Genomic DNA, 288,358 nt, shown 5'->3' with positions numbered 1-288,358 from the left:
CTTAACAGACCCATCACAAGCACGGAAATTGAAACTGTAATCAGAAATTTTCCAGCAAACAAAAACCCAGGTCCAGACAGCTTCACAGCTGAATTCTACCAAAAATGTAGAGAAGAGCTAACACCTATCCTACTCAAACTCTTCCAGAAAATTGCAGAGGAAGGTAAACTTCCAAACTCATTCTATGAGGCCACCATCACACTAATACTAAAACCTGACAAAGATGCCACAAAAAAAGAAAACTACAGGCCAATATCACTGATGAACATAGATGCAAAAATCCTTAACAAAATTCTAGCAATCAGAATCCAACAATACATTAAAAAGATCATACATCATGACCAAGGGGGCTTTATCCCAGGGATGCAAGGATTCTTCAATATCTGCAAATCAATCAGTGTAATACACCACATTAACAAATTGAAAAATAAAAGCCATATGATTATCTCAATAGATGCAGAGAAAGCCTTTGACAAAATTCAACATCCATTTATGATCAAAATTCTCCAAAAAGCAGGCATAGAAGGAACATACCTCAACATAATAAAAGCTATATATGACAAACCCACAGCAAACATCATCCTCAATGGTGAAAAATTGAAAGCATTTCCCCTAAAGTCAGGTACAAGATAAGGGTGCCCACTTTTACCAGTACTATTAAACATAGTTTTGGAAGTTTTGGCCACAGCAGTCAGAGCAGAAAAAGAAATAAAATGAATCCAAATTGGAAAAGAAGAAGTAAAATTCTCACTGTTTGCAGATTACATGATCTTCTACATAGAAAACCCTAAAGCCTCCATCAGAAAATTACTAGAGCTAATCAATGAATATAGTAAAGTTGCAGGATATAAAATCAACACACAGAAATCCCTTGCATTCCTATACACTAATAATGAAAAAATAATGAGAAAATAGAAAGAGAAACTAAGGAAACAATTCCATTCACCATTTCAACAAAAAGAATAAAATACTTAGGAATATATCTACCTAAAGAAACAAAAGACCTATATATAGAAAACTATAAAACACTGGTAAAGAAATCGAAAAGGACACTAATAGATGGAGATATATACTGTGTTCATGGATCGGAAGACTCAATATAGTGAAAATGAGTATACTACCCAAAGCAATCTATAGATTCAATGCAATCCCTATCAAGCTACCAATGGTATTTTTCACAGAGCTACAACAAATAATTTCACAATTTGTATGAAAATAGAAAAAACCTCGAATAGCCCAAGCAATCTTGACAAAGAAGAATGGAACTGGAGGAATCAACCTGCCTAATTTCAGGCTCTACTACAAAGCCACAGTTATCAAGGCAGTACGGTACTGGCACAAAGACATAAATATAGATCAATGGAACAAAATAGAAAGCCCAGAGATAAATCCATGCACCTATGGACACCTTATCTTTGACAAAGGAGGCAAGAATATATAATGGAGAAAAGACAATCTCTTTAACAAGTGGTGCTGGGAAAACTGGTCAACCACTTGTAAAAGAATGAAACTAACACCATCAGTTCAGCTCAGTTCAGTCACTCAGTCGTGTCCAACTCTTTGTGACCACATGATTCGCAGCACACCAGGCCTCCCTGTCCATCACTAACTCCCGGAGTTTACTCAGACTCACGTCCATCGAGTCAGTGATGCCATCCAGCCATCTCATCCTCTGTCGTCCCCTTCTCCTCCTGCCCCTAATTCCTCCCAGCATCAGAGTCTTTTCCAGTGAGTCAACTCTTCTCATGAAGTGGCCAAAGTACTTTAGCATCATTCCTTCCAAAGAACAGCCAGGGCTGATCTCCTTCAGAATGGACTGGTTGGATCTCCTTGCAGTCATACACAAAAATAAACTCAAAATGGATTAAAGATCTAAAGATGAGACCAGAAACTATAAAACTTCTAGAGGAGAACATAGGCAAAACATTCTCTGACGTAAATCACAGCAGGATCCTCTATGACCCACCTCTCAGAATATTGGAAATAAAAGCAAAAATAAACAAATTGGACCTAATTAAAATTAAAATCTTCTGTACAACAAAGGAAATTATAAGCAAGGTGAAAAGACAGCCTTCAGAATGGGAGAAAATAATAGCAAATGAAGCACTTGACAAATGAATCTCAAAAATATACAAGCAACTCCTACAGCTCAACTCCAGAAAAATAAATGACCCAATCAAAAAATGGGCCAAAGAACTAAATAGACATTTCTCCAAAGAAGACATACAGATGGCTAACAAACACATGAAAAGATGCTCAACATCACCCATTATCAGAGAAATGCAAATCAAAACCACTATGAGGTACCATTTCACGCCAGTCAGAATGGCTGCGATCCAAAAGTCTACAAGCAATAAATGCTGGAGAGGGTGCGGAGAAAAGGGAACGCTCTTACACTGTTGGTGGGAATGCAAACTAGTACAGCCACTATGGAGAACAGTGTGGAGATTCCTTAAAAAACTGGAAATAGAACTGCCTTATGATCCAGCAATCGCACTGCTGGGCATACACACTGAGGAAACCAGAATTGAAAGAGACACATGTACCCCAATGTTCACTGCAGCACTGTTTATAATAGCCAGGACATGGAAGCAACCTAGATGTCCATCAGCAGACGAATGGGTAAGAAAGCTGTGGTACATATACACAATGGAGTATTCAGTTCAGTTCAGTCGCTCAATCATGTCCGACTCTTTGTGATCCCATGAATCGCAGCACGCCAAGCCTCCCTGTCCATCACCAACTCCCGGAGTTCACTCAGACTCAAGTTCATCAAGTCAGTGATGCCATCCAGCCATCTCATCCTCTGTTGTCGGCTTCTTCTCCTGCCCCCAATCCCTCCCAGCATCAGAGTCTTTTCCAATGAGTCAACTCTTCACATGAAGTGGCCGAAGTACTGGAGTTTCAGCTTTAGCATCATTCTTTCCAAAGAAATCCCAGGGCTGATCTCCTTCAGAATGGACTGGTTGGATCTCCTTGCAGTCCAAGGGACTCTCAAGAGTCTTCTCCAACACTACAGGTCAAAAGCATCAATTCTTTGGCACTCAGCTTTCTTTATAGTCCAACTCTCACATCCATACATGACCACAGGAAAAACCATAGCCTTGACTAGACGGACCTTTGTTGGCAAAGTAATGTCTCTGCTTTTGAATATGCTATCTAGGTTGGTCATAACTTTTCTTCCAAGGAGTAAGCATCTTTTAATTTCATGGCTGCAGTTACCATCTGCAGTGATTTGGGAGCCCCCCAAAATAAAGTGTGACACTGTTTCCACTGTTTCCCCATCTATTTCCCATGAAGTGGTGGGACCAGATGCCACAATCTTCGTTTTCTGAATGTTGAGCTTTAAGCCAACTTTTTCACTCTCCACTTTCACTTTCATCAAGAGGCTTCTTAGTTCCTCTTCACTTTCTGCCATAAGGGTGGTGTCATCTGCATATCTGAGGTTATTGATATTTTTCCCGGCAATCTTGATTCCAGCTTGTGCTTCTTCCAGCCCAGCGTTTCTCATGATGTACTTTGCATATAAGTTAAATAAGCAGGGTGACAATATACAGCCTTGACGTACTCCCTTTCCTATTTGGAACCAGTCTGTTGTTTACTCAGCCTTTAAAAAGAATACATTTGAATCAGTTCTAATGAGGTGGATGAAACTGGAGCCTATTATACAGAGTGAAATAAGCCAGAAAGAAAATCACCAATACAGTATACTAATGCATATATATGGAATTTAGAAAGATGGTATGATAACCCTGTATGCAATACAGCAAAAGAGACAGAGATGTATAGAATAGTCTTTTGGACTCTGTGGGAGAGGGTGAGGGTGGGATGATTTGGGAGAATGGCATTGAAACAAGTATAATATCATATGTGAAATGAATCGGCAGTCCAGGTTCGATGCATGACACAGGGTGCCTGGGGGTGGTGTACTGGGATGACCCAGAGGGATGGTATGGGGAGGGAGGTGGAAGGGGGGTTCAGGATGGGGAATACATGTACACCCGTGGTGGATTCATGTTGATATGGCAAAACCAATACAATATTGTAAAGTAATTAGCCTCCAATTAAAATAAATAAATTTATATTTTTTTTAAAAAAGAGTCTTCTCCAACACCACAGTTCAAAAGCATCAATTCTTCTGCACTCAGCTTTCTTTATAGTCCAACTCTCACATCCATACATGATTACTGGAAAAACCATAGCCTTGACTAGACGGACCTTTGTTGGCAAAGTAATGTCTCTGCTTTTTAATATGCTGTCTAGGTTGGTCATAACTTTCCTTCCAAGGAGTAAGCATCTTTTAATTTCATGGCTGCAGTCACCATCTACAGTGATTTTGATTAACAAAGAACAATGAAGCCTGCAAACATTACATTGCTAACAAGGGTGGGAAATGATCCCCTTATCCCCGCTAGTGAGACAGATAGTGGACACACTCTTCTGGGAGGGCAATTTGACAGTTCTTCTTCTTTCTTTAATGTTTTCTTATTGACTTTATTTTTGACTGTGCTGGGTCTTTGTTGTGCGGCTGTCTCTAGCTGTGAGCGGGGGTGGGGGGATGGGCGGTGGTGCCACTCTTCGTTGCAGTGCACTGGCTTCTCACTGCAGTAGCTTCTTGTGTTGTGGAGCACAGAGGCTAGGGCACTCAGGCTTCAGTAGTTGTAGCTCATGGGCTCAATAGTTGCAGGTCCTGGGCTCTAGAACAACAGGCTTAATAGTTGTAGTGCACAGGCTTAGTGGCCCCGCAGCAGGTGGAATCGTCCCAAATCAGGAATCAAACCCGTGTCTCCTGCATTGCAAGGCAGATTCTTTACCACTGAGCCACCAGGAAAGCCCTGAAAGTTCTTTTTAATAGAAAGCCCCTCTGGCCCAATAGTCCCATTTTGGTATTTACAAAAACCTATATTAGTCTTTTAAAAATTAAGTATTATTTGTGATAGCAAAAGGATGAGAATAATTTTTTTTTACCTTATTCACAGAAATCCATGGTCTATTTTTTTCTAGGTTAATATGGAATACTGAATTACAATTGCTTCCTCCTTTAGCAATCTGAGCTATGTGTTGACTTCTGATTCTTGTAGATTTATTCCAAACTATAGTTGCTAGTATACTTAGCCTTTAAACTTCATATATACCTAGCTGACCAGAAAAAATGAACAAGCAATAAAATAAAAACAAAATACCCAGGATGAGAACAATTTAAATGTCCACCTGCAGGGAGATAACAGATTTGCCATGTAGTAGTTTACATAAGTTGGGACTTACAAACCCACTGGAAATAAATACATTAAATAGATTTATACAAAGGCATTCTTAACATTAAAATAGATAAATGCAGAAAGAAAATATGTCTGCTAGCACCCTTTGGGGAGAAGGCAATGGCACCCCACTCCAGTACTCTTGCCTGGAAAATCCCATGGATGGAGGAGCCTGGTGGGCTACAGTCCATGGGGTTGCTAAGAGTCAGACACGACTGAGCGACTTCACTTTCACTTTTCACTTTCATGCATTGAAGAAGGCAATGGCAACCCACTCCAGGGTTCTTGCCTTGAGAATCCCAGGGACGGGGGAGCCTGGTGGGCTGCCGTCTATGGGGTCGCACAGAGTTGGACACGACTGAAGTGACTTAGCAGCAGCAGCAGCAGCAGCACCCTTTGGCCTTTTGTTTCCTTTTAACCTGAATAGAATTAATACGTTCTTTACTCTCTGGCTTCATGTTCATGAAATGAAAGCTAATCACTTTTTTTTTTTGGTAAGAAAGAGAATACAAATGAGAAAGATATGGAGGGAAAGTGGGAGAGGGAGGGTGGGTCTATAAGGTGGGTCTGTATGTCAGTCAAGGTTCTCCAGAGAAACACAACTGACTGGGGAAACAGACACACACACACACCATGAACCCATGCTAGTAATTTAGCTGTGAAGTAGACAAAGTCCCTGCCCTCAAGGAGCTCAGGCCTGGTGGGTGAGACATGTGTTTAATTGCTATTCACTGCGATGAGGGCTCTAGGAATAAAGTACCGTATGTTTGCTCTGGAGCCATTTAAAGGAGCTGCCATTCTGAAAGTGAGGAGTCAGGCAAGGCTTTCCAATGGAAATGACATTTAAACTGAGACTTGAAAGCGAGGCCAGAAACTAGTCAGGAGAAAGTTAGGGAGGATGGAGAAGGCAAGTGAGAGGGATATGCACTAGCAGGTGAGAGAACAAAGATTTGAGAATAGGTAGAGTATGATTTCCTGGGGGCACAGCTGGTAATTCAGTTGGGAGTAGAATGTGAAAGTGGGAGTGAGAGGTGAGTCTGCAGGGGTAAGCAAGGCCTAACTCATACAGGGTGTTTTGAGTTGGTTAAGGAGTTTGAAACTCATCCTGAGGGCAATGGGGAGCCACTGATGAGTTTTAAGCAATGGAGGAACATAATCAATATGCATTTTAGTAAATATTACTTATACTATCAAGACAGGCGGGAAAAAAATCAACAACCTCAGATATGTGGATTATACCACTCTAATGACAGAAAGTGGAGAGGAACTAAAGAGCCTCTTGATGAGGGTGAAGGAGGAGAGTGAAAGAGCCGGCTTAAAACTAAATATTAAAAAAACTAAGACCATGGCATCTGGTCCCATTATTTCATGGCAAATAGAGGAGGAAAAGGTGGAATTAGCAACAGACTTCCTCTTCTTGGGCTCTAAAATCACTGTGGATAGTGACTGCAGCCATGAAATCAGAAGATGATTGCTTCCTGGAAGGAAAGCCAAGACAAACCTAGACAGTGTGTTGAAAAACAGAGACATTACCTCTGTTAACAAAGGTCCATATAGTCAAGGCTATAGTCTTCCCACTGGCCACATACGGTTGTGAGAGCTGGACTGTAAAGAAGGCAAAGCGCCAAAGAATTGATGCCACTGAACTGTGGTGGGGGGTGAAGACTCCTGAGAGTCGCTTGGACAGCAAGGATATCAAACTAGTCAATCTTAAGGGAAATCAACCCTGAATATTCATTGGAAGGACTGATGCTGAAGCGGAAGCTCCAGTATTTTGGTCATCTGATGCGAACAGCTGACTCATTGGAAAATTCCCTGATGTTGGGAAAGATTGAAGGCAGAAGGAGAAGAGGGCATCACAGGATGGGATGACTGGATGGCATCACTGATGCAATAGACATGAACTTGGGCAAACTTTGGGAGATGGTGAGGCACAGGGAGGACTGGAATGCCACAGCCCATTTGGTAGCAAAGAATCAGACATGACTGTGCAAATAAACAACAACAACTTATACTATAGAAAATGGATTTGGAGTAGTCAAACTAGTTTTGTTAGTTCACCACCATAAGAAGGTTAATGTCATCATCTCCACGAAAATTGATGGTGATAAGCAAAAAAGCCATAAGTATGGAGAAAGCATAGGTGTTTGAGGAATATTCACGAGGGTTGAGGTATCAGGGGTTGATTATGTATGTCAGAGGAAAGGAGAGGGAGGGAATTAATGAAATGTATGTTTGTGCCATATACAAAGCCAGGGAGCACTTGCAGATGACCTGTTCCGTGTAAAATTCAGCTCTGTACACTGGAGTTTGAAGTTTCTGTGGGTCAGCTGGGTTAGGACATCTTATAGGCAGTTGGGTACATGGCGGGTTTCGAGCTCAGGAGAGGGACTGAAAGTCATCAGAAATTTCAGGTGGTACCTGCAGTAACTAGAGTAAATGAGGTCATTTGGGAGGGTCTGGACTTTAGGGATGGACCTAAGTTAATAGAAGGTGAGGAAGTGGGGTATAGCAAGTTTAAACAAGCTGTTCAAGAGATTTTACCTGGAAACAGGAAGAAGAATATAATGTAGTGACTGCAGTAGTAACCTGGGGCTAAAAGGAGGTTTGCTTGCTTATTTTATGATGGACAAGACACATTTACATCTTTAAAAAAAAGAAGAAACAAAAACAGTGAAAAACAAAACCCCACGTGTGTTTGGGTAAAGACAAAGAAAAAGGACTACTCATATCCCTGAATTAATAATTGTGGTTGTTCCCCTGAGGAAGGGGAATATTTAAGGGGATATAGTTTCAAAACAGAGAAGGCAATGACACCCCACTCCAGTACTCTTGCCTGGAAAATCGCATGGACGGAGGAGCCTGGTAGGCTGCAGTCCATGGGGTCACTAAGAGTCGGACACGACTGAGCGACTTCACTTTCACTTTCACTCTCATGCATTGGCAAAGGAAATGGCAAGCCACTCCAGTGTTCTTGCCTGGAGAATCCCAGGGACGGGGGAGCCTGGTGGGCTTCCATCTATGGGGTCGCACAGAGTCGGACACGAGTGAAGCGACTTAGCAGTTTCAAAAGGGGCCTTTGCATTATCTTCACTGCTAGACTTTCAAAGCTCTGAGAATGTATTCATATAATGTGGGTACATTGGTTATTCATTTGTCCGGATAGCAGATAATATTTTGTGCCTACTCTGTGCCAGTTCTTGTCTTCAGCGCTGAGGATAGCTGCTGCTGCTGCTGCTAAGTCACTTCAGTCGTGTCTGACTCTGTTCGACCTCATAGATGGCAGCCCACCAGGCTCCCCCGTTCCTGGGATTCTCCAGGCAAGAACACTGGAGGGGTTGCCATTTCCTTCTCCAATGCAGGAAAGTGAAAAGTGAAAGTGAAGTCGCTCAGTCGTGTCTGACTCTTCTCGACCCCATGAACTGCAGCCTACCAGGCTCCTCCGCCCATGGGATTTTCCAGGCAAGAGTACTGGAGTGGGGTGCCATTGCCTTCTCCGGCTGAGGATAGAGAGGTGAACAAAACAGAACCCCTTGTCTCTGTGTGGACCTCTGTATAGACTAAATGCTGATGTGTGGAAGAGACACAGTAAACAAAACTAACAAATAAAATGTAATAGCCTGATGGTGGTAAACGCTATGGGAAAAATAAATCAGGGAAGGGGAGAACAGTACTATCAGGGGTTATTTTAATTTTAGTTCTGGGTAAGGACATAATTATACTTTTGTCTGTACATATGCCTAGGAATGGGATTTTTGGATCATATGATAACTCTATTTTTAGTTTTTTGAGGAACCTCCATACTGTTCTCATAGTAGCTGTACCAAATTTCCTTCCCACCAACAGTGTAGAAGGGTTCTTTTTTTCCCACACCCTCTCTAGCAATGTTATTTGTAGACTTTTAATGATGACCATTCTGAGCAGTGTGACCTCGCTGTAGTTTTGATTTACTGATGCACATTTGATAGATGGAAAAGTGAGTAGATAAAAGGTAAGTTCTGGTTCTCACCAGGTGAATAGTTAACTCCACCTGAGACCATGTTTTCTGGCCTGTTCCTTAACAAAAGAGTTTCTCAGAAACACAAGGGTTTTTTGTTTGGGAATTCAGCTTATCCCCAGGAAGCTATCTTCTTCTCAGAAGTTAGAATGATACTCAGGCCAGTATGACAGTCTGTGACAAAAGTCATGTGACAAAAGGCTCCTGAGACATCCAGGGAGAATGAGGGAGGTGGGCCAGTAAGTGCAGGCCAGGACTACCTCCTACCAAAGGAAAACAAAAGTCAACCCAGGAGTCAGAGAAAGACTCCTATTACTAGAGATCAGGAATTCAGTGTCAAAAAAGACCATAAAAGTATTCCCCAGTACGAGTTAGGCCATTTTGTGTCACGACCACTTTTTTTTAGCAGCATTTATATTGTTAATATTAAGTCTTATTGCATCAACTCCCATGTTTCCTTCATATCCTTCTTATGATCTTTCCTCCCTCACAGAGAAAAACAGGAAACATTTGATGTTATCAAGTAAAAGTGGTGCCAGTGAGTAAAGAAGACATTAATTTTCAAGTTAATAACTTTAATTCTCATGTTAAATACAAAGAGAAGGAAGCAAAGCTTGTTTTCAGTGCATTTTAATGTGTGAGAATGTCTTTCTATGAGGTATCGACTATCTCTGGTTTGAAACACTGACCAGTGCTTGATTTAGATGAGAGAGGACTTGTAAGGAAGGGAAAAGATACCCAAACTTCTTGTGCCTTTTTTTCCACTTGCTGATCATTAAATCCACTGCTAAGTCATGTAGGGTTTCTTCAGCTTCTCCTGTCTTAGCTGACTATTGCCTTGTGGTCGGTACCATTTGAAGAATTGCAAAGAAAGGCTGAGAGGGATATGAGCTGAGGGATTCCTGATGTTATCCCTCTGTGTTCAGCAGGTCTGACTCGTCTTGGGCGGTCCGGAGCCAATGAGTCCTCTTGGGCTGTCTGGGCTGCGGAGGAGAGCACAGGCGAGCTGCGCAGGCCAGGGCTGCACTGGGGCTGACATACACCACACACTATGGCTTAAAGTCATAGGAATTTACTCTCTCACTCCTGGAGGCCAGAATTCCAAACCAAAGTGTCTGCAGGGCTATATTCCTCCTGAGGGCTCTAGGGAGGAATCCTCTGTTGACTTTTCAGCTTCTGACAGTAAGTTTATGTTTCAGACCAGATTATTGTGTCAACTGAAGAAGAAAAAAAAAGCACAACCTAAAAGTTGGGAATTATGCTTTACTTACAGACTTAAGCAGGAGAGACAGCCTCTCAGATAACTCTGAATGACTGTTCTGAAGAGGTAAGGGAGGAGCCAGGATATATAGGAGTTTTTGCAAAAAACAAAATAAACAAATAAAAAAATACCCCAGGTAGCTTCCCTAGAAGCTCAAACAGTAAAGCAACTGCCTGCAAGTTAGGAGACCCAGGTTCAATCCCTGGATCAGGAAGATCCCCTGGAGAAGGAAATGGCAACCCACTCCAGTATCCTTGCCTGGAAAATTCTATGGACAGAGGAGCTTAGCGGGCTATAATCCATGGGGTCGCAAAGAGTTGGATACGACTGAGTGACTAACACACAGTCAGAACATCAAAAGATAAGTGTTAATTACTTTGTGTACTTAATCGCTCAGTTGCATCTCATTCTTTGAGACCCCTTGGACTGTAGCCCACCAGGCTCCTCTGACCATGGGAATTCTCCAGGCAAGAATATTGGAGTGTGTTGCCATACCCCTCCTCCTAGGGATCTTCCCAACCTGAGGATCAAACTGAGGTCTCCTGCATTGTAGGCAGATTCTTTATCCTCTGAGCCATGAGGGAAGTCAGTTAATTACTTTAGTGCTTTTCTATGTTTGGGGAGATGCCAGAATCTATATTCCCTGCAATTAGTTCTTTGATTTGCACCTTAATTATCTAGGTCTGGTATCCTGTTTTTCTCCATCCCGAATCCCCTCAGGTTCATAGTTGGTGGCAGCTTTTAGTGGCTGAGGGGTTGATGGCTGCAATATCCTTGGCTTACTAATATGGCAACATTTGTCTAAAATAAAAATTTGTTTTCAGCTTTATTTGATTTATGTCAATTGGCTTATTTTAAAAAGCTTTTACGACAGATACTGTTTCAAACTTTTCAGAGTTTAAACAAGTATAAATGTCTTTGAATGTTGCAGAAGATTCTAATATCTGTTTAATTATCTGATGTCTGAGAAGTCTTCACATTTGCATTCATATCAGCACCTAGGCATTTTCTTAGAGTCTGGGGCTGTACTTCCAAGATTACATGAAAGCAGTATGAACTAGCCTGTCATAGTGAAGCAAGGTGACAGACACTAAGGCAGTCCTTTCTAGTGGACTTTCAGAGATTGAAGGTGGCAGATAGCATTTTCCAAGGATGGCTGCAACCACATCTTCCATCCCACATGCTCTTCTACTAAGTGACCTTGCCTTGCCCCACCAGGAGGTGGACTGTCAACCCCTTCCCCTGGAACCCGAGCAACATGCTGTGAATACAGTGAAGCAGTAGAGGTTGCACTTGGAACTAAGATCAGGTCAAAAGAAGCCTCGCAGTTTCTCGTTAGGCATCCTGGCCTGTTCTCTCGGGATGTTCCTCTCCGAGCCAGCCTTCATGCCGTGGGAGTTCAGGTCACAGGGAGGTCCATGTAGGTACTCTGGTTGGCAGCCAGGGCTGAATGCCCAGACTGCAACAGCATCTAGGATAGCCACATGAGTGAGCCTGCTTGGATGTCAGCCTGTCAGAACTGCTAGCGATTCCCGAATGCACAAAAGACTTCCAATGGAAAACAGTGTAGTTAAGCTCAGTCAGGAAGTTGGAAAGATAGTTTTTTTTTTTTTTTTCCCAAACTGCTATGTTTCCTTATAGTTTATTTTTACAGTAATAAATAACCAGAATAGTCTTTTCACTGCATGCCCCACTGGTTCCCCTGTGTCCTAAAAACCTAAAAATCTCCATCTCCTGCACCTTAATCTAATCACTTCCCACTTTCTCTAAATGTCATTTCTCTTTTCTAAGGGTTCTGACCTGGGAATTCTATGCTCAGACACCCACCCTTTTATCCTGTATTATTGATCGACTCAGGCATCCCTGGTGGCTCAGTGGTAAAGAATCTGCCTGCATTGCAGGAGACCCAGGTTTGATCCCTAGGTTGGGAAGATCCCCTGGAGAAGGAAATGGCAACCCACTCCAGTATTCTTGTCTGGAGAATTCCATGAACAGAAGAGCCTGGTGGGCTACAGTGCAGGGGGTCGCAAAAGAGGTGGACATGACTTAGTCTCTAAACAACACAACCATAACATTGACTGGACCCTCTGGGTCCACGTTAGGTTTCTCTCTCTTCTGGTGTTTCAACCACCTCCCTCGAATAGCACCATCTCCTCCTCAGGATTGGAAATGTCTCGTCCACAGCATCACCAGGACACAGAGGATGCTACAATTCTGGTGTCTCAATCTGGCCCCAACCAGTCGAAGGGGCTCAGATTGGGAGCCTCCCAAATTTTCCTGTGGCTACACTGGGTCGTGCTATCTCAAAACCCACAGACTTTTACTCCAAACACATCTGTCATTTTGGGTCAGGAAGTTGGAAATGTAAGCACCTGTGGCCACACTGAAGCTCCAGCATGACACACAGTCCAGTGCAGATGGACTTGACCAGAGACTGCTGGAAGTTTCGTGGGCTGAGACCCTAGCTGTGCTCCACTTCACGTCCTCATAGCATTCTATTAACTGAATGCTTCCACTTGCTTTTTATTTCCCTGAGTAGGAATATGATAATTTTAAACCCAAAGACAGTAAATACTATGTGTTTCCTTAGCCTGCAGAATGTAGGGTTTTTCTTTTTAAAATCAAATTCAGGAATTAGGGACCTAGGTGTAAATTAGGCTTCAGACACTTTTGATATTCACCTATTGTCCACCTCTGAGGCCACCATACTACTTTTGAAGCCCAGTCTCCAAAGTGGGTGCTTGTCCCTCATTGCTTATGGATGTGAAGACAAACATTCTTGGCAATGCTTTGGGTCTTTTGCAAAGTAGCCACGTTGTCTTCACTAGAAGTCCGGCAAGTTGCACCAGAAACAGGCCCTGGGACATTGCTTTTCACAGTTATAGCCTATAACATTGTGGGCCAAATGATCATGACCTCTAAGGCCCTTTTCTTGATTGGAAATCATATGCATGTGTGTTCACTTTTCCAAAATGTGAATTATTTCCTTATGAGAACAATTTACCGTCTTTCCTGAGGGCAGTGCCCTAGCACACCTGCGCAGCAGGCCACCCCCTGCTTCCCCCTGCCCCTCCCCCTTCCTTAACCTTCCGTCCCTTCTCCCTAGCTCCTCAATTCTTCATCCCCTTCCCGCCTGGTCTCAGAGGACCCCACTGTAGCACCACTTGTCTCGGCCCTGCCGGCAACCTCCGCAAAGCTGTCGGTACCACTCCCAGCCCACGTGGGCCCCAGTGGGCTGCCCACATCCGTCCCCCAGCTCCCTGTTCTACTGGACTTTCTAAGTCATCAGAAAGATGACTTGTCGTGGGTGGCTTTCTGAGCCGCCCCTTCCATGCCCCTCTCTGCATCTTCTTCGGCCACTTGGGACTCCGCCCCCTTGGCACCCACCCCCAACCCCGTCCCATTACCGCGTTCCCCCCGCCAGGGATCCGGCGGTCATGTGTCCCAGAATCGGCCAAGCCAGGTGAAGGGGAAGATCCTGGTGTTACTCAGTCCCCTTTTCATGGGGTCCTGAGGCCCACAGTCCACCTGGAACACCTCCTGACTTCATTCTGGAGGTGGCAATAGACAAACATCCCCTTGGGATTTTGTAGTTAAGAGGCCCCATGTGGCTTCCTTCCTGGAAGAGGTGAGCCAGTGGTCCCAGCTGGTGGTGGTCACAGCAAGCGTGGAGACTCGGGGCTCTACTGTGGCTGATGCACTGGATAATAGCAGAAGCACTCTGGAAATACTGCAGACGGCACTGCACTTGGGAATCTGGCCACTACCTCCAGGACACTCTCTGTGATCCACAGTGACTTCTCCAGCACTGTGATCCTGCATGACTCCCCAGGGCGTACAGAAGCCAGCCAAGGTCATCCCCATCAAATCCTGGCTCAGTGACCCCAGCAATCTCACTCTTCTCGACCTGATTCTGATGCCAGATGCCCTCGGGTTCACCACTGATGTTTGTTCTGTGCTGAGTGGAAAACTTCACCAACATAGGCTCTGGTGGCAGCTGCTTCCCCTCCCCCTGAGTTGGGGTGGGGAAGGGAGGTTGAGCCCTCGGGAGGCTGTTTGTTTGATACCCTGTCCAATGGTGATGACGGCCTGCGCAGGGTCTGCCCTCCCACCCTCTCTGCCCTCAGAGCCCTGCACTCTGTATGGAGTCTGGATGGACACAAGGGCCAGATTTTGAAGCAGCCACCCTTTAACTTCATGTTTGCACTCCCTGAAAACTCCAGACTGGGACCTAACAGTCTAGGAGAGCCACAACAGTGCTCTGGCCGGTCGAGAAACACGACTGGCCAGAGTATGAGACACATTCAGTAATCTAGGAGGCTCAAAAGAGAATCCAAGCTAGCTTTGTTTTGATTTGATTTTTTAATAACTCTTGTACAAAACGACTTACCCTTGTCCTTTAGATTGTCAAATTTTGCTCTATTCAAGGGATGTCAGACACAGTCAATGGGCAGCTAACATAAGATCTGCATATTGATAACTATAAGAACCAGAAGGCCACACAGCCATTCTCCTAATAGACCACTGGCACATTCAGTTAGGGGCTTCCCTGGTGGCTCAGAGGTAAAAAACCTACCTGCAATGCAGAAGACGTGGGTTTGATCCCTGGGTTGGGAAGATCCCCTTGGAAAAGGAAATGGCAACCCACTCTGGTATTCTTGCCTGGGGAATTCCATGGACAGAGGAGCCTTGTGGACTATAGTCCATGGGGTCACAAAAGAGTCAGACGTGACTTAGCAACTAAACAACAACAAAAAATAATCAGTTGTGTCTTAAGAGCCCAATTATGTTTTTTACTCTAAAAATGTAATGTATTAAAAACAGAAAGAAGCCACCTCTATTCTGAAATAAAGTTTTATTTTAAAAGGTAAAACTGTATACATCCTTTTAAAACATAAAAGTTCAAAATTCATTAGGCAAGTTGATCATACAAACATATTTACAACAGTAGTGAAAGAAGTGGTAACATTTCACCAGTGTAAAAGGTCACAGAATTCAGATCACAACTTGGATCTTCAATGATTCAAGTCTTTCATTCCCACACAATAAAGTCTGGTCAGTTTTAAGAGAAAATCCTTCCTCTGGATATTGTTCTTAATCCAGCCTTTGAGATTTAGACAGTAGGATAACTGGCCATGGTGGCGATTCCACAGTGGTTGTTCCGGTCTTTGGCCATCTTTATGTAGCCATTCATGCCCCAATGTTCACCCCAGCTGAAAGAAGAGAAGGTTTTCATTTTATATGAAGAATCAAACACATTTATATTTATTAATATTTAAACAGTGCACCAGAGGTCAAGACAGATTCAGAAAGAAGCAAGAAATGCAGTTGTTCTTATTCATGGTTGAGTTCTAAATGTATACATAACTTCTATCCCAAACCTTTCACAAAACTATAAAATTAGAGACATAAAAAAGAAACTCTTGGGGCCAGATGTGTTTTAGAATTTAAAAAATGTTTGGATTTAGAAATGAGATGATACCCAAACTACATCAATACCTTAGGCAACTTCAGACAGTATCTTAATGTTATAATCAAACATTAATATGCCTGTGATCATCCTAAGTGGCATAAGACTTCAGAAGTGTACTTAAGGATTTGAGGACCCGAATTCAAATGCTGATTCCAAAAAGGACTCCCCTTTTCAACCTCAAATATAAGTATTTGGGGCATTTTATACCTGTTTTTGACAAGCCAATATTTATTGTCATCTGAGTCTGCTCCTTCAAAGCCATAGCCAACTACCAGAACAGCATGATCCACGGATTCACTGCTACAATTTGGCTCATAATAAATGCCTGGGAAAATAAAATACAATGTTGGGGTGAAGACCTCCAAGTGACCTAGTCTATTAATCAGGGTAAGGAGACATCTCAAAATTAAGCTAAATGATATAAATCTAGATAAGATTTAAAAAAAGATTTTTTTTTTCATTCTAGGCTAGGGATCCAGGCCCTCATCTAACACTAGCAGATATACAAACGGCATACTCTCTTTTGTAAACAACATGTCAAGAGACATAAAAGAACACTCCTTAAAATCTTATCATTTTACTTTCAAGACATTCAGTCTAGGGAAATAGCACACAACACAAAATTACTTCAGCCAAGAAGTTCTTTCTGGTTTTAATTACAGTAGCAAAATTCTTTGGAAAATTTCAAAGGTCTAACAGTTGAAACTCTGGGTGGCTACAGTCGTAAATAGGACTTTCAAGGTGGTGCTAGTGGTAAAGAATCTGCCTGCCAATGCAGGAGACTCACGAGACGTGGGTTCGATCTCTGGTTTGGGAAGATCCCCTTGAGTAGGAAATGGCAACCCACTTCAGCATTCTTGCCTGGAAAATTCTACAGGCAGAGGAGCCTGGTGGACTACAGTCCATGGGGCTGCAAAGAGTTATGGACACAACTGAGCACACACAACTGGAAAAAAGTAAATTAAGCTATATGAATCAAATTAAGTAGCCATTCAAATATATTTATGAAGTGCTTAAAATCATGGGGACATGGTTCAAGTAATGTCAAATGGACACATCAGGTACAAATACTAACATTAACAACTATATTAAATCTATAGACCTTCAAATTTTACATTGAATTCTACATACCAAAGAGTCAGTTTTGCTGTATGTCATGGTGATTTTCCAATTTTTCTGCCTAAATTTCAAGATAGACAAATACTTACCTGACTTGTAGAACTGGAAAGATGGATTGTGTGCATCTACAGCAACAGAGATGGGACCCAAAGTTGCCACTGCCTTCATAAGAGCCTTCTCCTGCTTAGGGAGGTCCACGAAACCAGTTTCATTAGCAGCAGAATTGTTGGGATTGTAAAGGCAGGTGCCAACCTTTTAAAGGTAATGGGGAAGAGGCTTGATTAATACCATCCTCCTCCTGAGGTATATGAGTTCAAGACATTCTGCAGCTTAATGATTTCCAAGTCAAGTTTGTTACAAAGCATCCCAGGAGATGGAATGCCATTGGCTGTTTTGAAATGGAAAAAATTAGCTTGTGTCTATGCAATCAAACACTCTCAATCTACCTGCCCATAAGAAACCTTTACTCAGGAGAAATTTGTACTTATAAAGAATGATATGTATATTTCCCTGGTGCCTCAGCAGTAAATAATCCACCTTTACTCCTACAAGGTAGGAGACAGGGGTTTGATCCCTACAAGGCACGAGACATGGAGGCAGGGGTTTGATCCCTGGGTTGGGAAGATCCCCTGGAGGGGGAAATGGCAACCTACTCCGGTAATCTTGCCCAGTAAATCCCACAGACAGAGGAGCCTGGCAGGCTATAGTCTCAGTTCAGTTCAGTTCAGTCGCTCAGTCATGTCCGACTCTTTGCAACCCCATGAATTGCAGCACACCAGGCCTCCCTGTCCATCACCATCTCACGGAGTTCACCCAAACTCATGTCCATCGAGTCGGTGACGCCATCCAGCCATCTCATCCTCTGTTGTCCCCTTCTCCTCCTGCCCCCAATCCCTCCCAGCATCAGAGTCTTTTCCAATGAGTCAACTCTTCGCATGAGGTGGCCAAAGTATTTGGCCAAAGGAGTTTCAGCTTCAGCATCAGTCCTTCCAAAGAATACCCAGGACTGATCTCCTTTAGAATGGACTGGTTGGATCTCCTTGCTGCCCAAGGGACTCTCAAGAGTCTTCTCCAACACCACAGTTCAAAAGCATCAATTCTTTGGCGCTCAGCTTTCTTCACAGTCCAACTCTCACATCCATACATGACCACTGGAAACACCATAGCCTTGACTAGACGGACCTTTGTTGACAAAGTAATGTCTCTGCTTTTGAATATGCTATCTAGGTTGGTCATAACTTTTCTTCCAAGGAGTAAGTGTCTTTTAATTTCATGGTGCAATCACCATCTGCAGTGATTTTGGAGCCCAAAAAGGTTGCAAAAGAGTCAGATACGACTGAGTGACTAAACAACAACAACAAATGTATATTTCCACATTCAATAGAAATATTAACAGCTTTATGGTAACTATCTGGGCTCCCAAGTAGCACTAGTGGTAAAGAACCTGACTGCCAATACAGGTGACATGAAAGATGTGGGTTCGATCCCTTCCTGGGTCAGGAAGATCCTCTGGAGGACATGGCAACCCGCTTCAGTAATCTTGCCTGGAGAATTCCATGGAGAGAGGAGCCTGGTGGGCTATAGTCCAAAAGGTCACACAGAGTTGGATATGATTAAAGCGACAGCATGAACACATGGTAAGTAGCTAAACAGAGAACTGTGCAAGGCTAACTATTTTAATGACAGTTCTGACAGTCTGCAGATAAAGATTCTACAATGTGGATTCTAAACATGATATCTATTTTCCCCTAAAGTGTTCAACTTGGATTACAAGGAGCTCCTCTTACCAATCCAGTGTATGGATAAGATTCCTCTGAGTCCAGGCCTCCAACGTCCAAAACATACTGGAAGGCATTATCTATGAAGCCACCGTGACAACCCCGATTGCCTTGAGGCTGAGAGCAGTCCACCAGGTTCTGCTCACTCAGTGAAACAAGTTTGCCAGTTTTTTGGAACATCTGTCCTTCAAGAGCACCCGTGGCACTAAAAGCCCAACAAGAACCACATTTACCCTGAAAACAAAATTTAAAAGCATAAGTTACAAAACAAATAGCAAGACTTGGACAGTAGCCCATATATATGGAAATGCTTTTAAAACCTAGTGAATGGCATGTTGTTGCACAGTGTGTCCGGAGAAGGCAATGGCACCCCGCTCCAGTACTCTTGCCTGGAAAATCACATGGATGGAGACTGGTAGGCTCCAGTCCATGGGGTCGCTAAGAGTTGGACACGACTGAGCAACTTCACTTTCACTTTTCACTTTCATGCATTGGAGAAGGAAATGGCAACCCACTCCAGTGTTCTTGCCTAGAGAATCCCAGGGACAGAAGAGCCTGATGGGCTGCCATCTATGTGGTCGCACAGAGTCGGACACGACTGAAGCGACAGCAGCAGCAGCAGCAGCACAGTGTATCATAGCAAGGATGGCAACTCCTATTTGGCTTTACTCTTGGAGAGAGATTTGCTGAGTACCATCATACCTGATTCTTCACAGGAGTTACATAGCCTTTCTCTCTCCAATCCACGGATGGAGGAATCGAAGCAAAGATAGTTTCATGGAACTCTTTCCCCTTCTTGTTCTTCTGCCTTTGAAAGCCATTCATCGTGTGCCTGAATTCTTCATTGGTCTTCAAGGAAAAGGAAATAGAATGTTGAAAAGCAAGAGGTTATTTTGCTAAAGTGTTAAGCAGAGAAGGCACAAAAAATTCATGCCACACTCACCATGTCACCAAAGGCATTCATTGCCATGCTGAAGCTATGTTTCCCTTGGCTGTATTCCTGATTATGCAGCTCAATCATTTTCATATTCTTCTTCCACACGGCTTTTCTCCATCCTTCTTCATTCTAGAAGCAAACAGGTAGCCTATATTCTTTTATTCTATTTAAAACCAACTCACCAAGGGCTTCACCAGGTGGTGCTAAGTGGTAAAGAACTCCCGTGCCAAGGCAGGAGATGCAAGAAACACAGATTCAATCCCTGCGTTGGGATGATCCCCTGAAGGAGGGTATGGCAACCCACTCTAATATTCTTGCCTGGAAAATCCCATGGACAGAGGAGCCTGGTCACAGAGTTGGACACGACTGAAGCGACAGCACATACCGTCACCAAGTGGATTTGTATATAAAGAGGAAGAGAGACCATGGCCAGAGATGGCTCTATACTCTTGGGAGCTGTTCTCCAGCGCCCACATTACAGGACAAATGTCTACAGTGTACTCAGTGACAGGTGCCATGAAGTTACTGCCCTGACAAGAGCCAGCCTCAAGAGACTACTATCTGCCATAAACTCCCAACAGCATGGACCATTCTCTGCAGGGTTTCAGATGGACAGTTTCAGATGTTACCAACCAAGTCGTATGGTTTCCTGTGTGTTGCCTTCCACGATTTCCATTGTGTATCTAAACTGTGGTCAAATTTTGGAGCAGCTGAGGCTATTCCCAAGCAAAGGGCTGTCAGGAGGAGTGAAGGATTCATGTTCAAAAACCTAGGAAGGGAGAAGAAATGAGTATCTGATTAAACCAATCTTTCTAAAAGGCCATCTTTTTTTTTTGAGCCACTATGGTGGAGTAAAAACATTTATATTCCCAAGTATTTATAAAAGGACAGTAGGGGAAGTCTATGGATGTGGGTGGAGAAAAAGAGCTCTGAGACCCCAGTTTCCGCGCGGGACAGGGTGAGGCTCTTCTGGGACTCAAACAGCGGCCCGGACGAGCCACCCTCCCGCGCTGCAGGCGGGCCCAGCCCAGGGGCGGGCCCAGCGAACTCCCTCCGCTGACAGAGTATGTAGACGCGGTGCCGACAAACGCTCTGCAGTCCAGCTAGCGGGGGTCATACTGCCTTGTCACACCGGCGCCTCCTGGAACCCCTCCCCAAGCCCTCAACCCCCAAGGCTGCAGTCGCGCTGCTAGCCGGAGTGACCCCGCCGCACCATGTCTCATCCCGTGGCGCTCACCTGTGGCGAGGGCTGCCTGCCGCACAGGCACAACCGGCGGCTCCGGATCCTGCGGCGTCTAAAGTTGGGTTGTGGGCACCAAGACCTCCCATTTAAGGCTCCGGGACTGCGCTCGGCAAGCCCCGCCCCCCGTTAGCACGCCCCGCGATTGGCTGAGCCTCATATAGGCGGGCCCGTGTGCTGGGACTCCCGGCGCGTGACAGGGCTGGTCCCAAATTGTCCAGGTGCCAGCCTCAGTGGACCCCACGGCAGCGAGCTGGGGGGCCATTGGGCAGAACTAAGGAGGGCGGCCGGCGCCTCCCTGGGGACCCAGATCAACTAATTACATCGAATTCGTGCTCTTGGTCGGTGGTTCACTAAAAGAGGCTTGCAGGGGGTCCCAAGTGGATTTTTAGCGTAACCCTGTGCCTCCTTCCTTAGGGTTTTGTTTTGTTTTGTTTAAATTTTAAGTCCTAATCCTAGAGTTCTTGGTGAAAGTCTTCGGGAGGACTGAGAACTGTCTCGTACAGGGGCTCCCGCTTATTCCGCAGCGAAGGTGGGGCAGGCTGGAGGAATGCAAAGCTCGCAAGCCGACCTCCAGGGTTAAGGGTGGTACAAGCTGGGTTTGAGGAGCAGAATCGCAGTTCCTCAGAGGATGTGGCGCCCTGGTCACTGCCCAAATCCCAGGAAGGCAAAGGGCTGGGAGGGTCTCCAGAGAATAGGTGGTATTTTGTAATACCCTTCTCCTGTCTTCCCCAGTTAGGGGTTCTTCTTGTCTCTCAAGTTTTCCTCAAAACCAACAGAAACGAGTTGTTTACAGAAAATTTTAGTTTAATTAAGAAAAAAGGAAAAATGGAGGGTAGGCAATGGCACCCCACTCCAGAACTCTTGCCTGGAATATCCCATGGACGGAGGAGCCTGGTAGGCTGTAGTCCATGGGGTCGCTAAGAGTCGGACACGACTGAGCGACTTCACTTTCACTTTTCACTTTCCTGCATTGGAGAAGGAAATGGCAACCCACTCCAGTGTTCTTGCCTGGAGAATCCCAGGGACGGTGGAGCCTGATGGGTGCCGTCTATGGGGTCGCACAGAGTCGGACACGACTGAAGTGACTTAGCAGCAGCAGCAGTAACTGCTTTTACTTTCCCGCTCTTCTTCCTTAGTATCTAGGTCCTTTTCTCGAGATTTAAGGAAAGATGAAAAACTGGAAATAGAACTGCCATATGACCCAGAAATCCCACTGCTAGGCATACACACCGAGGAAACCAGAATTGAAAGAGACATGTGTACCCCAATGTTCATCGCAGCACTGTTTATAATAGCCAGGACATGAAAGCAACCTAGATGTCCATCAGCAGATGAATGGATAAGAAAGCTGTGGTACATATACACAATGGAGTATTACTCAGCCATTTAAAAAGATACATTTGAATCAGTTCTAATGAGGTGGATGAAACTGGAGCCTATTATACAGAGTGAAGTAAGCCAGAAAGAAAAACACCAATACAGTATACTAACACATATATATGGAATCTAGAAAGATGGTAAAGATAACCCTGTATGTGAGACAGCAAAAGAGACACAGATGTATAGAACAGCCTTTTGGACTCTGTGGGAGAGGGTGAGGGCGGGATGATATGGGAGAATGGCATTGAAACATACATAGTATCATATGTGAAACCAATCGCCAGTCCAGGTTCGATGCATGATACAGGGTGCTTGGGGCTGGTGCACTGGGATGACCCAGAGGGATGGTATGGGGAGGGAGGTGGCAGGGGGTTCAGGATGGGGAACAGGTTTACACCCGTGGCAGATTCATGTTGATATATGGCAAAACCAATACAATATTATAAAGTAATTAGCCTCCAATTAAAATAAATAAATTTATATTAAAAAATAAATAAACAGATCTTGAGAACAACAACAACAACAAAAGATTTAAGGAAAGAAATTTAAGATTTAAGAAAAGGTCCTTTTCTGGAGATTAAGAATTGTGACTTTTACTTCAGTGATTTCTACTTTAATTTATATTGAATGTCAGGATTTAAAGGACAGCGAAACGTTTTAAATGGAGGAAAATAGGTTTATAGGTTAAATATTAATTTACATAACTAAGAACTTAGGGAACACAAGTCAAACTTTGTACATGTTTGTCCTTTACTACATAAAAACATATTCATTATAGAAAATCCCTTTTAGAAAAAAATGATCATTACCTCATGTCTGGTCCCACATTACTTTTTTTCTGCGCATATTTTGAATCATTTAAATTAAAATGTAATCATGATTCATGGACTTCTGAACTAATTTGTACTTAAGATTAAGTTTATAAGCATTTTAGAAGCACAATCAGACATGTAATTTTACTATGTTAATATCTACATAACATAAAAATGTTTATTTAAGTGTACAGTTCTGTGGCATTAAGTACATTCACATTGCTGTGCAACCATAACCATCACCCATCTTTGGAATATTTTCATGTTCTGAAACAGAAACTCTGTACCATGAAACAATAACACTGCATTTCTCCCTGCCCACTGCCCGCCCCCCACCACAGAAGCCTTTGGCAACCACTATGGAATCATGTAATATTTGTCATCTTAGGCTTATTTTACTTAACATAATGTCTTAAAGGTTTATTCATGTTGTTCAGTTCAGTTCAGTCGCTCAGTCGTGTCCGACTCTTTGCAACCCCATGAATCGCAGCATGCCAGGCCTCCCTGACCATCACCAACTCCCGGAACCTACCCAAACTCATGTCCATTGGGTCGGTGATGCCGTCCAGCCATCTCATCCTCCGTCGTCCCCTTCTCCTCCTGCCCCCAATCCCTCCCAGTATCAAGGTCTTTCCTAATGAGTCAACTCTTCACATGAGGTGGCCAAAGTACTGGAGTTTCAGCTTCAGCATCAGTCCTTCCAATGAACACCCAGGACTGATCTCCTTTAGGATGGACTGGTTGGAGCTCCTTTCAGTCCAAGGGACTCTCAAGTGTCTTTTCCAATACCACAGTTCAAAAGCATCAATTCTTCGGTGCTCAGCTTTCTTCACAGTCCAACTTTCACATCCATACATGACCACTGGAAAAACCATAGCCTTGACTAGATGGACCTTTGTTGGCAAAGTAATGTCTCTGCTTTTTAATATGCAATCTAGGTTGGTCATAACTTTCCTTCCAAGGAGTAAGCGTCTTTTAATTTCATGGCTGCAGTCACCATCTGCAGTGATTTTGGAACCCAAAAAATAAAGTCTGACACTGTCCACTGTTTCCCCATCTATTTCCCATGAAGTGATGGGACCAGATGCCATGATCTTCCTTTTCTGAATGTTGAGCTTTAAGCCAATTTTTTCACTCTCCTCTTTCACTTTTATCAAGAGGCTTTTGAGTTCCTCTTCATTTTCTGCCATAAGGGTGGTGTCATCTGCTTATCTGAGGTTCTTGATATTTCTCCCCGCAATCTTGATTCCAGCTTGTGCTTCCTCCAGCCCAGCATTTCTCATGAGGTACTAAATTCATGTTGCAGGGTGTGTCAGAGTTTACCTTTTTTCTGAAGGTGACTAAAATACCCCTGGACAAATGTTTTGTTTCTCCAGACATCCCCAGATGACTATATGGGTTATTTCCAGATTTGATTATGTTGAATGACACTACTGTCAGTGTTGTTGTACAAATGTTCATGTTTCTGTTTTCAGTTTTTTAGGAGATCTACCCAGAAGTGGACTTGCTGGATATGGTATTCTATGTTCAATTTTTTTCTCTGTTTTCACTGTGTCTGCATCATTTTACCAGCATCGCACAGGTTCCAATATGATTGTGATTTGCAAATATTTTCTTAAATTCTGTGAGTTGCCTTTTCATAAAATCAGTACTGTCCTTTGGTGCACCAGTTTTAAATTTTGATGAAATCCAGTTTACCTATTTTTTCTTTGGTTGCCTATTCTTTTGGTATCATATCAAAAAAATTACTACTAAGCCCAGTATCATGAGGCTCTTTGCTTGTGTTTTCATCTAAAGTTTTGTAGTTTTAGTTCCTATGTTTGGGTCTTTAACCATTTGTGTTAACTTTTGCATATGGTATAGTTAAGTGTCCAATATCATTCTTTTGCATGTGGATATCTGACTTTCTTAGCATTATTTGTTGAAGACTATCCTTTCCCTATTGAAAGGCAACCTGGCAACCCCATACAATTTAGAAAAATCAATTCTTTTAAAGTTTTAAAATCTTTGAGGAAATAGAAGCTTTCTTCTCTCAGACACAGCTAGAGGCCAAAGGTCTTAGGTGGTTATCAAGTATTGGAAATGACTGGAGGTTAAATTTTTTAAAAAATATACCATGGAGTTCAACAGTCATTCGTTTAAGAAATCTGAATACATTGTCTAATATATGGGTTTTACATTTGCCCTTGGGGCACAGAGTGGAAAAACCCTACCACTGCATAACCGTCTATACCTGGGGCTGCCTTCCAAGGAGTGGCCGCTCCTTTGTTTCTTGGAATGTGATATAAATGCCCTGGAGAAAGCTGGACTTTTTAAAATTCCAAATGTGCCCCAACTCTAAAATTAGGCTAAGAAATATCCAAATGCCAGAGAAATATGGGAGAAGGCCATTTAAGCAAGAAACTGTAACATCTATTTATACAAAATCTGTTAAGTAATGTATTACCAAAAGGCATTAACCATTTTGTTCTTATTCCTACTCTTCTATGCCATTTCTTTGCCAAATAACTTCAGTTCAGTTCAGTCATTCAGTCGTGTCCAATTCTTTGTGACTCCATGAGCTGCAGCACGCCAGGCCTCCCTGTCCATCACCAACTCCTGGAGCCTACCCAAACTCATGTCCATCGAGTCGGTGATGCCATCCAACCATCTCATCCTCTGTCTCCCCTTCTCCCACCTTCAATCTTTCCCAGCATCAGGGTCTTTTCAAATGAGTCAGCTCTTCGCATCAGGTGGCCAAAGTACTGGAGTTTCAGCTCAACATCAGACCTTCCAATGAACACTCAGGACTGATCTCCTTTAGGATGGACTGGTTGGATCTCCTTGCAGTCCAAGGGACTCTCAAGAGTCTTCTCCAACACCACAGTTCAAAAGCACCAATTCTTCTGCACTCAGCCCTCTTTATAGTCCAACTCTCACATCCATACATAACTACATGACGCTTTGACTAGATGGACTTAGATAAGTGCTAATTATTAAAATTGGAGAAGGAACTGGCAGTCCACTCCAGTATTCTTGCCTGGAGAATCCCAAGGACAGAGAAGCCTGGTGGGCCACCATCTATGGGGTAGCACAGAGTCGGACACGACTGAAGTGACTTAGCAGCAATTATTAAAATAGTCATATTTTAGCTAAGTGATCAATCCTTTGCTTTGCCTTTGATAAAATGCAATTGGTAGATTCTTACTTAAAATGCAGTATCTCTGAGAACATATTTTTGAGTGCATCTGTCTAGATTTCTTTTGCTTACTGGGGAAACAGGATATGATTCTTTACCCTATCTCTGAAAGTTTTAAATCCTAGGGGGATGAACAAATCTTGTATGGTAGTATTCAAAACCCTGAGGCCACTTCACAGCTATCCCCAATATAACAACCAACTCCAAGTTGATTAAATTTAATGAGCTGAGAATTACTCTTAAGAAACATTATTTAGGCAACTGTCCATTTGTAAAGTGGTTTATTATCACTTGGGCTTCCCTGGTGGCTCAGTGGTAAAGAATTCACCTGCCGATACAGGAGACGCAGTTTCAGTGCCTGAGCTGGAAAGATCCCCTGGAGAAGGAAATGGCAACCCACTCCAGTATTGTTGCCTGGGAAATCCCATGGACAGAAGAGCCTGGCGAGCTACAGTCCATGGGGTTGCAAAAGAGTCGGACGTGACTTAGCGACTAAACAACAATTATTATCACTTATAATTTTATGGATGAGAACCTGTTTATAATCACAGACTGTAGATATTCATATGAAGCCATTTATGAAACAAGTTACTTTTCTGAGCTACTCTAATATTGCTTTTCCTGTAGGATTAAACAGTGAGCCAATTCATTAAATCAATCAACAAGAATTAGTTAAGCTCTGACCTTGTGCTCACTGTCCTTTGCTTGGTGTAGCTTGAGCATAAAATTATAACAGTTTTCTCAGGTTTAGCCTGTTCAAGGCAAAACACCCTCCTGGAAGCTGATGGGGGTGGGAAGAGATCCAACCCATTTTGGGCAGCATGCCTTCTGTGTGGCTCACCTGTCTTTTCCTCCTTTCACATGACACCAGGTAAATTCCAGAGCCTGGCCCTGGGGAGCTGTGGTTCCTTATCTCACGTTTCCTCAGTGCTCATGCTTCATTTTCCTCATGCCCTCTGGCAACCAGAGTCCAGTTTGCTGAGTGACTGATGGGGGCAAAGTCTCCAAAGCTTAGCTGCCTTTTCTAAGCTCTGCCATCCTGAAGCACATTTATTTCTTCACTTTAGAGAGGAATCTGGCACCACCCTTGATTTTGTATACCAACTGCGAACTTCCTGATGTTCAAGCTGGTTTTAGAAAAGGCAGAGGAACCAGAGATCAAATTGTCAACATCCACTGGATCATCAAAAAAGCAAGAGAGTTCCAGAAAAGCATCTATTTCTGCTTTATTGATTATGCCAAAGCCTTTGACTGTGTGGGTCACAATAAACTGTGGAAAATTCTGAAAGAGATCGGAATACCAGACCACCTGACTGGCCTCTTGAGAAACCTGTATGCAGGTCAGGAAGCAACAGTTAGAACTGGACATGGAACAACAGACTGGTTCCAAATAGGAAAAGGAGTACGTCAAGGCTGTATATTGTCACCCTGCTTGTTTAACTTATATGCAGAGTACATCATGAGAAACGCTGGGCTGGGAGAAGCACAAGCTGGAATCAAGATTGCCAGGAGAAATATCAAGAACCTCAGATATGCAGATGACACCACCCTTATGGCAGAAAGTGAAGAGGAAATCAAAAGCCTCTTGATGAAAGTGAAAGAAGAGAGTGAAAAAGTTGGCTTAAAGCTCAACATTCAGAAAACGAAGATCATGGCATCTGGTCCCATCACTTCATGGGAAATAGATGGGGAAACAGTGGAAACAGTGTCAGACTTTAATTTTTTGGGCTCCAAAATCACTGCAGATGGTGATTGCTGCTGCTGCTGCTGCTGCTAAGTTGCTTCAGTCTTGTCCGACTCTGTGCGACCCCAAGACGGCAGCCCACCAGGCTCCCCCGTCCCTGGGATTCTCCAGGCAAGAACATTAGAGTGAGTTGCCATTTCCTTCTCCAATGCATGAAAATGAAAAGTGAAGTTGCTCAATCGTGACTGACTCTGTGCGACCCCAAGACGGCAGCCCACCAGGCTCCCCTGTCCCTGGGATTCTCCAGGAAAGAATACTGGAGTGGGTTGCCATGCCTTCCTCCAAGGGATCTTCCCAACCCAGGGCTTGAACCTGTGTCTCTTACATCTAACCTGCATTGGCAGGTGGGTTCTTTATCACCAGCACCACCCGGGAAGCGCAGAACATTCATAGTTCTCCATAAAGAAGCCATGTACTTGTTAGTCCCAGTTCAAGTATGGCATGCCTTGGCTTCCCTGTCCATCACCAACTTCTGAAGCTTGCTCAAACTCATGTCCATCTAGTTGGTGATACCAGCCAACCATCTCACCCTCTGTCATCCCCTTCTCCTCCTGCGTTCAATCTTTCCCACCATCAGGGTCTTTTCCAATGAGTCAGTTCTTCACATCAGGTGGCCAAAGTATTGGAGCTTCAGCTTCAGCATCAGTCCTTCTCAATTAGTTCCAATTCCCTCCAACCCCAGTTCCCATCATCTGCACACGGACTCTATGGATTTTTCTGTTCCAGACATGTCACAGAAATGGAATCATGAAATATGCGACCTTTTGTACCTGGCTTCTTTCATTTAGCATAAGATCTTCAAGGTTTTTTGCATAGTATAGCACATATCAGTATTTCACTCCTCTTTGTGTCTGAGTAATAGTTCAATGTATGAACATACCATATTTTAAAAATTTATTCATCAATTGATGGCATTTGTGTTTTTTTCACTTTTTTAGCTATTATGAGTAACACCGCTAAAAACATTTGTGTACAAGTTTTTGCATGAAGATGTATTTCTATTTCTCTTGGGTGTATACATAGGAATTGGTATGTATTACTTTCTGAGGAAATTCCAGACTATTTTTCACAGTGTCTACATCATCTTATTTTCACACCTGCATCATATGAAGGTTCTGATTTCTCCACATTCTAAGACATCTCATTTGTCCATTTTGAGATGATATCCAGGCTGGTAGGTAGACATGCTAGCTTGTGGTTTGATTTGCATTTCCCTAATGAATGATGGTGTTGAATATCTTTTCATGCACTTGTTAGCTGTGTTTATATATTTTTTTTGAGAAAGGTCTATTCAAATCATTTGCCCATTTTTAATTGGATTATTTATCCTTTTATTATTGAGTTGTAAGAGTTCTTTATATACTTTGGATATTATACATTTACGAGCTATGTGATTTGCAAATATTTTTCCCATTCTGTCATTTGGATTTTCACTCTCTTGATAGTGTCATTTTTAAAAATGGTGGTTAAAATACACATACCATAAAATTTACCACTTTAACCGTTTGAAGTATATAGTTCAGTGATAATAAGTATATTCACATTTTGTATACACATGACCACCATCTATCTCTGGAATTCTTTTCCACTTATAAAATTGGATCTTTGTCCCAATAAATAATAACTCCCCATTCCTCCCTTCCCCCAACCACCAGCAGCCATCATTGTACTTTCTGTGAAAATATTAGAAGCTACTGAATTGTCCACTTTCATATCATAAGTTTTCTGATATGTGAATTATATCTCAATTTTTAAAAAAGCAAGAGAGGAATTGATTGAAGTCATTGGACATTTTATGGTGTCTCTTAATGTTGCTGTCATCTGCTGGGATTGACTTCAATTGTCTGCCCGTCTCCCAATAGGAGATGGTACCGAGGAGAGGGAAACAGTTCATGGAAAAATGGTAAAAATGAGCATGGAGGTAAGACTCATTTTAACCAAATGGCTCATCTAGTGACTTACAAGTGTACCAGCACAGTAAAATCATCAGGCATTGGCCGTTACTGAGCACTCTGCAGATCTAGGCACTGAATCCCCCAGTCAGTGAAACTTGCTGTAAACACAATGGGGAGTTGTCACCTCGGAATGGATAGTTTGATCATTTGCCCAGTAGATGAAAAGGCCGATGATTGGGACTTGCTTGAACTATTATTTCTGTTCTATTTTTTGGTTTCCCTTTTGAATTGAAGAAGCAGTGAAAATCACTTATACTTTCTCTTCTTGTTGTTTATCATTTTGATTGAGGTGAAAGAAAGCACTGATAAATTACAGAACATCCCAAGGTTTCTGTTGAAAAACTTTTCATTTCTGCCATGTCTGCATTAAAACAGTCATGGAAAAAAGACAAACCAACAGAAAAGGCAATTTTTATATTCCTTGACTTCATGGTTTTACCACCCAATTGCATTGGCTTTGAAACATAGATAATTCCTGTCTCATCTTTGGTAATCATAAACTTTGTACAAATAACTTATCCTCTTCAAGCTTTGGTTTCATCCACTCTAAGATGTGGACAATACTAATGACCTCATAAGACTGTATAAAAAATTAAATGAGATAACATGAATACTGATACAAGCAACCACATTAAAAATTTCTCTCTCTAAAATGGACATATCCTTGGATGACTTCATTCCAAAGGCACACTAACATTGCCGTGACCTCTGTTACTACTGAGATATGATCTGTTGATCATGTTACTGCTTTTACCATTCATCTAGAATCCTACTGTAAGGCAGTAGAGAAGGTTGGAACTTAATTCAGGGAAACAACCCTCAATATCCACAAAACCATGGGAGCTGGCATCCTTCCCATTCAGGATGATCGTCTGCCAAATTTCTTCCCTTTTTTCACATTATTGTCCTAGGAAGGTCTCCCCTCCAGGAACTCACGTGAACCTGTGAGAGAATTTGAAATCCTCTAAGAGGGTGATAGAATTCTAAAATATGGTTCCAATTTCATTTAAGGAATTTGAGTGGTAGGCGTGAGACAAGGGATCTTGAGGCATTTTGGCCTCAGGTGCCAGGCCTGCATCCAGAGTGACATGAATGACTGTCACTGCCTTTACTGCCAGCCCTTTAGGCAGATCTGTAGGCCTGGGTGTCACAGCCATCTCTTCACTCTTTACCTCCTGGGGATACTGTATGAAGAGGTTGGGATGGAAGGGTGGAGCCTTGGGATAAGTGACTATTTACTTATAAGTAAGTGTAAGTCACCATCACCTTCTGCACAGTGACTGGATTCAGGAATTGATGCTTTGCAATTCATTCTAGTGTTTTGTTTAAAACCTCAAAGCTGCACCATCTTGCCACTACCTGTCCTCTCTGATTGGAATATTGGCCCTTAATTCCTCTGTTAACACAGAGGGACCTGCAGAAGGTAAGTCCCTTGTATGTTAAGCCCTGTGCTGAGGAATCAGTGATGAACAAACACTGATACTTGCCTGTGCTGGGCTCTTCCCCAAGCCCAGCCCCTGGCAATCACTCATCTGCTTTCTGTCACTGTAACTTTGCCTTTGTGTGCATGCTAAGTCACTTCAGTTGCGTCTGACTCTGCGATGTTATGGACTGTAGCCCACCAGGGTCCTCTGTCCTTAAGATTGCCCAGGCAAGAAGGCTGGAGTGGGTTGCCATTTCCTCCTCCAGCGGATCTTCCCGATGCAGAGCTTGAACCCATGTCTCTTATGTCTCCTGCATTGGCAGGCAGGTTCTTTACCACTAGTGCCACCTGGATGCTTTTATTAGAAGCTTATATAGGGCTTCCCTGGTGGCTCAGTGGAAAAGAATCTACTTGTCAATGCAGGAAACATGGGTTCAACCCCTGGTCTGGAATTGAGCCCCTGTGCCACAACTATTGAGCCTGTGCTCTAGAGCCAGGGAGTTGCACCTACTGAGGCCCTCATGCCCTAGAGTCCCTGCTCTGCAACAAGAGAAGCCACTGCAGTGAGAAGCCCTCAAACTGCAACTAGAAAGTAGGCCCTACTTGCCACAACTAGAGAAAAGTCCAAATAGCAGAAAAGACCCAGCACAGCCATAAATAAATAATATTGTATTTTTAAAAAGTGCACATAAATGGACTCATACAGTATGCTTTCTCTTCTGTCTCTCTTCTTTCACGTAGCACTATGTTTTTGAGATTCATATCTTTGATTATTAGTGCATTTTATTATCATTTCATACTGCTAAGTCAGTCGTGTCCGACTCTGGGTCATCCCATAGATGGCAGCCTACCAGGCTCCTCCGTCCCTGGGATTCTCCAGGCAAGAGCACTGGAGTGGGGTGCCATTGCCTTCTCCTCATTTCATACTGGTTCTTTGTATTTGTTCTAAAGTAGACTGTTGACGTAGTTTTCCCGTTTTCTATTGTGTTATTGCTCCTTACATTGTAAATTTATTAAAGCACATTTTTTAAAAGTCAGTGAATAACATGGAAGTTGATTTTATTTTTCTAAAGCTTCCTGAGTGCCTTTTTCCACCCAAGGGCCTCGTTGGAGCAGCGATAGCCATAGATGTCACCTTCATTCTCTCTTCTGCCACCTCTGGAGGTGCTTTTTCCCTTCCACTCCCCAGCTTACCGCAGAGGAGCACATGCTGGCCTGCTGCTCACACTGCCCGGGTGGGGCTGAGGGGCCCTGGAAGGGGACAGAAGAGGACAGAGCCCCTGCTTCCACCCCTGCTCCTTGGCGCCCATCTAGGGTGATGTCCCTGCTGCACACTTCTGTCTCCAGACCCAGCTCACTGTTCATGAACCTGTGCACCTGGTCCTGGGACCAGAGATGCTGCTTGGCCAAAGCCTGGATTTGCTCTGACCTGCAGCAAGCCTCCTTTTCGTCCTGTGTGATGGGATGAACCAAGGGGTGGAGGAGGGACTGTCTGCTTCCTCATGTTCTGCCTTGTTTCTCTCCGGAAAGACTCAGAAAACCTCCACAGGGACGGGTAGTCTCTGCAGCGGCCACTTCCAAATCCTTAGCAAAAAGGGAAATCTGGGCAGGTGTATGGGACTGGGGAACAAAGGATGGTGAGAAACCTCCTGGGACAGATAGGGTCCCATCAGCCCCCTACAGCCAAGGCCGCCTGGGTGCCACCCCCATGCCTCCTTTCTCTCAGGCTGCACTGTTGTGTCATGATGCTGGAAGAGCCCGCCATCTCTTGGGCCCTGCAGGCCTGGATCTCCTGTGCTGGGACAGGTGTGTGCCTGGCTTCCCGAGAAAGCTTACTGTCCACAGAGGTGAGAGTCTATTGGGTGCCATCAGCAGGGTCCCACCTCTGGTGCACCCCGAGTTAGTGGGCTATCCTGTACCAGCCTCAGTGCCTAACCACCAAGCACTTGGCACTTTCGAGAAAATACATCTTGTTTTCCAGTCAGCCCACCAGGCACACATTAAGGGCACACACGCTGCTTATAAACTGGGGTTACCCTGTTTAAAATTCAAAGAAAGCTTAGGAGTGTTTTGAGTCAGGTACAGGTGGATTTTGCTCAGTTTTCCTTTTTATTCTGTCTCTGCCTAGTTCAAGATGGCATTGAAGAGGACACATGGCAGCATGGAGTAATTCAAAATGAGAATGGTGATGATGGTGAAAATATAATCTTGGTTCAATGCACACGTGAAAGATCTTTTATTAAAAACTATTAACTGGAAAATATGTGCATAACTGTCCTCCTATGATGATTTTTGTTCCAGAATTTCTTTATGTTACTCTCTGAAATTCCCAGCTCTTAACCAACTGAATCTTCCCTAGTATCTTCAAATTCCCCATCTTTAGATTTGAAGGGCCTTGTAAAAGGTTTATGGAGATTTCTTTCTTTTTTTTTTAATTTTTCTTTTGGTTTTGGCTGTGAAGCTTGTGGGATCTTAGTTCTCTGACCTGGAGTCCTAACCACTGGACCACCAGGGAATTCCTAGGATTCTGAAGATTTTGACTCAGTAGTCAACAAAGGCTCTCCCAAACATTTTGTCTGACTCTGCAGGCCACAAAGAGACTGGAAGCCCTTCTCAGCATCTTTCTGTGGTAAGACCATCTGCTCCATCCTCTGCTGCAATACAAATGACCACCATGAAGCTCAATGGTTAGCTTCAATAAGTTTATCTTACCGTGTAGGCTTGGACTTCCATGTACGTTTGTGCTGTATTTCATATTCAAGTGCGCAGTTCCAACAGTTTATAAGTTGTACTCTTTGTCTACCTTGTATTCTGTCAAGCACCAGGTACAGAGCCATCTCTGTGTGGGTGCTCTGCAAACATTAATTAGTGATGGTCAGGATAATGATATTGACCAACGACTCCATGAAATTGATGAATCATCTGGTGGAAGAAGCCAGGTACAGCAATTAGGTAACATTGCTTCACCCAACAAGTGATGTTTCATACCTCAGAGCAACGCAGAGCATTTTGCTGTCAGTGCCTGCTCACTATTTCCAGTCAAAGCCAAAAGGGCTTCTTTGTAGAGTAAAACTTTTGAAACACATTGACTCTGAAGGGAGACTCCTAATATAAGAGATATAGCTGTTTCCTTTGGTTCAGGCTACTATCAAAACCTGGCTCCCTCATGAGTTGACAATTGAATAAACAAAAACATGAAGCAAGAAGTTTGATTCAACTAATAAAAACAAATAAACTAATTCATGTGAGTATTAACACTTCAGTGGTATTGTTCCTAATCCCCTGTCGAAAGATCTGGACCTTTTAAAACAAATTGGCTGTAGTATAGACCAATATACAGAAAGGCTTTTAATTTATCTATATGAGATTGCTGATGTTTGATGATTTTTGACCTTCAAAATAGCAATTTCAAATGGTTCAACTTAATAAAAGATTTAAGAAGTCTTGATTTAAAACTCTAAGACTTTTAAAATGTTTTTTCATTCTATTTGACGTCCCTCTTTCCCCCTTTTCTCTAGCTAATACACTTGTATTTATTTTTTCATACCCAGTTGATATGTTACCACTCTTAAAGGGCAGTTTATCTTTTTTCTTTCCTATAGGTCATAATACAAGCTTCCACTACAAGCACTTATTACACATATTATTGATATTTTCTTTGTGTCTATTACTTAATTATGTTCTGAAGTTATAAAGTGAATGGATTAATTTTTGTAACTGTATGAATAATCTAATATAGGTAAAAACAATTTGCAAAATAATATTCAAATTATATTTTTAAAAAGTGAACTCTTTTACTTAGAATGTATCTATATAAACATCAGTCCAGTTCAGTTGCTCAGTTGTGTTGACTCTTTACGACTCCATGGACTGTAGCACGCCAGGCTTCTCTGTCCATCACCAACTCCCGAAGCTTGCTCAAAATGTCCATTGAGTCGGTGATGCCATCCAACCATCTCATCCTCTGTCTTCCCCTTCTCCTCCTGCCTTCAATCTTCCCAGCATCAGGGTCTTTTCCAATGAGTCAGTTCTTTGTATCAGGTGGCCAAAGAACTGAAGCTCTAGCTTCAGCATCAGTTCTTCCAATGAATATTCAGGACTGATTTCCTTTAGGATTGACTGGTTTGATCTCCTTGCTGTCCAAGGGACACTCAAGAGTCTTCTGCAGCACCACAGTTCAAAAGCATCAATTCTCTGGCACTAAGCCTTCTTTATGGTTGAACTCTCACATTAGTGCATGACTACTGGAAAAACCATAGCTTTGACTATACGACTTTTATTGGCAAACTGTTGTCTCTGCTTTTTAATATGCTGTCTAGGTTTGTCATGGCTTTTCTTCCAGGGAGCAAGTGTCTTTTAATTCCATAGCTGCACTCACCATCTGCAGCAATTTTGGAACCCAAGAAAATAAGATCTGTCACTGTTTCCATTTTTCCCCATCTATTTGCCATGAAATGATGGGACCAGTTGCTGTGATCTTAGTTTTTTGAATGCTGAATTTTACCTCAGCTTTTTCACTCCCCTCTTTTACCATCATCAAGAGGCTGTTTAGTTCCTCTTCACTTTCTGCCATTAGAGTGTTATCCTCTGCGTATCTGAGGTTGTTTATATTTCTCCCAGCAATTTTGATTCTAGCTTGTGATTCATCCATGAGTGTAATTGTTTGGTATTTTGAACATTGTTTCACATTGCTCTTCTTTGGGATTGGAATGAAAACTGACATTTTCCAGTCTTGAGACCACTGCTGAGTTTTCCAAATTTGCTGACATATTGACTGAAGCACTTTGACAGCATCATCTTTTAGGATTTTAAATAGCTAAGCTGGAAATCCATCACCTCCACTAGCTTTGTTTATAGTAATGCTTCCTAAGGCCCACTTGACTTCACACTCCAGGATGTCTGGCTCTAGGTGAGTGACCACAGCCTCTTCGTTCTTTCTGGAGCTAATTCTCTGCTCTTTCTCAGTAGCATATTAGACACCTTCCAACCTGAGGGGCTCATTCTCCAGTGCCTTATCTTTTTGCCTTTCCATACTGTTCATGGGGTTCTCAAGGCAAGAATACTGGTGAAAGTGAAAGTCGCTCAGTTGTGTCTGACTCTTTGTGACCCCATGGACTATACAGTCCTTGGAATTTTCCAGGCCAGAATACTGGAGTGGGTAGCCATTCCCTTCTCCAGGGGATCTTCCCAACCTAGGGATCAAATCCAGGTGTCCTGCATTGCAGGCAGTTTTCACTAGCTGAGCCACAAGGGAAGACCCAGAATATTGGAGTGAGTAGTCTATCCCTTCTCCAGCAGATCTTCCCAACCCAGGAATCAAACTAGGGTTTCCTGCATTGCAGGCAGGTTCTTTACCAACTAAGCTATCAGTGGTTTGCCATTTCCTTCTCCAATGAACCATGTTTTGTCAGAACTCTCCATCATGACTCATCTACCTTGGGTGGCCTTACACGTCATGGCTCATAGCTTCATTGCGCCCCTTTGCCACTACAAAGCTGTGATCCATGAAGGGGAAAAGAACTAAACTGTGACTTCCAATTGCCTTAGATTTTAATGTTCTGCTGATTTGAAAAGTACATCCATTCATAAATTGCTGTCATTCTGGTCATTTTAAAAATGAGAAAATTAAGTTGAAATATTCACTTTTTTCTGTTTTTGTTTTTTTCTTTTCCCCTTCAACTAATAATCTGTGATAATTCAACCAGGGCAGGTGAAGTTTTTTTCTATACTATATATGACAAAAGAACTTCACAAATAAATTAATAGTCAAACAGTTGCAAGAAATATCTTTGAATTCTTGAGAAGAAATAACACTTATGTTAGCATTATTATTATCTGCATTCAAATGACTAGAAAATTACAAGTATATCATCTAGTAATTAATCCCCCTATTTGATTTCTCTTTATCAGCAATGAGAACAGCAAGAACAAGTTACTTAAAACTGTCAATGGAAAAAAATGCAGTGTAAGAGCAGTGAGTTTCAGTTTTATTCAGGGACCTTTCTGAAAATTAGTGGTAAAGAATCCTCTTGCCAATGCAGGAGATGCCAAGATTCCCAATCCCTGGGTTGGGAAGATCCCCTGGAGGAGGGCATGGCAACCCGCTCCAGAATCTTGCCTGGAAAATTCCATGGATAGGGGAGCCTGGCAAACTACAGTCCATGGGGTTACAGAGAGTCAGATACGACTGAGCACGCATACACAAATCCACTGAAAACTATAGCCCAGAAGACAGTCTATTAGATAATTTTTTTGGCTGGGAAAGTCAGGCTGACAAGCATCCATCTTGATAAAATGTTACTGTTTTTACCAAAATAGATACCTCAAGTTAATGATTTTCGTGCTTGTTCCGTGTATGGAAAGAATCTGAGATCTATGAAATTCTTCCCTAGATATGCGTCTTAACTATTTAGGGGCCAGATATGCAATACGCAGACTGCTTCATCCTGTCTTTCCATCCTGATTTTCCCTCCGAGTGCACTCTCACTGGATAACTGCAGCGATTTAAGACTTCACCCTTGGGGACTTCTCTTGTCTCTCAGTGATAAAAAGTCCCCCTGCTAATGCAGGAGACACAGGTTTGATCCCTGACCTGGGAAGATCCCACATGCTCTGGAGCAACTAAGCCCCTTAGAGCCTGGGAGCTGCAACTTCTGAAGCCTGCTCACCTTAGTGCCTGTGCTCTGTGCAAGAGAAGCCACTGCAATGAGGAGCCCTCGCACCACAACTAGAGTAGCCCTTGCTTGCTGCAACTAGAGAAAAGCCCTCACAGCAGCAAAAACCCAGCACGGCCAAAAACAAATAAATAAACTAAACAAAAAAAAAGCTGCATATAGCTGAGTGATGAGTAAGAGTCTTTGTTCTTTTTGTTTACAAAACTGTCAGTTCAGATAGTATACAATTCAGAAAACCATCATCACCATCATTACCTTGGTACCAACAACTTATGTACTTGTTAGATATTGGTAATAATTTAAATATACCATTGCATTTACTTTTTTCCTCTCTTAATTTTTTAAAATAGGATAGTTCATTTATAATGTTCTATTAGTTTTAAGTGTACAGCAAAGTGATTCAGTTATACGTATGTCTGTATACATATTTTTCTGATTCTTTTCCATTATAGTTATTACAAGATTCACTACACTTAACTTTTCATAGTAACCATTACTTGAGAGAGTCTCTGAATACTTGCTGCCCTTCCCAATGAGCTAAAATCAGAGTTGAGGGATTCTAATTTAGTCTATATAAAGAATAAGAAACAGACTAGAAACCTGAGTAATGGTAGCTCAGGTGGTTGTAAGATCTGAGTAGCAAATGACGGATTACCCAAATTGTTGCAGTAAAAACAGAAATGAGTGAATGGCCTTTGGTGTAAACCAGCCCAACAGGCCTGCAAGAGTTAAACAATCTTGGTTATTCTTTAGGTGTTATGGCTGACAAACACTTGTAGCTGGACTTGTCCTTCACAAAGCTTCACAAGGCTAATTACTCTTTGATTCCATATAGATTATACTCTGCACCTGGCTTTCTTCTCCCCCGACTCTCTCATGTAGCATTCTACATTTCAGAAAGGTCACAGGCCAGTAACTTCAGGGACACCAGACCTGGTTGCTGAGTTGCCTGTGCCAGCTGTGGTCATTTTGAAACTTTGCACAAGAAAAAAAAGAAAAGCAAGATCATCATGAGGATATAAAAGCTCTCTCTGTTCCCAAGAGAGGGGGACACAGTGCTTGAGGCACTAGCCAGCTGTTTCCCTTTTGCCTGGCAAAAATAATAAAGCTACTCTTTTCTATTTCCTCTAAACTCTGTCTCCATATTTCTATTTGGCATCAGTGGATAGGGAGCCAAGATTTTGGCAACAAAATCTATTGAATTAGCTTTTTAAAAGTGAATTTGGGGCAAGAAATTGGGATGTTCACAGAGTCGATGGCAAGGCTGGAGAAACAAATATCAGGATTGAAACATCCAGAATTCAGGGCAGTTCTGGCATCAAAGTAGCAGGAACTACTCAGCAGTATTGTCAGGGCTCAGCTGCTGGAATGAACAGATTCACATTGTTTCTTGAATCCCTCTGTTGAAGATTCAAAATTCTGGAAGACAATATCTCATCCCTTGTCTAGAGGAGGACAAGGGACCATGATTATAGCCCCACCGTGACTGCACACAGTGGGGAAGGAGAAATCAGATTGCTCCTACCAAGATAAGAAATGGATGCTGGTGGATAAGAAATAAACAACTGTAAACCATGGCAGCTGCTCTTTAGCTTCCCAACACACAGGTGAGCTTTTTTATTTTTTTCAAATTAATTTATTTATTTGGCTGTGCCAAATCTTAGTTGTAGCATGTGGGATCTAGTTCCTTGATCGGGAATTGAACCTGGGCCCCCTGCATTGAGAGCACAGAGTTTTAGCTAGTAAACCACCAGAGAAGTCCTCAGATGAGCTTTTATCTTAATTGAAAATTTTCATTTTGAGATGATTATAGGTTCACATGAGGTTATAAGAAATAGTACAGAGAAATTCCATATACCATTTACTCAAGTTTCCTTGGTGGTGACATCTTGTATAACCATAGTACAATATCACTACCAGGACATTGACAAACCACTGACCTTATTCATATTTGCTACATGAGTTCATTTGTACGTGTGTGTGTATTTAGTTCTTCAGTTTTATCACATGGGTATGTTCATCTAATAATGCCCACAGTCAAGATACAGAACAATTTTGTCACCACAAAGAGCCCTCACACTTCCTTTTAGTAACCACACCACGTCCCTCCCCTGTCTCTTGCCCTCCCCCATTTCCCCTTTTAGCCTCCAGACACCACTAATTTTGTCCTGCATTTCTATAGCTTTATCTCTTCAAGAATGTTATAGAAATGAAACCATACAGTATGTATCCTTTTGGGATTTGCATTTTTCCCATTCATCAAAATTCTCTTGCATTCTATCCAAATTGTTAAGTGTATTAACAGCTTTTATTTATTACCGAGTAGTATTCTTCCGGAAAGGCGATGGCACCCCACTCCAGTAGTCTTGCCTGGAGAATCCCATGGATGGAGGAGCCTGGAAGGCTGCAGTCCATGGGGTCGCTGAGGGTCGGACATGACTGAGCAACTTCACTTTCACTTTCACTTTTCACTTTCATGCATTGGAGAAGGAAATGGCAACCCACTCCAGTGTTCTTGCCTGGAGAATCCCAGGGATGGCGGAGCCTAGTGGGCTGCCGTCTATGGGGTCACTCAGAGTCGGACACGACTGAAGTGACTTAGCAGCAGTAGCAGCAGCAGTATTCATCGGTATGGATATACCATAGTTTGCTTAACCATTCACCTATTAAAAAACAGTTGGATTGCTTTCAGTTTTTGACTGTTTGAATAAAGATGCTATGAACATCTGTGCACATGTGTGAACACAAGTTTTTTTTACTGTACTTTATATTTAAAATTTGCTAAGAGAGTAAACCTTAAGTTCTCATCATAAGGAAAGAAAACTGTATCTGTAAGAGGTGATGGATGTTAACTGAATTTACTGTGGCAATCATTTTGCAATAAACACACATATCAACTCAATATGTTGTACACCTTAAACAATACAATGTCATATGTCAATTATATCTCAGTAAAACTGGGGGAAAAAGAAGCTGCTAAACTATCTTCCAGAACAACTGTACCATTTTGCACTCCTGCCAGCAATGGACTAACGATTCGCTTCCTCCATGTTCTTACTGGCGTTTGGCGTTGCCACTACTTTTAATTTTAACCAATCTAATAAGTGTGTACTGATGTATTATTGTGGCTTTCGTTTGCATGTCCCTAATGGCTAATGGTGTTGAGCATCTTTTCATGTGCTAATTTGCCGTCTGCATATCTTCCTTGGTGAAGATAGGAAGTGCTCCTCCTTCAAACATAGTGCACAGACATCAGGAGCTAACTCAGTGTCAAACAAGATGTCTGCTGTGGTTGCACATGTTCCGTGGAGGGCTTATCCATAGGAACTCATGTGGAAAATGGCTCATTTGTAGTATATGCCAATGGATGCTTGATGTTCAGCAATGCCATCCAATAGAGAAATGTAGCAGAGCATCTTCTTCTTTCTCTCTTAGCATCAAAGTTGTGGCTACTTGGAAGAACTTCTCAGGATATAGCTGTTTCTGCTATATCTGCTATATCTCCTGCTTCTCAGGAAGCTGTCTCTGTCAGTCTGCAGTTTTAGGCTCTTCGTGTTTAGTGACAGGGCTAGAGTTGCATGGCAACGCATTAGGAGTTGTTTTAAAATGTACAGCCAGCAGCTTTACCACTGTGAATAATAAAAAGCATAAAGAGTGTCACTCATGACTGAAAAAAAGAAGCTGCTAATCTATGTTCCTAGGCAGCTGTACCATTTTCCATTCCCACCAGCAATGGATGGCATGATCCAGTTCCTCCATCTCCCACCCACTGTGCATCCTGAAGGGAATTCAGGAGGAAAAATACAGGATGAGGCATTCTGTGCTTTGGACAGATGGGTCCCTAGATGGTTAAGATGCATATCTCAGAAAAAATTGCAATGACCCCCTATTCTTACTTCTCATACATAGAAAAGCACTAAAATCATTAACTTAAGGTATCTGTTCTTTGTGATTAGTAGTAATCTTCTGCTGAGATGTCCGGTGACTGCATGCATTTCTTAGCCAAAAAATGTATCACTGGCTTCTCTCTTATCTCATGGAGCTGTCCTTTTAGAGCTACTGTGAGATTATTTCTAGGGCTATAGTCCTCAGTAATGTTTCTTGAATAAAACTTAACTCACAGCTCTTATGTTGTGAGTTTTTATTTTAGTTGACACTAGCAAGTCACTTTGCTGTATTTGAAGCGCTTTGTACCAACTTTTAACAAAATTTTCTAACGGAAGCGGTGAGGCTATTGGAGCCCGTGGACTACTGTTCCAATAAAGTCCCATTTTCAGGTTTTGTTGTCAAGTGTTTAAATTACACTTTATTAATTTATTTTTGGCTTCTCATACAAAGTCACTAACCTCACAGACTCCCTGGGTTATCTCTGCACATGTAAGTTCACATCCTATAAAAATCCTTGAGCCCTTTTCACTATTTAAATATACAATTATAACTTAATACAGTGAGGTACTAAGTGAGATCTTTCAGGTTTCTCCCTCAGTTCTAAAGGAAGGCCACATTCAGAGTTTAGACAAGTTCTAGCTATGAGACCAGTGCCTTTTTCTTGGGCTTGTCATGTCAGCAGGACTAGAACATCTGAAGCCCCCGTTTTTGTTAATTATGATGGTATAATACAAAATACAAAACTCTGCCTCAAAATGACAGTTATTCACTGTTTCTCTCAGGTCTGTGATTCAGCTGAGGTTTTCTGGTCTAGGCTGGTTCAGCAGGCCCAGCTCCATGCATCTCTCGTCCTCCCCGGGCTAGTCCTATTCCTCATGTGGCAAGACAGAGATAGAAGAGGGTGAGTAAAAACACACACGGCCTCCTAATGCCCAGGCTCAGAACTGACACACTGTCCCTTCCACATGATTCCATTGGTCAAAGCAAGTGACACAGCCAAGCTCAACACCAACTGAGCAGAAAAGAATACACATGCAAGGAAGGTGGAGAGAATGAATGTTTCTGAGTAAAATCCATCTAGCAGCTGGGTTCCAAGAGCACATGTCCGCACACAGCCAGAAGGAAATGTGTGGCATTTTTATGCTCCAGCTTCAGAAGTCACATCTCATGGCATTTCCCATGCCATGTGGGGGAGTCACCAGATTCTACAAGGTTCAAGACATGGGGACACAGATCTCATAGTTAAATGGAAGGACTGCCAAGATCATTTTGTAAAAAGACCACATAGAGTTGGAGATATTGATATGGATCTCTGGAAAATGCAATCTGCATGGGAGCAATACAATAGTATTTCCAAGGCACAAGCTTCTCAGTAGTCAGGGTGCTGGGAGCTGAAACACACTCTCAGGATCCTGGGCGGTGGATGGGGTACCATTTGGTATCCTGAATAAATTATTTCCTCAAAAAGGAAATGAGCACCAGTCTCCCAGATTGTAGGTTTCCCCCTGGACACTGGGGTCTGTACTGGTTTTAAGTTACTAAATTTCTTTCTGGGAGCTTCTGACTAGCTGACTAACATGTATAACGCAGGGCCTCTCAGAGATCATCACAAGATCAACTTATACCTCTGGGTGTTTTCTCAGATAGGTGGGAGAGGCCAAATGGACATGAGTGTGCAGGTCTAAGGGCACACACTTCCTTTCCAGTCTATGAACCTTGGGCATGCCACTTAGCCTCTCTGAGCTCCAGTGTTTTTATTCTACAAAATAAAAATGAGAAGAAATTTGTTCTGAGTGGTAAGATATTCTTGTGCATATAAAGTATTAGCACTGGCACTTGGCAAGTTCTCAAAAAATACACACCAGTATAAAGATGGTGGTGACTAATGCTACGTTGGGAAGGAAAAGGAGCAGAACAACACTGGGTGTTTGCTGTAGATTGAATGTGCCTCCACCAAACCAGGCGTTGAAACCTTAACCCCCAGGTGATGGTATTCAGAAGTGGGTCTTTGGGAGGCAATTAGGTCATGAGAGTGGGCCCCTAATGAATGGATTAGTGCCCTTATAAAAGAGATCACAAACAGTTCCCTTGCTTCTTCTGCTATTTGAGGACACATCGAAAAGATGGTCATCTGTGAACCAGGAAGTGGGCCCTCATCAGACTCTGAATTGACTGGCACCTTGATCTTGGACTTCCAGCCTCCAGAACTGTGAGAAAGAAATTTCTGTCTATCGCAGTCAGAATGGATAGTGTTGACATATGGCTATCAGCTGGGTCCCAGTTTCTCCACCTGGTTGCAAATGTCTGTAAGTCTGGGTGGGCAAACAGCACTTCTGTTTTGGATTTTCTTTTTAAAGTAAGACCCCAAAAGAGGGATTATTTTGTTTGAGGAGTGAGGATGACTCTTCTCCTCTACCTACCAGGACACAAGTTGAAGTTTAAGTGATTTTGGACACCAGATTTTGGAGTAGCAGAGGACCTGTTGGAAATAAAAAATGAATACTCTATACAGTGCTTATCAACCTTCCTTCTCCTTTTTTTATTTTTAAAATTCAGCCACACTGCATGGCATGTGGAATCTTTTTAATAATTACTCAACCCGGGACGGAACCTGAACCCCCTGCACTGGAAGCGTGGAGTTGCTCAACTTATTTTCTATGAAATTTAATTGCCTAAGGAAAGGATAAATTAAACTGTGATTTTCTTTTTTAATGCATCTCAAATAAAAACCTATATGCCACTTATTTTCACTCAATAATATTTCATGAAAGAATATTTCATCTTTTAATGTCAAATATATAGATCTATGTCATTCTTTTTAAAGGTAACATAGAATTCTACATATGGACATCTCTCTTGGTGGACATTTGGACTGTCTTTTGGCTGTTTCTTTTTCCTGTTGTACATTGTGACAATGTTGTACAAATATTCTTGTACATTTGTGTGGTTATTTCTTGAGATTCTTGGGAAATTTATTACCTCTCTCTATCAGTAGATCATTAAAAATTTTGTGGATATTTACAAATTGCCCTCTGAATATGGAGCCAGTTGATATTCTCACAGACTGTGTGGGTCCTCCCCTCCTTACTCATCTTAGCCAACAATGAATCTATTGGTTGAGAATTTATAGATCCAATTGTTATGGGGAGGTCTCTATGGTAGAAGTGAATTTGTAATGAGAGTCGTTGCTTTTGTCTTTAATATTAAAAAATAGTTTAGTACCATCTATAATGATCTGTAGTGGGTACTGAATTCATACAGATAGAATGATGGCAGTTCTCTTTTTTCCATGGGTGATAAAGTACAAGGCAGTTAAGTAAATAGAAAGCAAATTTTCTTTCCCTCTCTTGCTTTATCTGTTTTACTATGTATACAGATTCAATGAAGAACAATTCTTTGAAGTCTCAAGAAAATATTAGCAGGCATCATCTTCCTTCACATCCCAATCACATGATGTTTTTAAAGATCCTAGTGTTGCAATCCAGGGATCAGATTATGGGCAGCAAGTAGAGTTATGAGGAAAATGCATTAGAGCCATATGCCTGTTACACAAGACACCATTCCTTCTCCCAGAGGCTGCAGTGAACTGAGGGACCTGGAGGGCACTCAGAAGGTCAACCAGAGGGCTTCAGTGGCAGCAGCACAGGGACTAATAGTCCCTAAGACCAGTCTCTCTTGTAGATTTGCAGATAAGCATCTGAAAAAGCAAGAGAGTTCCAGAAAAACATCTATTTCTGCTTTATTGACTATGCCAAAGCCTTTGACTATGTGGATCACAATAAACTGTGGAAAATTCTGAAAGATATGGGAATACCAGACCACCTGACCTGCCTCTTGAGAAACCTATATGCAGGTCAGGAAGCAACAGTTAGAACTGGACATGGAACAACAAACTGGTTCCAAATAGGAAAAGGAGTATGTCAAGGCTGTATATTGTCACCCTGTTATTTAACTTCTATGCAGAGTACATCATGAGAAACTCTGGGCTGGAAGAAGCACAAGCTGGAATCAAGATTGCTGGGAGAAATATCAGTCACCTCAGATATGCAGATGACACCACCCTTATGGCAGAAAGTGAAGAGGAACTCAAAAGCCTCTTGATGAAAGTGAAAGTGGAGAGTGACAAAGTTGGCTTAAAGCTCAACATTCAGAAAACGAAGATCATGGCATCCGGTCCCATCACTTCATGGGAAATAGATGGGGAAACAGTGGAAACAGTGTCAGACTTTATTTTTCTGGGCTCCAAATTCACTGCAGATGGTGACTGCAGCCATGAAATTAAAAGACGCTTACTCCTTGGAAGAAAAGTTATGACCAACCTAGATAGCATATTCAAAAGCAGAGACATTACTTTGCCAACAAAAGTCTGTCTAATCAAGGCTATGGTTTTTTCCAGTGGTCATGTGTGGATGTGAGAGTTGAACTGTGGAGAAAGCTGAGTGCCAAAAAATTGATGCTTTTGAACTGTGGTGTTGGAGAAGACTCTTGAAAGTCCCTTGGACTGCAAGGAGATCCAACCATTCTATTCTGAAGGAGATCAGTCCTGGGATTTCTTTGGAAGGAATGATGCTAAAGCTGAAACTCCAGTCCTTTGGCCACCACATGCGAAGAGTTGACTCATTGGAAAAGACTCTGATGCTGGGAGGGATTGGGGGCAGGAGAAGAAGAGGACGACAGAGGATGAGATGGCTGGATGGCATCACTGAGTCGATGGACGTGAGTCTGAGTGAACTCCGGGAGTTGGTGATGGACAGGGAGGCCTGGCATGCTGCAATTCATCGGGTCGCAAAGAGTCAGACACGACTGAGTGACTGGACTGAACTGAACTGAACCATAGGTGAACATGAAGAAAATGAGATCATGAATCCTGACCACAAAAATGTGTACTGGGGCAGGAGTGCTCCCTAGAATATGAGGCCAGAGAGAAAAGTTTATTAGTGCTATGTAGTTGAATAAGATGACAGCAAATGGTATTGGGTCCTGACTTATTCTGTGCCTCGTGTGTGGAGCACAAAAACCCCTCTAGGGTAGGGCTTCTATATGTGAATTCCACAGACCTCTTGGGTTCGTGGATAAATTTCAGGAAGCCTTTATTAGAGTTTTCCAGAGAAATAGAAGCAACAGGATTTTAATATATAGAAAAAGATTTATAAGGAATTGCCTCATGTGATTATGGAGGCTTAGATGTCCCAAAGGGCTTCCTGGTAGCTCAACTGATAAAGAATCTGCCTGCAGTGCAGGAGACCCTGGTTTGATTCCTGGATCAGAAAGATCCCCTGGAGAAGGGATAGGCTACCTGCTCCATTATTCTTGGACTTCCCTTGTGGCTCGGATGGCAAAGAATCTGCCCACAATGTGGGAGACCTGGGTTCGATCCCTGGGTTGGGAAGATTCTCTGGAGGAGGGCATGGAAACCCACTCCAGTATTCTTGCCTGGAGAATCCCCATGGACAGAGGAGCCTAGCAGGCTACAGTCCATGGGGTCCTAAAGAGTTGTAATGACTGAGAAATTAAGCAGAGCATAGTACAGAAGTCCCAAGATCTGCAGTCAGTAACCCAGGAAAGTTCAGTCCAACTCAGAAGGCCAGAAAAATAGGACTGGGTGCAAAAGCCTGCAGTTTCCAGGCTCAAGAGGATCCAATGTTTCCGTTGGAAACCAAAGACAGGAAAAGGCCAATGTACCTAATGGAAGGTGTTCAGGCAGGTAAAGTTCCTATTCTTGAGCAGTTAGGTTCGCCTTTTTATTCTCTTCAGGCCTTCAACTGATTGGATACATGCTGCCCATATTAGGGAGGCTAATATACTTTACTCCATGTACCAATTCACATGTTCATTTCATCCCAAAGCACCTTCACCACAGATATACCTGAGTTTGACTAAATGTCTTGGTACTCTGTGGCCTGGTCAAGTTGACACATATAACTAGCCATCACAAGTCCCCCTTTTTAACTTGGACATCCACATGTATATAGACAATAACAAGATCATAATTCTGTCTAATATGATGCAACTATCCTGATACAACCAAAAAATGCACTAAATCCCTTCCCCAAAAGAGGAGATAAGGTTCTTGAGTGCTATTCTTCTTGATATCCTGTAACTTAAAAACTAAGATACAAAGTCAATTGTCTTATGTTACACAAGAGAAAAGAGATGGAAAAAACTAAGGATGTTTAAGTACACACATGTATACATAACAATAGGGACAAAATGTTCACAATAATTACAATTTTCATTTCTATAACTGCTCACATGGTCACCCATGGCTGGTATTTGTAACTTCTTTCTTCTATCATCCATTCACATTCCTTTTGTCTTCAGCAAGACATCAGCAGGGTTTTTTTTTTTTCTTGTGTGGTGACCCAAATCTTCATTCCTGAAAGATCTAGGCTCTTACTAGTCCTGCCTGGATTGGGTTGCTAATTCTCTATTGACCTTAACCACAGGACACCCTAAGATATCATTGGTACTGCAGACACGCTCTTCCTTACCTCCACTGTGGAGTAGCAGTCCAATTTCTCCTTGGAAGTGAGGATCAGTCACCCCAGCCAGCACCGTAATTCCCTTCTTTGTCTGTTAGCTCAGGTGTGAGTAACCCAAAGAGACTGGCAGCATTCTTAACTTCCAGTTCACTGGAATCATGGTATTTCCTGCTGGAAGAATTCCTCCTCTGGAACAAAGACTATTAGGCTGGCAAAACACAGTGTTGTGGTAAAAGGAAGCAAGTTTTACTAGTGGGTCATGAGGGATAATATTGAGTGGTTCTGCTCCCATTTCCATCCCTTGATTCTTGGACCCTTGAATCTTGGCTGTTGGAGAAACAGCATTATATACTGGATGCTGATTCTGACTGTATATGGATTGTTACCTAGCTGGTGCTGAAACTGAGTCTTCAAAAGTCCATTCCACTGTTCATGGTAGGGAACACGGTAAGACCAGTGAGTTCTATGAGGATGGGCCCAATGATGCACTTCATTGGCTGATGGTTGAGGTCCTTGAAAAGAGGCAATGTTGTGTGGAATACTACAATGGTGGACAGGAATTCTGTAGCTCCATGGATGGTAGTTTTGGCAGAAACATTGCATGCAGGGAAGGCAAATCTAATCCATAGTAAGTGTCTATTCCAGTGGGAAGAAAATTCTGCCCCTTTGGGATGGAAGCACCATCTGAGTACTACCAGGTAGCTGGCTGATCACCCTGGAGAATGGTGTCATATCAGGGACTTAGTGCTGGTGTCTGCTGCTGGCATATTGGGCATGCAGGCAGGTTGGCCTTGGGCCACAGCTCATGAATCAAACTATAATTACCTGTCTAGCCATTTCTCCTTCCAAGAAAAGTGAACAAACTAGAGACTAAGGTCTGTCCCCCCAGAATTCCCCTTTACCACTCTACTTCAGGCATGTTCCAGAAAGGGGCATTAGTGCTGCAACTGGCCTCTTTCAAACAGTGCTTACATAGTGTACAGAGTCATCAGTAAACCAGGACCAAGTTTTCTCTTTCTCTGTTGATTGGTTGTAGGGAACTCCCCATGAGGCCACAGGCACAGACCAGGGGAGAGAAGGTAGGAGTTTTGGGGCCACTTCCTGATATAACTGATTTGTGCCTTAAGGGCAGATCATGTACATACCACTTACATTTGATGGTGGAGGATTGCTGTGCATTTCCAATTTTATGGTTTAGTGTGTCAGATAACATCTGTACATAATGGGCAGCCCAGGTCTCATTGATGACCCATGGTTAGACCTTCAGTCTCTACGAAGGCTCAGCAGCAGGCAGGATCTGTTTCTTAAAAGGAGAGTAGGGCTTTACTCCTAAATCCTTAGGGTCTGTGCTGTGATTCACCTCTAGGAGGTGACAAAGCCTTCAAACAGCATCCTGACTTGCTGCTGCCACATCAAGCACCACTAGATATGACCCAGGTGGGAGAGCACTTTCTTCTGAGCTTCACTTAAAATTAGCAGTGTGGACTTGAAAGGTTGTTGCTGGGCTGTGAAAGACACCAGGATTCTTGGCCTCTGGAGGAGAGGAATTCAACCCAGGGCCAGTGATGAGGCTTGATCACTCAGAGCTTTTGTGTGATAAAGTTTTATTAAAGTATAAAAGAGACAGAGAAAGCTTCTGACATAGACATCAGAAGGGGACAGTAAGAGTGCCCTCCTACTAGTCTTTAACAGGAAGTTATATACCTACTAGCAGGCTGCTAATTACAGAAAGAAAATGTCTCAAAACTCCAAGAGTGACACCAGGCCCCTCACCCACAACATGCATTTTGAGATAACATTGGTACAAAGTGAGTCATCCTGGGATATAAAATGGTTGACATGAATCTTGAGAAAGGCAGGTTTCCAAGCAAATACATAGTCTCATTAACATAAATTAGGAGAACAATTGTAAGTATGTATGTATGTAAAAATCATACTGGTTTGTTGAGCCATTATCCCTTCTGAGTCTTAGGCGGAAACGACTAGAAGAAAGACAGTGAAAGTGAAGTGAAGTCGCTCAGTCGTGTCTGACTCTTAGCGACCCCATGGATTGCAGCCTAACAGGCTCCTCCGTCCATGGGATTTTCCAAGCAAGAGTATCGGAGTGGGGTGCCATTGCCTTCTCCGACAGAGTCTAAGGTAAATACATACTTTACTAACATAGCTACATCTTTTAGGATTTGAAATACCTCAGCTGGAATTCCATCACCTCCACTAGCTTTATTTGTAGTGATGCTTCCTAAGACCCACTTGATTTTGCATTCCAGGATATCTGGCTCTAGGTGAGTGACCACACCATCATGATTATCTGGGTCTTGAAGATCTTTTTTGTATAGTTCTTCCTTGTATTCTTGCCACCTCTTTTTAATATCTTTTGCTTCTCTTAGGTCCATACCATTTCTGTTCTTTGTTGTGCCCATCTTTGCACGAAATGTTCCCTTGGTATCTCTAATTTTCTTGAAGAGATCTCTAGTCTCCCATTCTACTGTTTCCCTCTATTTCCTTGCATTGATCACTGAAGAAGGCTTTCTTATCTCTCTGTGCTATTCTTTGGAACTTTGCATTCAAATGGGTATATCTTTCCTTTTCTCTTTTGCCTTTAGCTTCTCTTCTTTCCTCAGCTATTTGTAAGGCCTCATCAGAAAACCATTTTGCCTTTTTGCATTTCTTTTCCTTGGGGATGGTCTTAATCACTGCCTCCTGTACAATGTCACGAAACGGTCCCAAGTTCTTGAGGCACTCTGTCTATCAGGTCTAATCCCTTGAATCTATTTGTCACTTGCACTGTAAACTCAAAAGGGATTTGATTTAGGTTATAACTTAATGGTCTAGTGGTTTTCCCTACTTTCTTCAATTTAAGTCTGAATTTTGCAATAAGGAGTTCATGATTTGAGGCATAGTCAGCTCCCAGTCTTGTTTTTGCTGACTGTATAGAGCTTCTCCATCTTTGACTGCAAAGAATATAGTCAATCTGATTTTAGTATTGACCATCTGGTGATGTCCATCTGTAGAGTCTTCTCTTGTGTTGTTGGAAGAGGGTGTTTGCTCTGACCAGTGCGTTCTCTTGGCTAAACTCTGTTAGCCTTTGACCTGCTTCATTTTGTACTCCAAGACCAAATTTGCCTGCTACTCCAGGTATCTCTTGCCTTCCTACTACTTCCTACTATTTGAGCTATTTCAAATCCTAAAAGATGATGCTGTGAAAGTGCTGCACTCAACATGCCAACAAATTTGGAAAACTCAGCAGTGGTCATAGGACTGGAAAAGGTCAGTTTTCATTTCAATCCCAAAGAAAGGTAATGCCAAAGAGTGTTCAAGCTACCACAAAATTGCACTCATTTCATACACTAGCAAAGTAATGCTCAAAATTCTTCAAGCAAGGCTTCAACAGTCCTTGAACTGTGAAATTCCAGATGGTCAAGCTGGATTTAGAAAAGGCAGAGGAATTAGAGATCAAATTGCCAACATCCATTGGATTGTCAAAAAAGCAAGAGAGTTTCAGAGAAACATCTACTTCTGCTTTATTGACTATGCCAAAGCCTTTGACTGTGTGGATCACAACAAACTGTGGAAAATTCTTCAAGAGATGGGAATATCAGACCACCTTACCTGCCTCCTGAGAAATCTGTATGCAGGTCAAGAAGCAATAGTTAGAACTGGACATGGAACAACAGACTGGTTCCAAATAGGAAAAGGAGTATGTCAAGGCTGTATATTGTCACCTTGCTTATTTAACTTATATACAGAGTACATCATGAGAAACGCTGGGCTGGAAGAAGCACAAGCTGGAATCAAGATTGCCAGGGGAAATAACCTCAGATATGCAGATGACACCACACTCATGGCAGAAAGCAAAGAAGAACTAAAGAGCCTATTGATGAAAGTGAAAGAGCAGAGTGAAAACGTTGGCTTAAAACTCAACTTTCAGAAAACTAAGATCATGGCATCCAGTCCCATCAGTTCAGTTCAGTCACTCAGTCGTGTCCGACTCTTTGCGACCCCATGAATCACAGCATGCCAGGCCTCCCTGTCCATCACCATCTCCTGGAGTTCACTCAAACTCACATCCATCGAGTCGGTGATGCCATCCAGCCATCTCATCCTCTGTCGTCCCCTTCTCCTCCTGCCCCCAATCCCTCCCAGCATCAGAGTCTTTTCCAATGAGTCAACTCTTAGCATGAGGTGGCCAAAGTACTGGAGTTTCAGCTTTAGCATCATTCCTTCCAATGAACACCCAGGATTGATCTCCTTTAGGATGGACTGGTTGGATCTCCTTGCAGTCCAAGGGACTCTCAAGAGTCTTCTCCAATACCACAGTTCAAAAGCATCAATTCTTCAGTGCTCAGCTTTCTTCACAGTCCAACTTTCACATCCATACATGACCACTGGAAACACCATAGCCTTGACTAGATGGACCTTTGTTGACAAAGGAATGTCTCTGCTTTTGAATATGCTATCTAGGTTGGTCATAACTTTTCTTCCAAGGAGTAAGCATCTTTTAATTTCATGGCTGCAATCACCATCTGCAGTGATTTTGGAGCCCCCCAAAATAAAGTCTGACACTGTTTCCACTGTTTCCCCATCTATTTCCCATGAAGTGATGGGACCAGATGCCATGATCTTTGTTTTCTGAATGTTGAGCTTTGAACCAACTTTTTCACTTTCCTCTTTCACTCTCATCAAGAGGCTTTTTAGTTCCTCTTCATTTTCTGCCATAAGAGTGGTGTCATCTGCATATCTGAGGTTGTTTCCCCCGGCAATCTTGATTCCAGCTTGTGCTTCTTGCAGCCCAGCATTTCTCATGATGTACTCTGCATAGAAGTTAAATAAACAGAGTGACAATATACAGCCTTGATGTACTCCTTTTCCTATTTGGAACCAGTCTGTTGTTCCATGTCCAGTTCTAACTGTTGCTTCCTGACCTGCATATAGGTCTCTCAAGAGGCAGGTCAGGTGGTCTGGTATTCCCACCTCTTTCAGAATTTTCCACAGTTTTAGCATATAGCTAAAAACTGCTATTCTTCATGATGTTTTGGAATTTAAGAGTGCCCTTATACCATCAAAATGCCCTTGTTGGGGTCATACCTCAAGATATATCACTGAAGATTTTAGAGTTCCCAGATAATACAGAAAAATAATCGGACATGTGACAAGCCCTTGAGGCCCGTCACATACCTAAGGCCTTAGGACAGAGCAGAGATGAGCAGATTAGGGATACACAAACATTCACCTGGAGCCACATATACTCTCCTGGCGCCATCTCCTCACGTTGAATCAGGTGTGCTTGGTTCTCGTGGTTCAATTTAGAACTAAAGAACTACTGTGCCCCTGGAGTTTCTCAATCAAAGCAGCTTCCATCATCACTGCCTTCTCCCCAGCTTTTCTTTGGTTGTTGAGCCCCATATACGCAGGAAGTACTGACAGAGCCTAATTGTGGGCATATCTCTGGCAAAATGCAGTATTGAATCTAGCCCTTGCCTCGGTGAACCTGGCTGACTTGTGCTCCATGGGGGAAGCTGCTATTCTTCCCCCTCTTTTGCACAATCTCAGAAAGATAATAAGTCCAAAACGACTTTTTTGACTTCTAGTGAGCTGATTCAAATTATCCTGGTAAACTGGACCTATGAGGTGACATGAGCAAATCACTGCATTAAAGTTTTAGCCTCTAGGCCCTGACCTACTCATAATCTAATAAAAAAGCATTGGTTTGTTGTAAAAATATAAAGTATGTGAATGTTTCATTACCAAGTGGATCAATGAACCAAACCAATTATCTGGCTTAGGAGCAGTAATGTCATGATTTCCCTAGAGCATGTCCTGGGGGAGGGACAGTAAGCCTGGCACAGCTTGCTTTCCTCCCAATAGTGCTTTCACTGAGGAACCTGGTAGTGACTATTTACAAGGATTTTTGGAGAGACATTGGCCATTGTCCTCCCAGAAGTTTCTTCCATTTCTTCTTTTCCTTCTTTTTTTGGGGGTTAAAACACAAGTAATCATTATGAAAAACTTAGAAAATACAGATAAGCAAAGTGGGGAAAAAAAGTACACAAAATCCCACTGACCTCTTGACATCAGTAGACAACTCAAAATGTATAGCTCAGTCATGCACACGCTGCTTTGAGTTATGGCATTTGCTCACCATAATAACTCTTGTCTCCATTTTACAGAAAAATAAACTGAGGCTTAGAGAAGTCTGGGGACTTCCTCAGCTGACAGTCAGTGTAACTCCAGACAAGCCAGCATGCAGCGCCACAGGGCTGTCTCAGCCCTGGATTGAAGGTTGATGGTTGTTAAAAATCATTCAAGACAATTATGCTAATAGGACCTTTCTCACAGTGCAGGGGAACAACAACCAAGAGCCCACACCCTTCCCAGTGCCCTATACAAGGTCATTCTAGGTAACTTAGAGACCCTAACCCTCTGTCACTGCCTCCACTGAAACACTTCCTGAAGGGGCTTCCATACTGTGATTCTCCTCTGACTTAAAGGGAAATCCTACCGAGGCTGATCTTAGAGATGGTGGACTCTAGAAGATTCCCATGCACTGACTTGGCTTGGAGGGGGCAGGTCCTGCATCTTGGGATGACCAAGGGTGGCAAAACAAACTTCCCATGAGACCTCAGGCCCTTTGCACAACCTCAGAGAAGAGTGGCTCCATGAAGAATGAAAGAGGCTAGGTTTTGCATGAGTGGGGGTCCAAATCAGATATATTTTAACAATAAAGGAATATGATAGTTCTCAACGGTGTGGGAGAATAACTAGCTCCAATGGCAGGGTTACAGTCATGGATGAATCTGAAAGGGGGTAAGTGGTTCCTAGAAAAAGGAAGGAAGTGCAGAGGGTGCATGAAATTTGGAGAGCTCAAGTTTGCAATTTCTTCTAAAGCTAGTCTTATGATTCCAGCAAATACAAGTTCACTTATAGTCCTACTCAGACACTAACAAGGGTGAAGATTGACAAACATGAAGAGCACGCCAGTCTCTCTAGTGCGTTAGGACACTTGATGTATATCAGGCACATGTGTTCTGCCTGGGGTTCATGCTTCCTGGCTGGTGAACTCCCTTCCCATGCCCCACTCTACTCCACCCCGAGTGCTATACATTTCTGTTGCAAAATGGAGCTGTTCTTGGTGGGTGCCCCACAATTTGTATTGTGGAATATTCACTGAACTCAGAGGGATCTAAACAATCTAGGCACAAATCCAGTCCAGGCTGTGCCAAATACTGTCTTTAAAATGGTCAGGGCTTGGTGCCAACGATTACCTATACACATGAGAACCACGGGCTGTGAGCACGTGGCTTGAGTTGAATGTGGTGAAATGTGGCCCCCCACAGCCCCCTCTTACAGGCACCTTTGAGCAGTTCCCAAAGTGCATTACTGTTTGCACAAGTTGGATGGGTAGTAGACTGCTGTGTGTAAAATACACAGAATGCTCCACCCCTGCTTGCTAAGAACTCACAATCGAGGGTAATTTGGGCAGGCAGAAAGTCAAGGCTGGTCTGTCACATTAACTATAGCATCAGAAGATGAGTCTTGTTGCTTCCAACTGTCTCCCAGGGGGTCTCCAATGCCCTCCTAAGAGCACCCACCACCATTGTTTCCAACTTCTTTCTTGTTCTACCGGAGAGATGGAGCAAGAGAGCTTCCTTTACTCACCTGCTCACTGGGAAGCAACCTTCTTTTCTTTTTCACTGTGGTAAAATGTACGTAACAAAATTTACCATTTGAACCAGTTTTGATTTAGTACATTCACCTCATTGTGTAACCATCACTAACATTCATTACCGGAACTTTTTCATCATCTTAAACTGAATCTCTGTGCTCATTAAACACTAAGATCTCATTCCTCTTTCTTCTTGGTCCCTTAATTTCAGCTGTGATGAGAACAGTATTTTGAAATGATAAGGCTCATTTCTTACTGACTTTCTTATATGCAACCCTCCCTTGATTCAGCCAGAGGTTGCCATTCATTGGAAAGTGTTAGGATTATTAAAGGAGAAAGGAGAAATTATTAAAGGAGAGAACAAGATGGCAGAGGAGTAGGTGGACATGGAGTACTTCTCTCTCCATGGACACATCAGGAATACACCTTCAGACACAGAAGTGCATGCAGAACACCAGCTGAGGGCAGACAGGAGTACCTGACCAGAGGAAAAGAATATATAGAACCATGCAAAACTCGGTAGGATGAAGGAACTAAGGGGAAAAACAGGAGTGTTAGTAGGATTGGACCTGCCCTTGGCGGGTGGGGGAACTGAAGCAGGGATTCAATCCCCACGTCAGGGCAATTGTCTGAGTCAGAGGAGAAACATGTAAGGCTGGGAGTGAAACAGCTGATCTGAGGCAGCCTAAATGGAATGAGAATCAGACAGTCCTTGCTGCAGCCATCCATAACCCAGATGGCGCAGCGGCTGGGAGCTGGAGTTAGGGACTGTGGAGCAATCCCAGGGCGAGGGCTGATGTTGGCTGCGAAGAGATGGCTCGAGGGGATGTGAGGGAGGAGATTGTGGTGGGAAATGCCTGTAGGGGAAAACCGGGCAGCCATGGAAGCAAGGCAATACTGCTGAGTCATGCATAGGGGTGGAGCCACCACTATAGCCTCTCTCCCTTCTCTCTCCAGCCAGCATTGGCAGCTGAACAATAAAGAGGCTGGCCCATCAAATGCCTGATGCGCCAATCTACAGAGTAGGACCTCAGACTGGGGGAGGTGGGGGGCCCTCTATGTGATTGATGCACTGAACAATAGAAAAGAACCCAAGGTAAGCAAGCCCTCTAAGTGCCTGAACGGGCGGAGCTATGAAGAAAGTCTGGCCAAAGAGGCCTTCTGATTGCTAGCAAAAGAGGCTTGAAAAGACTTTGATAGGGCCACAACTCCTGTGGGGGAGGCTGTCTGTGTTCCTGCACACTTGGCACCACCAGGGTCCCCGCAAGCCAAGCAGTTGCACCACCTTCATGCTCAACTCTCACTGGAGCAGAGCTGCCACAGTCAAAAAAGGTCTTGCACCTATGCATGCAGGATCGCTTCGGTGGTGTCCAACTGAACTGAACTGAGACTGTGGCCTGCCAGGCTTCTCTGTCAGAGAGAGGGGTTCTCCAGGCAAGAATACTGGAGTGTATTGTCCAATACTGGTTGCTATACCCTTCTAGAGCATTGTATTTCCTGCTGCCCTAGCCGCCAACTCCCCTGAGTACCTGGTGCTGCCAGAATCCCTGTGACCCAAGTAGCTGTGCCACCTCCACACCTGGCCTTCACTGGGGCAAACCCAAGTCCTCCAGGGAAGCCTCAGGAACAAACCCTGGTGAACCACCCACATGCAGAGGTGGCAATAAAACCACAATTGAAACCCAGGGGCAGTGTGGCTAAGAAAGAAGACCCAAAACCTTCCGACCAGCGATATAAGCTGCAGATTAAATCCACACGATCCACTAGGCAGACTCTGTGTCTATGGAATACATAAAAGGACATTGACAGATCCCACAAAAGACAGCACACTAGTCCTGATAGCTGTGGACATTGGAGGCAAGAAAACAGAGGAGTAGGACTAGATTAGAATCTGAGCTGCCCCTGCAGCAGGTCCAGAGATCAGCACAGTATTAGAGGGCATCCTAGGGAGGTGAAGGCTTCCCTGGGGCTCAGAGGGTAAAGCTTCTGCCTGCAGTGTCCAAGACCCGGTTTGATCCCTGGGTCAGGAAGATCCCCTGGAGAAGGAAATGGCAACCCACTTCACTATTCTTGCCTGGAGAATCCCATGGATGGAGGAGCCTGGTAGGCTATAGTCTAAAGTGTTGCAAAGAGTCAGACACGACTGAGGGACTTCACTTTCACTTAGGGAGGTGAGGTGAACTGTGACTCCCAGATAGGGAAAGGACCCTGACAGCAGAGACTCAAGAAAAACATTTATTATTCTTATGTTTTGACTTGTTCTGTAAATTCTTTTGATTTTTTTTTTCTTTTTCCCCTCTCTGTTGTAGTTGTCAATTTTATTGGCCCTACAAAATCTAATTAAACTTTTTTTTATTTTTATTCTCAGTCACATTTTTTACTATTGTTATAAACCTCTGCCTCTACATTGGGCTTTTGCAGTTCTGGGGAGTTTTACTACTTTATTTTTGTTTTTTTTCTCTTAAAAATTTTTTTTTAAACCTATTATTATTTTTTCTACATTTATTTCTTAGTTTGCTTTTCCTACTGTTCTTTTCCCCTTGCAGTTAATCTTTAATATGTATAAATCTTCTTTAACTCTATTTATTTATCTCTATTTAACTTTGCATATCTATTCTTTTTTTTTTTTCTTTCCTCTCAACATATTTGTTAGTTTTATTTTCCTTGCTTTATCCCCCAACTGGCACCTTGTTTTAATTTTGTTTTCCAGTTTGTACTTTAGTTAGTTTTGTTCTGGTAGACATAATTTTTGGTTACCTTTGCTGGGTCAGTCTATTGTACTTTATTTTTGTTGGACTGTTTTGATTTTGCTTTTGGGTGTATATGTATATATGTATATTCAGTCACACTTTTTATTGTTGTTATAAACCTCTGCCTCTATGTTGGGCTTTTGCAGTTCTGTGGAGTTTTCCTCTTTCCCCTCTTTTTTTTCTTCTTCTTCTGTTTCTTTTTTCTCTTTTATATAATTTTAACTTTTAATTTTTTTCAACCTATTACATTTCCCCACATTTATTCCTTTGTTTGCCTTTCCTACTTCTCTTTTCCCCTTGCAGTTAATCTTTAATGTATATAAATTTTCATCTGCCCCTATTTAACCTTGCATACCTATTCTTTCTTTCTTTTCCTCTCAACATATTTGTTGGTTTTGTTTTCATTGCTTTATTCCCCACTTGGCACCTTGCTTTAGTTTTGTTCTCCAGTTTGTGCTTTAGTTAGTTTTGTTCCTAACTGGTAAATATAATTTTTGATTTCCTTTGTTCATCAGGTCAATCTATTGTACTTTATTTATTTTTTTAACTGTTTTGACTTTGCCCATGGGTGTATATATATATATATATGTGTATATTCCATCATTTTAATTATTATTTGCCTGATTATATAACTGTCATTTGTCTGGGGTTCATCTTTGGTTTCTGTTTTTGGATATTTGTTTTAATTTCACTTAATGCCATGACAAACCATTTGTGGAATCTTCCTTCCTGACCAGAGATCAAGCCCTGACCCTTTGGAGTGGGAGCAGTGACTCCAAGACCCTAGACTACCAGAGAAGTAACCCTAGTGGGTATCCAACAGTGAGCACTCACACAAAGGAAGCCACGGGAATACAAGACCTGGCATCACCCAACCACCAGCAGTACCCTGTGCAGGACGCCTCATCTAAATCACAAACAAAACAAAAACACAAACCAAATCATCAGCAGACAGGATTACCACCTCACTCAGCCTTGCCCATCAGAGGAAAAACAAAGAAACAGACAAAAACTCAGCACAAATCTCACCCTATAAGCTTACACAAATCACTGGACCAACATTAGGAGGGCAGAAACCAAAAGGAAAAAAGAATTCAACCTTGAAGGCGGGAAAAGGAGACCTCAAACACAATAAGTTAAAAAAATAATAATGAAAAGGTAGAGAAATACTACACAAATGAAGTGACAAACTAGAAACACAGAAGTCCAAATAAAAGAGGAGGAAATAGGCAAACGACCTGAAAAAGAATTCAGAATAATGATAGTAAAGATGATCAAAAACCTTGAAAGCAAAATGGAGAAAATGCAAGAATCAATTAACAAAGACCTAGAAGAATTAAATAATAAACATGCAGAGACAAACAACACATTTACTGAAATTAAAAATACTCTAGAAGAAATCAACAGCAGAATATCTGAAGCAGAAGAACGAATCAGTGAGCTGGAAGATAAAATAGTGGAAATAACTTCTGAAGAGCAGAATAAAGTAAAAAGAATGAAAAGAACTGAGGATAGTCTCAGAGACCTCTGGGACAATATCAAGTGCACCAACATTAGAATTATAGGGGTCCCAGAAGAAGAAGAGAAACAGAAAGGGTATGAGAAAATTTTTGAAGAGATTATAGTTGAAAATTTCCCCAACATGGAAAAGGAAATAGTCAGTCAAGTTTAAGAGGCACAAAGAGTCCCATACAGGATAAACCCAAGGAGAAACACACCAAGACACATAGTAATCAAACTAAGACTAAACACAAAGAAAGAATATTAAAAGCAGTAAGGGAGAAGCAACAAGTAACATACAAGGGAAATCCCATATGTGTAACAGCTGATCTTTCAGCAGAAACTCTGCAGGCCAGAAGGGAATTGCAGGATATATATAAATACTGAAAGGGAAAAATCTACAACCAAGATTACTGTACCTGGCAAGGATCTCATTCAAAATTGATGGAGAAATAAAAAGCTTTTCAGATAAGCAAAAGTTAGAGAATTCAGTACCACGAAACCAGCTTTACAACAAATGTTAAAGGGACTTATATAGTCAAGAAATACAAGAGAAGAAATAGATCTACAAAATCAAACCCAAACAATTAAGAAAATGGCAATAGGAACAAATACATCATTAATTACTTTAAATGTAAATGAATTAAATGCTCCAGCCAAAAGACATAGACTAGGTGAATGGATACAAAGACAAGACCTATATGTATACTGTCTACAAGAAACCCACTTCAGACCTAAAGACACATATAGACTGAAAGTGAAAGTATGGAAAAATATATTCCATGCAAATGGGAAGCAAAAGAAAGCTGGAGTATCAATCCCCATTATCAGACAAAATAGACCTTAAAATAAAAATAAAGAGGGTTACTAAAGATATCAGTTACAAGAAAAAATGTAAAAACAACAAACACATGGAGACTAAACAATACTCTTCTAAATAACCAACAGGTTACTGAAGAAATCAAAAGGGAAATAAAAAACAGACAATGAAAACACAACTCAAAACCTATGGGACGCAGCAAAAGCAGTCTTAAGAGGGAAGCTTGTAGCAATACAATCCTATATCAAGAAACAAGAAAAACATTAAATAGACACCTAAAATAACTGGAAAAAGAAGAACTAAAAAAATCCCAAAATTAGTAGAAGGAAAGAAATCATAAAGATCCAAGCAGAAATAAATGAAAAAGAAATGAAAGAAACAATAGTAAAGATTAATAAAACTAAAAGCTGATTCTTTGAGAAGATAAACAAAATTGACAAGACTTTAGCCAGACTCATCAAGAAAAAAAGAGAGAAGAATCAAATCAACAAAATTAGAAATGAAAAAGGAGAGGTTACAACAGACAATGCAGAAATACAAAGGATCATAAGAGACTATTATGAACAACTATAAGGCAATAAAATGGGTAATCTGGGAGAAATGGACAGATTCTTAGAAAAGTTCAATCTTTCAAGACTAAACCAGGAAGAAATAGAAATTATGAACAACCCAATTACAAGCACTGGAATTGAAGCTATGATCAAAAATCTCTCAAAAAACAAAAGCCCAGGACCTGATGGCTTCACAGGAGAATTCCATCAAACATTTAGAGAAGAGCTAATGCCTGTCCTTCTAAACTCTTTCAAAAAATTGCAGAGGAAGGAACACTTCCAAACTCATTCTATGAGGCCACCATCAGCCTGACACCAAAATCAGACAAAGACAACACAAAAAAGAAAACTATGGGCCAATATCACTGATGAACATAGATGCAAAAATCCTTGACAAAATTTTAGCAAACAGAATTCAGCAACACATAAAAAAGCTCATACACCATGATCAAGTTGGGTTTATTCCAGGAACGCAAGAATTCTTCAATGTATGCAAATCAATGATATACCACATTAACAAATTGAAAGATAAAAACCATATAATAATCTCAATAGATGCAGAAAAAGCCTTTGATAAACTTCAGCACCCATTTATGATTACAACTCCAAAAAATGGGCATAGAAGGAATCTACCTTAACATAGTAAAGGCCATATATGATAAGCCTACAGCAAACATTATTCTCAATGATGAGAAACTGAAAGCATTCCCTCTAAGACCAGGAACAAGACAGGGTGTCCACTTTCACCACTATTATTCAACATAGTTCTGGAAGTCCTAGCTACAGCAATCAGAGAAGAAAAAGAAATAAAAGGAATCCAGATTGGAAAATAAGAAGTAAATCTCTCACTGTTTGCAGATGACATGATACTGGACATAGAAAACCCTAAAGATAGTATCAGAAAATTACTAGAACTAATCAGTGAATTTAGCAAAGTTGCAGGACACAAAATCAATACACAGAAATCACTTGCATTTCTATATACTAACAATAAAAAATTAGAAAGAGAAATTAAGGAATCAATCTTATTCACCATTGGAACAAAAAGAATTAAATATCTAGGAATAACTAGTTCCTTCACCCTACCGAGTTTTGCGTGGGTCTATATATTCTTTTCTGCTGGTCAGGTACTCCTGCCTGCTCTCATCTGGTGTTTTGCATGCACTTCTGTGTCTGAAGGTGTATTCCTGATATATCTGTGGAGAGAGATGTATTCCATGTCCACCTACTCCTCCGCCGTCCTGTTCCTCCCAAAGCAGTCTTGAGAAAGAAGAAAGGAGCTGGAGGAATCCATCTTCCTGACTTCAGATTATACTACAAAGCTATAGTCATCAAGACACAAAAACAGATATATAGACCAATGGAACAAGATAGAAAGCCCAGAAATAAGCCCATGTGCCTATGGGTACCTTATTTTTAAAAAGGAGGCAAGAATATACAATGGGGCAAAGACAGCCTCTTCAATAAATGGTGCTGGAAAAACTGGAAAGCTACATTACAGAATGAAATTAGAACACTTCCTAACACCATACACAAAGATAAATTCAAAATGGATTAAAGACCTAAACGTAAGACCAGAAACTTTAAAATTCTTAGAGGAAAATAGGCAGAACACTGGATGACATAAATCAAAGCAAGATCCTCTATGACTCACCCCCTAGAATAACAGAAATAAAAACAAAAGTAAACAAGTGGGATCTGATTAAACTTAAAAGCTTTTACACAGCAAAGGAAACTATAAGCAAGGCGAAAAGACAACCCTCAGAATGGGAAAATATAATAGCAAATGAAACAACTGATAAAAGGTTAATTTCCAAAATATACAAGTAGCTCAGTCAACTCAATGCCAGGAAAACAAACAACCCAATCAAAAAGTGGGAAAAAGACCTAAACAGACATTTCTCCAAAGAAGATACACAGATGGCTAACAAATGCATGAAAAGATGCTCAACATTGCTCATTATTAGAGAAATGCAAATCAAAATCACAATGATTTATCACCTCACACCAGTCAGAATGGCCATCATCAAAAATTCCACAAGCAATAAATGCTGGAGAGGGTGTGGAGAAAAGCAAACACTCTTACATTGTTGGTGGGAATGTAAATTGATACAGCCATTATGGAAGATGGTATAGAGATTCCTTAAAAAACTAGGAATAAAACCACCATATGACCCAGAAATCCCACTCCTACGCATATGCCCTGAGGAAACCAAAATTGAAAAAGGCACATGTATCCAATTGTTCATTGCAGCACTATTTACAATAGCTAGAACATGGAAGCAACCAAATATCCATTGACAGATGAGTGGATAAAGAGCTTGTGATACATATACACAATGGAATATGACTCAGCCATAAAAAGGAACGCATTTGAGTCAGTTCTGATGAGGTGGATGAACCTAGAACCTATTATACAGAGTGAAGTGTGTCAGAAAGAGAAAGATAAATACCGTATTCTAACATACATACACAGAATCTAGAAAAATGGTACTGAATAATTTATTTACAGGGCAGCAATGGAGAAACAGAGATCGAGAATAGACTTATGGACATGGGGAGAGGGGAGGAGAGGGTGAGATGTATGGGAAGACTATCATGGAAACTTACATTACCATATGTAAAATAGATAGCCAATGGAAATTTGCTGTATGACTCAGGAAACTCAAACAGGGGCTTTGTATCAACCTAGAGGGGTGGGATGGGGAAGGAAATGGGAGGGAGGTTCAAAAGCGAGGGTGTATGTGTATACCTATGGCTGAATCATGGTGATGTATCATGTATTATGTTTTGACAGAAAACAACAAAATTCTGTAAAGTAACTATCCTTCAATTAAAAAAAAATATATATATATATATATTTTTTTTTTTTTAAAGGAGAAATGAAAGGGAAGAGTCAAATGTTCAGGCTTTAACTTCCAAAATAGGATTTTAAGCTCATGACGTTCAGTAGAAATTTAGAGGTTTTTATTATAGAGAGAGACAAAATGTCCTTCCAAATCCCAAAGATTTGGAGAAGCGAGGTCGGCACCTACGGTGGCCTGACTCAAGTCCTCTCGTCTCCCGTGATACATAGAAGGTCAGCAAGCAGTGTGATAACTTTAAAAAAATATATGTGTAAGTGGCTATTTTGGTTGATGAATCAAGATTTGTATACATTGGCAAAAGAGAACAAAAATGACAAGCGTTAGCACACAGGAATTAACACCCACTTTTGCAGTTCCTCAGCCCGGGGGCTTGTTGGAGCAGAAACCGACTGATCTTTGCCATTCCTGGCGGCCTCATGCCCTAGTCAAACCTCCTGACTTCCAGGTTTCCCCTAATGCTGAGATCCTGTGACCTTCTTTCCAGAGCAGCCAGAATTTCTGTGCCTCCTAAAACCTGGCCTTGCCTAGAGAACAGTAGGTGAGTTTTACAGTTTTCAGGGGATAAAATCAAATGGCTGTAAAATACTTCATGGGAAGGAGTCTGTGGGGCTCTATATGTACTTCTCTATATAGCAAAGAGCAAAGCCTTCTGGGCCAACAAAACAATGAATTTTAAAGCCACACTGCCCATGACCAACTAGTCACTAGTCTCGTGACATGGAGAAAATAAGGACCACGGGGTTGTTTTTTTTCTCTATGCTTAGATTCAATGGAAATTCAATGGAAAGAAATGTCCCTTATTCTAAGACTCTAACTTACCTAGTTTTTGGAAGGGGGGGCATTATAACGTTAATTTTTTTTTTTGTCAAGGACTGTTGACAATATTTGGTAGTCACTGTATCTAAGTGGTCTTACTTTGCAAAACAAAGTGTCAGGCGCCCATGCCCTTTATGACATTTTACTAGTCCATGCATTTCCCAAAGCACGGAACCACTGACACAGTAGTATGTCTCCGAGTTCAAGAGTCAGTAAAACGAAAAGCTACTTATTGGGAAAAAGCTTCAGGCTATAGCTTTTGGGACCAGAGAGAAGTAGAATTCACTTTTATTTTTCATTTTCAGGATGCGCAGTCTTGCTAAATGATGGATGAGAGTCAAATCTAAGCTTTAGTCTTCCTTTGTTCAGTTCATGGAGAGATAAGTCAAATATCATGAGGAGGAAGCAGTCAGCTAAATCCACAGATTAGAACCTTCTACAAAATAACCAGCTTCACATTTTTGCACTGGGGTGGAGTGCTCTCTGCGTAAATAAGTCTTTAGTGGGGATCTTCACTACCGACAGCTTGTTTTGACTGAGGTGTTCATCCTGTAGTTTCCCAATATGCTGGATAGGGGCCCAGTGGTACAGCTGGCTCTCAGGGTCAGCAATGTGTGTCTACTGGAGAACTGGGACTCTTGAGCAGGATGGCCGGGGAGCCACATAGATAGAAGAGACCAGAGTACCAGGAAGCCTGCCTTCCCAGTGAGGGAAGTCTGCACAGAAACTCAGCACACTCCATCAGATGGAGAAGGACATCCACTCTGACAACTGGCTAGTGAGCGTGTACAGTTAAATGAACATATAAAATAAGTTACTAAATAAGAAAACTCAGCATGTCAGAAAATCCTACAGCTCATATATATGCTTGATAGAATTTGCTTGGATTTGAAAACAATTCTCAAAATTTATATAGCATTACTAATAATGAATTTTGAAGCTGAAAGTTTTCTAAACAATCAGTAACTGCAATTATTAACTAACCATTTTCATGTCTCATGATGGTGATATTGACTGAAAAAATACACAAAGCCTAAAAGCTGAGAGTTATCTTTTATTTAGAGGGAATTTTTCAGTTGGTAAAGAATCTGCCTGCAATGCAGGAGACCCTGGTTCAAATCCTGTGTTGGGAAGATCCCCTGGAGAAGGGAAAGGCTACCCACTCCAGTATTCTGGCCTGGAGAATTCCATGGACCGTATAATCCATGGGGTTGCAAAGACTTTCACTTCACTTCACTTCACTTTTAGTGTTTAAGTCTGCAGGTAGCATCTCAAGAACCCTGGGAGAACTGCTCCTAGGAGGTGAGGCGAGGAGTCAGGTTATATAGAAGTTTTGGAACAAAGGGCAGGTAGTCTGAAGGTCAAAAGTACTTTTGTGAATTAAAGAAAACCAAGCAATGGCACCCGACTCCAGTACCCTTGCCTGGAAAATCCCATGGATGGAGGAGCCTGGTGGGCTGCAGTCCATGGGGTCGCTAAGAGTTGGACACGACTGAGTGACTTCACTTTCACTTTTCACTTTCCTGCACTGGAGAAGGAAATGGCAACCCGCTCCAGTGTTCTTGCCTGGAGAATCCCAGGGACGGGGGAGCCTGGTGGGCTGCCGTCTATGGGGTCGCACAGAGTCAGACACGACTGAAGCGACTTAGCAGCAGCAGCAGCAGCAAGCATCCCAAGTTCAGGAATTTAACACTTTTCTCTGTATAGAAGTTGCAGGAGTCTGGGCTCATGGAAGTCATTCCTTTCATAAATGCATCTCAGCTATCTGAGGCCATCTCAGCTACCCTGTGTTTTCACATCCTGAGCTCCTTTGGGCTCACCGTAGGTAGGGAGTGGCTGTAGTCTGCTGGAGGCTGATGGCAGGTATTCTTCTCCTTCCCCAGTGCCCTTAGGCTCACCAGCTCACTCTGGAGGGCTGTAATCACTGATGGCGGTGACAGCCTTGTTTACTGATATGGCAGGAAATATTTCATCTCTCAGCGGAAAGACTGAATTTTCTTTCCATTCTTGCTAAAAGAATAATATTATAAAAGTGGTTATAAGCAGCAAAAAATGTAGTAAGAGACCATCATAAAGTGTGTTAACAGTTAATAGGTAAAATAACACTTTTCTGGAAAAATAGAAGTCCAGACAGAGTTCAACACGAATGCAGTTTTTTTTGCTCAGCAATAAATGTTTCTGACCTTGGATTTTTAATTGTCATATGACAAAGCTCCACCCCTACCCCAAATGTTTCATGTCTAATCCAAAATGCAGGAGGGAAAAATGCATAAAGATGTTTGTCCCAGTTTTATTTATAATGGGGGAAAAAGATCTGAGTATTTCATGGTAAGGAACAGCAAGGCCAAATTGGGATATGACAATGCTATTTTAGTATTATGCAGCCATTAAAACTAATGTTTTCGAAGAGCTTCTAGTAACATTGAAACAGCTGTCATATTACATCAAAGAAAAAGCAAGCACACCAGAAACTAAATGATAGAATATGTCAACTATACTTCAATTTTTTAAAAGAGCAGCATATAAAATTGTACATCTTAATGTCCATTAAAATATGTCTAGAAAAAGAGTGAAAGGAACAAACAACTTCCATTGCATGGAATTGCCTCGAAAGCCGAAGGACACAGTTGAGCCCCAGGGAGGGCCAGTATAGCACAGTTTGCTGCCTTCAGCACCGGGGCTTCTCCTTCCCAGGCGAGAACTGGTCACAGATTCCTGTGATTTAGAGGAAACAGCCCTGGCCTCCCTCTAGGGTGAGTGCCTCTCCCTTCTGGGAAGACAGGAACTTTGTCATCAACACTGGCTGTGATGTAATGAGGGCTGTGCAGAACCCCAGAGGGTCACACTGGTGCGGGAGGTTGACACAGGATGGGGCAAGAAATTTCTCGTGATGTTGTTAGTCACCCCGGCTGTGGGAAATAGGCTGTCAAGGCTGAATTAGCAGGAATAGAGGCTCTTGCCCAGAATAGCTGCTCATGAAACATAAACACACACTTATACACAATACACAACACATACACATTTACACACATATACACACATACATATACTCATACACAAACTTATACATGTATATACACATACACTTGGGTTTCCCTGGTAGCTCAGCCGCTGAAGAATCTGCCTGCAATGCAGGAGACTCTGGTTCAATTCCTGGGTCATGAAGATTGGCTGGAGAAGGGATAGGCTATTCACTCCAGTATTCTTGGGCTTCCCTGTTGGCTCAGACAGTAAAGAATTTGCCTGCAATGTGGGAGACCTGGGTTCGGGAAATCTGGGTTCCATCCCTGGGTTGGGAAGATCCCCTGGAGGAGGGCATGCAACCCACTCCAGTATTCTTGTCTGGAGAATCCCATGGACAGAGGAGCCTGGTGGGCAATAGTCCATGGGGTCACAAAGAGTCAGATAACTAGCACAGCACAGCACATGTACACTTAGACACATGTACACACAGGTACATGTAGGCATGGACACATGAACATGCTGCACACGTATACACATACTTACACACATACACTTGTGCACACTTATGCATACACACACAATATATACATATACACATGCACTCATGACACACATACTACATTACAACATAAACACTTAGCAGAGGAGTATAAAGGACCCCAGTTGTGGTCAGAGGACCTGACACTTAGTCTAAATTGTGACTAACTGAACCACACTATTTGGTCTAAATCTCTTAAAACACTTTCCCTCCAAAGTGTGGTTAAATCACCATCTGTAGGATCTCTTTTCATCAATAAAATTCTGTGATTTCAGTGGGACAAGACACATTATTCAACAGGAGCTTGTCTCGGTCCCTTCATGGTACTGCTGACAGGATCCCCACAGGCTAGTGTCTGCCTTGGGCACCTGGCCAGGCCACCATCACCAAGCAATAGCCCCTAGAGTGACGGGCATCAGAGTCCGATGCCACGGAAACCTTTGCTGTAGTATCTGTGAAGCTTCTTTCCTGCCTTCCGCTCCAACCCCACACATTTCTTTTCATCAGAGAATTGCCTTGTGAACAATAGACACAAGCACCTGTTTGAGGTGTTTCCACCAGGATTAGCAGCTGTTTCCTTCTTGGGTCATTTCCTGCTCCACCACACGCATTTCCAGAAATGCATATCGAAGTGGCTGACTACTCCCTGAAATCCCTTTTCAGGGGCACCTCCCTGACCAGGTGTTCAGCAGGGGCAGAAGTTGCTGGCCCTGACCTGGCCCCTGCCTGGCAGCTGCTGAGTCCTTCCACCCGCACATGACCTTTGGTTGCAATGATAAAATGGACCTCAACCTCAGGTGGCCTTGCAAACACAGTCACAGTCCCTGAAAATATCCCCCTGAGAGCAAATTTCTGGGCTCCAAAATCATTGCAGATGGTGATTACAGCCATGAAATTAAAAGATGCTTACTCCTTGGAAGGAAAATTATGACCAACATAGACAGCATATTAAAAAGCAGAGACATTACTTTGTCAACAAAGGTCCATCTAGTCAAGGCTATGGTTTTTCCAGTAGTCACATATGGATGTGAGAGCTGGACTATAAAGAAAGCTGAGCACTGAAGAATTGATATTTTTGAACTGTGGTGCTAGAGAAGACTCTTGAGAGTCCCTTGGACTGCAAGGAGATCCAACCAGTCCATCCTAAAGGAGATCAGTCCTGGGTGTTCATTGGAAGGACTGAGGTTGAAGCTGGAACTCCAATACTTTGGCCACCTGATGCGAAGAGCTAACTCATTTGAAAAGACCTTGATGCTGGGAAAGATTGAGGACAGGAGGAGAAGGGGACGACAGAGGATGAGATGGTTGGATGGCATCACCAACTCAATGGACATGAGTTTGGGTGAACTCTGGGAGTTGGTGATGGACAGGGAGGCCTGGCCTGCTGCAATTCATGGGGTTGCAAGGAGTCGGACACGACTGAGCGACTGAACTGAACTGAAAGAGTTTAGTTGAGCCCGAAGGCCAGCCTGGGGATCAAGTGCCAACTCACCAGGCTCTGTGTGCCTGGGGCTGGCACCCCCTCATAGCAATAGGTGCCCAACAGACATCTGGGGAATGACAAATCAGAGCACCTTATCCTCATGAACAGCGTGGCCTGATTAAATCTTCAAGAATCCAAAGTCCTGAAAAGACCATTGTTGCCTTCACAAGTATGAATTCAAACTTTTCAACAACAAAAAGAATTAAAACCTGAACAGTAAATGAAAAAAGAAAAGAAGTCAAACAAAATTCTCACTTCTTCCTTCCATGATAACCATTTTACAGGTTTTTTTTTTAATAACAAATATCAAATCCTTCAAAAGGCAATCTTTCATTTTTTAATTTCACCTTCCCCCTCAAGTGGGGGGCACATGCTTTGCTGGGCTGCACTAAACACGTGAATAGTCTCGTATATTACCAAACACATGAGTAGTCTTATATATTACTAAACACATGAGTAGTTTTGTATATTACTCAGCAAGCTTTACAGTTACCTGGGTATTTTTAGGTTCCAGCTTTCTTTTTTCTCTGTTCTTAAAAAACTGGGGTAAAATAAATATAACATTTTTTTTTCATTTTAATAACTTGTAACTGCATGGTGCAGTGGCAGTAAATACACTGATATTATTGTGCCACTGGCACCTCCAGAACTTTTTTCATCTTGCAAAACTGCAGCTCACCTTTTATTCTTAGTGAAGGTCTTCCCCTATTAACTCAGATCTCTTGGCTACCCTTCAGTTTTACAGCCTGGCTAGCATCTAGTGCTGTTGATACAGGAGTAGCCAGGCCCAGCTCCTCACTTTGGTATGGCTTTTCTGCAGTCACACCAGCAGGATTTAGAAAGACTGGTGGAGACTCTGGACACGGAAAGGGCCAGAGAGTGTTTAGTTGCTAAGTCGAGTCTGACTCTTTGCCACCCTTTGGACTTTACCGCCAGGCTCTTCTGTCCATGGGATTTCCCAGGCAAGAAGACTGGAGTGGGTTGCCATTTCCTTCTCCAGCGGATCTTTCCAACTCAGGCACTGAACCTGTATCTCTTGCACTGGCAGGTGGATTCTTTATCCAGTGAGCCATCAGGGAATCCCAGAAAGGGCCAAGGGTAGTTTTATGGTTTTCAGGGAATCCTGTAAGTGTAATGGTAAACCGCTTTCTGCAAAAAAGACCACCCAGAATTCTGATTCCTTTTCAAAGGTGTGGGATCCAGATTTTTGAACCAATCAGAATTCCCAGAAGTCCCCTCTAACCCATGCCTTAGAGACTTTGGGTCATTAGGATGCTCCTTTCTATAGGGGAACCCTGGGCACCCCAGAGCAACCACAGGGGATGAGGAACATGTGCCCAAGTGCATTTTACAGCAACTCCAATAAAGAGTCCACAAAAGGCTTTTTCTGGCTCCTAAGAACCTAAACCTTTGATTCTCACTGTGGGGCAGGAGGCTACGAATGGCTTGGTTTCTTCCCTCCTGTAGGAGGCAGAGTCATCTACTAATGTTGGGGTTTTGCAACAGTTCTAACCTAGCTAGAGTTCATGGCACTGAAGACCCCCGAATGTCGCCTGGAATGTCCCCACAGCACTTGCCAGGGAAGGGCAGTGAGCTCAGTGGTCCTTAAACTCTGGGTAGTAATGATTCTGAAGTATGGCTTCAATATTTCAGGAGCTTAGGTGGCCCCATAATCGTATGAACAGGCACCTGCATAAAACAAAAGTCTGAAGACTCGTGCGGGATGTTTGCCGCCTCTGCTTTATTTACCCAGCATTCTCCTTCTGTCCCTTTCTCCTGCTGACAGGACTCCCTTCTTGGGGGAAATGCTCCTTTCCCAAAACTGTCCCAGGGTTCCCGGGGCCAGGCCAATCATTTGAACCACTGGGACAGAGCATGACCCAGGCTGGAGCAGTCAGAATCTTTCTCTGGGATTTTACTTACTGATGCAGCCAGACACAGCCCTCACCTCCTGGGCCCTATGTCCTGGTGCTAGACTCTGTGATGTGAAGCACTTCTGAAGCAGGAGGAAACAAAGCTGACATTCAGGAGGGAGTTGACACAAGAGAAGGAGGTTCTGGTTCTCTGGTGGCCTAGTAGTTAGGATTTCGAAATTTCATTGCCTGAATTCGATCCCCAGTCAGGAAACTGAATTCCTGTAAGCTGAGTGTGGCCAAAAAAAAATAAAAGGAGGTTCTATTCCTCTAAGGCAACTGTGATTTCAATTTCAGTGCCATCCTTTTGACACATTATCTGTATGCAGCTTTAAATTTTATTTCATTAAAATTTATTTTCTCCCTATAAAAGTAAACCATGTTTATTAAGGACAATTTAGGCAAAACAGAAATGAATTCTACTTCCACCACCACAGAAAAACATCAACCACACCATTGCAGTATTTTTCCTTACAGTTTTTTTTCTTTGCTAATTTTTTTTTTTTAAAGAAGTCTTGAGATTTTACTAAAGATGGGTTTTGTCACTTAGAGTTTTTGACACTTACAGCTATCATACAGGACTGAACCTGATGGCCTGGGGCAGTGTGGTCTCTAAGTAAAGGCAGGCCGGTATGTATCTTTTGTAGCAAGTTTTCTCTTGCTCCCATAGGGCACTAGTCTCTCCACCTTTGTACAGAAATAGAAAGCTTCCTGTTTCCCCATAGCAGAGAACTAAATGATACAATTTGGTTTTGGGGCTCACCTAAGGAAATGGAAAGAGCTTCTTTTCTACATCATCCAAGCTCTTTCTGCTTTTCCACACCTTTCCCAACTTCAGTAATAATTAAGCACCTAATAAACTGCTGTTGATTTCCAGCCCTAAGAGTTTAGGTTTAATCACTTTCTAGACTGGCTGGTCCCACGAGGTGGGGTACTGACAAATGAAGACATGACAAAAAGAATCATTTTTGAATTAAAGACCAACAAGCTAATGCAACAAGCAACAGTTTATTTATAAAAAAAAAAAAAAAAAGGAAAAGAAAAAAAGAACAAAAAAGAAAACTTTTTTTACTACATCTTAAAGATTAAGTAAAAATACCTGTATTAATATATATGTATATACATACTGCATATATATATATACATATGATATAATATTAAAATTACATGCTTCTCAGGACAGAAGAATTAGGACATGTTCCCTTATTTCAATTTAAAACTCCATTACAATTCAAAATCACTGCAAGAAAACTTGCTACCTTTATTTTCTTTTTGCGACTTCAAGTACAGGAAGTTTTCAAACCAGGATCTAAATGTGGAGAACCATCTGCTATGCACAATGACAACAAACTGCCACAAATCATGAGTTGGGGTCTTCTGAATTCTCACACAGGTCTTGGCTCCCTATGACCGTGTCAACCTTCTACCTGAGACGACAGGGGATGAAGAAGCATGACAGCCTGCAGGTTCCACGTGAACGTTCACACTGACGATGAAACAGAAGCAAACACGAACATGTCTTGCAGTAACAACACTGGCCATGAAATTGCTCTAGAGGAGGTTTCTTTCTCCCCTTTCCTTGCCAAAGGAAACACAAGTTTCCAAAAAAAAAAAAAAAAACCAACCAAAAACCCTCGGGTGAAGCACCTCTGGCGATGATCAGCATACAGCAAGAGACAGAGAGGGAGTGTTTCTTTCTCAACAGCTTCGGGCTGACTTGGATGATTTCAAACACACCCTCTTCTGCAAAAGGCACTCACATATTGTCTGTTTATAAATCATACAGTGGGATTCCTTACATGGGAGTTTTTCCTACAAATATAAAAGAGATAAGCTGAGGACATGATATAACAAAGAAAAGAGTATAAGAAATACACATCTTGGATAAATGTGCGCTTTTTTTTTTTTTAAAGGACATTTAATATAACAGTTTAAAAAAATTTCATTGAAAAGTTAGGAATTCCAATAAAATTATCATTAAGAAGCAAGGTACTAGAGGATGAGAGGTGGAGGGTGGCTAGCTTTTCAAATGGCCAAAGGTTTAAAGGATAGGGTCTGCTCTTGAACTAGAAAGACCATTCATTCACACATCAGGGAATGTGTGAGAGGAGGGAGGTAGTGGCAGAGAAATAGGTGAGGCGGGGAGGGAGGGGGCGTCCTTCAGGATGTGGGCGTAGGAAGGAACGCGCCAGAATCTCTGGTGGGAAAGATGGGCTGTGTCCCCCTTGCCCCTGAAGTTGGAAGAGACCCTGCCCAAGCCAAAGGCTGCCCTCACCGGGACACGACCGAGCTAATGGAATTGTAAGATGTGCCACTGTTGCAGCTTGAGGCGTAGGCCTCCTGGCCGTTGCCGTCGAGGTTGATTTTGAACACAGAGGACGCCTTCAGCAGGAAGTCCGCTGCGTCCCGACGCCCCAGCTCCCGCAGTTTGGACATGAGAATGCCGACAGTGCTCTCGGGGTAGGAAGTCCATTCCCGGAGCAGGGCGTGGACTGGGCTTGGGAGGAACTCCTTGGGAGACCCGTTATTGGTGTTGTACTTGGCCACAAGGTCGGGGAGGCCCAAGTTCATGGCAAGGAGGCACCAGTCCTTCCCCATGGGGTCGGGCGGGTCCAGCAGGCGACTGAGTTTCCTCCGGGTCAGGAGGTTCAGATCTGACGCGTGGATGTCCATGCCGAGGCTGGCCTGCGAGTAGACGTCGTGACAGCCGAAGCACATGATACTGCTAAAGCTCTCCTTGTACCCGCCCATGGTGTTGGTCAGTGAGGTCTCCTTGAGAGTCTGCGCCCGGAAGAAGTCCCGTGGCTGGTAGATCATGACGGGCTCGTGGTGCTCTCGTAGCTGCTGGGGGCTCAGGTAGTGCTTCACCGTCAGCAGCCCGGGCAGCGTGGTGGCCATGACGTTCTCGATGGTGCTGCACACGGAGTCCAGCAGGAAGCAGCACTTGATCTTCTCCGTCTCCAGTCCACGCACCTGGACCTCAATACCCTGGCCGTGGTTGACCAGGAGCACCAGCAGCTCGGCCCCGCGATTGGCGATCTTGCAGCCGTTCACCCACAGGCGAATGTCCGCGTCCCCCTCGGTGCTCTGCTGGTGGATCCACCGGCACAGGTTCACCTGCACCTTGTGGAAGATGCCACATGGGAAGGGGGTGAGGTGCTCCACCGGGACGACTCGCACGCCGCCGTAGACCCGCGCCTCGTCCTCCTCGTCCGTCCAGGAGCGGTGCAGGCTGTCAGTCTTGATCAGGGCGGGGATGTCCACCATGGTCCCGCTGCTCAGGTCCCGTGCACAGATGTCCATGGCATCCAGGATCTGCAGCAGCTCCTCCACGTCACTGTCGGGCACCAGGCGCTGGACGTCCTCCATGGTGTAGCGGCCGCGGTAATGGTGCAGGGCCCGTGGGGTCTCCACAGAGAGCAGCTTCCCCAGAACGTTGGTGCACAGCCAGCGGGGATCCAGGAGCAGCACATCCTGGACGGTCTCGCTCTGCATGATGTTGATCTGTCCAAGGGGACAAAGGGAAGTCATGCATTAGGAACACAGAGGGCCAGATAACCCAGCTGCTCAAACCACTAAGGGGCCTGAGCAGGGATGAAATCTGTGCAGATGCCATAAGGAAGGACCCAGGACATTCATATGGAGGGGTCTCAAAATCAATTCTCAGCCAAGAAATACCAGCTTGGCAATGTCATAAGGGAGATTCTGAAAAGACTACCTTTGACTCTTATTATAAAAGGCCAATGCAATAAGAGAGGGAGAGACAGAAGCCAAATGCAATGGGTGATTTTTGGCTGGATTCTGAATCCCAAAATAAATACACAAATGAATAAAATTAGCTGTAAAAGAAAATACTGGGACAAGTGGCAAATACTTGAAAGAGGACTATAAATTCAACAATAGTATTATATCAATGTTGTGCTTCCAGGATATGATAATCAATTATATTATGGTTATGTGGGAGAATGTCCTCCTTAGCAGATGCGAGCTAAATTATTTAGAGGTGAAAGGTCATGATGTTTGCAAAGCAAATAAATAAACAGAAGAGAGACAAAGCAAATTTAGCAAAGCATAAACAGCTAGTTAAATTAGGTTTGGAGGATATGAGGATACATCCTACTGTTCTTGCAACTTCTCTGAAGGCTTGAAATTTTTCAAAAAAGATAAAGAATGTTATATTAGACTGTTCTGGAAAGATATGCTACCATAGTGGTTGGGCCTGGAGGGGAAAGGGAGGAATGAGATGAGAGGTGATGGCCAAAGGGGACTTCAGCTTTTCCTGTCATACTCATTTCTTTAAAAAGCAGAAGTTAGAAAACAAAATGACACACACACACACAAACAGAAGCAACTTTCTTCTGTCCTTGGTTAGTTCTACAAAGATCAGTGATCTCGCATGGAGGCTGAGACCTGTTTGCACTGGGAGTACTTTTCTCCCCATGAAAAGTGAAAGAGAGTGTTAGTTACTCAGTGATGTCCAACTCTTTGCAACGTCATAGACTATATCCTCTGTCCTTGTAATTCTCCAGGCAAGAATACTGGAGTGGGTAGCCATTCCCTTTTCCAGGGGATCTTCCTGACCCAGGGATCAAACCCAGGTCTCCTGGGATGCAGGCAGATTCTTTACCATCTGAGCCACCAGGGAAGCCCCCACTTTTCTCCCTGTAGTCTTAAGTCTTTGAGATGCCCTCTGTTCAAACTTGAGACATTTCTGGAATGCAGAACAGTGTCTTTTAGTTTTTAATAAGGCATTTGGTAGAATGGGCTTCCCTGATTCCTCAGTTGGTAAAGAATCTGCCCGCAATACAGGAGACCCTGGTTCAATTCCTGGGTTGGGAAGATCCCCTGGAGAAGGGATAGGCTACCCACTTCAGTATTCTGACCTAGAGAATTCTGTGGACTATCCATGGGGTTGCAAAAAGTTGGACACAACTGAGCGACTTTCACTTTCACTTTGGTAGAATACTGTCTGCAGTTTAGTCCTAGATATAACTATCTCCTCAGGGTCACCGAAGACAGACAGATACACTGTGCCTTATTGATAGCGACTAAGGAGACAGATGACTGAGTGCAATGTGTGATCCTGAGCCAGAAAAAGACAGAACAACTGATGAAATCTGAGTAAGAACCTTAGATTATTTTCTAGAGAGCAGAACAGTACTGGAGAGGGGCTGGCAGCCAGAGTAGGGCATCCTGATTCAGATTTCCCTTCTTTTCTTTTTACCTTCATTTACTTATTAAAGTCTCAAGAGCAAGGAGAGAAGAATTGCTGAATTGACCAGCTAGAAAGTTGCTGGTCAAATGCCAGAAGGCAAGAGAATACATTATTAAAAAGAGTGAGCTTATTATTGTGGTTAAAATACATACGTTTATATCTAGCACTATAAGGTGAGCTTTGGTCCTTCGTTTTTCCCATCCTTGGAGGCAATCGTTTAAAGTACTGCTGGAGGGGCTAGTGGATTTAGCCTGTGGTTTCATGGGGATTCAAAGACTGACACAATCATTGCCTGAGGCTCTAGGTTTTTAGGATCACTGGCTTCTTGATTTAATCAGAATTTCAAGCCTATATGATCCATGGCCAAGGGCCCAATGTGGCCCCTGAGAATGGGGAGGCAAACTTCTTGTTTGTAAGATTCTCTGAACTGCTTCTGGGTTTTCATGTTCAGAACTGTTCTTCTTGTTCCAGACTAGCTTATACTGTTTCCTGATTTCACAAGATGGAAGCATGTGAAGGCTACGCCCCCTTTAGAGGGACAGGCAGCATATGAAGCAATTAGAACAGACTTCCCAAACTACATCCCAGTGCTGAATGTAACACAACCAGAAACAGAGATTTCTATTTCTTGATCATCTCTGGGGACCACCGCTTGGCACATCTTAGTGTCTCCAGATGTCATCTCCCTGAGGATACATCACTGCCATTTCTTGACTGTCTGTGAACCCACTAGGTCTGTGTGTAGCTGACACGCCTCATGGAGAGCAGTCATCCAAGCTGCAAGAATCACAGCTAAGCACCAGGTGCTATGGGGAGAGGGAGGAGAGGCCCAGTCACCCAGGGTAGTGGGAATTCTGCCCTCAAACTTAGAGAAGCCAGAAAACCAACCAACTAAAGCAAAGCGAAAAAAAAAAGACAACAACAAATAAACAGCCCTTTTAAGGTGGACAGGAGAGCAGAGGATCACAGTTCAGGAAATCACTCGAGCCCTCCTGTGAGGCATCAGGGGCAGTGAGCAGTTGCCACTCTGCCCCTCCAGCTCATCCCACCTTCAGATGCTGGAAATGCATCCCGGGGGGCTCCTCCCAGATCCCTGCCAGGCTGGAGCGCTCACCTCGCCAGCACTGTGGAGCTGCTGGGCGATGTGCCGGAGGTCTGCCTCGCTGGCCAGGGGGTTCAACTGGTCCTGTACGTCGTACACGAACTGCTGCAGTGACATCAGCTGGTTGGGGCCATTGAGCTTCCTCCAGGAGGGCAAAGTGGAGATGATCTTTTCACATAGGTGAGTCATTGGAGGGCAGACCTAGAACATGCAGGATGGGCAGGTCAATGTTCTGCTGTGGGGACTCAGGGGGAGCTGGGATTAAAAATGACGCTGCTCACATCTGCACTGCTGCATGGAATTTTTTGGGTGCACTCATGCTTTTTTGGCTAAGTACTGGGGCAGGTCTTTTTTTTTAAATTTGAACAACACTAATAGCTTTATTTAACAAACACTGAATAACTACTATGTGCAAAAAGCACTGTGTTAGGTGCCTGGGGCAGTTCTTTTCTCAGACTGCCTTTAAGCAGAATCTATTTCACAAATCTACAAGTTTACAGAGGCTTTCACTTCTGTTCATGTTAGACAGATGGTGAGGCTTTGCAATAATGGTTCTGGAACTGTGGACTCCGTGACCTAAGGTGCACCAACTTCTGATGTCCCCCCACCCCCTTGTAGTGAGGGTTTCAGCCAGGGGATGACCACTTTATGAACAAAGAGACAGGAAAAGAGAGTTAAGTATCATTATATCAACATTAGATGGGTTTTTACCAGTAAATTAGGTATCGTTGAGGATTACTGTTGAGATGTACATGTGTGCTAAGTCACTTCAGTCATGTCTGACTCTCTGTGACCCTATGAACTGAAGCCTGTCAGGCTCCTCTGTCCATGGGATTCTCTAGGCAAGAATACTGGAGTGGGTTGTGTGCCCACCTCCAGGGGATCTTCCCAACCCAGGGATCGAACCTGTGTCTGTTATGTCTCCTACATTGGCAGGTGGGTCTTTACCATTAGTGCCAATTTGATTAATTCTTGATAATTGTCTTGTAATAAGCTTTTCATCTCTTAACTTGGTTAAATAAATCAGTCTGTGCTACAGACTCATATAATCAACACATCTTCCTAATTAAACCTCCTATGCTTTTGAACTGTGGTGTTGGAGAAGACTCTTGAGAGTCCCTTGGACTGCAAGGAGATCCAACCAGTCCTTTCTAAAGGAGATCAGTCCTGGGTGTTCTTTGGAAGGACTGATGCTAAAGCTGAAACTCCAGTACTTTGGCCACCTCATGGGAAAAGTTGACTCATTGGAAAAGACTCTAATGCTGGGAGGGACTGGGGGCAGGAGAAGAAGGGGACGACAGAGGATGAGATGGCTGGATGGCATCACTGACTCTATGGACATGAGTCTGAGTGAACTCCGGGAGTTGGTGATGGACAGGGAGGCCTGGCGTGCTGCGATTCATGGGGTTGCAAAGAGTCGGACACGACTGAGTGACTGAACTGAACTGAACTGAACTGGCCATACACTGCACTGCATCATTTGTTGGGCAGTCCCTTTTTCAATCACATTTTTATGCCCCCTAAATTCAACAACATTCCCAGGGCTAAAAGCAGTGGGTTTGGTGAGTTCTATCTGCCTGATTTCAGGAGCTATGGGGTACAGGGACGTGGAGCAGATATATGCCACACCTCAGCTCAAAACGCTGCAGGGAACACAGGCCCTTGGCCCACCTGGTGGGCAGGCACTGAGCCCTTCACAGACCACTGTTCCTGATTGCCACCCACGGGGTTCTGTGACCAGGTTCTCTGAGGCCCTCCAGGCTTACTCCCTGCCCACTGAGTGCTGTAGTGCGACCCCTTTCAGAAAGTCGGGGTCAGGCTTCATGAGAGAGGAGAGAGTTCCTGAAAATTCCTAAAGCACATCTGGAACTGGAGCCTGGTGTTGTAAACAGGTCACTTCCATCAGGTAAACAGTAAATTATAACTGAAGAGGGCCTCTACCAGGCAGGGGGGTAAGAGCCGTATCCTTGTTACACTGGAGCTTAGACAAAAAAACAGTCCCTGGAGCACTTTTTTTTTCTTTTTTTAGCGTTTTCCATTAGAACATTTGCTCATTTCAGATAGCTTTTTGAATATTATGGATAGTAATCTTTCATATGCCAGAAGCATTGAAAATATTTCTTTCCCCAATCCATGTCACCTTTTAACTTCATTTATGGAATTTATTTGCCAGAAAAAACTTTTTAAACTTTTACGTTGTCCAATGTATTTGAACAAACTATTGGTGTATTTTCTTTGAAAACTTCTGAGGTTCTCTGTCTTGGTTTAAAAGGTTTCTCGAACACTCTCGAGGTATTTTAAAAATAAATTCTCTTGCATTTCTATTCAAGATACTGCTTTTTACATTTAAATGCTTTAATCTGCCTACAGTTTATTTTGGGGCTGCGTAGTGAGTAGGAGTTCAACTTTATTTCCTTCCAGGCAAATAGCCAGTTGTGCCAGGTCATTTATTAAATTTCCCCATTAAAGTTAAATAACATCTCTGTTTTCTATTAAATTTCTGCAGATGTTCTGAACTATTTCTGCCCTCACTAATCTATTCCATTTATTTACTGATTGCAGAGCCTTTGTGTTCACTTATTCTTCTATTGAAATGTTAAGACAAAAACCCCATGTCCTCAATCCCATTCAGATCCTAATGAGAACTGTACAAAGTTTACATAACTTAGGAAAATGAAACACTTCCTAAGATCTTGCCATCTAAGAACACCATCTCATTCCATTTGGTCATCTATTATTTCTTCAGTGAATTTTGTTGGTGACTGTTTTTCCACTTTTCTGCATTTCCCAAATATTTCACAATATGTTTACTCACTTTTGAATTGCTTTTGTAATTTTTAGGAAGCAATTTTACTCTTAAACAAACCACTAAAACTCAGAATTTCATACACTCTAAGGTAGTCTGTCTTGCCCATAACAGCTCTTCATCTCGAGGCCATCTCCTCATTTCTCTACTCTTGCTCACCCTAGAACAACAGGATAAAAACATGGCCATGTAGACACCTTGTACTGGGTCCCCTGAAAACCAGACCAAACCACGAGAACCATACAAAGAGGCACAAAGAGGTCCAAATCCCTGGCCACTGGCTGGTCTGGCTGAAGGTTGGGTCCAGCCCTCCCCAGGTATACTCACCGAAACAATCTGGCTCCGTATTTCTTGCAGGTGATTTCGAAGCACCTTCATGTCCTTAGACCCAGAAGCCCCAGCATCCAGAACAAAGAGCTTATTTGAAATGTGAAGATCGTTCCCAAACCTAAGGGAAGAGCAGTGGCCTCCTGAGAGGGACGCAGTCTCCCCAGCTGTTTCCACAGAGGGCCAGGCTGCTGCTGGTCCAAAGAGCTGGTGGGGGGCAAGGAAGGGCTGGTGGCCTTGTGGAGACACACTCCCACCTGCTGTTGGCTGGCCTCTGTAATGTTGCCCTGGTGTGGAGGCCTGGGGACACCGCCTGCTCCAGGTGCAGACAGGTGCCAGGTTCCACAAAACTGGGGAACACAGCTTCCCCCGACACAGGAAGGGGAGGCCTAATGAACTCACTTGACCAGGCAGGAGAAGAGATGCTGTGGAAGCTGATGGAGTGAGAAAGAGGGATGAGCATGAAACAACACCTTAGACCTAAAGTATTAACTAGTAGGTCACCAGAAACCGTAACAACATTGTTAATCGGCTACACTCCAATACAAAATAAAATGTTCAAAAAAAAGTATGAGTAGAAGCCTTATTTTTCATATCAGGAAGATAATAGGTAAGTGTGAGTTGATAAACCAAGAATTCAAATTACTAGCATATTAAGTAGAGCTTGTAGGTTCAAAATTTTGGGGGGGATAGACACTAAGTAAAAATAGATACTTCTACGCTGTGATTCTAAGCACATCCATATTCCTCAGTGAAACAAAAAAGTTTTCCAAGAATACTGGACATAAAATGCACTCTGATATTTTCTATCATGTTCCTCTTACCTACATTCTACTGCAGGCCTCTGAAATGAAGTTTATGATCCACTAGCAGGTTGCAACTTATATTCTAAGAAATAGTGATTGATGTCCTCATACACAAAAAAGAGAAATATGCGAAGTGACTGATATGTTAATGAGATGGAGAGAATCCTTTCACATTGTGTATATATATATATTGAATCACCACTTTGTATAATTTAAATAGCTTACAATTTCACTTGTCAATTATATCTCAGTAAAGCTGAAAAAAAAATGCATAAAACAGCTAAAAAGAGTTACCTCTGGGCAGTGGTACTCCGAGGCTGCTGATTTTTATCCTGTGCCTTTTACTTCTGTTTCATTTGTTATTATGTGTACTGGTGGCTTTGGTAACAACGAAACATACAATAAAAATTTCAGCCCAGCCAAAGAGACCTTTCAGGGCTTTCATTCCTCCCTCTGGGTCACCTGATTTCGGCTGCATTGCCTGAAGATACAGCAGCCACCTTACCTGTTCCTGATCTCTTTCAGCAACGAGGTGTCTTTGTCATATCCAAACTCGCCTCCAGCTGAACGAGGAAGGTTCACGATGTCGGCATGGGTGGCCACCAGGACAACTCGGAGTGGGTTCTTCAGCTTGCCGCCAAAGGCTGAGGGCAGAAAGTGAGCCATTTCACACCTGCCCAGGTGTGAAGAGCAAACCTCCACCCTGCCGAGGTGAGGTGGGGTGCTCGGCCTCAGGTCTGGGCTGCCTTGCTAGGTGGACGAGACTGGTACATTTTGTCTGCAGACTTGCAAACCTATGCCTGCTGATCGGAGTGACCTACAAGGTCACTAGAAGGTCTAGGCCTGGCCAAAGATGGAATGAGCCTATTTTCTGGGCCTCAAGGAAGGCTGCTCAGAAGTGGACCAGAAGCGACCACAGAACATGTCGCAGCTTCTCAGATCTTCCAAGTAGGCCTTGTTTGCGTGGTGAGGGGAGATCTAACCTCTGGCTGGGGGATGCCTTTTCCAAGACCAGAGCCAGCTCCTGAATGCAGCACAGCACAGAAATGGCTCAGAAGGGAAACTCCTGTAGTTCACATCAGCAGAGAGCCTCTCACTTATGGCAGTGTTTAAAATGAAAACATGAGAAAGGAGGGGACAAAAGTGGAGGTACCCTGAAGGGAATTAGCCCAATTTATTTTGCTGTTATATGCTTTTCAGGAAAAGAATTGACTGCTGAGTTTTACATTTCACCAGGGAAGGCTGCCTCTTTTTTTTGTCTGAAAAGAACAAAATAAGTCTGTCCACGCTGTCTTTTCCTCTAGGAGTAAGGCTAAGATACTACATTCAGTTAACATGGTTCCCTTTCTTTCATTTTTGATGGATGAAGGGGAGCTTGTTCTGTTTATTAATTACGTGCCCATTAGGTAAAGGCACAGCAGCTGTCAGATAAGGTGTCCCACTTTGCACCTAACAGAAATGACCACAGCTCAGAAATACAGAAAGAAAGTGAGAAATGACTCTCAAGGAATTGTTCAGAACTGAGTCTTTGTGGCAGAAATATGCAGTCATGAAACAACTCCTTGCAGAACAAAACCAACAGCTGAGCCTTAGAAAGCTTCCCGAGTGGAAATCTCCTGATAGAAAGGAGGAATAAGGGTGGCTTGCTGGCCACAAGCTGTCGGATCTGGGTGTGAGCGGGAAGCAAGGTCAGGAGGAAGGGCCATCCACCCCCCGGCATCGTGGCTCACCTATCGGTTCTTCCACTGGGACAAGAGACTTCAGGAAACTAAGCCAGAAAATCACTTGATTCAGCTGAATCTCATAGGGTTCTTCTAGACTGAAAACGATGACATGGATGGACGTGGGATCGTTTGCAGCAAAATAGTCATAACAGCAGAAGTAGACAGGATTTCCAGAGAACTCCCACACACTGAAGTCACCAATGCCTACAGAGAAAAAGGAAAAGAAAGATTATGATCGTGAAACGCCACCAAATTTCAATCACAATCTTTCTCAGCACTTTAGGGTTTGTGAAGAGGGACAGTGACATCCACTGCATTCATCTGTTTATTTATGCATCTACTTAAGTACAGATCTACATATGGAATATTTACACATCCCTATATTTTCTGTCTATGTCTGTTTCTATACCCACGCCTTGTATCTATACATCCATAGGTGGCTTAGGCGGTAAAGAATCTGCTTGCCATGCAGAACTTGGTTCAATCCCTGGGTCAGGAAGATCTCCTGGAGAAGGAAATGGCAGCCTACTCTAGTATTCTTGCCTGGAGAATCCCATGGACACAGGAGCCTGGTGGGCTACAGTCCATTGGGTCGCAAAGAAGTGGAGATGCCTGAGTGACTAATGCTATTACTACAATAAACCTGCTTGTACCTGTCATCTGCTTTTCCATTTTCCTTAACACTTCCATTATCATATCTGTATCACTATTATATGTGTATCTCTATCACATCTACTTGTAACACCCCAGAGTGGTACAAACACACACACACACCCCCTACACGTGTGTGTATGTGCATGCCTGTAAGCATACATGGAAAGGTGTATGTGTACAAATACTTTGTTTTCTACCCCCCAACACTGGAATCTTCACTATGAAATGTGACCTTAATTTTGGTTAAATAGTGACTAAATTCGCCTCTACGGCTAAGGGAGCACCCTGTTTTGGATGGCCACTGTACACAGGTGTAAGATGCGATAACTGATGAGCGGCTTGGCACATGAAGGATGTAAGAGGAACTGCGAGGAGATTGGGTCTGAGAGGCCAGCCACACTGGGGGAGGCAGTGGAAGGGTCAGGCTAGGGAGGAAGTGTGTGTGTGAGGGGGTGGGGGCGGGCGGTGCGGTTGTTTTCCCACACAGGGGCTGTGGTGTGGCTGGTTTTCCTATAAGTATCATGGGCGAGATTCTGACCTGGAGTTTCTAGGGCACCCAGAACCTCCTCATGATCGTCCAGACACTTGGACACCACAAGGTCAGTGACATCCACCAAATGGCCTCTGGGAAGTCAGGCAGGACCACTTAAGTTATAGGATTTCAGGCTCCTTTTCCCTAATTTTTCCCCTTGGTGTTTACTCTGTGCCAGAAAGTCTGCAGTCGAGACATTCTGGAAGATCCTCAGGGTTTTTCTAGAGCCCAGCACTCCTGGGGAGCATGACCCTCTAAGTCTGGCAGCTAAGACCTCAGTGGGAATAGTTTTGGGAACACAGAAATTGGCCCTTTGAGCCTGCAGAGTGCTGGGAGCCAGACATGGGAAGGGGGTGAGACCAGGGGAGGAGGCGGGGTGAGGGTGTGGGTGGTGGGTGCTGAGCACACACTTCTCTCCCTACGCGGCGGGGCCAGCTGTGCTCCCCGGAACTCAGACAACACTCAGCTTTTAAGGGAGCAAAATGCATATGAACTTTATTTCCTTAGGGTCCCTGGCCCAATAGCAGCATCGCCAGGAAAGGCCCCAGATGGGCTGAATCAGAGGCTTAGGGGCAGGGCCTGGCAGTCTGTTTCCAGTGGCTCCAGGGGATGTGTGTGTATGCTGGAGTTTAGGAACCGCTGCTTTAGGTAAACACCCTGAGTATTCTATTTTTCACTGGGTTTAGTATATAAAAGGGCTTTCATGAAGATGCCCCCAATTTCTTCTGAGTTCCTCTCCCTTGGACCTTTAATAGACACCAGCTCATAAAATCCTCACAGTTAAGGGAACTCAGCCTCAGAGAAACTGCTCTATCCCTGTTCTGAATGGACTGCATCTCAGCAAGGTTTGTGTTCCTGTTGGGGGCCCTGGGAGCTCTGGGGAGAGCACTTGGGTTTCAAATTGGGTATACCAACTGCTAATGGGACTGTATTTTATGAGGTTAAAAAATGCACTAATTTACTCAACAGACTCAAAAGACTGTTGAGTAAAGTCTATTTAAAAAATTTACTCTAAGTCTTTGAATTTGAGTCTTTAAATTTATTCCAAAGAGTAAACATACTCTTTACTCAAAAGACTCTTTATTTTTACCCAAAAGACTCTTTACTTTTACTCAAAAGACTCTTTACTTTTACCCAAAAGACTCTTCACTTTTACCCAAAAGACTCTTGAGAGTCTCTTGGACTGCAAGGAGATCAAACCAGTCAGTCCTAAAGAAAACCAATCCTGAATACTCACTGGATGCTGAGGCTGAAGCTCCAATACTTCGGCCACTTGATGCAATAGCCGACTCATTGGGAAAGACCCGCATGCTGGGAAGTACTGAGGGCAGGAGAACGGGGCTCAGAGGATTAGACGGTTGGATGGCATCACAGACTCAATGGACATGAGTTTCAGCCAAGCTCTGGGAGAAGGTGAAGGACAGGGAAGCCTGGCATGCTGCAGTCCATGGGCTGGCAAACAGTCGGACACGACTGAGCGACCGAACAACAACTTAACAGTCATTTGTTAAGCATCTACTGTGTTTAGTTTTACTTTTGGGATATTAACCAGCTGTGCCTCAGCCCTGGGTCACTCCTACGCTGGCCCTTTCTCTACCCTTCATGCTCGCCGGGACAGGTTCCCTGCTGGAAACTCTTTCGTTTGGGGAGGGTGAGCCATACCGTTCAAATAGGCATTCTGGATGTCGATTGCCTTCGTGGACTGGTCATCGGTGGCGCAGTGCGGATGGTGGGACGGGGCCCCGAACACCTCCAGCACCCCCTTGGTGAGGCCCGGCTCGAACATCATGCTGCGGCTCCTGACGCTCACGTTCTCACAGCCCGGGTACAGGTTGCTGATGCTCACGGACACTGCGGGCCAGAGAACAGGCATGTTAGATCTTGCCTGCCCTGTCCCTCCCAGCCTCCGCCCTCTGTCTCCCCCTCCCTTCAGGCCAAGGTGTGTGTGTGTGTCCCTCGCATATGCTGGGCAGCAACGTTTCCCAGGGACATTGTGCTGATTCTGTTTGCTCCACCTCTTGTATCCTTTCCTGTGCTGCTCTGTGCACTGAGAGGCCGACCTGATGGACTGCCTCTCCCAGGCTTGCTTGCCATTTGCCTCCAGTTAGGGTCCGCTGATGGGAGACACTGGAGAAGAAGGTTGATGCCCATGTCCCCTTGCACTGCCTGCTGCTTTTCTGATGCCAGTTGTGTCTCTGACTCTAGACTTCCCTGAGCAGCTTCTCCCCTGGAGCTCCAGCTTTCCCAGGATTGTGACTTCTTCCTCTTGCCCTTTCCGCCCCAGGGGTGGTAACTAACCTGGCCTCTGGGTGCTTCACCCTCTCTTTTATGTTCCTGTGAATTGTGTCTGTGACTTGAACCTTTCATTAAACCCCCACCAGGAGCCTGACTGATACAGGTGAGATGAGTATCACTCTGGCACATGAGAAGTTAGATCGAATGAAAAATGATCTTAGATGGTGGCAGGCCAGAGCATTAATTAATGCTGAATCACACAGTGAGAAAGCTATTGCTTTAAAAGATCCCCTTGAAAGTTTTTAAATTGCTTTAGCAGCAAGTCTCAGTTTGTGGCATTAAGTCTTTACATGTCTTCAATCCTTGCTAATCTTCCCTTTTTATAAGGAGGGAGTGGGTAACAGTATATGAGCTTCCCTGGTGGCTCAGATGGTAAAGAAACTGCCTGCAATGCAGGAGACCTGGGTTTGATCTCTGGGTTGGGAAGATCCTCTGGAGAAGGGAATGGCTACCCATTCTGGCCTGGAGAATTCCATGGACAGAGTAGCTTGACAGACTACAGTCCATGGGGTTGCAAAGAGTTGGAGACCACTGGGAGACTTTCACTTTCAACAGTATATAGCTAGGTTTGCCTCACATCACTGTTCACGGTATCTATTTTTATTTACTGGTAGCAGTGATATTGGTTTTCTATTCATGGAAAGGACATGAAGATTTCATTTTCAAATCTATATATTTTAGTAAATAAAAAGAACCAGTTTTAAAGATGTTATCATGAATAATAATGGTAGAACTTTGTGAGAGATCAGTTGAATAACACAGTTGGGTCCCCTGGGCCACAGGCAGAGCCCTGTGTGTCCTCAGCCTGACTGCTCGCTGGCTTGCTTGTCTCTCCAACAGACCTCCAACAATATGGTGAAGGCTAGGACTTGGGTGGGCACATGTGGGGGCTCTGAGAGTGCATCTGGGAGGGGCTCAGTGAACTAAATCCTACTACACAGTTAGTGGCTTTGTTTCAGAGTTGATAGCGACAGACTCTGCAAGGTCATCACATCTGGGCCACCTGACTTTTAAAACTGGTGATCCGAACACAAAGATAACCCTTGTTGAAAGACCAAACATTCTAGACAGAGGACATAGACAATAGGAGTTTTCAAGAGGTTTGACGGGGAGGAGGATAAAATTGGAGCTCAAAGGCTGGGTCAGGTACAAGGGAGGAAGAAGGGGCAATAAGATGAGAAGGGGAAGAATTATTCATATATTTGTTCTCTGCCCTACGATCTTCCCCCAGCCCTGGTATAAAAGGGGGAAACTTGGCAAACAGAAAGGTAAAGACCAATACTCTAGGCCAACAAGATAGGCATTTTAGTGTATTTCTTTAGAGATTGTTAGTCCAAGTCTGAGAAAAGCCACGTGACTTCCATAAGAATGGGCGTGTCCATTTTCCTGTGCTCCAAAACCTGTGTCTGGGACGGCCACTGTCAGGAATAAGTTTTGTCTTAGGAGCACCGTGGAGAAGGCAATGGCACCCCACTCCAGTACTCTTGCCTGGAAAATCCCATGGATGGAGGAGCCTGGTGGGCTACGGTCCCTGGGGTCGCTAAGAGTCGGACACGACTCAGCGACTTTTCACTTTCATGCATTGGAGAAGGAAATGGCAACCCACTCCAGTGTTCTTGCCTGGAGAATCCCAGGGACGGCGGAGCCTGATGGGCTGCCGTCTATGGGGTTGCACAGAGTCGGACACGACTTAGCAGCAGCAGCAGCACCAGCAGCACTGGGGGCTTGCCGAGGAAGAACAGACCAGATTCGGTAAATGACAGGAACTCCTGCATCTCACTGACAGTTTTTGTTGGGAGGATGAAAATCAGGACATTGTTGTACACGGTATTATTAAAGAACTACTTTACAGGGAAACAATAAAACCACGAGGGAAAATCACTTCTCAGCCTTTTGGCTAAGATCAAGTGTAAATCACAAGGAAAGCATTTTTGCTAACCACTGACCTCTAGTGGTAAAAAGTAGAAGGCCCCGATGGAGAAGCCACTTTAGCACCCAGGTCAGAACAGACTTCCTGCAAACACTGCTCTCTGGTAAGCAGGCAACAGCCTTCTGCAGTGCTCTTTCTGGACATTCACTCCTCCGCTGGCACCAGGGGCTTCCTTCCTACCGCAAAATCACTGTTCAACAGCTGTGGCACAAAGGGAGTGTGTGCGGCAGCCATGTGCCGTGAGCGGCTACACCAGGTCCCCTACGCCATGCTATCCTGTCTCCTGGCTGATGGCTCAGGCTCTAGCTCCAGCACAATGCAAAAGGCAAGTTTCTAAAAGCCCACAATCTTCCTGGCGCCTGAGTGACGTAAATGTGCTCATTCAGGCATCTGTCCCAGGGAAAGGAGGAAGGCCTGACCATTCTAGCAGAAATCAGGGGTGTCCAGAGCTGGGGTGCAGCTGAGCCTGGCTGCAACAGACCTCCTTCCCTGAAGACCATGCTCCAGAGCAGCCTTTCCTCATGCCTTACAAAGAAACACTGCCCCGTCCCTTCTCCTACGGTACACAAGGCCCCCAGAGCCTGCCGCCCTCCCCAAGCCGGGTCCCCCCAAGGTGGCCCTCCTGGTGCTTCATATCTGTGCCATGCTGTTTTCCTGAGGACCCCCTTCTGTTTTGTGAGGGTCAGAAAGTGACTGTTAGGCTGCCTGGTCTGGGGCTGCGGGGGTCCAGGCTTCATGTTCTGCTGCCTCCTGCCTGCATTCTGCAGCAGGGGGCCTGCTGGCCCCTCACTGGGCAGGGCAGGAGAAGGGCCTGACACAGAGCCTCCTGCAGAAAACACAGCCTCCCAGCTCTTATCAGCCTCAGCAGGACTAGAATTAGCTGTGAGTGAATCGGCCTCAGCAGGACTAGAGTTAGCTGCAAGTGAATCTTGTCACCTCCAGGAACTGTCCATATGGACACTTCAGCCACCCTCAGAGCAGACCAGCCACCGGGACACGAAGCTGGGTGGGCCTCTTCCGTCCTTGCCCAGGCCCTCTGGGAGGCTGCCTGGCCTTGGTCAGACAGATTTGGGATGAACTAGGAGTGACCTTAGCCCAAGGGTCACACACACCAAGGCACTGCTGAAAAGTCATTTCTGTCACAGGGAGAAATTTCAGACACAGATGTGGGGAGTCTACTCCTGAGCTCTCCCTCCTGGAGTTAGGGGGCTGGGTGGGGGCAGGGCAAAATGCAGAGCCTGGGCCCCTCGATATGGTGCTACGCCCCTCATCTCAGCCACTAACTGGTTCCAGGTAGAAATGTGAATCCAGCGTGGCCAGAGCTCCCAAGTTTGTTTTTTACAAGAAACCAAATAAATATCCAACTTTCTAGGTGAAGTGTCTTGATTTGCAAATGCTGGAAGTTAATTCAACTTTTCTCCTTCCCTTTCCTCATACTACACAAAATGCTGCAGCTTACCCGGCTGCTGACCTCTGACTTCACATCCCTGCACCCCGAGTTACTTTTCTCTGTGCTGATCACAGTCAGGGACACTCATCTGGTCCAGAGCACCTGTCGTCCTTGAGAGAATCTGTGTAACTCAGCCCCATGACTCACATCTCTCTAAGCTCTGGCTGGAAGATGCAGTGAGATTTGCCGATAATCTAGTCATCCTGAGGGGCGTCCCTGGTGACTCAGATGGTAAAGAATCTGCCTGCAATGCAGGAGACCTGATTTGATCCCTGGGTTGGGAAGATTCCCTGGAGAAGGAAATGGCAACCCACTCCAGTATTCTTGCTGGGAGAATCCCATGGGCAGAGGAGCCTGGAAAGCTACAGTCCATGGGGTCACAAAGAGTTGGATATGACTGAGTGATAACTCCTTCTTTCACTTTAGCCATCCTGAGTTGTGTTTTATCAAGAATCTACTTCTGGATTCTTCCGGACATGGGAACTGATCAGAGGAAGAAGAATGGAGATCCGACGTCTGAGAAGTGAGGGTAGAGGGTAGAGCTGTTTTCCCTCCTGGAGAGCCTGTATGTCACCTGAAGTATGCCCATGAGCTCCTGCAGCATAAGTGAAGTGAGAAAGTTGCTCAGTCGTGTCCAACTCTTTTCGACTCCACGGACTATAAAGTCCATGGAATTCACAGGCCAGAATACTGGAGTAGGTAGCCGTTCCCTTCTCCAGGGGATCTTCCCAACCCAAGAATCGAACCCAGGTCTTCTCTTGCATTGCAGGTAGATTCTTTACCAGCTGAGCCACAAGGGATGCCCCCTGCAGCATAAATTCATATCTAATATGGCTAATGAAAATTCCAGATCATGGATCTGTAGAGATCCCATCTTTGTCTCTGCTCTTTGTCTGTTTCTCTCTGCCTCCCTCCCGCTGCACCTCCCAGCCTCAAGTCATTGAGACTGGAGTGACCTTACCCACAGCAGGTGAGAATTGGCTCCTTCTAGGGGCAACCCCAGGAACTGCTAGAGAAGCTCACTTTGAACCTTATGCAAACGTTGGCATGTCCACACACACAGGCTGAACTTAATGGTCAAATCTGGAAAACTACTGGCTTCTGAGAAGGTATAAACCTATCTTACATTCTGAAATTGAGCAAAATTACAGTGGAAAATGGAAAATGTGAGCACAAATATGCCCCAAGTCAGATGGAGTTATAAGCGTTATTAACAAGCCCTGGCTCAGGAGCCAGACACTTCATGAACTGCCAGCTGTGTGACGCTAGGCAGTGTATCTGACCCCTCAAGGCTTCAGTAAAAGGGTGGAAAAAATGCCAATAAAGCTGTCACGTGGATTAAATGAGGTGTCAAACGTACCACATTTTGCCCGTTCCTGGCACACGGTTAGTGCTCAGTTTGCACTAGCAGTATGCGTTAGCAATATTATAATCATTCTAATTATATGTCCATTTTGGCCGTACTTCTTCCCCTAGTTCAAATCCTATTGCTGTGCTCAGAGCAAAAAAGTTGAAAGGGCATGAAGATCTCAGTCAATTGTCCCTCACCCTACTAATGCTGCCCAGACCTCCTTCCTCGTGGAGAGAGAAATACATAGAAACAAAACTTTGAAATCCGTTTTCATTCTAGGTAACAGATATGACACCTTTGTATTATGTACAGAAAGTGAATCCGAGGCACAGAGCTTCAAAAATGACATTGTTTAGAAAAGTCTCTGAAGGTCTATATTCCTATCTTTGAAAAACTTAATTCCCTTACTCTAAAAGGGGGGCGGGGTCAGGAAAAACAACACCCCAGACTGTTCAGCTTCCTCTTGGTCATCTCCGGTGTTTCTCCCTGGGAGGGACAGGTCACCCTGCAGTTCTGGGTGTGGGCCCGCTGATAATTGTGTCTGTGGGAGGTGGGGGTAGATGGCAACATCTGCTTTCCAACCAGGGTCCAGGTGAGCGGATGGACCAATTGAAAAACCATTAAGGAGACTTTCAAAACCACCACCCCACTTCCAGATACGCGTGGATGGGCCTCCCCATGCACCCAGACTTGTTGCTCTGCGTTCTTGCATTCCTGGACGTGCACACAGCATTCCAAGGAGTGTCAGGGGAGAGGACCCATCCTGGGAGCTGATATTCCATCTGTGCAACCTTGAATCTGTGTCAGTCCCAGTTCTTTGCGTCTTCAAGGGCAGAGTCCCTGAGCAGAATACGACACGGTTGTGCTATTTTGCACATCTGTGACTATGGACTGTGAGTTCAGTGAGGCCCTTTCCTTACTAGCATGGGGGCAGGGTGTACTTGCTGCCCAAGAGTGAGGTGGACACAGGGCCAAGAGCCAGGGGGCCCACACCTTGAAGCCACCAAGGCGGCAGGAGTTGGTCAGCCTCGGGCCAAGTGCTCAAAACAAAGCCACCCTTCCTCCCAGGCTTTGACTTTGGAAGCACCCAGTGGAGAGACAAGGGCTGGTGGGGTGCACACATACCTGCCGGCTTGGAGGCCAGGGGCGAGGGTGGGAACCGGGTAGAGTTGGTGGAGGAGAGCCGGGGCCGGCGTCTTCGGAAGAAGCTCCTCAGCAGCCCACACTTGAGGGATTCCACCAGAGTGGTCTTCCCAGACCCCGAGTGGCCGAACAGCTTTAGCTTGATTCTTGGCTGCAGGTTCTGTGTGGGTCGCAGTTGCTGGATGAAGAGTCCTCGGTGTGTGTCCTGCATAGAGATGAAATGGGCCCTTAGTCAGGGAGAAGAGCAGGCCCTGAGCAAAACACACATGCTGATTCCCACGGTTCAAGAACCCAGCTGCTTGGGACTTCCCTGGGGGTCCAATGGTTAGGACTCCGTGCCCAGGTTCGATCCCTGGTTGGAGGAACTAAGATCCTGCAAGCTGCGCAGTGAGGGCAGAAGATAAACAAAAACATAAAACAGCCCCCAAAACAAACAAAAGACCCCCAGTGCATCCTTCTGGTCTATGAGTTTTCTTTGCCTTTAAAAAAAAAATGGAGGTAAAAGTAACCTTATTATAACATTAGTTTCAAATCAATGTAAATGATTTGATGTTTGTATCTATTGTGAAATGATCATCATGGTAAGTCTAGTTAACATCCCTCACTACCCACAGTAAAAATATTTTTTTGTGATGCGAATATTAAAGATCTATTTTCATCAACTTTCGAATGTGCTGTAGAGTATTATTAACTCTAGTCAACAGCTGTGCATTATAGCCCCAAGGTTTATTTAATTTCTAACTGGAAGTCTGTACTTCAGGAGGTCTGCAATTTCTACTCACGTGGTAGATACCTCTTGTTCTGTCCCTGTGGCATTAAAATTTTTTAAATATAAAACAGACATAACGTAGGCTCCCCAGGTGGCCCTAGTGGTAAAGAACCTGCTGCCAATGTGGGAGACATAAGAGATGCAGGTCTGAACCCTGGGTGGGGAAGATGCACTGGAGAAGGACATGGCAACTCACTCCAGTACTCTTGCCTGGGGAATCCCAGGGGCAGAGAAGCCTGGTGGGCTACAGTCCATCGGGTCACAAAGAGTTGGACACGACTGAAGTGACTTAGCATGCATGCAGACATAACATACAATTCACCATTTTAGCCATTTTAAAACAGACCTTTCAGCGGTTTTTACTACATGTACAACTAACTATCACTGCCATTTGGTCCCAAAGCACTTCCACCTGCCCCACAAGGAAACTCTGTACCTATTGGTGGTTACTTCCCAGCCCTCCCTCTGCCCTGCCACTAGCAACCACCGATGTGCTCTGTCTCAGTGGATTTGCCCACTCCCATTGCACTTGGATGCACGATGAACTAGGTAGAACAATTTCTGGGAAGCAGTCTAGACTGGCCTGGGCGCCTGCCCCTTCTGTGTGGAAGAGTCCTGCTCCTTGACGACATTCTGAAGGTACAAGATGATGAGAAGAAGGGTGTCTCAAGGTACAAAGTTAAACGCTGGGGAAGGGCCTGCAGGACATGATAACATTTCTGCCGTCTTCTTTCTCAGCCCTACAGGGAGAAGCAGAAGTCTCCCCAGCCCTGGATGATGCACAGATTCATCAACAAACATTCGTGGAGGACCTCCTGTGTGCCAGCCCCAGATCCGCAGCTTTGAGGAGAGACAGACACAAGAACAATGTGCTATTAAATATAACATGGGTGCTTTTGAAGAGATGGTGCTGGCGAGGAGCTCCGTGCCCCCGGAGAACCCACCTCAAGGGCTACATGGTGGAACGCTGGTCATGCCACGCTAGCTCCATCCTGGCCTCATGAACCCTCTTGGCTCTCAGCTCCCAGCTGTGTAATAGCCTCTGGCTTGCAGCCTGAGGACGAGTCCTTCTCCCCTACCCACGATGACTCCCTGTGCTTTAGCCTGTTAACTCCTTGCACCCTAGGAGACCTATCTTGCTGTGACCTCTCCCAGAAGTTTCCTCATGGGCAGGCTCCAGCCCACACGTGGTTCTCCATCGTGACCCCACTGGACTGGAGGGTAATCATGTGATACTTTTCCCCTCTAAAACAGAGGCCAACTTGAGGGCAGGATGGTATCCCCAGCACCCGGCTCACCTAGGATGACCAATAAAGGGGTGCTACATAAATGAGGTACTCAGGGTGACCCATGCAGGAGTGCCTCAGAGCTAAGGGTCTGCCTTTTTCTTTCAGTGCGATCTCAGGCCTGGCTGGGCCCCTGCTTCCAGACCTAAATCCTAGGAGGTGCTGATTTAATGCTCATCTCCTCCTCCTGAGCCATTGTTACATTTTCCACCAACAACCCAGGATGGGAGCCCTAGGGCACGCTCATGCCCTAGTAGCAAACTCACAACTCTCCTGCGTTCCTTCCTCCGTTTCCTCCTGGTAAACTCCGACTCATCTTTCTCGACAAGGGGAGCACCACCCAGGAGCTGGCATTTTGAAAATGGAAGGTGGCAGTTTTAGTTCCCAGCACTGGGGGCCTGCTGCTGGCGGGCGGTGGGTAGGTGGGTGCTGGGCTCCTGACAAGTGCACACAGTGTTCTGAATGGGACGAATTCTCCCGAGTCTGCTTGACTTCTGAGTGTCTGCTAAGCATTTATATAAGAGAAAGACCTTGTTTGCGATCATCTGAACTTAGGACTTAACTGCATTTTAATATGACCCAGAGGGTTTTGAGAGGGTATGGCTTAATACATACTGACTTTCCCAAGAGTGCACCAATTGTATATGTTGGTGGAATTATACACACATCCTTTCCCGCTTAATCTTTCAGAAGCTCTGATCCCCACTTGTAAAATGTCAGCCTGTTGCTGCTGTTTTGAGTTGCTGTCCCTCCAACATCCATGGCATCTGTAGGTGTTACATTCGGGGATTCTGTGGATGGGCCCAAGCATCTGTCAAGTTAACAATGTCTCCGGTGAGGCGCGAGACGAGCGAGGCAGGAACGTGGACGTCGGGTCTCTCGTTTGCACCGCGAAGACACCTCTACTGCAAAGATGGTCAATGTACCTAAAACCCGCAGGACTTTCTATAAGAAGTGTGGAAAGCATCAGCCTCACAAAGTGACCCAGTATAAGAAGGGCAAAGATTCCCTGTATGCCCAGGGAAAGAGGCGCTATGATCGGAAGCAAAGTGGCTACGGTGGGCAAACCAAGGCAATTTTCCGGAAGAAGGCTAAAACCACCAAGAAGATCGTGCTGAGACTTGAATGCGTTGAGCCCAACTGCAGATCCAAGAGGATGCTGGCCATTAAGAGGTGCAAGCATTTTGAACTTGGAGGAGATAAGAAGAGAAAGGGCCAAGTGATCCAGTTCTAAGCTTTGGGATTCTTTTGTTCTTATGTTTTGAGAGGAAAATGCTGAAGTTACAGAAAAATTGCCTGAATGAGAATAAATACAGCGATATTCCTACTAAAAAAAAAAAAAAAAAACAATGTCTCTTCATCGCCTGTGCTCTGCAATTACATACTGAAACACATTTTATTATATCACATATATATTACTTTGATGTCTTTGTTATATTACAGTTAGGGCATTCTGTTGATCTTTTAAAATTACCTCAGTAGGTACACTGTTACCTTTGAGTTTTATTTCAGGAGAGTGACGGCAGCATCACAAAATGTACATTATAAAGCAGGGGTCCCCAACCCCCCACCAGCCCTTGGTCTGTTAGGACACAGGAAGCACAGCAGGAGGTGAACAGCAAAGCTCCATCCACCGTTCCCCAGGGTTCGAATTACTGCCCAAACCACTCCCCTATCCAAAAGGTTGGGCACCACTGTTAGAAAGTATTGGTTCTCCTAGGGTTGGAAACCACACTTTGGACAGTGATCTGTAGAACATGGGGTTGTCCTTGTTGGGTTTCTTCTTTTAACCTCAAATCTCAGCAGGTACTGAGACAAAATGCTGCACTGGGCGGAAAGGGCTGGAGTATCTTGCCAGCACTTCCCCTGAATTATGACCCAGGTCAGCACAGGAGTTGAAAAGTTCTATTCTGAGGCAGTTACTCATTGGGGTGTTGCTGATCAGGCAAGAAGAAATGGGGCACTGGCTTCTCCCTGATGCCATTTACTGTGGCAGATGAGCCCATGACCCCTGAAGCCAATCTACCACCTTTCATTACAATTGAATCTTCAAACTAGCCCTTCTATCTTCAAGTCGTGGGTGCCGCATGCTAAGTTGCTTCAGTTGTGTTGACTCTTTGCAACCCCACGAACTGTAGCCCCCAGGCTCCTCTGTCCAGGCAAGAATACTGGAGTGGGCTGCCATGCCCTCCTCCAGGGGATCTTCCCAACCCAGATTCGAACCCACGTGTCTTATGTCTCCTGCATTGGCAGGGGGTGCTTTACCACTAGTGCCACCCACTGCACAGTGAGTGTCTGAATTGGGAGCAGCTCCCTCCTTTAGGAGTATCTCATGAATAAATAAAAAAGTTCTCCACCTAGTCCAAGACACATGGCTAACTAACATGGACAGATTCTTTGCATGAAGCCGGGATGTGCTTCTCCTGAGATGCGGCAAAGGCAGAAAACCTGCTTCTGGCTTTAGTCCCATCACTGAACCTGGGGGCATTACCCATAGCATTGCTCTATTCTGTCTGTTCCGTGTCCTCTGATCCTGACACTCTGAGGCTGGGCCAACACATCTGTCCTGTGTGAAGAAGGAGTGAGGGCACCTCTGTTCCCTCGCATGAGTCCCGCAGGTCTGAGCCCAAGTCTGAACAGACTGCAGTAACACTCGGACACAGGTGTTATCCCATTGCTTCCAGCGGCTGCTCTGAACCAACCTGGGCTTGTCCCATGCCACTGATAGAGGGTGTGTCTTGGCCTTGCTCAGTGCTGCCTGGGCTGAGAGCCCTCTGCTCCTTCCAGTTCCACTCAGGACAATGGTGGGCTAGCAGTGGCTGGTGGTCTGTCTGCCTGCTCCCCAAGTCAGCCCCAGAAATGGAGGAAAGCGGGAAGAGGGGCTGGTGATGGTGGGCTGTGTCAGGCTGGGTAGTCCAGGATGAACAAGAATCCTGCAAGGTCAAGTTTAGAGGAAATCCCCCACCCTTGACATCTGAGCAAACTCTTCATGCCCAACCTTGATATCTGAGCACCTGCCCTGCCTTTAGCAATAATCCTGATGAGTATTATAATCTTTAAAACTTCCTATGTTTCTGTTGCCTCAACGTCCCCACAAATAGAGGATGTGAGTGCCAGCCCAGGTATACCAGTGTGTAAGTGGGCTCAGCCACAGGTTCCCCTTCCTACTTTCCCACTGTGACCCCTGACACTCAAATGCCCCAGTGACACGCCCTGCACCTTTCCATGTGTACCCACCCTGACCCCCGTAAAGCACTTGCCCCAGGGGCTCTCTGCTTCTCCCTGCTGAACTGATTCTGAGTTCCACGACCCAACCCTAATCCCTCTCTCTCTGGGACCAATGATATACACACTGCATTTCCCCTGAGCCTCCCTTCCGTCTCCTCTTGTGGCCCCAGCTGGCTGACCATCTCATGAAAGAATCCAAGGCATGGGTTTCTAGCAAGAAACCCCTTAGCCTTTGGGTTTTGTCTTAGTGATTTTCCATCCATGAACCCCACCTAATTCCTTGGTTATAAATCCCTGCTTGTCCTTGTTGAAGTTGGGATTGAGCTGATCTCTTTCCTCTGCTCCGCACCCACTGCAGTACCCCCAAATAGTCAATCCTACTGTCTTCAAAAAGGGTCCCGAACTATTCTTTCATGAACACGCCTAGGAGTTGTGACAGATGCATTTCCTGTCTGCAACAGTAACTTCCAGGTTTGTATCTTCCAGCTTATGTTGTGCTTTCACTCACATTCCTCATTAAACCTCAAAGAAACCTTTGTGGTTACTGTGGTCGTTCTCCCTTTCAAGTGGGGAAACCAGGGCTCAGAGAGGTCAAGGCCCTTTCTTGACCAAGGCGAAGACAGAACTAGGTTTCCTTTCTACCACTGCTGTCACTGAAAGGGAGGTGATGGGTTTCTAGAAGGGGAGTGGGGAGCAGGGAGGAGTAAACAAGGATTTACAAAGTTGAGAACAGAAACTGAAAGCTGGGTTGTGCTTCAGCTATTAATCCTAGGACTATGAATATCCAACAAGGGCCATTTCCAGTTCGTTTCACTAAGAAAACACTTCCCAGTTAGTGCAGAGTCCTGATTTAAAGTAAGGCTTATAAGTCATTGCTATGAAAAGGCTCTGTAGGATGAGAGTGCACCCCGCCTCCCCACTCTGGATTTGCACAGACAAAGAGTACACTCGGGCACCTCATTTTTCCTAAGCAAATGAGTTGGACTGCTGGCCTGTGTTAACAGGCTCCATGTCCTTGGGGAGCTCCAGGGGAGTACCTTTTTTTTTTAACTTTTTATTATTTTTTACTTTACAATATTGTATTGGTTTTGCCATACAACAACATGCATCCGGCACAGGTGTACAAGTGTTCCCCATCCTGAACCCCGCTCCCATTTCCCTCCCCATACCATCCCTCTAGGTCATCCCAGTGCACCAGCCCCAAGCTTTTTAATCAGAAATACAGATTGAACCTTCTTCTGCAGGGACTGCGTTCATGTCAGAATCCATCACTAGCTCTCATGGTGTTTCCCAAATATAACAATCCTCAAGAAATCTTGTTTTGTCCAAGAAAATACTGCTTCATGGGACTGACAGCTCAGCTTTTACAGTGTCCTCGATTCTGGGACGATCATACAAACACACACACTTTCTCACCTTTCAAGTGGAGATGAATGGCAGGCAGGTGAGAAAAATATTTCAATGGCCAAAGAAAGGGGTGTAGGGGTTGCAAGCCATCCCACATTCCTACTCTCTGCCCAGGGCCTTCACACATCTCCCTGCCCTCCCTTCCCCTGCAGTCAGGACCTGCTGGCCTGGACTGGGAGGGACTCTCACCCTTTACTTTGCCCTGGGGAAGATGGGCTGAGACACTGCTAAAGGCAAGGACAAGCAGAATATACTCCAGTCTTCAGTCCAAGGAAATCTAACCTTGTCCTCAAGGAGGGCCCCTCCCCACTGGCACTCACTAAGAACCGTGAAGAATCTGAACACAGAATTTGAGACAGCCCTCTGCGACAGAGGTGTGGTACTGGAGAAGATTCTTGAGAGTCCCTTGGACAGCAAGGATATCAAACCAGTCAGCCTTAAAGGAAATCAATCCTGAATATTCACTGGAAGGACCAATACTGAAGCTTCAGTATTTTGGCCACCTGATGTGAAGAGCCAACTCATTAGAAAAGACCCTGATATTGGGAAAGATTGAAGGCAGGAGGAGAAGGGGGTGACAGAGGATGAGATGGTTGGATGGCACCATCGACTCAATGGACATGAGTGTGAGGCAACTCCAGGAGACAGTGAAGGATAGGGAAGCCTGGTGTGCTGCAGTCCAAGGGGTCACAAAGAGTCGTGAAGACACTGAGTGACTGAACAACTCTGCAACAAGAAGTTTCTGACATCTCTCTCCTCCTGGTGGGTGGTGCACTTCCACTTTTCACCATTAGATGTCGCAGCAGGGACGAGTGGCATGCTCAGATTAGCGTCTGTCCCCAAGAAGGCAGCTTCCAGCAGCAGCCTTAGTGTGTGTGCCCTCTCTGGTTTTGATGCAGAGAGGGGGAAAAGAGAGGTACAGAGTGTGCTCCTGGTTAGCTCGAGAATGTGGAAGAATGTTGATTTCTTAACAGAAGCTCCAAGATGCCCCAGCGCCCAGTCTGCTCAGGCCCTCAATGGCTGTACCAGGATAGTGTGAGCAGGGACACTGCCCAGAGGAGAGGAGGGTCAGGACTTCTGGGTTCCCTAAGTCTTGACTCATGCCTCAAAATATTCTTGTGCATCCCATCCCCCTCGACCCCACAGGCTGGTGGATGTGGCTGGGACACGGCAAGGCCTCGCGTGCAGGCTGGGAAGATGGGAGGGGAAGCAGCAGGGACCCTGAGGAACCAGACCTCTAAACCGGAACTCAGGCTTCCAGGTGGTCACAAAGGTGCATTTGTGTAATGGGAGGCCAGAGTTTCCCTGTTAGCTTTAACCACATACTTCAAATATTTACACAGGAAAGCGAGCTCTCATTTGTATTCCTGTCTCAAGCTCACAAAGTAACTGAGCCTGAACAGCACCAGTCCAAGCAGCCGTCCCATCTCGCCTGGCTGCCAAGACCACCTTCTGTCTGGTTTCTGGGTGTGAGCAGTCAGAGGGAAATCCCAAGGCAGGAGGAGAAGGGGTTGACAGAGGACGAGATGGTTGGATGGCATCACCGACTCAATGGACATGAGTTTGAGCAAACTCTGGGAGATGGTGAAGGACAGGGAAGCCTGGCGTGCTGCAGTCCATGGGCTGGCAAACAGTCGGACACGACTGAGTGACTGAACAACAACTTACTTAACACACTTGGCCCTGTACCCGATTGCCTTTTCAAGCCAGGCCTATCTTTCTGCTCACCGTAGGCACCGTCCTCTGCCCCAACAATCACACTCAAACTCTGCTGCTACCCCCATAGCTCCCTCCTTTTTGATCTATTTCTAACTCTTTACCTTCTCAGGCCCGTTCCACTCACTGCTCCCTCTGTCTTCTCCCAGCCCTTCTTCTGGCTGGTTCCTGTAAAGAACCTGGTGGTCTCTGTTGTGACTGCCATATATGGATCTAGAAACCTGCCATAGACAGGAGTAAACAGAGGGGTATAGCTGTTCCAATAAAACTTTATTTATAAAAGCAGGTGAGGGGCCGGTTTTGGCTCTATGGTCCTAGTTTGCCACCCTCTGACCTATCTCACATTTTCTTGTTTGTTTATTGACTGGTCTTGCCTCTTCATAGTTCTTTCCTATGGTAGACCCTTTGATTATCTTTTAAATGAGCATTATTTGGTAACTGCATTGCTTTTTGAAGCCCTGGTGAACTCTGGGGTGAAATGAAAACATCTCCTGCCATATTAATAAACAAGAAATGTCACAGCCATCAGCGATTTCTGGCCTCCAAATGTGAATGAGTGCAGACGCTGCCACCTCCAAGGGTGACTGCTGAGGAGCTGGGAATGCAAGAGGCGATGTGAACTAAGGAACAGGGTTGGCCCCAGAAAGCTGAGATGCATTTGAAAGGAAGGAACTCAGTGAGCCCAGAGGCTTGCATCTCCCCATACATAGAATGCTAAATTCCTTCGTTTGATATCCAATCTTTGATGTTCAAAATGCCTGCTCCCTTTGTTACAAAATTGTATATAGCCTGACTTCCCCTCCTGCCTCTTTGGAGCAGTTTTCTCAGAGCTACTGAGATGCTGTCTCCCTGCCTCAGAGTCCTAAATATTCCCACCAAATAAAATAACTCTACTTTCACATTCTGACTATATTTTTTAGTCGACAGGGGTTTCTAATTTCCTTTCTTCCAGCACCTTCTACCCCCTGGCAATTCAGCTTTCACTTTCTCATCGGCAAAAGTGACTAAACAGCAAGGTTGATGGGAGATCGAGAGCCATCTCCCGCCTGGGAAAGAGAGATAAGAGAATGGAGAGGTGACGTGGCTCTCTGCACGTGGCAGGATGCAATTAGACCCACAGGATGGGAGCAGCAACTCTTAATTATGCAAATGCAGTTTACTTGTGGTGAATTCTAAATTTTGGGCAAGCTCCCAACTTTGTCCTATTTTTTCAAACTATTCCTGGGCATCTTTCTTCACCATCTAGTCTCAGACTTAGGAAAAGCAACTACTTTTAATATCAGTTTACAGAAAAGCTGATTAGAAGGACAATCAAACAAAATAAAAATAAGCTGACTCCTCAACCCCCTTAAAACTAGTGTTTTAAAATCAGGAAAGAATAGACCTTGATATGATAGTAAAAATGGATGCCAGTACAAAATCTAAGCGCTACCCCCTTCCCCGCCTGTTATAACAAGCTCCCCTTTTTCTAGGAGCAGAACTGGTTTGGTTAAGTGAGCAGAGTTCTTGAGCAGGTTTGGAGGGCTGAAGGGGGCTTTGTTTAGCAGTGGGGGTGAACACAGGGGACAGAAGAGGGTGCAGCTCCTTATAAGAAAGTGATACCTACCATGCATGGTGGAGCTAAGGGGGCCCCCAGAGGCCCCTAAAACAATGGTGTGCTGGGAAACCAGCTCACTGCAGGGGATGGCGGGGGGAGCAGGCTGGGGTTTCGGGCAAAAGGTGAAGCCTGACCAGTGTTTGCTGATTCCTGTGGTGTAAATACCACTACCACAGCTGATTTCAGCCCCGAATGTGACGGCACGGAACACGCAGTTGGGGAGAGATGTGTATGGTGGGCTCTCCCAGACACTACCATGGGCTCCCACATGCCACCACCCCATCATCTCCTGTTGAACTGGGTCAGAGAGGAAGATGCGCTGTGTTCTTCCTTCCCTCACAAGCCCCAGCTCGGCTGCCCTCTCCCCTACCTGCCCAGATGCGGATGTGCTGGCGGCAGGTCTCACCTCCCACGGTCAGCCCCCTGCTTTAGGGATGTCATCTCCTCTCACTCTCCTCCAGCCCACCCTCCGCTGCCCTATGCAGCTCAACAAGATGACTTTGGTTCTTTTTTCAGAAGAGAAAGCACCATGGCTTACCCCTAACAGATGTTTAAGAACACGTTCCTAGGCTTGACAACTGATGAGAGGTGAAAACACAGGGAGCATTTCTGTCGCTAATTTGGCCCTGAAAAACCAAACGGCTGAGCAAGGCACCTTATGGCCAACCCCTGCTGCTCCAGACACAGACTCCACCCAGTGACTGTGCTTAGGATGCGCGTGGAGTGGGTGAGCAGAGGCTGGCACCACGCCTGGGGGTGTCAGGAAAGGAACAGAGGCAGTCTTTTGGTTTCCACAATGAATGTGGGAGGGGGTGCTTGACATTAGATCCTTGGGGGTCCTTGCATCCTGCAAGGACAGGAAGTTCCACCCACCCCCAAATTCTGACAGCACCCTGGTAAGAAACACTGCAGCCTGGAACAGAAAATGACACTGAAAGGAAAGGTGATAAAATGCCCCTCAGTGTAAATTACCTTCTTCCATTCCCCTCACCCACTGTACAGGGCTGTGGGCAGTCTCTTCCTGCAGATGACCCATTGCAGGTTACCACTGCAAACAAATCACCTTTCTTGGCTTTCTCTGCAGGTAGAGCCTGCTCCTTAAGGCAACCGCCCACAAGTCCTCTGCGATGCATTTTCCAGACACACTGGGACATCATGATCATTTTCAATAACCAGGTTCCAGTACTGGGTGTCCCGAAATCCCAAGCAGTTATTTATTTTGGGATTTACATTTTTTTTTTTTTTTTTAAAGATAGAGAATGGTTAGAAATGTTTGGCAGTCAACTCCTCCCTTTCTGGCTAAGGGAAAAGCTGAGGTCTAGAGTCATTTGAAGGCATGACTAAAGCAAATGATTACGTGGATCTTGTCGAACATGAAGTTGGGGAGACTCCGCTGAAGGGCACAGGGCTCTGCATTATCTCGAGGGAAGTGACCCATGTCTGCCACCAAGCGGGTGACCCCACTGGAGGGAAGGACCATCCTGGGCTGTTGGAGAATTGAGTCTGAAGGAGTCCTGAGCCCCTGATCGAGCCCCGAAAGCAGGCATTTCTGTTTTGGTCTGGGTCTCTGCTCTGTAATTAGCATGTTGCTTAACCTAGTGGAGACCGGGTTTCCTGCGGGAACATCCGCAACTCAGGGATGTAAAATTACAGGGCTGCCACACACACTGAGCGTCAATGGTGGCTGTTACTAAAAACGACTCTCAAACGTACCCTGCCAGAGCTGCCACTGCTGCCACTGCTGCCACCCCAACATCTGCTCCTGCGGGCTGGGTCACAAGAGGCGGCCCCAAGGAAACCTCCATAGTTCCCCCGGACCTGGAGGGTGGTCTGCAGGATGCGAACTAGGATGCTGACTGTGGCAAACTCACGGTGCTCAGGGTGTGCAAGGCACTGCTCTAAGGACATCGTTTACACCACCCGCCTGACCCTTACCACCATCCTGTGAGTAGCACTGTACTCATCCCATTTAACAAACAGGGAAACTAAGGCCCAGCCTGTTAAGCAGATTGGTAGTTCACCCAGCATGAAGGTGTGGCAGAGCGGGGACTCCTGAATCTGTGCTCTCAGCCTTTACCCTATATTTTGCCTCTCAAAGCAAAGACGAGAGGGGAATCTCCCAGTAGATTCTGGGCTCCAAGAGGGATGATGTACTATATTCACAGGCATCGTAATGACTTTCTTCATCTCCCTACAAAAATCATAGGATAATGGTAAAAGACTAAACGCTGTAATATTCCTTCTCCCACCCCTCTTGAAAAAATCTAGACATCAAAAAGCAAAAGTACGAATTAATGGAAGGAAAGAAAAAAAAAAAGGGAAAGCCCCAAACTGGGACTGTACAAGAACCCACGCCACACTGAGTTCAAAATTCCAGTCTGGGGACAGCCACCCTTCCTTGAGCTGCATGTGGCTTCACTTACTATTTATATTCCTAATTATAAAAGTGGTTGAAGCACAGCAAGAAATACAGGAATCAGATAACGTGAGAAAGTGCTTTGAGCCCCACTCATCCAATCCACCCAACCTTGGCTATCTTGTAGAGCGCTCTCCTTCCTGTCTTTTTTAATGACATTTGTCTGCTGTTTCTGACCTGCTGGAATGGACATCTGGGCTTGGGCTTGTATCTAGCATAGCAATGTTTTTAAATAAAAGTATCTTCCTAAGGGGTAGATGGGCACTAAAACAGCACAGTCCAAGGAAAAGCCTTGTCCCTTGGCCAGAAGAGGGTGTTTCCTGGGGTGACTATTAGGCCATGGAAGATCATGGCTTGCAGCTGATTGTTGCTTTAAGATGAGCAGGCTGTACCTTTCCCTGGAGCACTGCTGTGGAACAAGCGTTTCTGAGATGATGAACCGCACTTCAAGCCAAGAAAGTATGAGGCAACAGTACTGTCCAGAGTGCTACACTTGTGAGAGGGGCTGCCCGTGCACCAACTGAGCCCACAAAACACTGGCAAGGACGACGCTGGGCTCAGAGCAGGACGATGGTGCCAGCGGAGGCAGGCAGGTTAAAATCCCGCTTTGTGGAATTTGGGAAACCTAAGAATACCTGATTCAGCATGTTTATATACCTGCTAAGGTGTTGAGCCTAATAAAATGTTTCTTCCTAATAGTGGACCATACTAGAGGTATTAACTGTAAAAATGTGTACTCACCCAAACTGTGGAAAGGCCAGATTTGCTTCGGTTTCTTTTCACTATCAATGAATATTATAATGGGGGACTCAGTTTAAAACAGCCCTTATTATGGGACTTCCCTGGTGGTCCATTGGCTAAGACTCCGTGCTCCCAGTGCAGGGAGCCCAGGTTTGATACTGGGTCAGGGAACTGGATCCCACATGCTGCAACTAAAACCCGGTGCAGCCAAAGAGAGAAATATTAAAAAATAAGCAAGCAAGCAAAAGATACTGTTTCCATTAAAAAAAAAAAAAAAAACAGCCCTTAAAGTGTGATAATCTATATAAACATAGAATTCTATACTCAAATGCGGGGCTCCCTACAATAAAATCCAGCAAAAGTCAGAGGTTACAAACTGGTGGCCTCTGAGTCAATCTGGCTTGAAGTTGTGTTTCATTTGGCTGAATATCACTTCAAATAAAGTGAGTTTTAAGATGAGGAGATTTTATGTGAAAGTTCATTGCTGACTGGCTGACAGTCTCATAGGTTCCTGCACAGCCCCCTCTTGTTTTGCCTGTAAACAAAAAGTTTTCCCTTGCTTTGCTAGTCCAGATTCTCCCTCACAGTGAGATAGTCTGTGGGGGCACAGAGTAGGAGAACATGAAGTCCAGAGTTAATGTAAGTTTTTCCTCTAAGAACGTGTGAATAAGCCGGGATCTCTTCCCAGAAATTCTAGATCAAAGGGGAGACTGAATCCCAGCAGTGGCCTGGGGGGATCTCAGTGTTTATCAGTTCACAGACTCCAAAGCACAAAGGTGTGAAAGTCCATTATCTTCCCCGGGCCAACTCCAGGCACTGAAATCATTCCAATCTCTGCATGTGTCCCCTTGCCCTTTCCCTGTAACCAGGACCAGGGGACCATTATATCAATTCAAACTTTTAGTAGCTGTGAAAGTTAAAACATTGTTATCCCTCCCCCAGGCACTTTTCAATTTATATGGCAGGGTCTTTGTAGGATACCCTGAGCTTATTTGAAATAATACTTTTTCATGAACACTTAAATTAACTGAGTAATTTTTTAAATTTCTATAACATTTGTCCTTTTTTTAAAAAAATTATTACACGATTATTTTAGGAAGTTTGGAAACAACAGAGTTATGTTTAAAGAAGAGACTGTCAATTAAGAAAGCTAAACCCAAAGACATCACTGTTAACGTTTTCTTTATATGTATTTGAAAAAACATAGCTGGAATTATAATGTGCACATAATTCATCTTCTGCTTTGCAGCCTAGGAACATCTGAAACATTAAATTCCTGTTACTAAAACCTCTTTAGGAACATTTTAAAGGCCAAAATCCATTCCATTTTATAGCTGTATGACAGTTTATCAGACATTATTGTTGGTCATCCAACATTTCTGATTTTAATTGCCAGTTTTTATAAATAACACTGCAATGGATATCTTCATGCATACAACTTTTTTTTTTTTAATGCATTTCTTTGATTTCTTTAGGATAGAGTCACAGAGAATCCCTAACTTAAAGGGTGTGACTGTTTTGAAGTCTCTCCGTACACACTGCTGTGATGTGGGCTGAAACGGCATACCTGCATTTATTTATTTTTGTCATATCTTCTTAAACCTTACAGCCATGATGTTTGATAAGCTAGAGCATATGTGATATTTTGGAGCTCGAAACATTAAGAAAGAAAGAAGCAGGGTCAGCTTTTTCATTTCCCCTCTACTTCACGCGGGCAGGTATTATAGACAGGGTGAGAGGAGGAAAATCAGGCACAGTGACCGCAAAAAGAGGCCAGTGATTTCCAAGTCCTAACACAGAAGAAGAAACCAGAGAGGTGGCCGACACGTTTATGCAAATCGATAAGCAAACCACAGCCCAGGACAGGTGCCTTTTGGTACCATCTGTGTGTCCAACAGATTGTTCATTCTCAGCATTTATAAGGGACAAGACAGAATTTTTCACATAAAAAGCACAGAGCATTTCAGAGCACAAACAATTTCTCACCTTTCGGAGTCTTGTGAGGAGGCCTGCTACGTGTTCATGCTGTTCCGATTTCGCAAGATCTTCTGCTGTCTTTCCATCCTGTTGGAGAGAAATGATTAGTTTTTTCCTTCGCTGCAGAGAACTGTGTGTTCCACACACCAACATCACCTTCTGAGACAGAAACAGTGTAACAGGCATCAGAAGCAAATAAGGTGGACAAAAGACCCTGTCCTGAATTATTCCCTTTTCTGTGGAATCCTGATTTACTGATGGTCCAGGAAAGGAAGATAAGGAAAGTAGGAAAAAACCATGCATTGGTGCTTTGATGTCCAAAGGCAAGATGTCTCAGGCCCACAGGCTTTAATCAAACCGGGCACCTCATTAGCAGGCAGATTACTCTGCATCCTGAACCTCCCTCCAATTAGGCCAACGATAAAGACTGTCATTAGCTGCCAAATTCTAGTTAGTGGAAGCTAATGTCTTAGAATCCTTCCAGGGACAAACCTCAGCACTCATATCAAGCTAGTTACTGGTAATTACTGTGCATTTCAAAGAAAAGGCTGAGTTTTACAGACAATTTGGATCTGAAGATCTTCAGTGAAACATAAAAGGTGGAAATAAGGGTCCACAGCACTTCAGTGTTTGCTTTTTAATTAGAGAATTTTCACAGGGCTGCAGTCTCATACTGAACAAATTTGTTTCCAGGCTGTGAACATGCACGATGATGGCTAATGTTTTTCGAGCGCCTCCTCGCAGTCTCAGTGCGTTGAGCGTAGAAACCTCAGAGGTGCTCCCGGGCGGTGGGAACACTAGTTGTTCACCCATCACAGAGGAGGGATCGGAGACTGAGGGACTGCTCTGCTGCAGCTTAGGAATCATTACAAATTTAAAAGTAGAAAAGATGAGAAGCAATTTCCAAAGAAATAAAAGCAATATTTCTTAAATGAGAAGACTAAGCAGCCTTTGGCCCATCTGTCAGTGTTTTCTAGGGACAGTTCAAGTACCATTCCTGAGGAAGCGGGGGGATGCCCGGATCTGACTGACAGCATACCTGCCAATCTCACAGCCCAGGTCACAATCCCAACCATCACATCACCTCAGTCTCAGCACTGCTGACATTCTGGCCAGGACGATTCCCTGCCATGGGAGGCTGTCCCGTACACTGTGAGATGTCAAGCAGCACCCTGGCCTCTACCACTAGACACCAGCAGATTTCCCTTGCACCAGCTGTGCCAACCCAGTGTCTCTGTGCTGTGCTTAGTCGCTCAGTCATGTCTGACTCTTTGCGACCCCGTGGACTGTTGGCCCACCAGGCTCCTCTGTCCACGGAGATTCTCCAGGCAAAAATAATGGAGTGGGTTGCCATGCTCTCCTCCAGTGGATCTTCCCAACCCAGGGATTGAACCCAAGTCTCTCACATTGCAGGTGGATTCTTTACCATCTGAGTTACAAGGAAAGCCCTTTACCATCTGAGCCACAAGGGAAGTCCAGTGTCTCTGGACATTGCCAAATGTTTCCTGAGCAGTGAAACTGCCCAACTTGAGAAGCATGGTCGTAGGCTGTGGTTGGAGCTCGGTGGGTGCTCCTGGGAGGTGTGCTCTGCACTCATGTTGCCCACCTCTCTCTGCCCACTCCCCGCTGTCAAGTCCTGCAGTGGCCCCAGTGGGCAGACAAAAGCTTCTAGTTTGCTTTGGGGTGAATGAGGTAAGTTGTCAGACACCGCATCCAAACAAGGGGGTCATACCAGACTGTCTGGATCTTTACTGACATGATAAGGACAGGCCTTACTTCTCAAACTTCATGGTGCCCTGGAGTCACTGGGGTCTTTAAGAACTTCTGCTGCCAGGTTCCCACCTGCATACTCACCTTCTACCTTTCTGAGGTGTGACCTGGACATCAGGGTTCTAAGCCCTCCCACGTGATTCTATTGTGCAGCCAATAGAATGGCTTCCAACTAAGGCAATGGTTCTAATAGGTTTTGGAACCATTGCCTTAGTTGGAAGAAATCTGAACCTCAACTTAAAATCTTCTGTCTTCTGGTGTGACTGACCATAGATTTCTCTCAAAGGCCTTAGACCTGCATAGCACTCAGACACAGGATGTTTGTTCACTGGCAAAGTTATTCTCCACTGTCGAGTCTCTCAAATGACAGGAAAACTGCCACCAATACTTCCTTATGTTTGCATGGTACTCTACAGTTTGCAAAAAGTATTGCTCTAAAGGACACTGTTCAGATTCCAAAAGAACTCTTTGCCAGAGTTTGGAAAGAGGCTGAACTCTAGAGTGAGAAGGACCCGGGTTTAATTCAGATTCCGTCCCTCCCAGACTGTGTGGTCAGTCACTTGGCCTCCTAGAACCTGGGTTTCTTCACCCATGAGATGAGAAATGACGCTCTATTGCATAGGTTCTTGGGCAGATTAGACAAAAACAAATAAATGAAGCACCATGAGCTGAAAAAGCAAGCAGCGGTAATTAATGAAAAAAGAGCTGAGAGTGTCCCCAACATCCCCCTCCCCAGCTTTCCGTCCAAGAAGGAAAGGTGTAGGAGCTAGATCTCCTCATCCCAGTCCCATGCTAAGCAAGGTGCCAGCTCTGAAGCTGGCCCACAAGTGAGTCCAGCACTCTCTGCCTTCTTTGTCATACACGGTGGTCTAGGAGGCTGGCATCATTGAGAAGGTGACCTTTGAGTCAAAACCTGAAGGAGGTGAGAGAGCAAGCCATTTGGATACCCAAGGAAGTTTTGCAAAAGGAAAAAAACAAATAACAACAACAACAAAACAGCAAGTGCAAAGGCCCTGAGACAGCAGAAATGGCAAGGCTTGGTGCCAGTGCTCAGGAGTCAAACAGGGCTGGAGATTCGGATGCGGGTCTCAGTTCCCAGGTGCAGCTACAGCCATGGGGCTTCTGAGAGGAGCAGAGGGCAGAGAGTGGGAGGGCAGCTTGCCAGGTGGGGTGGAGCAGCAGCAAGAAGACCTAGAGCTGGAGGAGGGCAGCAGAGGTGGGAGGGGAAGAAGGGCAAGTAGGATTTTCTTATCTAAGACAGGGGTGGGTGTCAAGGAAGTACCATGTCCTGAAGAGATAACTAGATGTGACTGCTGGCTCATGGGTGAGAAAGACCTCAAAGAAAGGCAAGGAAGGAAATGCTTAGAGAACTACAAAGTCAGAGTGGGGCTTACACTCGGGGTGGGGGATTGGGGTGCACTGTGGCTGGGACAGGCCACGGGGAGCTTCTGGGGTGGCCTCTGAAGTTCTATTTTTTGATCTCAATAGGGCTACAAAGGCGTTTGTCAAATTCACCAAGTTCTTTTGTTCCTGTCCTTTCTTAAAAAGAAAATCTGCTTTATTTTACAACAAAGAAGTTTTGAGGGCTTCCCAGGTGGCCCGGTGGTAAAGAATCCGCTCACCAAGCAGGAGACATAGGTTTGATCCCTGTGTCAGGAAGATTCCCCGGAGGAGGAAATGGCAACCCACTCTAGTATTCTTGCCTGGGCAATCCCAAAGACAAAGGGGCCTGGTGGGCTCTACAGTCCTTGGGGTCACAGAGAGTCAGACATGACTTAGTGACTAAATAACAACAACAAAAAAGCGAGGTGACTCCCTCTGCTGAGTCACAGGGATTCGACGACAGACTGTGGCGGGTAGAGGAGAAGTGGGAAGCAAGGAAAAAGAGAACCAGATAGTCAGAAGATTTCCTGGCCATCCTGGCTGAGGAACAGGTTGGGAGAGGAAAGGGAGCAGCTGGGGGGCGCTGTAGGGTCGAGGGCTGTGGTGCTGACCGGGAAGAGCAGTGCTGTCAGGCAGAGGAGAAAAGCCCGCTGACAAAACGGGCTGGAGGGTGTTGTCCATAATGTGGCAGCCAAATTCCATGGACAGAGGAGCCTGGTGGGCTACTGTCCATGGGGTCACAAACAGTCAGATACGACTGAGCGACTTACTTTCATTTTCATTTTCCATTCCCCATGCAGCTTCTGGGGCTGGAAATGTGGAGCTAAGACATGCTGTGGATGAAAACTTAAATCAGAGAACTTAAATCAGACAGATTTTGAAGACTTAAATCAGAGAACCGGATATATCTCAGTAATTTAAATATAATGATTGCAAGTCAAAATGATAATATTTGGCATATTATGTACAAAATATTTTACTTTATATATTACTTTTAGTATATGACTGATACTGACTTCCTGTCTTTTTCCTCATCAGATGTGGCTATTAGAAAGTTTAGAATGACACAGGCAGCACGCTGTCCTTCTATGGAGCCAGCCTAGGCCTGCATCAGGGCACCTCCATGATAACGCCCTTCCTGCGTGGAGCCAGCGTGGTTTCCACTGCGCCTGCTGGGGAGGCCATGCACATCCAGCCCCGTCATCCCCCTATGCTCCAGCCCACAGTCTTTCTTCTGGGCTCAGACTGTCCTCCTCTTTCTCTGAGGAGTGCTCCTGACCTCTGGAAACCCCTGGGGACCCTGGCTCCCAACTGGCTCAGGTCCCACTCTGTAGCTGCATATTCACTGTGATCCTTGCTGTGACCCTTGGTTCTGACTCTCCCACTAGACTGGACGTTTCTCAAGGTAAGGCCAGCTCGCCTATCGAGGCCCCACTGTGTCCCTCGTGTCTGTCCGGTGTGCAGTGTGTGCTCAGTATCTGCTGAATGAATAAACAATGGAGCCCCCAGGAAGTGGACTCGCAGGACAAGAAGGAGCATCTGCAGTGAGCTGGCAGGGAGGGCAGGTACACCTGAGAGCCTCCAGAGGGCGAGCCCAAGGCTGGAGGCAGCTGCTGTGGGGAAGGCATGGGGAGACAGCTGTGGCCTCACAGAGGTCAGGGTTTCCCTGGAAGCTCAGCTGGCAAAGAGTCCATCTGCAATGCAGGAGACCTGGGTTCGATTCCTTCCTGGGTCAGGAAGATTCCCTGGAGAAGGGAACAGCAACCCACTCCAGCATTCTTGCCTGGAGAATTCCATGGACAGAGGAGTGTGGCACGCTACAGTCCATGGGGTCGCAAAGAGTCAGACACGTCTGAGCAACTTTCACTTCACTTTCACAGAGGTCATGGGGAAGCCTGAGGACCCAGTAGAGGCCCAAGACCCTGACCCACACTGCCAGGCTGGCAGCAGGAGCAGCTGCTGGCATCTTCACAGCCATTGTCGACAGTTTACTTTTTATGAGGCAATATCTGTAAAAAAAAATATTTCTTCTTGTAAAAATGTATATAAGTGCTCTACTGTGGAGTAACTGGATTGAGTGCCTACACATGGTTGGGGAAAGTTTGATAATGGCACATCAGGTTCATAGGTGGCTGTGGGTGGGCTTGTGATGGGTGAGCAGGTGCCCTAAAAAGGTCCAGTCCCATGTAGAGCACTGGTCATCACTGGGCCTGCAGAGGAGCCCAGCTCAGGGCTCAACACTGCAGAAAACAGACCCCCTGCTTGTGGACAGGGAATGACATTCTTGTCACATTTGTGCAGCCAGGGAGGCAACACCCTAGGCCAGGAGTTAGCAACCATTTTCTGTAAAGGGCCTGAGAGCAGATATTTGGGGGTCTGAGGGCCTTAGGGTCTCTGCTGCAATTGCTCAAGTCTCCCCTTGAAGAGTGAAAATGGCTGCAGACAATATGTAAACAACAGGCATGGCAGTATCCCAATAAAACTTTATTAACAGAAGTGGGCAGCAGGCTGAATTTGGTCTGTGGTCCACCGTTTGCCATCCCCTGTATGAGTCTCCAGCTTCAGATCCCTGATTTTCCCAAGGTTAGCTGCCATGTTTTAAAACTCCAGTGGGTCTCCTCTAAAGAAACAATTTGTGTTAGTAAAGCTCTTGTGAGTTTTAGGAATCTCCCACATGAGCCAGTGGAGACTCAACCCACTGCCGGGCCAGAAACAGCTCAAAAGATAATGTTTCACTGCAGCTGTAAAACAGCAACCTTATCTCATCCGCAGACACGTTGTTCCTCTCTGGTATCCTCAAAATGAGGATCAAAGGGTTTCTTCTGCAGGGAGGTACCAGGTCTGGAATGGGGAGTGTCAGGAGTGAAGGAAACTAAAGAAACCTCATTTTAAAATATGCTGTGGCTTCCCAGGTGATGCTAGTGGTAAAAAAAAAAAAAAAAAAAAAAAACCCACCTGCCAATGCAGGAGACATAAGAGATGTGGGTTAGGTCCCTGGGGTTGGGAAGATCCCCTGGAGAAGGGCACAGCAACCCACTGCAGTATTCTGGAGAATCCCATGGACAGAGGAGCCTGGCGGGCTACAGTCCATAGGGTCGCAAAAGAGTCGGACACTACCGCATGCACGCAGGCCTAAGAGCAAAGCCAGACCTTTCAAAGATGAGAGGACAGCTCTTGTCACCTGTTCCCCCCCACACCGAGGGGCCTTCCTCCTCCCTCTCTGAAAGCCCATGGCCCCTCCAGTCCCCCACAGTGGAGGGGGCACACTTAGAAAAGATAAACACAAGCTAATACAAAACATGAAGGCCTGTTGTGTAACACAGGAAACGAAAAGGCCAGTGGGAAACAGCAGGTGTTCCCCGCAGTGCGGGTCTGGGGAAAGGAGAGGATGAGGCATTAACAAGATCTTACCCTGGGTTTGTGTGGGCAGATGTTTACATAACTGCCTGCGGAGGAGCTGGAGCTTAATAGCAGCCTGTCTGCTTCGCAGTGCAGTTGCCAAGCAATACCTTCCCTCTCGTGCCCTCGAGGCCTGAGACATTTGCAGTCATTTTCTTCTGCCAGAGGGCTACTCACCGAGGTCAGCGCCTCCACATTGGCGCCCGTCAAACACAGGTAGCGGACCACGTCCAGAATCCCGTTGTTGGCGGCAAGGTGCAGAGGCGTCCGTCCATACTGCAGGAGACAAAAAGACCCGGGAGAGTCCTCACTCTTGCTGACAAGGATGACATGTGTGGAGGGAATCTCACGGGGCCAGCACTGTGTAAGGATCTGGGAGCCACAAGGAAGAGATAGGAGGCGAGGTCTCCTTTCTCCAGAAACTTGCCATTTCCTTGGGGAGGCAAGCCAAACAAAATGTTTTCAAGTATTTCTCAGCTAACAGAGTGACTTTAAAATAAAACTTCAAAGGCTGAAAGAGTGGGAGGCTTATCATAAAATAACTAAATTAAGTCTCCTGCTGTGCTGGCAGAAAGGAGGCATGAGTCAGGGCTGAAGGCCCCAAAGTTCCGGAAAGATTTGCACTGTGGCTCAGATTTAGATACAGCAAGAGAAGAAGGCATGGAAGGACAGAAAGTGAAGACGCTCTAATGAGGTGAAACGCCACGGCCATACCCAGCAGTTTTGATTGCCTACGGCTCCCAAAACGTGTGCCAAGGTATCTGGGGGCACTGCAGTGTATTCAAGGAGATGCTGAGGAATATTTTAAATTTTTGATGGAACCAGCAGGTTCAGACATCAGGGAAACTACTAGCTTCAGGCAGTCCAGTGTCTCAAATTAGCTGGGACTGCCTTCCTTTTAGTGACATTGTGTATGCACAGCATGGGGTTGGCGGCGGCTGTGATACAAAGCAGGTATCTTGTGAAGATCCACATAGAACAGGATATAGGGGTGGTGGTGTCCACTCTGAGTCCAAGGTTTAAAGAGTCGTGAGGTGCCCAGCAAGCACACACCTTCCATTAGTACACAACTGTGGTCAATTGAGAATTAAATAAAAATAGCTTTCTTTCAATTTATGTGAATCGTTTGTTCCATCAGCTCCTGAAATATTAGGTTGTTTGGGTGGAATAACTTAATAAACAGAACTTAAGCAGCCTGGAGTGCTGCAGTCTACGGGGTAGCAAACAGTCGGACACAACTGAGCGACTGAACAACAACAAAGGCATTTAAACAATTTTTTTTTTTTCTTTTTTGGCTGCGCGACACAGCTTGTGGCATCTCAGCTCCTGACCAGGACCGAACCTGGGCCATGGCAGTGAAAGCCCAGAATTCTCACCATTAGGTTACTAGGGAACTCCTGGAACTTATTAAGGTTTTTCTTTTGCTCTGGGGAAACCAGAGAAAAATAAATTATTTTACACAATGGAAATTATGAACTGAGCAAGTTTGGCTGTCTCTGTTTTGTGCTGTTTATGTACAAATAAATGTAGGTTTTTGTTAAGAAGGTAACACATGCTCATTTAATATCCAAACGACATAGAAGGATACATAGTAGAAAAATGAAGACTTTTCCTTCCGCTCCCCCAAGTTCCCGCACTCAGAGCTAGCCCCACACAAACCTTCCAGGCTTTTCTCTACGAATTCATAAGTGGAGAGAAATAATTTGAAAAGCGAAGACATAATCATATTCCACCTTCCATTCTGTCAACTTGCTTTATTCATCTGACAACAGATTGAATACTTCTCCATGTCTATAAGAAAACCTATTACATTCTTTCAGATACCTGAATAATATCCAATATTTAGATATAGCATAACTTATTTAGTTAGCCTGCTGAGGATGGACACTTAAGGTGGTTCCATTTTTTGCTACTATAAGTAATGCTGCAGTGTGTGTGCATATTTATGTTTTGTTTACTGTTAACTCCTAGAGTCACTTAGAAAACAGATATGAAGCTCTCAAATACCCCAGAGCTAAAGTGAAAAGTAAGGAGTTGGTTTGGAAGATTTGGAGGAAGTGTTTGGATTTCTGTGTAAGGAAGACAGTCCTGGGTAACAAGATGCATAGTTTTACAGAAGGGGAAAGGGTCAAGGAAGAGACATATGATGAATAAAAGACCAGGAGAGTTTACACTTTGATGGCCTCCAATGTTTGACTGAACAAAACTCAAACTCCTTAACATTATATTCAAGGTCTTTCACCATCTGGACTCAATTCCCCTTCCTGGCTGCCTCCCTCTTCTTGAAATATGCTTTTCCCCTCTTCTCCATCTGTCCAAATCCCAATCATTTAAAATAATCACCTGTGAACAGCTTTTCCCAGTTTCTTTAGTGTCCAGATGCCCATGCTTCTGGAGTGCCAGTGTCTCTATCACAGTAGTGGTTATAACACGAGATGCTCTTATAGTGAAATGTCCCTGTGTCTGTCTGCAAGCAGCCTGAGGACAAGAATCACTCCCTGCTGCCCACCTCCCAGCCCCTTCACATCACACCTTGCACAGTGTTGTCAGAAAAAGGCATTCGTTCATCAATACCTGGCAGGCACGGAATTCTTGGGCAGATCCTGGGTGTGTGTGCACATCTGTGTGTGTGTGTGTATGTGCGTGTACACCTATGCATGTGTCAACATGCTTTTTCTCCCTTTGCTGATCAGAAGAGCCAATCCAGAAGAGAACAAAGGGTTAAGTGTGTACTGTCTGTATCGTCCAGTTCCTCTCTTCTTCCACATTCCCTGATGCAGCCGAGTTAAATAGCCAGTCTCCTGATTTACACATGAGAAGAAGGCAGATAGAGAAATGCCTGTTTCACTGCAATGACTGTCAGAAATCATGACAAGCTCCTGTCACATACTGATGACAGGGGTAGGATCTGAATGGCCGTGTGTATCTCTGGGGGAATGGAATCCAGGTAAGGAAACGGCAGGGCACGGGAAAGGAGTGACAGTCTGCCTGGGCGACGTGGCTGTCACTGTGCCATGGCCATGCAATTGGTTACCAGGGTCAGTCCATGTAAAGTCAGATATGCTTTCTGGGGAAACAAGGCCTTTCTCTGACTTTAAGTTCCTCTATAGACTGCATCATCTTTCCTAAAACAAGCAACAAAAAAATGGAAGAGAAAAACAAGCTGACACCAGCTCTTCTGAAGGTGTAAGACTCACAAAGTCAACATGTACAATGGCCAAGTCACAGCCATTCAAATGAGTGCCACGAGGTCCCTAAATCTGCTTTTTATTCATTTAAAGACTCCTGGAAGGAAAGCCAACCTCTTGATGCTGCTTAATATTATATTACATTTAGTTTCTTCCTTAAGCCACTTATATAACTGACTTGGCAAGATTAGAAAAGGATAAACTAAGAAAGCAACCAGCAGCTGATGGCTAGGACTTAGGATATTGCCTTTTCATATTTCCAGAATATGAAGATTACCTATTTCAATTTCTATTAGAATTAATCACATAATATGCAAGAAGGATTTTTTTTTTGGTAGAAGCATAATTTTCCAGGTATTTCAGTTATTCTTTTACCTTAAACAAATCATATTAAATTCTGCTGGTATCATCTCTGCCACTTATAAACAAATATTTCCTGCAATTACAAAATTAATTCTACTTGGACTTTGTTTTTAACATAATGGTAATAGAATAGTGCTTGCCTTTCATACAGTTACAGAGCTGAAACCACATGACTATCCACCTGTTCTACCATACTTGGTAATGAAAATCTAGATGGCATTCAGGGAAAAGAGAAGGTGTTAGCTAATTTCTAGAATTTCTAGAAGTCAACATATGGGGATTTTTATTTCTTTATCATTCACCAAATGATAGTATCCCCTTAGTCTTACCAAATGTATTTAGCACAAGAAAGATGTTATGAATTTTTGACCATAAAACTCTCAAATGAGGGAAACTGGAGAAATCTGGTTCTAGGAATTTCAATCATATAACTCATTAGGTGTTTTCCTGAACACTCAGTGCCCTGATTTGTACCGTGTTCTTTGATTCTTCTCCAGGAAGAGAACATACACACACACTCTCTCCCCTGCCCTCCCTCCTTCTCTCTCTTTCTGCTCCTGCTGCTGCTGCTGCTGCTAAGTCGCTTCAGTTGTGTCTGCCTCTATGCGACCCCATAGACGGCAGCCCACCAGGCTCCTCTGTCCCTGGGATTCTCCAGGCAAGAACACTGGAGTGGGTTGCCATTTCCTTCTCCAATGCATGAAAGTGAAAAGTGAAAGTGAAGTCACTCAGTCATGTCTGACTCTTAGCGACCCCATGGACTGCAGCCCACCAGGCTCCTCTGTCCATGGGATTTTCCAGGCAAGAGTACTGGAGTGGGGTGCCATTGCCTTTTCTGCTCTCTTTCTAGATGCTCATAAATGGTAAGCCAGTCTCAGCAGGAAGTATTAATGTAATACTTTTCTGTGACTATTATTAAATTAATAGTCTATAGGAAATTAAATAATTTCCTATATAATATTTATTTAATAGTTAAATAATTATTGAACAATTTATTAAATTAATAAACTATAGGAAATTATTAAAAAGTCATACACAAAATACACTTAAAGTGGAGAGCCCTATGAAAAAGAACAGGTCCATAAAAGCAATACTGACTATGAACAGTGAAGAGAGAAACTTGCCCAGACCCAGAAGCAGCTAGACACAGAGACTGTGCAGAGATCTTCCCTCCAGCTTTACCTTGTTGGAGAGATCCAAATTGCAGTTGGCTTCACAGAGGGCCAGCACAATCGGCACGTTGCCATCTTTGCAGGCCACATGGAGGGGGGTGTTGCCATGCCTGTCTTGGAAATCGACGGAACTGCCCTGGCTGATGAGAGTCTGGATGACCTCCATCTGACATCGTCTCACGGCAAGATGTAGAGCAATGTGTCCATCCTGTAACAAACGCCAGGGCCGTGAGCAGTTTTGATCGGGCATGTGGGACTGGCTGGTTGCCTTTCTAGCCTCACTGGGTCAGGTTTAACTGGTAATGGGACCGTTACTGCAAAGCCTGAAGGAGGATTAAAAACCACAAACTTTACTCCTGGCGGGGTTGAGGTGAGGCCCCACATGTCTCACTCTGAATAATCACGGGTAAAGCTGACCATCAGTTTAATTAATCTAGGCTTGGCCAGTACATTCAGGTAGGAAGACACCACACTCCTTCTTGTGTCTGAATTCATAGGACTTACGTCATTGTTGGTTCTCCAGTGGCCTGTTTTATCAAGTATTTGGAAAACATTTGCTCAGTGATCTTTACTAACTTCCTAAGTAGAGAGTTTATTGTTTTATTTTGTACTCTGAGAAACTGAGAAAGCGAGGTGATGTCTATCACACAGATGAGAAGCAAACTGTTGTTGCTTAGTCACTAAGCTGTGTCTGACTCTTTTGTGACCCCATGGACTGTAGCCCACCAGGCTCCTCTGTCCATGGGATTTCCCAGGCAAGAGTACTAGAGTGGGTTGCCATTTCCTTCTCCAGGGGATCTTCCCAACCCAGGGATTGAACCCACGTCACCTGCACTGGAAGGAAGGTTCTTTACCACTGAGCCACCAGGGAAGCCCTAAGAAGCAAATATAACATATTTAACCTCTGCACCCACACAGCACCAGCCTGGGAGTTCATTCTCCCTGTAGAGCCCCTGGTGAAGATAAGTGCTGAGTTTTAGGAGCTGGGTAGAGGGAGCTTAGAAGCATTTCTGTAACTCATCTACTCTAGGGTTATTCAACCTCAGCCCTGTTAACATTTGGGGCCTTTCCTAGGAATTGCAGGCTGTTCAACAGAGCCGCTGGTCTTTATCTTCTAGACACCCTATCCTCGCTGTGACGACCCAAAAATACGTCTCCAGCCACTTCCTAATGTCACCTGGGGTCAAGGTCACTGCCCACTTGAGAACGGCTGCTCTGTACCAAGAGAATACTCCACAGAGGGCAGTGACTAAATGAACCACAGTGTTCCAAAACCACCATGGATGTAGCATCAGTTTCACTGCAGTTCACAGTAAGAAAAGATTATGCTGAATTGGCTTAATTAAAGAAGGGAAACCTTGTCTAGAATTGTTAGCAAACAAATAAGAATAGTTTATTGTCTTTCTACAAAATAGCAGGTGATGGAAGTAAATAAACCACCTATTTCTTTGTCTATCTACAAATCAATAGTGCATTGCCAATTTCAGTACTAAATGAGGATTTGTCTTGGGTTCCATGATCATCACTGTACCTACTCCAAAGCTAAAAATAAAATAGACTTGAATTGTTTGACCACCTCATAAATTTTGCTGCATCCCACAAATGAACATTAATTATGAAACAGAATTGAGAATCCTAGAATGTTTAGATTGGAGAAGAGAAAGGATAATTATAACTTGTGGCATTTAAGTTATTTTAGGTAAACGAATTGAGAAGTCTTGTGGTCCCTGTAGCCCCCACTAGATGACTTTTCAGCAAGTGGGATACTTTCACCCAAAAAGCACCTTGTCGGATGCATTAAGGTCGGCTCCGTGCTCGGCCAGACACTCCACGATGTCTTGGTAGCCCCTGGCGGAGGCCGTCAGGAGGGGGGTCTCGCCTTCTCTGTTCTTAATGTTCACATTGCAGCCGGCTTCACAAAGGGCTTTGGCCACAGAGTAATAGCCGTGCCAGGCAGCACAGTGCAGGGGGGTTTCTTCTTCCTGGCCAAGGAGAGAAGCACAGAGAAGAGGAGAATGCAATAAGATGAGAGAAAGTACAGGCATGGTGAGAGTCCTAACCAAATTTGGCAGCAAACTCAAGGTAGTGGAGAGAAAGGGCTTGCAGCTATTGGAGCAGAATGTTAACATGAAATAATGGGCTGGGTCTGATGCCTTTCCTTAATTCAAATCCAGCTTTCTCCAGCATTTTACTGACAATTGACTTTGCAGAGCCCACTGGCACCACGGGCTCAGCTCCTCTGAACAATGGAGCCCCTGCGTGTGTGGACATATAGCATCTTTCCTGTGAAAGTGCAATAGTTTACTTCATTTGTGATTACTAACAGAGGGAGAGCATTTCTTTGAGCAAGAACTCCTCTAACAAACCTGTCTCAAGATTCCTGTCACGAACATAGCACAAAGATGAGTCACATAAATGGATTATTGCTCTGGCAGAGAAAGGGCCAAGATAACCATGCTTCAACAAAAAGGACTGGTCATCAGGTCTACATATTCATGACCAACACCATCAGACACATAGATATTTGTCTACAAGAGGCTGTTACACTGTAGCGGTTATGAACACGGACTCTGGAACCAGTCTGTGTGGGTTTGAGCGCCAGCTCCACCACTACCAAGCTGTGCTATCTTAGGCAAGTTCCCGAACCTCTCTCTGCCTCAGTTTCCTCATCTGTAAAATGAGAACTGAAGGGTTGTTCAGAGGATTCATGAATGAATGAATGGCAGTGCTTTTGTTTGAGTCCCTGCCCTCTGTAATTTAAGCAGAAAACCTAACTTGGATGCACCTCCAAAATACCCAAGCCTATCATTTGGCTGTGTGCATGCATGCAAAGAGTAGGAAGAAGTGAGGACATCAGCTACCGTGACCCACCTTGTCCTGGAAGTTAGGATTCGAGCCGAAGCTGCACAGTAACTGAACCACATCAGCGTGGCCGTAGCGAGCTGCCACATGAAGGGCTGTCTCTCCAGACTGCAAAAGACACAGCCAAAGATTCAGAGCCCCCTGAAAACGTCTCCAGGGACTAGAACACACAGGACTGGAGGCCCACTCCCACACATGCCTGGCTCCACGTTCCCCCTGAGGCGGTGCCTGTCCCTCTCAGGCCAGATGCCCCTTTGGTGACTGGGCCAGGGACCCCATGGTGGGGTGTCCACCATGTCGCTAGTGTTAAACTCACACACCTGGCCTCTCTTGTGTGTAATGCCACCCACCCTACCCACCCCACAGGTGAGAGTCCATTTCCTTTTCTGTGATGGATGTTCCTAATCTTCATAAACTGGTGCTTCCAGCTATGTGATTTTTTTTCAAAACACAAAATTCCTTGTTTAATATTAAGTTACTTGAACACAAGGCTTTATTTACTAGCAAGTTTCTGATTTCACTACGTTTAGAATATAATTTCTTACATCCTCAGGGATTTTTGTAAGTATTACCACTAGCCCCTACAATAACATATTCTGTGAATTTGTAATAGATGCAACTTCTTAAGATATTTTACTTATATCTGCCATAAAACTGTCAGAATAAACTTATCTAAAACAATGAGATATTTGTTGCCACCTGACATAAAACTGCTATAATAAAAGTATGTCTTTAAATGACAACCCATTCCAGTATACTTGCCTGGAAAATTCCATGGACAGAGGAGCCTGATGGGCTACAATCAATGGGGTTGCAAAGAGTTGAACATGACTGAGCAACTGAACATGGAATGTGAATGTCATCCCTTCTCCCTTAGGTATGGTACAGTGCACAATCCATACAACTGTATGTGACAGCCCTGACTGAACATAACAAATCAGTCTACTAGTATTAGAAGCAGAGAAGGGTTACATACATAGTAGAACACATACAGATGAGAAAGTAGGAACCCTAGGTGCAAGCCCCAGCCCTGCAATTAACTCACAGGAATATTGTGTGGAGTGGATGAAACATGGTGTGTGAAAGCAGGGTATCTTCCCAAATTAATAATATTTATACCATTTTAATCCCCAAAGCCTTAACTTTACTTGCACTGTCTCATTACCCCTTCTAGTACCAGTGGTCAAGGTCAGCAGAGTCAGTCATGTCAAAGAGGAAGAGGAGGTGAGAGGAGGACCAGGACTCGGGTCACTTTCTGGTTATCCTTCTAGCAGAACTTTTGAGTTTTCATGTTACAGGGAAGATAGTTCACGGCTCACATAATATGAAGACCACTTGGCATATTTCAGCTAAAATCAGGTTTTAATGTTAGACCAAGTCACCAGCAAAAAGAAACTTCTAAATTAAATTTTCTGTAGGAAGATTTTGGTCCCGAATTCTTATTTTTTGGGTAATGATGCAGATGGCATGCCAACACTCAAATGCAGTCTTTTATCACTTTCCATAAGAAGAGAAGTGGCCTTACCTTGTCTTTAACGTCCAGAGGGCATTTGTTCTCATTGAGAAATTTCAAGGTATCTACATGGCCATGCCGAGAGGCCCAGTAGATGGCATTGGATCCACCCTGTACAAAAACCAAGGCAGAGTCATGCTCCCAGATGGATCTGAACACACACATCACTCAGTTGCTATATTTCTTTTCCTGTGTGATGGCAAACACCAAAGGAGCAACTCCCAAGAGGAATAAAACCCCACTTCAGTTTCTGGTTTGACAAAGGGACCAAGGTTATGTAAGACATGAACATTCCAGAAAGCTGGGTGAAAGGGATAAGTGAGCTTTCTATATTATCTCTCTAGATTTTTTTTTAATCTAGAATTATCTTAAAATAAAAAGGTTTTTTTTTTCCCCCTAAAACCTTCATTTCAACTTCCAGTTAGAATTCCCTATATTGTCAAGGGCCAGTTCTAGGCTATTAACAGTGCTGCTGAAAGTCTATGGAAGCTGATGACAGATCCATTGTAATGACAATTAGCTGGTCATCACTTGTGTCTACACTCACAGCAAGGTATACACCTCAAAGCATATCTGCCTTATTCTGTTACCCTAATAAACATGTGGGAAAATACATTTCTGATGAGATTAATTGGATAATGAAAACTTCTCCAAATATAACATCAATTAACACCACTGAGTCAATGTGATCAGTAAGGAGTCAGTCTGGGCAGGGCACAAAGAAAGGCAGACACTGAGTAACAGAGCCATGAGGAAGATCAATGTTTGCCTTTTCCCTTATAACCTGTTAGACAGGACCAGACTACTTAATCAGTTCATCTCCCTTTACAGGAAACTAAGAAATGAAGTAGGGCATATGTGGTATTTTTGTCTGTTACCTCTATGATTAGAGACATTTGGAAATACTTAAAAAATAATTCCTTTTGCAATAAAACAGAATTATGACCTTATCCTGGATGTCAATTCTTGAGCCTCTCTTAATGAGCAACTGTAGTATTTGAATATTCCCACAGCCAGCAGCAATAAGTAATGGAGGAGTCCCATGCTGGAAAAGGCAAGAAAAAAAAAATACAATTTTTCAGGTTTGATAGGAAAGGAAAAGCCTAAACTACCACCGCTGCCCCAGACGCCTTCCTGTGTCTCCACAGACACAGACCTGCCCTGCTTGACAAGAGTAGACACAGGAGGAAATGGTAGCCTGCCCTCTTTTGGATTCACAACCAAAAGTGACATTTTCATTTGCAAGATGAGTACATATAAAATTTCATGGTTAGAGGGGCATGCTAGCTGCGTATAGAAAGGCCTTGTGTGAAGAAAGGCCCTCAATGCACAACGACCTTATTTCTAATTCAATTCACTTTCTAAGCAGAAGTGATTTTCCCCACAGTATGGAGTTTACACAGGAAAGACGAATGGAGAAGCAGGTGGGTTCTCTCCACCTTGGACTTGGAGGAGCACAGTCACTATGACCCCTGACCCCTACCCCCCCTGGCAGGACAGCATCAGACCTTGTTGGGCTGGTTAACGTCGTAGTTGGACAAGGAGCCCAGGAGGTGCTGCAGGCCTGGGACATTGTCATCGTTGATGGCATGGATGATAGCTTTCATCACAAAGGAGTCTTCCTCATCCTTGAGAGAGACACGGAAGAGGGAAAAAGGCTTACACAGCTGGCTGTGCTGCTCCTTTTACCAACATCAGAGAGACTAAGGCTCATTTGTTAAAAGGAGCCTTCAGGGGGCAAGTAAGCCATTTAATCCCCAAATCTACCTGGTCATGAAGGGAAGCAGGAAGTCACCTTTTGCCCCTCCCACATTGGGAACTAATACCACCTACTATTTACCTGTGACTTTATGTCACCTGCATTATAACCCAGACAGCAAACAGCTCTGAAGATTCAGATTTAGGACAATGATTGACGACAAACTACTCTTTGTGTTTATCTTAGGAATCTTTCAAAACATATAGTTCCAGAAACCACTGTAGAAAATTTCAGGTGTAACTCAGACTCTAAAACTATTGAACCAAGGAAATGACGTCTTTGAATAAGAAAGACTTATTTTGCGATTTTTGCAATTACAGATTGTCATTTTTTGATTACTAGAAATTCCTGTATTCTATAACATAATAAAATTCTCTGAAAGTTGGTCACAATTTTTTTTAAAAGGTCTTAAAAGGGGAGAAATGTAAAAATAAAGGCCAGATAAAACAAAGTAAAATGGATGCATTTCTATTTATAAAGAGAAAATAACTAGATACTATAGAACAATAAATTTACTAAATTTTTGCCACTTTGTCAAAATACTTTCTTAAATATATATAATAAGATATTTGTAAAATATGGTAAATTAAAACCAAAAACATAAGCTAGAAAAATTCCACACAAAAGTTTTGGACTTATAGAGGTACAGCTACTACAATTTCAGATCTGGAAAAGCATAGCTACAGAGGCTGAACCTCTGCCTGTGGGGGTGGGATGGAGAAAGCATTTCTCTGAACTCTGCTTTCTCTTTATAAATCTGAATTCAAACAAGCTTCGTAAGGGCTGTAATACTATTTGTAGAGAATACATGTTGAAGATTACCATTGGTTTTCCTTTTCAAGTTGAAGACTAAGAGACATTTGCCTGAAAGCGAGAGTGACGAGAAAGGGGAGAATGGAGGAGCAGGCAGGTTGCTGTAACACCTCATGGTCAACAGGACACTGAGATGACATGAGAGAGAACCTGAGGGCTGCGGGGGCGGGGGGTCTTCCCACCTGGAGCTCCTTCACAAGCCCAGGCCCTCTCCGCCCCTGAACTTTTCATCGCAATGTATTTTCCCCCAACTGACTGTTCTGTGATTTTAATTTATAAGATTTAATCATTCTCATCACCTGACTTAGATTAATAGTTTATATCTTGTCTTGGTTCCATTGTCACCCTCAGACAATTTCCCAATCCAGACTTCTTCCTCTTCTTCCCCTCTCTTGCATCTCTCCAACTTCTTTTTTTTTTTTCTTTTTAGTATTTCCTAACTCTTTTCATTCTATAAGGCTAGACCTGGAACTTGAGTAAAACTGTTAGCTTCAGGGGATTAAAAAAAAGAGCTGGTGTCTGCTGATATGTGACCTTGCCCTTGGAGTCCCCAGATTCCACTCAGGAAGCCCTGACTACTCAGTTACATGAGCCCGCAGGTTCCCACAGAACCACCCTTCCTGCCTTTTCTGGAGTCTCCTTTTCCTCCGGGGTTCACAAAGTCCTGTTGTCTGACTGTCAGGTAAAGTCTTGTTGAATTTTGATGTGTCCACTATATCTCAATAGTTAATCTATGATTAGGTTTCAGTTTGGATTAGGGAAAAAAATTGTGCAGTTGTTCTCAAGGACCTTTGGAAGTCGATACAATGTCAACAAAGAGAGTGGGTTTAGCCTTCTGATCTACCATGAACTATATCATCAAGCCCCACTGCACTTTCCCTGATTTTCTGCTGTGTGTGTTTGTGTGTGTGTGTGTATGTTCGGAAGCAGGGCTGTCTGTCCCTTTTGTACTATTACAGTTCAAGATTCTCCAAGGTCAGTGGAAACAGAGGGCTCTCGTTTTAGTTCATGAAAATTAGATGCTCTTTCCCCTTTACTGGCCAGCCTCTCTTTTATCAAACTGTGTTGGAGGGGCAGAGGAGGGTGGGAAGGTGGAGGTTGGAGGTAGTGGGTATAGCCAATCAAAACAAAGAGGAAAAAGGACCCAAAAGTATAGAGTACATCAAATCAGCCATCCCAACTCCCTCTTCGAGAGGAGGAAGAACAGGCCTGACATTTCCAAGATTTCAGGTTTTCTGGGTTGCTGAACAAGTCAAATAACTTAAACATTGTAAATACACAGCACTAAGAACGAATCTATCCAGGGAAAAGGATTGCTTACCAGAGTATCATCGCTTCTGGCAACACTCATGTTACTTCTGGACAAGAATGACCTGGATAATCTTTGGCACAGTGATATCAAGCGAACAGATTGCTTTATTAAAAAAAAGAGAGAGAGAGAGAGTGAATAAAAGGCAGGGAGAAAGGAGGAGAGAGAGCTTATGTAACAATACTCAAATTAGTGCAGATGACAAAGTCTTTTGAGATAGCATTCACTGCTGACTGCACATACTCTTTAGGGGTGGGCAATCCCAGAAGCAGGTTAGATTATATTTGCTTAAAGAAACTTCTAAAGGTCTTATAAATCAAGACAACAAAAGAGAGATTCTCCTTCTACATTTCATTATCAAACCATAGAAGTGGACATGTCTGTTCTCTCTCCATATTGCACTCTCTACTCTTTGAGGAATGTGATCTTACCCTAACAAAGCCTATGGACGTCCCCCCTTGGAGAAGCATGGTAGGCAAGGGCCCTGTGCCTGTGGTGCCCAGGCAAGCTGGTAATGGCAGGCAGTGTGACACTCAAAACTCTTACAGTTGTTGGAAATGAGCAGATGGGGTACTTTTTTACCAATGGGACAAACACCTCTGCATTTACTCTCAAAGGCAGAAGCAACATGTAAAGACTGTGTGTGTGTATATGTGAGAAAGAGAATGAGAGAAAGAAAGTTATGGTGGTTCACACTACATTTTAAGCCATATTTTCAGGGGTTCTTTGAGAACTAAGAGTCAGGTCTTGAGTAATTTATTGCTGTGGTCCTCATCTCTATCAAGGCATCCCAACCTGATGGGCATGACAATGAGGTATACCTCTGGGCCAGTGATGAGGAGACATGGCAAGTACCTGCTTCCTCTGGGCTTGACATGACCCTGTGCACAAGAAGCCATCCTGTCCCCCTCTGAACCCTGAATTTGTATTTGTTCAAGTTGGATGGAATGTTCTTTAGAGCCACATCTTTCTCAGCCCCTGAAGAAACCATTAACACTGAGAAGAGATTGTAGCAAATGCTCCTGGCCCACCCTACCCTCATCTCAACCACTCACAGACCAAAGCTGGATTTAGAGAACCATTTACACAAACTCTGGGATAATCATAATGCCATGCTGCTTACCACAAGGAACAAATCTATTTAAAATGTGGTTTGTTGCATTTAGAAAAAACTGCACTATAATTTTATTGTACTGATTTAAAAACGTGCCTTGGGAATGGCTTTGATTTAAAAAATAAATGTAAGATTACATGTAAAAAGAAGAGTTAAATAGGACTGAAATAATATTTTTGCTTGTGTTTGAAAATAGAGTAATGGTACAGATGTGAACTTGAAAAAAGGATGCACTTTTGCATTGCTGATATCAGACATGTACCCTCAGCAGAGAGAACCATATAGGAAATTGAATTAGTTAATTCCTTCAAATCAAACTATCTTACTTTCCATTTTTTCCGGGCTGCGAACTTCTTGAATTTCTCCATGTTTACTGCTGATGCTTTTCTACTAAGTGCTTGTTGGGTATCTTTAGGCTAAAATGAAAATTCAAGACAATTTAGAGCTCTCAAATTGACAGAAATGTGTTACATGACAACTTCTGGATACCTCTTACTATTTGGGATGCTTATTCACCTTGCTAAAGTAACAAAACCATTGGGATAATTCAGCAGATCTAGGAACCTAGTCTCTGAAGGCTAACTTTTGTGCCTAAAGATTTGAGAAAAATCCATAAAGACTGGGTCTTGGGGGAAAGTTGAAAAGTTAGCTTGGACCAAGCTGAATAAATAACTCTCCATAAAAGAGTCTGGGAATGGGATGATTCATGGTGAGGCCATGTTATGAGACGCTGTTATGTTATAAACTTAACATCGTCAAGTAATTTAGAGCTGTTTGAGACCTCAGAGGTTAGCAAACTCACTCTATGCCATAGCATTAAAATCCCTCCTCCACTGCATCTTTTTCAGAAGGCCGTGAAGCTCTACCTCCAAGAGAAGCAGATATCATTGCCTTCCAGGGAAGCCAAGGTAACTGCTGGGAGCTGGCACAGGTGGAGTTTGCCAGCTGCCCCAAACCTGCTTCTGCATTGCAATCCGTTTACTGGTTCCATGATTTTAGTCTGCAACTGCCATGCTCCCCCACCCTTAGTCCTTTCTGCTGTATCTGAAGCAGCTTTGATTCTTTAACCCAAATGCCAACAGGCGCCAGGCAGGTAGGTATATGTATGGTGGGGGTGACCCTGGCCTGGCACAAAAGCAGCAGGGTACGAGTTTCTGGCAGACTTGTGGAATGAGGTCTCAGTGTTGGCAGAACTCCAGATTTTTCAAGAGAAGCTGGGAATCTAGATTTGATATCATATTTAAATGCTTAATTTAATTCAAAAACTTAACAAAAATAGTGTTTGGGCTAATATCCCATAATCAAATGCAAAGTGGTTGAGTGGCTCTGCCCTTCAGCTTCTCATCACCATCCTGCCCTGTGGTAGTTCACTCCTGTCTACCTCTGTTATCATGAGTATTGTCTCAGCTGCCTTAAAATACGGCACCAACAGCAAACACAATACTCCAGACGTGGCCGTGGTTAGAAGCCACAGTGCCACGTGATATCCTGTGTTGTGCTTAGTCACTCAGTTGTGTCCGACCCCATGGACTCTTTGTGACCCCATGGACTGTGGTCTACCAGGCTCCTCTGTCCATGGGGATTCTCCAGGTAAGAATACTGTAGTGGGGTGCCATGCCCTCCTCCAGGAGATCTTCCTAACCTAGGGATTGAACCCAGGTCTCCCACATCACTCTTTATCATTTGAGCCACCAGGGAAACCCAAGAATACTGGAGTGGGTAGCTTATCCCTTCTCCAGGGGAAACTTTCCAACCCAGGAATCAAACCAGGGTCTCCTGCATTGCAGGTGGATTCTTTACCAGTTGAGCTACCCAGAAAGCCCAGGGCAAATGAATTCCAGGACACCCTATCCCCAGACCAATTGCAATATGCAACTCACCTTGATCCAGGGATGCTGCAAACTATCTTGAATTGTCATTCTCTTCCTTTGTGGGGGGGAGGGGAAAGAAAAAAAATGCAGTGACCATAGAAGCAAACATTAAGGTTGGTTCCATGCCGGCTGGACCTACCAAGCAGATGCTCTGGAAAACGCAGTTCGGGGCCTGCTTCACGGAAGCAAGCCGAAAACGAGGTCAGTCTTTGTGTGATTATTTCACTGTGCCCACCGGGACTGAAAGGTACAAGGGGCCCTGCCTGCATTTGCTGAAGCGTTTCACGTGGCATGCTTCTCTTTGCCAGGTGGAAACAACCAGCGAGGAATAAACACGGCTATGTGCACAGGACAGATGCTAACCCTCGTCTAGCTGAGGCCACGGCTAGGGAACTTTCAGGAGTAAGGGACACTCACTTTGGATCCTTGACGAGGAGTCTTCTTATGAAATCTTTGGCTAGGGCGCTCGTATTACTGAAGTACTCTTCCTCAAATTCATAGTTGACGGCAGATACGTTCGCTAACGTTTCTTGCTTACTGTCTCCGAGAAACGGGGAGGCCCCACTGAGGCTGTTAATAAAGCGGGGCATAGAACATGAGTAAGTCTTCCTACTGTTATCATGCTGCTCCTCTAGTATCTGATTAGGAGAATGAGGAATAACAGTCTAATCTGGTGCTTGAGCAGTCACTTCAAAATTCAATTACATTTTACGGGGCGTTTAATTGTCATGCACAAAAGCTTCAGCTTATGCAAAGGACACATTTAAAAAGTTAATTTAGAATAGCGTTAAGTAGTTTATAAAAGAAAAACCTTTCCTATTTTCTCAGCAGTGATGGGCTGTCAAGCTTTCTTTCGGTGATTATGTTGCAATTTCTGATGACTCATTTCAAATTAAGAGAAAATGTGTAATTAGTATAAACTAAATGTGTTCTGGAGGTGTAAAATGATTATGTGTACATAAAAAGCATGCGTAACCTGAAGTGATCAACACGGCACATAGTTTCAAAGAAAAAGGGGAGGAACACAAATAGTGAATTTGGGTACTTACAGAATATAGGTTATTACCCCAATACTCCTAGACGTGAAACAAGAAGAAAAACAATATTAGACAAATAGTAAAATAAATCAGAAAAATGACAACATTAATGACATGTTCCTTACCACATATCTGCCTCAAGACCAAGAGGTTCATAGTTGACTATCTCAGGAGCTATGGGGAAATGAATGCACATTTAGTTTTGGAAGGAAGTGAACCAACAGAGTCTAATCTTCATGTATAAATCAGAAACATGTACCAGGGAAATGATGCTGCAAGCAGGGGGAATTCTGCCAGCATAATGTTCATGAAAAACAAACAGAATGGCCATAGGAATGAAGAAAACTTACCAACAAATTCTGGTGTCCCAAATATATTTTTGAATTCATTTCCAAAGTCAATTTTATGGGCCAACCCAAAGTCAATGATCTTGATCCGAGGCTTGGGAACATTTCTATCCAAAAGCATTATGTTTTCGGGCTTTAAAAAGAGAAAAATAGTACCGCAATGTTCATAGAAGTGTTATTCACAGTAACCAAAAGGTGGAAATAACATGATGTCCACAAAACAGGGTCTATCCATACAATGGAATATTATTTAGCCTGAGAAAGAAAGTAAACTTCTGACATGTGTGTCAAAATGGATGAACCCTAAAGACATTGAAATGTCAATCACAAAAGGAGAATGTTGTATAATTCTAGATACTTATATGAAGTACCTAGAATAGGCACAATCATAGAGACAGAAAGTAGAATGATGGATGTCAGCAGCTGGGGTAGGAGGGCTGAGGACTTAGTGTTTAATGGATACATAGTTTCAGTTTGAAAGAACAGTAAATTCCAGAAATAGATGGTGGTGAAGGCTATGGTTTTTCCTGTGGTCATGTATGGATGTGAGAGTTGGACTGTGAAGAAGGCTAAGCCCGAAGAATTGATACTTTTGAACTGTGGTGTTGGAGAAGACTCTTGAGAGTCCCTTGGACTGCAAGGAGATCCAACCAGTCCATTCTGAAGGAGATCAGCCCTGGGATTTCTTTGGAAGGAATGATGCTAAAGCTGAAACTCCAGTACTTTGGCCACCTCATGTGAAGAGTTGACTCATTGGAAAAGACTCTGATGCTGGGAGGGATTGGGGGCAGGAGGAGAAGGGGATGACAGAGGATGAGATGGCTGGATGGCATCACTGACTCGATGGACGTGAGTCTGAGTGAACTCCGGGAGTTGGTGATGGACAGGGAGGCCTGGCGTGCTGCGATTCATGGGGTCGCAAAGAGTCGGACACGACTGAGCGACTGAACTGAACTGAACTGATGGCTACACAACTATGTGAATAGACTTAATGCCACTTAAGTGCATACTTTAAAGTGGTTAAAATGGCAAATATTATATTGTGTTTATCTTTCCACAATCAAAAAAAAAAAAAAATACTATCATATGTTATGCTGAGGACAAGATGGCAGTGTAGTTCTTCCTCTCTCCTGAAAAAACAACAAAAAGTAGGGATAAAAGAGGTTGCAAGAGAACACCTGGAAAAATAAATGCCTTGGTTTAGGTTCTCCCAGAAACAGATCCAGAAAGGGATTTGGCTTAAGTGGGAGGGGACCCCAGGGCAGCGAATGGGAAGACAGAAGGAAGGAAGCTGACATAAAGTGTCTTATCAAGGTGGGGGTGACTGGAGCAGTCTCTTTGGAAGACTCGGGGAGAAATGGTAGCACTCAGAATTTTCCAACTGAAGCACAAGGAAGCTGGGGTATTTATCCACTATCTCCCCAGATCCACTGCTAAGAGCTGCTTCAGTGGGTATTTATGCTTTGGCATTTCCAGCTCCCAGCAGCAGTCTTTGGGGTGTGTGCCAGTGAGTACTGGGGGATCCAGATGTGGTCTTGACAGCTCTGCTACAGTAAATATGGAGAAAATCTTCCCTTCTCTTACATCTTATCCTAGCTCCAATGACAGGAGTCATTCACTTGGCAATCCACCACACAGTGCTTGGTGATAATCTTCTCACTGTTTTGGACTGTACCCTGAATCTTACATTGTCACTTCTGTTGCTCATATGGATGTCTTCCCCTCCCAAAGAGACCATAACCTCTGTGATGGGTGGGAGTATGACCTGCCCCTCTCCCCCTTTTTTTTTATTGCTGATAATGCCTTGCCCCTAGTCAACAAAGACCCCAAGTAGACAGTCTCAGAGTCTGGCTTAATTGATTGCCAGACAGAGTCAGCCCAGAAGCCTTTGCGTCAAGAAAGAGAGTAGAGATTAAAATACCTTCCATCTTATATGATAATAACCACAGGTAGAGAGAAATGGAGCAGCCAGTGGCTACTCCAGGCTGAAAATATCCCATAACTAACAGCAGCCCCCTTGCTTAAAGACTTGGCTGGCAAGAGCCCTCAATTCTTCCCTAAGAAAATTCTAGAATGTGATGATTAATCCTAAGCCTCTATTCCACACAATCGTTAGGAACTGCTGTAGTAAGCATGCATTATACACTTGCTGATTTATACTGATAACTGTTATGTGTTAAACCCCTCTAGGGGAAAAAAAATACATGTATCTCTTTTGGGTGCCTCCATTTTTCCCAGCAAACAAACAAGTGCTGTGATATGCATATGCTTTCATCTGGTTTACACCACACAACATACCTTAAGATCAAAGTGGGCAATCTGAAGGGAGTGCAGATAGTAAACACCATTAAGAATTTGTTTGAGAAATTCAGTTGCTTCCTCTTCAGTCAAAGATTCCTTTTCAGCTAAGAAGTCAAACAGCTCACCACCTGCAACGCTGAAAACCAGGAAGCAGAGGTTACTGATGACAGCTTCTGTCTCCTATTGATTTGTTTTCTCAAAGACGATTTGCACACTCAAACTTCTGGCAAGAAAATAGCGTCGAGGACATGCTGAAACTGCTAAGCAAGGAATCAGAATTCTCTGTGCTTCTCATTGTTGGATGACAACTCTGCATTCAGGTATGCTTGTGCTTGAAAGCAGCTGGGTATTGCTCTCCTAATCTGCTAGGTTCACAAATGGGGGAGGAGCAGAAATGTGATGGAAAAAAAAAATCAATGCGTCTTTCAGACATCTTATTCAACATATTCATATGTGAAGTCTTAACTCACTGATTGGAAAAAAAACCCTACAATCCAACTTCGTGTAGAATTTATAGGATATATCTTCCTAGCCCAGTCAGAGACTACCTGGAAACTTCAAAATCTGTATGTTAGTCAATTAAAAAAAAAAAACAACAAAACACTCACATTACAACCTATGGCCTGACAAGCAGTGTTTGTTTGTATATTCTGTATTTGTATCTATGAAAATACTTTCATATTTATAAAAATCACAAACATACACAGAATTGAAATGCCTGTGGTTGCTGGGGATTTATCGAATCTGTCTCCTTGGCCAGACTGTAAATCCCTGGAGAGCAGTGGTCAGCCTCCAGCTGTGGACCCACTGTATGTGTGCTCCCCACTCCTCCCACAGGGCCAAGCACACAGCAAGAACACAAAACTTTTTAATTAAGTAGATGAATGAAGAAACTCCCCTAAAAAAATCCACAGTAGTGATTAATGGCAAATAACAGAGAACTTGTAGTAAGAGTTTTTATAAGTTGATCTTTATAGAGTTTAACCATACATTCACAACACAATAATTAACTGTAATTATGCACATAACTGTGTGTGCATTATCTTTCTTTCAGCAAGACAGCTCCATAAACATACCTACCACATCTACATCCAGAATAAGAAAACTGGTGCTCATGAGATTAAACTATAATGACAAACAAGCTGCTTTCACAAAAGAAGTTTGAGATTTTGCCCCTTCACCCTCCAAGTCCATGTTTTTCGTAGCCTGGCTCAGGAGCCACTGGCAGCAGAATGGCTTGGGGTGTTTTAAATATGCAGATTTGGGGCATCACTTCCAACCTGAGTTGGAAGTTCCAGCATGAGTTTCCAAGAGTGGGGGACCAGGAGTGCAGCATTTTAAACAAGCACCTCAGGTGATTCTTGCACACGTGCTAAGTCGCTTCAGTTGTGTCTGACTGTGCAACCCTAGTGTTCCAGGCTCCTCTGTCCATGGGATTCTCCAGGCAAGAACACTGGAGTATTGCCATGCCCTCTTCCAGGGGATCTTCCGGATCCAGGGGTTGAACCTGCGTCTCTTGCATCTTCTGCATTGGCAGGCAGGTTCTTTACCACTAGCACCACCCGGGAAGGCTCAAGTGTGATTCTTAGCACACTAAAAACGGAGGACTATTTTTCCAAGTGTTAATGACGTCCTGTTTCAAGGCTTATACCTGAGGATGTTTATCTGGAGGGGAGGCAAAGTGACTCCTCCACCCCTGGGGCCCGAGGGCATTTCTGCCGCAAACCACAGAGCCTGAGCTCTGCCTGGGGGGCAGGGGCCTGGTGTGGCCCTTGATAACACCACCGTCTGCACCCTCCCAGTCTTGCTCCCCTGGGCCATGGGGCCTCACACTGGCTCCCTGCTCAACTTTATGGAGCCCTTTGCTTCTCACTTTTTTGTTTTATTCCTCTTAAAACCAACAAAACAGAGAGAGGGACTCCTTCAACTATAGGGAACAAAAAGGAGGAAAAAATGGGAAACTGTGAACCACCTAATGCTGAGAAAGTCACTCTATGATCCTTTTGCTTCTTTGCTCTCCGGCCTGCATGGCCACCCCTTAGGTAGACACTGCAGGTTGCAGGATGGAGAGATGGGCCAGAGTCAGCCTGTCACACTCAAATCTTAATTCTGTGGCCAAAAGGTTATTCCTTTGTGCTGAGCCTCATTCTTTTCATCAAATGGGAATAACAGGACTTACTACTTTGAGGGTTTTGAAGGTTTATGATAATAAATATACATAAAGCCCATGGCAGGCAGGTCTGGCATGAGGCTGAGGCGCAGGAAGTAGCCTGGTACTATTATAAAGGAAGGATCCATGCACCTACGCTCCAACATGAAATCCCCTTCCTGCCTGTCCCCCTCTCCCCCTTCAAATCCACTCCCTACACACTCAGTTGTGTCTGACTCTCTGTGATCCCATGGACTGTAGGCCATCAGGCTCCTCTGTCCATAGGATTTTCCAGTCAAGAATACTGGAATGGGTTGCCCTTTCTCCTGGAAGAGGAAATCTGATGTGCTCAAAGGGAAGGGACGTGTTCAAACAGCTCTGAGAGCTGGTCCAGTGAGGCATTCCAGAGATGGTGTAACAGCATCTCCCACCTCCTTCTCTGAGCTGTGATCTTGCATCTGGTTCCACCCCCTTGAATCTGGGCAGATCCATCACAGCTTTGACCAATTAGACATAGCAGAGTGATGCTGTGTCAGCTCTGGTGTGCTTTATCACAGGCCCAGGGCTTCCATATCCCACCTCTTGAATCCCTCCTATAAGTGTGATGATCCTAAAATCACCCTGTAGCATAGAGAAACCTTGGAAGATGAGATGACTCATAAAGAGGGAAAGAGGCAAAGAAGCATTGAGCAAGGAAGGAATCTTGGAAGTTAGACTGTCCATCTGAGTCCTTCCAGAATTCCTGATCCATTAAATGCAATGGTCATTTTAATCCTCTATGATGGACACCATCATATGAGCTCAGCCCACATTTCCCTTGAGCAAAGACCTACTGTTCCCAATGCTGGGGGTGGAAGCAGCATAGCCCCAAGCCCTCATCCAGCAGGGCTCATCTCTGCTGCAGAACCGCTGTCCAAGGTCTTGTTCTTTCCCTGGAAGCCCACAGCCAATGGCTACTGTGGCAACATAAACCTGAGGTCGACTCACTTCTAGAAATAGTGAGATACTAAATGTTTTAGGCTTTATGGGTAATACAGATTCTGTCACAACTGCTCAACTCTACCCAAGCACCCTGAAAGCAGCCTTAGATCATATGGAAATGAAAAGTGGAACTGTGTTCCAATAAAATTTTATTTACATAAACCCTTACTTGTCTCTTGAGAAACCTGTATGCAGGTGAAGAAACAACAGTTAGAACTGAACATGGAACAACAGATTGGTTCAAAATTGGGGAAGGAGTATGTCAAAGCTGTATATTGTCACCCTATTATTTTACTTCTATGCAGAGTTCATAATGTGAAATATTGGGCTGGATGACTCACAAGCTGGAATTAAGATTTCTGGGAGAAATATCAACAACCTCAGATATGCAGATGACACCATTCTAATGGTAGAAAGCCAAGAGGCACTAAAGAGCCTCTTGATGAAGGTGAAAGAGGAGAGTTGAAGAAAAAGAGAAAAAAGCTGGCTTAAAACTCAACATTCAAAAAATTAAGATCATGGCATCCAGTCCCATCACTTCACAGCAAATAGATGGGGATAAAGTGGAAACAGTGGGCTTGTCTTGGGCTCCAAAATCACTGTGGACCATACCTGCAGGCACAAAATCAAAAGGTGCTTGCTCCTTGGATGAAAAGCTATGACAAACCTAGAAAGCATATTAAAAAGCAAAAATATCACTTTTCCAACAAAGGTCCATATAGTCAAAGCCATGGTTTTTCTAGTAGTCGTGTATGGACTTGAGAGTTGGACTACCAAGAAAGCTGAGCGCTGAGGAATTGATGCTTTTGAACTGTAGTGCTGGAGAAGACTCCTGAGAATCCCTTGGACAGCAAGGAGATCAAAAAATTAAAGGAAATTAACCATGAATATTCACTGTAAGGACTGATACTGAAGCTGAAGTTCCAGTACTTTGGCCACCTGATATGAAGAGCAGACTCATTGGAAAAGACCCTGATGCTGGGAAAGATTGAAGGTAGGAGAAGGGGGTGCCAGAGGGTGAGATGGTTGGATGGCATCATTGACTCAACGGACATGAGTTTAAGCAAACTCCAGGAGATAGTGAAGGACAGAGGAGCCTGGTGCGCTGCAGTCCATGGGGTCGCAAAGAGTCAAGAAATGACTTAGCGACTGAACAACGACAAAACAGGTAGCCACCTGTATGTGGAAAACATGCTCGTTTGTGCACCCCTGATATAGAAGCCAGGTCGTCCCAGCCCAATTTGGGGCAACTCTCAAGGGTCATTCTGGCTCCAGAACTCCGTTGGGCCAGCCAGGGCTGAGCTGCAAGACAGTTCCTTCCTCTCCCTTGGAAGAATTAATTCTAAGAGCAGTTCTTCAGGAACATCCTGTACATTCTACTCCAGCCCAGAGTCTGCTTCCCAGGGAACACGCCTTGCACCCTGCTAAATGTGGAGGTAGTCTGTTACACAGCAGTAGCTGTCTGGAACACTCCCCATCTTGACTGGGTCTGTTTCCTCTGAGCAGCCAATGGACATCAGGTTTACCTCGAAAGGCTGGCCACCTCATGCCCTATTCAGTCGTCATGTCCTAAGTAACTTAACTCTAACAGTGCTTCCTGACCTGAACAACAACAAAACAGGTGGCCACCTGTATGTGGAAAACATGCTCGTTTGTTCAGAAGTGAGAACTGGGAACTCCCTCCTGGAGTGAGGGAGCAGACAGCAAAGTGGCAATGCTGTGAGAAAGGAAGCAGGGGTCATCTTTGATTTTCTCCATCTACCCTCAGCCTCTCCGTCTACTCTCAGGCCCTTTTCAAATTCTGTGTTGTTCACAACGAGGTCCACACCATCACTTGTGCTGGGAGCCAAATCTTTTGGCTAGACATCAGGAGGGTTAGGACAGTCACCATCTCACTGCACCTGGACCCATCACTGACTTCCTGATGCCCTGAAGGTCTCCCCTATATCCTCATTCTCCTTCATGCCAGTATGGGAAGGCTGATGTTTCAGCCAAGGGCCTCCACTTACAAAATCTTTAATCAATAATCAAAATAATTGAAACTAAGTGATTCCAGCAAAGGGTGGGAAGAATGATAATCATCCCTTGTTAATTTACCCCCTGCTTGTTCCCCTAAACTCAGAAGATAGAAAGTGACCTGATATTTTCACATAAACTTTCACATGCATGCTTTGAGCCAGAACTCAAATGCTTATAATGCCATTGCTGCACAGCAGAATACTGTTAACAAGATCAGTCAAAACCTTAGTATTTTCACTCTTTGTTCCAAATTGTACATTTTGCTTAAGAGGAGGAAGATTGATGGAGAGAGGGGAAGAGCAATCTGTACAGTAAATATAGAAAGTGAGTTTCACCTTCTTTATTAGGGCTTTGAGTCAGTGTTTTAAATTATAGCATCATAATAGAAATTGTGTGGAATGCATGTTAATAAGCATAGGCTGTTTTCATCAAGAGCTCTGGAAAATACGAAGGTTCACTTTCCTCCTCATGACTTTCATTCAAACACCAACGCCTTCCCTGAAGCTACTGTATCTGAATGTCATCAGGACATGTTCCAGCTTTAATGATGAGGTGGGCCTCCAGAGTGACCTAAGAGAAATTACTATAGGATTCCAGTTTCTAAAGTAAAACACTCTTCAGGGTCCCTGACTCTTATTAGGAATTGTCCAAGATATAACAAGACTTGATTTTGGACCAGATTTGGTCATAATCTAAACTTTAAGGGACTCTTGACTATAAGTTGATAAGGCTTTTCAAGGCACATGCCGTGATTCTACAGTGTTGGATTGGATTTCTATGCTGGTGGCTTAGAGCAAGTCTGAGTGGTTGTTGAACTGGGGGCCATTCAGGAACTGAGTATGCTCTGCCAGGGCACACCATCAGGGGCCTGGCTGGCTATCACACAGAGCCCTGGGAGGTGGCCTGGCAAGCGGACTGGATGGGCCTCAGCACACAGGCCCCCACTCCTGCTCTGGCCTCAGGCTGTGGGTGGACAGAAAGAAAGAATGGAGGTCACGTCACTTCTCTGCACCTCAACTTGGGTGTCTGTACAATGAGAGAGTTGAACTGGTAAGTGACTCTCTAGCCTACCGTACATAACAAGAATTGGGAGGTTTGGAAAAATGCAGTTTCCTAGAACCACTCCCTGAGGTTCTGGCTCAGCAGGTGGGGGCCCAGAACCTGCATTTTAACAAGTCCCTTGGGGGTCCTGATGCTGGTGGACCACACCTGGAGAAGCCTATCTCCTGTCCCTTGCAGCTCTGATAATATAAGATTCTATGAATCTATGTGTGAATGGAGCCGAGCTTTGCTTCCATCACGCTCACCTTCTCCTCCTGGCTGCACAGCTAATCTGCACTTTCCAGCTCCCTTGAGCTGAAGACTAGCCAGTGCAACATGAACCAGAATGAAGTGCACCACATTCCGGCCTGGCCCCTGAAATATCTCACGCAATCCTCCACTTTCTTTCCCCCTTCTCTTTGGCTACCTGAACACAGACAACCCAGCAGAGGACCCCAAGGAGGACTAGAAACAACAGAGACATTGGTTAGAAAGTATATGGATCCCTGAGTTAATGCTTGTAGGAGAGCCACTCAACCTGTAGCATCCACACTGGACTTTGAGTGAGAAATAAGTACTATTAGGTTAAGTCATTGAAATGCTGTGGTTGTAGTCTGTTTGCTCTAAATACAAATCACTTCAGTCAGGAGTAAAAATGCAATCCATTTTTTAAATTAAACTCAAAAGATGGTACTGATGAACCTATTTGCAGGGCAGCAATGGAGATGCAGACATAGAGACAGACTTGCGGACACAGCGTGGGAAGGAGAGGGTGGGGCGAATTGATACAGTACAGAAACATACACGTTACCACATGTAACACAGGTAGCCAGGGGGACTCTGCTGTGTGACGCAGGGAGCTCGACCCAGTGCTCTGTGACAACCTAGAGGAGTAGGATGGGGCAGCAGATGGGAAGGGGGTTCAAGAGGGAAGGGACGTATGTATACCTGTGGCTGGTTCATGTTGATGTATGGCAGAAACCAGGGTAATTATAAAGCAATTATCCTCCAATTAAAAAAATTTTTTTTTTTAATTAAAGGAAAGCAACCAAAGCAAAGCACAGAGTACATTAACTGTTCTGGTCACCTACTGCTGTGTTACAAATCTCCCTGAACTTAGTGGCTTTAAACACAGCTATTATTATCTCTTAAGGTTTCTATGGATCAGAAATCTAGGAAGGGCTGGGCTGGGCAGTAGCTCTGGCTCAGGGTCTGACATGGGGGTGCAATCAGCGGCTGAAACTGAAATTACAGGGGTGCCAGAACATCTGGGATTGTCTGGGCATCTCTCTCCACATAGTCTCGCATAGTCTTGTGTCTCTGTGTGGTCTCTCCATTTGGGGTAGTTTGGACTTCCTCATGGGATGGCGGACTCAAGACAAGTGAACTATTTGCATGGCAGTTTAGGTCTCCAGGGCAAGTGCTCTAGAAACAGGGTGGAAGCTGCCTCAGAAGTCACAGAGCATCAAAAGGGAGTCACAGCCCGACCAGATTCAAGGGGAGGAGATTTAGGATTCATCTCTTGATGGGGGAATTTCAAGTGTCCAGATGGACATGGAAGACAGGGGAGGAAGTTGCAGCCATCTTTGGAAAATATAATGTCACATTAACTATGAGAGAGATGAATAGAAATCCTCACTCTTACTTATCCTACATGGATATTTGATAAGGGCTAGGTATAGGCAGCTGGATTAGTTTACTAGGGCTGCATAAACAAACTGGATGGCTTCAAACAACAGAAATTTATGGTCTCACAGTTCTGGAAGCTGGAAATCAAGGTGTCAGCAGTGCCTTGCTCCCACTGAAGCCTGTAAAGGAATCTTCCTTGCTTCTTCCTAGTTTTCAGAGGTTTGCCTAAAAGGAAACCCTGGGCTTTCCTTGGCTGTGGATACATCACTCAAACCCTATGCTTGCACATGGCCTTCTTTCTCTCTGTGTCTTCACATCATCTTCCCTCTCTGCAAGTCTGTGTTTATGCTTAAAATTTCCCCTTTATATAAGGGCACAGGTCAGATGGATTAGAGCCCACCACAGTAGTCTCATTTTAACCTGGTTACATCTGCTAAGGCCCTATTTTCAAATAAGGTCACATTCTGAGGTACTAGGGATTAGAGCTTCACCATATCTTCTTCTTTTTTTTCTTTGCAGGGGGCATAATTCAAACCATAACAGGTAGTAACTGCTCACAGGGCTGCAACAAAATACTATGGCTAAAGCAACTCGGGGAAAGGAGAGGATGCAACAGAAAGGGAGGATAAATAGAATCCGCTGATATTTTTTGTTAGTCTTGCTTTCAAATTCTCTTATCAAGGAGGGGTTCATTCATGCACTATTATAAAAAACTTTTAAATTCAAGTCAGAAAATATTGGTGAAAAATGCATATCTGATCCCATCCTGAAGTAATTTCCCCAAGACTTTGAGATGCTTTTTTTTTGGAAAACCAGCTCTCCTGGTGGACTCTGTGTGAAGGTGTGAGGGGAAGTACCCAACCGTTTCTCAGCTCTGCCTCGAAATAAACCTCAAATTAAAAAGCAATGCTCCATGGTCATTACCAAGTGTTGAATGCTCTTTCTTGTTAATCTAGGGGAAGTCCTGAAGGGTTTTCACATTCTCACCTCTCACTAATTTAAATTCCCTGGGTAACTGAGGTCTTTGGGGAATGCAAAACTGAAGCTGGAGAACTCAAAGCAAAGATGTGGTACAATATCTTCCTTTTGCATCTGTGAAACAGCTGTGAATTTAAGGTCAAGGGAGATTAGGGGTTTGACAACACCATTCTTTGATTATAGACTGTTGCCTCAAATCACATAAATAATATCAAAGGAGTTCCCAACCTCCACGCCTCCTCTTGAATTAGTCCTGCCTCCTGCATCCAAAAATGCAAGCCGTATCTGCAAATAAGTTCTCTGTTTTTACTTCAACTCAAGTAGAACTTAAAAGGAGTTCTGGGGATTCTCATGGAAAAGAATGCCTGGCACTCAAAACTCATGGAGGAAGTGCTCTTTCATTTCACCCAGGGCGGTTGTGCCAAAAACAGGAAGACTTCTGAATGTTTCTAGAATGAAATCCCTGAAGGAAGAAAGAATATGGCTCAAGTTAAAAAAAGCATTGGAGGCAGGGTTTCAGTCTGGACTCTGTGACCTCAGATGGGGCAAGTTACTTTCTGAGGCGCAGTTCATCTGTTTACAGAATAGGAACAACACCTATTATCACCTCTGGGGATGCATGGGGATAAGACGTAGGGTAAGCTTGTTGGCCACGTGGTCAGTGTATCGGTGTTCCACGTAGCTGTCCTGGGCCTTCAATACTCTAGGCCACAGGCATCTGGGTGAGGAAACCCTCGAAGCTACTCTCTGTGTATCTCTTGTCAAAATGGCATCATAAGGCGTGGACTTCTCGTGCAGCTCTCATGCTAACAGTAGAATGACGCCACACACTCACCTGTGGTTAAACATAAGAGTTTTCCTGAAATGGGGGGACATTCCTAGGGCCCATAATCTGGGAAAGAGGTGGGTTCCCAGACATGAAATAGGTAAGGTGGAAGGGAGCCTTGGCTCACTTTCCTTGGGTCTGGACACAGAGGGATCTAGTCCGGCCTGAGAGCTGCCCGGGGCACTGGGATGACAGCCTTGAGGGGGAAGGTGGGCAGGGTGGCAGAAGCCAATCCCAGTCCAACACCATCCATCCAGTGTGACTCCAGTTCCCTCGTTCCTGGCCAGTCTCAGTTGAGCAACAGGAAGTTAAGGACAACAGCCTTTTCTTGGTTAGGCAAAAGTGTTAAGCAACACTGAGACTTTGGTGGAGGTAAAAGAGTCCTCAAGGGAAGTTCAGGCTCATGGGCCAAAGTGATCACCATTCTCACATGCCCCTTCCCAAGTATGCCCCTGTTGGCCAACCTGGTAGATGGCACAGAAACCCTTTCATGCAGGGAGGACTGAACTTTAACTTGGTCTCTTGAAAATATTATACAAGAAATACATGAATATACTTGCCTTAAGGAAAATTAAAACATCCATGTATAACACTAAAGTTCCTTCTATCTCTCTCCCCTTCTCCTTAGTCCTGGTCTTCTCTGTCCCTCCCCTTCCCCAAAAGTACAGATCACACCGATTCAATTTATGATTTTCCAGCTTCCTGATGGTGCAAAAGCCATAAGCATTCAATAGAAACTCTACATCGAATTTTGAAATCTAGTCTTTTCCTGGGGCTACTGATAAAAGGTACAATCTTCGCGCATGATGCTGGGCAGGGCAGCTGTGCCCAGCGGAAACAGCCAGTACTCAATAACATAACATGTTACCAGTGTTTATTGCATATTGTGTTTTATGTTCCAAATTCCATCATACCTACAAAATGCTCAACTGTTTCTCCCGCTTCTGGTGAGAAGAGGAAGGTAAAATAATTAGTTTTAGCTCAAGATAACTGCTCAACTGCAGGCTGATGCAAGTGTTCTGTGCATGTTTAGGGGAGACCAGGCTAAGCTACAGTGCTCCAAATGTTAGGTGTATTAAATGCATTTTCAGCTTATAGTGGGCTTACTGCTAAGTTGCCTCAGTCGTGTCCGACCCCGTGCGACCCCATAGACGGCAGCCCAACAGGCTCCCCCGTCCCTGGGATTCTCCAGGCAAGAACACTGGAGTGGGTTGCCATTTCCTTCTCCAATGCATGAATGTGAAAAGTGAAAGTGAAGTCGCTCAGTTGTGTCTGACTCTTAGCCCCCTGAAACTTTCTATATATGTTCTATGGGCTACACAGCATTCTCTCATCAACACTCTAAGAACATAAATGGTATCAGACAGCACGAGCCGTTCGACACTGTTAATCTCAGCTCAGCTATGCCCATCGGTTGGCACAGGGCTCCAGGGTCCTCCTTTCCGCTGCTGCCTGGCGCTCACTGGAATGTTCACATCAGCATGCACTCAGCCGCTCCCCCAACTGAGGGGCTTTATGCTGTTTCCAATTGTTTACTATCACAAACTACAAGGCAACGATATTTTTGTGTCCCTGGCCTCTTCTGAAAATGTGAGGGCTTTTCTAGGCCATAGGACACATAGCCTGATTTGGAATTTCTGGGTCAGAGGTTATTTTGTAGCCATGATGCGATTTGAAACATAAAACACAATATGCAATAAGAATGTCTGTCGGTTCCCCTCCTGTGGCTGACTGGGAGCTGCCCAGAATCACGGGAGATCACTAGACCCGGGAAAAGATTAAAATTCAGACTTCAAAGGATGGTTTCTACTGAATGCTTGTTGTTCCTACACCATCATAAAACTGAAAAATCATGAAGTTGAATTGGGACCATCTTTACTTTTGGGGAGGGAGGGAGGGAGGAGGCCAGGGTTCGGGACAAGAGGAAGTAGAAGGAACCTCAGTTTTGAACACGGATGTTTTACGTTCTTCCAGCTGCAGTGGATGAATGTGCTGTGGATCACAGCCTCACTTGCTGGTGTCATGACTTCGGGCCAGTTTGATGGATGAAATGAAATCCCATTATTATCCCACATCTCCCTGCTTAGTAGTGAGATTGGTACTCTTACGTACTGAAAGATTAGTCATCTTTCATATGCTATCAGCCTTTCATATTTGAGTGGAAATACACTGTCCACACCCTTTGCCCATTTTTCTCTTGGACTGTCTTTGGCTTTAATTTTAAATGATTGATAGGCATTCCTTACATCTTTTCGACACGAGATATGGATCTCTTAAGATTTTCAAATATCTTCTTCCAATCTGTCATCTACCTTCTAACTTTGTTTAAAGTGACGTTTTCTTAAACAGAAGTTCTCAATTTGGATGCAGTCCAACTTTTCACTCTTTGTAGAAATCAAGATTTTCTAAACCCAATGTGTGGCAGTGAAATGGCAAGTGTTTGTAGCAGCTATGTAATTCAGGGCATGGAACTTCATCTTCCTGTGCTTGCAGATACTAACAGCGGCTGCCTGTGAGCCCAGAGAGGCAGAGGGAATGGCAGAAGCTTTTCCTGCACTGCTGTTCTTCCTTGCACCCCTGAAGCTCTCTGGGCTGGAAGCTACCGGAGGGCAGCATTACATAGTATCAATTCCCAGTTCCCTGAACTAGAACTCCAAGAGCCAATTATGTGCATCTCTTCCCAACTCCATCCTTAGGGCTATCATGTCAGAACTAGAAATTGACCATAGCGAGATCTGTACCAAAGAAATAGACAAACATTACATGTCAGGGTTTATCTTGCCTGGAGAGCCAGTTTTTATGCATTTACCAGCACACCACTGACAGCAGCATCCTAGGCACACAGCCCTCTGCCTGCACGGCCTTCAGCTGAGGGCTACTGTTCGTGCATACGGACAACTCTAGACAGAAAATTCTCCTTATGCTAGACATGAAATCTAGCTCCGCTCACCCAGTCCTGATTCTGTCTTCTAGAACAGAGGTCAACTATTTCTGTAAGAGGCTTTGTGTGCTACACAGTCTCTGCTGCAACTATTCGACTGTTACATTTTCTTCTTGCTTTTTTCTTCAACCATTTAAAAATGTTGAACCATTTTGTTTTCTTCAAGGGCTACACATAAACAGGTGGCAGGCTTTGGTTCACTGGTTGGAGTCTGACAACTTCTACTCATGAACAACACAAGATGAAGAACACAGCTACACTATGACAGACACAACCATCGTTCCCGGATCCAAAGATGCTTCTTACATAGCTCTGGGTCTTTTCTTCTCAAGCCTAGGATTCTTTCAGGGATGTTTTTGAAGTCAACCCCAAATACTGGAGCAGTGATTTAGGAATGTTTCTAGAATCTGCTTCACTGGGCATCAATACTATAGGCTGGGTTAATGGTAGGAAAAGGAACAGAATTCTGGACTGAGGTTAGTCAGGTGCTCTGGCCAACTTGGGAGTGTCACAGGATCTAGAAGAAGCAGAGCACAGGGGAGCCGTCTACATGTTGGCTGTGTGGTCCAGGGCAAAGCACCTAACCTTTCTGGGCTTCTGGTAGGATAAAGACGACTGCCAATGCTTTGGTACTACCCACTGAGAGCTATGACCTTGGTCTCCTCGCCTGAACCTGAGCAGGCTCTGTGTCTGCTTGACCAACAGAAGACGAAAGAAGTAATGCTGTGTCCATCTTAAGACACTGGCAGCTTCTCCATCCTGCTTGGAATTCTTGCTCTGGGAACCCAGTTCCATGTGGTGGGGGAGCCTGGGTGGCTTTGTGGAGAGGCAGGCACACGTGGAGTGAAGCCAACACCCCCGCTGAACTCGTGGCTGACAGCTGCCCATCATGTGAGGAAGCTGTCTAGAAGGGGGTCCTCCAGCCCCAAGCAGTCGCCACAAGGAATAGAGAAAGCACGCATGGCTGATTCCTACTCACGTCATAGATACGTGATCAAAACAAATGGCTGTTTCCATTTTAGGTCATTAAGCTTTGGGGTTGTTTGTTATGCAGCAAAAGACACCCAGAGTGGGGTCCAGAACACTACCTCCTTGGGCTTTTGTGAGGATTAAATGACATGATGTATATAATGTGCTTAGCTCAATGCCTGGCACATAAAAAATCCTCAGTAATCTGCAATTACTTTTTAGAAAAAAATATAGCTACTTGAGTTCCCTTCCAGGAATAGGGGAAATGTTTCACTTCCTTATCTTAGGAGGTCTGCTTGGCTTTCTAAAGAGGCTGATGTTTCTTGTGACTTCCTCATTAAATGAGATTAAACAAAAAGCATTTGGCAGAGTATGGCATAAAGTAGTTGCTCAGAAAATACCAAAAAATCCTGCTTGGATGCTCAGAAACGTTCACACAAGCTCTAGCTCATCTCACATCTCCAGTCTACCATGTAACCACTCCACCTGAGTAGCTCTACCTGATCCTCAAACTCCTCAAGAATTAATAATTTCATTTCAGTTTCTCTGCCTCCTGGTGGACATGGCACCTCCAGTGATTTGAGAATGACTGACTGATGTAACTGGCAAGAAAACCTGAAATGGTACTGAATAAATGGTGAGCTGGTCTATTGCTTTTAGGGACCTACGCTTTGTGCAAGAGGTACCACACTTGTTAGCTCTGCCAGCTATGGCAAGAAGAGGAAGATTGCAGTCTTGTACAAAAGACACATTTGGAAATAAGCTGGGGGTCCCACAAAGGTCCCCTGTTCAAAAATCTAGCCTTCTATTGTTGCTGCTGCTAAGTTGCTTCAGTCGTGTCCAACTCTGTGCGATCCCGTAGACGGCAGCCCACCAGGCTGCCCCATCCCTGGGATTCTCCAGGCAAGAACACTGGAGTGGGTTGCCATTTCCTTCTCCAATGCATGAAAGTGAAAAGTGAAAGTGAAGTCCCTCAGTCGTGTCTGACTCTTAGCGACCCCATGGACTGGAGCCTACCAGGCTCCTCCATCCATGGGATTTTCCAGGCAAGTGTACTGGAGTGGGGTGCCATTGCCTTCTCCGAGCCTTCTATTGTTAGGAAGGACTAAGATGCTGGATTAAAGTATGGCTTCTGTGAAAAAAAAAAAAAATGATTTTAAAGCAATCACTTTCCTTCATGAATGAAAAAGCAGAATCATGACTTCTCTTTCAGTATCCAAGATGGAAACAGGATGCTGGATTGGTAAACAGAAAATGCGTCATGATTTATCAATACAGCAGGCACAACGCACGGGAGCAGGCTGCATCGCTCAGCTGATAAGGTAGCAGTAGCTGCGGACAATACATAATGAGTGATTGTGCTGAAGTCTGAGTGGTCCCAGATGCGATTATCCAACCCCTCACTTACATGACTACATGTTCAAGGTCAAAGCAGAGAGCCACAGTTTGCTGAGGCAGGCTTTCAAACAGGAGGCTGCAGTTTTCAGCTAGATATGGTACTAAAAAAAAAATCCCTAATTTTCTTAATTGAAGAAGCTCTATGTGGAATATAATGAGGCATTTATAAAACAAGCCAACAAACCAAAACCAATTTTGTTTCTTCCTCTCTCAGGAATCAAAATCTACTTGTTCTCTGTCATTGACCAGATCAAAATCATTAACAACTCTTGAAAATACGCTATTGGCTCAGAGATGCGGTTTGTTAAACCAGGTCTCTGGAGAAGAAAACCTTGATGGCTGTTTTTTGGGGTGTCAAGGCCTGCTGCTCAGGCAGTGGGTGACATGACACACTGCAGGATGTCTCACGTAGGTGGTCATCACAGCTACAGTAGATTAATGTAAGCCAATTCTGAGCACTTGCTCATTTTCTGATCCCCCACTTGCATTCCCCACCCCCTATACTGGATAGAGAGCAAGGGGACATGGGAAAGAGAAATGGATGGAGGAGGGAACATAAAAATATGCCCCCCCCCCAAAAAAAAAATCAGTTTAAACCTGAAACCCACCAGAAATGAAAAATGAGGGAGTATATCAGTTTAGGGAAGAAAATAGGAAAAAGGTATACAATACAGAACAAAAACCTCTGTAGAACAAAGACTCAATGGCCTTTCCAAAGAATTCCACTAGACCGAAGAATACCCTTGGTCAGAAGGAATAGTGTGCAAGAAAGGGCTGTGTTGGGAGCCCAGCATGACTTTGGGAGAACCTTGGGTTTCTGAGTTAGAGTGATGAGGAGCCCCAGATCTGGAGGCGCCCAGGCCTCTGTTCTAACAGGGGTGGAGGGGAAGAAGAAAGGGAGGGTAGAGAGGGAGTGTCAAAAGTGCCCACTCCAGGTGAGATTATAAACAAACTCAAATGAGAAAAAGCAGACACTCACATGCAAGGAAGGGAACCAGGGTCAGAAGAGACCCTCAGCCGCTTGTGTTGGGAATGCAGGTGGATTCAGAGCCTGAGCACAGGGGACTTCCCTGGAGGTCCAGTTTAAGGCTCCGTGCTGCCAATGCAGAGGGCACAGGTTCGGGGCCTGATCAGGGAACTAAAGTCCCACATACCATGCGGCACAGCCAAAAGATTAAAAAAATTTTTTTAATTAATAAATTGGTTAATTCTTTTCATCCCTTCATCAGTCAACAATCCGAGGACAGCACACTGTCCCGGTCCTACGTTTCAAGCAAGAGGCGGAGTCTGGAGGATACTCAGGAAATGCCAGGCCAACAATGGGGGTGATGCATGTAAGGCTATAAGATACACATAAAGACTGCGCATGCCTGAGGAGCTTAGGGAGGCCAGGAGCTGGGGGAAGACAAGACACAGGAATGCAAGAATCCTGGCTGAGGTGGTTCAGGCAAGAAACTCACTAGAAAGGCCACATGTGGCCTCCTGGGCATAGTGTTCAGGGCTCAGTGGCAGAGCCTGCCAACTGGGTTACCACAGGTAAGAGATGGGTGTGCAGAGGTGCCCAGGCCCCAGACTTCAGGTGTCTGTGGATGGGGCCCAGAGGTGCCTGCCTGGACGTACAGGGTGGTCACTTCCAGCAACGAACAGCCTCATCTGTTTACACCAGGGCTTCCCACACCAGTGTAAGGTGGCAAGGAAGAGTGGCACTGCTGGGGGCTGGGGGCTGGTAGACAAGGTGCTGAAGGACAGACCGATCCCTCTTTCCAGTATGTCCATGCAGATTCCTTCAACTAAAAAATGTATTCATGTAAAGGGACAGGAGAAACTCTTCAGCAAGACTAAGCACAGCGTCCGACAAGCCTCTTTCTATTTTAATGGATCCAGCCTAAGCTTTGGAGACGCACAGAAATAATCAGGTCAATCAAAAGTGGGGCAAATGGAGAAGCCGGGCAGCTGGATACCTCCCCAGCCTGGGCCATTGTAACTGGTGTGAGAACAAAAGGCCAGCGGGAAGAAAACCACGCTGGGACAGCCAGAGATGGAGGCTCATTCCAAAACCATCCTGTCTCGTCTAGCTGCAAACAAGGCAGGGCTATCATCTGGGGAAGCCCAGGGATCCACCCCTCCCACCCCTTGACCAGGTTTATCGTCTCTGACAATCTAGCCCAAAGGGCTCAGATGAAAGCTGCTTGTAGTTGTTAATGCCCTGGAAATCCCAGGATGGAAAGCCACTGGCCTGTCACACAGGGGGCACAGGCCAATCTGAAGCACAGAGTGGGCCAGGCTGCCCCCAGTGTGGAAAGCTGTGATTTTAAATGGGCTCAGAGTAGAGTGGTCCTTCCCTTGAATGTGAGCATGGATTTCAGGAAGAGGAAGAAGAGCTGGAAGAGGAAGAGGTGGAAAAGGTAAGGGAGTTGATAGTCACTCAGCAAGCTGGAGGCTCTCAGGTCACATTCTACCTTGGCTTCCCTACTTAGAGCTCCAAAGAACCTGGCCACCACTGGCAGAAGACCAGGAGTCACAGGCAGAGGAGGGGCGGGAAGCTGAGCGCCTCCTACTGGCCACCTCGGTCAGTACAAGGAGAGAAGGCAGGAGAAGGGAAGCCTGAAACCGGCTCTCCCCGGAAGAGGGGGCCGAGAGTGGACAGTCACCCTCACTGGAGGCATCAAAGAAAGATGGAGAAGGGATGTAGACCTCCTTTCTAACAGTATAGTCAGCCTGGGGCAGGCTCTATGAAGAATGCTATAATGGGCAAAGGTGACTTTTGACTGTCTGAAAAGCTTTCTTTTTTCATTCGCATAAATATTTATTGAGAACCTGCCTTGTGAAGGGCATTATTATACCAGATGCCAATGACAATCAGCAGCTTTAATTTTAGCCAACTACCTCTGATTGTCATTGGCATCGAGCCTCACAATGTCAGGCACATCAGAGGTTCTCAGTTCTGTCCCTCAGAATCCCACCAACCATCCCTCTTTACCTACTCTTTCCTTATCCCTCAACTTAAACACATGGTCCTATTCAGGCCCAGGATAGAAACTAGCTAAGGTGACAGATTGCTCTGTTCTCAGGAGAGAGGGCAGCCTTCACAGGTCACAAATGATGCAGAGCTTTCGGTTTTGTTAATTCTTCTCATTCCCACTGTCCTAACTAGAAAAGCCCCTCGTTGCTGTTCATGAGGATTTCCCCACTAGTCTCCTTGACTGAATTCAACTTCAGCAACTTTTACTAGGCACTGACTGTGCGCTAGTTTTCATATCCTCTTCTAGGGGCTTGGGATGAAAAAAATAAGTAAGTAATACACTGGCACAGCTCCTAGAAAGCTCACAATCCATTACAGGGAGACCATACAAACATTGAAGATATAGTACTACATGTGCTATAATCAACACACTTCTCAAAGGTGATAAAGACACACAACAGAAAGCAATTAAATCTAGCCAGGCCAAGTAGGAAAGTCAAACGGAGAGAGTGATGTGTGAGGCAGCTTTGAGAGATGGGTTGGAATTCTCCAGGTGGACAAGGTATGGTGTGTCAGATAGAGGGTAACGGCATAAACTCAGGTGAGGGGTGCCAGGCAAGAGGAGCAGAGGCAAAGGGGTGCAGGGGAAGTGGCTGGCTATAAGGAGGGGGTTGGACATGGGTTCAAAATCCTACACCATTCTATAGATCATGGGCTTTATTCTGTGGCCAGGAGGCAGCCATCAGAGATATCTTCTAAAGCTTTCTTGAGATATGACTCATATACCACACAATTGACTCTTTCAAAGTCTACAATCCAGTGGTTTTTAGTATATTCACAGAGTGTGAAACTACTACCATAATCTAATTTCAGAACATTCTCATGGTTCCAAAAGGCACCTTGTGCCCACTGGTAGCCACGCCTCGTTCTCTGACACTGGGAGGCAACTGCTAATCTGCTTTCTGTCTCTACAGATTTGCCTCTTCTGGACATTTCATATTCATCAGATCATATGATATGTGGTCTTTTGAGACTGGCTGCTGTCACTTAGTATAATGTTTCAAAGGTTCATTCACAGTAGCAAGTATTAGTGCCTCTGTATTTTTCTAATTGCCAAATATCAGTTCATTGTAATAGATATACCATATTTCTTGTTTGTTCATTCATCAGATGATGGATATTTGGGTTGTTTCAATCTTTTTGGCTACTGTGAATAATGCTGCTATATATTTCATGAGTAAGTTACGTGGACATATATTTCCATTTTTCTTGGATATAATCTGAGGAGTGGCAATGGTAACTCTGTGTCGAACATTTTGAGGAATGAAAGAAAGAGAAAGAAAAAAAGTGAAGTGGTTCAGTCGTGTCTGACTTTTTGCTACCCTATGGATTGTAGCCTGCCAGGCTCCTCCATCCATGGGATTTTCTAGGCAAGAATACTGGAGTGGATTGCCATTTGCTTCTCCATTTGAGGAATGGCTGAACTGTTTTCCAAAGTAGTGGAACCATTTATAGTCTTACTGGGAATGTAACTATGCTACATAACACTATGTTTACAATGTAAGGTTTTGGAAAATGTTTCAATTTCTCCAAAACCTCAACCAACATTTGATATTGTCTTTGTTTTATTATGGTCATCCTGTGTATGTGTGTTAGTCACTCAGTCCTGTCTGATTCTTTGCAACCCCATGGACTATAGCCCTCCAGGCTCCTCTGTCTGTAGGATTCTCCCAGCAAGAATACTGAAGTGAGTTGCCAGTTCCTTCTCCAAGGGATCTTTCTGATCTAGGGATCGAAGCCAGGTCTCCCACACTGCAGGCAGATTCTTTACTGTCTGAGCCACCAGGGAAGCTCCACAGTTATCCTACTGGATATGAAATGGTCTCACTGTGGTTTTGATTTGTAGAGATACCTAATGATGCATGATGTTGAGCATCTTTTCATATGCTTATTAATCAAAGATTTTTAAGTAAGAAATGTAGATGTTTTATAATAAATTTGGGGGTGAGTTGGATGGGAGGGAAACTAGAGGCTGTTCTAACAACTCAGGGGAGAGTTAATGAGGCCCTGGGTCAGGGGAAAGTATGAGCATGGTATAAAGAGAGGGACTCAGAGCTCTTTCAAAACCAGAATCCAAAAAAAAAAAACCCCAGAATCCACAGGACTTAATGAAAGATTGACTGAGTAGCATAGTGGGGAGTGAGGGGAGAAGGAAGTAGCAAGGGTGGTGCTAAGCTCTCCAGGCTGGGCAACCAGGAAGATGGTGATACCATGAACTGAGCTAGGGAAGGAGAGGGCAGAAGTAGATTGCGGAAGGCGAGATTATGAGTTCAGAGAGGACATGTTAGGTTTGAGGTACCTGGAAAGATCCGTGTGGACGGAGATGCTGGATAGGTAGCTGGAGAAGCAATCATGGAGCTGCAGAGAGACTGAGAGATAAAGCTGTAGGGACATCAATATATTGGTAGCTGATGGTTGAGTAGCATGCGTTGTTTACATATTAAGGAATTTTGTGAATTAGGAAGCTTCTGCAGGAGTCCTTTCAGTGGCAAGTAGAGAAATGGAAAGTAGACTAAAGAGATTTGAAAAGGGAATGCAAGTCATGAAAAAAGAAGGGGACAGATAAAAAGTGCTTCCCATCTCCATGGAAATCCTTCCCAGTGCATCTGTTAGATCCCTGTGTGTCGAGGCGCATCAAGACAACTCCTGTCCCTTCACAGAAAGATGCGGCACTCAAGGGGTAAAAGAGGTGAGGTGAACATCGCTCTCCTGCTGGGCAGGTTGCCCTGGCAACAGAGAACTACTGCCTGTCAAAGAGCCAGGACTTTGAGCCTTGCCTTCCATGTCTCCACCTCCTCACTCCAATAGAGTTTTCAACAAAGTAAAAAACAGGGGAAACAAAAGGGAGTTACGCTTCAAAAAAAGCACTTCCTTTTTAAGAATCTGTGATGGGCACACAGCCTTTGAGAAAGAAGGGCATGAGATCAAGTGGATCCCAACCATCCACGGACAAATTGGTATATTTTTCAGGCCTGAACAAGTTTCATGGAGGGGTGGTGGTGCCAGGAAGTTTGAACTGTAACTATTTAGTGTCAAAAGATTAGAGAACCAAGAAAAAAAATCCTTCTAAACCCAGACCAAGATTACCTCTCCAGACCTGTGTTATATTCTTGTCCGTCCACATTTGGGTACAAGGAGGCTGCTCACTGAGACAGAATGAAAAGGTTCCCTTGTCAATTGGCTTCTAGTTTGGTTTGGCAACAAGCAGCACCAGGAGAGAGGGAGAGTGAGGCAACTCCGCTTCCCCTGCCAGAGTGTCAAGGGAGGGCTGAGTCCCTCTGCTGAGTGCTCAGCTCAGGTCAGGTGGGCTTTCTCTCCAGGAAGTTATCCTTTCCAGTTTCCCCAAATCACTCCCTCTCCTAACACCTCCTCACTCCCCGACCTAAGGGTTAGTCCTAGGGTGCTTCCTTATCACTTATTTTCTTTAACCCTTGGACACACTTTTACTAACAGTCGCTATCAAATGCTCTTCAAATTTCCCTGTTTGTGTGTGCCATCTGCTTTCTGGTAGGATCCAGACTGACTCAGATCCCAGTGTTAAAGGTGTTATTCCTTACCCTCTAAGAGCCTTAGTCAAGAGTACATTTCCAAGCAAGCCGATCAGCATCTCACAAAGAAAAATACGGTCAGCTGGCTCTTGAGCCACACGTGACTCTTCCATCACACAGCATTCTTCTGGCCCTGTCTGCACACATTTATCAGGTCAAGAATAGTCTTAGGGGCTGTGGAAGCCAAAGCAGGACACGGTCCTGTGCTCAAAGAAACATTGAGGGGGGCAAATGTGCGCATGAGAGCCCTCACAGCGTCCTGAACTCCATCATTCCCATGGGAACACGAGAGCGTTTTCTGCTCTCTCCCAGCACCATGGAAATGCTAAGAGACGAGGGGCAGGAATAACATGACTGCTGGAGAAACAGCACCAAAGAGAGAAACCGAAAGGTCTTCAAAGTCCAGATTGGCTTTCAAAAGCTGCTACGTCACTGCTTTGAAATTGAAAGCAGCAAAGTGCAGCTCAGGAGCCACTAGCATGTGAGCAATGCTGCTCTCAGGGTCACGTCCAAGTTGACTGCAGCCCTGGAAAGAAGAGGGTGGGGGGCAGGCCTGGAATGTCCTCCCCGCTCCATAGTGGTCTTTCATTTCAGTCATCCTCCCCCAACCCCCATAGACAACTGCTTAGAAAAGATGGGTGATAGGCCTGTTGGCTAAGTCCTACAGGGGCTCAGCAGAACCTCAGGACTCAAATGAAACACTTCTCTCCCCAAGAAGCTATCTGAGAATTAGAATTCCCAACCGCTCAATGTGGACTGACGTGCATAGCTTTCCAGATCTGGAGGCTGGTGACAACACCACCCTGCTGGGCTTGTGTCCAAGGACTGAATGAGAAAACATAAAGCAGGGTCCCCGCCATGGCTAATTGACCCAGTGAAGACTCCAATGAAGTGCGCGTCCCTTTCTTCTCCAAGGAAGCCTCTCTTGTCCTCTCTCCTGTCTCTCATGGAAGTCTGTCAAGATCCACGTCTATTGGATGTGCCTCAAAACAAGTGAACAGGGCTTCCCTGCTGGCTCAGTGGTAAAGAATCCACCTGCCGATGCAGGTGACGTGGGTTCAATCCTGTCCCCAAAGCAGACCCCCAACCATTGCCTCAGAATTCTGGGCTCAGCGTGCCTGGACATGGAGGGCTGTATGACTGGCGTGGAGGAAAGCAGGCTGAAGGTTTGGGTGGAGCTTGGACCACAAACTGGCAGCCCTCAACCCGGGAGGGACCTGGATTCTAGGGGCAGGCACGCAGCTGAACATTGCAGGGAGGCTGTGATTATGTCCGGGATGGCCCCACCATGGACAGAAGAAACCAGAGCAGCAAGGGGAGGGAACACAGCAAGGGGAAACGAGAATGCCTGGGTGGGTGGGGGTCAGTTAAAGCCACAGTTCCACAGAGTACCTTTCTATTACATCCTCTTCAGGTTGATGGTTAGAAGAGGGGTTAACCAACACAGGAAGAATAATAAGATCTGTGACATAAATTACCTTTGTGAGCTTCCAAGAGGAAGTGTGAATGATTCCCAGGGATTTGCAGTACCCTAGAAGGCAATGGCACCCCACTCTAGTACACTTGCCTGGAAAATCCCATGGATGGAGGAGCCTGGTAGGCTCCAGTCCATGGGGTCGCTAGGAGTCAGACACGACTGAGCGACTTCACTTTCACTTTTCACTTTCATGCATTGGAGAAGGAATGGCAACCCACTCCAGTGTTCTTGCCTGGAGAATCCCAGGGACAGGGGATCCTGGTGGGCTGCCGTCTATGGGGTCGCATAGAGTCGGACACGACTGAAGTGACTTAGCAGCAGCAGCAGCAGATCATCATAAAGTAGAATCTGTGGTCCATTAGGAGGGATTTAGAATAGCCCATCCCTGGAGCTCTGGAAGCCTCTGAGGCTGGCAGGCAGCAGTGTTATCCCAGTTTACTTTAACTAAAAGTATACACCTTTCTTGGAGACAAGCAAAGACTTCAAATACTCACTACCTATAATTTAGGTATACAGCACAGAGTATATTGAACTAGATACTAAAATTATGTATATATGATAAAAACGACACATCTCTGAGTTCACAGATACTATATGTGGTCTGCTTTTATGACTTTCATTGTCCCACTTCTTTTAAGGCCATCTGGAAATCAATTAATCCATTTAAGTGAGTAAAAATGCCCATTTAATAAACACTAAGGAAACACTTTCAACTGAACTGGTAAGAAGAAAGAGCATAGCGGAAATCATACATAGGGGGTTTTATTTCTCAAGAGACTGCCTGAGTGGAAAATAACCTATTCTACACCATTTAATTCTGTTGTGAAAGGTTGCGACTGTTGCCAAATGCATTTCAGTTCTCTGTTCTTGCCTAATAGTAGATATCCAGGTGCCAGATGCCAAAAGTGTAACCCAGAACAGTTCTTGAAATTACCTTTGTGAATAAAAACAAGAGTTCAAAAAGTCAAAAGAGCTGGCTGGAGCTCAGAGAAGAGAGAACAAATGTAGCTGCAGGAAAAAAAAAAAAAGAAAGAAAGAAAGGAAAGCATTTAAGAAATTTGAGTGTGCTTTTAAGTCTTGGGAGAACCAGGAGAGCAGCAGAGAGTAGGGATGGGGGGCTGGAAGGCCCCTGGCATCAGACACGCCCCGTTTACCAGCATCACTTATGTCCCTACAAATGTTTTCAACTTAGTACAACTTTGCCACTTAGGCAGCAGCTTGAAAGCATCACTTAAATCACTGCATTTGCTTCCTGAAAGGCTCCTGCAATTCTGGATTTGCTGACAGGGCAGCATGAACCCAATCCACATGCATTCACTGTGCTGACACACATGGAAAAACCATATTTATATTCTTATTGATGTGTATCTCAGTCTGGCTACAAGAGACTGAGCCAGCTTAACAGTGATCCCGCATAAAGTGATCTAATATTGCACAAACGTTTGAATACAACTCAGCAGTTGTTTGCAATGAACAAACTGAATTCCAGAAATTATTAACTTATACAAAGCGGAAAAAAAAAAGAGCTAAGAAAAGAGGGTTGTTGTTTCATAGGTTTAGAGTTTCTATTTTGCGAGATGAAAAAGTTCTGCAGATTTGTTGCACAGGTGAATACATAACACTAGTGAAGTGTATACTTAAAAGTGGTTAAGATGGTCAATTTTACGTTATGTATTTTCTACCAGATTGAAAAACTAATAAAATTTACTTTATTAAATGCAAAAAAAGAGTGCATTAATTTCATGTCCCATACTTGGCTAAAACCACTGCATACTGCACTAATTAAATGGAGTTTCCTGTGAAAAAGAGAAAATCAGAGAGAAAGAGAGAGAAAAAGGTTACTCGGATATAAAGTGAAGTGAAAGTTGCTCAGTCGTGTCCAACTCTTTGTGACCCCATGGATTATACAGTCCATGGAATTCTCCACACCAGAATACTGGAGTGGGTAGCCTTTCCATTCTCCAGGAGATCTTCCCAACCCAGGGATAGAATCCAGGTCTCTGGCATTGCAGATGGATTTTTTACCAGCTGAGCCACAAGGGAAGCCCAAGAATGCTGGAGGAGTAGCCTATCCCTTCTCCAGCGGATCTTCCTGACCCAGGATTTGAACTGGGGTCTCCTGCATTGCAGGCAGATTCTTTACCAACTGAGATATCAGGGAAGCCCCCCTCCAATATAAAGACCAGCTTTAAATTCCAATCAGAACAAAAAGGAGAAAATTTAAGGTTGGAGAGCCCAAATCGGCTTGATTTCTTTGGAATAGTCCACCGTGACAATATGACACAGCAATTCCAAGATTTTTACTTTAAAAAACCTTAACGGGGTGACCTCAGATAGGTCACGCAAAGTTCAGGTGTCCCTCCTGAAGCAGGCTGTGATGGGTGAGGTCCACTCCTGCTGAAGGTAGACCTAGAACCACCTACCCCACTCCAGTCCTCCTCGGCTCAGGCCTCCGGTTCGGAGGAAGATTCATACATCCCATTGTTTTTCGGTTGCCCAATGGAACTACCACAATTAGGTATTTAATTTTGTTATGAACTGGCTTACAGAGTTTTAGATTAACATGTGAGCGGGCTCCGAGTCCAAATAGGAGCCTAGTAGTTTTCTGTTCAACTAGTGCTTCTGTTGGAGAAGGCAATGGCACCCCACTCCAGTATTCTTGCCTGGAAAATCCCATGGATGGAGGAGCCTGGTAGGCTCCAGTCCATGGGGTCACTGAGGGTCAGACACGACTGAGCGACTTCACTTTGACTTTTCACTTTCATGCATTGGAGAAGGAGATGGCAACCCACTCCAGTGTTCTTGCCTGGAGAATCCCAGGGATGGGGGAGCCTGGTGGGCTACAGTCTATGGGGTCGCTCAGAGTTGGACACGACTAAAGTGACTTAGCAGCAGCAGCAGCAGCAGCAGCAAAGCGCCATACAGTGGGTGGCTTAAAAAACAGAGACTGATTGTCTCAAAATTCTGGAGGCCAGATGTCGGAAAGCAAGGTGTGGCTGGTGGTCTTGTTTCCTTCTGAGGATTTTCGAGGGGAATCTGTTCCAGGCCTCTCCCCTAGCAGTGTGTGGATGCTACTGCTCCATCACTCCAACCCTCCATCCCCACATGGTCTTCCTCTTATAAGGATGCCAGTCACATGGGATAAGGAGCCTGCTCTACTCTAGGATGACCTCATCCTAACTAATGACACCTACAAGGACCCTAGTCCTAAATAAGGGGACATTTTGTGGTAAAAGGGATTAGGACTTCAACATACCATCTGGGGGCAAGGGACACAATTCGACCTACAACAGCTTCTCCAAAGATGAACCCTAGGGATTCCCAAGGAGCACAGTGGTGAAGAAACCACCTGCCAATGCAGGAGATGCAAGAGAGGTGGGTTCAATCCCTGGGTTGGGAGGAAATGGCACCCTGCTCCTTGCCTGGGAAATTCCATGGACAGAGAAGTCTGGTGCGAAAAGGTCAGACATGACTGAGTGACCAAGCATACACACAATAATATATAAAAATACGAGTTTTTCAAAAGATGAACTCTAAGACCAGCAGCATCGGCATCACCTGGGAATTTGTTTGCAACGTAAATTCCTGGACATTACCGTAGACATACTGACTCAAATCTTGGAAATGCAGCCAAGATGGTATATTTTACAATAATGTATATTTTAACAATAACATATATTTTACAATAATGTATATTTTAACAAGGCTTCAGGAAATTCTGAGGCATGCTAGAGTTTGAGACCCACTAATAAACCATCAGATCAGATCAGATCAGATCAGTCGCTCAGCTGTGTCCGACTCTTTGCGACCTCATGAATCGCAGCATGCCAGGCCTCCCTGTCCATCACCATCTCACGGAGTTCACTGAGACTCACGTCCATCGAGTCAGTGATGCCATCCAGCCATCTCATCCTCTGTCGTCCCCTTCTCCTCCTGCCCCCAATCCCTCCCAGCATCAGAGTCTTTTCCAATGAGCGGCTCTTCATATGAGGTGGCCAAAGTACTGGAGTTTCAGCTTTAGCATCATTCCTTCCAAAGAAATCCCAGGGCTGATCTCCTTCAGAATGGACTGGTTGGATCTCCTTGCAGTCCAAGGGACTCTCAAGAGTCTTCTCCAACACCACAGTTCAAAAGCATCAATTCTTCAGTGCTCAGCTTTCTTCACAGTCCAACTCTCACATCCATACATGACCACTGGAAAAACCATAGCCTTGACTAGACGAACCTTTGTTGGCAAAGTAATGTCTCTGCTTTCGAATATGCTATCTAGGTTGGTCATAACTTTCCTTCCAAGGAGGAAGCGTCTTTTAGTTTCATGGCTGCAGTCACCATCTGCAGTGATTTTGGAGCCCAGAAAAATAAAGTCTGACACTGTTTCCACTGTTTCCCCATCTATTTCCCATGAAGTGATGGGACCAGATGCCATGATCCTCATTTTCTAAATGTTGAGCTTTAAGCCAACTTTTTCACTCTCCTCTTTCACTTTCATCAAGAGGCTTTTGAGTTCCTCTTCACTTTCTGCGATAAAAGTGGTGTCATCTGCATATCTGAGGTTATTGATATTTCTCCCAGCAATCTTGATTCCAGCTTGTGTTTCTTCCAGTCCAGTGTTTCTCATGATGTACTCTGCATATAAGTTAAATAAACAGGGTGACAATATACAGCCTTGACGAACTCCTTTTCCTATTTGGAACCAGTCTGTTGTTCCATGTCCAGTTCTAACTGCTGCTTCCTGACCTGCATACAAATTTCTCAAGAGGCAGATCAGGTGGTCTGGTATTCCCATCTCTTTCAGAATTTTCCACAGTTTATTGTGATCTATACAGTCAAAGGCTTTGGCATAGTCAATAAAGAAGAAATAGATGTTTTTCTGGAACTCTCTTGCTTTTTCTATGATCCAGCGGATGTTGGCAATTTGATCTCTGGTTCCTCTGCCTTTTCTAAAACCAGTTTGAACATCAGGAAGTTCACGGTTCACATATTGCTGAAGCCTGGCTTGGAGAATTTTGAGCAATACTTTACTAGCGTGTGAGATGAGTGCAACTGTGCAGTAGTTTGAGCATTCTGTGGCATTGCCTTTCTTTGGGATTGGAATGAAAACTGACCTTTTCCAGTCCTGTGGCCTCTGCTGAGTTTTCCAAATTTGCTGGCATATTGAGTGCAGCATTTTCACAGCATCATCTTTCAGGATTTGGAATAGCTCAACTGGAATTCTATCACCTCCACTAGCTTTGTTCGTAGTGATGCTTTCTAAGGCCCACTTGACTTCACATTCTAGGATGTCTGGCTCTAGGTCAGTGATCACACCATCGTGATTATCTGGGTAGTGAAGATCTTTTTTTACAGTTCTTCTGTGTATTCTTGCCACCTCTTCTTAATATCTTCTGCTTCTGTTAGGTCCATACCATTTCTGTCGTTTATCGAGCTCATCTTTGCATGAAATGTTCCTTTGGTATCTCTGATTTTCTTGAAGAGATCCCTCGTCTTTCCTACAAGACCTTTTACAACTAACACCCCAAAAAGATGTCCTTTTCATTATAGGGGACTGAAATGCAAAAGTAGGAAGTCAAGAAACACCTGGAGTAACAGGCAAATTTGGCCTCGGAATACGGAATGAAGCAGGGCAAAGACTAATAGAGTTTTGCCAAGTAAATGCACTGGTCATAACAAACACCCTCTTCCAACAACACAAGAGAAGACTCTATACATGGACATCACCAGATGGTCAACACCGAAATCAGATTGATTATATTCTTTGCAGCCAAAGATGGAGACGCTCTATACAGTCAGCAAAAACAAGACCAGGAGCTGACTGTGGCTCAGACCATGAACTCCTTATTGCCAAATTCAGACTTAAATTGAAAAAAGTAGGGAAAATCACTAGACCATTCAGGTATGATCTAAATCAAATCCCTTATGATTATACAGTGGAAGTGAGAAATAGATTTAAGGGCCTAGATCTGATAGATAGAGTGCCTGATGAACTATGGAATGAGGTTCGTGACATTGTACAGGAGACAGGGATCAAGACCATTCCTATGGAAAAGAAATGCAAAAAAGCAAAATGGCTGCCTGGGGAGGCCTTCCAAATAGCTGATAAACCATAGTGTACATTAAAAAAAAAATCATTTTGTAATGCTAAGTGTGTAACTTGCCCTTCCAACAGAGTTGCTAGCCTTCTGGGGCTATCTCTGACTGTATTCATCACCTATTGCTAATACTTATTCCTTACACAAAAGAGGTAAGAATCTGAAGTTCTATGAAGGCCACATGTGACCTTCCAGGAAAGTTTTATTCCATCTGCTTGTAAGTATTATGAATTAACTGCCAAAATTAAAAGCCTAGATACCAGACTTTCCTTGGAAAAAACTGCAGGATCTGGCAACACTGGATCCAATAACCCACATGGCAACAATCCACTATTGAGTGGCTGAGAGTTTCAACCAGCCACAGTCCTTACCATTCCCTCATACATCCCCAACACTGAGACTCCGAGCAGAACAATCCCAATCATTTACGTCACCTGTCCAGCCCCCTAAGGGCATTTGGATTTGATTAATGTCTGGGCAGGGCTTCCCAGATGGCTCTAGTGGTAAAGAACCTGCCGGCCAATGCAGGTGACATTGACATGCCAGTTCAGTCCCTGGGTTGGAAAGATCCCCTGGAGGAGGGCATGGCAATCCACTCCAGTATTCCTGTCTGGAGAATCTCATGGACAGAGGAGCCTCGTGGGCTTCAGGGTCACAAGGAATGGGACACAACTGAAGCAACTTAGCACGCATGCACACACGTCTGGGCAGAGGGAAACTAAATTATCTGCTGCCTGAAATACTTAGCTGTTTCTGAGCAGCAAGTGTAGAGCAGAATTCTAGAAGCCAGTGTCTCTGATTAGCACTGCCTTTGTTTGGCTTCACTTTCCACCAGGTAATGGAGCAAGTTATAAAATGACACAAACACCGAAGGTCAAAGTCTTGTAGTGACTTGCCCACATGACGATGCATGAATGAGCTATAATACGGCAACACGAGATTTTCATTAAGGAACAAAGGGATGTGGAGGACATGAAGTTGCGATTTTTGAGACATCAGATTTGCCTCATTCAAGTATGTGCTCTGCTGAGTTGCAACAGCATATCAGCCTTGTTTCCAGAGAAGCATGTGGAGAAAAAGTCACTCTTCAAAAATACTTACAGAAATTTTAAGCCAAATCCTGGAGTGGAATTTGAACAAATTTGCCTTTAACACCAAGTAGTTTCTGTACAAAGGACACAGAAAGTACCATTTTTGCATTTTGCCCAGATCCCTGGGAGCAGCTCATGAAATACTGAGGGGAGTGGGGGTTTGGGGTCTCTGTCTCAGTGGTAAGGACAAGTCCAGAGAGTGGTGGTGGGAACTCACACATCCACGTGGAGGTAGGCTTCAATAACAGAAGTTTCAACAACAGAACACACTTCATTGGGAAGCCTGAAGGAAGCTCTACTTGCCATGGAGTTCATCCCAAATATATATTTTAAAAATATATATTTAATATATATAATATATTTCTTAAAATTTTAATATATTATTTTATATATTTATAAATATTTAAAATATATTTAAAATATATATTTAAATATATATATTAAAATAATAATTATACACTTAAAGATAACTGAACCAGAGGATACAGACAAGACAACACTATGAGTTGCAGGGCTGCTTTCTGACAAATTCTTACATTTTATTCTCTCCTTAACTACCACTGCATCCCAACACCCTCAAGAAAGGAAAGAGAAGATGGAATATGTCACTGATGACTAAATGTTCTTTAAAACTGTTAGAATTTACAACAAGCATGATTTTCTCAAAGGCAAAGATGACTCTCTCAGAAAGACCTAATATTTTGAATAGTGTATTAAAAGTTACAACATTTCTTTATGGCAAAATAAATCCTATATTTGGGTATTTATTTTGGGACAAAATGGGACAGACTTGTAGTGTGAAAACAAGAGTGCACTTTCTCTCCTTAGTCCTTGGTATCACTGTATTAGTCAGGGTTCTCCAGAAACACAGAACCAATAGGATGTACATATGTAAAGGGAGGAAGAGATGTATTGTAAGGAACTGGCTCATGCCATCACGAGCTGACAAGTCCCGAGACCTGCAAGGTGAGGTGGCTGGACGTAGCTGGTGACCCAGGAGAGTCAATGTGTTAGTTTCAGTGTAACGGCAGGAAAAAGCAATGCACCTGCTAAAGGGCTGTAAGGTAAGAGGAACTCCCTATTATTCAGAGTAAAGTCAGCGTTTCTGCTCCATGCAAATCCTCAACTGATTAGATGAGGCCCACCCTCAATGGGGAGGGCAATCCACTTTACTCAGTCTACAATTCAAATGTTAACCTCATCCAGAAACACCCTCAAGACACAATCCAGAATAATGTTTAACCAAATCCTGGGATACCCTGTGGCCCAGTCAGTTGACACATACATGTAATCATCATGGCTCCCCACATGCCCAATGGGTGCAAAAGCAAAGACAATCACCTCACAGGGATTTTCGAACCTGTGAGGAGCAAATACCCAGGGAAGACAAACATTTGTCTGACACTGTGGTGAAGAGGCCATCTCCTGAGGCCCCTCCTGCCTCTTCCACCTAATAGCTGCTCTTTGTAAGCTCACTCAACTTTTATTCAAGATCAGTTCAATTCAGTTCAGTCGCTCAGTCGCGTTCAATTCTTTGCAACCCCATGGACTGCAGCACGCCAGGCTTCCCTGTACATCACCAACTCTTGGAGTTTTTTCAAACTCATGTCATTGAGTTGGTGATGCCATTCAATCAGCTCATCCTCTGTTGTCCCCTTTTCCTCCTGCCATCAATCTTTCCCAGCATCAGGGTCTTTTCAAAGGATTCAGGTCTTTGCATCAAGTGGCCAAAGAATTGGAATTTCAGTTTTAGCATCAGTCTTTCCAATGAATATTCAGGACTGATTTCCTTTAGGATGGACAGGTTGGGTCTCCTTGCTGTTCAAGGGACTCTCAAGAGTCTTCTCCAACACCACAGTTCAAAAGCATCAATTCTTTGGTGCTCAGCTTTCTTTACCGTCCAACTCTCACATCCATACATAACTACTGGAAAAACTATAGCTTTGACTAGACGGACCTTTGTTGGCAAAGTAATGTCTTCGGTTTTTAATATGCTATCTAGGTTAGTCACAACTTTTCTTCCAAGGAGCAAGTGTCTTTTAATTTCACGGCTGCAGTCACTGTCTGCAGTGATTTTGGAGCCCCCACAAAATGAAGTCTGCCACTGTTTCCACTGTTTCCCCATCTATTTCCCATGAAGTGATGGGACCAGATGCCATGATCTTAGTTTTCTGAATGTTGAATTTAAGCCCACTTTTTCACTCTCCTCTTTCACTTTCATCAAGAGGCTCTTTAGTTCTTCTTCGATTTCTGCCATAAGTGTGGTGTCATCGGCACATCTGAGGTTATTGATATTTCTCCCAGAAATCTTGATCCCAGCTTGTGTTTCATCCAGCCCAGCATTTCTCATGATGTACTCTGCACATAAGTTAAACAAGCAGGGTGACAATATACAGCCTTGACATATTCTTTTTCCTATTTGGAACCAGTCTGTTGTTTCATGTCCAGTTCTAACTGTTACTTCCTGACCTGAATACAGATTTCTCAGGAGGCAGGTCCGACGGTCTGGTATTCCCATCTCTTGAAGAATTTTCCACAGTTTGTTGTGATCCATACAGTCAAAGGATTTGGCATAGTCAATAAAGCAGAAATAGATGTTTTTCTAGAACTCCCTTGCTTTTTCCATGATCCAGCAGATGTTGGCAATTCGATCTCTGATTCCTCTGCCTTTTCTAAAACCAGCTTGAATATCTGGAAGTTCATGGTTCACGTATTGTTGAAGCCGGGCTTGGAGAATTTTGAGCATTACTTTACTAGTGTGTGAGATGAGTGCAATTGTGCAGTAGTTTGAGCATTCTTTGGCATTGCCTTTCTTTGGGATTGAAATGAAAACTGACCTTTTCCAGACCTGTGGCCACTGCTGCTTTTTTCAAATTTGCTGGCATATTGAGTGCAGCATTTTCACAGCATCATCTTTTAGGATTTGAAATAGCTCAACTAGAATTCCATCACCTCCACTAGCTTTGTTCATAGTGATGCTTTCTAAGGTCCACTTGACTTCACATTCCAAGATGTCTGGCTCTAGGTGAGTGATCATATCATCATGATTATCTGGGTGGTGAAGATCTCTTCTGTATAGTTCTTCTGAGTATTCTTGACACCTCTTCTTAATCTCTTCTGCTTCGGTTAGGTCCATACCACTTCTGTCCTTTATTGTGCCCATCATTGCATGAAATGTTCCCTTGGTATCTCTAATTTTCCTGAAGAGATATCTTAGTCTTTCCCATTCTACTGTTTTCCTCTATTTCTTTGATAGATTTCTTCCTCTGATCACTGAGGAATGCTTTCTTATCTTTCCTTGCTATTCTTTGGAACTCTGCATTCAAATGGGTATATCTTTCCTTTTCTCCTTTGCTTTTTGCTTCTCTTCTTTTTACAGCTATTTATAAGCCCTCCTCAGACAGCCATTTTGCTTTTTTGTATTTCTATTTCTTGGGGATGGTCTTGATCCCTGTCCATAGTCCATCAGGTAATCTGTCTATCAGATCTAGTCCCTTAAATCTATTTCTCACTTCCATTGTATAATCGTAAGGGATTTGATTTAGGTCATACCTGAATGGTCTAGTGGTTTTCCCTACTTTCTTCAATTTAAGTCTGAATTTGGCAATTAGGAGTTCGTGATCTGAGCCACAGTCAGGTCCCGGTCTTGTTTTTCCTGACTGTATAGAGTTTCTCAACCTTTGGCTGCAAAGAATATAATTAATCTGATTTTGGTGTTGACCATCTGGTGATGTCCATGAGTAGAGTCTTCTCTTGTGTTGTTGGAAAAGTGCTTGCTCTGACCAGTGTGTTCTCTTGGCAAAACTCTACTAGCCTTTGCCCTGCTTCATTCTGTACTCCAAGGCCAAACTTGCCTGTTACTCCAGGTGTTTGTTGACTTTCTACTTTTGCATTCCAGTCCCCTATAATGAAAAGGACATCTTTTTTGGGTGTTAATTCTAGAAAGCCTTGTAGGTCTTCATCAGATCAGATCAGATCAGATCAGTCGCTCAGTCGTGTCTGACTCTTTGCGACCCCATGAATCGCAGCACGCCAGGCCTCCCTATCCATCACCAACTCCCGGAGTTCACTCAGACTCACGTCCATCGAGTCAGTGATGCCATCCAGCCATCTCATCCTCTGTCATCCCCTTCTCCTCCTGCCCCCAATCCCTCCCAGCATCAGAGTCTTTTCTAATGAGTCAACTCTTCGCATGAGGCGGCCAAAGTACTGGAGTTTCAGCTTTAGCATTATTCCTTCCAAAGAAATCCCAGGGCTGATCTTCAGAATGGACTGGCTGGATCTCCTTGCAGTCCAAGGGACTCTCAAGAGTCTTCTCCAACACCACAGTTCAAAAGCGTCAATTCTTCAGCGCTTAGCCTTCTTCACAGTCCAACTCTCACATCCATACATGACCACAGGAAAAACCATAGCCTTGACTAGCCAGACCTTTGTTGGCAAAGTAACCCTTCAACTTCAGCTTCTTCAGAATTACTGGTTGGGATATAGACTTTTATTACTTTGATATTGAATGGTTTGCTTTGGAAACGAACAGATTTCATTCTGTCATTTTTGAGATTGCATCCAAGTACTGCATTTCTTACTCTTTTGTTGACTATGATGGCCACTTCATTTCTTCTAGGGATTCTTGCCCACAGTTGTAGTTATAATGGTAATCTGAGTTATATTCACCCATTCCAGTCTATTTTAGTTTGCTGATTCCTAAAATGTTGACGTTCACTCTTGCCATCTCCTGTTTGACCGCTTCTAATTTGCCTTGATTCATGGACCTAACATTTCAGGCTTCTATGCAATATTCAAGATCCTGCACAATGAACTATGTAGAGCTGTGTGGCACTATGCACCTGACTGAATGGCTACAATTAGAAACAGATATTGACAATAAAAAGGGCTGATGGAACTAGAACTCCAACCCATTTCTGGAAAGGCTGTAAACTGGTGCAGCCACATTAGAAAAAAGTTTGGCAATTTCTTATAGAGTTAAATGTACTCATTAAGTGACCCAGAAATCCCACTCCATTGTATTTACCCCAAATATGTGAAAACTTACATCCACACACACATCTGTATATGAATATTTACAGTAGCTTTATTCATGATCACCACATACTAGAAACAACCTAAATGTCCTTTAATGGGTGAACAAATTAAAAAACAGCATACAATGGAATACCATTCAGGATTAAAAATGAGAAACTGACTCATACTTGAATCTCAAAAGCATTATGTTGAGTGAAAGAAACTGGTCTCAAAAGATTGAATATAGGTCTACTTAAATAATTTTTAAAAACACAAAACTATAGTGATAGAGAATGGCTCAGCGACCACCAGAGGATATGGAGTGGAAGGTGGGTGTGACTCTAAGGGGTGAGTACAAGGGCATTTTGGCGGCAAATGGACTATTCTGAATCCTGGTTTGGGAGGTGGTTATACAAATCTACACACATGTTACCTTTCATAGAATTATACAACTCTCCTCCAACATCAAATTTATTGTATAATAATTTTAAAACAAGTGGCTAAAGAAATTGCATGTCATTCACTTTATGCAGAGGATAAATGCATCTAATGGAAAATTTCTATGAACTGGGAGTCAGTCAACAGAAGTTGAACTCAGAATATACACACACAGGTAACAGTAACACCTCACCATCATTTGTACATTCTGATATACAAAGGGAGCAAATGACATTTTTGAGTTACTAGGCATGCAGGCATGCCCAGTTGCTCAGTCATGTCTGACTCTTTTGCCACCCCATGGACTATAGCCTGCTAGGCTCCTCTGTCCATGGGATCTCCCAGGCAAGAATATTGGAGTGGGTTGCCATTTCCTTCTCCAAGGGATCTTCTTGACCCAAGGATTAAACCCACGTCTTCTGTGGCTCCTGCATTGGCAAGCAGAGTCTTTACCACTGAGCCACCTGGGCAGGCTGAGTTACCAGGCATTACCTAGTAATTCTCTGAAATGGCAAAACAGTTGTGATCTATATAATTTCTTTCCCAGGAACTTTGCATTTATGGTCTCTGACAACAGCCTTAAGGGAGAAAATTTAGGTTTAGAGATATATGGTAAGGGCTTCCTGGGTTGCTCAGCTGGTAAAGAATCTCCATACAATGCAGGAGAACTTGGTTCAATTCCTGGGTTGGGAAGTTCTCCTGAAGAAGCGATAGGCTACCCACTCCAGTTTTCTTGAGCTTACCTGGTGGCTCAGATGGTAAAGAATCTGTCTGCAACACAGGAAACCTGAGTTCAATCCCTGGATTGGGAAGATTCCCTGGAGGAGGGCATGGCAACCCACTCCAGTATTCTAGCCTGGAGAATCCCTATAGAAGGAGGAGCTACAGTCCATGGGGTTGCAAAGAGTTGGACACAACTGAGTGACTAAGCACAATATAGCACATAGATGGGAAAGGATTTGCTCTGGATTTTGATCTCGGGTCTGTCTAGTTTTCACATCACCATATAAAGTCACAGCAAAGATTACACTCTGATTCCTCTCTTTTTTCTGCTGAACCCTGAGCAGCCCTCTAATCCTCTGTGCTCTTAGAGTCCTGCTCTTCCTTTAATGCTGTAGTTCTCAATGGGGGAGAGGGGAAGAGTCTGTACCCAGGGGACATGTGGTAACATCTGGAGGCATTTTTTAATTGTGACAGCTAGAGGAGAGGATGTTCTATGGTGGGTAGAAGCCAGAGATGTTGATAAACATCCCACAATGCACAGGACAGTCCCCTGAATGATTATGCAGCCCAATATGTCACTAGTGCAGAGGCTGAGAACTTCCCAGAAACACATCCATGGAGAAGACTCTTGAGACAGCAAGGAGATCAAACCAGTCAGTCCTAAAGGAAATCAACCCTGAATATCCATTGGAAGGACTGATACTGAAGCTGAAGCTCCAATACTTTGGCCACCTGATGCTAAGAGCTGACTCACTGGAAAAACCCTGATGCTGGGCAAGATTGAGGGCTTCAGAAGGGTGCGATACAGGACGAAATGGTTGGATGGCATCAACGACTCAATGGACATGAGTTTGAGCAAACTCCGAGAAGTGGTGAAAGATGGGGAGGCCTGGCATGCTGCAGTCCATGGGGTTGCAAAGAGTCGGACATGACTGAGCGACTGAACGACAACAAATGAGCCACACACTTTGCTAGCTATGTTTATATTCTCATCTCACATATCTCCTCAAAACCCTTCTGAGGTATTAATTGATCCCAATTTATAGTTAAGAAGGTTCCTGTTCAGATGCATAAAAGAACGTGCTCAGAGCCCAGTGTTGAGACAATAAGCAGTGGGCATCCCAGGCCCTTCTGACTGCAAAGCACAGGTCCCCACAGTGAGGTGCCAAGCCCTCTGTATACCTCCCCTCACTTCCACCTTCTCTGGTCTCAAAAAATCACCTCTTAGCCCTGAGAGATCTGCAAATAAGGGGGAGCTGCTGGGCTGGCAAAAGGGTACATCTGAATTTCAGAGGCTCCAGGAAATGGGTGGGGCCTGTCATCACTAAGAACCACCCAGGATTGCGCCATCCCTCCCTCCCTCAGCCCCCAGGGTGATGATGTGTGTCCTCCACCCAAACTGTCCAGAGACACTCCCAGCTGCATGTTCTTGGATGACTTCCTCTCCTCTCCCACCAGCCCATGTTGGTTGCTGAATTCATCACAGGGAGCGGGGCCCTCAGGCAGGGGGCCAGGGACCGGACACATCATAGAACAACGCACTATAGTCAGTTTCCCACAGTAACATCGGACGGACAGGGTGTGCCTGAGAGAATCAGCAGAATGCTTTAACAACAAGTCCTGCAGTCACCGCTGAGTGATTCTGCTTCAATCTCACCCTTTCATATAATGAGTGTCGACAGTTTCAACAGTTAAAAATGAGGTGTGTATAAGACAGAGGGAAAGAGAAGAGAGAAAGAAAGAGAAGAGACAGATTTCCCTGGCTGTCCAGTAGTGAAGACTCCATGCTTCCACTGCAGGAGGGCATGGGTTCCTGGTCGGGGAACTAAGATCCTGCATGCTGTGTGGCACAGCCAAAAAAATAAATTAAAAATATTAAAAAAAAAGAGAGAGAGAAGAGAAAAACAGAAGTAGGAAAACAGAGGGAAGGCAGAGGAACAGTGTGAGAGGAGACGAGCATATGCTCTTAAGCCTAAAGCTTAGCATGAAACTTAAAACACAGACGATCTCATGACAAGGAAGAACTCAAGACCCGGGACCCACTGGCAAACCAAGTGCGACCACATGGGTGGAAGCTTCTGCAGACCTACTCCAGACAACTGCAGCTGGGCCTCAGGGCAGGCCGCACACCCCAGTTCTCCAACTCAGCAAGGCCGAGTGGTCCCGGAGGAGGGTCCAGGCTGGTGGCTGTGCTGTCCGGCCGCTGGGAGCCGGCAGTGCCCCTCCCCCGCCCCAGCACAGCACTCACAGTTCCAGGATCAGGATGACGTCCGTCTTGTTCTCGTAAACCTCGTGCAGGGTGATGACGTTGGGGTGCTGGATCTCCTTCAGGATGCTGACCTCCCGCTCGATGTCCTCGCGGCTCACGCCCCGCCGGCTGGATTTGGTCCTCCTTTTCTTGATGAATTTGGCGGCATACTGTAGACCGGTGCTTTTCTCACGGCATTTCTTCACGACGGCAAACTGCCCACTGCAGAGAGAAGGAAGAGGTCCCGGGTCATTCACATGTTCTTTGTGTGCTGCGCTTAGGCCCTCAGTCGTGTCCCACTGTCTGCAACCCCACGGACTGTAGCCCGCCAGTCTCCTCTGTCCATGGGATTCTACAGGCAAGAATACTGGAGTGGGTCGTCATGCCCTCCTCCAGGGGATATATGTTCTTTACTGTTCACTAAAACCCAGGTTTGGGCAAGAATGTAGTCCCACGGCGGGCGGAGGGGGGGAGGGGGGAACAATAGGATTGTAAATAAGGAGTCCAAATTGTGGGAAATTAATAAATTCAATAGAGAAATTTCTTCTTATAATTTGGCCCCATTAATTTAAGCCTCTTTCTTTATGAACAATGCTGCAAAGAATATAATTTCCTTTCTTGAATCACATTTTATTAAATGGGTAATAACACCTCCATTTCTCTGTTCTCCTCCTTCTCCCCCATTTCAGATTCAGGGGCCACAGGAAGGAGCCCCCTCCCATTGGGCCTCGCTTCCTTGTTCTTGTCCTGTATTCTAGGAAAGCAAGGGGTCAGGATCAAGGAAATGGCAGAAATATACAGGGTCCTGCCTTCAGTGATGTATTTCTAGCAGGTACTAAGTCACTTCAGTCACGTCCAACTCTGTGCGACCCTATGGACTGTAGCCCGCCAGGCTCCTCTGTCCGTGGGATCCTCCAGGCAAGAATACTGGAGTGGGTTGCCATTTCCTTCTCCAGGGGATCTTCCCGACCCAGGGATTGACCCAGCCTGCATTGCAGGTTGATGCTTTACCGTCTGAGCCGCTAGGGAAGCACAAATACTTATTAATTGAAACACATCAACAACAACAAAAACACAAGTAATACCTCATTTTGTTGGGCTTCACTTTATGTGCTTCACAGAGAGTTTTTACAGTTTGAAGGTCTGTAGCAATCTAGAGAATCCCAGGGATGGGGGAGCCTGGTGGGCTGCCGTCTATGGGGTCGCACAGAGTCGGACACGACTGAACCGACTTAGCAGCAGCAGCAGCAATCTAGTATTGAGCAAACCTATTTCCTCCATTTTTCCAATAGCATTTGCTCACAAACTTTTTCATGATTATTATATTTGTTACAGTAGTTTGAGATCAGTGATCTTTGATGTTACCCCTGAGAACAGATTACAACTTGCTGAAGGCTCAGATGATGGTGAGCAATTTTTTGCAATAAAATATTTTCTAATTAAGGTATCTATATTGTTTTCTTTTTTTTTTAAGGTTTAACACTATTGCACACCTAAGAGACTACAGTACTGTGTGCGACTTTTTTATGTAGTTATTTTGACTCACTTTATTGCAATCTTTGCTTTATTGACGTGGTCTGGAACTGACCTGCAATGTCCTGCCTCTATATATTTTGTTCACACTTCAGGGACTGATAAGTCATATGCACTTAGACGTTTGTTGGATGCTTCTTCAGTATCATCTCTCTCCTCTTCTTTTCCCAAAATACCTACATCCGGGGTTTTTGGTTCTGGGAAGCCAAGGTCCACCCCCAACCATAGATATGGTTCATGTGACCTGCTGCTAAGTCACTTCAGTCGTGTCCGACTCTGTGCGACCCCATAGACAGCAGCCCACCAGGCTTCGCCGTCCCTGGGATTCTCCAGGCAAGAACACTGGAGTGGGTTGCCATTTCCTTCTCCAATGCATGAAAGTGAAAAGTGAAAGTGAAGTTGCTCAGTCGTGTCCAACTCTTAGCGATCCCATGGACTGGAGCCTACGAGGCTCCTCCGTCCATGGGATTTTCCAGGCAAGAGTACTGGAGTGGGGTGCCATCCAATTTGTGCACTATATTCTTTTTTTGGAGAATGTGAAGACAAAGATTTTTGTTAAGACTCTTTGACCCTCCTCCCTCCCAAAGCTGCTGCCAATCATCTTGGGACCACTCCTGATCTAAAGCAGAGGCACAACCGGTCAAAGGAAAGAAAACAGGTCTGTGGTAACCCTGTGGAGTGGCTGGATCAACCCTAGCCTGAAGTCGTCTGCCTTTAGACTTTTCCACAACACAAGCCAATAAAATTCCCTTTACTGCTAAAGCCAGTTTGGGTTTTTTATTTCTTGCAGAGAAAGCATCCTAAATTCAACAGCAGAGCCTCCTACCCATAAGCTGTTGCTAAGTCGTGTCCTACGCTTTGCAATAAAAGAATACAATAACAGAACTTGACACAAAATAGTAAAGTGACCATGTAAGCAGGAGAGAAGCAAGTAGTATACCCTTAAAGTAAGTGAAACACAATGGAAAGGTGCTTCCTATGTCACTGCTGGGACCCTCACTTCCTCCCTAGCACCCGAGTGCCAAGGGCCAATCCAGCCATCACAGGATGGGCACATTTCTGGGCACCTGCTGGGGAACTGCTATGTGAAGAATTATCACTGTTATTTTTTGCTAGATTTATTCTCCTCACATGAAGACAAAAGGAAGACAGAAAAATCAAGTTAAGGCTAATATTTTGATGTTAAAGAATGGATACATTAAAATGTTACTCATTTACTTTGGCAGTGGGAGGCCCATGAAGATAAAAACACATAGTGAAGAAGTATTTTTATAGCAGTGCCGATTTTTTTGCATGACAGGTTATTAATACTTTCTTTCCCCGGTCAGCAGGATCGCAGAGATGCTGAAGAATAAATCACATCAGAACACTAGCGCCTACTGCCTGTAAGCTCACAACCTTAAAGAGTCACGGGAAATGTTATGACTGTATTACAATCCTTTTCTGATTTCCTTGGGGAGTGGAACACTGGGCTTTCCCTCTGGTAGGGGGTGGGGATGGGCTGCAGAGATGGGGCTTATGGAGAAAAGAGGAAAAACAGCCTGAATACAAACCAATGTTAGCTTTCCAGAAGCCAGTGAAGCGGTGCTTGTAACCCCTCTCCTCAAAAATACAGTACCACTTCCCCACTAAGCATTCTCCAGGGGCCCCAGGACTCAGCCCAGCCAAGGACCTCTGACCCACAGCAACACATGCTTGTAGGAGCTGGGCCCATGCATGCGTCTGGCAGTCACAGCCACTCATCAGGCAGGCTTAAGGCAAACTTGGTGACTTGAATCACATTGCTTTAAAAAACAAAAGCAAAGAAAAAAAAAATCATCAGGAGAGCCACAAAGTATTTTAAATGCAAGCCTAAAATCAAAGATTTTCACAGCCAAATGTTCCATGTGGGCATTCGATGCTTTCAGTTATGGGAAGTGAGAGCATCAGGTTCCCAACCCTAAAGCTGAATTCAAGTGTGGTTCTGAACACCCTGTGTTTCAAGGCCAAGAGTGTGTGCACACATCTAAGACAACCGTGTCGTCCAGGTTTGCAGCCTAATATCTAGAACCCATTCCTTCACCAAACCATCGACCCCTCGCTCACACTTCAGGGTCCCCTCATGAGCAGTCTGAAGGTGGGAGAGGCCCCCGCACAGGAGAAGATGTGATTCTAGTGCCCTCCATGGCAGCATGCTAGCATCTGAGCTAACTTTGGCTGCAGGATGTCAGAGGAGAGTGTAGAACAATTTGGGGAAACACTTTCTAGATCTATCTCAATGCTGCCTCTTTAAAGACACTTTTCCTTATTTATCACCAGTTCTTCAACAATCTGCCTCCCCATCCCTTTGCTCCAGTGAATGCTGCATCCCCGAGTCCACAGGGCACCTCATAACCCTCTGTGGCACCTTAGCAGGCTGAGGACAGACTCCTCAGAGAAGAAACTTGTCTCAAACACAGTGATTTGCTGTGAGACCTAATTCCCGTTGGACTATTGGTTAACTGCTGCTCCCAACTTTCCCTTCCTGATCCAGCTTCCAGGGTAGGAGGAGAGCAAATGCACAGAGAAGCCAGGCCACCTGCCACCTAGGGGACTGGCTGTAGCTCCAGCCCACCCCTGTCCTGTGACAAACACACGAGACACCTCAGTGACTGAAACCCACACAGGCAGTGGATGGGGAACATAGCTTCCTTACTAGAAAACAGAAACATTTAAACTTGACAAGACAGTACAGGCAATCCTTATTTTCTCCAGGATCTTTATTTGCAAATTCACTTACTCCTTACAACTTTGTTTGTAATCTAAAAACTCAATACTCATAGTACTTTCATGGTCATTTGTGGATCTGACCACAAATGACCAGACATGGTCAGACATGCATGTTCCCAGCTGAGCTCGGTTAAGGGCACGCTCTGCTTCCTTGTTTCAGCTCTCACACTGAAAACAGTGTCCTTTTCATAGTCTGTTCAGTGCCGTGTTTTCGGTTTCATTTTGCATTTTGTGCTTTTTGTTCATGATTTCACTATTTAAAATGGCCCCCAAACATGGTATTGAAGAGCTGTCCAGTGTTCATTAAGCATGGAGGCTATGGTGTGCCTTACAGAGAAAACACGTGTTAGACAAGCCACGCTTGGCATGAGATATAGTGCTGTTGGCCATGAGATCAATATTAGTGCATCAACTATATACATATAATAAGGTGCCTTTAAACAGAAACACAACAGACAAGGTTATGTGTTGACCTATTGGTAAAAATGTGACCCGCTCACAGAACCCTAACTCTGTATTTCCTCCAGGACCACTGGTCCAGTATCCACTAAGTCAGTGTTTGTGATGAATTTATAGAACATTAATTACCATGACGAGCACTGACCGTGTGTCATTTTTTGTTTTTTGTTTTTTTTTTCATAACATTCTCTGTCATCTAATAACTGACAGTTTATTACATTAGGTACAGCCAGCCACATTCATTTTCAAATGAAAACTTTCCATTTAAGGTAATGTTTATTAACCACCAGTGGTCAGATGCATATAAAGACAAGAGCCATCCCAGCTTTATAAGAGTTATCTACTAAAAACAAAACAAAACAAAAAAGTGTTTCAAACATAATCACAAATTTCATTAAAAAGAAAAAACTTTGGCTAAAAGGACCAAAACTTCAATAAAATAACCTAATCTAATTCTGGAGGCTTTCTTGTTGGCTCAGTGGTAAGGAATTCACCTGCCAATGTAGTTCAATCCTTGGGTCAGGAAGATTCCCTGGAGAAGGGAATGGCAACCCACTCCAGTAGTTTTGCCTAGGAAATCCCATGGACAGAGGAGCCTGGCAGGCTACAAGTCCATGGGGGGTCAAAAGACTTGGACATGACTGACTAAACAACAATAATCTAATTTACAATCTGATTTCCTTGTCTTATTTATTAATATATCTAATTCACACAGTACCCTGGCAGTCATTCCATGAGCTTTATCCAGGATGCTATGCAAGGCATTTTACATGAAATTCACATTATCACCACCTCATCTATCAATGAGAAAACCAAGTCTCAGAGAGATTTTTAAAATCACGCCAAATCACTCAGCAAGTAAGTTGCATAATTGAGAACTGGAGCCAAACCCAAGTGCATTTGCCTCCAGAGCTCTATTCAATGAGCACAGTTGCTATACTGGGCTTGTGTCCATCCTGACTGAGATACAGCCACCTCCTGTGAAGTCACAGACAGGACTGGAACATCATTCACAAAAGAGTTTTCTAAGGGGAAGACAAAGAGAGGGGCCTTGTGGTTAAGTAAGTTGGGGCAATGGAGCTTCCTCTTCACTGAAAATTCAAACAGTGTTTAATTAACTAAAACCATGGCTTTTACACGCTCAGGGGGGCTCTGTGACCAAAGGAAAACCCTGTTTATGTGTAAGCTAAGGAAGCAAGATGCTAACACTGAGAAAGAACCACAGAAAGTTCATTCCCAAGGTCAGCATACAAGGATTGCATGCAACTGATGAAGCATTTGTGCCTATAATTAGTTCCATCTCTCCCCTCCTTCCAAGATTTGCAATACAGTTTTTAATTAACACAAAATAATTTTTACTTTTGAATTCATATATCAAGCTTCTGGCAAAATTTTAGTGCTGGTGAGGAGCCTGGCAGGCTACAGTCCATGGGGTCGCAAAGAGTCAGACATGACTGAGCGATTAAGCACATTTTTCTTGAAGAGTTGCATTCTGAGAGTGGCATAGACACAGATCCTGCTAGAATACAGGAATTACAGGTCTTAAATAAGAGGTGAGGTGACAGAAAAGATTGTTCAAGGATGAGTTCACATTTGATAATAATTCACATTTATGGCAGGCAATAAAAACCCCAAAGAGCTTATAGAGTAATGGAGAGAGAAGCTTGTTAACACTGTAAGGTGGGAAGGGCCACAGAAAGGACACGGCCCCTTGGGACCACTTCAGGGGAGAGGATGGGGTTGGAAGACCCAAGCAGTGTCCTGAAGTCTGGGCTCCAGCCAAAAGAGGAAGAAACGGTGTGTTGGAGGGATGGCTTCCAAGAGGAAGAAGAGCATGACCCAGGGCAGGGAGGCATGAAAGAGCCTGCCTGGTATTCTTGAGAGAAGAGGAAGTGGTGGTGGGGAAATGAGGGATCCTCACAGCCAGGGTCCTGCCCAGAATGGAGCAATGCCAGCCCCAACCCTGCTAACAACGTGGGAAAGCAGAGAGCTGGCTGAGCCTTGGTTTCCTCCTCTGTATAAGAGCAATGGCAACATGAAATGAGGTCATGCACGTGAGTACAGCATTTAAGCACATGAAAAGGATGAAAGTTAGCACGTTGGCTCAGTTTCATACTTCTTAAAGAAGCCAAGAGGCTTCCCTGATAGCTCAGTTGGTAAAGAATCTGCCTGCAATGCAGGAGACCCTGGTTTGATTCCTGGGTTGAGAAGATCCCCTGGTGAAGGGATAGGCTACCCACTCCAGTATTCTTGGGCTTTCCTGGTGGCTCAGCTGGTAAAGAATCTGCCTGCAACACAGGAGATCTGGGTTCAATCCCTGGGTTGGGAAGATCGCCTGGAGAAGGGAAAGGCTGCCCACTCCAGTATTCTGGCCTGGAGAATTCCATGAACTTTATAGTCCCTGGGGTTGCAAAGGGTCGGACACGACTGGGTGACTTTCACTCACTCACTCAAAGCAGCCAAGAGGGTGGTATTTCAGAGGCTGAAAAGCAGCACCTAATTTCTTCTTGGCAGTTTTCTTTACAACATCTTTGAAATCTAAGTGTTAAATCTCTACATTTTCCCCCTCATCAGGACTCAACAAAGCTATTTTCATTTTGGATGGGACCTATGTGATTTTCCACAGTTGGTCCATAAAAGACCGTGTGGCTTTGTATGCTGAATTTTTAGGTAGGTGATGAGAGGGCTTCCCCGGTAGATCAGCGGTAAAGAATCCGCCTGCCAATGCAGGAGAGGTAAGAGAAATGAGTTCAACTGCTGGGTCGGGAAAATCCCCTGAAAGAACACATGGCAATCCACTCCAGTATTCTTGCCTGGAGAATCCCATGGACAGAAGAGCCTGGCAGGCTCCAGTCCGTAGGGTCGCAGAGAATCAAACACAACTGAATCGACTGAGCACCAATGCATGCAGGTGATGGGAAGCAGACTGCATTTTGCAAAGATGACCTCAGCTGTATCTCCCATCGCTCACGCTCTTGCTTGGTGTGGTCCTGCCTTTCCCACCATCCCTGTCCCCTGGAATCTGAGCTTTGTCTGACCATTAGAACATGGCAGCATGACTCTGGGGCTTCTGCCTGGGTTGTCAGCATGCATACTCTTGAGAGCTAGCTCCCTCTGGGAACCCAGCCACCATGCTGGGAGAAGCCATGTGGACATGTTCCCATCAATAGCTCCTGCGGAGTGGAGAGCAGCTCTAAAAAGTCAGCCAGGTGAGTCTTCAGGTGGCTCCAGCCCCAGCCAACATCTCAGTGCCACCACATGAGAGAGACCCCCAAGCAAGAACACTCACAGAAGCATATGTTCATTAAAAAAATGTTGTTTCAGGCTACCAAGTTTTGGGGCGTTTGTTTCACAACAATGGATAGGTGGAACAGCTACTAAAAAAATTTTTTTTTAAAAACAGATGATCCCAGAAGCTATGTGAAGAAAAGATTCAATGCACAGGGTGAGGGGACAGAAGGTGACCGGAGTCTCTGACAAGCCTAAAGGAGAGCCGGGAACAGGAGCGAGAGTGTCCAGACCATTTTGCATGCAGTTGGACCCCCCGGGGTGGGGGTGGGGCCCCACACAAACAGCCCCCTTGTTACATCAGCAGGTGCGGGCTCACTTTTCAGGTTCTCCGCTTCTCATCTTGGCAGCAAGTCGCCCTCTTTCAAGGGAAGTGTTACATCATTTACGAGGGACCTCTGTGCCAAAACCCCAAACCGATGACAACAAAACCCAAAGATCACACTAAAATGCCTCTGCAGATTTCTGGCTGAGCTGTACTCATCCCCAATGTACTTTTCCCAGTCTCTCTGGGGAAGCAGGACCTCCCCTCTGGGAAATGCACAAGACCCAAAGTCTCCAGCCACTCAGTCGTGTCCAACTATTTGCGATCCCATGGACTCGTCTGTCACCAGGCTCTTCTGTCCATGGGATTCTCCAGGCAAGAATATTAAAGTGGGTAGCCATTCCCTTCTCCACAGGATCTTCCTGACCCAGGGATCAAAACTGGGTTTCCCACGTTGCAGGCAGATTCTTTACCAGCTGAGCCACCAGGGAATTGCCAAGCTCTCCAGCAAGACCCAGTAAACATATGGCTATGAATCTCCATCCTGAGTGGTGCAGACGCCCAGGGCCTACCCCTAGGGACATCACCTGTAGTGGTCTCTGGTGATGAGGAAGCACTTGATCCTCATTCAGTGGAAACTTCCCCTTCCATCACAACCCACCGGCTGTGCAGACTTCAGCAGATGATGACCCAGTATGGGAACCTGGTACTTCAGCACCAAGTCTGAGTTCCTGGAACGCTTCCGTGCTGCAGCCCACACTTGGAACTGCTCTCTTTCTGCCTTTTGAGAAGCCATTTGTGACAGGAAGAGAAACCACTTTTTTTTTTTTTACAAAGAAACAAAGTTGGTTATTTATTACTATTATTAAAAACAAACAACCCTCCAAAAATTATTTTGAACTGCTGCCATGGGTCAGTTAAAAAGTCACATGATCTAGAGAACAAGACTTCCCCCAGCAGTGAGCAAACAGAGCAGGTTGCCAGGACACGGAGGGGGAGAAGCAGTTTGCCAAGAGGATAAACAGCAGCATGTCACCCCGGGAACCAGGACAACACGTGAGTCAGGAGTGAGCTGCAAAACGTAAGTGCTGCCTAAGGGTACGCTGGGAGCTACACGCTGGGCGAGGGAGCTCAGACCAGAGACGGACCCCTTGGGGGGAGCATCCTCCCAGAAGATAGGACACAGAGAAGTCACCCATGAGAACGGGGCAAGACCCAGGACCTAAGGCAGTGCAGATAAGGGTCTGGCTTCCCACACAAGTGTGGGGCTGCCAGTGGGTCAAAGAAACCAAATACACAGAGTATCAGGTGGCTGGAGCAGCCTCCTTATAATTAAGGAACTAGCAAACCAGAGCTGGTGAGGACCCAGAAATAAGGAAGATGAGAAAGAGAACAGCAGGTATCTCTGTTAACCTGATGTGTCCCCGGGATACCTCTTTGGAGGGGGAAGGTCTCAGCTCCACCTAGAAGATCATTTCCCGAAGTGGGCTCTCTGAAGCTCATGTTTGGGATTAGCAGATGCAAACTAGGATACAAAGGAAGGATAAATAACAAGGTCCTACATCTAGCATGGGGAGCTATATTCAATATCCCGTGATAAATCATAATGGAAAATAATTATGAAAGAGAATGTATACATATATGTATAATTGAGTCATTCTGCTATACAACAGAAGTTAACACAATATTGTAAATCAATTATTAAAAAAAATTTTTTTTAAAAGAGGGTACTCTTTTAAAATTTTTTTCATGGAGAAAGTTTCATGGCAAAGCACATTTAGGGAAAATTGGGTAAACAGAGACAAAACAGGCATCTATACGGAGAACTCACCAGACCCCGCCCTCTGTCTCCAAGGGGGCATGGAATTCAGCGTTTTAGCAGGTTGGAGGGTGTTATTAAACATAATTATTTTTTTTTCTTGGTTGTGAAATCCAGTTTTCTTGGGAGAGTTTGCTTTGGTCTTCTCTTCCAGTTAATAGTTATATTCTTAAGAGCTGGGACTGAGTCTACAGACAGCAGTTCCCTTTCCTTTGAACCCAGAGCTGCATTTAGAGGTGTTTCCTAAGGCATGATGCTGCTCACGGGCCTGGGGGAGCTGAGTGCAGAGCTTGATGGAGGTGTTCAGAGATTCAGATCCTTTCGGGGCTCTGGCCTATTAGAAGGGTGGGGGATCCACTTTGTCAGGCCTGGAAGAGGAGGCCACCCGCCACCCTGGGCCTGGGGCTCCCCGCCTCCTCCTGGCTGCTGGTCTGGGCTGTTCCCAGGGGGCAGGCAGATGCACAGTGGTCTTCATCCTGACAGACGTCCGGCACCACCAGAGATTAGCAGGGAATCTGGTGTTTCCCTTTTCTTTAGAATGGTCAGTTGGGTTGGGTATTTTCCATGGCAACTGAGAACAGGCTGAGGAGGTGTGGAGAGTGGGAGCCGAGGCAGAACACAGGGATATCTGCTTTATGATGACTCCAAATGAGCTCTGGGGTCCTTGCTGCCACCCTGGACCATGAGCACTACCCCTGAGAAGAGTGTGGTGGTGGGAAGGAGGCCTCAAAGTGAGTCCTGAATGGCCTCCCCCAGCACTTGATTTGCAGGAGCCTAGAGAAAACCATAGGAGAAGGCAATGGCACCCCACTCCAGTACTCTTGCCTGAAAAATCCCATGGACAGAGGAGCCTGGTGGGCTGCAGTCCATGGGGTCGCTAAGAGTCAGACACGACTGAGCGACTTCACTTTCACTTTTCATTTTCATGCATTGGAGAAGGAAATGGCAACCCACTCCAGTGTTCTTGCTTGGAGAATCTCAGGGACGGGGGAGCCTGGTGGCCTGCTGTCTATGGGGTCACATAGAGTCAGACACGACTGAAGCGACTTAGCAGCAGCAGCAGCAACAGCAGAGAAAACCATCTTGTTCTGGGAGCCACCCTTCGGTTTGCATTACTCATTGCCGTACCTAATCATTCGGCCTGATTCAGATCCAGTCTGTGACTTAAGGAACCTACAACCCACCGGGATTTACAAGACTTTATAAGTTAATATTTCTATATGACAGAGCTGTGAGTACTGCGTGATGACGTATGCCAAGCAGGTGACATCCTGCTGGAGCTGGGGGCTGGGGGAGACTTCATCCACTCTGCTCAGCATCACCCCTGGTACCGAACTCAGGTCTGGGCAGAGAGCAAACTTGGAGCCTGATGACTGTCTGCTTGTTTCTTTTAACTTTTTATTTTATATTGGAGTATAGCAGGGCCTCCAATTAACAGGGTTTCCCAGGTGGCTCAGTGGTAAAGAATCCACCTGCCAATGCAGAAGCTGTAAGAGACGTGGGTTTGATCCCTGGGTCAGGAAGGTCCCCTGGAGGAGGAAATGGCAACCCACTCCATTCTTCTTGCCTGGATAATCCCATGGACAGAGGAGCCTGGCAGGGTACAGTCCATGGGGTCACAAAGAGCTGGACATGACTGAAGTGACTGAGCATGCACGCACACAGGCACAGACAATTAACAATGTTATGACAGTCTCAGGTGGGCAGCAAAGGGACTCAGTCATACATATACATGCAACCATTCTCCCCTAAACTCCCGTCCCATCCAAGCTGCCACATAACATTGAGTAGAGTAGGTCCTTGTTAGTTATCTGTTTTAAATATAGCAGTGTGAACATGTCAATCCCAAACTCCCTAACCATCCCTTCCCCCATACTCCCTACGTGGCAACCATAAATTTATTCTCTAAGTCTGTGAGTCTGTATCTGTTTTGTAAATAAGTTCATTTGTATCATTTCATTTAAAGTGAAAAGGAAAAAGGAAAGAAGAAAATGACTATTGGAAAAGTGTCATTTAATTACAATCTAAATGATGCTCCAATGGACCAGACAAAACAAACAACACTCCAAATGTTCTTCCCAAATAGTAAGTCCCACCAGGATTGCCCTGTCAGTCCAGTTTTATGGAGAATCAAATGCCTTTACAAAGAGAGGGTGTCATGTCAGGAGCAACTCACACATTTTATGAACGGTGACCTTGTCAGGGAACTGGAGATTGGGGCCTCCTGCCCCAGACAGCCAGAGTTGCAGGAGACCCTCAGGATATCCCATGGAGGCTCAGAGGGGTTTGTCCCTTATTTGGTTGCTCCAACCTCAGCAAGCTACTCCCCAGGCCAATCCTACTATTTGATCCTCCAGACTGTGTCATACAAAACCCTCCAGCTACTACTGGGCTCAAGGTAACTGGGCCATAAGGTACGATCTATTCTCAACTCAGCAAGCAGCTCTCGGGGAAAAGGCTGAAAAAGGGAGCAGAAGGTTCATATATCTTCATAGGGAGACAGAAGTCAAGGAGCTGAGTTGAAGTTCCTCATGCCTCAGCCAAAGAGAAAGGCAGATTCCTTCCAAATGCTGAGCTTCTAGATGAGGAACGAGCTCAAGGTAACGAGAAAGGACCAGTTTGGCCATCTGATGGGTACAGGTTGTAACTGTGCAAACACTACATTGAATTGCGTAGATTAAATGTAATTTATAGAAAGTGTGGGATGACCCCCACCACCCTCCACCATGCAGTCTGCTCAGTTCTGGAGTATTCCAGGTGCTGAACAAATATGTCTGACTAGCTTCATGTCTTCCCTCTCAGTTTAGCTAGAAATACTATTTGCCTATGTGTTTTCATGAGCAGGTTTGGGACCCTCTGTCCTGCTTTGAGAATCAGCTCTGTCTTATCCCAGGAAGTCAGGTCTGTGCTGGTGAAGAGTTTGGACTTGAGTGACCTGCAAGAAATTCAAATACACTGTCGTGATGTGGCTCTTAGAGCAGCCATAGACGGATGTGCTGTAGAGACACTGCTCACGGGCCTGTCCGGCTCTGGAGACTGAGTACAAACTGGGGCACCCGCTTCTTGAGGGTTTGCCTCCTCTGGGGCAGCGAGTGGTTATCTGGCCGTCGGCCTAGCCAGGAGGAGTCCTTTCGCAGTGCTCTTGGCCACACCTTCTCCCACGGGGTCTACAGATCTGTCACCTTGGCTCTGAGTCAGGAGGGGACTCACCTCCCAGAGGAAGTCTGGGGAGAGGAGAAAACAAGTAGAGGACCGAGGGGGTCACTTCAGGCCAGGCAAGGAGAGGCTGGCAGGGAAATTCACTGCTGGAGTTACCCAGAAAGAGAGCCACACAGATAAAACTGAAAGATGATAAGTTAGAGAGAAACCAGAGCTGCCGGGAAGGCTAAGTATTCCCCCGGTGGAAGCAGAACTCTCTGGAAGCCTGCCATGTGGGCCGACCTCACCCCGGAGCCCTGAACCAGAGCAAACACAAAGCTTATCGCTGGAGGCTGGGAGGGCTGTAAACACCCAGCAGGGAGCCTGGACACACGGATGACGTTACCTCGCCTAGGAAGGGAGACTTCTGAGGAGCAGGTGTCACTTATCAGGTCTTAGGTCAAACATTAAAGAAAATGAAAACTAATTTACACTTCACATTCACGAACATGATGCTTCCTGAAGCAGGGGCTTCAAACCCCACAGCCGTTTTGTGACGTCTCTTCCCAAGAAAACTTGGAACCTGCATTCAGAGGGATCTTGCCTGGAAAATCCCATGGACAGAGGAGCCTGGTGGGCTGCAGTCCATGGGGTCGCTAAGAGTCGGACACGACTGAGCGACTTCACTTTCACTTTTCATTTTCGTGCATTGGAGGAGGAAATGGCAACCCACTCCAGTGTTCTTGCCTGGAGAATCCCAGGGACGGTGGAGCCTTGTGGGCTGCCATCTATAGGGTTGCACAGAGTCGGACATGACTGAAGCGACTTAGCAGCAGCAGCAGTAGCAGAGTGAGCATGCGCAGGGGGCTTCAGAAGCTTTGTCTGCTGGAAACCTAACTTTCTAGCAGGCAAGGGGGTGGGGAGGGGGCATTGTGGGCTGACCTCTGGAACAGCCCCTGTAAGAGGAGCGGGTGAGAAAACCTCCCCCCATTTCCTCATCTGCAGTGGAGGCACTGAGGGTCTGTGTAACCCCCACCCTGCCCCACTGATGGCCTTGGACTCTGCAGAGCTGAGTGAGGCTGTCAGAACTCCTCCCCTGAGGGTCTTCCCTGTTTTGCCATTTGTATCAAAAGCCAGTACTTATTTGCAGGAACAAGGAGACACCTGGGCCAGGCTACTTGGTTGAAAGATCTACAACTTGCAGGCAGATAATGGGGCGCAGAGGAAACATGACTACAGGCCTGGAGCAGGGAGCAATCCAACAGGAGTAAACACACCCATGACCCCTAGGCAGGTGCACCAGAGGTCACATGCGACACTCCGGGCCACCTGCTTAGGCCATTTCCAGTCGAGGGACTGACTTCTGGGGGTTCGAGAGCAGCTCAAGAAGAGAGGGTAGCTGGATTCAGGTGTGGCTGGGTGGCCTCGTGGTGACAGTGAACTCTAAAAAGCTGTAGCTGTGTACTCTGAAGCCCAGTACACAGTTTGGAATGGACTTTCCATTTAACAGGCAAGTAAATGGCACAGAAGTAGAATCTGTTTTTCCAGCTACTCTGATCTGTTAGGCGTCTATGAAAGATACACCACTAGCTATGTTTAGAACCACAAAGAATTAAAACTAGAAGAATCAGCTTATAGAGTTTGAATTTTAATCCTCTTCATAGTGATCTACCAATATATTAGCTTGTAAAATGTTGTTTATATCACACATGTATACAGGGTTCTTCCTAAAAATTAACACTATTGAGTGCCAAGAGCACAACATGGTACATTCAGTAAAATTCTGGAATTAATAATATGTTGATCCAATCACCTGATGGGTCACCCTAAATTTATATGCTGACCATTTAAGTGTTTAGATTGCTTCCACTGACCTTCTGGACATGGGAAAACTGTTGGTGCAGTACTTAAAAATATCACACACTATGTTTCATCATTTGCTTTAAGAATTTCGTGGCCCTGGGCAGTCCATGTGCATTTACTTTCCTCCACTGTTTACTAGGCTTCAGCCTTGTGCTAGGTCCTAACTGGCCCACCTGCTTTAGAAACTGTCAAAGGGATAATCAGTGTATTTGATCATGTACATTCATTCGAAAAGCAGAGGTATATTATAGTTCTCATAGGGCTATTGACACTCCTTGGAATTCACCCAGTCTCCCTGAGGCCAAGTGCTTTTCCCAGGCAGTTGCTTTTAGGCTATAACTTTAGGTGACTGGGAAAATTCCCTAATCAAAGCACAACCTAAAGATTTTTAAAACATGAATTGTTCATAGTCATTAATCAACTTGTAATTGGCCCATGAAAGTTCAATGCAATTTGCAAACTCCAGGAAGTGGGATTTCTAAAAAAGGGAAAATGAGAAGGCAAGGCTTATAAGTTCATTTGTATACAACAGGAACCCTAAAAGAACTTAAGATTTGGAAAAAAATCCTTCAACACCTAACAGAAGATGGATAGAAAGGGGCTAAAGATGGCTGATTAGAATTGATGGTATAACAGACATGTAGGAAGCAAAATTAACTCTCTTGTGCTTTCCTTTTTTTATATGAGGCCAGTTGTCTTCCCTTAGAGAAGACTGGGGAAATGCTACTAAAGTGTAACCAAAGCTTGAGTTTAGAAAAGACACGATAAAAGACTGCCTGGCTAGACAATTAAAAAAAAAAAAAAAAAAAACAAAGAAAGAAAGAAAAATTCAAATCTACAGGAAAGTTAAACCTCAGTGTGGCAGAAGCAATCTCAAATCACTGCTGGTAACCTTGGACAAATTATAAGGAGTGATACTGGATTGATATTCAAAAGATGACTAAATTGGATCCCTCTCTAAGATCAATTACCTTGTTATTAGTACAGAGCAAACATTGAGAATCAACTATTGATCTCAGGAATTAAAAATAGCAAATAAAAAACAGCATAATCAGCTAGAACTTTCCCACTGTCCCAACTGCATTATAAAATCAGCAAAAATGGGAAATGATATAGACAAAAAAATGTTTTGATTTTAGCAGGGCCTCTGACATAATTTTTCATGATATTTTTGTAGATGAAATGGTGAATCACCATGTGGTGGATTTTGGCAGGCCATAAGACTCTCGAGTTTAGCACTGTCCTAGACAAGATATTTTTCAGTGTATCAGATGAAGGCACATTTACCACATTTTAAAATAACACGGAAAGTAATGGCAGTATTTACTGACAGAATCTAGAATCTACATTATCCCAACCAGCTTAATAATAAAATTCATAAGAGAAATAAATAGAAATCCCCATAGTTAGGTTCAAGGAAATCAAGCTTACAGGATAGCAGTTCATATAGAAAACAGATGATGGTTGTATCTGACCACACATGGCACAAGCAGAGTGTAACCTCACTGCCCACACCATGTACGTGGTCCCCATGTGCCAAAGGGGTGCAGTGCTCCTGCTCTCAGCATGAATCTGTGCCCCATGTTGGGCACTTGCCCTTGGTAGGAAAGATGCTGGCAGAGTAGGTGGCAGTCAGGAGAGGACCATGACAATAGGGAGGTTTTGCTTCTGGGCATGAGAACTGTCAGTGTTTGAAAGCTTGTCAAAAGGAATCAGGCCATCTGCCAGGAATGAGTGGGAGGCTTGACCATGGTCTCTTAAATTCCTTCCAACCTTAAGAGGCTCTGTTTCTAGAGTTGCAGAGATCAGGGCACTGCACTCCTCACTTAACTGAAAGAAAACATATTACTGAGTACAGTTGAAATGCTATGACGCTATTTTTTCTTTATGAATTTTCTGAATCTCTGTTATACTAATGATCTTCCCAGACTGAAACTCAAAATAAATTCCATATTGCCATCAACTTCTCTTAACTCTATCTGGAAACTTATGCATCTGTACCTTAAGATTAATTCTCCAAAATTACAGAGTATTAATAATCTGAGTGGAAATGCATTGTGGGAAGGAAAGAGAGCTCAGCCAAGAGGCAGCTGACCCAACTCTCCCATCCAGCAACAGTGGGAATGCTGATCCTTTAGTACCTTTCCTGAGCCTTAGCATGGTCATTTTGGAAGTTAAACACACACACACATATACATACACAACTGAGATTAACAATGCATAGCTTATAGGGCTGCTGTAAGACTCAAAAGAAGTAAAAAGATGTGACTGTGTTTTGCAGAGTCCATACTATCACACAAATATAATGCTACTAATTGGAAATATTTAAGTGATATCACAGCTGGGAACAAAATCCCTGTGTCTATGTCCAAAGATCCCTAATAAGTTCAAGTCAGTCTCTAAGAGGGAATGACAAAAAAAGGGAAAGAATTCTTTTAAGCAGGATTTAGAAACAGCGCATTCAAGTCTTCCAAAATGAAAACTTAAATATCTAGACAGATAAATCTGCATGACATCGTGTATCTGGAACTTTGGGAAGAGAGGGCCTAGTTTTGAATCCTGGCTTTGCCACTTCCTAACTGTGTGAAAAGAGCATAAAGGCAAACAGAGGATTTATACTTTTATGAAAACAAAAATTTATGTTACCCTTCACATTTCTTGCAGTTAGCAAAAACAGGTACTAATGTAGGTCTTTCATAAAAGCTAAGTGGCATAAAGTGAACTTTTGGAAAGCAGGGGATATGCTTCACTTCATGTTATTTCAGCTTAGGAGGTTTCATAGGAATGCTGTACTTCCATACAGATGAAAAACCTGTGCTATTATAGTATATGGTTGCTTAAAACCATCACATCTCTTAGACCAGTATCAAGGCTCATATATCACCTTATTAGAGAAATAACAGAAGGAATTATTTATGCAAGTTTTTTTCCCACCCTATTCTGGAAAAGCCATCTTGAACATGGGCTGCTGAGTGAATCCCCCATGAAGACGGCTGACTTCAGAACACTTTGGGACATGAGGATGGTACTAACCAATTGGACTCAGGAAATACTAAAATATTCAGGGTGAAGAGAAGGAAAGCATAACATCATTCTGATGTCCTTCTGGTCTCATGGCTGCAGGAATGACTAGATGGTCAAATTCTGTGAAACAACCTCATCCTGGAACAATTATAGGTCCATCTCTTGGACAGCCATGGAGGAAAGACTCTCAGGCTGTTTGAGGCTGTTTCTAACTCAAGTTTACCTGAGTTCAAAGAAGCTTCAAATGTCTCAAGCTAACATTGTGACTTTGATCATTTAAGACCAATATTTATCATGCACAAGAAAAATAACATTTTCTAAAGCACAGACAAAGCATTAAAGCAAAATTAAGTATAGGAAGGGAGTAGAGAAAGATTTGGTCTTGTTTTTGCTTCCATTATTAATAACATAAATGTGAAATATAATCATCTACCTGCCATGAAGACAGGGAACACAGGAAAACTTCAGGCCTGAGATCTAGCTATAACATTATCCCTGTCAATCTGACAGCGATGAACTCAGCAACCGGTAGCTACTAGAATAGTGGCCCAACCTATTTGGCTGGGGAGTTCTAAAGAACAGCAAGGAGAGATAAGAAAGCCTTCATCCGTGATCAATGCAAAGAAATTGAGGAAAACAATAGAATGGGAAAGACTAGAAATCTCTTCAAGAAAATTAGAGATACCATCTTTACCACGTAAAGATGGGCACAGTAAAAGACAGAAATGGTATGGACATAACAGAAGCAGAAGATATTAAGAAGAGGTGGCAAGAATATACAGAAGAACTATACAAAAAAGATCCTCATAACCAAGATAACCACGATGGTGTGAACACCCACTTGGAGCCAGACATCCTGGAATGCGAAGTCAAGTGGGCCTTAGAAAGCATCCCTACGAACAAAGCTAGTGGAGGTGATGGAATTCCAGTTGAGCTATTTCAAATCCCGAAAGATAATGCTGTGAAAGTGCCACACTTAATATGCCAGCAAATTTGGAAAACTCAGCAGTGGCCATAGGACTGGAAAAGGTCAGTTTCATTCCAATCCCAAAGAAAGGCAATGCCAAAGAATGCTCAAACTACTGCACAATGGCACTCATCTCACATGCTAGCAAAGTAATGCTGAAAATTCTCCAAGCCAGGCTTCAACAGTACGTGAACCATAAATTTCCAGATATTCAAGCTGGATTTAGAAAGGGCAGAGGAACCAGAGATCAAATTGCCAACATCCACTGGATCATTGAAAAAGCAAGAGAGTTCCAGAAAAACATCTGCTGCTGCTGCTGCTGCTAAGTCGCTTCAGTCATGTCCGACTCTGTGTGACCCCATAGACGGCACCCCACGCAGCTCCCCCGTCCATGGGATTTTCCAGGCAAGAGTACTGGAGTGGGTTGCCATTGCTTTCTCCAAGAAAAACATCTACTTCTGCTTTTTAAATATGCCAACCTTTGACTATGTCGATCACAACAAACTGTGGAAAATTCTTCAAGAGATGGGAATACCAGACCACCTGACCTGCCTCCTGAGAAATCTGTATGCAAGTCAAGAAGCAACAGTTAGAACTGGACATGGAACAACAGACTGGTTCCATATCGGGAAAGGAGTATGTCAAGGCTATATATTGTCGCCTTGCTTATTTAACTTATATGCATAGTACATCATGAGAAATGCCGGGCTGGATGAAGCACAGGCTGGAATCAAGATTGCCGGGAGAAACAGCAATAACCTCAGATATGCAGATGACACCACCCTTATGGCAGAAAGCGAAGAACTACTAAAGAGCCTCTTGATGAAAGTGAAAGAGGAGAGTGAAAAAGTTGGCTTAAAACTCAACATTCAGAAAACTAAGATCATGGCATCTGGTCCCATCACTTCATGGCAAATAGATGGGGAAACAATGGAAACAGTGAGAGATTTTATTTTGGGGGGCTCCAAAATCACTGCAGATGGAGACTGCAGCTTGCTCCTTGGAAGAAAAGGTATGACCAATCTAGACAGCATATTAAAAAGCAGAGACATTACTTTTCCAACAAAGGTCCGTCTAGTCAAGGCTATGGTTTTTCTAGTAGTTGTGTGTGAATGTGAGAGTTGGACTATAAAGAAAGTTGAGCGCCGAAGAATTGATGTTTTTGAACTGTGGTGTTGGAGAAGACTCTTGAGAGTCCCTTGGACTGCAAGGAGATACAACCAGTTCATCCTAAAGGAAATCAGTCCTGAATATTCATTGGAAGGACTGATGCTGAAGCTGAAACTCTAATACTTTGGCCACCTGATGTGAAGAACTGACTCATTGGAAAAGACCCTGATGCTGGGAAGGATTGAAGGCAGGAGGAGAAGGGGACGACAGAGGATGAGATGGTTGGATGGCATCACCAACACAATGGACATGTGTTTGAGTAGGCTCTGGGAGTTGGTGATGGACAGAGAAGCCTGGCGTGCTGCAGTCCATGGGGTCGCAGAGTCAGACAGGACTGAGTGACTGAACTGAACCTTTTTGGCACCAAGGACTGGTTTCATGGAAGGCAATTTTTCCATGGGCTAGGGGGAAAAGAGGGATGGTTTTGGGGTGGTTTTCATAAGGAGCGTGCACCATAGATCTCTCACATGCACAGTTCATGGTAGGGTTTGCACTCCTACGAGAATCTAATGCAGCCACGGATCTGACACAAGGTAGGACTCTGGTGGTAACGTGAGTTATGGAGCAGCTGTAAATACAGATGAAGCTTTGTTTGCTCACCTCCTGCTGTGCAGCCTGATTCCTAACAGGCCACAGACCAGTACCAGTTTGTGGCCTGGTGGTTGGGGACCTCTGTACTAGAACATATCATGTGCTTTTGAATCTGTTTTTGGGTCTGTCTACAAGTCCATGAACCTTACACGGTGAGGGAGAAGAGAGAGTTCCAACCCTGTTAGGACACCTCATTTTCCTCTTCTCAGCAAATGTTTGTTGAATGGGTGGATGTATTAATTTGTTTAGCCTTGGGTCCTTGGAATTCCAAGCTTCTCTTGTTAGTTTTTGATTCACTGACCAAATTAACAGAAATGTTAGTTAGATGAATTTCATTGCTAGGCCCATGGAATATGACAAAGACATGTGTAAACAAACTAAAGATGACTTTTAGCATGCTGAATTAACTTTAAAAATGCTGGGTGTCATGTCACTGTATAACCCACTGGGTAACTGGGTGTCAGGTCACTGGAAGAGTTAATATTAGTGGTTCAGGGCAAAGCAAACAGAACTGAACTTTGCACTAATTCCAGAATTCTAACCTCTCACAGAGGTTAACCTGTGTTAAACAAACATACTTAGAATACAATTTCACATAAGAAAAGCTTTAAAAACTTACAACCTAACTATATTAAGTTTGATTCAATTTACATTTATCTATTTAACTACTCTCTATTAAGTACTATCTAGTTAAGTGTCAATTAATTTGTTCAGAGATGTATCCAATAGTTTTTTCTTACAGTAAGTGAATTGCAAATATGTAATCTGGTATATTTATGGGTATAAATAAATATGTGATCTTCCTAGTTAGGACATAAAATAAAATTAAGTTTTAGGCAATTAAAATATGATTTATTTAAGACAGAACTATAATACAATATAAAATACAATAACTTCCAACAGAAATATAACACAAGTTGCAAATGCAAACCCCATGTGCAATTTTGTGAGTAGCTACAAAAAGAAACAGGTAAAAGTAACTTTAATAATATATTTTATTTATCCCAACATATATCCCAAATATTAGTTTCAACATGTGATCAAGAATTAAAAACTATTATGATTTATTTTACCCTTTTTGGGTTCTCGAGCCCCAGTGCGTGTTTGATACCCACAGCACACCTCCACTGGGACTGCCACGGTCTGAGTACTCTATGGGCACAAGTGGCTCATGGCTGTTGTGTCATACAGCACAGCTTCAGGCTAATTTCATAGCCATATCATAAAATAGGGCTATAGCGTGATTATTTTATTTATAGAAGGAAGGTGGAAAGGATACTTGTGAAGTCCCTGGGAGGTGAATCACTGCTAATTTAGTACATTAATCATTAGAAGATAAAAGATACTACCACTGACAATACGAACATTGTTAGTATATAGTTAGTAATACTAACAATACTATCACTGTTCTATTATTAGAACAATAATAGAGATGAAAATTCTCCTGGAAATCCAGACTATGTATTCTCAATATTCTTCTTAAAATTATATGAATACATTTCAATTCTTCATTTATGTGCCCTAAAATAGTCTTCTTTGTAAGTATACTCTGCTGTTTGGAGTATGGGAGTCAACTGGACAATCTATATGCTTTAACCAACTTTTTTGCATTTAAAGGCATTTCCTAAGTCTCTGTATAGCTTTCTCTAGCAAATTCCTGCTACCACAAACCACTGGTTGGTATAGACCATCTTATGGTTCAAAAACGGCAAACATCAAGATGTCTATGTAGCATACTACATGAGGCTACAAAAACACATCCAGCCCCAGTGAGAAACACAAAGATTATGACTCAGCTAACTTCAAAAGTTTGACCCTATTTTGTAAATTGATTTTGCATACGATCTTGTTTATTTCAGTCATCCCCTCCTTCTACCCAAAGACTAAAGTGGAGAAAGAAGAGCAGTGATGGACACGGAAAAGTGGTAGATGAACCACAAGTTTCCAAGGAGGCCAAAGCATGTCTATGGTGGAAGGGGTGGGCAGGCCAGTGGGGGAGGTGCTGTGAGAAGTGTGTGTGCTCAGTCACTCAGGTGTACAACTCTGCGACCCCATGGACTATAGCCTGCCAGGCTCCTCTGTCATGGGATTATCCAGGCAAGAATACTAAGGTTGGTTGCATTGTACTACTCCAGGGGATCTTCTCAACCCAGGGATCAAACCCGCATCTCTTGTATCTCTCCCATTGGCAGGAGAATTCTTTAATACTGTGACACCTGGGAAGCTGCCTGGAAATGGATATACTGGTAGAATCTCTGGTGATACTGTGGAGCCGAGAAAAGGATACCAGAAACAAGGAGGTCAAGGAAGTAGGAAGCAGGTAAGGTTTCTGTCATCCACAGGGAGGTTAAAGCTGCTCACAGGATGGTGGGGAAGGGTGGAAGGGATGTCTGCAAGCCCAGATTCTCACTGCTCACTGACATCTGCCCTCTTCATGCACGTTTCTTAAACAAAGGGCTGATTTATTTCTTCTCTTGTGAGAGATCATGGTACTGATATCCATTATTTCCCTTGCTTAGGAAACTCACAAGAATTTACACGCCTATCACGTGGAGGCACTAAATACTTAGTGCTCCCATCAGATGGTAAGTTTATGTTGAGAAAAACTGGGGTCTCTGCCTGAATTCCAGGTAACTGTTACTTTCATTCATTCATTCATTCATTCACTCATCAAACAATTCTTGAGCACTGTGTCGGGCACAGTATGGTGGGGTTTTTTCCTCCCTCAGTTCAGTTCAGTCGCTTAGTCATGTCCGACTCTGTGACCCCACGAACTGCAGCATGCCAGGCCTCCCTGTCCATCACCAACTCCCAGAGTTCACTCAAACCCATGTCCATCAAGTTGGTGATGCCATCCAGCCATCTCATCCTCTGTCGTCCCCTTCTCCTCCTGCCCCCAATCCCTCCCAGCATCAGAGTCTTTTCCAATGAGTCAACTCTTCGCATGAAGCAGCCTAAGTACTGGAGTTTCAGCTTCAGCATCATTCCTTCCAAAGAACACCCAGGACTGATCTCTAAAATATCACAAAAAGGGGGAGTCTGTAACAATTAAATGTTAATTTTTCCTTGCCTGACTGAGAATTACGATCTCTAGGGATCTTGCCTCTGTTTACTATTCCTTTGCTTCCTCCCTTCTCCCTATTAAATAATAGGAAGATAAATGTCATGCCGTTTTAAAAGTGGCCAACTCCACTAATGACCTAAAGACAGGTCCCAAGACCCAGGGAGGAGCTACTTCTTGGCAGATGTGAACACACTACATTGCTCCTGTGGTTCTGATCACCAATATTCAGGGTCCTTTACAGCACAGGGACCCCACCAGAAATAGGGATGGCTGGCAAAGTGTGATCATGGTACAAAGAGAAGCTTCATGATTATGGACACACATGGCAGAAGCAACTGGAGTAGAGCATCAAGTCTCAACAAACTTGCTGGCCACTCCTGACCACATTTTTAAGGACTTATGCGTCCAGTCCATTATACTGAAGAGCAGTGAAGATGGTCACTGACTGTCAACCGCTACTGGGCCCCAAAAGGCTACAGTCCCAGAGACTCTAGAGATTACTGTTTTTCTACTATTGTTTTCACAACACACCTACTCTTTTAACTCATTTTACCCTTTGTGTATGTGTGATTGAAAAGTTTTTTTTTTTTTTTTTTTTTTTACTTTGTATTGGAGTATAGTTAATTTGTAAATATCATGTTTCAGGTATACAGCAAAGTGAATCAGTTATACATATACACATGCATATATGTATATGTATAACTTTTTTAGGTTCTTTTCCTGTATAGGCCATTACAGAGTACACAGTAGAGGTCCCTGTGCCATACAGCCCTTTTTAAGGGCTGAATGTTCGTATTCCCCATAATTTGTATGTTGAAGCCCTAATTTTTAGCATGATGATACTGGAGGTGATATTTGAGACCTCTGGGGGAGAATTAGGTTTAGATAAGGTCATGAGGGTGGGGCCCTCATGATAGGACTTCAGTTCAGTTCAGTTCAGTCGCTCAGTCATGTCCGACTCTTTGCGACCCCATGAATCGCAGCACGCCAGGCCTCCCTGTCCATCACCATCTCACGGAGTTCACTCAAACTCACGTCCATCGAGTCGGTGATGCCATCCAGCCATCTCATCCTCTGTCATCCCCTTCTCCTCCTGCCCCCAACCCCTCCCAACATCAGAGTCTTTTCCAATGAGTCAACTCTTCACATGAGGTGGTCAAAGTACTGGAGTTTCAGCTTTAGCATCATTCCTTCCAAAGAAATCCCAGGGCTGATCTTCTTCAGAATGGACCAGCTGGATCTCCTTGCAGTCCAAAGGACTCTCAAGAGTCTTCTCCAACACCACAGCTCAAAAGCTAGTGCCCTTATAAGAAAAGACACAGTGACAAGGCAGCCATCTGCAAGCCATGATGAAAATTCTCACCAGAATCCAACCATGTTGTACCTTAACCTGGGACTTTCAGCCTTCAGAACTGTGAGAAAATGCATTTCTGCTGTTTAAGCCACCCAGTCAATGGAATTCTGTTTTGGCTTCCTGGGTTGATGTATATACACCTCCAACTTTGCTTTAAATTATTTGGTACAATCAGAAAAGCTGACAAGATTGTAGCAATTCTTCCAGTGTTACTTTATGTGCACTTCATTCAGATCTCACTGGATACTCCAGCTCATCAAGGAAGGGACTGGAGGAGAAGAACACACTGGTATGGGGCCACATTCCAGCAGAACACAAAATTCATTTTCTTTTAAAACATAAAGTTGATTGTTTTAAGTAGTATAGCTGTGAATTCTTTCTAAATCTGCTTTCTTCTGGAAATTGAGTTATTTTTTTGTAGAGCACTGACCTCTGTATGTGAGGCTCTGTTCAAAATTTCAGTTAAACTTTCTTATTACATTAAGCTGAAGAATTTCAAATTAAAGAAAATGAGATGGAATAAATGTTTAAAAATATGCATGACCTCCAGGCACATCATCTACTCCAAGTGAAGGGCACAGATGATGGCTGGTTTGTTCCCTCACCATGACCCTCTACAGTTTCTCCAAGTTTCCAAACTGGTTTTAGTCAGGCATGTTTTAAGGCTGCCCCTGTTTGTCAGCTGGTCATGTGAGCACAATGTTCTCAACACACAACAGTTTACCTTCCACATGGCCAAGAGGGAATTGGGGTAGTTAGGGAAAAGAATCAAATTCTAATTTACATCCCAACCTAGCCACAAATACAGAACATGTGGATCTCAAAATTGAAATGGTCTTAAACACCTTTGAAAACACAGGCCCTAGAGTCAGCTTTATTACTGATAATGATAACTATACAATTTTAAATCCATTTTGATTACAGAATATTATTATAAGTAAAATTAACTACATTTTAAAAAGAGTCACAGCTTGGTTCCATCATCACCATTTGTGCTTAGGCAAAGCTGAGTCTATCTGCCTACGGACAGAAAAGCTTTCATGACGGATTAAGGTAACTCCCACCAGCCACTGCTATTCCCTGCTCCTCCTCATGGAAGGAAAAATGAAAACAAAGGCACAGAAACTATGCAATTTAAAGATTATACTTGGTGTCGAGGAAGCTATGCTTCTGGAGGCTGGTCTGAACTGCTGAGAGAAACAGCCTGCATCATAGTTTTAGACAATGAGTTTGAAACTGGTTGAGGAGGCTGAGCGAATAGTGAGAACCCCTCAGGAGTCATCATGTTTTTATCTGACTGGGGCACGCAGCCCCTCTGCACTGACTTTGTCAGTATAGCATTCCACGGAGGTCGGTGTCATCTCCGTTTTACAGCAGAATCAACACCAAGTTGTATAAAGGCCACATACTGAGATTACGATGTTATTTCGTATTACCCGCTCTGATACACTGTCTGAACAGTATTCAGGATTGCTTCTCCATAAAACTTTCAAAATCCTGTTTGTAAGTTGAACCTCACAGTCCTACCTGAGAGAGCCATACCTGTTCTACCCTTATGGGACATTCTGATCACTACTGGGACACCATGGAGGCTAGGGCCAAAGGGATCTTAGAACAGGCGGTAAAGTAGTGCAAAGCAAGAGCAGGTATCAACATGCAATAAACCAAACTTAGAGCAAAAATTTCCTCCAAAGATAAAGGGATAGAGGACAGAATTCATTTCTGTGTAATCTGCTATGAGAGTGAACCTTTTAAACCAAAAAATAGCACATGTAGTAGAAAAAGTCAAATTATACTTGTGCACATGCGTGCCAAGTCACTTCAGTTGTGTCCAAGTCTTTGCGACCTATGAACTATAGCCCACCAGGCTCTTCTGTCCACAGGATTCTCCAGGCAAGAATACTGGAGTGGGTTGCCGTTTCCTCCTCCAGGGAATCTTCCTGACCCAGGGATTGAACCTGGGTCTTCCACATTACAGGCAGATTCTTTACTGATTGAGTCACCAGGAAAGCCCCTTAGGATAAAATATTTGAGATTTCTTCTGCACTGAACAGCACCTTACCCCTCATGTTAGTTCCTCCTGCCACCTCTACAAAGTCCCTCTACCACATAGTCCCAGGTCCAGGGATTAGGAGAAGGACATCATTGGAGGCCATTACCCAAGTCTGCAACACCCACAAAATGAGCTAAACATAACTACAGATCTTTATTTTTTAAATTAAGAACTGAAAGGAATTATATGGAAGAAGAAGCAGACTGACTGGGCAGCTCTGGCTATAGCCTGGAGGTTCTCTCACCAGAATTAAAGCTGTTCTCCAACTGCCCCCTCAATCACTATTTACATGCTATGACTACTGTCTTTGAATAGATTGGACCTTATTATTGGCTAATTTCCTATTTATCTGCCATAATGTCCAGTTCAAGTGAAAAAAAAAAAAAACTCTGCATATGCAAATGAGTTCATACCTAGGCCTCTGGATACACAGCACATATTCATGTGTTATACAGTATAACAGTGCTTCAGAAAACCAGGGACAAATGTGACTGCTTTCTGCTAGTATATGTTTAACAAATGTGTGTTGGAAAGACAGATTGGTAGATGGATGGATGTGTGTGTCGATGGGTGGATGGATGGATGAGTGGGTGGATGCATGGGTGGATGGATGGATGGATGAGTGGGTGAACAGATGGATATGCGGTGGATGGACAGATGAATGGGTAGATGAGTAGGTGGATAGATGGGTGGATGGATGGATGAGTGGGTGGATGCATGGGTGAGTGGATGGATGGAGGCATGGGTGAATGGATGGATATGTGGTAGATGGATAGATGAAAGGGTAGATGAGTGGGTGGGTGGATGGATGGATGGATGACTGGCTGGCTAGTTGGGTGGCTGACTGGCTGGCTGAACGGGTAAGTATGTGAATGGATATGTGAATGGATGGATGGGTGAATGGATAGGACAGAACACATCCAGGAGCCTTTGGAATAAAAGCAAGGCCATCAGTTTCTTTCTGCCCATCAGTTATCTGATTTGCCTTAAAAAAAAAAAATCACTCTGCAAACAAATAGAAGACAATGTAATATGGCCCTGACCTTTAAATAGAAGAGTTCAATCCTTTCTGCTCTTGTCCTGCCTAAACTTCCCACCTCTCAAATAATGCCAAATTCTTGAAATTCACCAATAGATGGGCCTCTGTTATTCACCGCAGACCACAGATGCTCTAGGGTGGAATTGAAGCTGGCAGGTAGATGTCTACACTTTCAAAAGTAGAGCACCTAGGATGGGAAGGTATCAGAAGAAGCCTCATGAATTAGGGCAATGATGATTTACAACTTCATCATCACCCTTCCAGCACAGAGACTTTCCTGCATGTATGCTAAGTCGCTTCAGTCATATCTGACTCTTTGCAACCCTATGGACTGTAGCTCACCAGGCTCCTCTGTCCAGGGGATTCTCTAGGCAAGAATCCCGGAATGGGTTGCCATGCCCTCCTCCAGGAGACCTTCCTGACCCAGGGATCAAACCCACGTCTCCTGCATTGCAGGCAGATTCTTTACCCACTGAGCCACCTGGGAAGCCCAGAGATCTTCCTAGGAGATCCCAAACCTAAAGGTAAGCTATTTTGGCTTGACCTGCATGGCCTTAGCCATTGTGACAAGCTGGGAAGGCTGCACGATGTTAAATGGCTAGTGGAAATGTTCTCAACCTCTTCCTCCATGAAAGTAAGGCACATTCAGTTTAAAAGGGAAGTCTACAATTATAATCATTCTGTGCTTCAAGCAAATATCATGTCATGGAAGGCCAAGAAAATGGATTCTCTGATTTTTTCAGTTGAAGGTCCTTAAAAGACTTCCCTGCATGCTGCACTGTAGAAGTGCACTTGAGGGTGTGTGTTGGGGGGTGTGTGTGTGTGTGTGTGTGTGTGTGCGTGTGTGCGTTGTGTGCAGATGCAGTGTCACTTCTGCACTGGATGACTTATACCTTGGTCGATGGCCTACAATAATTTAATTTTGATTGTAATCCTATGTATGCCCTTTGCTACCACATCCCAGAGCATTTATTAAGGGCCTCTTAAGGGAGATGTTAAGGCTGTCTCTGGTAAGCTGGCATGCATGACATGAATGGGTTCAAAGGTTCAATGGCAGTGAAGATGAAGCCCAGATACAGTGAAGAAAGAGTTATAAGAGGGCAGAGCTGGGACTTCCAGATGGTTTCAAATCCCAAGATAAGATGAAAATTCCCAAACTAGTGCTATCAGACAGTAAAAGATAAACATGGCCCAAAAGATGAACGAAAGGAAGATAAGACACATAGGTTTAGAAATCTGTGACCATGTCCACAGAGAGCTGCTACAGAGCAAGAACATGACCACTTGGCTCAGCAATGTGACAAGTTTTGTTTGTTTGTTAAGATAACCACCAACGTTAGCAAAAGTACAAGCAAACGGCACACTTTCAGAGGCGGGGGAGTGATAATGGCATACACAGCCCTTTGGGAAAATGAATTTAGCAGTAAGTAACAAGAACCTTTAAACGGTTTAAAAGTTTTGGCTCAGGGATTCTACTTCTAGGAATCTATCTAAGGAAATAATCAGAAAAGCAAGGATTTATTTACAAGGATATTTGAACTTATCCTGGAAAAAACAGAATGGAATTAACCAGAGTGAAATGGCTGAGACAATTACGACAAATCCACACAGTAAAATCTGATGCTGGCTTTGAAACAATTCAGAGAATATTATGCAAAATTATCATAATGTCAGATAAAAAAGCAAGATATACAACTGTGTGTGTGTGTGTGTATACATATACATGATCCTAATTTCATACTGAAAATAACATAGAAGTGCAAGATTGGAGGCTAATACAGCAAAATGTTACATATTTACTTATTTTTTATAATTATTACTTTTTACCATACTTCTTTTTATTGTAGTATAATATCTTTACAATGCTGTGTTAGTTTCTGCTGTACAACAACATGAATCAACCATAATATCCCCTCCCTTTTGAGCCTGTCCCTCACCTGCCCCCATCCCACCTCTCCAGGCTATCACAGAGCACCAAGCTGAGCTATACAGCAGTTTCCCACTAGCTACCTATTTTCCACGTGGTAGTGTGTATATGTCAAAGCTACTCTCTCAACTCATAAAATGGTAACATGTAATGAGATCTTTGGAGGAATCGGATTATGATTATGCGGTATTTCTATTTTCTTCTTCAAAGTTTCTCAGTTTTTTCAAACTTTTTGTGCCTGAATGTGTGTGGTACATTTAAAGTCAGACTTGCATCACAGAGCAGAGCACTGTAGGAATGAAGCAGAAGCAATAGAAGTTTTCTGTGGTCTGTGGGTAGCATCTCCCCCACTCCCTGTGAGGCCCTCTGGATTCATGTTACAAGTGGATTCTTTCCCTAATTCCAACATGAAGGAGGAAGAGGGAAGAGGAGGAGGTGGGGAGGGGAAGAGGGAAGGAAAAGAGGATAAGATGGAAACTCTTCAGAGCAAAATCTTTCAACCTTGGCACACAATGGAATTACCTGGGCACTTTTAAAACATCCTCATGTCTGGGTTCTACCCCAGACTCCCAGAAAAATCACAGCCTCTGGGATGAGGGCCCTGGTGCAGGTATTTCAAAACATGCCTCAGAATTCTCAGGTCTAGCAAGGTCTGAGACCCCATATATATAGAGGAGTGTTCTCAAATGTTAGTGTACATTCAAATCACCCAGAAGTCTGGTTAAAATGCAGATTGCTGGGCTTCATCTCCAGAGTTTCTAACTGACAAGTCTGGGGTGGGGGCGCTGAGAATCTTCATTTCTGACAGGTTCCCAGGGGATGATGCTATAAAGTTAAGGACCACACTTCCAGAACCACAGATAATAGAGCAAGAATTTCTTGTATTTGCCCCAGGGACCTTGAGTCCCATCCACAGCAGGTTCTCAAATTTTAATGACAAACCAGATTATTATTTCTTGCCTAAAACACTAACTGGCAGGGTTTCCCTCCCCCCCCCCCCCCACCCCCCGCAAAGAAGGTAAAGTTCTGGAAAATCAAGACAAAGAAAGGAAATGCCCACTGACTAAGCAGCTGCAGGGAACTGGGCATGGACTGGACCCTTCACATCCTCTAGAACTCATTCCATCCTCCTGGAGGGAGGCATGGCCATCTCTATCAGGAAAGTGTGAAACTGTTAGTCACTCAGTTGCGTCCAACTCTTTGTGACCCCACAGACTGTAGCCCACCAGGCTCCTCTGTCCATGGGATTCTCCAGGAAAGAATACTGGAGTGGGTAGCCTTTCCCTTCTCCAGGGGATCTTCCCAACCCAGGGATCGAACCCAGGTCTCCAGCATTGCAGGTGGATTCTTTACCAGTTGAGCCACAAGGGAAGCCCAAGAATGCTGGAGTGGGTAGCCTACCCCTTCTGCAGCGCATCTTCCCGACTCAGGAATCAAACTGGGGTCTCCTGTATTGCAGGCAGATTCTTTACCAACTGAGCTATCAGGAAAGCCCAAACCTGGGTCTCCCATACTTTGGGCTGATTCTTTACCATCTGAGCCACTGGGGAAGCTGGTGGAAGTTTCCCTGGTAGCTCAGCCAGTAAAGAATCTTTATCATAGGAAAATGAAAACTGAGATCCCAGGGAACAGGGTCATTTGCCAGGGACAGGCAGCTAGTGAGGGATGGGGCCGAGAAGCCATCAGGGTTGTCAGATGCCCAAGTCCTGGCTTCTCTCCCCCTGAGAAGAGACACATTTTACTAAGATAAAACCTCTCCTGTAAACAAATATCATGCTGCCTGAAAAGACATGACCTACATAACACGAGGAAAGTGCAGGAGCAAACATATGAGTTTATCACACTGTTTTTTTTTTTTTTTTACAGTTATTAGTACAATGAAGAAGCAATGCATTCAGTGTAAGAAAACATCTTCTCAGCCTGCCTTTAGCACAAATTCAAACATACTTTCAATGTGTACATCTGTGAAGAATGAGCCCATCAAAATCCACTGAAGTTTGGAGGACGCTGGACACTGATGTTAAAGAGGATTACACTAAAGCAGACATCCTGAGTCGTCAGTAAAAGCAAAGCAGGAAACTACAGAAAGCATTTGTAAAAATGTGAGATTTGTCTACTTTGATTTCAGGACTTAACTGTATTCACAGCCTCCCCCTGCAAGGCATAGCCGGGTTTACCCACATCTTCGGTCCTGCCCTAGATTCCACTTGCTGGGGAGCTCCTTATTTCCTGTGAGTGTGAGGACTGCTGTGTTCCAATTGTTTGGAATGATTAGACTGAAGAAAACTCTTATTTTCCCACCTCTTGGGCACTTTCTCTTCTAAAGTGAAAACTTTGTGTTTGCTGTTATGCAAATTAAAAAAAGGTTGGAAGGCAGCCCATTATGGGCTACACAGAAGTTATCTGAGGTATTTTCTAAAAACAAAGCAGAATATTCTAGAAAAAACACAGAATGACCCACTCAGCCCTATACTATCTGAGAAAATATACTTAGCTATCAATGTTCAAATAATATAGATGCCACTCCTCAAACTGCTTCTTTGAAACCCCCATGAAACCTGACATCCCAGGTACCTCCAGATCCAAGCTTTCATTTTACAAAAGAATGATCTCAGGACCCAAATGCTGCTAAGATTCACAGGCTCTATTGTGCTATAGAATGCACCCAATGCTGATTCAAAACAACCATCTCATCTGGTACTAAGACAGTCCATTTTTCTCTTCTTGCTGTGGTTACAGTTAATCTCTTTGCCCGGCTCCAAACACATGTGCAAACATCTCCAGCAAGCTGATGATGGCATCAGAGAAAATGCTATATATCTACCAGTCTTGCCTTCTGCCTTTAAGCTTGGATTACTGCTGGCAGCTTTCTCCTCAAATCTGCATTCCACACCAATCCTAATTAATCATATTACTAAATAATAATTAATTGGATAAAACTATAATGCCAGCTCTGGCTTCTCTTGGAGGAATGCCTAAACAATCCAGCACAACCTCAAACCTCTTGTGGTACATAATGTGGCTTGGAATCATCGATCTGAAACGTTTGGTTCTAATTCAAATACTACCTGGGTCTGAAAATGACTGTAAGAGGCAGGGCCAGTTGTCTATCCCAATATTTGATCTACCTTTATCTTGAGTCCTGTGCTGTGTGCTGTCTGTGCTAAGTCACTTCAGTCATGTCCAACTCTTTGAGACCCTATGGACCATCGCCCTCCACGCTCCTCCGTCCATGGGATTCTCCCGGCAAGAATACTACAATGGGTTGCCAAGTCCTTCTCTAGGGGACCTTCCTGAACCAGGTATCAAACCCAAGTGTCTTACATCTTATGCATTGGCAGGTGAGTTCTTTATCACCTTGAGTCCTAGAATTATCAACTTTCAGCTGAGAGTCAGGTGACTTGCTATAAAGACTACATTTCCCAGCCTTTCTGTGGCAATATAACTACCTAGCTATAGCCATGTAACTTCATCTTGGTGAAAGTGATTTGAGCAGAAGTACTGGGTGAAACATTCAAGGGATGTCTTTCATGAAAAAGCACATGCCCTCCTTTCTTCTTGCAGATGGAATGAAGATGTGATGGCTGAAGCACGTGCAGCCACATTGGACCATGAGGTGAAAATCACATACTTAGGATGGCAGGGTGACATCACAAAAGATGGCAAAGTCCTTGATACTATAGAGGTGCCACAGCAGCATGGGCGCCTACACAAGGTAGAAACAAATTCCTATTTTCTTTCAGCCATTATTATCTTGGGTTTTCTGTCACAAGTGGCCAAAACTAATCCTAACAAACATGCAGTAATGAAAATATCTTCAAACCTCCAAATGATCAAGGGTCAGCTTGGGATAGAGTCATAGAGATCAGGGGCAGGAAGTGAATCCTGTAGGACCATTTCATAAGCTTGCTGAGTTCCTGGATACTTATGGAGACTGGGGCTGAGTATAAGTGACTAGAGAATGTCCTGAGGCCATAGGACATTGACATAATGTGCTGGCTGGAGTTGGGAGCACTTCCAGAGCCTAGGTCTTCCTGGTCAGGGATGGACAGCAACAAGGCACCATGCCAGGGAAGCCCTTGCTGCGCTGCCCACCTCTGCAAATATATGCCAAGCCTCCTCCAGAACCACTTATCCTCACCACCCCAGCCCCAGCCCTCCCCACGTCCTCCTCATATCACTTCCAGATGTTATGTTAATACATGGCTGTGTGCAGGGACACAACTCAAGGGTCACCAGCTCTTTAGGGAGTACTGTTTCCATCCTATAGAGACAGAGCCTTAGCTGTGGTGCCACCTGGGAGAAATGTGTAGCACACAGTGAGACATGCAGGGAGGAAGACCAGCTCAGATCATGTGGAAGGAAGTGAGGCCCATTCCTCCTGGCAGACAGGGTGGTTTGCCAGCTATGCAGATTTGGCAAGAAAGAAAGATATAAACCTGGGTTCACCTTTCAGCATCTGATTCCAGTCAACAGTAAGTCACAGGTAGTGTAAGGAAGGAGGTGTTCTGGGCCCCAGGAGGCTGCATTCCTGTGTGTGATCTGGTATAGATCACAGCTGCTCTCAGAGGGGTCACAGTTGGCTTACTGTATAAAAGCAAGGCTGGGGGCTTCCTTGGTGGTCCAGTGGTTAAGAATCCACCTTGCAATGCAAGCGACATTGGTTTGATCCCTGGTATGGGAAGATCCCACATGTTGCAGAGTGACCAAGCTGGTGCACCACAACTACTGAGCCCACGTGCCCTAGGGCCTGTGCTCCCCAACAAGAGAAGCCACTGCAATGATAGGTCCATGTACTGCAATGAAGAGTGACCCCTGCTCACCGCAACTAGAGAAAGCCTATTGCAGAAACAGAGACCCAACACAGCCAAATAAATAAATAAGTAAATCTTTTTAAAGAATTAAAAAATAAAAGCAAGTCTGGCGTCTTAAGCAGCAGCATCTCAAAGGTGGAAGTTCAGTTAGTCCAGTTCAGTCGCCCAGTCATGTCGGACTCTTTGCAACCTCATGGACTGCAGCACGCCAGGCTTCTCTGTCCATCACCAACTCCTGGAGTTTACTCAAACTCACGTCCATTGAGTCAGTGAGGCCATCCAGTCATCTCATCCTCTGTCGTCCCCTTCTTCTCCCACCTTCAATCTTTTCCAGTACCAAGGTCTTTTCAAATGAGTCAGTTCTTCACATCAGGTGGCCAAAGTATTGGAGTTTCAGCTTCAGCATCAGTCCTTCCAATGAATATTCAGGACTGATTTCCTTTAGGATTGACTGGTTTGATCTCCTTGCAGTCCAAGGGACTCTCAAGAGTCTTCTCCAATACCACAGTTCAAAAGCATCAATTCTTCAGCACTCAGCTTTCTTTATAGTCCAACTCTCACATCCATACATGGCTACTGGAAAAACCATAGCTTTGACTAGATGGACCTTTGTTGGCAAAGTAATGTTTCTGCTTCTTAATATGCTGTCTAGGTTGGTCATAACTTCCCTTCCAAGGAGCAAGTGTCTTTTAATTTCATGGCTGCAGTCACCATCTGCAGTGATTTTCTGAATGTTGAGCTTTAAGTTTTCTGAATGTTGAGCTTTAAGCCAACTTTTTCACTCTCCTCTTTCACTTTCATCAAGAGGCTCTTTAGTTCTTCTTTGCTTTCTGCCATAATGGTGGTGTCATCTGCATATATGAGGTTACTGATATTTCTCCCAGCAATCTTGATCCCAGCCTGTGCTTCATCCAGTCCAGCATTTCTCATGATGTACTCTGCATAAAAGTTAAATAAGCAGGGTGACAATATACAGCCTTGATGTACTTCTTTCCCGATTTGGAACCAGTCTGTTGTTCTATGTCCAGTTCTAACTGTTGCTTCTTGACCTGCATACATATTTTTCAGGAAGCAGGTCAGGTGGTCTGGTATTCCCATCTCTTTAAGAATTTTCCACAGTCTGTTGTGATCCACACAGCGGAAGGGAAGCTGTATTTCAGAGTCTCCAGGTAATTCCAACGATCAGCCAGGTTTGGCAATTTCTGACTTAGAAACTCACCACACAGGGTGTTCTGTGGGCCTGCAGCATCACACTCATTAGAAATGCAGACTCTCAGTCTCCACCCACACCTACTGAACCAGAATCATCATTTTCACAAGATCCCAGGTGATTCATGTACACATTAAAGTTTGGGAAATGCTGGCTTAAGTCCATGATATCATGACCTCATGGAGAACGTAACATATTTAGCCACTGTCCTGGGAACCAATCTCAATACTTGCTTTTCATTTTGTTTCATTTTTTAAATAAAAACCACTTACTGTGAGATTCTAAGTGATAATGCTTTTAAAGGTTATGATATAGTGTGAAATCCCACAAGGTCTAGTGGTTAGAATTCCTGCTCTTCACCCAGGTGGGCTGGGTTTGGTGTGGGGAGGAAGAACATTTTGGGCTTCCCAGGTGGCACTAGTGGTAAAGAGCCTGTTTGCCAATGCAGGAGACGTAAGAGACACTGGTTCAATCCCTGGGTTGGGAAGATCCCCTGAAGGAGGAAATGGCAATTCTCTTGCCTGGAGAATCCCTGGACAGAGGTGCTTGGCAGGCTATGGTCTACAGGGTTGCAGAGTCAGTCACGACTGAAGTGACTTAGCACGCATGTAGTGTGAAAGGTCAAAAAATTCTAGCTTGGTTTTTGCTACCACCATTATTATTAACTGTGCTATTCACTGATCTCAATTTATCACAACTCAATGGGATCATTGAGGGTATAGGAATTTCAAATTCTGAAGTAACTCTTTTGACTTGAGACACTTTATCCCCAACCCCTGGCAAGTCAACACTCTCTCCCAGTGAACCAAAACAGCTTCAAAATCTTAGTCCTAGCTGATACTCCAAAGGCAAAAGAAAATGTCCTGGGACTTGAGGTCCTCAACCAAAGTGATGGCTTCAACCAACAGCAAAGCCAATTCCTCAGCCACTCTCAGAAGAGAAAAGTGGCTTCCGACCCAACATCACCATTCAAGGAGATACAGTTTCTTCACCTTTGTATGATGGGAGAATCAAGGGGCTGCCGTTATCCTCCCGAAAAGCTGCTGCCCCCGAATTCTCACACTGCACACAGCCATTGCCTGCAGATAACTGATCAGTGGGTCAAAGCTTTTTAAGTGGATTTAACCACAGCTGAACTGCTGGCAAGCAGATGGGACCCACATGACTGACGCAGCCATCAATTTGTGTCACTGGGGCTTTTGCAAGGAAGAGGCAGGTTGAGAGGAGGAACCAAACTCTCTCCTTCCCCTTTCAGTCTCCTCCTTCTGCTGGATATCTGGCCTTTGTCAGGGGACTTGGGGCCCAATGCCTGGCCTCTTCCAAATAAGCCAGGTCTGCACTTTGCCACATCCCTCTCATTTGTAAGCACCAGGAGAAACTACTCTGCGGATTACAATTTCAAATGCAAACAGCGGCCACAATGCAAACATTTGCTCTGGGGTTCCTAGCAAGGCTGACTTTATAAAGAGTGAAGTCGGTGAGCAGAAGACTGGGGTCTCCCATCTAGTCCCCAGGTAATAGCTTTTGTTCCCAGGGTACAATTAAGTCACTGTTCACTTTTTTGTGTGTGGACTGAATACACAATGCCTTTCATTCTCAGGGACTAAAGAAAACAGGGGTTGGCATGAGGTGTCCACATTTTCCTTAATGAAATGAACAGCCCAACCCGAAATTCAAGTGCTAAACTTTCAACAGCAAACAAAAGGCTCGTGTTCCAGTCCGGTTCACTGAAACCAAGTGACTTTTATATCAGCCTCGAACCTTGGGAGCATTTACTTACTTATTCTTCTCTTATCAGCACGTTTAGGGGGCAGTTCCACATGTAAGCGAGGAAAACAAATACAGCAAATGACACTTAGGATGAAAAAAAAATTGCTGAGACTCATATCCAACATGCTATGTGTTCCTGAATGCTTTCTCTGCCTCTCCTGTCCCCCAAGTCTGGGGAATCAGGTATTTCAGACATTTCAACAGAAAATTCAGTCTTTGGAATAAAATCTCCTCTGGTGGCTGCTGTGAACGATGACTCTCTTCCTTCGAGAAAATCCTGAGAAGCGGATGTGCTCAGTGGGCTTTCCACTCCCTGAAAAAAGTTCTCTGCTTGTAGGTGCCCCATGAATTCTAGCTCTGCACATAAAACTTGTATTATTTACGCCATGTGCAATTGACTATTCGTTTGCATAACAAAATAAGAAGAAGAATGGAAAAGAGCACGGCCCAAGTGGAGAGTAGTATCCTTGAAGTTAAAGCAAAGTGTTTGATGATATATAAATAGATTTGATTTCATCAAAGCCATTTTGAGATGTAATAAAATTAGTCCCAAACCTAAGTTTTCTCCCCCTTACTGATCAACTCAGTAGTAGTATCTCTCAGTGTGAATAATTAGACAAGGTTGGGATCAGAAGGGAACTTTCTAGTAGACAGAGAGGCCTGAACAGTCAGAATGAAGGGTGACTCCTGTAGACACTGGAGGGAAGCAAGACCAGGAGTCCATATGGGCCCAGGTGATATCTGATCTGCAGGCTTTGTACCTTCTTTCTCCTGGACTGCAGCTTACTCTTAACACAAAAGAACAACAAAAATAATATTAGCAAGTTATTCAGTTATGCAAAGACCAACACTAAAATGTGCAATGCAAACTTCAAGATAAGGAGTGTTAAGAATCACATGCAGGAAAAACAAACTGCTTTTGTTTCAGAAGCTTTTCCAACACACTAAGACCCAGAAACACGAATATTATAGTGCCAGAAATAAAATCATGATGTTCAGAGTTCTCAAAGGTGGGTTTTATGGTGATTTCTTGAATCAAAAGAGAATAAGTAAAACTATGTTGACATTATTGGGCAGAAGTGTTTTCTGGAATCTGAAAAAGAAGCAAGAGGACAGACAACTCTCAGCCTTGCATTTACAGTGATTTGGCACCATTTCTACAAATAACACAAGATCAATGGGCTGGAAGACCTCCAGAACAGGGATCCCCAACCTCCATCCATGGACTGGCACCCCCTGCCAGATCAGTGGTGGCATTAGATTAGAAATAAAGGGCACAATATATGCAATGCACTTGAACCATCCCAAAACCTTCCCCCCAGCTCCACTTCTACTCCATGGAAAAACTGTCTTCCACGAAATCAGTCCCTGGTGCCAAAAAGGCTGGGAACTGCTGCTGTAGCAGAGAAAGTCTGAGTTTAACCAGAAGCCTGGCCCAATCCAGTCCTTGCTGCCCCATCCAACATCACCCCCTTCCCCCAGCAGTAAAGAGCTGGGCAGTCACAGCCTTTGTGCCTTAACTGACATGTTTCAGGAAATCTATTTTCACCTCAAGTGCGTGCCAAAGGTGGGACCATAAAGTGTTTCTATTTATTAGAAATACTTGTAAATGGCATGTTTGTGTGTGTACTTGAGTGACCATATGGTAGGGAGTGGTTTACAAAGGGCTGAAAAACTTTATTAAAAATCTAAGCCAAGATCATCTGCGGGTCTTTAAAAATAGAGTCCAATGCCTCCGTGAGGTTCTTAGTCATTGGACAGGGCAAGGCATAACTGCCCATGTTAACAGGCCCCCTGGGTGCTTTGATGCTGTGAAGTCTGAAACTCCCAGACTTGTAATCGTTCTCAACCAGAGTTACAGGGAGCTGTTGAGAATGCAGGTGCCTAGACCACACGTGGACCACAAAATCCTAATCTCAGAGGCTGGGCCCTGATGGCAGCGGATTCTAAAGTTCCCAGGAAATTCCCTGGAACCACTGAGACTCCTGCGGGCTGGTGTTACTTTGCGAAATAAGGATGGCCTAAGGCATTACTGCATCAAGACAGTGCCCCCCACCCAACCACCGTATTTTTAAAATCACTCCTGCTAGGACGACACTTCCTTTCAGGAGCAGACTCTGTTCCTCTAAACTCCTTTCCCAGTATGAAGCCTGCTCATTACCTCAGCCCAGAAGTACACCAAGTCCTCTGCTGTGGCAAGATCCTCCTTCAAACACAGGGGGTAGATGATGAACAACTGCAATTTTAAAATAGATCTGCCTTGCAACCACCCCAAATTATAAACTACAGCTCACATAGTCCTTTTTCCTCCTTTACAAGGATTTTTAGAAAACGGTTTTTTAATGACTTCTGTGCCCTCCCCAGGGTGAGTTTAGAGAGCCTCCTCTTCTGCATCATGGTGCACAGCCACCTTCAGAGTTTAGACCCCCGTGTAGACAGAACGGGGGTGGGGAGGGGAGGGTGGAGGGTATATGGTTATAAACTGCAAGGCAACGCTATGCATACCGCATCTCATTTTCAAACTCTCTTTAGCCAAGATTTGTTGAAGCTGAGGGATTGAAAGCAGGCTCAGGAAGGTGGTGCCATGGATGAAAAAACATGTCCCCCACTGACTGCATTAATTAGAAACTAAATTGTTTCACCAAATTCTTTTAAAATGCAAGTACCCTCAAAAGCAGCTAAGCATCATTCACTGGGGAATATTACTGTAATCTGATGATCAAACTGGAGGGCTGTGGGATGATTTTTGTTTGAGCCACACAGTGTTTAGAGAAGAAATGAGTCCACTGTCAATATTTTAAACTAACTCTTGGCACTGCCTAGACTTGGAAGGGGTGGCAGTGCTGGCCCACATCCCCACCTACGACCACCACACAGCGAATGACGGCTGGCCACCTGTGAGGACTCCGCGCCCTCTGGCAGGACACAGGCCTCACTGCTCCCCACTGCCTTGTGCCTGGCCAGCCTCACTCACTGCTGCTAGCTGCACAGCCCCTGCCAACACCTGAGTTTGCAAACTCTTCTTCCCTCTAAACCAACAGAACCAGTGATAAGATCTGCATTCACATTTTTCGTCTCCTACTGCTGAGCCATGGGTCTCAGATGGTCACAACTTCCTCGTTGGATGAAGCCAGAGTTTCTTTAATATTACTATTCCGATTAAGTAGTGACAGCTTCTTGGGGAGCCTATATGAGTATGAAAAGGAGCTGAATGTGACTGTTAAAGTATTTGGAAACTAAAGCCATAGACGCCTGTAAATGACAGTTGTCCAATCAGCTCAAGATGGCCACTTGGAACAGTTGCGTTATGCTTGGGTGGGAACACCATGGAGGGCAGTCTGGGGTGGGGGTGGGGAGTAAGGGGGCTGGGCTCATGGGTTAATGACAAGGCAACCTGGGGAATTCAGGCAATAGCCCGCTGAGAGGCACAGAGACCTCAACCCTGCATCTGGAAGAGCACAGATCTGATCAGGCTTCCATGGCAGCAAGGTGATCAGTGCAAACCAAGTCAGGGGCTGAGACTAGTTTAAGAAGTTGCAAGATGCATTCTTAAACGGGAACCTCCTAATTCCCCTATTACTTCGGGTTCTGATCCGGCATTTCCAGTTGAGACCAGGGTCTCGTGGTCCACACCTGGTCTTTCTCTAACAGGAAGAAATACAGGTGGAAGAAAGACAAAGAGAAGCTGAGAAGACAGTCACTTATTTCTACCCCATCCCCCCACAGACCTTATCTTTCCCTTTATTATCAGTTTAGTAGGTTATTTGCATTTTGGCAGGATTTCCTTTTCCCAGGGCCTGTCAACTGAGTCTGGAGGAGACGGCAGATGGCCTGCTGCACAGCTAATTTGAGTACATATTCAAGACAATAAACAGCTACAGATTGACTTGGCACCAGCCACCAGGGAGGGGACGCCAAGTATTTCTCATGTCTGCCATGTCCCCTGGACTTTGCCTTCACTTGCTTTGCCAATAGAAAAAGTATATTTTAATCTTCTAATAATTAGTTTGGGAGGAACTCTATATTTCATAAGTAGTCCAATTATATCTTCAGATGAACTATGAGCACAAATCTTTGCACTGGTAAACATTATCAACCAGAGTTCTTGCTATTTTGCTTTCCAACCAGTCATCAAAATGTACAGATATCTTTCCAAAGGTATACATTGTACATTTCCAAAGTACATCTCTTTCCATATTGACCACAGGATCTGTCCCAGGTAGGAATCAAACAACCTGCAGAAAGCCTCTGTGTGCGGTAAACACACTCTTCTGTTCCAGCAGCACAGTCATCTTTTCAAACAAGGAAATAAGGTCAGCCTGTTAGCACCGGCTCCCCAGTGTTCACTGCTTTCCTTTCATCCTTCTAAGAGGTCGATTAACGCATCTATCCCATCCTCGTTCTTCTTCAGAACATCAGTCTACAAGATTTTTTTTGTTTTGTTTCTGTATTTAGTATCTATCAGAATCTAGGCTAGTTCTCTAGTCAACAGTTCTGATATAATTGATTCTCCTCACCTTATTTTTGGTAGATCCTTTCAAAATCTGAGCTTATTTAAAACACTCCTTTTCTAATCAATATTTATCTCCTTCTACCATTTCCCTTCAACTGGAACACCCTTAAAATGATCACATTCACTTTATTAGTCATATTCTGTACGCTATGGCTATCAGCAATACTAATCAAGACTCCTGCCTATTAAGTGTCCATCAACAGATGAATGAATAAAGATGTGGTGTGTGTACATATATAACGAAATACTACTCAGACATAAAAAAGGAAATTTTGCCATTTGCAACAACATGGATGGACTTGGAGGGTATTATGCTAAGTGAAGTAAGTCAGACAGAGAAAAGCAAATATTGTGTGATAGCACTTATATGTGGAATCTAAAAAATAAAACAGACTAGTGAATCTAACCAAAAAAAGAAACAGACTCACAGATACAGAGAACAAACTAGTGGTTGCCAGTGGAGCAAGGGAAGCAGGGAGGGGCAATATAGGGATAGGAGATTAAGACATACAAACTATTATGTAGAAAATAAGCTACAGGATATATTATATAACACAAACAATAGAGCCAACATTCTATAACAACTATAAATGGGGTATAACCTTTAAAAACTGTGAGTCACTATACTGTACACCTGTAACTTATATAATACTGCACATCAACTATACACTTTAATTAAAAAAAAAGACTTTCATAATTTTCTTCTTCATGAACCACTGAGGACTTTTGTTACTAATTGTCATTCTTGGGCATCTGGCTTATCTTATGGCCTTGCTACTCAAAATGTAGATTGTGGGAGCTTGTCAGAAATGCAGACTCTTGGGCCCCTCTTCAGACCCACTGAATGAGAAGCTGCATTTTAACAGGATGGCAGTTGATTCCCGTGCGAGGCACTGCAGTATGGCATGCAGTTATATCCAGGACTCGGCAGCCATGTCTCATGGTCAGTGCGGTGTTCACCCTCACAAAAGTTATTCTCCACGCTTGGTCTCCCGGTGGACTGCCACGTCCATTGTGTGCCAGGATCTGAGGAGAGGCCCCAGAGTCAGTGAAGGAGAGGACAGCCTCTTTCCCTAGGAACTCAGCATTTAATAGGAGATGCTAACATGTAAATTGGAGAAGGCAATGGCACCCCACTCTAGTACTCTTGCCTGAAAAATCCCATGGGTGGAGGAGCCTGGTGGGTTGCAGTCCATGGGATCGATACAAGTTGGACACAACTAAGCGACTTCAATTTCACTTTTCACTTTCATGCATTGGAGAAGGAAATGGCAACCCACTCCCGTGTTCTTGCCTGGAGAATCCCAGGGACGGGGGAGCCTGGTGGGCTGTCGTCTTTGGGGTCGCACAGAGTCAGACATGACTGAAGCGACTTAGCAGCAGCAGCTGCAACATGTAAATCCCAGGTAGCTCAAATGGTAAATAATCTGCCTGCAATGCTGGAGACCTGGGTTCCATCCCTGGGTCAGGAAGATCCCCTAGAGAAGGAAATGGCAACCCACTCCAGTATCCTTGCCTGGAGAATTCCATGGACAGAGGAGCCTGGCAGGCTCCAGTCCTCAGGGTCACAAAGAGTCGGACACGACTGAACGACGACTACTTCCATTTTCAATCTGTAAGCAAAGAACCACAGGGCAACAGAGAAAGCACCACTTACAGACATGAGTATCAAGGGCTCCAGGAGAACGCAGAGAGGCATCTGTGTCTTGAAGATAGGACATGAAGTTCTGAGAAGGAAAGGGGCAGACAGCCATTCCAGACTACGGGGAAAATATACCCAAGAAGAAGCCAAAAATCACATCATGTTGGAGAACAGCAAGAGGGCAGGTCTAGCTGTCACAGAGGGTAAGTGAAGGGAGTGGGCCACGGCCAACCAAGAGGCACAGAAACCACCGCCAACTTCGAAGTTCAAATAACAGTCATCGACTTGCTCACAGTCTGATGTTTGCAATATGGGCAGGCTGTCCGCTCCTCACGGTTTTGTCCTGGCTCAGTCACATGTTTGCGATCCACTGGGGCTGGCTGGCGTTGATGGCCTAACTCACATTATCTGGTGGCACATGCTGACTGTCACCTGGGCGTCTCGCTCCACGTGCCTCTCACCTTCCAGGAGCCTACCCAGAGCATCGTTACATGAGGACAAAGCAGCTGAGAGAGCACGGCCTAGCCTCAGAGGTCACCACATCCCTTCTATAGGACTCTGCTGGGCCAGGTCAAGTCACAAGGCCAGCCCTGATTCAAAGAGAGGGGAAGAACAGAAATGCCAAACTGCTAAGGTGGGCGGCTCCCCTTGCGGAGGTTCCTGAGGGAACATGAATATTACCACCTACCCCAGAGAGGAAAGAGATATCATTAGACCATGCATGTATACCTTCTCTGTGGGCCCCTTAAATTCAAAAGCATTCAAGAAGCTTAAAATCCTGCTTACTTTTGTAACCCCAACTGTAACTCGCATAGTTCTTTCTGGTGAGTACTTAATAAATTCATGTGGATTAATTAAATTGTCACAAATGCACACAATTAGGAATTGGAGTTTATGGGCAGAGAATGCCCAAGGGTCCAGTTAATAAAGAGTAAAAAGTCTTTTTTGCTTACAAAACACGTCAAGACAACAGAATAAGAACATGACTGTTACACAAAGAGTATGTGCCCTGGAATTCACCAGTTACAAATCTCCAGACAGATTACTGCTCTCCTTCCATTTTCCAGCCTTCACTCCAAATCCCATCGTTTGTCATGATGGAGGTAAAAAAGTTTGAGAGGTCAGGACCTGCTTTAGGTTCCACAAAAAAGCAGAGCAAGTCATCATGTCTGGGCAGAATGCTCTTTAAATCACTCTTTAAGCTTAATATACAGCAAATTGTCTTTGCTCGGCAGTAGCAGCAGACTGCTGTTTCAATCTGTCTTCCTAATTTGGGCAACTGACAAGCTATCATTTTATGAGTTAGACTTGGCAAGATTTATTTCCTTCTAGACATTGTGCCTGAGATTAAGTAAATGGAATGGTAAGGTTATATGGGAGTCTCAAATTCCTTTAGGTATAAATAATGCAGGGACTTGGATTAGCAAATGACCCAGTTCTTGACCCCTTTTCTGTAAAAATATAACTCTATTAAAATAACTACTGTGGCAGTGCTATTCGTCACATATTTCAGCTACCTTTCTGGTCAGCACAAGGTAGGAAGGCACCCCCATACTCTTCAAGTTAGGCTTGGCCATGTGACTTCCTCTGGCTGATGAAACGTGAGCCAAAGTACTTGCCTTGGATGAAAGTTTCAAGAGCCAGTCCTCGATTTGCCACATCCTCTTCCCTCACCCAAAGTGACTGCCATTTTTCAGATGGTAGAGCTTAGTACCAGAAACAGGACATGTGAGACAGAGCCCTCAACTCACTCATACTGGCCGTTGGCATTGTTTGGTACAGTGGCATGCCTTTGCCCATCTTAACATAACTAGATGAACACATGATTACCTTAAATTGCTACACGGAAGAAAGTAAATAGCCCATCTAAGCAAGATGGCTCCCGATTTTAGGGCAGTATAAGTGCACTAATTACTCTGCCCCTCACTTCCCTCTGCCTGAATGTTCCTACTTCTCTCTTCTTGCTTGCCTTGAACTTAGGAAATTCCTTTATATCCTTTGCAGGGAATGCACAGAAGTGACTGGGTTAAGGGAGAGAGATTGGGGCATATCAAGCTCCTCTCTGGCACAGGATCTTGGCCTTGATCCCTTGGATAGCACCCCCAAGTCTGGATCATGGGGTCAGAGGGTCTTTGTGTTGCCTATCAGGGCACTCACAATCCTGACTATCAGGGCATTCACAATCCTGACCCTGAGGGCAAAGAGTGAGTCACTTGCCTAGGGTAAGTAGCAAACTCAGGTCTAAAGCCCAGCTGTTTTCCAAGGCTCATGGCTGGCTTATAGACTATTCCCTGACACTAGTACACACACCACAAGGAAACCAATTTCTTTTTTTTTTTTTAAGCCAATTTCTGCCTGCCATCTCCTTCCCCTAGAATCTGACTTGACTTTTCTGCCTCTGGTCTAAGGGTTTCCAGGTCTGAGATTCCTCTGCTTCCCCAAGAGGTTTCTTTCCTCTGGTCCGACAGCTACATCTCCTTAAAGGCCACCCCTGGATGCCCAAAGCTGATCACTTCTAGCTGATCACAGCTCCTCAGCAAGGAAAGCCCACCAGGACTTTCCAGCCCAGCACCTAACAGTCCTGCTCCTACCTCACCACTTTGAGGAGCCAGGACTTAAGACAGTGCCCACACTCTCTGCCCTCTTCCTTCACAGATCCCCGTGAAGCACAGAGGAAGATTAAATTATCTGTCTGCTCAAACCATGAGGGTATCTGGGAAACTGCAGTCTGCAAACCAGCCTCAGTAACTCTCCCCCATCCTTTCTAACAAAGACCTAATCACTATGAATGAGTGTCTTTATTAAGCTTCAGTTTGATGAACTATCATCTGAAAAAGACTTCTTTAAGGGGACAATCCTTTTTCCCTTTCACATTTTAAAACCCATTTAAATAGAAGAATTTTAAAAAAGACCCATGCAGAGGAGACCTCACAGGCAGCTGCTTTATCCCACACTTCTCCATGACAAGACACACAAAGAAGAGGACACCAGACAGTGACACAACACACTCTTTTCCTCTATTTTTGGAAGAATTCAGTGCCCTCAACCACAAAGGGAAGCTGGCATGCTTTAGCAGCAAAAAAAAAAAAAAAAAAAGCAGTTGAATGCCTCTAGTATGAAGCACAGGCCATTTGAAAGGAGTCTGTGCCCCAGTTCTTGATGCCATATCCCGAACCCCAAGAGGGTAGATGCCAAAGACCCCCAGCTGAGCTGCTGGCTGTCTACCTTATGTCCACCCTCTTCCATCTTCCGACCAGAATCAAATTTTATTCATGGCAGCAAATGTGCCTTGTCTCCCATGCTCTAGGGGAGGGGCCAGGGTGCCTTTTGATACAGTCTAGTTGATAAGTGGACAGTCTCAGGTGGCACTTCCAGGACACCTTATGCTTCCCTTCCTCTTGCCTGAACCACAGGCATGGTGGATGGAGCTTTGGTGGCCAACATGGAGCCTCACAATGACAGTAACCCCTAAGGATGGCAGGGGAGAAACCCATGTGGAGTCTGTGTCTTTGATGGCACTGAGGGGCCACCATGCCACACTCAGCCACTTACCTCCCCACTTTCGTGGGAGAGAAAAATTAACCCTTTAACATGTCAGGATTACTGTGCTCGACGTACACAAACATTACCCCCAAAGCAACGCCTATCCAACCTACCATCTGAACGGGGTCATTCTCTAGGCCTGGAAAATTTCTTTTTCCATGGAAAGTCAACAACCTAGAGGAATTAAAATCACTGGGAGGCTTCATTAGACTAAAATCCACTTTGGGCAGACACATTTGGTACATTTTGGAGTGATGAGAGGAACAGAATAAAGACAACATGTGTTGCTCTTAAAATATGAAATAAGCACAAACTACTCCTCATCTGTGACCACTGCCATGAAATTAAAAGACACTTGTTCCTTGGAAGAAAAGCTATGACCAAACTAGCCAGCATATTAAAAAGCAGAGACATTACTTTGCCAACAAAGGTACATCTAGTCAAAGCTACGGTTTTTCTAGTAGTCACGTATGAGATGGACTATAAAGAAAGCTGAGTGCCGAAGAATTGATGCTGTTGAACCGTGGTGTTGGAGAAGACTCTTGAGAGTCCCTTGGACTGCAAGGAGATCAAACCAGTCAATCCTAAAGGAAATCAGCCCTGAATATTCATTGGAAGGACTGATGTTGAAGCTGAAACTCCAGTACTTTGGCCACCAGATGTGAAGAACTGACTCATTAGAAAAGACCCTGATGCTGGGAAAGATTGAAGGTGGGAGGAGAAGGGGATGACAGAGGATGAGATGGTTGGATAGCATCACCAACACGGTGGACATGAATTTGAGCAAGCTCCGGGAGCTGGTGATGGACAGGGAAGCCTGGTGTGCTGTAGCCCATGGGGTTGCAAATAGTCGGACACAACTGAGCAACTGAACTGAACTCTTCATCTAATACAATAACTGTCTGGATATATTAATTATATATTACTGATATACCTGGGGAAAAGGAAGAAAAGATAAGATAGAAGGGCATCCAAACATCCATCAGTGGATGAATGGATAAAGGCAAACATACCTACAATGGAATACTATTTAACCTTTAAAAACAGAACCTTTAGGCCAGCACAATGGACAGCACAGAACATTTCCACAATCACAGAAAGGCCTATCACACAGCACTGGTATAGATGCTACACTATATACTACATGACACAGCGATGGAAAGAAGGCTTCCTGGGGCACTGGGATCTACATGTGATACATTCAGTTCAGTTCAGTTACTCAGTCATGTCCAACTCTTTGTGACCGTGCAGCACGCCAGGCCTTCCTGTCTATCACCAACTCCCAGAGTTTACCCAAACTCATGTCCATTGAGTCGGTGATGCCATCCAACCATCTCATTCTCTGTTGTCCCCTTCTCCTCCTGCCCTCAATCTTTCCCAGCATCAGGGTCTTTTCTAATGAGTCAGTTCTTCACATCCGGTGGCCAAAGTATTAAGAGTTTCAGCTTCAACATCAGTCCTTCCAATGAACACCCAGGACTGATTTCCTTTAGGATTGACTGGTTTGATCTCCTTGCAGTCCAACGGACTCTCAAGAGTCTTCTCCAACACCACAGTTCAAAAGCATCAGTTCTTTGGCACTCAGCTTTCTTTACAGTCCAACTCTCACATCCATACATGACAACTGGAAAAATGTGATACATAAATTATACTATTAGCACATAACTTATAGGGCTGTTCAGTGGGGAAAATGGGATCATACTTGTCAGGCACACAGTAAGGGCTCAGATAAGACCAGCTATTATTTTGTGGGGAGGGTGCATCTGGAATATGAATGCGCACAAACACATATACGTTGGGGACTCCTTGCAGAGAGGGAGCATGAATCCATCCTCTGTACACCCTTCTTACCCCGAAAAAGTGCATAAGATTCTGATTAAACAACTGAAATGGACAGCCCTTCCCAGATGGCCCACGAGGCACCAGGCATGGGGGCCAGGCTCAAGGAGGTCTGGTCTCCCTTCTCCCACCTACTTATCAGGAGTCCACCCATAGAGACTGTAGGGAGAAGGACCACATGCGGAGCCCACATGGGTGGGTGCAGCCTAGAGCAGGTTGTCAACGAGTCAAGTGAGGGATCCACAGATGAAAAATTGCTGCTTATGTCAATAGGAACCCCTTTGATCACAGCCCTTCTCTTCAATGACTCTGCAGTGATAGATGTCAGACACCCAGGGACCAGCCAGTACTGGGAATTGTTCATGTCCCTCAAGAGGGGCACTGATATTCACTGACTGCTTTGCACCTTGCATATCTAATGTACTGCTACTGTGTATATGTTTACATGTATGGACATATACATATGCTATATTTGTGTATGCTGCTGCTGCTGCTGCTAAGTTGCTTCAGTCATGTCCGACTCTCTGCGACCCCATAGATGGCAGCCCACCAGGCTCCCCCGTCCCTGGGATTCTCCAGGCAAGAACACTGGAGTGGGTTGCCATTTCCTTCTCCAATGCATGAAAATGAAAAGGGAAAGTGAAGTCGCTTAGTCATGCCTGACTCTTAGCGACCCCATGGACTGCAGCCTACCAGGCTCCTTCGTCCATGGGATTTTCCAGGCAACAGTACTGGAGTGGAGTGCCATTGCCGTCTCTGATATTTGTGTATATGGAGCACATAATCAAGGGATTCCAGGATCCTTTACTCATTTAAGATTTTTTTTCATAAATAAAATATATCTCAATTTTAAACTTGCCTTATTTATTTTTTCCCATTTGTCTGTGTGGGTTTATCCTCAGGTTTTGTAATACACACCACTGGGTTGTTATCATGAAAGGCTTCAATCCACTTTGTTTAGCATCCTCCCGGGACGCCTCAAGGAGAGTATGGACAGGCAACACACCTGTGTGTAGATAAGACATCAGCTGGGGAGATTTTGTGACCATGATATGAAACCAGACAGACTGCCTGCCCCTTGCACTTGACTTCCAAGGGGCTGGTCAGACGATTGGACGTGTGACGAACTCACTACCAGCTACCACACTGGGCTCTCACTCAAGATCCTGATCACTGAAGTTAAAATTAAAGACTGATCACAGTTTGGTAAGTGAAAGAAGGAAAGCACTGACTTTTCAAAGAGACACACTTGGCTAAAGGACTAGGTATTTTTAAAAGCCCAATACATTTTTAATAAATAACTTCTCAATGAGTAATGGTTTAAGTAATAAGAGGAGGATCCTGTAGGAGACAGGAAAAAAAATTCTATCAACTAAAACTGTTGGGCAATAAGAGCAATGAACAGGGGAATTCCCTGGTGGTCCAGTGGTTAGGACTCAATGCTTTCACCACTGAGGGCCTGGGATTGATCCTTGGGTGGGGAACTAACATTCTGAAAGCTGCATAGCATGGCCAAAAAAAAAAGCAATGAACATTCAATGTTATTTTAACTTTATAATTTCTTAATCTGTATGGCTTTAGAGCTCACAAAGGAGGACTTTTTGAATCAAAGAAAGAAAACTGTAATTTTCTTCTTGAATGCCATGCATTCAGAAGCACAAGGAAGGGGCCCGATGTAGTGAACAGAGGTCAGGACGAAAGCAAAAGTGATTCCCCTGAGGCCTAGCCATGAAGGAAAAGGCAGATTCCAGGCTTCCAGACTCTTCTCAGGAGTCCCACACATTCCTCAAAGGGCTGCTTGGTACATATGGGGCTGCCAGGGAACATGCCCTGAACAAATGACTAGAAACCAAAGAGGATTAGAAAACCACGGCCTCACAAAGCTAAACACCAACCTCGGAGAAGCCACACTGCCGAAGAAGATGTCAGCCCTTCCTTCCTGCAAAGTGGCCTCGGGGAGGACAAGGTAGAGGCCAGGCCTCCACCTTCCTCTTTCCTTGACTCTTTAAAGGATGTGAGCAGCTGTGGACCAGACGGGAAGAGGCCCTCCATCCACCTCCACCACCAGGTCCGAGGTGCCCTGCCCGCCCTGCCTCCACCTCCAGGCTGCCCCCTTGCAAACAGCAGCTGAGAAAGCCCAGCCCCAGCCCCCAGGCCCTACCTTTGTGACCGCACCCCATTTCAGCCTGGTAGGGGCGAGTCATTTCCATTCTTAGGCTTTCCTGAGAGCAAAGAGAGGGAAAAGCAATTTTTCTCCCTCTTCACATAAAAACATGGGGAGGAAGTCCTCCTTCTAAGATGCTGGACACACATAGGTCTGAGCTGGAATCCTCACAGCATGTTTGAAATACGTGTGTGTGTGTGTGTGTGTGTGTGTGTGTGTGTGTGTATGTGTATGAGCTAGTCGCACAATTTGTGTGAGAGAGAGTCACTCAGTCGTGTCCAACTCTTTGTGACCCCATGGACTGTAGCCCACCCGGCCCCTCTGTCCATGGAATTCTCTACTGGAGTGGGTTGCCATGCCCTTCTCCAGGGGATCTTCTCAACCAAGGGATTGAATCCCGGTCTCCTGCATTGCAGGCAGATTCTTTACCATCTGAGCTACCAGGGAAGCCCTGATAGGGATTTACCTCAGGGACTATTGTGAGGATTAATTGAGATAATACATGAAGAAGCACTTAGCACAGTGCCTGACCCACACAGCCGTTTAGCCATACAAGTTACTGTTAATGAAAGGTCCACCCCAAATTGCCTTCTCCTGTTTCTGGGTCCGGCTTCATCTATGAGTCCCAGTGACCAAAACTAGAACACAAATAGACAGTTTCTCCCCTGCTCCTCAGCAGTAATTATGATGGTTACATTTGCATTTGCTTCTTCATTCATAATACCTAATTTTCTCAATTGTCTTTTAAAGAATAAAACAGTTATCCCCCACAATGGCAGCGTGTGACTACTTCACTCCTTTAAAGAATCATTTTCCTGTGCACTATTTAATCATATTGATATGGAACTCACCTGCCTTGTACTAAGTTGGTAATTTTTTAACAGTGTGCTCTTGTGTGATTGCATATTTGTGCTTAACAGTAAATTTTAAGGTGCTCTCAGTGGTTAGTGTTTAAAATTGGGGATTTAAATTTTTGCTTTTGATTTTGTTGCGTGTTTTCTATTCTGTAAGGATCAGTCCCAGCTTCTCCTTGACCCATCAACAGGAGAGAGAGGCCAAAAGGAAGTGCAGATACACTGCTTTAGAAGGTTGAGACCAGGCTTAGCTCTGACGTAAGTGCTTCCTGGTTTAACGCCTGCTGAAGACTGTGCTATATTAGGGAAGTGCTCTAATGGGACAGCCAGTTCAGGAACTGGATCTTCTCAGAGCAACGAGATTCAGAAATAAGGAACTTACTTTGCTGAGAAAAAGGGATATTATGTAAACCCCCATGTCCTTAAAAGTCATACCAGTGAGGCTTCCCTGATCACACAGCTCTCCCGCGTCTGCTTTGCTACCGGCTCTGAGAGGCCGGTCCATAGTTCCTCCTCTGTTCCAGCAAGTCACTTGGCTCCCTGAGCACCTAAAGAGCCATCATTACAACCTCACTCTGGGCTGTGTCAGGGAATTTGTCACCAGCTAGGCTTCTCTGCAGATGATGACTGCAGCCATGAAATTAAAAGACCCTTGCTCCTTGGAAGAAAAGTTATGACCAACCTGGACAGCATGTTAAAAAGCAGAGACATTACTTTGCCAACAAAGGTCCATCTAGTCAAAGCTATGGTTTTTCCAGTAGTCATGTATGGATGTGAGACTTGGACCATAAAGAAGGCTGAGCACCAAAGAATTGATGCTTTTGAACTGTGGTGTTGGAGAAGACTCTTGAGAGTCCAATGGACTGCAAGGCGATCCAGCCAGTCCATCCTAAAGGAAATCAATCCTGAATATTCATTGGAAGAACTGATGCTGAAGCTGAAACTCCAATACTTTGGCCACCTGATGTGAAGAACTGACTCATTTGAAAAAATCCTGATGCTGGGAAAGATTGAAGGTGGGAGGAGAAGGGGATGACAGAGGATGAGATGGTTGGATGGCATCACTGACTCAATGGACATGAGTTTGAATAAACTCCGGGAGTTGGTGATAGACAGGGAGGCCTGGTGTGCTGCAGTCATGGGGTCACAGAGTCGGACTTTACTGAGTGACTGAACTGAACTGAACTGAGGCTTCTGTTTAAAGACCACCTGGAGAACCAGCTAAAGCTGAGATCGGAAAACCCCTGCCCCAGGTGTTCATGTCAGGTGGCGCAGGAAGCCAGGGCTGGACCAGCCACCACTGTCCCTCCAAGTAGTCAGCGGGCCCTGAATAGTCAATGCGCTTTGCTCCCTTGGTCCAGGTTGCCTTAGAGATTAGCAGTCTCTCTAGACGCCCCCACTACAGGACCAGTGGAGGGAGCTACGTGAGCACCTCTAAGTCAAGGTGGTGAGGAAGGGGGCTTTGTGTACAGAGTAGGTAGGTTGAACCCCCATGGCCCTGCTGGGTCAGAGGGAATGTTCTGGCTTAGTCACTGTTATGTCTGGAAGGAAAGGATTTCTTTTCTTTCAACTGAATTTCCTAGATGAAGTAAAGATGACTTTTTAACATGTTTTTCAGTATTATATTTTACTGCTTTGCTTCCTGTGTTTCACAATTATTTAATCATTAGTTAAATTATTGATGGCTATTGAGCTTAAAAATGCCTTGAGGCATTGCACAAGATGGGAATAATAATAATTTTTAAAATGGTAGTCAGCAACAAGAACCCTTAACAGTATGACTGCACTTGAGAATACCCTCCTTTGACTCCCTTGCATTCATTGAAGAGATTACTGAGGGCAAAACCAACTGTAAAATTTTAATAAATCTGTAGCTCCTTATGAACTTCATTTAGAAGACAATTAAAATTCTATTTTTTAGCCTTGGGACAAGATTTCTGACTTGTAGGTTAATGTGTTTGAGTATTTCAGGGCATTTTTCTGAGAAAGGAGTATATACTCTCAACTATTCCCAAAGATGAAGAAGGCAATGGCACCCTACTCCAGTACTCTTGCCTGGAAAATCCCATGGACAGAGGAGCCTGGTGGGCTGCAGTCCATGGGGTCGCAAAGAGTCGGACATGACTGAGCGACTTCACTTTCACTTTTCCCTTTCATGCATTGGAGAAGGAAATGGCAACCCACTCCAGTGTTCTTGCCTGGAGAATCCCAGGGACGGGGGAGCCTGGTGGGCCACCGTCTATGTGGTCGCACAGAGTCGGACACGACTGAAGAAACTTAGCAGCAGCAGCAGCAGCAGCATTCCCAAAGAAGATTCCCAAAATATTAAGTTTAGAGTTTACTTAATTTACAGGAAAGTTAACCCATCCAGTTCCTTTTATTCCCTTGAACATGTTAAAACTTGGTGGAAGACACATTGCGGGGAGTTTTCCTATCTCCCTGTTCTGCCCACAAGTTACTCATCTCATCTTCTCTCTTCTTCCTCCTCTCCTTGTCACCCTCATCTGGTGAATATTTAAAACTAAATGAATCAATATTGAGTACCATGTGCCGGACAAGGTGTTCAGAGTTGTGGATACAAGGTCATTCTGACAGGGCCCATGTTCCCAAGGAGCTTGGTGTCAGATGAAAGAAAAGAAGACACAGATAGTCTGATGTGCCTAAGGCAGAATGCTGGAACAGCCTCGCAAGTTGCTGTGAGAGATGTCAGTTTCCAATCCCCAATCCTAGCCTACATCAGAGACAAAAATCAAGGGAAAAGATACTCTAAGAACCTGATGACTGGGGTCTCGAGTGGTTTCTAGCTGAGTTGGCTGGCTGGAACTTAAGAATTAATGAAATAATAAGCAAAAACCAAAGAAGAAAAAAAAGATTTAATGAAATAAAATTCATATTTTATGGCAAGATGAGAAAAATTTGAACATAAAATTCTTCTCTGCCTGTTTGGGCCTCCTCCCTTCCTGTTAGTGTGTGTTGTGCATGTGTGTTAACCAGCTTTCTCAGGACGGCTTCCTTGGTGGCTCAGCTGGTAAAGAATCTGCCTGCAACGAGGGAGACATGGGTTCAATCCCTCGGTTGGGAAGATACTCTGGAGAAGGGGATGGCTACCCACTTCAGTACACTTGCCTGAAAAATCCCATGGACTGTGTAGTCTGTGGGGTCACAAAGAGTCTGGACAGGACCAAGCGACTTCCACTTTTCTTCAGTTCAGCTAAGTTTAGGCACTCAGTCATGTCCAACTCTTTGCAACCCCATGGATTGCAGCACACCAGGCCTCCCTGTCTATTGCCAACTCCTGGAGTTTACTCAAACTCATGTTCATTGAGTCGGTGATGCCATCCAATCATCTCATCCTCTGTCGTCCCTTTCACCCCCCACTTCAATCTTTGCCAGCTCAGAGTCTTTTCAAATGAGTCAGTTCTTCACATCAGGTGGCCAAATTATCAGAGTTTCAGCTTTAGCATCAGTCCTTCCAATGAATATTCAGGATTGATTTCCTTTAGGATGAACTGGTTGGATCTCCTTGCTGTCCAAGGGACTCTCAAGAATCTTCTACAACACCACAGTTCAAAAGCATCAATTCTTCAGCGCTCAGCTTTCTTCACAGTCCAACTCTCACATCCATACATGACTACTGGAAAAACCATAGCTTTGACTAGATGGACCTTTGTTGGCAAAGTAATGTCTCTGCTTTTTAACATGCTGTCTAGGTTGGTCATAACTTTTCTTCCAAGGAGCAAGTGTCTCTTAATTTCATGACTGCAGTCACCATCTGCAGTGATTTTGGAGCCCACAAGAATAGTCTCTCACTGTTTCCATTTTTTCCCCATGTATTTGCCATGAAGTGTATGCAGGTCAGGAAGCAACAGTTAGAACTGGACATGGAACAACAGGCTGGTTCCAAATAGGAAAAGGAGTACGTCAAGGCTGTATATTGTCACCCTGCTTATTTAACTTATGTGCAGAGTACATCATGAGAAACGCTGGGCTGGAAGAAGCACAAGCTGGAATCAAGATTGCCGGGAGAAATCTCAATAACCTCAGATACGCAGATGACACCACACTTATGGCAGAAAGTGAAGAGGAACTAAAAAGCTTCTTGATGGGAAGGTGAAAGAGGAGAGTGAAAAAGTTGGCTTAAAACTCAACATTCAGAAAACGAAGATCATGGCATCTGGTGCCATCACTTCATGGGAAATAGATGGGGAAACAGTGTCAGATTTTACTTTTTTGGGCTCCAAAATCACTGCAGAGAATGCAATGGCAACCCACTCCAGTACTCTTGCCTGGAAAATCCCATGGGAGGAGCTTCATAGGCTGCAGTCCATGGGGTCGCTAAAAGTCGGACATGACTGAGTGGCTTCACTTTCACCTTTCACTTTCATGCATTGGAGAAGGAAATGGCAACCCACTCCAGTGTTCCTGCCTGGAGAATCCCAGAGATGGGGGAGCCTGGTGGGCTGCTGTCTGTGGGGTCACACAGAGTCGGACATGACTGAAGTGACTTACCAGTAGCAGCCAAAATCACTGCAGATGGTGACTGCAGCCATGAAATTAAAAGACGCTTACTCCTTGGAAGGAAAGTTATGACCAACCTAGATAGCATATTCAAAAGCAGAGACATTACTTTGCCAACAAAGGTCCATCTAGTCAAGGCTATAGTTTTTCCAGTGGTCATGTATGGATGTGAGAGTTGGACTGTGAAGAAAGCTGAGCGCCGAAGAATTGATGCTTTTGAACTGTGGTGTTGGAGAAGATTCTTGAGAGTCCTTTGGACTGCAAGGAGATCCAACCAGTCCATCCTAAAGGAGATCAGTCCTGGGTGTTCTTTGGAAGGAACGATGCTAAAGCTGAAACTCCAGTACTTTGGCCACCTCATGCGAAGAGTTGACTCATTGGAAAAGACTCATGCTGGGAGGGATTGGGGGCAGGAGGAGAAGGGGAAAACAGAGGATGAGATGGCTGGATGGCATCACTGACTCGATGGACGTGAGTCTCAGTGAACTCCAGGAGTTGGTGATGGACAGGGAGGCCTGGCATGCTGCGATTCATGGAGTCGCAAAGAGTCGGACACGACTGAGTGACTGAACTGAACTGAACTGAACTGATCGGACCAGATGCCATGATCTTAACTTTCTGAACGTTGAGTCTTACGCCAACTTTTTCACTCTCCTCTTTCACTTTCCTCAAGAGGCTCTTTAGTTCTTCGCTTTCTGCCATAAGGGTGGTGTCATCTGCATATCTGAGGTTATTGATATTTCTCCTGGCAATCTTGTTTCCACCTTGTGCTTCATCCAGCCCAGTGTTTCTCATGATGTACTCTGCATATAAGTTAAATAAGCAGGGTAACAATATACAGCCTTGACATACTCCTTTCCCGATTTGGAACCAGTCTGTTGTTCCATTTCTAGTTCTAACTGATGCTTCCTGACCTGCATACAGATTTCTCAAGAGGCAGGTCAGGAGATCTGGTATTCCCATCTCTTTAAGAATTTTCCAGTTTATTGTGATCCACACAGTCAAAGGCTTTGGCATAGTTAGTAAAGCAGAAGTAGATTTTTTTTTTGGAACTCTGTTGCTTTTTCGATGATCCAAGAGATGTTGGCAATTTGATCTCAAGCCCAAGAATACTGGAATGGATAGCCCATCCTTTCTCCTGGGGATCTTCCCGAACCAGGAATTGAATACAGGGTCTCCTGTATTTCAGGCGGATTCTTTACCAACTGAGCCATCAGGAAAGCTGCACTTTTCTTAAGAGATAACATTCTTTCTTAATCTCATCAAGAGTTCCAGCTCCTTTGGAAATAACCTTCTTTCTTAATCCTGTAAGGGGCCAAGGTGACCCATGACCCATGACTCGCTTTAGAAGTGTAGATCTGGATTGTGTTAACTGTCAACAGTACATCATTTGATATATAACCCTTTATCTCAAAAATTTATTTATCTGTGCTTTGACCTCTAATGGTCAGGAACAGTTCTCAGAGCTTGTTGAAATATTGTCCTCGGGGTTATCACCTTAGGGTGGCTCAAATAAAATTTTCCATTTCTTAGATCAAAATCTTCCATTTCTTACTACTGACATATATTTTCATTAACAGTATCAATAACAATGTCAAGGATGAGCTGTGTGTCCTCAAGAGCAGTCTTAAATTCAGAGATAAAAAGCAGATGACCAGGAGGAAGGGTGGGAATGGGGAGCTGGTGTTTCACAGGCACAGAGTTTTGGTGGCAAGATGAAAAAGTTCTGATGGCAAATAGCAGGGATGGCTGCCCAACAATGCGAATGCATTGAATGGCAATGGACCAAACACATTAAAATGGTAAATTTTAGGGAATGTATGCTGCTAAGTCACTTCAGTCGTGTCCAACTCTGTGTGACCTCATAAACGGCAGCCCACCAGGCTCCCCCGTCCCTGGGATTCTCCAGGCAAGAACACTGGAGTGGGTTGCCATTTCCTTCTCCAATGCATGAAAGTGAAAAGTGAAAAGTGAAAGTGAAGTCTCTCAGTCGTGTCCGACTCTTCTCAATCCCATGGACTGCAGCCCACCAGGCTCCTCCGTCCATGGGATTTTCCAGGCAAGAGGACTGGAGTGGGGTGCCATTGCCTGAGTACATCCTTAATTATTTCACTTTAAAAAAGACACGCAAAGTTTGTAAAGGACTGGCTACTTGCAGGAATCCTTTCATTCTGTCAAAAAATTTCTCCAAACCCCACAAAGCAGAGATGTACCAGTTCTCACTGATTCTCACAGTTAAACACCATGTCTCATCAGGTACTGTCTATAGGGAATGTATATCTTACCACAATTAATAAGAAGCAGTCTTGATTTTCCAGTGTGTGCTGTTTGCTATGCTAAGTCGCTTCAGTTGTGTGCGACTCTTTACAACCCCATGGACTGTATTGTCAGATTCCTCTGTCCATGGTATTCTCCTGGCAAGATTACTGGAGTGGGTTGCCTTTTCCTCCTGCAGAGGATCTTCCTGACCCAGGGACTGAACCCATGTCTCTTATGTCTCTTATGGCAGGTGAGTTCTTTACCACTAGTGCCAGCTGGGAAGCCCTTTCTGTACATAGTTGACAAAAAAGATGTTACTGGCACCCCCTTAAGCTGGGTTGCTAAAGAAAATGAGTTTGCTGGACCCAGAGTTTCACAAACCGTGATGCACACCCGGTTCTTCCCTAAGTGGTGTCCCTGCTCAGGCTGACACTCCCTTCCTTTCTTTCCTCTAGGACATCCTCAGGGTTGAAAGGAGTCCTGAGCATCCCTGAGTGGAACTGTGGTGCCTGGCAGCCCCCTCTGACACTTGGAATGGCCACCAGCTACAGCCTCTCCTGCCTGCTCCCTGGGTTCCGGACCAGCATCACGTTTCTGTCTCAGGCAGCCTGAAAAATGAGCCGCTTGTGGAGAGAGTTACATGGGCTTCCTGGTCATCTCAGAACTTGATCTTGGTTATCACAAAGCCCCTAGGCTCACTGGCAGCTGAGATTATCTAGAGTCCTATGCTTCTAGATTTGCCACACCACAGAGGGATCTGAAACTCCGCATCAGCTTCCAGCTCCCATGTCTATCACTACTGTACAGAGGTGATGCTTATCTTCATGATCCACCTTCAGGGTTCGTCACCCTCTGGTTTTCTTATGGCTTCTCTGCGCTGATGTATCAGGACCTGCGCTGCCTCAGAAGCATTCAAGGTGCTGATCGCTTCCTTCCCCATGACAGATCCAAGGGCCATCATGCTGGGCTGGCCCTCCAGATGCACAGGGAAGCCTGCCCCCTTTATTCTGCAGCTCTGGAGGATGTCACCTTCTTCCCTGTTCTTCATCGCTGCCAGCACAGGCCTGGGGACTAGGACAATCTTCCCTTTGCTTTGTGGTCTCACTCAACACACTCAGTCACTGGGTCTTTAAGGATTTCATCATTAACCTTAGACAGAGACCAATAGATTTGGCCTAGGGTCTAAATGAAGGGACATGAAGATGTCACCTGCTTTTAAGAAGGAAGGCTGTGGTTTATATTGCTGTCTCCCAACTGGACTCTATCCTAGCAACACTTCCAGGTTGCTGCCCATAAGAGGGGGGGGGATCCACCAGCTGGGGTCCTCTGACCTGGAGAGGAATGCCCTTTAACATTCACCCTAAAAGAGGTCAGCCCCTCTGGCTTTCCCATGGGTGGAGGAATTTATCCCAGGCTCTCCTGGGCACCAGGCTGTTCTGCACAACCCTGAAAAGGTTGCTATTTATTTTTATTATATATAAAAATATATAACACATACTTATTTTCTGTCTCTGCCTTCCTAAATATTGCTGCTTCTGGACACTGGGACATCTCATCCCTGCTCCTGGTCCCAAGTCCCTGAGATGACACAGGGGTTAGACTTTCCCCTGCTTGTCCAGACTGCTGGCAGCCCAGCCTCCTCATCTGACCCCTCCTGGCATCCCATATGGTTGCTGGGCGCCCCACCCCTCCAACCCATCACTCTGTTCATCTCCAAGCTCTGCTGACACTTTGTCCCGCTTTCGGCTCCATGCTGACTTTATCCCTGGCCTAAAGGGTTCCTGGCCATCACCGCACAGGGCCCCATTTTGCCTCTCTAGCCTTTCTTTGGCCCCAAGAATGCTTCCCTCCCCTGAATTCCGCTTCAGATGCAGAGAAAGCTTCAGTTCACAGCTCACTGCCTCCCGTTTTTGACACCAGCCCCTCCTTAGGATCTCATCTAACCCATGTGTCATCCCCTCACCCTACATACAACCCCTTGGAAAGTAAGCATTGTGTGTGTGCTAAGTTGCTTCAGTTGTGTCCAATTCTCTTTGACCCCATGGACTGTAGCCTGCCAGGCTCCTCTGTCCATGGGGATTCTCCGAGCAAGAATACTGGAGTGGGTTGCCATGCGTTCCTCTAGGGGATCTTCCTGACACAGGGATCAAACCTGCATCTCCTGTGGCTCCTGCATTGCAGATGGATTCTCTACCACTGAGCCACTCAGAAAGCCCAGAATAAGCAATGCTTCAATCCAAAAGAAACTTGAATGTATTCAAGTCCTTTTATGGAAAGGACAAAGGGAATCACCTTAGCACACCTGCCTGATGATTCCCAGTGCTTGCCCAGAAAATTAACTTTCACTACCACCGATAGAAGCTTCTTGGTGGTGCAGACAGTGAAGAATCTGCTTGCAACGCAAGACACCCCGGTTTGATCCCTGGGTGTCAAAAAATAGAGGAACATAGAAGGAAGCTATTTTCTTTGAGATCATTTAGTCTAATCATCATTCCACAGATATGGAAATAGAGGCCCAGAGATTTGCTTCTGAATCTCAGTAGATTAGAGCTGGAAGAAGATGAGCCAGTCATTCCACACTAGTTCTGTATCCAAGAGAAACAAAAGCACAAGTCCACAGAAAGACTTGCTCAAGAAGGTTCCCAGTGGCTTTATTCACCACAGTCAGAACTAGCACTCACTAACAGGATAGCGACTAAACAAACTATAGTTTACTTACATGATGGGAAACACCTCAAAACAAAGTACTGACACATGCGACAACCTAGGAGAAACTTTCAGTCATTCATTGGGGTTCTGGGTTGACTTTTGTCTCCCACACATTGCCTCCCACAGCCTCTAGGGCTGGGAGAAAACACATTTCTGATGCTTAAGCCTCCCAGTCTGGGACACTTTGTTCCACCAGCCCTAGCAAAATGTTGATGGCAACAGAGGTCTTAACAAGAAAGCGTATAAAATGTATGATTTTATCTACCTTGAGTTCTAGAACAGCTTAAACCAAACCATAGTGAAAACAGGGACTGACTAAGAAGGGGGCAGAGGGAACTTTCTGGGGTGATATTAAAGTTCTATATTATCTTGATGGGGGTTTGGGTTACATGGGGGTATGCATTTACCAAAGCTCACTAAAAGGTGCACTTATGATGAGTGTTTCTCTACATGTAAAATTTACTTCACATAAAAAGAACTACAAAAAAATGCTGAATTCTAGGGGGTGATAGGCAGGCTGAAATGTTAAGGATTGGCATGTACTGGTATTCACAATTTACTCTGAAATCCACAAAAAATGAAAATGGCTTGTTAGAGGGCTAGACCCATGAACAGAGATTTGATAAAGCAAATAGAGTAAAATGTTCACTGCTGAATTTAGGGAATGCATCGGGGTACTCAGACTACAAAGTTGCAAATTTTCAAAATAAAATATGGAAAACTGTTACCAGGCCCACCATCTGATCTCATTCAGGGCACCACTTGCAGGCAGTACAACCTCATGACAGTTCTGCTAAGGATCTGAAAACCAGGTTAATGAGAGGGAACATTACTTTACATTCTTTAAAATGAGGAAGGTTTTCCTACTCCAATCTATTTGTAAAACTAATTTGTCTGAATTCTTACTTTAAAAAAACAGAATAGAGTGTGGATAGTACCAAAAACTTTTTCTTGATTTCAGGGATGTCTATTTTTTTTTAATTTAAGCATCGCTGATACACAATATTATATAAGTTCAGTTCAGTCGCTCAGTTGTGTCCGACTCTTTGCAACTCCATGAATCGCAGCACGCCAGGCCTCCCTGTCCATCACCAACTCCCGGAGTTCACCCAAACTCACGTCTATCAAGTCGGTGACGCCATCCAGCCATCTCATCCTCTGTCGTCCCCTTCTCCTCCTGTCCCCAATCCCTCCCAGCATCAGAGTCTTTTCCAATGAGTCAACTCTTCGCATGAGGTGGCCAAAGAACTGGAGTTTCAGCTTTAGCATCATTCCTTCCAAAGAACACCCAGGACTGATCTCCTTTAGAATGGACTGGTTGGATCTCCTTGCAGTCCAAGGGACTCTTACAGGTGTACAATATAGTGATTCACAATTTTTAAAGGTTGTACTCCATTAATAGTTATTATAGAATGTTGACTATGTTCCCCATGTTATATAATATTTCCTTCTAGCTTATTTTATACTTAATAGTTTGCACCTCTTAATCCCCTGCCTCTATACTGCCCCCGCCCTTCTCTCTCCTCATTGGTAATCACTAGTTTGTTCTCTGTGAGTCTGCTTCCTTTCTGTTTTCTTCACTAGTCTGCTGTATTTTTTAGATTCCTTATACAAGTGATATCATACAGTATTTGTGTTTCTCTGTTTGACTTATTTCTCTTGGAATAATACCTTCTGAGTCCATCCTTGTCGCAAACGGCAAAATTTTCCTTTTTTTTAATGAGGGAAGTCTATTCTTAATAACCCCCGAGGATAACTCAAACCAACAAACTACATAAAAAATTCACATTCAGTGCTGAGTTCTCAAAAGGTGTGTCCTTGAGAGCCTTGTGTGGAGGTGTGGCATAGACAGAAGTTCCCCAAAGCAGAAGCAGGTATTGAAACCTGATGGGCATACCGGGAGCAAAATCAGCACGGGGCTCCTCAAGACGGCGTCACATATGAGGAAGTGGCTCGGAGACAGTTACTCAAAAGAAAAGCTTTACACAAATCAGAAAAATGCCACGCTTTCCTCTTTGAGGAAGCAAGGTAATTCGAATATGTAAGTCGTTCCTGTAGAATTAAAGAAGCCATTCCAGCACTCTAGCATTAAAGAAACAATGCAAATCAGTTTAACTCTTCAACAACCAAATGCCTTTTATTGATGACGTTATCCATCTGTTTTGTAGGAGAGACACAGGAATAGGAAAAACGTAGTCCACAAGACGGTGAAAGAGACAAACGCAAGCAAAATGTTAGGACCCTCTCATCCTCTTTCCCCTCATTAAAAAAAAAAAGAAATGCAAGTGGAGGGAATAATCTTACCTATACTAGAGATTGACGATATTGCTCACATTCAGTGACTTACACATCATACAGCCATTTAAGGGGCAGAACGAGGGTTCTAACCTAAGCTTTCTGACTTTAGCCTCCATGAAAAAAAAGACTGGTGTTTACAAAGCAACTCTGCCCCTCACAGCTAAGGGAGGCTCCCAGGCCCTCTGTAGCCAAGCTGCCTAGTGTGAATCCTAATGTCCCGACCTAGTGACCTTGGGCAAATGATTTAACCACTGCTTCCGCAATGTTTTCTACAGAATGTATAACAGCATTTATTTAATGGAGCCCCACATGAAGTGCCTGGCACGCTAACAGGCGGACTGTCCTTACTGTGTGCTGTTCATCCGGGGTGGCTATTTAAATTTAACTCTAGATGAGCTAAAATTAAAAATTCGGTGCCTCAGTCTCATTGGCTACATTTCAAATGCTCAAGAGCCACATGCAGCCAAAAAGACACCTCTTCTTTTATAGTTTTTGGGGATGCAGCAAAATGGTTCTTCCTATAGGACCATGTGGAACTGCTCTCAAACTTAATTATCAGATGATCATACAAAACCCCTTACTTTACAGCTGAAACATCTCTCCAAAAGCCACCACCGTGAGTAAAACTAGGTTTGTGTTTGTCTCTTTCACCGTCTTGTTGACTACGTTTTTCCTATTCCTGTGTCTCTCCTGCAAAACAGATGGATAACCTTATTAATAAAAGGCATTTGGTTGTTGAAGAGTTAAACTGATTTAATGTCGATCCTAAACATTCTTACTGATGTCTGTGTCCAGCCTGTTTTTCTCAATCTGGTGCACATTCACCTAAAACTAATAAATGACAAAGACTCTTGCTTGTGGTTGTCTTCTTCTTCTTGTTCAGTCGCTAAGTCGTGTCCAACTCTTTGTGACACCATGGACTGCAGCAAGGCAGGCTTCCCTGTCCTTCACTATCTCCCTGAGTTTGCTCAAACTCATGTCCATTGAGTCACTGATGCCATCCAACCATCTCATCCTCTGTCATCCCCTTCTCCTCCTGCCTTCTATCTTTCCAAGCATCAGGGTCTTTTCCAGAGAGTTGGTTCTTCGCATCAAGTGGCCAAAGTATTGGAGATTCAGCTTCAATAAGCTTGCCCAATCCTCTCTCAATATATGCATTTTTTCATTTAAAAAGCTGTTAAGATCTATTCATCTGAAGTACTGCTGGAATTGAGATGATTAATAACAATTTACCTTTGGTTTTGGTTTTTCTGGTGGCTTAATGGTAAAGAATCCACCTGTCAATACAGGAGACTCAGGAGACACTGGTTCAACCCCTGGGTCAGGAAGATCCCCTGGAGAAGGAAATGGCAACCCATTCTAGTATTCTTGCCTGGGAAATCCTGTGGAGCCTGGCGGGCTACAGTCCATAGGGTCACAGAAGAGGTGGGCATGACTTAGTGACTATACAACAGCAACAAGCTTTGGGTTCAGGAACCATTCTCAAGCTAAGTCCTTCCTAACATCTCACTAGGGAGCCTGCTCTGGGAGAAGCAGGGAGACCAGACTGCTGGGGGGCCCTGAATAATAAAACAGTTGTGGTAAGCACTTCAACAACTGTTCTGACAACCTCTGCTCTTCAGGAATTCTGTCCTTATCTGTGAAGTTACAAGGGTAGCTGACAATATCTTCCAGATGGGAAGCAGATTTGAAAGCAAGCAATGAGATGCTGAAAGCAACCTAGGGGAGTGTGAGAATGCTGCCCACAGTGTGGGGGCCGCAAATGTGCATAAAATCATTTACCTGCCAGAAAGCAGAGCTGTTTTGCAGTTCCACCTTGAGGAATGGGGAGAACCAAATTAAAATCTTCACTTTTTAATTTCTTCCTAGAAAAAAAATGCCTTTCTTTCTGTATTTTGGATACCAGCAGGGAAGTTAATTTTGTGTGGATCTTAAGCTCTCATTTAAAATTTACCATTATTCAGCTGTCCTGCCTCCCCTGTTTGAAGTGGGACATACAGAATTCACCTTGAATAGAAGAGCCCCATCTATAGGGACCACCCAAATCTTGCTATGAAAAATATAGTAAGTCCCTTACACATGAACCTTTCAGTTGCAAACTTTCAAAGATGTGAATGTGTGTTCCATCAGCATCAGGCATGAGTGAAATTGCAGCTTGCCCTCCTGTCTCCTACTGTTGATGATTCTTCAGCTCTTCCGTCTCGCACCTCCTCTCCCTTCTTCAGTCAGTAACTCTTCTTGCCTGTTCACTTGTATGCCAGCTGTTGGACTGTACTACCGTACTTTTCATGTTATTGTACCCTAAGATTTAAAATGTTTTATTTTTTATGTTTGTTTTTATGATTATTTATCCAAAAAGTATTATAAACTCATTACAGTACAGTACTGTATAGCTATGAAATTAAAAGACACTTACTCCTTGGAAGAAAAGTTATGACCAACCTAGATAGCATATTCAAAAGCAGAGACATTACTTTGCCAACAAAGATCCATCTAGTCAAGGCTATGGTTTTTCCTGTGGTCATGTATGGATGTGAGAGTTGGACTGTGAAGAAAGCTGAGTGCCAAAGAATTGATGCTTTTGAACTGTGGTGTTGGAGAAGACTCTTGAGAGTCCCTTGGACTGCAAGGAGATCCACCCAGTCCATTCTGAAGGAGAGCAGCCCTGGGATTTCTTTGGAAGGAATGACGCTAAAGCTGAAACTCCAGTACTTTGGCCACCTCATGCGAAGAGTTGACTCATTGGAAAAGACTCCGATGCTGGGAGGGATTGGGGGCAGGAGGAGAAGGGGAAAACAGAGGATGAGATGGCTGGAAGGCATCACTGACTCGATGGACGTGAGTCTGAGTGAACGCCGGGAGTTGGTGATGGACAGGGAGGCCTGGCGTGCTGTGATTCATGGGGTTGCAAAGAGTCGGACACCACTGAGCGACTGAACTGAACTGAACTGAACTGTATAGCTGATTGTGCTAGCTGAGTACCTAGACAAACTCTGTTAGACTACCTGGGTACCTAAGCTAACTCTGTTAAACAAATTTGACTTACGAACATGCTCTTAGAATAGAACTCATCTGTATGTAGGGGACTTGGTGTAAATGATACAGTCACTAAATACAATGGAAAAATACTTATTTTCATAAAGGTGCAGACTGTGTTTTGGAAGAAATGTTAGACAACTTCCTGAAATGTGTGTACATATATGTATACATGTACACACACATTACCTGACATACTCATAGATTCTCAAGTATCATACATTCTTAAGTATGGTATTTACAAAATTTTTCCCTGCTCATGCATGATGTTTTAAAATGAAAACCTGGTGAACTACTGGTTTATCCTCATTGCCAACAAGTGTTTATTAATTCAAAATCATGACAAAGTTTTAAAGAAATAGTAGAGCTATGGGTGAATTTTCTTCTGTTTTTTTTTCAAAATTTGGTTAATGAATTTTGGTCTATGTATAATTTTCTACAGATAATAGATTTATACATTTAATTATGTATAGTCTCTTCTGAAATATTATCCAAAATAATTTTTGGATACAACCCCTGCCTTCTGAGGCTGTAAACATTAATATTTACAGGTTCTATATTTATTATCTCAACACAAGTTTGTTTAAAATATGACAGATCACTAATTAAGGCCACAGTCTTCTAAATCTTCAGTCTTTAAACCTACAGCCCAATGTTACAATAAACAAAATCCAAACTCACAAGAATATACTGAAATTAACTTGGATATTTAAAAAGTGAGGCTTGTACATTTTCCCCAAGTCTGTACCACTTCATTCAGCTCATACAAACTCAAACAGTTTGCATTATTAAATAATGCAATGCTTAATAAAGCAACTGCAGAAAAAACTCAGATAAGGACAAGTGATAAATGTGCAGAAAGCTCCATGAAATGAAAAGATAATCCTCAGAAGCATTTATGCTGATTGTGCTGCTTTTATTAACCACATCAGAATCCACTTATCTACCTCCAGAAAACATTTATTAACAACAATGTATTTTAAAGAAATTGGGTTCAAAATGATTAATAGATATACTTAACTGGTGAGCCAAGAAAAATTTTTGCATAAAAAGCAATTTTTAAGAGATGAGCACTGAGAAAGATTCATCCATATGCCTGTTAAGAAGGTCACCATAATTTTGTTTTTCTTTATAAAGACTTCCTGCCCCCACCCTGCCCCAACCTTCAGGGTTAAGGGATGTTCAGATCATTTGCTTCAGACAAGCAGAACTCATAGCCAAGAATTATATATAATATATGCCATATCTTTAATACTTACTAAAATGATTCTTACAAAATGTCCACGTTTTAGTAGAAGCAATAAAAATTTATTCTGATTTGTCACCTGTACAATCGTTTTTGTTGTTGTTCAGTCACTCAGTCGTGTCCGACTCTTTGAGACCCCATGGACTGCATCACGCCAGCCTCCCCTCTCCTTCACTAGCAAGCAAGTTGAGCTTACTTAAACTCATGTCCATTGAGTCAGTGATGCCATCCAACCATCTCGTCCTCTGTCATCCCCTTCTTCTCCTGCCTTCAATCTTTCCCAGCATCAGGATCTTTTCTAATGAGTCGGCGCTTTTCATTAGGTGGCCAAAGTACTGGAGCTTTAGCTTCAGCATCAGTCCTTCCAATGAATATTCAGGATTGATTTACTTTATGATGGACTGGTTGGATCTCTCTGCAGTCCAAGGGACTCTCAAGAGTCTTACCCAATACCACAGTTTAAAAGCATCAATTCCTCAGCGCTCAGCCTTCTTTATGATACAACTCTCACATCCATACATGACTACTGGAAAAACCATGGCTCTGACTATATGGACCTTTGTTGGCAAAGTAATGTCTCTGCTTTTTAATACACTGTCTAGGTTTGTCATAGCTTTTCTTCCAAGGAGCAAGCGTCTTTTAATTCCATGGCTGCAGTCACCATCTGCATTGATTTTGGAGCCCAAGAAAATAAAGTCTGTCACTATTCCCATTGTTTCCCCATCTATGTGCCATGAAAATTGATGGGACTGAATGCCATGATCTTAGTTTTTTGAATGTTGAGCTTTAAGCCAGCTTTTTCACTCCCCTCATTGACCTTCATCAGCGTCTCTTTAGTTCCTTTGCTTTCTGCCACAATTGCATTAGGATTTAATTATAAAATGACATGCTAACAATATGCCAGGTTATTTGAACATCTATTTAGGACCATGCTGACATTTCATGTATTTGTCAATGAACTCTTTGGTGATAAAGGGCAAGGAAACTTGTGCAGGGCATCCAATCATTTCAAGGCTGCAATGACTCTGAAGTCAGCCCCAGGCAATGACAAGGGTGTGAGTCCTGGCTTCAGACAGACTTGAGTTTCACTTCTCACTGGCCATCTGCCTTTTGGCAACTTAGCCACAAAGCCAGTTTCTTCATCCTTAAAATGCAAATGATCCTTCTAAGCTCATGGGGTTTGGTGAGGCTTCAAAAAAGTCACTGAATGTAAGTCAGATTTAGCACCGCAGGTACCTCGTAAGTCCTCATTAACATGCACAGGAAAACCTAGCTGAAAGCCCTGCAGCACAGGCTAGGTCTGGTGAGGCAATGGCATGCACACTGCTTACAGATTCATACTGTGCTGCTGACAAAGTTAGCAATGATGGGTGGAGCACAACGTCAGGGACCAGGAGGTCAGACACACCTGGGTGCATTGTGGCTTTATCCCTTACTCTCTGTGTGACATGGACAAATTCCTTCACCTCATCAAGCCTCAGTTTTCTCATCTGCAAAACAGGCATAACAGCAGCAACCTCTTATGATTATAGTGATGATTATGGGGAAATCCATAGAAAGCAATATTATTAGACATTATCACTATATGATTTAAGTTTTTAGGAAATGTTGCCTATTATTATTAATAATTAATTTTTGTACCTTATTAATTTTCATTGCTAATGTGAAACTAAAGTGAGCTAAATTATTATGAAGGGACAGATTAGTATAAAACTTTGCTGACAAACTCTGTACTTCATTTTTTTTTGAAGTCCCCAACTCTTTTTTATTAGAGCAGAGGACTTATAAATACTACTGTAGTCCTTAAGTTCAGGGTCTAAAAGAATCTAAATTCTATTTCTTCAAAAATTCAATTCATTCTGTGTAGCTATCAATACCACTTTAAAGATGAGCAAAGACGTTCTCTGACCTGAGACACAAGGAACTACTGAAAACAACAAAATCTAATTGTAACAAACAAGAAAAGCATAAATATAGATAGACTACGTGGTAGATAAATAACAGAAAAATAAGTCAATAACATTAGTAACTGGAATGGCCCTACAGATAACAATAGTACCTGTGGCAATGTAAGATGTGATTGTAGTTAATGAAAATATATCCTTGAGAGATCCTAACTCTTCTTACTACATCTTCAGCCTGAAAATAAACTTCACATTTCCCCTTTTGCAGTTCTTCATTGGTTAACCACAGTGTTTTGAGAGACTTTTCAGAAAGTCACAAGTTTCCTCTAGTGGGATGCAGTTTGCTCTAGCGCCTTTCACTGTCTCTTATCATCATTCTTTAAGTGCTGGAAGAAGAATCACTTATACTTTAACTGGACAGGAACCACACAGGAATATATAAGCATTTATCAAAAATGGCTGATGGAGGAATAAAAGCAGTAACCAATATTCAATGTTCAGTAAAAGGGTGTTCTAATTGAATGTCTTGACTTTGCTCTTACTTAACTACTTCTGGTAATTTACACATAATAAATATTACTATGTCTTTTTGAAAATCTGGGGTACTTTAATCAAAATGTGGTAAAGTATGAGAATGCTCCTAGAAAGTCAAATTATTTTCATTTCTGTGTGAGGATGAGACTGACATGGAAAACTAAAACAGATTTCTGTGGTATGCACGTCACAGTCCAAATGAACTTAGGTAAAGAGAAACCAGTTCTGTGAGAGGGTCTTTCATTAATTCAGCAATTATTTCTATCTCAAGTACATGTCAGTCTCAGGAATTAAAAAATGATTAAGACAAACGCTTCACTAAGAAGCTTACAGTTTAGGACATAGACAGATGAGCGACTATATTGTTGAATAATATGTATAATAACAGAATTACTTATGGCTGTCACACTGATATTCCTATTATCAACTATAATTACTTGTCCTATTAAACTAACTTAACAGCAGCCAGGAAAAGGTTTTACCTAGCTTTTACCAGCACATATAACCTATACATCTTAAACTATACATCTATTCATTTTAAATCTAAACAAAATCTACAAAACTTAAACCTCAGTAACTGCCTTGATGTAAGTCTCATCAGGACTTCCCTGGTGGCTCAGATGGTAAAGTGTCTGCCTACAATGAGGGAAACCCGGGTTCAATTCCCGGGTTGGGAAGATCTCTGGAGAAGGAAATGGCAACCCACTTCAGTATTCTTGCCTGGAAAATCCCATGGATGGAGGAGCCTGTTAGGCTACAGTCCATGGGATCGCAAAGAATTGGACATGACTGGGTGACTTCACTTTCACTTTCAAGTCTCATCACCTCTAGGAGACTTGTTGTTCAATCATTAAGTCCTGTCGGACACTTTTGTGACCCCGGGGACTGTAGCCCACCAGTCTCCCCTGCTCATGGAATTTTCCAGGCAAGAATACTAGAGTGGGTTGCTATTTCCTTCTCCAAGGGATCTTTCTGACCCAGGGATCAAACCTGCATCCATCTCCTTCATTGGCAGGCAGATTCTTTACCACTTATCCACCTGGGACGTCCCTTTAGGAGACTTAAGCTAACATAAAAAGCCTCTAAGTAATATATATAATCCAATTAGGGTATTTAGCCCACTTTTTAGAGTCTAAAGGCCTTTACTATCTAGCAACTAAAAAGACATCACAGCTAAAGACCCCAAGCCACCTAATTTTAAAAATTGTTAAAATTAATTTAAAAAACAAAGTCAACAGTTTATAAAGCTATGACAATTCATTGTTGTTTTGAAATTTATTATTTTTAACTTAGGTATACTTAAATATTTTAATTAATCAAATGGACAGTTGGTTTTGTGGTTTTAAAGTATTTTTATCTTTGTTTCATTTTGTTTCTAATCTCTCACAATGTCTTTTTAGTCATATGGGTGATTTCCATAGAATGAGTCAGCAACAGAACATCTGGGCAGAAAGTCAGTCTTGCTTAAATATTGTATCTTGCATATTTCAGGATTTTAAAAGAATTTTGTTCAAATATTTGTTCTAACAAGAGGTCTCCAAGACATGTGAACTGTGACATATTGGGGATTTAAGATAAAGGCATTTGAAAGGGAGACAATAATAGAACCTTAGGTTAAAGAGAAAGATACTAACCTTTATAGACACAACATGAACTGTAGATGTGCAAAATAAATTAACACATACACTTTCACACAGCCTCAGACATCTACATTTATGATTGGGAAATGAAGGGATATTTACAATGATTCTCTTTGAGTGGGGGAATAAGTGATTTTCTTTTTTTTCAGTTTTTTTTTTTTTTATTGGTACTTTTTTAAATTAGGAAAGAAAAAAAAAAATCTTTCTTTAAAAAAAAATGTACTCCAAAAAGGCAGATCTCTAAATCATTCTTTAGTGTAATTACTTGGTTCAATTATTAGTATACTACACTTCTGTAGGAAATTAACATCTTCAAATGTCTTTTTAAAGATTCTAGAACTACAGTCTTAGCGAATTCATTTAAACAACAACATTGAGATTGTAGCTTGAACATTCATTAGAATCCTTTGACTTTACAGTAAAAATGGGAAGAAACTGAATTCTTCAAGCCATCTGCTGAATTACAAAATGTTCTGGACCAGTAAAATACTTGTAATTCCCATGGGAGTTGTGGATCAAAGCTGGCAGACCCTGCATTTGTGAATGGGAACACATTTCAGCTCCTCTCAACCCCCTGGGTGGCCTCCGGCTCTGCTATCTGATGTTTATAGTTTTAAGTGGTGGATTTTATTAGGATGCTCCTTGGGCCTGAGAACCAATCTGGTCCTCAACAACATTTTCTTCTGACTTTACAGCAGCACATTTCATTCCATCTGCTGCTTCCAGAAATCCTTTTCCCTCCACTTAGAGCAGAGCGTGAGAATGCATCCTTTATGGCACCCACTATTCCTTCCAAGGACACACAGACACACACCTTATACAATACATACTACACACACACACACAGGCATCCCATATGCCGCACAAACACAGACCCTACTACACCTGGGAACATCTCCCTGGACCCCCAGCCTGTCAGGGGTTGGTGAGGGGACAGCTAAGACAGTCCTTATCACAGTAGATGCTGATGTTCTCAACAGGACTTCCAAAACACATAAAAACCTCATCTCTCTTCAGTATCAATTTTTTCTAAGTACAATTTAATTTAAAACAACTATTATCGCCCAGATGATAAAACCAACACTGCTATTCCATTATAAACAATATAAAATGATCAAGATAATTAAAAATTTTTCCCATTCTTGAATTTTGAATACATTTATTGTTATTGTGTCTATTCAAAACAACACAGAATTTAAATAAGGCTAAAACATTCTCAGAGAGGATATCATCTGACTTAAAACCAAATGACATGGAAAGAGTAGCAATAAAGGCAGTAATTTGTGAAATGAATTAAATATAGCATAATACTAGTTTCATTTAAAGCTGGCATGAATGGGGGGGGTGACTGAAAAGACGAGTGATTGGGAAATCAAGCATTTTTGATTTTTTAAAACTCTCATATGACCTCAAGATTTTTCTTTTAAACAAACTCAGCTGTCAGAGTCTTAGGCAGTTGGTTTTCAAAACCAGGGTAGACAGATAAAGGCTTTAATTGTTGAGCAGTTCCCTGGAGAAAAGAAACCATCATTACTCAGCCTTTGGGTCACATTCTCATTCACATGGTGTCTTAAAATCATCTTTGCTTGCAGAAACACACTATGACTTATATCCTTTCCCCTCACCTGGCCTGACATCATCTTTACCAGGGAAACCAAAGCCCAAGCTCTCCGCACTATGTGATTCCCCAAAAGAAACCAAACGAGTTTATTGATTTAAAATCCACTGAGACCTGAAGCCTTCTTCACTTCACAGTTAGACACTTCTAACTGTCTCAGCCAGTTAGGCCACTCTGGTGACAGCAAGCTACCCTTACTCCTGACCTCCAAGAGCTCCTGGTGCTGACCTGAGCAGTGATCTCACCTAGAGGGCAATCAAGAAGGCCAGATACAACCCTAAGGTGACTGCCACTGATAACACTGTACTATTGTACTATATACTATGTACTATCAAGAGGAGACGGGGACGACAGAGGATGAGATGGCTGGATGGCATCACTGACTCGATGGACATGAGTGTGAATGAACTCCGGGAGTTGGTGATGGACAGGGAGGCCTGGCGTGCTGCGATTCATGGGGTCGCAAAGAGTCGGACACGACTGAGCAACTGATCTGATCTGATCTGATATCATGAGAAACACTGGCCTGGAAGAAGCACAAGCTGGAATCAAGATTCCCAGGAGAAATATCAATAACCTCAGATATGCAGATGACACAGCCCTTATGGCAGAAAGTGAAGAGGAATTAAAAAGCCTCTTGATGAAAGTAAAGAGGAGAGTGAAAACGTTGGCTTCAAGCTTAACATTCAGAAAACTAAGATAATGGCATCTGGTCCCATCACTTCATGGGAAATAGATGTGGAAACAGTGGCAGACTTTATTTTTGGGGGCTCCAAAATCACTGCAGATGGTGATTGCAGCCATGAAATTAAAAGACACTTACTCCTTGGAAGGAAAGTTATGACCAACCTAGATAGCATATTCAAAAGCAGAGACATTACTTTGCCAACAAAGCTTCGTCTAGTCAAGGCTATGGTTTTTCCAGTAGTCATATATGGATGTGAGAGTTGGACTGTGAAGAAATCTGAGCACCGAAGAATTGATGCTTTTGAACTGTGGTGTTGGAGAAGACTCTTGAGAGTCCCTTGGACTGCAAGGAGATCCAACCAGTCCATTCCGAAGGAGATCAGCCCTGGGTGTTCTTTGGAAGGAGTGATGCTAAAGCTGAAACTCCAGTATTTTGGCCACCTCATGCGAAGAGTTGACTCACTGGAAAAGGCTCTGATGCTGGGAGGGATTGGGGGCAGGAGGAGAAGGGGACGACAGAGGATGAGATGGCTGGATGGCATCACGAACTCGATGTACGAGAGTTTGAGTGAACTCCGGGAGTTGGTGATGGACAGGGAGGCCTGATGTGCTGCAATCACGGGGTTGCAAAGAGTCGGACACGACTGAGCGACTGAACTGAACTGATTGTACTATATAAGGACCATATGCTATAAGAGTAGCATTTAAAATGTTGTCACTAAGAAAAACAACTTTTTTTGGACCATAGAGAAAGGAAATTCCAGAAAAACATCTACTTTTGCTTCATTGACTACACTAAAGCCTTTGACTATGTGGATCACAACAAAGTTTGGAAAATTCTTAAAGACATGGAAATACCAGAACACCTTACTTGTCTCCTGAGAAACCCATATTCAGGTCAAGAAGCAACCATTAGAACTGGATATGGAACAAATGACTGGTTCAAAATTGGGAAAGGAGTCCAAGACTGTATACTGTCATCCTGCTTATTTAACTTATGTGCAGAGTTGGCACCCCACTCCAGTACTCTGGCCTGGAAAATCCCATGGATGGAGGAGACTGGTGGGCTGCAGTCCATGGGGCTGCTAGGAGTTGGACACGACTGAGAGACTTCACTTTCACTTTTCACTTTCATGCACTGGAGAAGGAAATGGCAACCCACTCCAGTGTTCTTGCCTGGAGAGTCCCAGGGATGGGGGAGCCTGGTGGGCTGCCGTCTCTGGGGTCGCACAGAGTCGGACATGACTGAAGTGACTTAGCAGCAGAGTACATCATGTGAAATACTGGACTGGATGAATCCCAAGCCAGAATCAAGATTCCCAGGAGAAATATCAGTAACTTCATATTTGCTTACCAGGTGTCAATAGTGGTAAAGAACCCTTCTGCTAGTGTAGTAGATGGAAGAGACATGGGTTCGATCCCTGGGTCGGGAAGATCCCCTGGAGTAGGAAATGGCAACCCACTCCAGTATTCTTGCTTGGGAAACCTCATGGACAGAGGAGCCTGGCAGGCTACAGTCTATGGGATCGCAGAGAGGTGGACACCTAATACTTTCACTTTTTCAGACGTGCAGACGACACTACCCTAATGGCAGAAAGCAAAGAGGAACTAAAGAGCCTCTTGATGAAGGTGAAAGAGGAGAATGAAAAAGCTGGCTTAAAACTCAACATTCAAAAAACAAAGATTGTGGCATCTGATCCCATCACTTCATGGCAAATAAAAGAGGAAAAAGTGGAAGCAGTGACAGATTTTCTTTTCTTGGGCTCCAAAATCACAGTGGATGGTGACTGCAGCCATGAAATTAAAAGACGCTTGCTCCTTGGAAAAAAAGCTAAGACAAATCTAGACAGCATATTAAAAAGCAGAGACTTGACTTTGCCAACAAAGTTCCGTCTAGTCAAAGCTACGGCTTTTCCAGTAGTCATGTATGGATGTGAGAGTTGGACCACAAAGAGGGCTGAGCACCAAAGAATTGATGCTTTTGAATTGTGGTGTTGGAGAAGACACTTGAGAGTCCCTTGGACTGCAAGGATATTAAACCAATCAATCCTAAAGGAAATCAACACTGAATACTCATTGGAAGGACTAATGCTGAAGCTCCAACAATTTGGCCACCGAATGTGAAGAGCTGACTCACTGGAAAAGACACTGATGCTGGGAAAGATTGAAGGCAAAAGAGGTAGGCAGCAGAGGATGAGATGGTTAGAGAGCATCACCGACTTAATGGACATGAATTTGAGCAAACTCCAGGAGATAGTGAAGGACAAGGGAACCTGACATGCTGCAGTCCATGGGGTCACAGTCAGACACAATTGAGTGACTGAACAACAACAATATTATCTATGTTTGTGTCCTCGGTGGCTCAGCTGGTAAAGAAGCTGCCTGCCAATGCACGAGACACAAGAGACATGGGTTGGATCCCTGGGTAGGGAAGATCTCCTGGAGCAGGAAATGGTAACCCACTCCAGTATTCTTGCCTGGGAAAATTCACGGACAGAGAAGCCTGGCAGGCTACAGTCCATGGAGTAACAAAGAGTTGGACGTGACTGAGTGTATGTGCACACACTGGCACATGTATACATATATGCACACACACACATACACACACACACACTAATGGGAGGAATCTTTTCACAATGCTTATCAAATCACCATGATATCCACTTTAAATATTTTAAAATTTTGTCAATTACATCTCAATAAAGCTTTAAAAATCCATTTACATCAGTTCTGCCTCATTTGGGAAGGAAGAAAAGGTGAGAGGTACTGCAACTGATTTTATTAAACAAAATCTATCATTTTAGTTTTTTTATTAGGGTAAAGCATCTACTGTAGAAATTTTAGAAAACTGATGAGCAAAAGGAAAACAAAAATGACAAAGATTCAATTTTTTAGGGAAAGATAACCACCACTGGCTTTTGATTTATATATCTAACCCTTTTCTTCCCTATACATACAAATATATATATTTCTTCCCTATACATACAAATATATATAGCTGTTTTAATAGTATGTCAGACTGGAGAAGGCAATGGCACCCCACTCCAGTACTCTTGTCTGGAAAATCCCATGGACGGAGGAGCCTGGTAGGCTGCAGTCCATGGGGTCGCTAAGAGTCGGACACGACTGAGTGACTTCACTTTCACTTTTGACTTTCATGCATTGGAGAAGGAAATGGCAACCCACTCCAGTGTTCTTGCCTGGAGAATCCCAGGGATGGGGGAGCCTGGTGGGCTGCCGTCTATGGGGTCACACAGAGTCAGACATGACCGAAGTGACTTAGCAGCAGCAGCAGCAGGCAAAAGACATTTACTATACCATCATCTATTTCATAAAAAATAATACACACTTTATCTAATAATTTTGTAAGGAATTGGTGAAGCAAATTTATGGCTCTGGAAATACACTAAGATATCCTGAATTATGTCAATTATGTCCCTATCATACAAAGGGAAATAAAACTCTAAAGGACTATGTATTTAAATTAACTAAGGCAAGACTATAACCTTCCTTAGAAAAGAAAATCATATTTATAGATAGTACTACATTAAAAAAGATTATATATTTGACATCAAAGGAGACCTTCACACATAAGAACTTCACGTTAGGATCAACTGAACCCTGTAAGTTATTCTGAGTATCTATAATTTACAATATAAAATGCTGATGCCACATAAGAACCAGTTTCAAATTTATAGGACTTTTTTTAACCACACTCAAAAGCTAGGACTTATAATTTTAAGTCAATATAAAAAACAAATTAACTTCATGTCAATACTAGAAGTGAACACCAAGATAAATCTAAGAACACTGGCGATTCAGCATGTTCACAAGCAACTCTCTTCTGCTTTCTGCTTGAAGCTGCTAAGGGAACAATAATCCAGGGTCAGGTAAACCCAGAAAAGGGGGGCTAATGGAAGACTCGTTTGTAAGCCATGGTGACAGCACAACAGGGCCCATTTCAAAGGGATTAGCCTGGGGCCAGAAGCACAGAGGATGCGGAAAAAACAAAATGGCTGTGTCATCTGTTCATTTACATCACATAATTTCTAGAAGCTAAGAGCTGATGAAGTTTTATTTATTCTTGCATATGTGTGTTTGTGTGTGTGTGTGAACTCTCTTAGGAAATTTCAATCACACAAAACAGTGTTATCAGCTATTATCACCATGTTATACCCTAGATCCTCAGACCTCACTCATCTTATAGATGAACATCTGTACCCTTTTAACAACCTTTTCCTGTTTCCTCCAGTGCCTGGCAACCACTTTTCGATCTCTATTTCTATGAGTTTGACTGGGTTTTGAGTTTTTGTCTGTTGTTCAGATCCCACATAAGTGATACCATGCAGTGCTGTCCTTCTGTGTCTGATTTATCTCATATACCATAATACCCTCAAGGTTCATCCATGTTGTACCAAAAGCAAGATGTTTTTTTCTCACATTGAATAATATTCTGTACCACTTCTCTATTGATCGAAACATTTGGTTGTTGCCATATCTGGGTTACTGTGAATAATGCTGCAGTGGACGTGGGGCTGCATATATCTCTTTGATATCCTGTTTTCCTCTGCTTTGGATATTACCCAGAAGTGGGATTTCTGGATCATATGGTGGTCCTATTTTTAAATTTTTGAGGAACATCCAATACTGTTTTCCATAGTGGCTATACCAACTTAACATTCCTACCAACAGTGTACAAGGGTTCCCTTTTCTCCACATCCTTACCAACATTTATCTTTTTGATGACAGCCATTCCAACAGGTGTGAAGTGATAGCTCACTGTGCTTTTGATTAGTGATGTTGAGTATCTTTTCACGCACCTGTTGGCCATTTGTACGTCTTCTCTGGAAAAATGTCAAGTCAGTTCTTCTGCCCATTTTCTAATCAGATGGTTTGGGGGTTTTGCTATTGAGCTATATGAGTCCTTTATATATTCTGGATATTAATCTTTCATCAGATATGCAAGTATTTTCTTACATTCCATAGGTTGCCTTTTCATTTTGTTGGTGATTTCCTTTGCTATACAGAAGCTTTTTAGTTTGATGCAGTTCCACTTATTTATTTTTGCTTTAGTGCCAAATTCAAAAAATCATTGCCAAGACTGATATCGAGGTGCTTTCTTCTGTAAGTTTTTTCTAGAAGTTATATATATACTTTCTTCTAGAAGTTATATTCAAGTCTTTAATCCATTTTGAGTTATTGATAGGATGTTATTGATAGGATTATTTTGAGTTATTGGTAGGATTGATTCTATGTATGGTATAAGACAGGGGTCTGGTTTCATCCTTGTGCATGTGGATATCCTATTTTCCAAACACTATTTATTAAAGAGATTGTCCTTTCCCCCTTGTAATGTCTTGTCTCCTTTTTTGAAAACTGACTATAAACATGTGAGTTTATTTCTTGACTCTCTATTCCAATCCATTGATTTATGTATCTGTTTTATGTCGATACCACACTGTTTTGATTACTATAGCTTTAAAATATTATTTAAAATCAGGAACTGTTTATCCCTTAATCTTCTGAATAATATGTCTTGTCAAAAAGTGTCCTTCATATTAATAAATACATTTGCATGAATCAAATCAACCATAGAAAACAAATCAAGGATGAATACAACACAAGCAAGAACACAATTTTAAAATAATGGTCTCCAAAAAGAAGGTTATTTCATGTGTTCACGACATATCCACTTACAAGAACACCGAGTATGCCTAAAGTTGTTTTTGCTGTTCCTTGGGTCAGAGATGTATCAAAACTAAGTCATCCTATCAACAATTCAAAGTCTGTTTAAAGTAAGCATTACAGAGTATCTGCAAGAGGATCAACATTATGTTAAGGGGCTTAGAAGCTTTGAGTAAATGTACAACAGAGTACTCCAGCCCTCAGGAACAAAGACTGGGAGTGGCAAAAAACTGTCAATTAAAGAACTTCTAAACCAAACTAATTGGAATAGCATCGCAGGAATAAAACAAAAATCAAAAACAGTTGTCAAAATAAGCCATCTGTATTTTGCCACATATGTGGTACATAGTTTTGTGTACATTTACTGCTAAATAGGCTATAGTTTTCCCTAAGAACACAGAGCAATTTGAAAAGAAAATTCCTCCTAAGAAATCGGGATAATAACCCCCACCTGATCATAGTGGCAGTCAATACCACCCATGAAAAGTGCTTTAAAAACTGTAAAGCACTATGCAAACATACATTTAAATACGGTTTGGGGACAGGGAGTTGAGAAGGTTGTGAACACAACTGGTTAAAGATTAATTGTTCTTGTCATAAAAGGCTCTCTGATAATCAAAGTTTCCTCTCTAGTCCTTCAGGTAGCAGGTTGCCTGATGCACTTCAGACTTTCCCTTAGGAACCCGACTCTGCTCCCCTGAACCCTGCTCTGCTCTCCCTGCCCACCTGGGCACAGTGCACTCTGGGTTGGCCGGACTTTGATCCTAAGGGCACCTCTCCACCTGTCTGAAGCCACCTGGAACACACAGCCGCCTCTTTTCCTGACTCCTCCCACTCCTTGAAGGCTCTTCTGGAGCAAAGCCCAACAGGTGCAGGCAAAATTGCAACACAACTGCAGGAGCGCTCAGGCTTCTGGGGGATTCGACAAAAATGGGCAGGCAAGTCCTGGCTGCCCTGGTGGTGCCACGCAATCTGGCTAGAAATGGGGCTGCCCAGGTGGCCACATGTTCCCTTCCTTAAAACACATCTGCTCACAGTCTAGACACTCAACCTGGCCTTGTCTCTAGCAGCTTTAACTTCACAACACTATCCTGGTGTCCAGGCCCAGCAATGCATAGTTCTCTCCCAGCAGCTGCCTGTGAACTAGCTTCCCCAAATTCCATTATTTTATGGACAAGTTTCTTACTTTATGTGTAGACATACACACACTCAGGTATATGTACACACAATTTTACAATGTGTGTGCATACACACACACACACGCTTAGTTTTTTAAACCCAGGCTTCAATTAATTATCTCTTCCTGTTTGCTCCTATCTACTTTTAGCACCTCCCTTTTACTCCATTCAGAGAATAAAAATATTCCACACCCTTCTGGCTATGCCTCATCAGTAGTGGAAATAAAAGTAACCCATAGTTGAAATGTAGTAGCATATGCCACTTATTTTAAAATGCATTGAAAATGAGGTAGACTGATGGATAGATATGGGATAGAGGCAATAAAGCAAAATGTTGCTAGCAAATGCAGAATCTCAGTGGTAGGCATATTAGTGTTTACTGCATAGCAAATTTCTCTGCATATTCCATCAACTGTTTTGCATATTTTAAATTTATCATAATAACATCTTGGGAAAAAAGGGGCAGATTCATTTTGATATATGGCAAAACCAATACAATATTGTAAAGTTAAATAAAATAAAATTAAAAAAAAAAAGTGGAGGGATGAGATTTCTCTTCTCTTAAAGCATCAGAGCGCTTGGTTATGGACACCTGGCTCTGTCTATTCAACAGTTTCAACATTTATTCATTGTCTAGCATTTTCAGATTTTTATAGGGGGCATGAAAAGTGCTGTCAAAACAAAAATTGCTCCACTATAATAATATAAACAGGATAAACTTAATACATTTCAATTCTCAAAGTTTAAACAGCATAGGATAACAGTACAATATGCCAAGCCCAATGATATAAACCAGAGATTAAAGACTTTTTTCTATAAAGTGCTGCTGCTGCGACTCTTTGTGACCCCATAGTTGGCCTCTTACCTGGCTCCTCTGTCCCTGGGATTCTCCAGGCAAGAACACTGGAGTGGGTTGCCATTTCCTTCTCCAATGCATGAAAGTGAAAAGGGAAAGTGAAGTCGCTCAGTCGTGTCTGACTCTTAGCGACCCCATGGACTGCAGCCCACCAGGCTCCTCCTTCCATGGGATTTTCCAGGCAAGAGTACTGGAGTGGGGTGCTAGACAGTAAGTATTCAAGGGTTCCGATCTCTGCCACGACACAACTCTATAGCATAAGAGCAGGTGTAGACCAAATGTAAAACAGTGGGTGAGGATGTGTCCCAATGAAACTTTATGTGTGGATACTGAAATCTGAATCTCAAATAATTCCTACATGTCACAAAGTATTATCGCCTCTTGATTTTTTCCAATAATTTAAAAACATGTAAGCCATTCTTAGCCTGTGAGCTAGACAAAAAGGCATTCGGCCAGACTTGGCTTTAGAGTCATCCTTTGTGATCCGATGTAAACCACAGGACCTTGGTCAAGTCTGGCCCCAGTTATCAATGGCACATAAGGGCTCATAAATAGGAGACGATCAAAGGGTGTCATTAATTCCCACATGGCCAGAAAGAGAGCAGGCTCATCACAGCACAAACACCAGTTTAGTAATATGTTGTTAAGATGATGATGCCTCAAAAAAAAGTAAAATGGAGAGCCAGGAATGCTCTCGCCACTACCTGTAACAGATTATGGAGCAAATGCCCAGGGGACACACAAGGAAAACGGCAGAAAGAAGAGATCCCAGGGATTTCTCTGAACTGATACCATCTCTCAAGCACCCTCCTTGTTCTCTCTTCCATAGTCTCCAATATACTGAGAACTCTCCAGCAAGCCAGAGCAAACAATAATAGCTTAACTTTAAACAACTAGCTTTTTAAACTATATGTAATATCTAATCCCTGAATGAAATCCTTAAGGATCCCATGCCTTCTGCCAGGGAGGGAGTGGCTTTTCCTTAGCATTGAAAGAAAGTGATGGCTTTTTTTCTACCTGTCTACCCGTCCTGGGTCACTAATCTCACAGAGGTTTGCACTGGCCTGAAACACACCAGTCTCTGCTGTCTGGTGACCAGGCTCTCACCCCGGCCTTTCCCTCTCACAGTTCACAAAGCCTTCAGATAATCTCATCTCACGACCCTTCTTTTTGCTATTTATTCTGTTTGCCCCAATTACTGTACAAAGGAAAACATGCTCAGTAAAGAAAATGCAGGAAATTTCAAAGGGAAAAAAAAAAATCAGGCTAGTTTTCAAATATTGCTTCTTCTTTGAACAACCAGGCCAGAGGCTGGTGGCCCAGTAATGCAGTTCAGTGGCTGATGGCAATGCGCACAGGGCAGCCCCCCACTCGGAGGGAACAGTGTACAAGAGGGCTTGCGAACAAGCCACCATCCACAATGGGGTGCCCACACAGCAAGGCCACTGTGCCCAACACAGAACATCAGACCATTTTTTTCCCCTAAAAATGTCTGACTCTTCTCTCTTTCCTCCGTGCCCCATCTTTTGCATAAATCCACCTCTTTCTAGCTTTCTTTCTCACTCTTCCACTCTCTTCCCTCCCTCTCCATCTCTTTGAGAGAAAGGGTTAGATAGATAGCTACTTTAAAATATATCCATGTCTCTACTCGACTTTCCAAAGGGTAAGCATTTCTTAAATTCATCAGTCTCTATTTTTAAAAGGCTTGATGCTAATTCTTGGCTCACAGCTGCTCCATCCTCCGGGGAAGGAAATTACTTAAAAACCTCCTTTGAAGGGGAGAACTGCATGAATATGAGGAGGCCAAGGGTCTGGCCCCAATGACTATCTTTGTTCTAGGGAGCCTGACCTTCAAAAGGGCCCCTTAGGGATTGCCTGATGTCCTTTCCCACTGGCCTGAGAAGGCTCCCCACTTTGTGTCCTTTCCATGTAGCAACACCCAACCCCTGAATCCAGGGTGTCCCCAGACGCCAGAATGCCACTGGAAAGTTGTGTCTAGAAATTAAAATTAATAACATGCTTATCTTTTTAAGAGCCGTATTAATATTCCTCAGAGGAAAACTGTTTTGGAGTTTTCTAAGAAATAACAGTGGATGAAAGAACTTTTCATCCATTATTAAAACTAAAAGGGAGGGCACACAGCTGCCTATTAACTGTCTCTGCCAACTTCAAAATGGGTCCAGAAAAGAATTATCATCTGACCCTCAGAAAGACCAAGGTAGTCAATGGATGGTAGTCAATGTGCTGAATATAAACTGTACCTATGAAACAAACTTGAAATCAACCTGCAAACTTAAAATCAAGCTACCTTCCAAAAAACTAAAGGCATGAACTGAAAATATGACCTATGTTGGTAACACAAGGGTCTCTGAGGTTGATGCTAAAGGTCAAAAGAGCTCTCAACTGCTTCTTCCAGACCTCTGACAACTGCACAAAAATGACAGTCTCAATGTTCAGTTATTCCTAACATTCCAGAAAATGCTACTTTTCTATGGCCTAAGTTACGGTGAATGGAAGAATAACAACAAAACACAAGAGAAACCATATAGGTTCTTGTTGGGGAAAACAAGAGAGCAAGGTTTTTCTTAATGCTAAATAGGGATGGTAGCAGGGAGGATGCAGGGAGCTTAAAAATTAATGACAGCACTGTAATAAGAAGTTATGGACATTCTTTCATTTAATGCACACAGATCTCTAAGGCGGTTCTTAGGATTTTATTTTGCAGATGAGGAAGAAGGGGTTCTGAGAAGCAAAGGAGGCATCAGATACTCTACCACCCCACGTATTCTCATAAAACCTCAAATTTAAAGGGCCAGAGGCAAGAAGGAATAAATTTACAGCAAGAGACCAGATTCCAGTGCAAGGAGGAGATCTGCCCTGTACTAAGTGGGAGATGACCAGGGCTCCTCCTCCTCCTAGGCTCTCTTGGTCCAGTCTGAGCCTCCCGAGGGTCACAGCTTCCTCACTCCAGGCAGCTCAAAGCAGTCAGTTATCCCAACAGGAAAAGGGATGTGGACTGCAGCCCACGTAGTGTTAAAGCTTGGTCTCCTTCAGTGCAATCAGGGCCTTCCCACCAGCTTTGCAGGCAAGAATGAAAGCAAACAACTACGCCATTCACGCATATGTTCACGCCACCACTTTTTATTGAGCACCTATTATGTGTCAGGCAGATAATGTTCTAGATACCTAGGATAAAAGAGACAATGATCTCTGCCCGGAAAAAAAAGAAAACACATTCTTATCTTTAAAACCCCGACTCAATGGACATGAGTTTGAACAAACTCCAGGAGATAGTGAGGGACAGGGAAGCCTGGCGTGCTGCAGACCATGGGGTCGCAAAGAGTCGGACACAACTGAACGACTGAACAACAACTTTAAAACGCTAAGGTTGTATTAGTAGCATGCTAGAAAGTGCTAAGTGCTGGGGGAGATATAGGGCAGAAAAATGAGGGGCTGTGGGGTAAGAAGTGAATTTAATAGGGTAGTAAAGTTCCACTTCACTGAGACAGTTACACTTGACCAAACACTGAAGAAGGTGAGGATTAACATGTGACTCTTGGGGAGAAGAGCATCCCCGGAAGAGGGAATAGACATCACATCTGTACGATAAGCTTAAGTGGACAGTGTCCACGTGTTGCTGAAGTACTCATAAGAATGATGAATGCAGAGGAGCATTCACTCTCAGGATGTTAGCCTTACATGGTGCATTCCTATATGTCACCAGCATTCTCTGTACAAAGGTGGCTTAATATATCTATGTATGGAATTCAAACTACCAATGCATACGGGCATGTGAAATAATGCGGGCTGAGCAGAGCACTGGGAATGCTTCTGAAATTTCACTTTCCACCTCAAAGGCACTAGAACACAGCAGCAAAGGAGGATTCGTGGCTTCTGTATTCCAGTTGGCAAATGATCATTTGGAGATAAGACCTCAGCCAAAAGACCTCTACCCGTCCTAGGATTTTCTCCTGGCTTACCATGGCGTGCTATCAAAGGAGAAGTGTTGCTATTTTAAATGTCACTCACAAGAAAAGGAGGATGTGAAATAACCATCTGAGGTAAGTCCCAGTAATTCAGCCACTGACAGCTCAAAAAAAAAAAAAAAAAAAAAGCTCAGTATTTGGAAATGGTCCAAAAAACCCCACAAGGTTTGTGTTTTGAAAGACAGTATTGCATGCACATCTAAATAGGGGATTTTCAAAGGTTCTGGAGATCTTTGGCCAGACAGCCTTCCTCATAGGCTTGGATTCAGAAAGCATCAGAGAAGTTTCCTGGGAAGTTCCCAAGGGGAGCAAGCTGTACCTGCACTCTGTGAGGCGGGCAGGGCCAGCCCAGGCTTGTCCCACAACAGAGTATGCCCCCTACCCACCACGCCTGGTGAGCAGTGATGGCAGCAGGGACCCCCCCCCCACGGTACCGAGATACTTCTGGACTTGCAGATGTAAAGCCCAAGGATGTGCTTTGCTCTGAGAAGGTGACATCAGTGTCAGAGACCCAGGAGGCCCATCCCCTCCAAGCCCTTCATTCTGGCAAAGAGGAAATAGAGAGAAAGTGATCCACCCAAGGACACACAAGTCAAAGTCAAAAGATGAGTTTCCTCAATTTGTCTCTTGGATTTTTTTTGGTCAACATCTAGAGAGGCACAAGTTCATGCTCAGTCGCTAAGTTGTGTCTGGCTCTTTGCTACCCCATGGACTATAGCCCATCCGGCTCCTCTGTCCATGGGATTTCGCAGGCAAGAACACTGCAGTCGATTGCCATTTCTTCCTCCAGGGAATCTTCCCGACCCAGGGATGCAACCCCCATCTCCTGCATTAGAAGGTGGATTCTTTACCACTGAACCACCTGGAAAGCCCAGAGAGGCAGAGAGTTGCCCCCAAATGAAACACCCCATCCGTGAAGTATGCAGACCCCAGCTCTCCTCACTGGAGTGTGTAGCGCATGTAGCCAGCTACCAGCCTTTGCTTTCATGGAAAGTTTATGGAATTCTATTTCCATCAGCTAAGTAAGTGCAGAGGACTAATGTCAACTTTGACCCTCCACCCTTCAGGCGTCCACTTTCACAGACTGCCTGAGACCAGTGTGTTCTGTTCAGGGGGTTCTTCCCATCTCCTCCTCCTTGGCCCCACTGCCAAGAGTCTTCCCTGTTCTAATGGGAAGAAATCCTGTCGAACTAGCCTCCAACTGTCTTTGAAGCAGAAATCAGCATATGGAGATGGTTTAGTCTGGGTTCTGAGTTTTCAGAGAAATGCTTTTTATAACATTTCGAATTGGCCTCAACATCAAAGAAGGCATGTCACCCACAAGAGCGAGCAGCAGAGAACCATTAAGGATAGCTGAAGGGTGAGAAGTCAACCAGATTTGGGCACGGTGACGAGACCACACCACTATCACCTTAAAGGACCATCCAATGCACAGTTTCACAAGGGTGCCTTGGAGGATGCTGCTCAAAATGCTTTGCCTTTGAAAAAGATACCAAACATACTAGGTTAGTACCATAACAACTCTCTAAAAGCTTCCCACCCACAGCAAATGGAGTCAAAGTGCTAATATTAGAAAAACTCAGGTGTCCCTCAGTTGGTAAATGGATACACTGTGGTGTATTCATATGACAAGACACTGCTCAGCAATAAAAAGGAATGAAGTAAGATGTCAACAACGTGAATACACGTCAAATGCATTATGCTAGCCAGACTTAAAAGGTATATATGCTATGATTCTATGTCTATACCATTCTCGAAAAGGAGAGACTAGAGGAACAGAAAACTGATAGTGGTCGGATGCTGGGGACAGGGGAGTGTTAACTATAAGGGCAGCAAGGAAATTTGGGAGGGATTACTAACTGCTGTATCTCTCAATTGCAGCAGTGGCTACATGACAATATGATTTGTTAAAACTCATAACACTGTACAATATAAAGTACAATATTACTACACACTAACTGTATCTGAAAAAAAAAAAAGGCCAACAAAAAAATCTAGTAGTAACCAGGAAAAAGTGCACAACCCAATAAAGAACTTAAATATTTGCTGTTTCTAGGTAAGTTCCATTTTAATATTTCAAAACAAACTTACCTCTCTCTGTACATTGGTGGCTCAATTGACTGGCTGTGCCCTTCAGAACAACTGACTTCTCACCCGTGGTAGGAGCAACAGGGGCAGGTAATTAAGTTCCTCAAACATTCAAGCATTCAGTACATGCCAAGCATAGGGAGAGGAGCTGGGCAAAGGAGAGATGTCCCAGACCAGGCCTTGGGGAGCTCACAGAGGAAGGGATGAAAGGAAAACACATGTTTTCTGGACATGGACCAGAAGCCCCCAGTCTGGATGTGGCTGCTCTGACAGAAGAAATACCACAGGGGTTTTTTCAGAAGTTCGTATTGTGTCACTCGTTTATTCAACTCATTTTTGAGCTGCACGCAGTGAAAAACAGAGATGGAGAAAGTCCTAGAACTGAAAAGACATATCCTTCCAGCCCAGTTGCTTCCACTGGGCCACCCACAGACTCCCATGGGATAAGATGGGACCCTGAGGAGACTGCAGGGCATACCATTCAAATGGTCAGATGTGAATGTTCATGGCTGGTGTCCTCTGGAATACTGTGAGGAGGTGGTTCTGGCAGGGAACCCACCCCAGCTCCACCTGCAGGCTTCTGAGAAAGATACAAGTTCAAGAGGCCATGTCTGTGCTTTCCAGCTTTTCTCCCCCCTCATGGACCATGCAGAAAGGATATATGTGCTGCCTGCCGCCTGAGATAACCAGCCTCGGGACTCCAGTGCCCTCAGGCCATGCCCAGCTACCCTGAGGGTGAGGGGACCAATGACCCATGGCCAGCCCACCTGGAACATGAAGGGTGCTCCTTGACCCTCCGCTCAAGGAGCCTGGGAGGACAGATCCAGAAGGGCACTTGCCCGTGTGTCTGGAGACCTGGAAACTGAGTTCTTCCATTATGGCACCTCTTGCCTAGTAGGTGCCTACAGGAGAATTAGAAATAGGTGCCCCCTCTTCCAGGAAGATGCTGCTGAGCATCAGCTGGACTTCAGCCCTGACCTCACTGCTCCCTAGCCTGCTGCAGAGCCTCTGGCAGGACACACACTGCTCGCCTTGCAGGACAGCCTTACCTAAGAGGCAGTTCTGTCCTGTGTGCTGTACGTAACCTACCTACCTGTCATCAGGGAGACTCTTTCAGCAAATTCAAAGTACTGACCAGCATGTCTGAGATTTTTTTTGAGGATAGCAAACATAAATACCTAGGAGCTCGTATTTCCTAGAATGAGACTTCATCAGTCTAGGTCAGGCTTCATTTCTGAAGCACCCCCTTCCAACCCCAACTCACATGGACTGCTCAAAATGGCTTCTTCTGCTGCTCCCCTATAGCTAGAGGCATCCAACTAGTCCTCAAACCATGTTTGATGATCGAATGGCAATCAAGGAGCTCACTATCAGGAATAGGTACCCTTGGAGCCACAGTTCACACTTTACACCCAAAGGAATTCCAAATGGATCATAGAATTTAAAGAAGTAATAAGACTTCCCTGGTGGCACAGTGGCTAAGAATCCACCTGCCAATGCAGAGGACATGGGTTTGATCCCTGGTCTGAGAAGATCCCACTTGTCACAGCACAACTAACCTTTTGCGCCATACTACTGGGTCCAAGCTCTAGAGCCCAGGAGCTATGACTACTGAGCCCAAGTACTGCACTACTGAAGCCCACACATCCTAGAGCCCAAAGGCCACTACTACTGAGTCCTTGTGCTGCAGATACTAAACCCCATGCGCCTAGAGCCTGTGCTCCACAATGAGAAGACACTGCCATCAGAAGTCCGTGCACTGCAACTAGACAGTATCCCCTGCTCACCACAACTAGAGAAAGCCCATGTAAAGCAGCGAACAGTCAGCGCAGCCAAAAATAAGAGATAAATAAAGTAAGTAATAAACCATACAAAGTACGAGAAGAAATGATAGAAAATATTTTTAATAAACTCAAAGCGAGCAGAGACTTTCTAAAGGTGATATAATATCTAAAAAAGATGAAAAATTATTGATAAATTCAACTACTTTAGAAAAATAGAATGATGAAAATGTTCTGGAGCTAGATTGTGGTGTATAACCAGTGTGGCTGTACTTAATACCACTAAACTGTACACTTAAAAATGCTATGTTTTATTTTATGTATATTTTACATAATACAGAAAAACATACATATATGAGGAAGAGACCAGAAACAAAGTCAAAAGACAAAGGACAACCTAGAGAAAAGATGTGTAAATCATGCAACAGACATAAAGCAATTTTCAATATATAAAGAGTTCCTACAAATTAATAGAGGTCTACAATGCTATTGAAAAATGAGCAAATAGTATGAACTGAAAGTTCACAACAAAGACAAATAGTTCTTAAACACATGAAGAGATGCTTATACTCATTCATATTCAAAAATTAATGACAGAATCCCCTGGTGGTCCAGTGGTTAGGACTTGGTACTTTCACTGCAGTGGCCCGGGTTCAGTCCCTGGTTGGGGAACTAAGATACTGCAAGCCACGTGGTGGAGCAAAAAAAAGTTAATGAGACCACACCTATCAAAGTAGCAAGTACCCAAAAGTTCCAGAAAAGGGGGAAGAAATTGGCTCTCTAATTGTACTGGGTTGCACTAAGCTGTGCTGAGTCACTCAGTCATGTCTGACTCAGGGACCCCATGGACTGTAGCCCACCAGGCTCCTCTGTCCATGGAATTCTCCAGGGAAGAATATTGGAGTGGGTAGCCCTTCTCTTCTACAGGGGCTCTTCCCAACCCAGGGATCGAACCCAAGTCTCCTGCATTGCAGGCTGATTCTTTACCAGCTGAGTCACAAGGGAAGCCCATGCTATGCTATGCTATGCTAAGTCACTTCAGTCGTGTCCGACTCCATGTGACCCATACTGGGTGGTAAACTGGCTTATTTTCTATAAAGAGCAACCTGGAGGATACCTATTAGAATAACAAATGCTCCCCTCTGACCCAGCTATTTCACTTCTGGGAATTTATCCTACAGATAATTTCAACCTTTAATGCAAAAGTTTTCATTACAGAATTATTTGTAATAAAAAAATTGGAAATGAACTCTAAATGTTCACAGATAGGGAGAGAATTAAATAAATTACGGTAAACCCATAGAATAGAGTCATTTCTCCTTGTGCAGTAACGGGCTGATTATCAAAATATGTTGTCAGGTGAAAAAAACCAAGTGTAGAACAATGCATATAACATGATCCCATCTTAGTAAACACATGAAAATATGTAAAAAGTTTTTTGACTGAAATATGCACAGGCTCCACCTGGAAGGATCCACAAGTAGCTGAGGAGCTGGTGGCTGGAAGATGGAAGGAGGGACACGACTTTCCCTGCACGTCCTCTTTGACATCTGTGTCATGTGACAGGTATGACCTGTTCCATTTCAGACCATGTAATCTCTCTCTCTTGTTCCCATCACTGCTTAACCACATTGAGGACCAAAGACTAAGGCAGCCTCCACATTGATACACAAGAAGGCCACGTCGAAGATGGGGCACAGAATTGTCAGGCCTGATACAGCTGGAAGAAAGGGACACAGAAGGAGATGCTGTCCCCTCTCCTCTTCCTTGTGTTACTGCTCGAGTGCTAACGTCCCACCAGAAGGCGGGGCTCTCTCAGGCAGCTCTGAAGGTGGAGACAGTCTCTGCTGTCTCTTCTTTCCGGAGCTTCCTCACTGCCCACCGAGGACCTTGTCCTCATGGAGTCCCACGAACTGGCTCCAGGTCCCAGCTTTGAAATCTCATTCATCCCTGTGAACAACACGTCCTCCAAGCACACATTTGGCACCATCCTTGGTTCTGGGCTCAACAGTGAGTAAGACAGGCAAGCACTTGTCTTTTCAGACCTTAACAATGGAACTGGGAAGTGCTCTAGCTGACCAGTGCAACTCACAAGAGCACTGCTCATTTTGTAGGAATTTTGTGAACTGCTGGTTAAACACGGCCACTGTTAAAGAATGCAGAATCCAACAATGTATACCAATCCCAGCAATGACACCAAGAGCTGAAAACACAGCACTACCATAATCAGCAGTGCTGAAGGTGAAAGGGGTTCAATTTACTAAATATAATTTGTACAAGGGTGAGAAATAGTCTAACAGTAGATCACATGTCAGATTCAGGGGCAATCAATTTATCAGGAAAAGAATTAGCAGATGGACAAGAGCTAGCATTTGTCAAAACATCATCAAACATAGGTTTGTCAAAAATTAACAAATGCATTCTGGCTATATACCGGCTATATGGATTTATAATAATGAATATGGATATTTTGTATTATTTGTCAATTATTACATATCCTTTACATCAGTAAGATTTACAATAAATATTTGTATGGTGTGTGTGTATATATATATATCTCCATGTGTATATTTTATATGTATATATACATGTATGTAAGTTATATACACACATACACATATTTCAATTCACTGTGAACTGACCTATGCTACCTTGAACCTAACTTCTCTAAACTCTAGTTTCCCAATCTGAAAAAGAAACAAACAAAAAAAACACTTTCCACCTACCTTCAAGGGTCAAGAAAGAAACTCTAAGTTATAAAATTGAACCCTAATTGTTTCCAACATCCTAATTTTTCCATCTCACGGTGGCTGATTTTTAAATATACACTCCCCACAACTGTCCCCTTGTCTTTGGCTTTCGAGCAGCTGTCTTCTTGCCTGTAACCTCTTTTTTATCACAGGAAGAAATGCTACCTGAGAAACAAAAGCTTCTCTGCCCTGGAAACTGCTCTGGTTCCAGGTGTCCTTGTCCTCCAGAGCAGGGGTCCCCCATGCTGGCAGTCCCCTCTCTTGCTCCCTGAGCGAGGAGGCTAATTGACACCTTGTCGTAAGGCTGGCAACATGCCCAAATCCTCCGCAACAGAAACCCATTTTCTCATCAATCCTTTTACACGATTCCACCGGAGCCCTCTGTTTTTCCTCCCTGGGTACAACTCCAAGCGCTTCCTAGAGAACTAATTATAAACCATAATTAAACCCTATCTTTTCAGAACACATGATACACCTTTCTACTTGCACTAGAATCAATTAAAATTTGGTGGGGAAGAAGTCAATTCTATATTCAGACCTCCTTTTTCCTTTGTGAAGTCCCAGTTTTCCAGCATTGTAAAAAAATAGCAAACTTGACGGGAGTGACTGACAGCAGGGAGACCGCCAATTGCAGAGAGGTTTAACATCAAGTCCCATGGGTTTTCACTTTTAAATTGCAAATATTCTAGGGCAAACAGTTGTGCTGTAGAGGCTCCATTCATAGACTCAGCACACACGTGGGCTGCTTTCTCTAAGAGCCACACAAGCTGTGACACAGGCACATCAGTGCCTGGTGCCTATAAGCTCTGATACCTGCTTTCCCTTCAGTAACTGATATGGGGTCAAGCATAGCTTACTCCCACTAGGCTCCACCATGCTTTAAATTAAAAAAAAAAAGACAATAAAAATAGGTTACATGGTTAAAAAAAAAAAGAAAGTACCACCAGATTTGGAGGAAATTATCAGGATGCCATCATGGAAAGGACATAGCCATTCTGTCTATACCCTACTCTCCAGCGAGCTACTGACATTGGGACCCACTCTGTACATTTAAGGGGCTGATGCTATTCCAAGGGTTATTCCAAGGGGCTGATGCTATCCTTGGGCAGGGCTATTCCAAGGACGAAAACATACTATGCTTCTTAAGGAAGTTTTTAGTGATGACTTAGCCATACTGTACATAGGAGGTACAGTACATTCGGGCATTTCAGAATTCTGTTGATTATGGCCAGTGAAGGGAACTGATCACCAAACAACAGGTACTTCTGGAGTACTTTCTCTGCACAAGATGCTGGGAACAAAAGAACTATGACAACTTAAGTGGCTTACAATACAGGGAAGATAAACACACAGAAAGCCTCTTGATGAAAGTGAAAGAGGAGAGTGAAAAAGTTGGCTTAAAGCTCAACATTCAGAAAACCAAGATCATGGCATCCAGTCCCAATCACTTCATGGCAAATAGATGAGGAAACAGTGGAAACAGTGACAGAAGTTATTTTTTGGGGCTCCAAAATCACTGCAGATGGTGACTGCAGCCATGAAATTAAAAGACGCTTGCTTCTTGGAAGAAAAGTTATGACCAACGTAGACAGCATATTAAAAAAGCAGAGACGTTACTTTGTTAACAAAGGTCTGTCTGGTCAAAGCTATGGTTTTTCCAGTAGTCATGTATGGATGTGAGAGTTGGACTATAAAGAAAGCTGAGCACCGAAGAATTGATGCTTTTAAACTGTGGTGTTGGAGAAGACTCTTGAGAGTCCCTTGGACTGCAAGGAGATCCAACCTGTCCATCCTAAAGGAAATCAGTCCTGAATATTCATTGTAAGGACTGATGTTGAAGCTGAAACTTTAACACCTTGGCCACCTGATGGGAAGAACCGACTCATTTGAAAAGACCCTAATGCTGGGAAAGATTGAAGGCGGGAGGAGAAGGGGACAACAGAGAATGAGATGGTTGGATGGCATCACTGACTCAGTGAACATGAGTTTGAGTAGGCTCCGGGAGTTGGTGATGGACAGGGAGGCCTGGCATGCTGCAGTCCATGGGGTCACAAAGAGTTGGACATGACTGAGCGACTGAACTGAACTGAACACACACAGAGGGACAGCCAGCGATGCAACATGGAGGGTCTAAGTTCTGGACGACTGTGCCAAAGAGGAAATATCCAAGCGTTTGCAAGAGGAAGGAACACTTTGCAAGGGCATGGTCAAGAGTGACTTCCTGGGACAAATGGATGGAGACCCAATATTCAGAGTCAAGAGGCGGGTCCTGCGTGCTGACAGTACAGATTCTGAGCACCTGCACCAACAGAGGGGAACAGTTTCCATGACAAACCCAGTGCTATTTCACAGCTGTCATCAGTGGACATCCCTCTCCTCCATCCGTCCATACATCCAACCCCCCGCAAACTCTGTTCTTCACTCTTCTCTGCCCAGCCAGAGGCTGCTCCACATCCTGCGCCACCCTGGCTCCCTGCAGGGGGTTAACAGGAAGAACAGGTGTTCTTTCCCAGCATGGCATGTGCTAAAGGCCCTCTTCGGTGGCTCCAGCTCAGCCCTAGGTGAAGTATCATCTTCCCAGACAGTACATACTTGGCCATTCTTCACTGTGACCATCAAGAGCGGACTCACATCCTGCCTGCCCCTTGACTGACCCATTTCCCTTCCCCACCATGCCCTCCCAATCAGCCTGGGTCTTTTCACACCCTCCACCACTGACAAGCTTCCTCAGGTAAACTCCACATAAGTGCCCTCTCCCCCAGGGACCTGGGAGAGGGCAGAAAACATTCTTCACGCCTTCTGCCACATCCCAAGACCCAGCCTTTCACCTTCAAAAGCCCCCTGCCAGAAGGAGGGGATATGGGAGGCAATAACTAAGCTCTGTGGGTTCCCCACAATCCCACAGCATGCTATGCCACCCAGCCTGCTGGAGAGGCTGGAACCGCCCTGCAGGCTTAAGAGAATGTAAAGCAATTAAAAAGCAAGGAGTTGAGAAGATCCCCTAGAGAATACCCAATCCAGTATTCTTGGCTGGAGAATTCCATGGACAGAGGACCATGGTGGGCTACAGTCCATGGGTCACAAAGAGTCGGACATGACTGAGCAACTAACACACTTTTCTCTAGCTCTGACTAAAAATCAGAAATCAGCATTAAAAAGAAAACCACATAGCTATTCAGGTTAAAAACAGTCATGGAAACCACCCTTGGGAGAGAGCAGAGTGGACCAAGAAAGAGCAGGCCATGATGGGGACCCGGCTGAGCCATGACTCAGAGCAGCCTGCTCAGCAGGGAAGGGCAAGGCAGAAACTTCCATGTGGGCCATGGGTGGCTGTCACCCTGGGTGAGCAACACCATGGAGTCTCTCCAGGTCTTACTCACTGTCTGTGTGCCACCCCATACTACTGGGACACAACAGATCTGCCCACTGCAGGGGCAACATAAAGACCAGATCACAACAACACCTGCCGCAGAATCCTGGCTCACACCATCGGTAGCCTGCTCTCTTCCTTCCCCAGCTCTGGACACCTAAGGCCAATACCTTCTTTCAGAGGCAGTTTCTTTGCTCACTGGGTTCAGGATCCTCCTCGCCTACCACCTGTTCCAACCCCTAGGTCCATTTGTTAACACTTCCCTGTCTTGATCCTGTAGCCCAGCGGTTCTCAGTGGGCTGGGGTGGGGGTAGGGTGAAATGTTACTAGCATCCAGAGAGCAGAAGACAGGGATGCTGGCTTCCCACAACCACAAAGAATCATTTCAACCAAAATGTCACTAGTACTGAGGTTGAAAACTTCCAGTTTAAAGGCAGGAAACATGTATTGAACATGTCATACGCCAGGCATTGCTCTGAATGTTTTGAAGTTCTTTGAACTTCTCCCTTCCATGACAGTTGCAGAGGAATAGGCCACAAAGTAAGCCCATCACCCAATTTCCAGTCATCACTTAGCAATCTGGGGTGTCCAATGGTTGCCTCCACTATTTTAAACACATTATCCAAGGCCAATGTCTTTCTGTACTTCAGTTTTCTCATCTGTAAAATGTAGGTTACTAAACTTACCTCCAGTCACTGGTCTAGAATGGGTTCCCAGTAAATCTTAGTCTCCTAGTCTCTTCCTTCATGTCTGAGTTCCAAATTGTTTCAGGGAATAAACAGGTAGACACACACACACATTTCCACTTGGGCACCTACCTGCTTATGTTTTTAGTCCCCAGAAAATCTGAATGAATGAGTGAATAAACAAATGAACCCTCAAAGTCAGAATGGCCTCTCTTTGCTGGAACTCCAGAAACAGTTTTTCATACTTGGTTTCTCTCACTTCTTATTTAGGTTTTCTATTATCATTGGTTATGTAAAGTCTGTCTGCCCCACTTGGAACTCGTTGAGATAAAATGTTCTGCCCACTACCCCAGCCAGTACCCTACCATTGAGACATCAATCAACCCTGGATGAATGAATACGTGATGGGCGGATATCACAGCTCACGTGACTTTTGTTTAACAGGCCATTTATGTTGCCTGTTTATAGTTAACATTGTCACTCCCTGATATTTCACCTGAACTCACCTTATAAGCCCAATTTCCAGGCATTCTTCTTTATAAATTTGTGAGCAACTAATGTTACTGTTACAAACTACAGATAGCTCTACACAAGGGGCCAAAAGAATAAGGAAGCATCCTTTTAGAGTGGCCTCTTGTGAGGCCGCCATATTCCTTGAACAAATGGGCCCCGAGTCCAGGGAACAAGGATGCACTCAAACGCCTAAGTGGGCATTCACTCCCAGCAGCTGGCAGAGCCTCACCATTAAGTAAATCCTAACAATTCAGCCTTTCAGCCACCAATCTAATAGGCTTTTCTTGGCACAGGAAACTCTGGCTTGGCCAAACACTCATTTTCACATCTTAAATCAGTACGTGTCAGAACTGAGCGGAGGCTCAGACCTGCTGTACGTCTTGCCTTCTGCAGCAAGCTCATCTTGGAATGGAACTCACACACTCATTCAGACTCCTTCCCCCATAAAGATCTGTAATAAAAATCAATGATTTGTTCATCGGATCAAATTCCTAGTCTCTTATTCAGCTGCTTAAGACAGTTTTTTTCATTTAAAAGCAGCTAGAAAAATGAAATTGACTTTTCAGGAAGCTACAGTACACCCCATTAAAACATGAATCTGTGTGCAGGCATACCTCAGGTTCTTAATAATGCCAAGATGACTGTCCCCCTGAGCATTTCTGAGCAGCCCTCCCTCCGTTGTTGTGCAGCTTTTAGCTGTTCTGGCTTCCCCGAAAGCATGTCTTCCCATCTTGATATGAGCTCCTCCCTCCCTCTTCCCAGAGACTCTGGGTGCACTTTGGCAATGGCATCCCATAAGCCCCATCTCTAGCAGCCCACCCTCAAATGCATGGCTAAATTCCTGGATAACTTGTTTCTCAGGAGTTCTGAGAATCACTGACCACACCACAGGGCAGACCAGCGAGGGAGCCCAGCACATAAACTGAGTCCTGGGTCTGAGCCAGCTGAAACAGACAGCCAAGACGGAGCGCACAAATGACATCAAACTTGGTAGAATGAGCCCACTCTGTGGGCTGAGCCAAAGACAGAGGAGCAGAGAAGGCAGGAGGATGGAATTGAGGAGAAGAGGGAAGTAACCCCCACCCCGCCCCAGGTGGCCAGGCCAGAAGCTGGGTGATGTTGAGGAACTAACAGAAAAAGGCAGGCCCCTGAGACCCAGAAGCCCATTCAGTCCCTCCTATTCTTAGTAAACAGCCACCCTTTCTTCAGCACTTTCTATGTTCCTGCTACTCGGTCAAGTACCTTACACACATCACATATATCTTCACAACTACCTTCTGAGGCAGATATGATTATTATACCAGTTTCACAGATACGAAAATGGAGTCTCACAGTAGTCAATTGCCTTCCCCAAAGCTAGTGCTTTGTTGAGTCAGCAATGTGGGTCAAAAGCTCTGATCTATATTATCATTTCCGAATATGCACCTTCATAGCTTCCCTGGTGGCTCAGACAGTAAAGAATCTGCTGTAGTGCGGGAGACCCAGGTTCAATTCCTGGGTTGGGAAGATCCCAACTGCAGTATTCTTGCCTGGAGAATTCCACGGACAGAGGAACCTGGTGGGCTACAGTCCATGGGGTCGCAAAGGGTTGGACAGACTGAGAGACTAACACTTTCGAGGCAGATAAACAAGGCCTCCTGTGCAGATAGCTGAATCCCACCCAATGTAAGACACACAAAAAGTCAATTTGTGAAACGCCCAATTCATAGGGAGAGCCAAGAATCACAGGGACAAGCCAAGTACAAAAAAAGACAAAGTGCCCAGTTATTTACCACAAATTAAGGATATAGAAGATAAGAAAGAGAACCAGCAGGACAAGCCTGGACAGGCTCCACAGAAGGCTGCAGGCCACCATCGGCCAGCTCACTTTGCATTTGCTTTTTAGTTCTCCAGGTTAAAACTTCTCTCTGATGCAGGTAATTTTTTTTTTAATTAAAAAAAAACATGTTTTTATTGCCCGCCCAGCATGGGCCAGAGTGGAGGTGGCTCAGGGTCGGCAGGCAAGGGCACTGGCCTTCACGGGCCTGCATCCTCCTCCGCATCCTCCTCCGGGCAGGCTAGGTGCACTCACCAGCCAGTCAGGACCCAGCCCCCGCAGGGCTGCGGGCAAAAGGCAGGCTGCGCAATGACTGTGAGCCCCTCCCCATGGGCACCTGGGTTCTAAATGAAATTAAAGGGCACACTGGGCCTTGGGGAAGGAGCACCGGAGACTCAAGAATGTTGGGAGTATGGACCCAGCAGGACTCTGGATCCTGCTCCACTGTTTCTCCATCTGACTTTGTCCAGTGGATGCAAAATTTAAAAAAAAAAAAAAAAACTTTTTTTTTTTTTAATTATATGCCTCAAAGAATGTTGCTTCTGAAGATAAGGCCTACAAAGGATGGTCCATCTTAACTGGTACTGTTCATAAAACTGGATATATTCATTCAGTGCCCCAACCATGTTTAGCAAAACCAAGGGATCTGATGTTTCTATTCCACAGCTAAGCTTACCTTGCCTGTCCCCAACTGCATTTGCCAAGTTCTCCTATCTCTGTGTCAGGAGAGGGGTGGGGAGGAAAGCAAAATGATAAAGCTTCATCCTGGAAAATATTCCACTTGTTCAAATTCACTTTCTCTGCCAAACAATTGAATCAGCTGCCTGAAGCTGGTGAGGAGGCACATCTGACAGGTGTCCAAACTTCACAGTACTAAAAGGGTCACTGTGACTATCTCCTCTCTATTCCAAAGGCAGTGTGAATTACATGGCAAAGAAGTGCCTAGAACAGGGTCTCAAGCACTCTTTTTATAGATTTTTCATCAAATGGGATGACACGTGAGGAGTCCACTCTGATTGTACAATGTGGAAAAAGAGACATTAGGAGGAGAACAAGAGCAGAGTTGCCTTAGGTCAGGCAGGCCTTGTCCTGAGCACATGGTGCCACTGCAATTATGGTCTGAAAAGAGGTGTAAGCTGGCCAGGGAAGGGGAAGGAAATAAACCTACTGTTATCCAAAGAAAGGGGAGCTCCTGAGGACATTTTGGTGGAAATTTCTGGCACTACGAACAGCAGTTCACGTGCTGATTCTCAACATCGAGTGGCAAAAACAACACTGAGAAAGACAACTTTCTATATCCACATCTAAGGTATATAGCAGAAACCCTGGCAGGCTCTGGTTTCAGTTAACTGATTTATGTGGCAGTAAAATAGTATTTTTAAGATAACAAATAACCTACTAATGTTTTTTTGACTTAGCAAATTTCTAAGAACAGTTCCTCTGGGTATCAGGTGCAATTCAGCATTTACAACTTCAGCAGTTAGCTGTGAAAAGTCTATTCTCTACAGTATCCATACACCAGCAGGGCCAATGGCTTGGTTTTTTTAAAGGGAAGCAGTCTATTATATAATATTAGACTCAAAAGGTTGCAGCTTTTCAACACTCTTTCAGAGACACATATTTCTGCTGCTCACCCATAAACCACAGATGGCAAAAAAAAAAAAAAAGAAAGAAAGAAAGAAAGCTTTAAAGGAGGCAAAACAATTTAGAAAAACTTCTCAAAGTGGGGTGGAAACATCAGAGCAGAATCAGCACAACTACTGATCTCTTCTCCCCCAAGCCACTCCTTCCATGTGCCTACGTATCCCTGACACAATTCTGTCCCATCACCTGAGCTGAGTCTTATCTACCCTCCCACACATATAGCCTAGTCTAAGACAGCATTATGGGTTGCTAGGCAGACACAGAGACAGGCAGTTCCGAGGGAAATCTGACCCTCTTCATGGTGGGGCCAAAAAAGGTACTGATTACCTCTTCTATGGAAAATTCTACACTGGGAGGTAGACAAGAATATGGTGGACTGAAGTAAGGTCTCAAAAATCCTGACAATTTTTACGAGTTAAAAAGGGAAGGGGTGCGTGGTTCTGAAGGTAGAAAACAATGAGTAAGGGAAAAATGGAAATTAGCTCATTACTTATAAGTGAAAATTTACTATATCAACTGTCCTGAGATATTTAAAAACCAGTCCCACTCATCACATGATATCTGAGTAGGAATAATCAAAACAGTTTTGACTGAAAATGTGCCCTGCAAAAGTTCACACACAGAGCCAAATTTTCCAGCTGAAAACCATCAAGCTTATGAATATCAGCACCATCAACATAAACTTTTCAAACGCCAGTGATCAGCAGTTCACAGCATTCATTTGTTCAAACATTATGTTCTTCGTCCAAAGTTGAAAGTGTTTTTAAAAGGGGGAAAAAACCAACTTTCTCCCCTCCTCCTTCCCCTCTTGATGTCTCTGAACATAACATTATATTACTGAATAAAATTTCTCAAGCTCACAATCGAAATGTCGACAGGTAGGACACAAGGGAAAGACTCAGGGTCATTTCTCAGAGGTAAGCAACATTATACTTAAATGATCACACTGTGGTCTGTAAGCCACACGAGCGCTTAACGTCACCTCCGAAAGACAGGAACGATAAACAAGAGTCACTAAGGGTCACACCTGTCAGCTATCACAAGAGATTAGTTACCAGCACATGACTGGTTTTGTTTTGTTTTGAACTAGGATTGAAAATGAGACCAATGATTTTAGGTTATGGGTTTGGGCAAGCTCCGGGAGTTGGTGATAGATAGGGAAGCCTGGCATGCTGCAGTCCATGGGGTTGCAAAGGGTCAGACAGGACGAGCAACTGAACTGAACTGAACAGAACATTGAACCTGGAACGGGGATGTGGCACTTTCTATTTTACCTAAGAAAGATGTACTAGTTAGACAGTTATTTTTAAACCTATTTTTGTTAGATGATGTAGAAAAACCAAAGATCAATCGCTTTTTCCTCTACTCTCTCCTAACTGGATATTTAAAGGAATTCATTTAAAATATTAACAAAGTAATAATTGCATTTATTATAAAAAATTATACTACCATATAATCTCCTTCAAGGCTGAGAGATGATGCATTCTGTTGTGATAACTTACCACAACAAACCAACGCAAAACAATCAGCTGTCACTTTCCACATAAAGATTTAAACAATCATACCCCAACCTTAAACCAGACAGACTAGTGATGCTTAATGAACTGAGAAGCTGTCACTTACAGGGTGGCCTATTAGGTAGAGCCACAACTCTCATATACTCCAAGACTCAAAGGTTAAATAATAATGAAAGTGTTCTGTGAACTTTCCAAAAAGCTAAATTATTAACTTTGAGACTTGGGTAAAACTACAGCAGGTTCAAGCACCATTCATAACCATGGGGCACAAGCCCTTTGGAAAAGGCAAGGATGTCACATATTTTGTCAAGTACCCATGAGTGTTCTGAATGCCAAGGGGTTCACACCCTCTGCATGGGGTGAAATGAAAACCCACCATGAAATGGTTACTGGTTACTCCTGACCATCCTGTCCAAGCAGGTATTAAGATAGATGGGCATTAGATGGCTACCTAAACCACTTCTCTTAAATATCAATGTTTCCTGGCTTCCAAAAAAAAGATAATTGCCAAATCCTAAGTAGTATGAAGAATATAATGAAAACAGTCCTGCTCAGGAATCTAGGTCCATCTCTTGCTACCTACCAACCATCCACCTCAAGAAAGCTACTGGACCTAAGGTCTGACAGGAAGAAACAAGAAGAAAGGACTCACTGACTGCTCAGCTTCTTCTAAGGTCTAATTGTCCAAGGGTCTTGGGCTTCCCTTCACCAACAAAAAGCATCACTACGAACAAAGCTAGTGGAGGTGATGGAATTCCAGTTGAGCTATTTGAAATCCTGGAAGACGATGCTGTGAAAGTGCTGCACTCAAAATGTCAGTAAATTTGGAAAACTCAGCAGTGGCCCCAGGACTGGAAAACGTCAGTTTTCATTCCAATCCCAAAGAAAGGCAATGCCAAAAAATGCTCAAACTACCGCACAACTGCACTCATCGCACACGCTAGCAAAGTAACGCTCAAAATTCTCCAAGCCAGGCTTCAGCAATACGTGAACCATGAACTTCCTGATGTTCAAGCTGGTTTTAGAAAAGGCAGAGGAACCAGAGATCAAATTGCCAACATCCTCTGGATCATGGAAAAAGCAAGAGAGTTCCAGAAAAACATCTATTTCTGCTTTATTGACTATGCCAAAGCCTTTGACTGTGTGGATCACAATAAACTGTGGAAAATTCTGGAAGAGATGGGAATACCAGACCACCTGACCTGCCTCTTGAGAAACCTATATGCAGGTCAGGAAGCAACAGTTAGAACTGGACATGGAACAACAGACTGGTTCCAAAGAGGAAAAGGAGTACATCAAGGCTGTATATTGTTACCCTGCTTATTTAACTTCTATGCAGAGTACATCATGAGAAACGCTGGGTTGGAAGAAGCACAAGCTGGAATCAAGATCGCGAGGAGAAATATCAATAACCTCAGATATGCAGATGACACCACCCTTATGGCAGAAAGTGAAGAGGAACTAAAAAACCTCTTGATGAAAGTGAAAGAGGAGAGTGAAAAAGTTGGCTTAAAGCTCAACATTCAGAAAACAAAGATCATGGCATCTAGTCCCATCACTTCATGGGAAATAGATGGGGAAACAGTGGAAACAGTGTCAGACTTTGTTTTTTTGTGGTCCAAAATCACTGCAGATGGTGATTGCAGCTATGAAATTAAAAGACGCTTACTCCTTGGAAGGAAAGTTATGACCAACCTAGATAGCATATTCAAAAGCAGAGACATTACTTTGCCAACAAAGGTGCGTCTAGTCAAGGCTATGGTTTTGCCAGTGGTCATGTATGGATGTAAAGTTGGACTGTGAAGAAAACTGAGCGCCGAAGAACTGATGCTTTTGAACTGTGGTGTTGGAGAAGACTCTTGAGAGTCCCTTGGACTGCAAGGAGGTCCAACCAGTCCATTCTAAAGGAGATCAGTCCTGGGTGTTCTTTGGAAGGACTGATGCTAAGGCTGAAACTCCAATACTTTGGCTACCTCATGTGAAGAGTTGACTCATTGGAAAAGACTCTGATGCTGGGAGGGATTGGGGGCAGGAGGAGAAGGGGACAACAGAGGATGAGATGGCTGGATGGCATCACTGACTTGATGGACATGAGTTTGGGTGAACTCCGGGAGTTGGTGATGGACAGGGAGGCCTGGCCTGCTGCGGTTCATGGGGTCGCAGAGTCGGACACGACTGAGCAACTGAACTGAACTGAACTCACCAACAAAAGCTCCTCCCCTCCCCTCTACTGGTAGGTAGCTTTCTTTGTCTCCTGTTCAGAAAGAAGTTTTTACACTAAAATCATGCTTTATTTCATGCATATGAAATGCAAGATTAGGTTAGGTTAGGTACACAAAGCTACTGACTAGAATTAAAGGTGAAAGTTCGTAACACATTCCCTGGCAGGGTGTCCCAGAGATCAGACAACACAATCTTGACCTTGAGGTTCACCTCTCATCCCCCTACCACAGCATCTCTCAAGCCTCCCCCCTCCACCCCACTCCTCAATGCGCACACACACACTCACACATCAATGCTCACATACACACACACACACACACACACACACACACACACATTCACACACCAATGCCTCACACACACACACACACACACACACACTCACACACCAGTGCCTCACATACACACACACACAAACACTCACACACCAGTGCCTCAAGGAAATGCACTCTGCACTTCAGAGGTTACAGATTTGCTGGGAGACCAGAGGATATGTCTGACGATGGCACCTCTTCTGACATAACACTGTATTTGCAATTACTGAAATTAATCTGCACATCCATCTCTGTAAGCTTATTGTGTTTTTCACGGCTTTACAGGGGTGAGCCAACGCTATGGGGCTTTTAGGTTCGTAAGCAGCTGGGTGAGACACAAGCCAAGAGTAAAGAGCACAGACAGGCCAAGAAGGCTGCTTCAATGTTCCCTGGCTTCTCCATCAATAAGCGCCTCCATACCCTACATTCCTGGGGTATGCTGGGGTCCAGTGAGCTGAATTTCTGTGTCCCCAGGAGGTCCAGAGGCACATTCTGCATTCCCAGTGCTGGCAAGCAAGCATTCAGCCCAAATGCCACTCAGCACTGTCACCACGCCCTCCCTTCACATTCTAGAAGACTATTATTAGATCTCCCTGAAATGCACAGAATTTTTAAATCCCTGACTGTTATCTCTAATAGGAATATTTGAACTTTATCTCTCTTAAAGCTTGGCTGCCTTTCCCATCAGAGCAAACATCTGAGGGGACAAGAAAGCAGAAATGAATAGAGAACACTCACAATCAGCGAGGTCCTACGGGATGATCTCACTAGTCAACCGCACGAGCCTTGAGCCCCACTTCCAAGGAGAAAACATGCTCGGAGGTCTCTCCTTCCACCCTCACCCCTATCCCCATGAGACTGCCAGTATTCTTAAGACTGATTTCTGCAGTTCACAGTAAATCAACTGAAAGATGTACTCAGACTGTCAGGTTTATTATCAATACAGCTCCTTATGTTGATTAAAATGCTCATGGATTTTATGCCAAAATGAGAATGTTTTAACTTTGAATTATTATCTTCCAGTGACCATCCAAACAAATGTAGAATATGTAAGGTTCCACTGTGTTTTGTTTAAAACTCATCTTGTGCTTAGAAATTTTGGCTGCTGTGAACATTACTGTTCAGCCAGAGAATGCAAAAGCAAAAGCAGCTCTTATTTTGATGAGCTACAGTCTTTAATATCCTAAGTTTATCCCTACCAGTCATCACTTATTGAGGGTCATATACATGTAAATATATATGGGGTGTTCATGATACTTTATGAATATTAATCCATTCATTCATTCAATCAGCAAGCATTTATTGAGCACCTAGTATCACACATCTAATTAGGCAGAAGAGATAAAAAGTGATGAGAAAGTCCAGGGTCACAACCTTGTGACAAGTTGTGGGGAAAGCAGACAATCAAATAAGTAATGAGTATGCACTGTGGTAAATGTTCTAATGAGGAAAAGAGGTTATTAAAAATAATATCTGGGGCAGTGACTACGTATCCGATGTTTACAGCCACTGCCCCCAATTCTCACAACATCCTGCAAAGGTAGGGATCTTCCCACTTTGTGGTATACCAGGCCATCCCATGCTACACACTGCCTCTCCATCGGTGTCGGCATCCGCATCATCGTTTGCATCTCAAATCCCCATTCTGGTCTCAATATTGTACCTGCAGGCCTGCATTAACTTATTCAGGCACTGATCAAATTTTTGCCCGGAATTATAAAGCACATTGTACACCCTGGGGAGAAAAGAGACCAGAACACACTCTAAAGGAACTTTCAAGTTGGCTACATGGAGTAATACAAGAACATTAATAACACAAAGCAAAGATGGAGCATGGACCAGGCAGTCTGTGGTCACAATCAATGGAGTGCTTCAGACAAGCCATTTGGCTTCTGAAAGGGAGAGATCATCGTGGAGAGATTTATTCAGGAGATAGGACCAAGGTCTTAAGATCACATAAGGTCAGACTGGAAGAGAAACAAGGCCAGTCCTTAGGAAGGCAGTGTTCAGAGAGGTGCTCGGAAGGCTCACGGATTAGGCTGAACCAAAGCCAGGGGTGAAACTGGAGCCTGATGGTGGGACAAGCCAGACTTCAGCTGCCCCATGCGCCCGCTGATAAGAGATGCTAAGGCACCTGGGGCATTAAAATGACCCAGTGTAACAGCACATGCAGAAATCCACATTTGTAAGAACTCCTCCCAGAAACCACTACACATGACGGAAGCAGTTCTTCATTCCACCTCCTGGGATAGAGGCTGAGACCCAAAGGACCTCCTGGAGTCAACAGAGGTCACCAAACAATACTCTAATGATGAAGTCTCTTTCACTGCAGGCGCTTGTCTCTGCTTGACTTCAAGGCCAGAGCTGCATTATTCAGAATCAGCGTAGAGAGGCTGAGGGCCATCAGCAGTGGGTCTTCCTCACGGCCCTTTATCTACAGGCCCTTCCCCAAATTGGTAAACAGACACTTAAAAGAATATCGGATTGCAAACCAAGTTATTGGCGTGCCTGGAATACTCACGTCTCAACCAAGTTCTGCCGATGATATCTTTGTTTGTTTAACTCACGACTGCTGATAAAATACTTCTACATGTCTTAGATTACTTGATACTCACAACAGTCATGAAATAAGCACTAGGCCTCTAATTTCATAGATGAAGATCCTGAGGGTCAGGGAGGATAAGTGGCCTAGTCAAAGTTATAAAGCTACTGAACTGTAGAGCCAATTTTGGGTCAGACTATCTGTGCAGTGGTCTGTCTGCTCTGTCACTACTGCAAATGATCATAATACTTTATAAAGTTTTTTAGCGCTGACAAAGAGTTTTTATGGTAGTCCTGGCAGTACACACACTAATATACACAGAGACACACACACTCTCGCCCTTGTACATACAAACTCTGTTTTCATAAACGTAAAGTGACAATAGTAATAATCACAATACTACATTCTACTTGTTAAAAAGCCCGTCTTTCCTCCTCTAGCTATGGACTTTTCTCAGCTCATTTATCAGGTGAAGAAGAAGCAAAGCCACTCAGTCGTGTCCGACTCTGCGAACCCATGGACTATAGCCTATCAGGCTCCTCCGTCCATGGGATTTTCCAGGCAAGAGTACTGGAGTGGGTTGCCATTTCCTTCTCCAGGGGATCTTCCCTACCCAGGGATTGAACCTGGGTCTCCGGCATTGTGGGCAGACACTTTATCCTCTAAGCCACCAGGGAAGCCCTTTACAAGGTGAGTAGCTATTATTTAGATTACTGCTAAAGATACATGGGTGAAGTCTTAAATCCTAGATGTTGGCCTATTTGTAACTCACACTTAGAACAACCTTGCTTATGTGTTAAATATCTGCCCATTTCCATTTTGCAACACTAAGCTCTTGCCTCCACTCCTAATCTCCTCGCAGTGACTCACAGCAGCATCTTTCCCAAATGTCCATCTTATGCCTGCATTTGTTTTCAGGAAGTGGCAATTTCCCAGCAGACATAAAATTCACAGGGCTTGAAAAAAAACTTCAAAAAAAAAACCCCAACTATTTACCACATTTTTAGACAAAAACAAAAGACCTATTAGACAGATGGGCACGTATACTTTTTTTTTCAAAATCCCCAACTCCCAGTTTTTCAGAGCACTTCTTTGAAATTCATAGGTCACACAAATTAAAATTTTCAATAAACAATTTGTCAGTTAGTCTTGCACAGTGGGGAGAAAATTATACACAGAAATGTAGAACGAGCCAGAATCAAAGCCAACTGCTAGTGACAAATGAGCAAACCACTTCCCATAGCAGAGGCAGAGGTCCTGTCATCACACCCACGAAATAAAGGATCACAAACTCCTCCATCAGCCACAGGGAGTCCGCATTTTTTGTTTTTCCTTCTCATTACATATAATTCTATCAAAAGATCTTAATGAAAATAAGGTCAGCATATTTAATCTATAAAGCAGTCATCTCACCTACTTTTAATCATCTCTCTTTATGAGAGAATTTATATAATCAGGCCACACTACACAAACAGAATTTAAATATAGTTTTTCGCCTTTCTCCCCTGCTCCCAAAGGAAATCTCCATGTACCACTCATCTTGCTAAAAGCCACAGGAATAAAGTGACTTAATTCTAGTTAAACCAAGTATTTCAACCACATACTCTTAAACCTTAACCTTAAACATATCCACGAAATGTGATTTTTGAGAGGTTTCCTTCTTATTCATTCAGTAAATCTCCAGTATATAATAAGCTTCCCCTAAGCACAAGCTCCCAGTGATGTTCTTAGTTCATACTAAATGTATACAGAAATATTTTATATAATAACTTTAAAAACATTGCTTTTAGCCTGAACTATTACTTGAACTTGAAAAATATTTTAAACTCAACTTCAGTTCTCATAAGGTAATCTAGGGTGTGGGTGTTTTTGAATTTCCTTTTCATGGGGAAAAAGGAAGCACTGAATCAGACAACAGATGTATATGGAAAAATACATATTTTGATACACATATTAAATAAAGACATACTTTTTGTTTGTTTAAAGATTCTTCTACTTGACTCACAATACAAATAAACCACAGTCAAATTCCTTATGCTGAATTTAAATTAAGGCGTGAAACCTGGGTTTTCTGCTGAAGCCAGACCAGAGCACAACCCACCTTGTCAAATCCCCAGTCAAGAGGAGACCCATCCAGCCCTTCCATGTCCCCAAAGAAATGGTTCTTTGTTCACCTGGAACTGAAAAGCTCCACTTTCAGAATCATAGCTCCTGCAGCAATGGAAGTATGCTTTGAATCCAGATAGCCATATTAGACTCGCCGTCAGGGATTTGTTAAAAATTTAACATCGTGAAAGAAAGCAAAGCAAGCACCCGCTGACACCAACTGGGTAATTAAACTGCTGGTTCAAGGAAGTTTCAAAATCTAAACCCAACATCAACATCTGGCAAGTCTTCATGTGTGACCTACCAATAGTTGTTCATGCATGTTACTCCAAAAATTCATAAAGAGGGAAAGTATTATGCTTTTAAAAGCCTATTAATTGGTGTGTCCTCTCTATCTGAATCACACATAAGCAGCTAACTCCAGTTCCAACTACATAAGCTTTTGCCTCATTGTTTCAGAAGGGCAAAAGCTGACAAGAGTTATTGAAGACAATTAAATCTGTTCTTGTCCAGGGGTCTCGATCAATACACTTCATCATAATCTAACACTGAAATTGCCTCTCCACCCCCAACCCCTTGGATGAGGTAGTTTATTTCTGGTCCCTAGTCCTTGCTGGGTTAGTAACTCTTTTCTCTATAATTTGCACATCTCCTAGAAGGGCGAGGGAGACCTCTGAATTCAAACTCCATTTGTTTACCGCCCCGCTACCCGCAATATTATGCATTCCCACCACCGGAAAGCTTTGAGCTTTCGGCACCCCACCCCACCTGCCCCGTACCTGCCAAGTTCCTCGCCGGTGTCGTAGTAATCATCCACGTTTTCCTGCCTGAACACGGTCATGATAAACTGTCACGCGTCACCAAAGCCCAGCGCACTTCAGCTCCGCTTCCCAAACCATCACCACCTCTCCTGCGCCTCCGTGGGCCCCTCATGCATCAGTCAGCAGTCCTTTAAAACAAAAAAGGCAATATAATAAAATGACAACCCCAAAAGGAAGTACCCTTCCCCTGGGCTAAGTCTAGCTCGCTGAAGACCACCTCTCCGGAGCTGCCCCACCCCGCCGGGTGGAGAGGAGCACTCTTTGTTAAACCCCAACATAGGGATGCCCCCAGCCCAGCATCACTGGCGCACTCGTGTGGCCCGGCACCGCCGCACCCCAAGGTCTGGGTCTCCGAAAGCAAGGCGCGGAGCACCGATCAGCACCCGCTCCGGAAGTCGCTGGCCTCCCGGCCTCCTCTTTCTATGCACACACGCCCACCCAGCTCCCCAGCTCCAGGGGCGCCGCGGAAGAATGAAGCCCTCGCCCGGGCGGAAAGCGCCTGGCTGGAAGCATCCCTCTCCTGCCAGGAGCAGCCGTGCAGCCCCCGCGCCACCTCTCGGTGCCCGCAGTTCCCCGGCCGCCACGGCCACCTTCTCTCCTCCCTCGAGCCAAGCTGTCCCCAGAGGCACATTCCTGGCGACTCCCGCTCCGTTACCCAGCCGACCCGGCGTGCGGCCGCCCGGGGGAGCAAGGGAGGGAAGGGAGCGGCCGAGGGAGGCGCGGCCGCCGGCTCCTTCTTCGCGCCCGGAACACAAAGCGCCCGGCCCGCGCCACCTGTTCCCATCCGGCCCGCGGGGCTGGGGGAACCTCCTGGTGGCGATCCTACTTCTCCCCTCAGTCAAGTTTACCCTGCCTTGGCCTTCCCTGTTGTCTTGGGCGCTGCCCGGGCAAACCTCGTCGTGCCTCGGCCGCGAAAGCCAAAGCAGGCGGCGGGGCTCGGAAGGATCAGAGTCGCTCGCGGCCACTCACCCGGGCGCCCGGGAGCTGCCCGGGTCCTTCCCGGGCGCTGTCGGAGGCCGACGGTAGGCGCCAGCGCCCGAGACGAGCTGGGCGGCGGCGGGAGTGCAAGGAGGCTGAGAGTGGGGGCGCGGATCCCGCGCGTCCGCCCGGCGTCGGCTCGGCCTGCCTCTCCCGCTCCGGCTCCGGAGCAGCCCCGCGGCTCCTAGCCGCCTTCCGGGCTGAGGGCGGCCGACAGACGGCCAATAGGGACCCCGCGGGCGGGCTGGCGACACGGCCCACCCACCTCCGAGCTGCCCGGCCGGGCCGGCGCTGCAGCTGCTGCGCTGCGCTGGCTGCTCCTCCCCGTTCGGCTCTTGGGGCTCGCTGGCGCGCTCTACAGCGCACACCCCCACACCAACCCACTCACCCTACACCCGCGCAGAGAGCGGTCGCGCGCAACGTGGGTGCCCCACCTGTGACACGCGGCTACGCTGCCCTCTTCCGCTAGGATCCAGAGGAATGCAATTCCTTCCTCCTGCAAAGGTGTTTTGAGCCCCCAGCGTGGGCCAGGCACGGTGCTTGGCACCTGAAAATCACAACAGACCATAATAAGTTTTTAAAAATCTCTGGTCTTCTGAAACTTACATTTTGGCAGAGAAACTAGACAATAAGTATGTAAACGAATAAATGAGATCATTTTAGAAAGGATGGGTTCTGTGGAGACAATACTGAAGGATAACACGATAAAGAACGGCAAGACAGGAGTAGATCTCATTAGGAGTTTCTCTACGGGACTGGTGTTTTGAGCTGAGATCTGGACTGTGAAAAGATATGAAACCAAAGAATAAAGGTTTGGGGTATCAGAGGCCCAATGTAACAGCAGAAACGAAAGGTTTATGTGTGCAGTCCAATACGAATTGGTTATTGATGAGTTGCAATGTGGTTAGTCAAGAATTAGGTGTGCAAGAAGTGTGAAATATACATGGGATTCCAAGACTTGGTATAGAAATAAGGATGAAAAACATTTCTTGAATATTTTTTATGTTAAATGCATGTTCAAATAATTGTATTTTGTACATATTGGGTTAAATAAAATATATTATTAAAATTAATGTTACTTTTTACTTTTCAAAATGCAGATATTATAAAATATGAGTACCTATGTGGCTTGCAGATATTTCTATGGACTGTGCTGGTCTTCTTAGAGATCCCATACCTACTGGAGATCCTTATCCATTCTCTCTGCTTCTTACCCCAGGCCCCCACCAAGCCCTGAGGTGTGAGAAACAGGAAGGATGTTTCCCTATAAGGACTGCTGTACCTGCAAGCTCAGTCATGTCTGACTCCGTGTGACCCCAAGGACTGTAGCCCGCCAGGCTCCTCTGTCCATGGGATTTTCCAGGCAAGAATACTGGAGTGGGTTGCAGTTTCCTTCTCCAGGGGATCTTCCAGATGCAGGGATTGAGTCTTCTGAGTTTCCTGCATTGGCAGGCGGATTACTTAACCATTGAGCCACCTGGTAAGTCCATAGAGACTGCTGGGAATCCTTAAACAGAGAAAAGCTCCTATTGGAAAAATCCACTTTACTGCTGAGAGTTACTAAAACTGGTATGTGAACACACTGGGAATTCAGCTCCATGTCATTGTTCAAATTTCCAGGTTTTCCAAAATGAGATGGTTTAAACTCTCTTTGTGCTAAGTCTCTTCAGTCGGGTCTGACTCTGTGCGACACTGTGGACTGTAGCCTGCCAGCTGTCCATGGGGATTCTCCAAGCAAAAATACTAGAGTGGGTTGCCATTTCCTTGTCCAAAACTCTCTTTAGTTCAACAGAAATTCTTGGGGTAAAAAAGAATACTCCTCAGATCTTATGTGAGACCCTCCTCTTAAAGAATATTTCATACAGTGACCCACAGAAAGGGCACACATTCATTATGAAAGAATCAAGGGAAGATTCCACATTGGGAGGCATTATCAATCTAAATGATGGGTTTCAGAATTAACATAAAAGGATCTTGAGAGGTGAAAAATACAGAAAAAATAACACAAAAAAGTGATTCATTTTGGGAAAATGCAATTGAATACATCTGTTGGCGGGAGGGATTAAAAACAGACTTGAGTGCTTGAGGATGACTGCTTTAGGGGTAATATTTTCCCGCAAAATAAATAAATAAGTTTTCCAAAGCAGTGAAGAGAACTGGTTCTGTTTGGTGACCAGCATGTCTTCCCTACCCTATTGGACATGATGATCACAGTGGATTTTCTAGAGTATTAAAAAAAAAAGTGCAGACTTGGGAGTCACACAGTTGGATCTAATATTAGTGGAACCATTTAATCCTAGTTGTGAATGACCCTGGCTGTGTCCTTTACCTCTTAACTTCATGTCTGCACTAATTTAGGCAAGCATTTTAGACAGGGAAATGTGCCCAAAATTCAGTGAAGAAGCTGAGTCCAATTCTCCTCCAAGAATATGAGTTAGCTGTGGTGGCTTGAGTTTAAGAAAATGTAGTAGAAGTTGACAGGGTGTAACATACTTCTAAGGCTGGGTCATAAGGTTTTAGAGCTTCTGCCTAATACTCTCTTATTCTCTCTCTGGCTCTTTGTCTCTCTTACTCTTGTTCTTTCCACACACTCCGGAAGCCTTCAGCTGCCATGGTTACACTGGGGCTGCCATGTGGAGAGACCATGTGGAGAGACCACAGAAAGAGAGAAGCCCAAA

General features: G+C 44.1%; 3 protein-coding genes, 1 long non-coding RNA gene and 1 pseudogene across 8 annotated transcripts; 3 read left to right on the top strand and 2 right to left on the bottom strand.

Moving 5' to 3' along the window:
* Positions 1–11,878: 11,878 nt before the first annotated feature.
* On the top strand, positions 11,879–14,693 carry LOC113897481 (annotated as a pseudogene).
* Positions 14,694–15,354: 661 nt separating this feature from the next.
* CTSL (cathepsin L) lies at positions 15,355–21,167 on the bottom strand. The gene is made up of 8 exons (XM_027550172.1): positions 21,061–21,167; positions 20,457–20,592; positions 19,830–19,952; positions 19,589–19,735; positions 18,896–19,120; positions 17,198–17,360; positions 16,197–16,314; positions 15,355–15,729 (listed from the first exon to the last, which is right to left on the bottom strand). Exons 1-8 carry the CDS (start codon positions 21,150–21,152, stop codon positions 15,630–15,632), a joined length of 1,104 nt encoding a protein of 367 aa, XP_027405973.1. The 5' UTR covers positions 21,153–21,167; the 3' UTR covers positions 15,355–15,629.
* Positions 21,168–73,697: 52,530 nt separating this feature from the next.
* DAPK1 (death associated protein kinase 1) lies at positions 73,698–286,017 on the bottom strand. 5 transcript variants are annotated; one of them, XM_027550169.1, is made up of 27 exons: positions 285,946–286,017; positions 284,661–284,830; positions 173,727–173,948; positions 135,138–135,276; positions 132,843–132,972; positions 132,618–132,666; positions 132,505–132,531; positions 131,873–132,025; positions 131,465–131,510; positions 129,911–130,000; positions 128,483–128,575; positions 126,098–126,217; positions 125,536–125,634; positions 124,602–124,700; positions 123,086–123,184; positions 121,999–122,196; positions 120,225–120,422; positions 115,669–115,767; positions 108,949–109,026; positions 93,785–94,007; positions 87,296–87,484; positions 84,454–84,651; positions 83,229–83,367; positions 81,918–82,038; positions 78,797–78,985; positions 74,743–75,971; positions 73,698–74,279 (listed from the first exon to the last, which is right to left on the bottom strand). In XM_027550169.1, the coding sequence occupies exons 2-27, from the start codon at positions 284,720–284,722 to the stop codon at positions 74,246–74,248; spliced, it is 4,323 nt and encodes a 1,440-aa protein (XP_027405970.1). In that variant the 5' UTR covers positions 284,723–284,830; positions 285,946–286,017; the 3' UTR covers positions 73,698–74,245. The 5 variants fall into 5 exon arrangements, with proteins under 5 accessions (XP_027405970.1, XP_027405967.1, XP_027405969.1 ...); XM_027550166.1 differs by lacking the exon at positions 285,946–286,017 and adding an exon at positions 285,672–285,924; XM_027550168.1 differs by lacking the exon at positions 285,946–286,017 and adding an exon at positions 285,293–285,369.
* Positions 96,693–97,204, top strand: LOC113897417 (60S ribosomal protein L36a-like). Its single transcript, XM_027550171.1, has one exon. The coding sequence runs from the start codon at positions 96,771–96,773 to the stop codon at positions 97,089–97,091; it is 321 nt and encodes a 106-aa protein (XP_027405972.1). The 5' UTR covers positions 96,693–96,770; the 3' UTR covers positions 97,092–97,204.
* On the top strand, positions 182,941–206,426 carry LOC113897418. The gene is made up of 3 exons (XR_003512346.1): positions 182,941–183,100; positions 196,784–196,911; positions 205,895–206,426. It is a non-coding gene; the product is annotated as an uncharacterized LOC113897418 (long non-coding RNA).
* Positions 286,018–288,358: the final 2,341 nt, after the last annotated feature.

Source organism: Bos indicus x Bos taurus, chromosome 8 (genome assembly GCF_003369695.1).
Source record: "Bos indicus x Bos taurus breed Angus x Brahman F1 hybrid chromosome 8, Bos_hybrid_MaternalHap_v2.0, whole genome shotgun sequence".
Taxonomy (NCBI): Eukaryota; Metazoa; Chordata; class Mammalia; order Artiodactyla; family Bovidae; genus Bos; species Bos indicus x Bos taurus.
This window is presented reverse-complemented; position numbering and strand designations above follow the sequence as displayed.

Bases quoted from the DNA above. Each gene is read 5' to 3' on its own strand.
- CTSL (XM_027550172.1), bottom strand. From the start codon at position 21,152: ATGGGAGGTCTTGGTGCCCACAACCCAACTTTAGACGCCGCAGGATCC. The intron at 20,593-21,060 runs GTGAGCGCCACG...CTCCCTTCCTAG, and splicing joins GCAGGCAGCCCTCGCCACAG to GTTTTTGAACATGAATCCTT. The intron at 17,361-18,895 runs GTAAGAGGAGCT...TACCTTTAAAAG, and splicing joins CTTATCCATACACTGGATTG to GTTGGCACCTGCCTTTACAA.
- LOC113897417 (XM_027550171.1), top strand. From the start codon at position 96,771: ATGGTCAATGTACCTAAAACCCGCAGGACTTTCTATAAGAAGTGTGGA.
- DAPK1 (XM_027550169.1), bottom strand. From the start codon at position 284,722: ATGACCGTGTTCAGGCAGGAAAACGTGGATGATTACTACGACACCGGC. The intron at 131,511-131,872 runs GTGAGTGTCCCT...CCCCCCACAAAG, and splicing joins CTCCTCGTCAAGGATCCAAA to GAAGAGAATGACAATTCAAG. The intron at 120,423-121,998 runs GTGCTTTTTGGG...CGTTTGTTACAG, and splicing joins ACCTTAATGCATCCGACAAG to GATGGACACATTGCTCTACA.